At 40.1% G+C, this 261,067-nt stretch overlaps 1 protein-coding gene, 1 non-coding gene and 1 pseudogene across 4 annotated transcripts; 1 reads left to right on the forward strand and 2 right to left on the reverse strand.

Moving 5' to 3' along the window:
* Positions 1 to 12,797: 12,797 nt before the first annotated feature.
* LOC117307708 (zinc finger matrin-type protein 2 pseudogene) lies at positions 12,798 to 15,555 on the reverse strand (annotated as a pseudogene).
* A 274-nt stretch (positions 15,556 to 15,829) lies between these two features.
* On the forward strand, positions 15,830 to 232,220 carry PHLPP1 (PH domain and leucine rich repeat protein phosphatase 1). 3 transcript variants are annotated; one of them, XM_019936387.3, is made up of 17 exons: positions 15,833 to 17,520; positions 122,582 to 122,778; positions 129,121 to 129,246; positions 148,088 to 148,254; positions 171,178 to 171,324; positions 171,940 to 172,170; positions 177,975 to 178,177; positions 179,474 to 179,534; positions 182,186 to 182,281; positions 186,476 to 186,631; positions 196,415 to 196,615; positions 199,140 to 199,302; positions 209,020 to 209,150; positions 213,664 to 213,768; positions 221,266 to 221,460; positions 223,853 to 224,081; positions 226,620 to 232,220. In XM_019936387.3, the coding sequence occupies exons 1-17, from the start codon at positions 15,999 to 16,001 to the stop codon at positions 227,790 to 227,792; spliced, it is 5,103 nt and encodes a 1,700-aa protein (XP_019791946.2). In that variant the 5' UTR covers positions 15,833 to 15,998; the 3' UTR covers positions 227,793 to 232,220. The 3 variants fall into 3 exon arrangements, with proteins under 3 accessions (XP_033693711.1, XP_033693710.1, XP_019791946.2); XM_033837820.2 differs by lacking the exon at positions 186,476 to 186,631 and having other exon boundaries at positions 15,830 to 17,520; XM_033837819.2 differs by lacking the exon at positions 129,121 to 129,246 and having other exon boundaries at positions 15,830 to 17,520.
* Positions 232,221 to 239,392: 7,172 nt separating this feature from the next.
* On the reverse strand, positions 239,393 to 239,465 carry TRNAE-UUC (transfer RNA glutamic acid (anticodon UUC)). Its single transcript has one exon. It is a non-coding gene; the product is annotated as a tRNA-Glu (tRNA).
* Positions 239,466 to 261,067: the final 21,602 nt, after the last annotated feature.

The raw sequence follows: 261,067 nt of genomic DNA on the forward strand, positions 1-261,067 counted from the left end.
ATTGTCAAACAGTTTTCCAGAGTGAAATGTGGGAGAGTTCAAATTAATTTTGTGGTATGGTACCTCATAACTCACCTGGGCCTGTCACAAGAGCCACCTCCATGGGGATCTCAGGAACACAGCAGGGGGCTGGGACTTGGTCATTTTTCCCTGTTTCGGCTCCACTCTGTCTCCTGTACCCCCCTCCTCCAACACTGCCCCCACTGGCACGTCCTCATTATGGGCCTGGGGAGTTCCACCTCCTATGCAAGAGAAGTGGTGTATCTGCGGGTTTCACCAAATGGCTTGTCTGGAAAGAATCTGCGTGTGTCGGGAAGGGGAGCAGTAAGGCTAAAAGGCATCAATGAGGAGAATCAAGAGAAACAATTCTGGTTGTTCTAGGACCCTGGTTGGTGCCACGCTGCGGGGCTGGGGTTGGCTCTGGATGGGAGAGGATGAAGATAACTTACACTGTGGTCCTATGTCCTCCCAGGCTCCAGAGGAACCAGTTCTGGAAGGTTTGCCCTTTGATTACAGTATTTATTTCATATTTAAACAAACATATGACAAAAAAGCCCATCAAGAAACAAATACGCAGGACTTCCCTGATGGTCCAGTGGTTAGGACTCTGCCCTTCCACTGCAGGGGGCATGGGTTTGATCCCTGATGGGCGAACTAAGATCCTGCATGCTGCAAGGTGCGACCAAAAAACAAAAACAGAAAACACCAAAATACCCAACACTCCTGGGGTTTCTAAGAGCGACTGAAATGAAACAGTCTCACTTGACTTATTTGTCCTCAGAAAGTACAATGGTGGGGAAGGGCTGCGGGAGGGGGTGTGTCAGTGGGAAGCCTCTTTTTCCTGTGCTGCGTTTTCGAATCATGTTCAGTAGCTTGACACTGTCACCTGGGTCCAGTTCTCATTTTTTAAAAAATTAGTACTCGTCTTTAACATAACAGTACAAAGGAGTGATGAGCAATTTTAAAAAAGAAACAATGGCAACAATGAAAACCGAAAACACCCTCTCTCACCCATATGACCCTAGGTCTAGCACATAGTCCACCAAATTTGTAACCCTAATCTTGGTGTCATAAAGCTGGGGTTTCTATCCTTAATTTGCCCCTTTCTAGCCTTGTGACCTTAGAAAAGATACTGAACCGTTCTGAGCTCTTCTTTACAATGAGAGCCATATAGAACTCTAAAAGGAGTCGAAGAGATTAAATTAGAAAATATACATGCCAGGCCTGGCAGTGCCCTAACTGTAAACCTAAAATAACAGGACACCAGGTTAAATTCAAATCTCAGATAAATAACAATTTTTTTTCATATGAATATGTCCAAATATTGCAATTACTGGGTGTCCTGTATTTTATTTGCTATATCTGGCCACCCCATCATGGCATGTTATAGGCACTTGGTAAATGTTTCCTCATTTCCACTTCCTCACAAGCTCATCTAAAAAGGACTTCAGATGCTCCCCGATTTATGTGTTGCTAAATTGTGGTTGAAGGATGGGGAGATAAGGAAAGATGACTGTGGCAAAATCGGCTATAACCATATTTTTATTTCCACAAGTAGAGTAGTACAAAAAATAGCATAAAATACTGAGGGCCAGCATGGCGTCCTACCTGATCATTAATTCACTCTTTATAGAGGGCTTAAATAATGGTTCTCCAAAACGATGCATTTTTGTCTAGATATTTAAATTATGGCGAATTTTTTCATGTTTATAGCATAGCTTTGAGTGAGAAAAGCAGGATAGAAAATATAATGACATTATGATCTCTACTCCATTAAAATATAGAGAAAAAAGCTATGAGGAAATATTTGAAAATAACTTTGGGTCATTGGATATTTTGGCTCATCCTTGCATTTTTATGGTTTTCAATATTGACCAAACTTTATATAATGAACTCATTACTCTTAGAATAAGTAAAATTTAAAGTTCTTTCTTAAATTACATTAGAGTTTTAATTTATCAGTTGTTTTAAATTATAAATAAAATTTTAATGAATTAAGTGGTGGGAAACTTAACATAACTTTAAACTTTTACTTATCAACAAAACGTAGAAATTCAGATTGTAACAAAACCATACAGTTGATCTTAAAAAGACAAAAATGAAACTTTGTTCTGAAGTATAACACAAACAGGAAAGTATATAAAACACATATATACGACTGAACCCATTTTTAAAAAACAAAGACCCAGGTACCCACCTAGGTCAATACACAGGACACTGTCAGCATCCCAGACACCCCCTTCCCCTGCCACATGCCCTATTCCCAGTCACAGCCCACTTGCTTCCACCTAGTTGGTTTGTGTTAGTTATTTACTTCCTTTTCCTTTCATTTCAATTTTACCACCTAAATTTTATCCCTAAAACGTGTAGATTAGTTTGGCTTGTTTTTGAACTTGATATAAGTGGGATCATATGGTTAGTATCTTGCTTGTCTGGCTTCTTTCACTCAACATGCTTTTAAGATTCATTCAGATCAGGAAACTTGCACAAGCCTCTTAGATAACCTCATCCACCAAAGGGCAGACAGCAGAAGCAAGAAGAACTACAATCCAGCAGCCTGTGGAACAAAAACCACATTCACAGAAAGATCGACAAGATGAAAAGGCAGAGGGCTATGTACCAGATGAAGGAACAAGATAAAACCCCAGAAAAACAACTAAAAGAAGTGGAGATAGGCAACCTTCCAGAAAAAGAATTCAGAATAATGATAGTGAAGATGATCCAGGACCTCGGAAAAACAATGGAGGCAAAGATCGAGAAGATGCAAGAAATGTTTAACAAAGACCTAGAAGAATTAAAGAACAAACAAACAGAGATGAGCAGTGCAATAACTGAAATGAAAACTACACTAGAAGGAATCAATAGCAGAATAACTGAGGCAGAAAAATGGATAAGTGACCTGGAAGACAGAATGGTGTAATTCACTGCTGTGGAACAGAATAAAGAAAAAATAATGAAAATAAATGAAAACAGCCTAAGAGACCTCTGGGAAAACATTAAACGCAACAGCATTCGCATTATAGGGGTCCCAGAGGAGAAGAGAGAGAGAAAGGACCTGAGAAAATATTTGAGGAGATTATAGTGGAAAACTTCCCTAATATGGGAAAGGAAATAGCCACCCAAGTCCAGGAAGCACAGCGAGTCCCATACAGGATAAACCCAAGGAGAAACACGCCGAGACACATAATAATCAAACTGGCAAAAATTAAAGACAAAGAAAAATTGTTGAAAGCAGCAAGGGAAAAATAACAAATAACATACAAGGGAAATCCCATAAGGTTAACAGCTGATTTCTCAGCAGAAACTCTACAAGCCAGAAGGGAGTGGCATGATATACTTAAAGTGATGAAAGGGAAGAACCTAAAACCAGATTACTCTACCCAGCAAGGATCTCATTCAGATTTGATGGAGAAATCAAAAGCTTTACAGACAAACAAAAGCTAAGAGAATTCAGCACCACCAAACCAGCTCTACAACAAATGCTAAAGGAACTTCTCTAAGTAGGAAACACAAGAGAAGAAAAGGACCTACAAAAAGAAACCAAAACAATTAAGAAAATGGTAATAGGAACATACATATCGATAATTACCTTAAACGTGAATGGATTAAATTCCCCAACCAAATGACACAGGCTTGCTGAATGTATACAAAAACAAGACCCATATATATGCTGTCTACAAGAGACCCACTTCAGACCTAGGGACACATACAGACTGAAAGTGAGGGGATGGAAAAAGACACTCCATGCAAATGGAAATCAAAAGAAAGCTGGAGTAGCAATACTCATATCAGATAAAATAGACTTTAAAATAATGTTACAAGAGACAAGGAAGGACACTACATAATGAGCAAGGGATCAATCCAAGAAGAAGATATAACAATTATAAATATATATGCCCCAACATAGGAGCACCTCAATACATAAGGCAAATGCTAACAGCTATAAAAGAGGAAATTGACAGTAACACAATAATAGTGGGAGACTTTAACACCTCACTTACACCAATGGACAGATCATCCAAAATGAAAATAAATAAGGAAACAGAAGCTTTAAACGACACAATAGACCAGATAGATTTAATTGATATTTATAGGACATTCCATCCAAAAACAGCAGATTACACTTTCTTCTCAAGTGTGCACGGAACATTCTCCAGGACAGATCACATCTTGGGTCACAAATCAAGCCTCAGTAAATTTAAGAAAATTGAAATCATATCAAGCATCTTTTCTGACCACAACGCTATGAGATTAGAAATGAATTACAGGGAAAAAAATGTAAAAAACACAAACACATGGAGGCTAAACAATATATTACTAAATAACCAAGAGATCACTGAAGAAATCAAAGAGGAAATCAAAAAATACCAAGAGACAAATGACAATGAAAACATGACAATTCAAAACCTACGGGATGCAGCAAAAGCACTTCTAAGAGAGAAGTTTATAGCTGTACAAGCCGACCTCAAGAAACAAGAAAAATCTCAAATAAACAATCTAACCTTACACCTAAAGGAACTAGAGAAAGAAGAACAAACAAAACCCAAAGTTAGCAGAAGGAAAGAAATCATAAAGATGAGAGCAGAAATAAATGAAATAGAAACAAAGAAAACAGTAGCAAAGATCAATAAAACTAAAAGCTGGTTCTTTGAGAAGATAAACAAAACTGATAAACCTCTAGCCAGACTCATCAAGAAAAAGAGGGAGAGGACTCAAATCAATAAAATTAAAAATGAAAAAGCAGAAATTACAACAGACATGGCAGAAATACAAAGCATCTTAAGAGACTACTCTATGCCAATAAAGTGGACAACCTGGAAGAAATGGACAAATTCTTAGAAAGGTATAACCTTCCAAGACTGAACCAGGAAGAAATAGAAAATATGAACAGACCAATCACAAGTAATGAAATTGAAACTGTGATTAAAAATCCTCCAACAAACAAAAGTCCAGGACCAGATGGCTTCATAGGTGAATTCTATCAAACATTTAGGGAAGAGCTAACACCCCTCCTTCTCAAACTCTTCCAAAAAATTGCAGAGGAAGGGACACTTCCAAACTCATTCTATGAGGCCACCATCACCCTGATACCAAAACCAGACAAAGATACTACAAAAAAAGAAAATTGCAGACCAATATCACTGATGAATATAGATGCAAAAATCCTCAACAAAATACTAGCAAACAGAATCCAACAACACATTAAAGGATCATACACCATGATCGAGTGGGATTTGTCCCAGGGATGCAAGGATTCTTCAACATACGCAAATCAATCAATGTGATACACCATATTAACAAATTGAAGAAGAAAAACCATATGATCATCTCAATAGATGCAGAAAAAGTTTTTGGCAAAATTCAACACCCATTTATGATAAAAACTCTACAGAAAGTGGGCATAGAGGGAACCTACCTCAACATAATAAAGGCCATATACAACAAACCCACAGCAAACATCATTCTCAATGGTGAAAAACTGAAAGCATTTCCTCTAAGATCAGGAACAAGACAAGGATATCCACTTTCACCACTATTATTCAACATAGTTTTGGAAGTCCTAGCCACAGCAATCAGAGAAGAAAAAGAAATAAAAGGAGTACAAATTGGAAAAGAAGAAGTAAAACTGTCACTGTTTGCAGATGACATGATACTATACATAGAGAATCCTAAAGATGCCACCAGAAAACTACTATAGCTAATCAATGAATTTGGTAAAGTTGCAGGATACAAAATGCACAGATATCTCTTGCATTCCTATATACTAATGATGAAAAATCTGAAAGAGAAATTAAGGAAACACTCCCATTTACCATTGCAACAAAAAGAATAAAATACCTAGGAATAAACCTACTTAGGGAGACAAAAAACTTGTATGCAGAAAACTATAAGACACTGATGAAAGAAATTAAAGATGATACCAACAGATGGAGAGATATACCACGTTCTTGGATTGGAAGAATCATATTGTGAAAATGACTCTACTACCCAAAGCAATCTACAGATTCAATACAATCCCTATCAAATTACCAATGGCATTTTTTACAGAACTAGAACAAAAAATCTTAAAATTAGTATGGAGACACAAAAGACCCTGAATAGCCAAAGCAGTTTTGACGGAAGAGAGCAGAGCTGGAGGAATCAGACTCCCTGACTTCAGACTGTAGCTTCAGACAAAGCTACAGTAATCAAGACAATATGGTACTGGCACAAAAACAGAAATATAGATCAATGGAACAAGATAGTAAGCCCAGAGATAAACCCACGAAACTATGCTCAGCTAATCTATGACAAAGGAGGCAAGGATATACAATGGAGAAAAGACAGTCTCTTCAATAAGTGGTGCTGGGAAAACTGGACAGCTACAAGTAAAAGAATGAAATTAGAACACTTCCTAACACCATACACAAAAATAAACTCAAAATGGATTAGAGACCTAAATGTAAGACTGGACACTATAAAACTCTTAGAGGAAAACATAGGAAGAACACTCTTTGACCTAAATCACAGCAAGATCTTTTTTGATCCACCTCCTAGAGTAATGGAAATGAAAACAAAAATAAACAAATGGGACCTAATGAAACTTAAAACCTTTTGCATAGCAAATGAAACCATAAACAAGATGAAAAGACAACCCTTAGAATGGGAGAAAATATTTGCAAACGAATCAACAAAGGATTAATCTCCAAAATATATAAATAGCGCATGCAGCTCAATATTAAAAAAGCAAACAACCCAATCCAAAAATGAGCAGAAGACCTAAATAGACATTTCTCCAAAGAAGGCATACAGATGGCCAAGAAGCACATGAAAAGCTGCTTAACTTCACTAATTATTAGAGAAATGCAAATCAAAACTACAATGAGGTATCACCTCACATCAGTTAGGACGGGCATCATCAGAAAATCTACAAACAACAAATGCTGGAGAGGGTGTGGAGAAAGGGGAACCCTCTTTCACTTTACTGGGAATGTAAATTGATACAGCCACTATGGAGAACAGTATGGAGGTTCCTTAAAAAACTAAAACTAGAATTACCATATGATCCAGCAATCCCACTACTGGGCATATACCCAGAGAAAAGCATAATTTGAAAAGACACATGCACCCCAATGTTCATTGCAGCACTATTTACAATAGCCAGGTCATGGAAGCAACCTAAATGCCCATTGACAGACGAATGGATAAAGAAGATGTGGTACATATATACAATGGAATATTACTCAGCCATAAAAAGGAACGAAATTGGGTCATTTGTTGAGATGTGGATGGATCTAGAGACTGTCATACAGAGTGAAGTAAGTCAGAAAGAGAAGAACAAATATCGTATATTAACGCATATATGTGGAACCTAGAAAAATGGTACAGATAAACCGGTTTGCAGGGAAGAAATAGAGACACACATGTAGAGAACAAACATATGGACCCCAAGCGGGGAAAGCGGCAGGGGGTGGTGGGGGTGGGGGTGTGATGAATTGGGAGATTGGGATTGACATGTATACACTGATGTGTATAAAATTGATGACTAATAAGAACCTGCTGTATAAAAAATAAAATTCAAAAATTCAAAAAAAAGATGCATTCATATCGCCTAGCATTGTAATAATTTTACTCATTGCTGTTATAGTGTTGGTATTTCAATGTAGGACTGTGCTACCACTTATTTACCTGTTTTGCAGTTGATGGACATTAGGGCTGATCCCAGGCTTTGGCATTGTGAACTGCTGCTGCTATCAGCATCCTTGTCTGTGTCTCCTGGTGCACTGGGGGGATGTTCTAGATTCTGTGAGCTGAACTTACTTTGTGCTAATGAGATTTCTACCCACTTGTGACCATAAAAGGGAAAACTGATAAAGACCCTGGAGTTTGGAAATCTGAAGCTGTGGATCTCGTTGTCGTGGATTGACTCCTATTCATGAGAAATTTATATTTCAAAGGACTGAAAACCCAGCAGTTTTCTTAAATGTCAGAATAATCCCACTGTTATTTAAATACATTAAAAATTCTTTTAAATGGCAAGAAGCAGCCTTGAGAGCCTTCTTATTTCAAATTAATATCATCTAAATGTGAAGACCTCTGCTTTGTGACTAACAAAAACATTTGCCAATATTCCAATTTAGACAATTTTGCTTTCAGCCAAAAATCAGAAGTTTTTTGAGCTGGGAGAGATTTTTTAGAGACACTGGTTCAACTCCTTCATTTCATAAATCAATAACTGACACCTTCTTGAAGGTCAAATGCCTTCCCAAGGTCATAGTTAACTAGTTAGTATAGCACCAGGACCATAATGAGGACTTTCTGACTTCCAAACTTATATATTATTAAATTCCCCCAAATATTACATGAAGCCACCTTTCAAACTATGGAATGTGTAGAAGACTGAGAATGTTATTCTGCCATTGTCACCATCATTATATTTGACTATTAATATACCTACCTGAGCGTGATCCCCTCTGCCTGATTTTCCTGGCATCCCATTTTTGCTAGAGGTATGGTAAGATTATACATATGCTATGGCACTGGTGCAGTGGTCGTTTTTTTGGTAATATTTTGATCCATCTGGCAGCAGATGGTTGTAAATTATAAAATTCCTGAAAGTCACAGCTCTGTGTTTACCATAACCATCCATTACTGGCTACAGAACAGAGGAGCACTAGAGATGGTACCTCTTTGCAAACTCTACCACTGTGATTCCCAAATGCCAAGCCTGAGATGTGGTACTGGCTTGAGAAGGGATTTTTCTTGATCTGGGGTAAGGCGAGAAAAACAAAACAGTAAAAAGTTTTTCATAAAATTAATTTTGTTCAATTTAAAGGGAACCTTTTATGCTGAGATTTGTCTTTCCTACTTTTTCTGCATTAAATGTATTTTTATGGTAGTTATAGTTTAAAATGTTTTTGAGGGCAGTGCTTACAACTGTTTTATTCACTATCATACACTCAATTCCTAGCATAGTGCTTGACATAAAACAGAGACTCAAAAATATTTAGATGAGTGAGTAAAAAGTAAATAACCTTAGTTTGGACATCAGTTTTTTCGGGGAGGCAGGACAGGGGGAAGGATTTTACTAATCCCTGAAATCTAGAGGTCTGATAAATTTCAGATTGTCACTCTTGCGTAGCGATACAAGACATCTAGTGTACTGGATGGAGTGTCCCCCCCAAAATTGGCATCTACCTGGAATGCCAGAATATGACCTTATTTGGAAATAGGGTCTTTGCAGATTCAATCAAGTTAAGGTGAGATCATAATGGATTAGAGTGGGCCCTGATCCAAAGACTGGAATCCTTATAAGAAGAGGGATATTTGGACACAGAGACACAGGGAGAAGGCCTTGTGATCTCAGACACCAGAGGAAGAGATTGCAGTAATGCAGCTCCAAGATAAGGAATGCTGGCAACTACCAGAAACTGGACCAGGCAAGAAAGGATCCCTGCACCCAACCCTCAGCCTTCGGAGGGAGCATGGTCCTGCCAACACCTTGATTTTGGACTTCAGCCTCTAGACTTTGAGAAAATAAATTTCTGTTGTTTGAGCCATCCAGTTCATGGTACTTTGTTATGGAAGCCCTAAGAAACAAATATATCTAGGAGTCCAGCCCAGTCGATTTGGTGGGAAATAGAGGGGAAAAGAGCAGGATTTCTAGGGGTTAAGTGTGTCTCCTACAATCTATTTTGGGGCAAAAAAGAGAATTCCCACGCCGATTCTTCAGGGTATAATTAATGACTATAAGTATAGGGGAGTCATCTGGAGGATACTTTTCTATTTTTAGTCATGGAAGATTCAGGGGGAAATGCTTTGGGATGATGTAGGAAGGTTATTTGTTAGACATGAATCTTGATGGAAAGAGGTATTAGGCACTTGTTAGAACCCAAAATGGATTTCTAAAAGCTGGGCATAAGTCAGTTTTTACAATTAATATATTTTAAATGTATTAATATTATAGGAGCCCAATATTTAAAACAATTTTATGGTGAATTCATATAAGAGAAAGAACAAAGAAATATTTATAGCCTAATATATAATTTACATACCTAGATTTTCTTTTGTTTTAAAATTAATTAATTTTAATTTTTGGCTGCATTGGGTCTTCTTTGCTGAGTGCAGGCTTTCTCTAGTTGCAGAGAGCAGGGGCTACTCTTTGTTGCAGTGGCGGGCTTCTCATTGTGGTGGCTTCTCTTGTTGCAGAGCATGGGCTCTAGGCGCGCGGGCTTCAGTAGTTGTGGCTCATGGGCTCAACAGCTGTGGCTCACGGGTTCTAGAGCACAGGCTCAGTAGTTGTGGCACACGGGCTTAGTTGCTACGCGGCATGTGGGATCTTCCTGGACCAGGGATCGAACCTGTATTCCCTGCATTGGCAGGTGGATTCTTAACCACTGCACCACCAGGGAAGTCCCTAGCTAGATTTTCATATATCCCATTTGCCTGAAACAAGAACCATCTATACGAAAGAAGAAAGTAGGTCAATTTTAACTAAAGCTTAAAAAAAAATGACAATGCCTATATGTAAGCTTTCTTAGGGCAAGTATTTTTGTCTCTACTATTCACTGAGTGTAAATGGTGCCTACATATAAAAGCTTAATAAATACTTGTTGAATGAATGTTCCAGGTAATTTATATTGTTACTGGAAGTGGTGGGATTACATGGCCTCTATTTTTTGGTCTAATACTTCATTGCTGTGATGACAAACACATCTCGTTTATTTCTGTGAGGCAGGATGTGAGGAATGAGAAAGAGACAAAGAATTACAGGATAAAAAAGTGTGCACTAAAATCTGAAGAGTTATCAAGCCATATCTATAAAATAGACTACCTAAAATGATAGTGGTAATCTAAGCTCTTGATAGAGTTCAGATGATAAGTTTGTGAGGGAAGGGAGAGGACTTAGAGAGCTGAGACGGTCTCATCCTGTCAGTGAGTAGGGAACATATGAATTCTGTTTGGCCACCTGGGGCCCATTTAGTGCACTAGAGTACTAATTTGCTAAATGGGTCCCTCATAGTAAAAATGAATGAGTAAATAGTGAGCAATTTAGGGATGGTAAACCACTAGTAGCTCAAGGGATATAGAAATGTGAAACTATAATTATATTCCTTGCTCATAATGTACTAACTAAATGTATTACATTGTATATTGCATCTTTCTGAGTTTATTTCTGGACACAGCTGAGCCCTTTACAATTCAGACTGAAACCAATCCTGCTATCAATTCATGCCTCCATTAAAATTCCAACTGCTTATATTAGAAAAAAAATTCCAAAGATGGTTTCTTTTATCTTGGATCTAAGGATGCAAACAGGATTAACCTAGATGCAAAACACAGCAAGTCAGTTATAAATCACATGGCATAAAATAAACTGTGGCAGTAAATTGAAAATTATGTTCTCTTTTTCTATACTTAGCTGTGAAAATATTTTAACAAGTTGGCTCAGGGTTTGCGACTTTTACATCTGTTGTTTCTTTTCGGGATTATCTCTTAGCATTTGAAGATGTGGTTCTTTTAAAAGTGTGGCTAGTCAGAAATGTGGTATCAGATTGTACATTTGGAACATTTTAAAGGATGGGGGGCATTTGTGAGTTATGTGGTTTCAAGATAGTGGCCTATTCCCCACTCTACTTTTAAGTAGGAGAAGCTGCAATTTCATGGGTGTCTAGAAAACATTTGTCCTTAACTGAAATCCTTTTCTTATTCAGAGAAATTGTACGGCGTGGGTTGGCTCGGACGGTCTGGATGATGTTCCATGATACCAGCAAACTCCAAGTACAAGTTTCACTGCCCTTATCATTGTCTATTATTAAAACTCTGAGGTTCCAGTTGATCTGGTGTTCGGGGGACTGTCTATTTTTATGAACTCTCATTTCTTTCTCTCTCTCCTCTCAGCCCCAAGTTTAGTGACTTTACTGAAGGTGTTTGGAGGTGGAACCAGGGATGGAGCACACTGTGGATCCTTGGTCTTCTGCTCCCCCCTAAGCTCTGATTTCTATTATTTTGGATACAATGGAATATGACGTGTTTTAGATTATAGACACTATGCCTGAAATAGTTTCTCTGTGTAAAAATTATAATCTGCATTCTCCCCCTGCCCACAAAAAAAGGACCCACGGTTTTTTTGTTTTTTTTTTCTCGGTACGCGGGCCTCTCACTGTTGTAGCCTCTCCCGTTGCGGAGCGCAGGCTCCAGACGCGAAGGCTCAGCGGCCATAGCTCACGGGCCCAGCCGCTCCGCGGCATGTGGGATCTTCCGGACCGGGGCACAAACCCGGGCACGAACCCGTGTCCCCTGCATCGGCAGGCGTACTCTCAACCACTGCGCCACCAGGGGAGACCGGACCCACTGTTTTTTGAGGCTGGAATGTACTTCCTTTTTCTTCATGTTGAGATACTTGAACATAATTCATTATTCCCTTTCTCCTCCTCATTTAGTAATCCCTCATACCAAGTCTGGCAGGTGTGTATGAAGACTCTTCAACCCCTCCCCACTCCAATACTCTGTATACTGAATTCTCTGACCAATGCTTTTGCTTTACGTTTTCCCCCTTGGAGGAGGCTTTTTGGTTACAAATAACGTCAAGGGGTAAATACAGTTCCTAGAGGATAAAAAGGCGAGAGTTGTGGTGATTGTGTAAAACTAAACAAGACTCAGAGCTTATTGAGACAGCGCTATGATTTCTTAGGATGCAAATGGACATTGGGCCAATGGTGACAGAATTTCTGATTAGAACAAACTTCCCTTGAGTTTGTTACATTAGCTAAATAAAAATAACTCTAGAAAGCAGATATATGAGAATTAATATATACTTCTTTTTTTTTTTTTCGGGAAAGCAGCCTCAGAAGAGGTGGTTTTTCTTTATTGGGAACTCAGATTATCAGAGGTCCTCTGTCTCCAGTGAAATACTGAGGCTGAAGGAACATGCCACAGCACACTCCGTTGCATCCTGTGCTCTCTCCCAAGGTAGAGGGAAACCACAAACACCCACCCTCTAGCCCTCCCCGCTGCCACTCTTAAGGACTTTCCCCAGTACCTCCCAAAAGATGACGCCCACACACACAAAGTTAGGCCTGGCAAAAAGCCAAGCATAGAAAGCCTCAGTAACTCTTCTTGGTGGAACCGAAGCCAGAGAAGCCCATCACAGCTGTCATCTCACCTTCCTCCTCCAATGTCAAGTCCTCCTCCGCCCTCCTTTTCTTCTCCTTTTGTTTCTCTTTCTTGTAGGTTTTGGCCTTTTCCTCCTCTTCTCTGAGTTCCTTCATCCTTTCCTCAAAGTCATAATCCTTCTGCTTCTCTTCCATCTCCTTCTTGTTGACTTCAAAACGTTTCTTCACCTGATCCAAAGTGGAACATTCCACACGCATAGACATGCCCAGGTTTCGCTGATGTTTCTTTCCATTACTGTGATCCAGGAAGTTGATGGAGTCTTTCACCACACAGTCACAGACATTGCAATAGTATCCTCCCATCTCAGACTGTGGGGTGGTCTTGGTAATGACGATTGTCTTCCCAAGTTTGGATTCCAGGTCCACCTTGGAGTCCCGATGCTGGAGAAGCTCTTGCGTGACTGGCTGCACTGGTTTTCCATCCTTCTTTTCTCTCTCTTTCGTGAGCTTCTTCTCGGCGAGCTTCTCATATTCATCTTTGTCCCACTTTCGGCGAAAGTCCAAGTTTTTTGTCCCACTGCCCGATGCCATCTTCACTGCGAAGTGAATCTATATTTCTTAATATAGAAAAAATTAAAGAGGTTTATAGGAAATCAGCTAAGGAACTAAAAAATATAAAGAAATGTAAATAGTCCGTGTTTTGGTGCTGAAATTTAACATAGTCTTTGTTTTTTAACCTTATTAAAGTAAGGCTAAATTAAAATACTGTTCATTTCTAGAATAGTTTGTGCTACTCAAGGTACATATGGATTAGGCAGCTGAAATTCATCTTCAAGATCATTACCTCTTTCTCTGCCTCTTTACTTTCTTTCAGAGACTTAGCCTTCAGCAAGTACTCAGCTTCATTTGTTCCAGAAAATTTCATCCAAAGTGAGGTCTCTATTGTTGGACTCCCTAGACTAGGTCAGTTCTCTTGTTTTATTTTTGCTTCCTCCATGGCACCCAGTATTCTCCCCTCGTCCACATCCCTCTCACTTGTTGAACCTCTTTCTTGCTAATCTATAAGCTCTGTGAAGGCAAGGACAGTGTCTGATTTATTCAATTGCTGTAACAGAGTACCTGGCATATAATATGTTTATAATTATTTGTTAAATTAATTGACTTGACTATCTTATGTCTCTTGGGAGAACTTGCATTCTTCCTAATTTTAAAAATGTAACTCTGTGCTGTTGATTGAATTGAAATGGAATAAACATTTGTTTCATGAGACCAAGAGGTAATACTTCAAAAGAAAAATATAAAAAATCATTTTCAGGAATTTCAAGAATCAAGATAAATATATATTTTTTGGTCCTGTAACTTCCTCCATTCCTCTTCAATGAAACTGTGTAGATAACCCAAGTACAACTTTCCCTGCCCTTACTAGTTTCTGTTATTTCAGGTACAAGTTCCAGTTTCTCTGTTTCTCTCTCCTTCCTCTTTCCTCAAACCCCTCACCCCCAATTCACCCTCAAGTTTAGTAACTTTGTTGAAGTTAAGGCAGGCCCTGGATAGTATAAAGTTGAAAAAGTCTCAAATGTGAAAATCCAGATTTCTAAAACAATGTGGGGGAATATTAATTAAATTAAAATTTTTACTAAATTCTTTTAAATAGTATGCTATTCTAATCTAGCCTACAATATTGTTTCAACTGACAAGAAAGTGCAACTTTTCAGACCACGAATAACATTGTAGCCGTAGAGTATAACTTTTTCTGAATGTTGAAAGAAGAAACAAGGGAAGGCGTTAAGAGAGAACATACAGGACCAGCCCATCTCATATCCCACCGTGTCTCCATTCCAGCGTTTCCTCTACTTTCCATCGCTTTCTGTGTCATTAAGTTACTTCAAACCTTCAGACCAACAGGGAAAAATGAGATCTCAGCCCTTTCCCTTTTTCCTTCTCAGATGTAGGAACTGGAGGATCGGGTCGGGGCTGCACGATTTCCACTAAGCACGTTCAATGGGTGGTGGAGGTGAAGACCAAAGGCTGGGGACCTTTGTACCGTTTAGAGTCCCTTCAAAGCCCTCTCTTTCAATTAGCCGGGAAAACGAAAGTCTTCTGGGAAGCGGGAGTGGGCGGGCTAAGTACAAGTTAATGAACAAGAACATTCCCGGGCACGGAGTTCAACAGCAGAGGGCAGAATACCCACTGTCCAGGGCACACGGCTGGCTGAAAGGAGGGGCATAGTTTAAGGATCTCTGGGGCTTGTAGTTCACCACGTTTCCTTCGGACATGCCCGTCCGCGCACTGGAACTACAACTCCCAAGGTGCACCGCGCGCATCTGTCGTCTCTGCCTCCCCCTCTCTGAGGCTCGCGCCGGAACCTCCTGGGAAACTGCCCCCCCCAGCCCCGCCCTCGTACGCCGTCCCGTTTGTTTACCCTGAAGCCCCGCCTCACCGCCGCCCTCCTGCTCTCCCCTCTTCCGCCTGGAATGCCGTCATGCAGGTGATGCATATTCATGAGGCCCGCCGAGGAGCTCCCGCCCTGCCTGTCTCCCGCCTTCCCGCTGCCGGCGCGTGATTAATATTCAATGAGCCCAGCTACGCGGCGGGTTCGCCGGGGTGAGGCGGGGGAGTGGGCGGGGCCTGCGCTCGGCGCCCGCGACCCAGGCGGGGAGGGCGTGTGTGTGTGTGTTTGGGGGGGGGGGGCGGTGGCGGCCAAGCGGGCGGGCGCACGGGATGGAACACCGAGACACCGACGGAATGCTTCGACTTGCCACATAATCCCCTGGAACGGCCGTGCCGAACGCCATTGGCTTCTCCCTTCTCCCCGCGCCGCCGCCGTCTCCCACCTTCGCCTCCCCGCCTCTCTCTCTGCCCGCTGTCTCCGGAGCTGGGGGGGAAGCGCGAAGCCCCACTGCAATGGAGCCCGCCGCCGCGACTACGGCGCAGCGACTCCCAGAGACCAGCAGGGAGGACCGAGCTCCGGCTCCGGCGGCGGCTGCAGCGGCGGCCGCGGCCGCGGCGGCTCTGGCGGCGGCAGTCGGGGGCGGCCGGAGCCCGGAGCCCGCGCTGACCCCGGCGGCCCCCAGCGGCGGGGCGCGGGAAGAGGCCCCCGGCGAGGCGCAGCTGGGGTTGTTGCCGGGTCGGCCGGGAGGCACGGGTCGCAGGAGGAGGCGCGGCGCCCCCCAGCCCACCGCTGGCGGGGCTGCCCCGGTGCCCGGGGCCAGCGGTTGCGCCAACTCCCTGCTGCTGAGGAGAGGGCGGCTGAAGAGGAATCTGTCCGCGGCCGCCGCCGCCGCCGCCTCGTCGTCCTCGTCCTCGTCCTCGTCGTCGTCCGCCGCTGCCGCCTCGCACTCCCCCGGCGCCACCGGCCTCACCGCCTCCTGCTCGGCCTCGGCTTCGCTGTGCACCCGGAGCCTGGACAGGAAGACGCTGCTCCTGAAGCACCGGCAGATGCTCCAGCTGCAGCCGTCGGACCGGGACTGGGTGCGGCACCAGCTCGAGCGGGGCTGCGTGCACGTCTTCGACCGCCACATGGCCTCGACCTACCTGCGCCCGGTGCTGTGCACGCTGGACACCACGGCGGGCGAGGTGGCCGCCCGCCTGCTGCAGGTGGGCTACAAGGGCGGCGGCGTGGTAAAGGTGCTGGGCAAGGGGCACCCCGACGCCGGTCCCCGGCTCCCGCCCGCCGAGCCGCGGGACTCGGAGCCGCCACCCGGGAGGAGCGGACTGGCCGCCGTCGGGGGGCCGCAGCGCCCTCCTCCCGCCGACCTGCCGCTGCCCGGCGCCCCGGACGGGTGGGCGCTCCGCGCCTCCCGCGCCAGCCCCGCGCCCTCAGACTCCAGCCTGGGCGAACCGGGCGCCCCGCGGCTCCTGGACGGTGCGGCCGCGGGCCCAGCCTCCGACACCGAGAGCTTCAGCCTGAGCCCTAGCGCCGAGAGCGTGTCGGACCGGTTGGACCCCTATAGCAGCGGCGGCGGCTGCTCGTCGTCGTCCGAGGAGCTGGAGGCTGACCTGGCCCCGGCCCGGCCCCCGACGGGGGCTCCGGGACAGCCCCGCCTGCCCCGGCTTGGAGCGGGCGCCCGGCCGTCATCCCCGACGGCCTCCCCGCCTCCGCCGCAGCCGAAAGCCCTGAGGGGCGTCGAGGGCCCAGGCGGCGCCGCCCGCGATCAGCCTCGGGAGGAGAAGGCGGCGGCAGCAGCGGCCCTCGGCCGCCCCCCGTCGACCCAGGATGGGAACGGGGCGACCGCGGAGCAGGCGCCTCTACCGCCCACCCTGTACGTGCAGCTCCACGGAGAGACCACCCGGCGCCTGGAGGCGGACGAGAAGCCGTTGCAGATCCAAAATGACTACCTCTTCCACCTGGGCTTTGGGGAGTTGTGGAGGGTGCAGGAGGAAGGCATGGATTCGGAGATCGGCTGCCTCATCCGCTTCTATGCAGGTAAGGAGATCACCTGCACTTTGACGCGTGCGGAATAAGCACTTCCAGGTCCCGAGAAATGTTTGGCCACCCCGAGAGTCAGCGCGGGTCCTCGGGAGTCTGTTACTTCTCTACAGCTTTCAAGTACGATCTGTGTGATACTAAATTGAGCAGTTTTAAAATCCGCGAGCTTTTGTCATTCTTGGGGGCTCCGAGGTTGGGAAGCAAGCTGGGAGAGGTGGCAGGGCCACCAGGAAGCACAGGGAGCAGGCACTCCTGAAAGAAGCAGTGGTGTCTTTAACAGTGAAGTGCTGCCTTTCGGACGTCTGTTCACCGGTTTGTTGGGTTTGAGGCAGTTTGGGATTTCAGGTAAACATCACGTGCACGTGATACCTACAGAGGAAAATGACCTTGAGAAATGCGCTGGAACACCCGCCCTCCGTCTCACTGTCGGCGGCCTGCCCTTCCAGCCCGGGAGCTCGCTCCACATCAGCTGGTGCTACTCGTTTGCCCACTTAGTCCTCGATGGAACCCAGCAGCTGCGGTCCTCTTTAGCGATACTTTTCCTCAGCGCTTTTTGGCTTTATTTCAGTTTCCTCTGTAAGTTTGTCTTGCGTCAAAAGTGGTTTTGCGTATTTCTTTCTCTCAGTTTCTTACTTCTAGCCTTTATAGCCAGAACTGCCCATTGCGATGTGACTTGCAATAGGGATATATAGGAATCACAGTACGACTTGAGGGTGATCGAAAATCTTCCTCATTTTTTTTTCATTTCTAGGTTAAAGGTCTTAAAAGGAGAGTTAAATCTTCCCCAGATTAATAAAGTACTAAATTACTTCCCCACCTAGGTTGTATGTGGTGGTGGAAAAATAATCACACTTGTAATTTCATTAATCTGTAGCCATTCTTTCTAACTTAATATGTTTTTGGTCCAGCCTGTGTCCCAGTAGCAGTTTAGTCGGTTTGAATGAAGAAATTACTCACACATTGAGATATGCAAAACTGGTAGCATTCCTGGTGAGATGTTCCTTTACGTTTAATTGAAGTTTTTCTGTAATTCAAGTGGATTTCTGATGGATTTTTGCCTCGTAAAGAAAACCATATCATAATACAATAGCATTTGTAGTATCTGAAGATAATATCCCAACCGGATGACAAGCCTTTAAAAGCTTATGGCCTAGAAAATAGGTGATTTTTTTTTTCATGTGGGAGCAACAGCTATATCATTTTCTCCTGTGGCTCATGTAATTTGTAAAATACTGTTATTTTACAAAAGCAGTAAATGGTAATCACACTTGGAATGAGAATATTTTCTTAACATGAGAATGATAAATGCCCTTATAACCAACCAATTACATTGAAGGAAATATATATAAAGCAAGGGATATGTTAAATAAGCAGTATTGGACATATTTCGTATGGAAAGAGTTCTGCATCCTTTCTTTTTCTCATGACTGAATTGTTGATCACGATAAATGTCCATGGGAAGGGTTTTAGGTGTCCTAGTCATGACATTTAAATCTTTGATTCCCCTTGATTGTCTCTTCACGTGTGTCTAAAATGTTCTAAGTGGGTGATATATAGGTTTTTTAAAAAAACTTATCAGTATAAAGGTGACAAATTATCTTTCTGGTAAATCGCAAATTTCTGGTGTGCTCATTTTAATCTTTTTGTTTCGTTCCTTATGAAAAGCAGGAATTGTTGCTTCATTCTGAACTTATTTGCTTTATTTCTATATGCACAGTATAAATACATATATACCTCTGTGAATATGCTTGTAAAAGTAACTAATTAAATGAGGAAGCCATACAGAGCATCCAACCTGTTCTTGAATACGAAGCTGGTATGCAGGTGTCCTAGAAGGAAGATGCCTGATTGTTATAAAGATATAACAGTCTTTACAAAGATATTATAAAGATGTTATAAAGATGTCTAATTGCTTATTTTATAGCAAGTTGAGCTTATGTTAAGCCTAAGAACATGGCAAACGTCTGTGTTGATATTCATTTGCCATAGAACAAAATTTACTATATAGTGAGTCCACTTGAACTTTTGCAAGGAAGTTTAGTTACTGATGAACAAAAGGGCCTTGTTATAAGGTGGTCTCACTCATCACCGGAACATTATCAGGACTTCACATGTAGCGCAGGTTTGCACCAAGCTGGAGGAGATTCCTAGAAGTTACCCCTGTGCTGCAGTGGAATGTAGGACACCCAACAGGAAAGTGGCATGTTTTGGTAGTAATTCTTTTCCATAAGAAGAGAGTTACGTTTGTTTTATATGAGATCCTTTGAGGGTGTGTTTTCCACCACATTCGTTTTTATAATGTTACATGTAACTTACTCTTAAATTTATTGCTGTGTATCTTTTTGTTTATCTGTGTATGTGGAGTTGAGGATAGACTAGGAAATTGCTTTTGAAGGCTTTTGAATATTTTCCTATATTTAAATTGAGCTCGTTATCTGTTGTTTATCTAGTTTATCTGTTTATAACTGGAGAAGTTCTTGTCCAGTGGAGAACTTTCATTCTCTTGAGGTCACCTTTCAGTTGAATTTTAGTATTTATAACCTGGCCTAAGTTATTCTTAAAAGACTTTGAAAGCCATTTGTGGTTGCTTTGAATATTTACATATTTATTTAGGTAAAGTAAAATGGAATCTTTAATGAGCTAAAAGGCTTTGGACAAAAAGGTACTATCTAATTACAGAGTCGTTGAGAAAAACTTAGTTTGAAAATTGTTGCTCCTCCGAAGCAACCATTCTCTTAGCTAACTTTAAATAAGAAAAAATTTAATTATGGCTCTATCTGAAGTAACTTGTGTGAAGTATTAAGTATATTAGATACATTAACATTTAATTTTCCTTTAAGATCAGCCATCTTAAATTTTACCTGAGAGTAATTTTAGGTGAAAAAAAATTCAAGAATTAGGTTACTCGACATAGGTTACAGACTTAAAAACGTTAATGAGGTTATGTTTTGGACTCCCTGGGGGCGTCTGAGTCATTAATCAAGGGCAGTGTTAAACTATATTTTTAATATTTTTGACTCACTTCTACTGCCTTTTAGCTTTAGTCATCTGGCTGTTTCAGTTTAAATTGTAATAGTGGGAAATGATGTTGATGGAATGGAGACTGCACCCACTGTGGCTCGTGAATCTTGGACAAGATATTTTTATGTTTGACTTTTTGGGATTGCTCAGGAGAACGGACTCCTTACCCGCTCATATTTCTTCTCTTTTTCTCTTCTGGGATGATCAAATCTTACATGGTTTCCTACGTGGAAACCAAGAAGGGGTGTTTCGGCATTAAGCTGTAATATTGACGAGAAGTCTCTTATTACTATAATTACAGCAGTATTGAGTAACGTGGTATGAACATGTGACACCAGTGTGTGCTTAAGCAGTCCTTTTAAGAACAAAGGGTTTAATTTTATTTTTGTCGCTTTTTGTATTTAAATTTTATACTTGTTTTTGATGTAAAGTGAGTGCTGTCTTGTCCTTCATAACTGTGGTTTGATAACATCTATTAATATGTTGGTTTTATTATCTTCAAAAATCTTAAAGAGCTTTCACATAAATTATCTCATTTGTCCTTTCGGAAACATTATTAGGGAGGAGTGGGTGTCAATCCTCTTTTCAGATAAACTGATGCATAGTTTTGATTCTTGCTTGTGGTTTTTCAGTTCTTGGCAGAGCTGAGAAGAGAGAGCATGCATATTCTGTTTTACAATTCATATTACTTTCCATGAATTGAAGTTGAATTTCATTTACACTTGAATTTTTCACTTGGTTAAAAGCATTCCGAAAATATTCTATTTTTGTTGGTAATGAGGTGATATTATCCTCTAGGCCAAAGTGGTATTCCTTGTGAAATTTGGTTGGTTCTGTTTCTATCATGCTGCCTTTAACATAAAGAAGCAAGACTGGCAAATAAGTGGACAATACAGAAAGAGTACGAAAGTGTTCTAAATATTCTGATTGTAAATAGTCTTACATGCATTTAAGTTGGCATGAAATAAAGTTCACCTAATGATTCTTTTTTTTCTTACACACGCCTCATTTGTTAAACTGTAAATCTTCATTGGGTATAGAGCATTATTAACACTTTATCTGAAAAGTGGATAAGTTTTGAGGGTAGCGGTGTGACATTTCAGTTCCTTTAAAACATAGCTTTACTTGTAAAGTATCAAAAATAGCTATCATGAAAGGTTTGCATAAACCTTTCATCTTAAAGTAAACTTATTTGTACTTTAGTGATCAGTAGTGCTCTATTGATGTCACCATGCTGTTCATTTTTTATAATTCATATGTTATATAGAGTTAGAGAGTAAGCTACTCTGTCTGTTTTTATAGTTATTCCTTAAATGGTGTTTTTTTTTATGCTTATTGAAATAATTATAGGGAGAGGAGATGAGTGTAAATGAGTTTATGAAGTTTCTGGTTGAAAGTTTTATCTTTTTGTGGCTATAAGATTGTTAAAACAGCCACCTTAAATGACTGGTTATCCCAAGATTCTTATTATTTTTTAAAGAGTAAGGTGTTTTTGATTCTCTTTATAGAATGCTGAATTTGATTTCTTGGTAACATAACATTCATTAATGTTGTATATGGTCCAAGGCTAGTATAATACTTGGCATTTTAGTTTAAACATTTGTTGAATTGAATTTGCGGAATTTTGTTAAGCAGCTGGTGGTGTATGTCCTGAATCTTCAGCCTTCCTTCCTGTTAGGGTCCCCAGGGGTTGTGTTAAACACACATACACACAGAGGCATTTCTCCCATGGCAGAAGGTTTTAGATGTGCCACACACTGTTAATATCTTCTGTTTTCCGTGAGTGAAGCTCTATGTGGATTTTGAGAGAGTTCTCTCTCAAAGGTTTCTTAGAGTTAACAGGTGTTTTTTTTTCCCCCCTTTTCAAAGGCATCTCTTACCTAAAGTTTAAGATGAATTTAATGAGACACCTGTCAAATGAGGCGTTTTAGATTTAATGATTTTGTTATGTGCCAGGGTTGAACACGGTTCAGTCTATCTGGACAGGAGAAGGGTTTAATTGTACTGTGAAAGTCGAGAAAAGCCACTCAATAGAAAAGCTTTTCCTTTAAAGACGCCTGGCATTTTGAAAAAGAGAAAAAGATGTTATCAAAATGTCCAAAATAGTCTGGGAAAGTGAAGGCTTTTTTTAAAAGTCCCACTTTCTAAAACCCACTCCACCCCTTGATCGCAGGCATCTGGTACAACACTGGTAATGAGGGGTTTTGAATCTACCTTCATGTCCCTCTGCTTCTTGGGCAAACTCTTTTTAATACTTACCTTTGGTTTTCTAAAGATAGTATAATTCAAACAAAACAAAATCGACCATTTGGATTCTTTAGACATATTAGGTATTTATAACCTAAGTCTCTGTGATGGGTTGTGTTTGGATTTGTTATGAAACTTTAACTCTAGGCTTTGGAAAATTTTGATAAACTGAAACTCAAGGGTTGGAAAGAATAGACTTTAATGGTACTTTGATTAAAGAACATTAGGATATTTGGTTAACTATGAAATAGCAGCTCTTTCAAGTTGTGTGATAATCGTACTTTAGAATCAAGAATAACAGTTACCGGGTTGCTGAAGTATAATTACATGTTGATTTAGAGATGGAATGGTTTTGTTATATATATAATATATATGCCGAATATTCCTTTTAATATGTTAAGTGAAACAAAGCATAACCATCCCACATTCATGCTGAAATAATTGTTTCCCTGTTGTATTTTTACATTCGAGATTGCTTTAATAGGTTGTAAAATGTATTTAATGATAGTGTCTTATTAAGGTACTAGTCCAATGACCTTTGAGTTTGGAACCTAGAAGTTCTCTTGGAAATGGAGTGAAATACTCTATTTGTAGGTTGTACATATTCTGTGAGTTTGTAAATGTCAATACTTTAGCAAAAAAAAAAAAGATCCAGAATTTATGACATGTATTTTCTCAAATGAAGCTTGCTAGAAGTAAATTAGTCTCATTTCCAGTTATGTGAAAGCATTCAGTTGAAGACTGAATAAAATTTGAAATAATTTGGTTTTGGACCATTTCAATTAATGAATGAAAAAATCTAATTCGAAATTTGAGATACTTTGAATTGGTTGATTTTGTTTTAGTTTTTTCCCCTGCATTCTTTTCAGGCAGGAAGAGTTTTGAATTTGTTGCTGTCTAGTTCTACTGACTCATACATCTGATGATGAAGAGCAGGTGGAGAGTGAATCTTTTCAGATGTCTGCCTTCATTAATAATATGTTAGGATGCTTGGCGCCTTCTTTTCAGATACGAGGCGTGTTTTTAAATATAGCAAGAGAAAGTATGAACTGTATTTGTTTTCACTGTCTATTTAATAATTATCTGGATTTCACAATCAGTTCACTCCTGACACATGGTCCAAAGAGCGAAATTTTATGCGTAGAACCAGTTTTTGACCTTTTTGTCATGTATGAGAAATATATTCCTATGGAATTCTTTCTTTGTTCCTATGCATATGTTTTGAGAGCTTTTGGCTATACTTTAGCACTTGAAGGGGTACTCCATCTTATGGTTTTTGAGTTTGGCTGATGTATCCTGGGGTCAGGTGAAAGTAACTTTGCAATTTAAAGAAATGGGTCTGAGAGTTGGGAAAGTTGGTATGACTTTGGGCATTCATTTTAACTTTATCCTGGGCTTTGATTTCCTCATCAGTAAAATGATGAGCTTGGAGTAGAATAAGTCTAAAATCTCTTCCAACTCTTAACATTCTGGGGCTTCATTAGAGAGCCTGTTCTTCAAATTAGGACTAAATGTTGTAGTTGTTTTAAGTTCTGTACGACCTATCCATGGGTTTAAAAACAGCCAAATCCCCAGCTTTTTGTCATGGAGAAAGGAACAGGCTTGGACCTAATACACACAAGTCAGCCTAAGGTTGCCAGCCAAAGAAGAATACCTTTTTGGAGTCGATTAGGACTAATGATGGAATAGATAGTGTTTGATTACCCTCTCCTTGCCAGCTCTACTCTTCAAAGTAGAATTCAGCACACTAGAGATGAATTTAAAGAAATACATCCTCTTAAAAGTTGAAGTAAGGGCTTCCCTGGTGGCGCAGTGGTTGAGAGTCCGCCTGCTGATGCAGGGGACACGGGTTCGTGCCCCGGTCCGGGAAGATCCCACATGCCGCAGAGCGGCTGGGCCCGTGAGCCGTGGCCGCTGGGCCTGCGTGTCCAGAGCCTGTGCTCCACAACGGGAGAGGCCACAACAGTGAGAGGCCCGCGTACCGAAAAAAAAAAAAAAAAAAAAAAGTTGAAGTAAAATTCTGTTCTTAAGTTGACTTGTAAAGTAAGATACTTTTATAATCCAGTTTATAAACTTTACTGTAGTGATAACTCTGTATCCAGATATGGGAAATTTAATGGTTCATTAGCTTTAATTCATGGTGAGCTGTATGTGCCTATCTACTTGTGCCTAGAGTCAGTAGGAGAAAAAGCACATAAAAATTTTTTTGTGTGTTATTTTTGATTAGATCATAGAGTTTAGGATTCTGTAGAGATCCTAACATCTGTATTTTTATAGATGAGGAAAGCAAGCCCTGTAGAGGTTGAGTGTCTGGTCCAAGATCGGTGATAAACTCAGTCTCAGAATTAGGAATAACACCCAGGATTTTGATTATATCTGTCTAGTGTTCTTTTTTACCCCACACTGAATTTATATACTTACTATCTTTGGATTCTCCTTTATTTAGTATTCAAAATGAAAGTTTAAAAAATTGAGTGCGCTTCACACATTTGGTGCTTTCTCAATTACTTCAAGGTGTTTCTAGTTTCTTTTCATTCTAATCAGTGCTTATGAGAGGTTACATATCACTTTGACAGATTATGGGCGGGTTTCTAATGGAACAGTTGGATATTTTAATTGCAGAGAGGGAAATTAGATTTCATCAGTGATGTTACCCTTTGGGGGTTTTATGATAGAACTTTAAAGTTGACAGATGGTTGACTGAAAAGAGTTACAGTGCCAGAAAATCAGAAAATCAATGGTTATTTGTCTTATTTGTCCAGTCCTTTAAAGTTGAAATTGTTAGAAGAATGGAAATTTGCAAAACCACTGAATTTTAAAAAAATATTTGGAAGAAAAATTTAAGAATAGATCTTGAAAAAAAAATCCCATTCAGACGTGTTCATTAAAAAGATTCAGTATTCATAATATTTTTTATTTCACTTTTTTTAAGAAAAACGTATCTTCTCACAATTAAATGCACTTAGTTTATTTAGGTACGCATACACAGCCCTACTTTTATGTGATATAAATTGAAACAACTTAGTTCAGTAATCTTTGGGCTTTTGCCGTTTGCTGGTTTTGGAAGTCTGTATCATGAAATCTGGTACTGCTTTGAATATCTTTGAGAGAGGGAGAGAAATGTCCTGCTCCTGTTAGCAAAAAGACAGTTTGTGAATATTGGTAGGGGTGGGAGAGAGATTTCCTTTTATATTAGGTTCCATTTTAATTTAATCATTTACCTTAAGTAAAAGTTTTATATGGAAATTAATCTATGGAGTCAATTAATTCCTCAAAGATGACTTCAGTTTTTACTATGAGGAAGGGAACTTGTAAAGTGCAGAAGTACAAATGGGTAAAAATACATTGCATCTGGCATATGGAATATGTACTCTAGCTGCTGAAGCAGAAAAGAAATTTCTCTTGATGGTCTCTGAGAGAGGTAGTATGGCTGGGGGTAGCTGATGTGCAGGTTTATGTAATAAATTGAATCTCTCCTTCTGGAAAGAAGTAAACATCACTGTAGTTGGAGGAGACGCACTCTCTTCCTTACACACATCCCACACATGCGTACATGATACACTCACACATGCATGCCCACATGTTCTCCACTGAGTGCTGAGGTAGGATGTAATGGGAGGTGGTAGCAGGTGGGTAGGGTAAACAGTCTTGGGGGGGAAAGTCTCAATTTAAAAAAAATTATAGTTCTTAATTACGTAGATCATTTTTTTTCACATTTTAATTGGTAACTTATTTCTCCCATGAATGGCCTGTTCCTATCCCTTGCCCATTTTTTTAGTTTGATATTTGCCTTTTTCCTACTGGCTTATAGATTTGTTTTGGGGGCATATATCTAGGGAAACTAGCTTTGTTTTGTAAGTCACTATTTTCTTCATCCATTTGCACTTTTATGTCAGTCTTTTCCTCTAGGTAGTCAGGGTTCTGTGTCATGCTTAGGAAGTCTTCCCCCTCAAGATTTAAAAGAAATTTCCCATATTTTCCTGTGGTATATTATAGTTTTATTTGTATGTTAAAAATTTTAATCTATCTGTTGTTTAAGAAAGATAGGAACGGGGCTTCCCTGGTGGCGCAGTGGTTAAGAATCCGCCTGCCAATGCGGGGGGACACGGGTTCCAGCCCTGGCCCGGGAAGATCCCACATGCCGCGGAGCAACTAAGCCCGTGCCACAACTACTGAGCCTGAGCTCTAGAGCCAGCGAGCCACAACTACTGAGCCCACGTGCCACAACTACTGAAGTCTGTGCGCCTAGAGCCCGTTCTCCACAACAAGAGAAGCCACCGCAGTGAGAAGCCCGAGCACCGCAACGAAGAGTAGACCCTGCTCACTGCAACTGGAGAAAGCCCGCTTGCAGCAACGAAGACCCAACACAGCCATAAGTAAATAAATAAATAAATAAATAGATTTATTTTTAAGAAAAGAAAGACAGGAAGTAGGAAAGAACAAATTGCCCCCACACTTTTTATTCGATAATTGAGTATTTCTTTAGTGACTTAAACTGTCACTTTTCCTCAGTTTATGCCTTTTTTAAAAAACTGATAGGCATTTATTTCATCCTTCCTAAAAGTGCTTTATAAATATTAACTCATTTAATCCTCATAACAACCCTATGAGGCAGGTAATGTTACCACCCCAGGGTTACAGATAGGGAAACTGAGTTACAGAGCATTTTAGTACCTTGTGTGGATTTGTCAAGCGAGCAAGGTTCAGGTAGAGTGCAAGCCCCAGCATTTGCTGCCAGAGTTAACTAGTGTGTAAAGCTTGCTTTGCTGAATGTGGAAAACTTGTCCTTGATAACCTTCTGGGGCCAGTTTGGGCAGATCAGCATTTGGGAAGCATGGACTTTGAAGTACTTGAGGCTGGAACCTGCATTCTGGCTGTGCCCCTGAGCCCAGAGCTCTACCTCCCTCTTTCCTTCTCTGTGGAAATAGGCAGTACCTGTGAGCCACACAGCATTGTTGAGAAGATCAAATGAGATGAGGGAAAGTGCCTAGGACAGCAGGACTCGGTGTAAACCAGGCCCTGGTCTTAGGATGCAGAGAGCACTGATGGAGGATCTAGGACCTAGATTTGACTGTGGGCTTCTTCTTTACTTGACGGGAAACCTATAATGAACCCTGTAATCTCTTTAAGCCTCATTTATTAGAGAGATTTTTAAAAAATCCATCTCAGAGAACTTTGTGAGGTTCAGATTTGGTGATATATGTGGAAGTGCTTTGTAAACTGTGAGATGTTATACAAATGTAGTGTGGTAGTGTTATTTTTAGCAATAGTAAATTGCCACAAATGTTAATTCGAGGTAATTAGGGCTCATTAAGGAAGATGGGATATGCTGTTGCTCAGTGACACTGGCAAACTATACACTTTCACTCACTCATTCATTCAATCCAGTAATTACTATGAGTACCTACTATATCAAAAGTACTTTTGATTCAAAGATGGCTAATTTTAATTTTCTAGGATCCCTTGAAATACTTATAGCTCTGAGGGCATGTTTGTGGAAACAAGCGAGCCAACATTTAGAATACAAAAGTGGAAAATGTTCTAATAGAGGCAGTGGGGTCCACAGATGACTATAGTAGCAGCAAAGGAGAGGCTCCTGACTCCACTGTGTGAATCCCGGGAAGGCCCTTGAGCCATCTTGAAGGACCAGAGGGAGTAGACTCTTGCCATGATTCTGGAATACTGAATTGTTTGAGGAACAGCCATAAATTACCAGTAGTTCAAAGTCCAGTCAGACTGAGTTTAGGATTAGTAATTCCACCTTAATCCTTTAAGATTTACCAACCCTTTCTATCTAGGCCTTTTTATCCGTTTGAATCATTGGGGCTTCATTTGGTATCATACTTTGTGAGGATCTAAGTTCTGGGTTAAGCAAATATTAATTTTGCTTTCTTGAAAAGAAAATGCAAATGTGCACATGCTCAAGGTTGCCCTGAAGCCTGGCAGGGGGCCTACAGTACACTTGAAAGACGTTCTCTTGTTTCTTTTTGTGAAGCCCGTGAGGGTTTTGCTTTCCTCGGATTTATAAAGTTTATGGGAAATGCTGTGTTCATCTTCTGGAGGCAGATACCTTCTTTTAGTTTAATGTCATGTAGACCAACCACATTAATGTAAAATTTGGAAGATGAGGAATTGGTCATAACCTGAGGGTATTCTTAATTTTTTAAAAATAAAATTCCATTTTTTTTGGTATAAATTTATTTATTTTATTTTTGGCTGCACTGGGTCTTCGTTGTTGCACGTGGGCTTTCTCTAGTTGCGACGAGCAGAGGCCACTCTTCGTTACGGTGCATGGGCTTCTTATTGCGGTGGCTTCTCTTGTTGCGGAGCACGGGCTCTAGGCTCGCAGGCTTCAGTGGTTGTGGCTCACAGGCTCAGTAGTTGTGGCTCGTGGGCTCTAGAACGCAGGCTCAGTAGTTGTGGCACACAGGCTTAGTTGCTCCGTGGCATGTGAGATCTTCCTGGACCAGGGCTCTAACCCGTGTCCCCTGCATTGGCAGGCGGATTCTTAACCACTATGCCACCAGGGAAGCCCCGAGGGTATTATTTTTAACTTTGCCCATCTACTGTCTGGATCTTCATTGGTGAAGGACTTTTTTTTAAAAGCCTCTTGTGTGGACTAGGAGGAAACAAAACTCTTAAGTGTTCATATAAGCAAAAATAACTATTTTATCCATGGCTGTAAAATCTGGTAAGTTAAGTCTTTACTGATGGCCTGTTACAAATTTCTTTTGTTTTAAGTGGAAGGTAAATGTCTCTGTGATATATTCTCATGTAGTAATGTGAATGACGACACTGGAAAAGATCTTTATTTTGCTTTATATGTTAGTTTTAAAAGTATGATAAACACCCTGTTTTTAAAATAAGTTATGCAGATCCTGTCTGACTAAAATAAGTCATGGTTCTAATTCCAATGAAAATACTTCTAATTCAGACTAATCAACATTCAGGTTAATTACCTGCCGTTGTGTATTTTCCACTATCATTTGCACCTTTCTGCCCTCTGTGACAGATTTTTACAGAGACCTCAGTTAACTCATTAGAGCAGTATCAACACCCGACAAGCTGATTTTCATGGGGGATATTAACAGAAATGTTAACATCAATGTAGCCATAAGGAGAATAGTTAGCCCTTGTGATTATAAAGTAGACGCTAAAAATCCCTTGTAACTAAGTCGTAATAGAGACTTGGTGTTTTTAACCAGAATCTGAGTAGTATTGTCTCATTGATAAATACACAATGACAAAAGTTCTATAAACAAGTATCTTGGAACTGCTAAAGATAATGTCATTGTGAAGATACCACACAAAAGTCCATTTCTGAGAGGAGGGATCAAATTGTAGTCAGTACATTTGGAATGCTTGTTTTATATCTTGAATTGGCTTGCAGCTGCTAATAGAGAATTGGGAGTCGTCATTGCTTCCTGCTTCTGTAGATGTTCATAAGATCTCCCACCCCACCCCCAACCAAACAAAACGGTTGATAGCCTCTTGGTTCTAAGAAACTGATAGAGTAATGCAAGTGATATTAACCTCTAGATAATACTGATGGATAAAGGGAAGTGGTGGTGTTCACTTTTCTTGAAGGTACTGTCATAAGCACAACTATATATACCCCCTTGCCCGGTATCTTCTTTATCTTTTAGAAACGTTTGTAATACTGGAGTAGACTAAACCAGAGTTGTCGGTAGATAGTTACTACTTCAGAAGCTGGTGAATGTGATAATTGAAGTATTACCTGCTAGGGAATAGCTTTGCCAAGCTTCACAGGTGAAAAATGGGTGACAACGTCATGGATATCTCAGGGAGAGCATAGAATCAAAGCATTGGAAAGGACCAGGGGCATCTAGTCCAGTTTCTTACCTAGCGTAGAAATCTGTGCTTATCCAATCCTGATTGATGGTCGTCTGGCTTCTGCTTGTTGACTGCTTGCTGGATACATTATTCCAGGACAGCACTGAGTGGAGATCTTGCTACTTGAAATGTGATCTGTGGACCAGCATCATTAGCATCTCTTTGGAGTGTGTTAGAAATGCAGACTCTCAGGGCTTCCCTGGTGGCACAGTGGTTGAGAATCCGCCTGCCGATGCAGGGGACACGGGTTCGTGCCCCGGTCCGGGAAGATCCCACATGCCGCTGAGCGGCTGGGCCCGTGAGCCATGGCCACTGAGCCTGCGCGTCCGGAGCCTGTGCTCCGCAATGGGAGAGGTCACAACAGTGAGAGGCCCGCGTACAGCTAAAAAAAAAAAAAAAAAATAGAAAAAGCAGACTCTCAGTCCTCACTTCAGACTTACTGAATAATTGGCATTTTAACAAGATCCCTAGGTGATTCGTTTGCACAATACAGTTTAAGGAGTGCCAGTGTTGGATGAATCGGGAGGGGGAGAGATTACAGTTGGAGGAGGGAAACCATTAGGGGCTTGCATGGCTCAGTAAGATACTGAGGGCTGGAACTAGAGGAGTGGAGAGAGAAAAGCAGGCAGATGTAGATGTTATCCTAGGACTCAGCAGCTAATATTGAAGCTCAGAGATGACAAGTTTGCACTTTGAGTGATGGGAGAATTGTGGGTCAGTTCATGAAAGTAGGAAGCAAGAGGTTGTGTGTGGGTATCACTAATTAATTCAGTCAAGCTGGAGGACCAGGCATTCTAGTTAGGAGTTGGTGATGTGAGAATGAATGATGTGTCTCCTGCTCTTGATATTTACAAATATTTTGCAGTTGAGGATGAGTTTGAAATGGTAATACACTTTAAGCTGACAGTAATCATTTGTTTAGCTGGTAAATGGACCTGGCTCACCACCCAGCTTCCAGATCTCAGTGGACCCTTTTGCCTTCTACTGTTTATCAAATAAACAATTACAGTAAAACTTGAAATGCCTTAATGAAGGCATTTACAGAGTGCCAAGGGAACCCAGAAGCCTGACAAACCAATTCTCCCTGGAATGCTCTGGAAAGGCTTCCTGAGAAGGACTCCCTGTATGAATGGGGGACTAGCATTGCATGGAAAGGGCATGTCAGGAACTAAAGCGTGAATGAAAGGGCAGGATGTGCGTAGGAAATGGGGAGGAACTGGCGTGGTGAGGTGTTAGGTGATGAGATTAAAAGTGGTAGGAGATGAGGCTGAAAAGGAGATTGGGGCCAGATGATGAAAGGCCTCACCTGCTAAGGGCTTGATTTGATAAGCAGTGGGAGCTACTGAGCATTTTAAAGTGGGGAGTGACATGATTAGATCTGTGTTGTAGGGCATTAACCGGCAGCCAGCTGGAGGATGGGCTGGAGAGAGGCTGGAAACTTGGAGACTGCCTTAGTGGGGCATTTAGTAAACATTTAAAGCACTCTGTTAGGAGCTGGAGATCTAAGGAAAGAATGGCCTTGCCTCAGGGAGTTCAGCCTAGTAGGAGAGAAAGATATCATTGCAATATAGAGTCCCCTCCTTTGAGGTTTTGTAAGTGTGGTTGTTTACCAAGTAGGGAGTGAATCAACTCTGCTGCAGGTGGGGTAGGTGAGAGATGGTTTAGAATATTAGAAAGAGCAGGCCCAGCAGTAGGAGTGGATGGGATGGGCATTTCTGGCAGGGGGACCAAGGGCCTACCTGGGGTCTAGATGGGGGAGATCTAGACTAGGTCAGTGCAGATGAAGAACTGCAGATGTGGGAATTGTTCAGAATGTAGAATTCTTGGATCTTATCGAATGATTACATGTTGGGGGAGAAAGAGTACTTGAGGATTTATTATTCATTCCTGAAGTAATTTGAGTATGTCTTCCACATCAGGAAGTGTGTCACTATAATCCATGCCAGGGATATAGTGTGAACAAGAGCGACAGGGTTTTGTGTGTTAAGATGACTTGGCGGTTTCTAGTTTGGTTGACTCTGATCCCATCAACCAACATGCAGAATGCAGGAACAGGAATTGGCTTTAGTGGGAGGGGGAGAGATGGTGAATTACATATTGGATGTGTTAAATTTAAGGTGCCTGAAAGACATCCAGGTATGTCTGAAGAACTCAGGGATTATCTATGTTTAGATAGTTGTTAAAGTCTTCGGATCGAATGAAATTGCGAGATTAAATGGGTTGAGTGAGGAGAGGGTTGAGGAAGCAACTCTGAGGACTGCCTGTATTTAAAAAGTGGTGGTAGTGGATTATGTTGAGTGAAAGAATTCAAGTGTAAAAGAGAGACACTATATGACATTTTTATGAAGGTCAGTTAACAGGCAAAACTAATTTTTGGTGACAGATCATAATAGTTGTTACCTTTCAGGGGGGTTATCGATGGGAAAGGCTTGAGCCATCTGCTGTTGATAATGTTATTTGCATTTTTCTGGGTTTTATTTTCCTAGGTATATGCATACACAAAAATTTATTGACTGTACACTTAAGGTTTATGTGCTGTACTAGATGTAAGTTATACCTCAGAAGAAAGAAGGGATACGGTTGTGAAGGAAGAAACTTGAACATTGTTTTTTTGTATCCTGAAGGGAAAGAGAGAGGGGAGAGGCTAAGGGTGATGGATGAATGGATGGGGGAAAGTAAACAAGGGAAAGTCCTGGAAGAAATAAGATGGGAGGAATCAGGAACACCCAGTGGAGTTAACCGTGGGCGGGAAGAGGGCCACCTGTTTCTTTGAGACTGTTTGGAACGGCTAGTAAAGATAAAGATTCATTTAACTGACACTCAGGAAGTTGGGCCTCGGTTTTGTTAGCGAGAAGGTAAGGAGAAGCCAAGTCTCAATATTTACTGTAATATGCTTTTTCTTGAGTGAATCAATCAGCTACTCATAGTTTATACCCTCTTTGGGGAATTTATGACTGTGATTTCAGTCTACACTGAATTTTCTGTAGGGTGATCCTCTCTTAACTGTGGTAACGCATCTGCATCTTACTGCGTGGGAAGGGGAGGGGGGATAGTAAACAAGAGCTGGCGGAAATGATTGCCAGACTCAGGTTTGCAGGTTTGGCTGCGCTTGGCAATGGGCAGGTTTGTTTTGATGGCACAGTTTGGGTTCCCTCCTCCCAATCTCTGAGTGTGTCTTTGGGGCAGGGGTTGGGGAGTGGGGTTGGGATGTGTAGGTGTGGAGACATGATGCTCAAAAACCTTCAGAAAAGTTGCAACTTTGACAAAGCTGGCATCGTACCTTCCATTATGTCCTGTTTCCTTTCTGTTTAAAAATCACTTACGGAGTAATAAAACTCCTGAGATAGTTTTATTTTTTTTCTCATGGCCTACTATTGATACTTGCAGACATAAAAGCTGGTTCTAAAGAATGTGCTTTCCGTTCCTAGATTGTCAGATTGACTTGTGGCTTGAATCTGTTTATAAAGTGAGCATGAAGACATGATAAATTATAAGTTTAGGTAGATATAAATCAGATTGTATAGGGGACAATTATTCTTAAATAAGAAATACTGTTAAGAAACCATGTTAAACCTATCATTTTTCCTCTTGTTAGTTGTAGTAAGTGTTGAATTTCTGTTTTGTGCTCAGTACGGGGCTAGATGCTGAAATTTCAAATTGTGGTTATTGAAACAAATGAAAAACACAGTTAGGTTGTTCTGAAGAATATAATCGCCCCAATATTTACTGAAGTATCTAGATCATCTCATTATGTTATATTCCAGTTACAAAGTTGGTTTCTGTAAATTTTTAATAAAGATGTTTTGGGGAATAAGATAGAAAGTCTTGAGAAAGAAACATAATTGTTAACTCTTCATGTCAAACATGGTGAATTGCCCAACAGCAAACTCCCTGAGGTAGGGAGCCCAGCATGTTTAAAGACCTGGAGGAGGGGCTCCTGTGAGCATAGTGTAGGGAGTGTGAGTATCACGAGGCAGGGCTGGAGAAATAGGGTCAGATCGTGGGTGCGTGTGCCGAGTTCTGCCAAGTTCAGAGTGCTTTGGTCATCATAGTTCCTCCCCAACCCCCCTCCCCCTTAAATACAAGACAGGTAGATATGCACTCTTGGTTGTGTCTGGCTGTAAGGGCCTTATAGGCTACAGTTAGTGTTTTGGAATGGATTTTAAGAATAATAGGAAACCATTCCATTGAGTTATCAAACATCATTTAGATTTGTCTCTTTCAAGGTCAGGTGCCATGACTATCATTTTATAACTTCCTTTCATCTTATCAGTAAGAAGGATAAAGGCAGGGTAAAAGTAACCCTGTCTTTTCTATATTTGCTAAGCCTTCTCTTCTGGACACCTAAATAGCCACTTCTCTGTTCTTCCTGTGTACACTCCCCCCATGTGCTTTCTTCATCTTTCTTTCTTTCCCTGGCCACCCAGGGCTACACAGTCTCTGCACTGGGAACCCAAGATGCTCCCAAATTACATGGGGCCATGGTCTGATAATGAAGGCATAGCCTTTTTTTTTTTTTTTTTAACTCGTCTTGCATTAATTTTTACAGAAAGCTTTATTTTACCCTCTTTTTGTTCCACCCCGACCCACTTGTTTTCCCTTTCTTAGAAAAGAAAAATTAGTATCTCTCAGTGAGTGAGTATATAAACATTCCCTGTTGTACACTCTAACTTCCCTCAACTCACCCCAGTAGTTAAGCTGTGCTAAACATCAGGCATGTTTGATTGGGGAAATTAAAAAACCAATTCAGTGTGTTCTCTTGGCACTTTAGCAACAGACTTTCATTTTAATGAAAATGGGATACAGTATCCTGTTAGGTATACATTCAGTGAGATTATATCTGCTTAGGATTTCTTTTTCGTACACTTTTTATCCATAAGCGAGAGAGGTCCCGGGGTCATTTGTGCGCAAAGTCAATTATTTTTCAATTAAGGGCAGGTTAATTAGTTTCTCTATAGTTATTATTGAAGCTGTTATTCTGTGTTCTCCCTTTTCCCTCTCTTAGTCGTTGTCTTTTGAATCATTTTCCTACTTTTTATGAGATCAAGTGATAGTACATACACAGGAAAGATGTAAAACCAGTTCTTTATTTTAGGATTTTGTTGTCATTATAGAAAGTGTAAAAAAAAATTGAGAAGTAGGCAAAATAGTGTCATGACCTCCTGCCTACTCATTGCTCAGCATCAATAATCAGCCACCTACTCATGGCCATTCTTGTTTTACCTCGAGCCCCTTCTTCTGCCTAGATTACTTTGAAGCAAATACTAGACATCATATCTTTTCATCTGTTCATTTCACTAAACTTAAGTATCTCTAAAACATAAGCACTCTTTAAAAACAACCATGATACCGTGATTTTATTTAAAAAAAAATTAACGCTAATTCCCATTTTTCAACAGTGTTCAAATTTCCAGTTGTCTTAAATTTTTGTTTAAATTATGATCCAAATGTGGTTGATACCTTTGTGATTTTTTGTTTTTTGTCTTTTCAGTGTCTTTTCATTTTAGGTTTCCCTTCTCTCCCACCCTCCTCACCCCCCTTTCCCTTGCAATTTACTTGTTGAAGAAACCAGGTTATTTGTTCTGTAGTGTTTCATGTTGTCTGGATTTTTGTGACTACATTCCTGTGGTATTAACAGGAGTATGTTGAGGATTTGGATATATACTTTTGGGGTTTCTTTTTCCTTTTGAGTTTTGCTTAACATTTATGACCTTGATCAGGTGAGTTAAGTTGGATCATCTTTTGGAGGACTTAGAAAAGAGGTCCACAACTAATGCCATGTGTCACGTGTGGCTCACATGTGACCTGTTATGTTTGGTGACATGGTTTGAAATTTTTTCAAATTAATTGCCATCAGTTCAATATTTTAAAGTTTCCCATAAAAATCTAGATTTTTGTTTTTCTTCTTTTTTTTTTTAAATCAGAAGATCTAGATCTTTTAAATCAGAAGTCCTGGGCTTCTGCAGCGATGCCCACAGGTGTAGTGATGAGTGGTGGCAGCTCCCTCCCTGTCCTCTCCAAGGTACCCTGAGCGCTTCACTCATGTAGGTTTCCTGAAAGGGCTGGTAGGGTTTGTGAACCCTGACTTAGAGCAACAGGAATTACTTTTATCTGCATGGTCTCGCTTAAATTTTATTCATGATATTGATAGTTTACTTTTAATCTTTTGCTACATGTTTTACTGTAAGCTGGTGTTTGGGCTATTTTACTAACAATCCATGTTTATTCAGATAAAGGTCAGAGCACCAGCTGATGTTCCCATTGTACTTTGTATATCTATCAGAAGACTCGTTCAGTGCATTGTATTCTCATGCCCTGTGGAAATTGGTGTTCATAGTTTTAGAACCTAACAGAATGCTTGGCACATAGTTGGTACTCAGTAAATTCTTGTCGAATGAGTGAAGGAAGAAAGAACCAGTAAGTAAACTACCAGATAAAACATAGAAAAAAAAGAAAAAGAAATCATGTAATGCATATCCGAGTTTGAGTTTCAGTGGTATTTGTACCTCTGCTGCTTTCATTAGCATGTATTATCAGAAAGTTGCTGTAATTATGGTGTGTTATACTACACAATACAATTTAGAAATAACTTCTATATAGATAATAAGAGGTAAGTTGGGGATAGATTTCCTAACAAGAGATTTCAATTTATTTGTGCTGTGGAGAACAGACTAGCTGGGCTTTCCTATTTTGCCGTAAGAATTTGGAATTTAATTTCTCCTTTGGTTTGTGTCCTGTGTTAACAAGGACTTGTAGCAAGTGTGCAAAAGGAAAGTTCAGCATGGACAGCGCACACAGACTTGAGGATCCTTTAGGAGGTGTATCTGGCATAATTTGGTAAGGTTTTTAAACCTGGCATTTGAATAATAATTTAAAAAATACTGTTGTGTTTTATGGTTTAATAATCTTACTTAAGTTATACATCCTTTAAAAATTATAATTGAGGTTTTTGTCTCTTTCTTGGTCTGTGGTAAGCCTGCCTGAACTTTTCCTTGCTTACTGACAGACACCTTTTGTAAAAAGTGTGGGTGAGGTCACGTTCTGTACACTCCGACTCCAGGAGGATACTTAATTTATCAGGAGTAAAAGAACAGGAAAGATTAATACATGTTACCCAGTAGCATGCTCTAGCACAGTCTAAATTCTTAGTACCTGGTGGTAATGTGTGAAAATGTAGTTTGGATGACCCCAAGCCATCAATAAACTGACCTTTCACTAAGAAATCTAGCTCATTTTGCTCATCTTTAATTGTGAACTGAAAGGAACAACTAACACTATTAAAAGTAAGGAGTTTCAGTTTTAAAGAGTCCTTCAGTGGTATTTGTGGGTGGTGAAAAGTGATAAACTCTTATTGAAAGTGTGTGGTACCTTCACATAGTGAGGTTGAGTATTACAGGGAAGTGCTGTAATACTGAAAGAAATTAGAGGGTTTTTCCTGTTAGATGATTTTAGTAAGAACAAACAACAACAATAATATCACCATCTTTTACGTACAGAGGCTTTACGTTTTTCAAAGCACTTTCAATATTGAAACGGTAATCACTGGATCAAATCTCTGAGACTTTCCCGATTAAAAGGAAAGTTCTTAATGTTACTGTTGTCCCTTTAAACTCCTGTGTTTTTTAATTAGTTACTGTTAGTAAATGTTAGCCAATGTTTCTTTTTTACATAAAGAAGAATCTTTACACTTCGGAGGAAAACTGTGGTTGAAATTGAAGATTTGAAACTGAAATCATATACTAATTTCAAATGAATTGAGTCAGAGACAGACTGTGAGAGGTGTTAAATCTAGACAGCTGACCACCGGTTTTATTCCCAGGCCCCAGGGGAGACTATGTGCATGCCTAATGGACTGCTTTATGTATCGATAATTGGAGGAACGTAGTTGGAAGAAAAACTAAATTTTTTGTAGTGAGGCCTCAGATGTTAGCACTTTCCTGCTGTTGTTAAATAGTTACTTTTTTTTTAAAACGCAACTTGATTTTCTTCTTCCTTTTCTACTTACTGCCTGTAACGGCCTTTGAAAATTGTAAGGTAAACATTATTTGAATGATGTGCTTAAATAACAATTAATTTAGTTTAATTTTGCCCAAATAATTTTAGCTTTGCAGTTTTTTTCTTTAAAAATAAAAATTTCTTGTAGCTACTTCAAGCCTGAAGTTGAGAGTAGTATGAAGAACACCTGTGTAACTGTCTCCAGCCTTGTTGAAGCAGCTTTACTTTATTTGCTTCACATGTGATGTTTTAAAGATGTAAACCTGCGTACACCTCATGATGTCAGCAACCTGGCACATGCTTTGTGAGATTCATTCCTATATGTCGTACGTTTTAAAAAATTACTTATTATTTTTAAAATTGTTATTTATGTTTAATTTATAAAATTATTTATTATTGTTATTTATTTAGTGGTGAGTTCAGATTTAAAAATATTGTTTGGTGGTACATAGTGATGCAGTTTACTTTTGCATTTTGGTCTTAATGTAGCAACCTTGCTGAGATTTTGTTAGTTTTAGTATTTGTATGAATTGTTTTGTGTAGTCACCCATATCTCTTGGAAATGGTGGTATTATTTTGGGTCTTGTATGTGTAATTTCTTTTTCTTGTCACACTGGCTAGAACTTCTAATACAGTGCTGAAAGAAAGTGGTGATAGAAAACATTGAATTTTATTCTTTACTTTAAAGGGAATATGTTTTGTCATTTAATTTGATTTGTTTCTAGTTGATAAACTTTATAAGTGTTAAGAATGGTGTGAGAAGTTTTTAAAATCATGAAAGGAGTATTGATTTTACTGATTACTTTTCTGTAACCTAGGGATCTTACGGTGTTTTTTTGTTCCCCCTTTAATCTGTGGAATGTGATAAATTATATATTTAAATTTTTCTTATGTTAAGTGATCCATGCATTCTTGAGATTTAAAAAATTACCTTGCTGAATTCAATTAGCTAATATTTTATTTAGTAGTGTTTTATTTATGTTATACAAGTAGAATTGGCGTAAACTTCCTTTCTTGAACTGTTCTTCCCCGTTTTGGTTTTACTCAGAAGGTGAATGTTCCCACTTTTTTTTTTTTTTCTGGAACAGTTTGTATAAGACCTGAGTTATCTGCTAGTTCCTTGAAGGTTTGGTAGAATTTGCTCAAACTTTCTGGACCTGGTAGCTTTTATAGTGGTGTTTCACTTTATCTAATGGTTATAGCTATATTGAGGTTTTCTAATTCTTCTGGAGTCAGTTTTGGGAAGATGCATTTTTCTAAAAAAACATTTGACATCTGTTTTTCAACATTATTGAAATCTCTATCACATTTTGCAGTGTGCCTTCTCTTTATTGTTGGTCTAACCATGGGTTTGTAAATACAATATTATTAGTGTTTTGAAAGAATCAGCATTTGGTTTTATTGAAACTTGTGTTCTTCCCCTCCCCCATATTTAATTAATGTATGCTCCTATTTTTAATTCCACTGATCAGTTTTTTAGAAGTTCTCTTTCCTTTTATTCCTAACTAAAGTCAGATGCTTAGCTTATTAATTTTCAGCCCTTCTTCTAAGACCATATTTTAGTCAGTTCAGGCTGCTATAACAAAGTACCATGGACTGGGTGGGTTATAAATAACAAAAATTTATTTCTCATGGTTCTGGAGACTAGAAGTCTCTGACCAGGGTGCCAGCGTGGTTGGGTTCTGGTAAGAACCATGTTCCAAGATATAGACTAGTGACTTCTTCTTGTATCCTCATACATCTGAAGGGGAGAGGGAACTGTCTGGGTCACTTTCTATAAGGGCTAATCCCATCCAGGAGAGCTCTACGACCTCATGGCCTAATCATCTCTCAAAGGCCCCACCTCCTAATACCATCACATTGGGGATTAGGCTTCAACATAGGAATTTTGGGAGGACCTGTAACTGTCTATAGCAGATCATAAATATCTTTTAATACCGCTTCAGTGGCATCCCACAAATTTTGATATGAAGTGCATTAGTTTTCATTTGATATATAGTTAAGTTCTAAATATTTTGTAATTTTATTGTGCTTTTTTCTTTATGAATTATTTTGAAGGGCATTTCAGTGTTTTCAAATACATTAGAATTTAAAAAATCTAAATTGTATCATTTCTAATTTTTTGGCATAATTGTCAGAGAAAGTGCCTGTATGATACCGATTTTTTGGTATTTGTTGAGGTTGACTTTGTGCCCTGGTATGTTTTTATAATTGTTCCCTGTCTGCTTGAAAAGATATATTCTACTTGTTGGGTGTTGGGCTATAATATATGTTGTTAGATCACGCTTGTTATATCATTCAAATTTTCTGTAGCCTTACTAGTTTTTGACTGCTCAGTCTATCGAGAGTATGTAAAAATCTTTCTCAATAATTGTAAATTCATTAAATTCCCCCTTTAATTCTGTTGATATTTGCTTTATATATTTTGAGGCAATGTTGATAAATTGCAGGTAAATTCAGAATCTTAATCTCATTGACTGCATCTTTTTCTCGTTGTATAATGACTATTTTTGTTTCTAAAAGTGGCTTTTATCTTAATGGATATTTTGTTTGATATTAATGTGATTATATTAGCTTTCTGTTGTTAATATTTACTTCTTTTTTCTTTCTTCTATGTTCTTTCTGTATTGCTGCCTTCTAAACAGCATGTAGCAGGCTTAAAATTTAATCTGGTAGTCTGAAAATTCAGTCTATTTACATTTCGATCTATTTATTTAGTTTTAATTTTGTGCTCCCCCCATCTTTTTAGGTTTTGATTTTCTCTTGACAAGGATTTCTTTGGTTCTCATTTTACTTTTTGTTCATCTGGAAGTTTTATAATTTGCTTTATTATTTTAGTGATTATCTTAAAATATTTAACTTGAACATGTGACCTAAGAAGTTTGTAGTCACCATTTCTTCAGCATCCTCTCCTTAAAAACAAACAACAGCAAAAAAATGGCTTTAGACTAACTTTTATAATTAACCCTTCTCCTGTCATAGGTGTTATTTTTACTAGTGTTTTTGTTCTTTCTTAACTTTTTATCCCTGAAATTAGATGCTACTACTTCTGTTTAGTCAGCACATGTTTAGATTTACCCATAGTCTTACTGGTATTCTAAATATATACATACATAAGGGGAATTTGTTTTAAGAATTCAAGTTTTACAGCCTCATATTATCAAACTCCAGACTTCTTGGGGTTACTTCTTATCAAAAAACATTGGTTGCAATATGAAAAAGTATATAGGAGAAAGTATAAGTTCTGGAAACTTAGAGATAACATTTTGGTTAACTATTTAACCTCTTCCTTTCAACTTCTTTCTTTCCTTCCCAGTTTCTCTCTTCCCTTCCCAGTTTTCCTCTTTCCCATTGTATTAGTTTCCTAATGCTGCTATAATGATACCACAGACTGGGCGGCTTAAACAGAAATGTTTTTTTCTCACAGTTGTACGGGTTAGAGGTCCAAGATCAAGCGCAAGTTTGTTTTCTTCTGAGGTCTCTCCTTGGCTTACAGATGGCCGTCTTCTCACTGTGTCCTCACATAAGTCTTTCCTCTGTGCACTTGCAACCCTGGTGTCCCTTTGTATATCCAAATTTCCTCTTATAAGGACACTAGTCAGGTTGGATTAGGGCCCATCCTAATGGCCTCATTTTAATTTAATCACCTCTTTAAAGGCCCTGTCTCCAAATAGTAGTCACATTCAGAGGTACAGCAGTTAAGCCTTCAACATATGAATTATGGGGGAACACAGCTCACAATACCTGTAATACTCATCTCCCAAATTCTTTCTTTTGGCAAATGGTTTTTTGATTGCCTCTATGTCCAGATGTGTGTTCATTGGGGATGTAGATGTGAATGAGGCAGAAGCAGTTCACATCCTCCCAAGACTTCATCTTAGAGAAGTCTAGTGATAATTTTTCTCCTTCACTCCCTCTGCCCTCCCACTCCCTACACACACACACACACACACACACACACACGTACACTATACTTGTTTTGTGTTCACTAATATAACCACTCTGTTTTATATACATTGAGGCACTGAGGAAAAATCCTTTATAGTCTTGAAAACCTGGTCCTTACATTTTTATAGCTTTTCTTAGAGCTCTGCTTAGATTCAACTTGTCTCTAGATTTCTGACTACTGAATTTTCGTCTTTTGAATTTATTGTTCTCTTTTCTTTTTCCTGTACTTTCAGCCACTTGTGTGACTTACTGCTGTCATGTAAAGAATATTCTACAGTTCTAATTGTAGGAGGGTGAATTTCATAGGGTTTTACAAACTACTGGGGTCTCTACTTTCTTCTGCAGTTCATTAATACATTTTTTTTCTGCATCTCAAAAAAAGCTGTTTCTTCCTCCCTTTTAAAAGTTTTAGATCTCAAGTCACCCCATTTTGGTGGAGGGCCTTGGCAGAAGAATGAAAAGAAAGAGAAAATGAAAGGGTTCAAGAGTTGATTGTTCAGTTTAAATACTGTTTCTCAGGTATCCCTGGTTCCGCAGGCACCCAAAGTGAGCTCTACATTTTTTTGTTTTTGTTTGTTTTTTTTCGGTTTGTTTGTTTTGTTTTAATGCAGTGTTAACTTCCATTTGATTTCTGAGTGCTGCAACTCAGGTGAGGGTGATCCAGAGTGAATCTTGGATTGATTCTTAGAACAGCTGCACATCTGATTGAGGTGTGTGATAAGTTTTCCCCACTCCTTATCATAAGTCTAACAGGCAGAGTTGGTATTATTATTATGGTTTTAGAAGTAAGTGTGAAGCATAAACGTGTTTGTGGGAGGAAGGAGGTAGTCGTTCTCTGTTTTGAACACTGTCTCTAAAATAATTTATTTGTATAGGAATCTATGAAGGAGTAAAGCTTGAAAGGTACCTCAGAACTTGATCTCTCGGTAAGAGAGAATTTGTACTTCTTAAGAGTGGATTAAATTATTATATCTAGCCAACTTCCTCATGAAATGTTTGTCTAAGAGTAAGAACAACATCAACTCTAGGGACGAAATGGGGAGCATGTAAGGGAGAGTCAGCTAGCCTTGTTAGTGCAGTCCTTGGGAAAGGCTTTCATTTGTGTGCTGCCTAATTATACTGTAAAATAAAAGACTGAATCCATTAAATAGCCAGGCCCTTTGTGTAGCTCCTGAATTCCTTTAATTTAGTGGCTGCATAGAAGCTTTATTCAGAGTATTCATAGTCCTGTACTATCTTTCCTGTCTAGATGCCAGGTCCTATTCATGGTGTTCTCGCTGCAGGAAGTTCTCACATTCATCTGGGGGTGGCTGAAGGGGGGGAGGGAAAAGATGGGGCGGAGGCAAAGGACTGTGGATCTTTTTCCCTCCATTTCCTGCTTTGCTCCTTAAAAGCAAAACAAAACCAAACCCCAAACAAAAAGCAAACTCAAGAAGATAACTGTAAAGGAAATTCTCAAATGACTCAATGGATTGATAACTCCTGGTATATCACAGAAAAGTTGTGTCTGCCTCTGGTATCTATTTACAAATAGTACTAGAACACCCAGAAAAAGCATTTCAGGTCAGATGAGGGTAGGAGGCATTGGAAGAATAGATGGCAGTGTGTTCCAAAGGATTTATTTCCTTCAACTGAATGCATTTTAAAGGACTTTTTTTTTTTTTTTTTTTTCCCGGTAAAGAATAGCTCTAAGGTTTGTATTAGCAGTCATGTTGGGCGCTGACACAGAGAAACCGAGAGGAGTTCAAGTGAACGCCTGAAAATCTAAATGGGGGAATATAAAGAGGCCAAGGAATACTTTTTATTGCCTCCTTCCACAGAGTTTTAAAAAATAAGTATTATTTTAGATTTGGTTTTGAATATGTGACCTTTGATTAATAGAGGCTGAATTGCTGCTTATGTTTCCAATTTTTAAAATAGGTATGTATTTAAGGAAGAGAACTGGACCGATCTGGATTTTGTTTTGTTTTGAGAGGCTGGTGGTGGTGGAAAATAAAGGAATGATGAGTGTAGATGGACTCTTGAGAGTAAATAAACAGTGCACCAGTTTTGAATTGCCGGGATGTTATCTTGGTTAATGGGTAGTTCAGTAAACCAAGGGAAGTTCGATTTTGTTGAGTGTTTTTGCCTAGAAATCTTGATAAATGGAGATGTTATCAGAGGGTGATCCCTGTTAGAGTCTATTCTTGCTACATATTTACTGTCTTCTTCAGGACTTTTAGGTATGTGGTGTCATTTCCAGTTTCTGATCTCCTGTTGTCTCAGTAGATCCTTTTTGTAGCTGACTATGCAATTAAAAAACAAACCAAAATCAAACCACCGCTCATCTCTGGAAAACATTCAGAGAAAAGTAAGGGGTGAACAATTAGATGAAAACTAAAGGAAAGTGAAGAATGTAGTTGCATGTTGTGCCGTGTTTTATACTGTGTAATAAATTTCTAAAAATTACAAACGCAGAAAAAATAGCCATTTAAGGGGCAGGGTAGGAAGAATTCCTGATATATGGAGGCCTTGACTAGATGCATAGGAAACCGAGTAATAGAACCAAGACAAAGAATTGAATATTCAGTAGTTTTCATTGAGAGAAATAATGCAGAATTTTTGTTTTCATTTTTTGGTGAGATGGGAATGATAATGTGCTGCAACATTGTATTACATTTAAGTATATAGTTAGATAACATTGTCTTTTCTACTATGGGAAGCTGATAAAAATGTTTCTAGTTGAATTTGAAGTAAATGTTGCACCAGAGCTTGTCTGCATATACTAATGAGTAGGTCTTAAAATAATTTACAAAAGAGAAGCAGGTCATATTTTCATACGATATGCCCAGGCATTTTTATTTCCATGCCTCGGGAAAGTAATTTCTGAGATAAAACTGTAATGTTTAAATTAGTTTCTTTCTTTTTGTCATTTCCTTTTTCTTTATATCATATTTGCTAACAAATGTTATAATTATTGAGAAACTAGATCTCAGCTAATGTATATATCCTTTATAGCTATTCATGATGTAATGTTTTTCTTTAGGTTATGTGCACGTATGAATGGCATGTTAAGTTTTAGATGAGTAGAGGCCAGGGATGCTTCTAAACATCCTATAAAGCACAGGACAGCCCCCTACAACAAAGAATTATCTGGCTCTAAATGTTAATAATGCTGACGTTCAAAAGCCTTGATCTACAAAATGCCTAAGTAGAGAAAATGGAGATCTTTCATTTAATCCCATAGAATATATCTGCCTACCAAGAACTTTAAAGGAAGAGGCAGGCTTTTATGGGAAGAACACTGCGATTCCCAAGACTAAAAAACAAACAAACCATTAACTGGAAAAATAATGCCATGTGAGGCACTTAATTAAACTGAAACAACCTGCAGAGTTGGAGTCTGTTTTTATTTGTTTCTCATACATGTATGTACCTTCTACTGTGTTTCAGGCATTGTTGGGCACTGGAGAGAGGATGTAAACATGTGAAAGACTGGGCCCTTGCTGCACAAAAACCTTCATTGGCAGTACCTCGTACAGGTGCTCTAGTAGTGGTGTGTACCAGTTGCTGTGGCAGCACAGAGAAGGAAGGATTCACTCAGCATAGGGAGGCAGAGGGGCCATCTTCCTAGAAGACATGAAATTAAATAAGTGAAAGATGTGAAATTAAACTCATAGAGGATGTCCAGAAGATAGTAGGATTTTGCCAGGTGAAGAAAGTTGGGATACCAGCAACATTTTAGGTGGAGGGGGAAACTTGTACATCATTTTAGGTGGAGGGGGAAACTTGGGGAAAGTTGTTAGTGTCGAGTGGCTGGAATGAAGGCTGCACTGGAGGAGATGGAAGGAGATGGCGATGGAGTCAGCTTGGTAGAAGCACTATGTGAAGGACCCAGTCTGCCGTGTTATGTTGAGTGTGGACTTTATTTTGTAGGCGTGGGGAAACATAGGTGAGTGACAGAGGGTATTCATTTCAGAAAGATGACTTTAGGGCAGAATAAAAGGGACAGAAGCAAGGAGACCAATTAGAATGTTGGTCATTTAAGTTAATTTGAGAGAGAATGAGGCAATGAGAATGGAAAAGGGGATAAAGGAGATCAAGTTCCGAGTTGCTTAGAAAAAGAACCTACAGGTTTTGGTGAAACTAGGATGAGGACTTAAGAGAAAACAAATGAGATTGAATTCTAGCTCCAGTGGAAACGAAGAAATAAAAGACGCAGGTTTGAGGGGGCAAGAGGGAAGTGACTGGTATTAGGGAACTCTGTTTTCGCTTATTGCTGAGGCCAGCAAGGTCAAGGATCTTATTTAAGTTCATGCAGGTAGGTTTGTGGCAGTGTGGGAATGCTATTCTGCTCTTTTCCCAGAATATGCTGTTGAATGTGGCTTTGTGGGCTGTGCACTGCATGACTGCGGAGTCGCCGATCACGTGGATGAGGGGGTAAATCCTGGGATTGGGCTGCTCCACAGTATTTCCTCCTTATGCCTAAAACAGAAGCGGCATGGGTGCTTTCAATAAAATTTCAATAAAATGCACTTTTATTTAATCCTTATAATAACATGTTTAGATGGGTATAATTATTTTGAAGAACCTGAGATGTTAGGAAGTCCGTGCTTTCCATTTTGGGTATGTTGAGCTTGTTGACCACAATAGTATATTTGGAGTTGATCTTTTACTGAAGAGGAGAAGGTACATTATTAGGGACTAGACCACATATTTTATCATCTTAACTGGTCCAGATAGATATTGTTTGAGGATTAAAAAGGAACCATTTAGCAAATTTATCCTTAGATGAGGCAAGGTTTGTTTTATGTAAAAGTTCTCTTAGTTGACCTCTGTCCACGCTCTGTAACATCGTCTCAGCAAGGCTGGGAGGCTGTTTTCTAGTATGTTTGTATAGTTCTCTCCTACCAACTGAGTTGAATACTTTGTTGGCTCCTTCTTCAAAATATGTCCAGGATTTGACTTATCTCCTCAGTTCAAGTTCCATTGTCTCGATCCTGGATTTATTATAACAGCCTCTTAATGTCCTATCTCCCTGCTTCCCAACCAAATGAACCTGGTAGAATTAAAGTCAGATCATGACACAGTTCTCAGAACTCTAATGGTTTCTGTCTCAGAGTAAAGGCCAAAGTCCTAACTAATTCCTAGAACAGTGCTTCACTTGAGTTGGGCAAATGTTGAGTTCAACATTTGTTGAACAAATGAATGGCTCCCACTTTAAAGAAACAGAAACTGAATGTTTTAGATAATGCATTATGAGTTTATACTTGGCTCTGCATCAAAAGATTGATAAATGAATACACATTTATGTTTCACGTTAAAATGTAGTTGTTGCAGGTATTTATGTTCATGTTATGCTAAATGTTTTATCGTTTTAAAACATTTTATCACTTAAAAGACTCTGATTGTTAATCATCTGGGTCTGTATAAGTCATATAAGAAGACATGATATATATGGAGAGGTTGATTAGAGGAAAATAATTGAGGCCTTGTTTTAATAATAATTAATATGATAACTCTCATGTATTGAGCCTATACAGTGTCCCATAGGCTGTTTAGACACTTTGTGAGTATTGTACATCTGCTTCTGTGCCCTGACAGAAATCGGAATCCTCTATTCACTGCCACGAACAATTTGATCATTGTGTGTAGATGCATTCAGGAATGCGTGTCAGGAAATGTGTGTAGATGCATTCAGGTGCCCTGCTAAGTAGCGGGACTTTCGAAGTTCATTAGTTACTGACTGCAGCATAAACATGGAAACGGGACACGCCATACCCACGTTACTGACTCTCTGGAAGAACTTCACCTTACTCAGGATATGACATTCGTGGTGTGACTGTTGTTTACATACCTTCGAAACAGATTAATAAGAGTAGTTTCCTCAAGATAATGACTTTAAAGGTTTGCCATTTTCTTTCTCTGTGCTTAGAGAAATTGACTGTTCTATAAAATTTCTTATCATGGGCCAAAGAAAAAGATACCAGAATGATATTTTGATGCTCTGGGATTGAGGCTTTTGCTTTTTCTCAAAGTCAACTCTTTTGGAGTTGAGCTGATTTCCTTGAGTTGACCCCTATTTCTTTCTTTTCTTTTTTTTTTTTAAATAAATTTATTTATTTATTTTTGGCTGTGTTGGGTCTTCGTTGCTGTGCGTGGGCTTTCTCTAGTTGTGGTGAGCAGGGGCTGCTCTTCGTTGGGGTGTGTGGGCTTCGCACTGCGGTGGCTTCTCTTGTTGCGGAGCACGGGCTCTAGGCGCGCGGGCTTCAGTAGTTGTGGCACGCAGGCTCAGTAGTTGTGGTGCACGGGCTTAGTTGCTCCACGGCATGTGGAATCTTCCCAGACCAGGGCTCGAACCCGTGTCCCCTGCATTGGCAGGTGGATTCTTAACCACTGTGCCACCTGGGAAGTCCTGTCCCCTATTGCTGATTCCCCATGAGGGCTGTGGTGAAAGCTAGTTATAGTCGTGTAACTAGCCCTTCAGCCTGCTGGTCCGGCCCCTCCTGTCCTAACCACTGCAGTTGTTCTTCTGAACGGCTTTCCCATCTCACCTTCTCCAGGGAGAGCGTGCGCATTGTGCTCTGCCTCAGATAGGGCCTCTCCCTGTGCCTGAGCTGCTTGCTCAGCTGTTCCTGTTCTGCCGTGGAATTCCTTCCATCCTTGTGCAACAGGCATTCCCTGTCACCTGTCTTGTCATTCTGGCAGACTGTGCTTGGGGCCAGGGCCAGACAGTTGTTGTGTGTAAATGCTGGGGTAGCAGTAGGGTGTGTCCGTGCACACAGGAATGCGTGGGGGGTCCTGTCTATGGGTTTGGCCACTCCTAGAGGTGCAGAGGCTGCTGCCTCCATGCTTTTCTTTTCTGAACTGTTTTTCTACCAGGTATCTGTGTAATAAAATGTGTTTGGCTGTCAAAGAAGGCTTTCTGGTCAGAGGGATGAGTTTTACGGTTATGCTCAGAGAAGGGAGGGTGCTTTGGAGAGTGTGACCGAAGGGACCAAAAGGTGTCTGAGAAACTCAGCCTACTTTGTGTTGACAGTATCAGAAGTAAGGTCCTCCTGACAGAAACGTCAGAAGGCAGGGCTGCTCAGCTGTTGCATCAAAGGGTGATGGATGTTGTTGTTTCTCCTCTAATATGCTGTAAGGGTAACTTAATGACACACTCAATGTACCAAATTCCATATGTAAATTAAGAGAGGAAAAATGCAAGTAGAGGTTGTCATTTTTGTATTGTGTGATAGAAAGCATCAAATTGCTGTAGTCTTTCTAGGATCCCTAATGTATGTCTCTAGGACTAAAATAGGCTTCTTGAAATTAACAACTCACAGATTCTTGTGTTTGAGTTAGCCAGCTAGCATTTTGAAGTAACTGATGTAGTCAAATGAGCTAATAATTCTTTTTTGTAGACTATAAAGGCTTAGACATTTTATATTCCTTTCTTTGTTGTCCTTTGTATAGCTGGTCATTATAATCCTTTCATTCTGTGTAGATATGGAAAAGTTGAAAAGCACTCTACTTTTGTAACTGGCCGGAATGTCCAAAATCTGATCCCGTCATGCTCTGTCAGCCCATTGGCCCATTCTTTTCTTTTCTTCAGGTTCTTAGCAATACCAGTCTTCTCCATAAGTAACTCCTTTCCCTGGAATGAAGAGGGATACGTTTAGATAGGAAGTTGCTTTAATATTATACTGGTAAGATAGTTTGTAACTACTTTTGTTTTATTGAACTGGGCATTTACTGCTAGGGGTTTCTTAGAAGGTATTATTCTCTCTTCAGGTACAGTTCTCTCTTAGTTTCCCTTAGCCAACTCTTTTTGCCATTTCTTCACATCTGGGTAAACAGAAACATGATTTGTGAGATTATTTTATTTTTTCCTTTTTATTTGTGTTAATTGGGAACTCAGGTTAATGTTTCTTTCATTTGTTTTTATTTTTATTTTAAAATAAAATGTATTAGACCAGCTTCTGTTACACTACAAATTCCCAAAAGATTTTAGTGGCTTAAAATAACAAAGGTTTAATTCCTGCTTATGTTATTCATTGTGGATTGCCAGTGGGTGGGGGTGAGGGGGGGTGAGAGGGGATCTGCGCTTTATTACTCAGGGATCCAGGCAGATGGAACAGACGCTGTCTGGAATGTTGCCAGTTGCCATGCAGAGGGAAAAGAGAGAGTTCCAGAGGACTTCAGCTCACGTGGCTTAAGTGACACAGCCCCGCCCAACCATATGGAGCCGAAAGAGCAGTCCTACCAAGTGCCCCGAAGAGGAGACCCACACCATGGTGTGGGTCACATAGGATGCCTCTGGCTGCAAGTGATGGACAGCCTGAATCAAGCATGCGTAAATCATGAGGGAATTTAGTATTTCACAGCACTGAGAATCTAGAAGTTGGTGGAGTCCAGACAGCAGGTGGTGTGATCAGGAACTCAATGACATCGTCAAGGACTTGAGTCCTTTCTGTCTCTCAGCTCCACCAGGTAGGCTTCCCTCTTGGTCAGAAGCTACTTCAGCAGTTCCAGTTAGCACTTCCAGAAATATTAATGTCTATAGAAGAAGAGAGTGCAGGAAGAAACATAATTTTTCTTAGGAGATCTTTCCCAGAAGCTCCCAGTTAGATTTCTCATGTTTCATTGGGAGTATTGTCACATGTCCATTCTAAAGCAGTTACCATGATTGCTTTACAAATTCCAGTCTACTTGTTGGAGCTAAAACTAGAATGAACTTTCCCCTAAAGCACATGACTGTGGACAGGAGAGGTGGGTACTTAAACAGAAGTGGGGTTCAGTCAAGAAGGGTGATGTAGAATGAGCCACCAACAGTGTCTGCTACACTCTGTGCAGCATGGGTGCTTATGGTTGAGGCTTTCATCTCTAGAGGTGATGAGTCATTTATTAATGGGTCTAAAATGGTACATAGAAGGGAGATTTGAGTGAACAAGGGGTAACCTTAACTTTAAAACCTCTTTTTCAGATAGTTCAGCAGACACAGAATAAGACTGTTTTTACAAAAGTCAACATTTTATGCGTAGCACTGCAGTAGGTGCCAGGTAATGCATTATGTTAGAAAGGACAAGGCTTCAACTGCATCATCAGTTTATATAATGTCATCAGTTTATAGAACTCCTACCTGATCAGCCACCTACAGGAAACAAACCAGAAATGGGCCATTGCTTCTAGTAGCTCTGAAACAGTTCAGTTTTTGCTTAGATAAGATAAAACCCCAGTGTGAATTTAATTCATTTTTATTTCATTTCTTGCTCTTTATAGAGTTACATCAGTAATGTTGTAGTGGTTTTTCCTGCTGTGTTTCAAATAAGGCTTGATGTCTCTTTGAGGTTTTGAAAAAGGTGTGTTCCAGTTTCTCCTTATCTCTCTAGTGCAGGCTGGACTGGCGATACTTTCCACGCATTTGTATGGGGTGGCCACATTTTAACTTCTGAAACCCTTGTTTCTATTCTTTTCTCATAGAGTTGAGCTTCACTCTCTATCTAGCCTCTGAGATACCCAGAAAGGGTGGTGATCCCTAAAACAGGCAATGTGCTGGTGGAGGTGTGCTTTATCTCTTTATAGCTTTATATTTGTTGTTTCTCTTTCTGATTCTTTAGCAGGACTCCAGGGGCCAGCCCAGAAGTTCCTCTGCTGGAAGAGGATACCTGATTGTCGTGGTGCTTGCTCTGGGCCACCCCATGCTTTTTTCCATCTTTGCCTTTTAGCTTTCAGCCCTCCTCCCTGGCTTACTCTTTCACCTGCTTACAGACCTGTATGAACAGATAACCTCTGAGTAGTACTTCCTGCAAATACCTTTTCATCTTGCCTGTTTGACTCTAAACCCTTAAGGTGTCTGTTTTTATGAGCGAGGCCTTTTTCATTCATGTGTTTAGGGTTTGAAAGAAATATGTTCAATTACTTTTCATCTGTGGAAAGTTCCAGATTATGGATACTTCTAAATAAATCCTCATAGATTATAGAATGGTGAAGACAGCTTGCAGTTTGACCCCCATGAACTGGTTTCCATGGGTGTAAAATGCCTTTCTTCTGCAAGTACTTGAAAAATATTCTGCGATTGTAAGGTCCGTTATTATCAGAAAGCTGTTGTCTTTTTCCCTGTTCTAAGAAAATGTATTACTTGGATGGTAAAATTACTTGATTGTAGTGGTGAACTCTTCTTTTTCTTTTTTTAACCTTTTAGGGTATGTTTACCAGAGTAAATCATACCCTTGTGATCCAGTAATTAATACATAGCTTTTTTTTTTTTGAAAGACAAAATGGAACACCTCATTCAGAGCCAGTAAACTGACATTTCCAAGATGAGAAAATGGGCACCAGGAAGCTGAGTAACTTGATTAAGAATACACAGCTAGTAAAGGGGCACCTTTCTGTACTCAACCATGCTGTTATGCCGCTCGTCTCTCCTTCATCGTTTCCTTTAGCTTTTTCTCTTTTCTTTCTGTTTCTTTTTCTTTTGACATAGTTCATATCTTGCTTAGAAAAAGTGAGAGGAAGGTCAGAACTATTCATTTCTTCCACATTTTTATTCTTTTAGGCTGATGACCATTAGCACTTATTTTTTTTAAGAAAAAAAACAGATGAAACAAAAGCAAAACCTTTATTCGTCTGCATTTTTGGGTAGTTATAGAAACCCATAATTACCCAACAAAGAAAAAAGTCTAATTTCTTTTTGCTGAAGTGAAGAGCCTCTGGTATCTTAACTTTCTAAGTGTTGTTTAGTGAACTGGTCTGAGGCAGAGCTGAAACATCTTGTTAAGTTTATTACTTTCCTCAGTAAATCCATTGCAGAAAAGAAAATTTCAGTTAATGTCCATACTTGAATTTTGCATGTAGAAAACCTTTACCACTGGAATGAACTATTTCCTTAAGAGTTGGGAAAAAAGAAAAAAAAAAGTAAGATCTCTTTTTTTCCAACTCTGAAAATTCTCTCCTTCTAAGGATAATGAATGCAAATTAACTTCTTTTCATATGCTGACTTTCGTGATGGGAGGGTTGTAAGGTTAAATCTCTGTGCAGAATGGAGGCTCTTGTTGAATCCACTTCTTTATAAACCAAGAAAAAAGGAAAATTTTGTGTCAGATACCTATGCAATGTTTATTAGAACCGACTGTGATGTTTGTGAGTCAAAACAGGATTTATATGGAAATGTTTATTGGTTGAATTTTTGAATTACTCTGTGGGAAATATTGATGATGGAGAGAACAGTCCTTAAGGTAACTTACAGCTGCTTTTTAAACATCACCTAAATATAATAAGTGTTTTAGTTGATGTGGTGTAGGATCCAGTGCTTGTAGGTTTGAGTGCTTGTAATGATGTGGAACATATCGAATGGCCATGCCATTTACTGAGAACATTGCTGTAGAAGAAGCATAGGTAAAAAAATTGTCTTGAGGCCTCAAATAAAGCTTGGAAAAATGTGTTCTTTGCAAGCTTAAAAAATCGCCATTTACCTGGCAAATGAAAACACTTTTTAACTCTTAGGCCACTTTATACTTCCTGAGATTCTGTTGTGTTTGCAGCTAAAATGTTTTGAATTTATTCACGAACATGTTTCTTTGAAGATGCAACAGATTAGGAATGCATTGAGAGATGAGAAGAAGTGGCTATACTGGATATGTTCTCATTTGTCTCTTTCGCTTAAATAATCCTTGTTAAAATCCTTGGAACGTATGAAATATTTCTGTTTTAATTTCAAGATCTTGCTTGAAATGTAACACACTGATATGCTTACTTTTCCTTGACTATGCTTGTGTTGGCTAAGATCAAGAACTAATAGAAAATGACTAATTTTATACTTGCTTGGTAAACCCACAATGTAGTATACTGGTTTTGGAGATCAGTTTCTTTCACTCTAATGTGTGGACCCCACTGATATTTGTTGGTTACTGGGTCTTTTATGTCTTTCCCCATTTATTTGTTTTCTAAACCCCAGACTACTTTCCTTTTCAGGTCTACAGGAAGGATGAGTTGGACTAGTGATCTTCCCATTTTGGTTTTAAAAAATAAACCACTTCTAGTATGTGTGTTCACAGTGAGTAGCCATCAAAATACTGAAATAATTGGGAAAAACATAAAATTAATCGTTCAAAATTTTCTCTTACGTATCTACCCTGCTTGGTAATTAGATTTTTAGGTTGTCAACATCCAGGCCTCCCCAGTATCTAAATGTAAATTACAAAATAAAATTTTTTTTCACATACTGGAAATTTCAGCTTTATCTTCCTGTTTACATTTTTGATGTTGCTTCAGAACTATACACTATATGTATATACATATGTATATTTTCAGGAATATCAGTGTATTTCTGAAACATGTTAGCAATTTATTGAGAAGGTGGTATGAGCCTGGGATTGCCCACCACTACGCAAATAAATATTAACTGGGTCAGAATTGGTGATATTGCAGAGTTTCTATAACTGGTGGCTTAACTGACTCACTTGAGAGTAGATTGTGCCTGGCATTAAATTTGTTACTATAAAGTTGGTTTGTTCTCCCTCCCTCTCTCTCTCTCGTGCTCTCTTTCTTTCTTTAACTTTGGGAAATTCAAAACCAAAAAAATTGAGAATGAAACATATTGCTAATAACTAATTTCAGTTTAGATTAGACACATGATTCATCCCACTTCATAGACTCCAGCTGTTCTCAGACCTGTGCCTCATTGCCCTTTGGGTTCCATACTTGTCTATTTCTAGTTCTGTCAGAAATGATAGTAGTGCCTCCAGGCAGTAGTTGCAATCTACCAGTTTCAGGGACTGGATGCTAGTGGTCCACGGATTTATATTGTTTGAGCAGGACATGTTTAATTTTTAAAAGTTAGTTGTCAATATTAAAAAAAAATGAGTTTATTTCCAGTATCTCTCGAAAAGAAGCAGAAAGTCTGGCAACATCAGGCCCACGTTTCTGTGTGAAGTGAAGCATAGCTGCCTTCTTAGGATGATACACACCGTCTCCTTTTACCTAGTTCCACTGAGTTCCCTTCACTTTCTGTTACTTGCCTGACCCCCCCCAATAGGCATTTGCAACTTGCAGTCCTGCTCTGGAAGAATTCTTGCTACAGGTACTTCCCCATCTTTAAGGCATTTTCTGCCTTTACTGCTGCTGATCCTGTGCTTACTATGGCATGTGAACTGGTGAAAAAATGTATGATTGGGGAGGCAGGTATATACTTGGTTTTGAAACCTAGCTTTACCTTTTTCTGAGCTGGGCATCTTTGGACAAGTCTTCTGTCACACACAGACCCCTCGTATGTGCACGGCTACAGTTGCTGCCTGGGGGGGTGGCTGTGGTGCTGTGTGCCGCGCCTCCTGTCGCCCCCCCTCCGCTTTTCTTCCTCCACTTCCACTCTCCTGAAATGCTACGTTCTGTATTATTTTTGTTTGTTATTATTAGTGGCCTGCTTCACAAAACTTAGTGGAATTTGCACAGTGATACCCTTGAAATGGGTGTCCCTCTGGTGTTTTTAACGAGGACATATGTGCACGTTCTTTGGAGATGAATAAATCCTTTTTTTTTTTTGGCCTTGCCGCATGGCTTGAGGGATCTTACTTCCCTGACCAGGGCTGGAACCTGGGCCCTGGCAGTGAAAGCGCCGAGTCCTAACCCCTGGACCGCCCGGGAATTCCCAGAGATGAATAAATCTTAAGTTAAAATTTAAAAGCAGTACACCAGTGGAATTCCCTGGCAGTCCAATGGTTAAAATTCCACACTCCCACTGCAGGGGGCCCGGGTTTCATCCTTGGTCAGGGAACTAAGATCCCACAAGCCGCGTGGCGCAGCTCCCCCCCAAAAATAAATAAATAAAATAAAAGCAATACACCATCTCTTTTAATATTCTAAGAAGTGATTATTGGTGATTATAATAATCACCATTATAATAATGGTGATTATTAAATAGTACAATTTCCTAAGCAAGGCGCTAAAAGAATATGGTTTTTTGAAAATATGAGAGTATCAAAAATACAATGAAAAAAATACAAGCATTCTGCAAATCTGAAAGAGATACTGATTTATGATTCTATAAGCATTTTTTAAAGATTTAGAAAATACTAGGTTCTATTTTCATTTGTAATCAGATGATCTAAGGCCTAATAAAGATTGAATAAGCATTTTTTAAAGATTTAGAAAATACTAGGTTCTATTTTCATTTATAATCAAATGATCTAAGACCTAATAAAGATCGAATAGTTTTTGCTTAGTATGCGATGACTTAAGTGATAGCATTTATTATCTTTAATAACAATTAATATTGCTTAATAAACTGTAGGTGCTGTGAGAGTGTTCCTGACTGTCCAGCTAAATAGAAGCCTGTATTTGTTCTAGAAAATTAATTATCTGTGTTTGTAAAGCTGTGGTTTTGATGTACTTTGAATCTGGTCCAGCTTATTCATTGACAGTTGAAGCGATGGGAACGTAAAGAGAGGGGCTTGATTGTTTAGGGTACTGCGAGTACATAGTGATCGGCTGAGCCTGTGACTGACTCACGTCTTCTCCGTTCAGTTTATATTCTTCCTGTAGCTCCTCCCTAACTGGAAAAAAAAAACAAGTGTTTTTCTAGAAATCATTTCCATTCTCTTGATGTTACATGATTTTCATGTAGATTTAAGCTTTGAAATTAAATTTTAGACATTAGAACAGTTCTTTAATTTTATGACTGGGTTTTATGAGTGACCCAAGTAGGATATAAGTTGTTCAAAGGAAATGTCTATATTGCATATCTGTAATTTGTTTTAAGATATTGACTCTTATTCTAACTTTGCCGTAATGGTTTTGGTAGAGGTGTCTGTGGGAAAGTGTTCTTAGTTTTTTTATTCTGGAAATATTAATTGTAAAATTAGGTAATCTAAAACACGGTTGTTACTTTTTAACACCCTTTAATATACCACCTTGCAGCTAAATCCACAAAACTTACCCACCCAACTAGAATTTCCATCCAGATATTTTCCCTGTGTGACTAAGTTACCTCTTTTTTGTTCTCTAACAATTGGTTCTGGCTTTGGAGCACGCATGAGCTCCCAGCTACTTAGGGACACCCTGGCCCCTGTGGCCAAACTGCTGCGCTGAAGGAGCTGAAGTAGCTTGGCTGCCACCCTCCTCCACGGCTCTTTGGGCATCTTTTCTCTCTGTGACTCTGACTGCTTCTAAAATGATTATAGTGTAACGGCCTGTAGCCATGTTATCTGACCTCTTTTGGGATTCAGGAGGAAGCAGGGTGCCAGCAAGGAGAGGAGGAAGATGATGAGTGATTTCCATGTAGGTTACAAGTGGGGCTCTGAACAGCTACCGTCCTCAGCCTCTGCCTCTGTCCTTTGGGTGGGTACACGCATCTCACCTGCAGGAACCCATGGGCACGCCTCATTCAGCCTCATGCAGTCTGTACTGAACCAGTGCTACCCACCCCACCCAAGGGCTGGGGCAGAAGGAAGATGGAGACTCCACAACTGCCGTTTCTGTCCCGTCCCCTCTCAGATCTTACGCTTTCTTAGTCCCTTCTCTTTGGTGTCTCTGTTTGCAGAGTCGGCCATCCATGGCACTGTGACACTGTTTTTTGGTAGCCCTGTGCCAGTCTCTCCTGTGTGTCCTTCCCTGCCTGTTCCCTGGACTCTGGATAGCATGCTCCTGCCCTCTAAATGTGGCCTAGGACATTTTTCCTATTGGGCAGACCTAGAGTCTCTCACTTCAGCCGATAAACACTTAAAGTTTCAAATAGCCTTCAGCTTAAAACAAAACAAAACCCAAAACAAAACCCCTTTCACCTCCAGCTACTGTTCTATCTTCTCTTCCTCTGTTCTTTTACTAGCAAACCTTTTTTAAACTCTTCTTTCTCAACTCTCATTTGTTCTCGACCCCATCCAATCTGGGCTCTGCCTTTACCTTATTATGGAAGTAATCTTCTCAATGGGGATGGTAGTACTACTTACCTCACTGGGTTCTTGGGAGGATTAATTGAGTTAATACTTGTGAAACTCTGAGGACAATGTGCCCGGCATACACTCAGTAGATGCCAGCCTTCCTTATTATTAGTTATTTGCCACACCCACTGTCTCTGTCCCTTGTCTCCTTTAATTATTGACAGTATTTGACACAGAAGATCATCTCATCCTTTGAAAATGCTTTTCCCTTCCCTTGGCTGCTAAGATACTTTACTGTCCTTGTTCTTTTCCAGTGTCATATTGACCATTTTCAGCTCCTTCATTAGTTTCTGTTCCACTTGTCCTTTTTTTTTTTTTTTTTGAGAGTTTTCATTTGGGAGTTTCTTTTAATAGTTCTTGTTTTCTGAAGAATAACCATTGTAAAATTTTCTCTTTTAAAGAATAGATCACAGTTTGAGGAAATGAATAAATGAACACCTATCTGATTTGGTTACAATTCGAAACCAGTAATCATTTTAAGAATAGTTTAAATGGTGGCACGATTCACATTAGAGCAGCATCTGGTCTGTAAAGGAAAGTACTCTTCTTTACTCATTCTCATGGCCGTGGCATCCTCTCACTTCATTACTATTGGTCGTTCTCCTCAAGATCAGAAATGAGGCTATTTTCTTCTAAATGTACTATACTAAAGTTGGTTGCAGGATAGTAAGGATTTCCAAACTGTGCGAGTCTCCTGAAGATACCACTCTTGTGCTTGTATATGCAGAAGGAATGTGTGGAAATTGCCAGAATTACTGTCAGTGTCACTGCTACTGCCAGAGGTATAATGCTGTGGCTTGGTCCTTTTCCTGGATGCTCCTTCATTGTGTGAATATCTAAAATCAAATACAAAAAGTACTGAGATGAAATTTTCCTTTTAATCAGCAAAGGTATGTCATTACTTATAGCAGGGCTCAGCAGATAATGACCCATGGATCAAATCTGGGCACCTGTTTTTACAAGTAATGTTTTATGAGAACTCAGCCACACTAATATGTTTCTATTGTCTATGGCTGCTTTTGTGCTACAGTGGCAGTGTGACAGAAACCATATGGCTCCTGCAGCCTGAAATATTTACTGTTTGGTCCTTTAAAGAAAAGTTTGCTGACCCCTAATTCATAATAATCATTATTAGTGCTCACAAACACACGCATTGCTTTTTTTTTTTTAAGCTGAAGAATCCCCATCCAGTTTCAGCACTGTGCTGCGATAAAAATATGAGTAAAATATAGTCCCTGCCTGCAAGAAACTCAGTTTTGTTGGGACCTGATGTGGAGTTAGTCGAGCAATGATAACCTACCTGGCTTTTTGCAAAGATTTAAAAAGTCAGCACCCTCTGACCTTTTAATTAATCAATTAATTAAACAATATACATTTAAAAATTATTTATTTATTTATTTTTGGCTGCATTGGGTCTTCGTTGCTGTGCGTGGGCTTTCTCTAGTTGCGGAGAGCGGGGGCTACTCTTCATTGCAGTGCGCGGGCTTCTCATTGTGGTGGCTTCTCGTTGCAGAGCACGGGCTCTAGAGCACAGGTTCAGTAGTTTTGGCACATGGGCTCGGTAGTTGTGGCTCACGGGCTCTAGAGAGCAGGCTCAGTAGTTGTGGCACACGGGCTTAGTTGCTCCACAGCATGTGGGATCTTCCCGGACCAGGGTTCGAACCCGTGTCCCCTGCATTGGCAGGTGGATTCTTAACCACTGCGCCACCAGGGAAGCCCCCCTCTCACCTTTTAGATCTCAGAAATCTTGGGAAATAAATAATAGCTTCTCCATTCAAAAAGTTAGAGGGTTTCTGTTTGAGCATTTTCTACTGTAAGAATGTGTCTTTTCCAAGTAGACTCTATATGAAAATTTGAGCTCTGCTATTTTTGATCTAAGCAAAGATCCAGAGAAATATGTAGGGAATGACCCAGAACTTGTCTTTTAAATGTAAATATTTCTCAAGGATCTCTCCATCTAAGTGTCCTGCACTCAAATTGCTGTTGGTGCATTTTTCTTTTTGGTTAATACTATTACATTCTCTGAGTCATTCAGGCTTGTTACCTTGAAATCATCCAAAGTTCCGTCTTCTCCTTCACTTACTTTCTCCAGACCACCCCCAAATCTAACCTTTTTCCAAATCCTGTTGATTGCACCTCTGTCATTACATGCGTAACCTTGTCATGTTCATTGCCACCATCCTGTTTTGGGTCTCAGGTCTTTCAACTTTTCCCTCTCCACATTGCTACCAGAGTTATCTTTCTTAAAGCTCAGTTGTGATGTCACTCCCTATTGCTGGAAGTGGTGGTCTCTGAAGAGGGGTGCTTGCATTATAGGGAGAATGCAGATAGTTACATTTGGATATGGGAAGTAAATGTTAAAACTTGTGTTTATGCTTAAATTAAGCTTTACTAATATTTGATGTGTGCCTTGACATTGGTACCGTCATTGGATCTATAAGTCATTGGGTCATGTGTCTTGAAATATCCCAAGGGAAGAATGCGGATGAGTTAACAGCCCTCCATTGTTTGCTGCTTTTCAGCATATTGCAATCTATTACAGATTATGTGCCTGTGTAAGTGGATTTATAGAGTATATCACTTAGTTTTCAATAAGCAAATGCTCTCAAAATGGATAAGTGACTTACAAAGATTTCTACAAAATAGGAGGATTGAAGATAGTATTAATAATGCACAATGGGGGCTTCCCTGGTGGTGCAGTGGTTGGAAGTCCGCCTGCCCATGCAGGGGACGTGGGTTCGTGCCCCGGTCCGGGAAGATCCCACATGCCGCGGAGCGGCTGGGCCCGTGAGCCGTGGCCTCTGGGCCTGTGCGTCCGGAGCCTGTGCTCCGCAACGGGAGAGGCTGCAGCAGTGAGAGGCCTGCGTACAGCTAAAAAAAAAAAAAAAAAAAAAAAGCACAATGAACAGGTTTCGGATGGGGGCAGGGGAGGAAGAGTGTTTCACTCAGAGAGAACAGTGTGGAGGAATTTGGGAACATCATGCTGGATTTAAGGGCGTGGTCCCTTTGGTCCTGCTTGTTGTATTAGAACCTATTTTCTTCTGGTTCTGTAATTGCTGGTGTGGGATGGGCGTTCATTAGGGTAATATTCCTGGCCTCGCTTGGAACCTTCACTTACTCTTCCCTAAGGCGGGAGAAGTGACTTATCTCTCTGATGTTTGGAAAAAGGAACGAGACTTGTCTAGTTCAGCCCATCATTTCCTGCAGAGAGCCTGCATTCTGCCCTGCCCAGTCATGCTCTCAGTTTTCCAGGGCAGGCCCCTGCAGGAAGGCCTGTGGCTGTTGAGCTGTACTGTACTGTTTGCTGGAGGGGCGGTGTAGGACAGGGGTGGTAAGTACTGAATCTGTTTCACCTCAACACCAAAGCCTCTGTTCTAAGTCACTGATCGCTAACTCTGAAGATTGTTTTATGAGGGTAAAAGACAGCTGTTTTTGAAAACTAAACTGTCTACAAATGTATAGATTTATGAATATTCTTGGGAGTGGAAGTAGAAACAAGCTAGGACCTGTTGCTTTTACAATTAACTGCCGCCCACAGGTAAGATCTTAGCTACTGCAGTCACCCTGCCACGTCCCTGGGCTACTGGAAGTGATGGTGGTGGTGATGGCGGGGGAGGTGAGTGGAAATAGCAAATAAAAAAGATCTCACTTTGAGTACAACTTAGATATCAGGCTCTTAAATTGTAGTAGTATGATATCACAGAATATTGAAATGAGGCAATATCAGATTAAAAAAATAATTTTCAAACAGGAATGGAGAAAGTTAAAATTAAAATAAATAATTTCAAAGGGAGGCACTAAAGCAGAGTTTGCCTCAGCTTTTCAAAAGTACCACAGTGTTATTTGGCCCTCTGTCTCACAGTGGGAAATGTGCTTGCATTGGATTATGGGAGCAAAACCACAACGGCTCCCACTTGAGAAAGTCCTAGAATTTGAGCAAATATACTGTTACTATATAAGACTAGAAAGAAAATCATTTGCAGTTTTCTGTTGGATTTGATCCTTTCGTCTATATGGGAAAGAGACAGCCTATACATGGCAAAACCCAATTCAGTTTTTGAGAGTTTTAAATGAAGTGATTTAATGGTTTGGGGCACGACTCACCTGTGGCATAGGCATGAAATCCTCAGTAATGACTCATGAGAGTTGCTGCTGCCACGGAGTTTTAGAACATAGGGATGACTGAATTCTCTGAAAATATTTGTATGTAATTTCATTTCTGACTAGGTAAGTAGGTAACAGCTGTTTGAATCTGGTGGTAGCATGTGGTTGGTGGTAGCATGTGAGAAGGTAGAGTGTATGCTTTTATGTCATAGAAATTATACCCCCCACCCCAAATCTGGTCTGATGGAGCACAATAGCAAAAAAACTAATCAGCTCAAGAAGTGGCTCTTTAAATCTGGCCCCTTTATCCAAGAAGTGGTTTGGAATGAAAGATGCTAAGATGCAATATTTGTATGTTACTAATTAACTGCACAGAATGTAGAAAAGAGCGTTGGATGTGAGTGAGGCTCAGGGTGTCTTAGGGCTCCTAGGCGAGGGATGAGCACCACTAGTGCTTCTGTATCTGGGAAAAGGGGTGTTGCCAAGAAGCCCTGTTTTGTAAATTTATTTAATGTCTATTTTAGAAAGAAACTACCCAGAGAAGGCTAAAGTTAAAAATTTGAGAAGCCACAGCTTTTATGCAATATTGAAGCTGCTATGATTAAAGAAAAACAAAAATGAAAAAATATTACAAAGACAATATTCTGTCCCGTTCCTCAAGCCCCAAGTCAGTGGGTAGGCACCTTGAGAACCAGAGATTGAAAACAATGGAGAAGATCCAAAAACGGAACCAGACCTGACCTGTAAGGCAGGAAGTACAGCCTTTTTGAGCCTCTATTGAAAACAACTCAACAATGATATCATTGCTGGGGCCGGAGGAGGCTATATTTTATAACACTCTGGAATATGAGTTTAAAAATTGTATTACTCTGTAAACAGGAAAAACAACAAAAGACTCTGTCATAACCTCATGTATCTGGAATACAGGCAAAACAGGAAAATAGGCAGAAAAAATTCTTTGAATATCCCAAATTAATGCCAGTAAGATTTTATTTAAATATAATTCTGCTAATCTTGGTTACGTGGTTATATTAGAAATATGCAATTGGGAAAGAGGCTGCTATAGGCATTCACAGTGCTAGTATCAAGCAAGTATGTGGGTAGGGGTGAAAAATTATATGATTACCTAATAATGAAAAAGGAGATAAAAAATACTATAGAAGCAAATACAAGGATATAAAATCTCAGAAGCTGGTTCTATTATGATAAAACAAACAATTTGTATCTTAGTAAGCCTTTAAGTATCAGAACTACAATTAAGTTACTTTATAGGCATCAAGACAATGGTTTATATGCTGTATTCTCTAGGGGGGTGGTGTTCGTGGGGATGGCAATCTACTAGTGATGTCTGCTACACTCATTGATCATCACTGCTAAATAGGAGATAAACTTTTGAAAGTTTAATTTATCAGGTATAAAATGATTGCTAATAATAATAAGGATAATGATAAAGATTGAGGGAAAAAACTCTGTCTAGAAAATCATTAAGAATTGCACATTCAGCTCTATTTACAATAGCCAGGACATGGAAGCAACCTAAGTGTCCATCAACAGATGAATAGATAAAGAAGATGTGACACATATATACAATGGAATATTACTCAGCCATAAACAGAAACGAAATTGAGTTATTTGTAGTGAGGTGGATGGACCTAGAGACTGTTATACAGTATGAAGTAAATCAGAAAGAGAAAAACAAATACCATATGCTAACACATATATATGGAATCTAAAAAAAAAAAAAAGATTCTGAAGAACCTAGGGGCAGGACAGGAAGAAAGACGCAGACATAGAGAATGGACTTGAGGACACGGGGAGGGTGAAGGGTAAGCTGGGACGAAGTGAGAGAGTGGCATGGACATACATACACTACCAAATGTGAAATAGATAGCTAGTGGGAAGCAGCCGCATAGCACAGGGAGATCAACTCAGTGCTTTGTGACCACTTAGAGGGGTGGGATAGGGAGGGTGGGAGGGAGACGCAAGAGGGAGGAGATATGGGGATATAGGTATAGCCAATTCATACTGGAATACAGCAGAAACTAACACAACATTGTAAAGCAATTATACTCCAATAAGGATGTTAAAAAACAAATAAATAAAATTAAAAAAAAGAATTGCGCATTCACTTAACATTCTATATATGAAGTTTCAGAGATGATTATTTAGTTTAAAGAAACAACATAGAGTGATTTGAAGTTGTAGATTAGAAATACATTTGAATTTTAATAGGCTGTTGGATGTAAATCTTGACTAAAATTTTCAGTATTGTGGAATCAGAAGTCTGGAGATAGGAAGGGTCTTGAAGATTTCATATAATCCCTGGTTTCCAGGCTGTTTTACAGAGTTTTGAAGCCTATCATAAAAATGATTGACCAGTTGATAAAAATGATTTCTGATTTTGAAACGAGTAATTAGCTTTGCTTGCTATGGGGAGGGAAGATAAGCAACCATAATTTTCAACAAACTCTTGTTTAATGTTGCCAGGATTCAAAAGTATATATTCTGTCTTTCCAAAAGACATCTTTTAAACTTTCACAGAGCTGACTCAAAGCTGCTTTATCGTCTATACATCAGGAAGAATAATCCATTACCATTTACTATCTGGGATAAATGGCTCCTTAAAAATTTGTCTTTTTAAGCCATTTTACAAGTAATTTACAGAACAATAAAAGGATGTGAAAAACAGCTTTATTAGGACTTTTAAATAAGAATTTAAGCATAGCAAACCCAAATTCTTATTCCATGTTTTCTAGGTTTTTAAGGTGTGTACATCCAAAGTGGGTAACATTCTCTGAATACAACTAACTGCTGACCATCTGTTATGCATGAATCTAGAAATATTCATCTTGTAAATAGGGATTCCATATTTCAAATATATCTCTAATGACTCATCATTACTTCTTGTTCTTCTTGCACTTGCATCATCAAAGGCCATGCTTGAGGAATTTTTTGAAATCGTGGACAACTCATAGTTCTGTTGAAAAGAAGGTGGCCATCATCTTTGCTCCATAATTGCAAAACATTTTTATTCCTAAGTTTGTAAATGCTAATTAGCATGGTCAATCTAATAAATATTTTCATTTCCAAAGATGTATCACGTATTTCCTTTCAGTACTGTCTCCAACCTGTCAACTTGCAGTCTACTAACGAACCATATGAAGCAAATTTTGACATATAAGCATTGTAGTAGATGAATGAATACAGTCACAGGCCCTTTTAGCAAAATGGTATGGTCCAAGTTCTTGTTGTAAAATACTGCATGATGTAGTCCTTCCTGTTGAATGACTTATTGGATGAGAATACTATGCTCTCCTGTTGTACTTAGAAATACATTGTTCATGCATCAGTTCTCGTATTTGAGAAAAATTCATCTATGCTGTCTTCATTGGAAGACTCATAGTCTGAGAGTTTGCTTATGATTAATTTATCATCATCATTAGAATCTAGAGTGTTGTCATCTGTCTCTTTGCATTATCTCCTGATTTGTCTAACTGTGACATGACCTCTTTTATCAGTTTTTTTCTCTTTGCCATTATGGGCAAAAAATGAAAAATTCTGAGTTCTCAGTTGTGTTCAGTGAAAGCTAAAAGCAGATGACAAAGTTAGTGTCTTTAGTCTGAAACTTTCTTGAAAAATGATGCAATGCTTTGGACAATGCAGTAAGAAAACTGAAGGATGATACAGTAGTAATAATTTTCTTTCATTATTATATCATCCTTCTGTAGGTGATTCCACTATTCTTCTGTTTTCTTAGTCTTTTTTTTTTAACACAGGAGTAATTTTGTTTTAAAAATCTTTTACTTTTTAAAAAAGATTTATTTATTTTAATTTTTGGCTGCATATCGGGTCTTTGTTGCTGCATGCGGGCTTTCTCTAGTTGTGGTGAGTGATGCGTGGGCTTCTCATTGCGGTGGCTTCTTGTGGAGCACGGGCTCTAGGCACGTGGGCTTCAGTAATTGTGGCACTCGGGCTCAATAGTTGTGGCACACGGGCTTAGTTGCTCCATGGCACGTGAGATCTTCCTGGACCAGGGCTCGAACCCGTGTCCCCTGCATTGGCAGATAGATTCTTAACCACTGCACCATCAGGGAAGTCCAAGTTGGGAATAATTGATGAGTAAAATATAGAATAATCTCAGGGTGATTTGTAAGCATGAAACACCTTGCAAATAGCAAAGTGTTTCAAGATACAGGAAAAATAAGTCAATAAGATTCCATAATGTATCTTAGATTTATAAGATAGTCTCTTGGACCCATCTGGTAATTGCAAGATAGAATGAATTTTATTCTGCTTTTAAAAATAATCAGTTTCTCTGTTTGTTCTTTGGAAGACCCCTAAGAAAGAATAAGTCATGAAATACAAATAAAACTGCTTGAAAAAGAAACTCAGAAACTAAAATTGGGCACAGTGGACTCTGTTGGTATAATAAGGGCCAGTTGAGATGGTAAGCAGTATGTGATGTTTTAGAGATGGATGCTAGAAACAGCATGAGCAAGGAAGGTCTGGATGATTTGGTCACACCAGAAATCCTAGGCTGTTTGGGTTTAGAGAATATCCTTTCAGCATTAGTTTCTGTGGTATTGCTGAATTGTATCTACTCTAAGATGGCTCACCCTACCTTTTAATTGAAAAAAAAAATTCTTTTTTGATATTTCATAGGTTTTAGTTGCAAAACTTTAAGAAATACAATGGGATGTTTGTGTTAGCAGTCCAGGTATCTATCGGAATTAGGTAGAAGGTGGGACATTGTCAAAGGCCTTCAAGACCTGTAATGTACTTTGGGGCTTTGTGCATCAGGTTACTTTTTTGGCACTTCCTATCGACCTTGATTTAATTTGCCTTTTTTGCCTCTCTGTGGTAAAGTAGTAAACTTGAGACTGGTGTTGGTAAGAACTTTGGCTATGTGTAATGTTTTCTTGTTGTTAGTTTATTTGTGTGTCCTCCTTATTTGTACTTCTTTGTCACCACAAGGTGCCAGATTTGGGGGAAGGACTATTAAATATTTTTCGGAAGGGTGGGAAGGGAGGAGGATATTCTATTTGTTTGTTCTTAGACAAAATTTAAAGTATTTTAACTCTGAGGAAGCTCAGAGAAATGAAAGGCTGTTCTCGATGCTGCTGTGAATTTGATAGAAAAATGACACAACCTGCTTGTGGCATGAGTGTTAATTCATTGGTTCATTCTGCCTGTTGTACAAAATCTGATTCACTGGGCTAGATTCAAGGCCATGTAAGTTGTGGTCCTAGGCAGTCTTTTTTCTCTTCCCACATATTACTCACTGCAGCTGAATGAAACTGGCCTTGCTCTCCTGGGATACTTCCACACTGTTGGGCACATAGCATGGCATGGGGAGGCACAAGGGGATTGGAGTCAGATCAGTTTCATTTCGAACCTTAGTCTGCTGCTGACTGGATTTTCCACATGAGGGAAGTCACTTGACTTCTCTGAGCCTCTCATTCTTCATCTACAAATGAATTGCAAAGTTGTGATGTTTCATGCGATGATAAATGTGAAAGCTTTTGACGTAAAGGTCCCTTAGTAAATTGCCTCTTTCCTTACCCTTGATTGAGCTAATATCATGAGGATCCCTACCCCTTCTTTTAAAAGAGGCAACACACACACACACTTAAAATTGTAGTAAATCTGAAAGTTGTCTTAACTAGTTGAGATGATTATTTAAAGTAGCAATTCCAGGGTTCTCCAGAGAACGAGAACTAAGAGGATAGAGATACAGATATAGAAAAAGATTTATTTTAAGGGACCGGCTCACGTGATTGTAGGGGCTGGAAGGTCCAAAATGTTCAGGGCAGACTGGCAGTCTGGGAACCCATGGGAGAGTTGACATTGCAGGCTTCTGTTTGAAGTCTGCAGGGCAGCCTGTTAGCTGCAAACTCAGACAGGAGTTGATATTATAGTCTTGAGTCTAAAATCTGTAGGACCGGCTGGAAATTCAGACAGGATTTCTGTGTTGTCCTAAGGCAGAATTCCTTCTTCTCTGAGACACCCCAGTTTTTGTTCTTATGCTTTCGACTCCTTATAATTGGATATCATCATGTGTTGTAAATTTCTTCTTCAAAAAGGGCTTTTTTTTTTTTTTCCTTTTCCTGGAGTTAAGGACTCTTTCTGTTAAAACTCCTTTGTCTGTGTTCAAGCCTTCATTGTCTTTGACCTTCACGTTAAAGTATTCTTCTCATTGACATCCTGGGTATGGTGTCTTCCTTCTTCAGTCTGTTTCTATAATGCCGTGGATTATTATTCTAAATCTCAGTCTGTTCATGTTATTCCTTGGAAGAATCCTCAGTAACTGTCCATTTCCCCACAATTGCCTGAGTCTAGGTAGTGTCTCCTGATGAATTTCCATGTTATAGATTATGGCACGGAGAGAACACATCAGCCAGTTTGCTGTGTAAAGGGATAATCCCCAGCTTCGAGGACTCAAGTATGACTTCTGTTATTATATTTAACAGATTCTGTTGTTATTATTTATTTTATTAGCCTGAACTCTTTTTAACATATTGCCTTTGATATCCTCCTTAGCTCCTAACAGACCATTGTGATATAGGAGGCTTTCATACCTCTTCTTTTGAGGGAATAATCAGAGAACGTTTGGGAATTAAAACACCAGTGGTGGAAATCATTGAATTGAAGACTAGGCAGCCAGTAATTTTTGGATGCTGTATATATATTTTTAATCTTGTAGCTTTATGTTTAGAGGCCCTAATCTAAAGAGAATAATCTGGAAGAGTAAATATAGTCTTCAGTTTAATTAGGAAGTAACTTTTGTTGAACTAGCAGTGGAAGATGTGTTGAAGAGAATGATGACAGTATCATTGGTTGATTATTCTGAATTTTTTTGACATATTGTATACTGTGGCTATTCTATCAGGGCCTTGTTGTTTTGGTTTGAGACATAGCTTTCTAAGCAGCAAGATTACATATTTTTAGAAATGTAGAAGCATGTGTTCAAATTGAGTTTGTTCTTCAGAGGATTCTTTTTTTAACGGAGGTAGCATTAGAGTTCTAACAGGAATCTCCTTAAACTGTTTTGTGACTGTATTCTAGATAGTACACAAGCTGAGTATCCAGGAGCTAGAATAATTTAGCCTGTGGAGTAACTGTGTGTCAATGTATTGACTTAATGTCTGTAGCTTGATGATCTGGTGTAGATTTCGAGTCCTTCCTTAGCATGTCTGCTCACACTGTGCTATGGAAATATTTTAAATTAAGCCTTCTGACTCTTGTGGTCCCATGAGAGTTGCTGGGGGTGATAAACTCAAAGGTGTATTTAGAATTTGTAATGACTCTGTTGTGTTCATAAGTAATCAGATCCTGTTGTGCTCCTATTAAAAACCTTCCAGAGGTTCCCATTACACTTAGAATGAAATCCAAACACCCTACTATCCCTACAAGCTCCTGCCTGCCTCTCAGCCTTACTCCTCTTCCCCTCATTAGCCTGGCCCCAGCTACTCTGCCCTCTGAGCACGCCAGCTCATTCCCTCCCACCGCCTTTGTACTTGCAGTCACCTCTGCCTGTATTCTTCTTCCTCCAGATATTTCAAATGCCTTTTCAAGGTCTCAGATCAAATGTCACCTCCTCAGAGAGGTCTTTACCAGTGTCTCCTCCTCCCCCGTCACCCTACTCGATTACACTATTTTTATTGTCTCCACAGTACTCGTCACTGTCCCCCTTGTTGGTCAGTAATCCTCAGGAGAGCCTGCACCTTGCTGTTTTATCACTTCCCTCACTGCTGTGTCCCTGTGTGTGGAGATACATAGTGGGTGCTTTGTAAGTGTTCAGAGAGATGAATGGAATCCTTATAATTATCCTCACTGAATCAAAGTGATAAAAACAACATGTGGCTAAACAGGTACTAATTCATACGATTGTCTGTTTAAATTACTCAACAATTGATTTATCATTACATAGTACAGAATTCAATTATGTTAGAAACAGATACTGTCTCTTAGGGCTGGAGCTGGTATACAGATACAAGAATATCTTTTGTTCAATTTATCAGGTCATGATTTCTGTCAATTCTTTAAGAGAGATAGCTGAATAATATATACTTTTAAAGTTTTATGTTCTAGAGGCTTTTTGGAAATTGCTAAAATGTCATTAGATCTTTTTTTATTAAGTTAAATCATGGCTGAGGCAGGGTGGTAGATTGAGAGCATTCTGGACTGGAGGTCGGAAGGCCCAGACTCTCGTTTTAGTTCTGTCAGTAGCCAACTCTCCACATGAGTCTTTTGGCCCTCTTTTTCCTAATTTATAAAATAATAGGGTTGAATGAAATGATCTTAAATGTCTGTTCTCTTTTAACAGTGTATAATTATCTAATTTCAAGGATGAACAAGTCATTTTTTCACTTTTGGGAATTTTTATAGGTTGTATGTATATGAGATAGTTGTCCAGATATCATTAAGCTTTTGCAAGAAGGGAAAGTCAAATTTGTTTAGTTTATCAGAACAGTAAAACATCTGAAAGATTCAAAAGCGGTCTGGTTTGTTTCACTTGCATTTTTTTTTTTTTTTTTTGGTAGCACCTGCGGTAAGAAATACTGAATATGATTTACAGGAGGTATTGATTTTAAAATTAACCGTGTTATTTAAGTGTATAATAAAGATTTGTCTGTCAGATGCTGATTTTGGCTTTATCACTGTTTCAAGGATTCCAGTCTTCTTCTTCTTTGGAGATCATCTAAGAATTTGACAGTTGACTTGGCCTAATGTGTCTACTTCAGCATGTCAGTTTTACTGACATGTTCATATAATTCTTTACTGACAAGTTCATATGACAAGTTCATATAATTCTTCATTGACATTAGATACATGTCAGTTTTAAGAAATACTGTAGAATACTGTGTCCCATTCTGTATTCTGTAGTTCACTGGTCCTCAAACTTTAGCAGGGGAGTCAAAATTGCCTCTTGGATTGTTAAAACACAGATTACTGCCCCATCCTGAGTTTCTGATTTAGTAGGTCTGAGATGGGACCTGAGAACTTACATTTCTAAGTTCCCAGATGCTGCTGATCTGAGACCAACACTCTGAGAACTACTGCTGTAGTTTGTCAAGTTCTTTATTTGTACCTGCTGCCAACATCTTGATCCAGAGGAGTGTAGGTCCTTCCATACTGTATAGTGATGCATCTCAATAGTACTGGCCCCCTTTCCCTCTTTACCTTGTGGGCCCTGGTATTATAAGGTATCTCACATCCTTTCCAGTCTCCTGGAAAGTGTGATACATAACAAATGGTCAAATGCAGCTGGAACCCTTAAGGCAACATACTGCTAGTAGCCTAACCTTTTGGATCCTGTGTTTAAATGGGGAAAATGTGCATTTAGAGGTGATAGGCGATTTATTCTTGTCAGTTTGACAACACTGGCTTTAGAATCAGAGGTTAACTCAGAGGTTAACTCTGCCACTTATTGGCTATTTGAATTTCGGAAAATTATGTAACTTTTCCGAATCTTAGTTTCCTTATTTCTAAAATGGGTTGATAATATCTGCCTTATAGGATTTTTGTGAGGACTTAAATAAATAAGGTACATAAAGTACTTTGTAGGTACTCAATAATTACAAGAACGGAAAGCCAAATTTGTTTAATTTACCAGAACAATAAAACATCTGAAAGATTCAAAAGTGGTGTGATTTGTTTCACTTGCAAACCAAATGGTCATGACTTCTTTTTTTTTTTTAATAAATTTATTTATTTATTATTTTTGTCCGCGTTGGGTCTTCGTTGCTGCGCACGGGCTTTTCTCTAGTTGGGGTGAGCGGGGGCTGCTCTTCGTTGTGGTGTGCGGGTTTCTCATTGCAGTGGCTTCTCTTGTTGCGGAGCATGGGCTCTAGGCACATGGGCTCAGTAGTTGTGGCGCATGGGCTTAGTTGCTCCGCGGCATGTGAGATATTCCCGGACCAGGGCTCGAACCTGTGTCCCCTGCATTGGCAGGCAGGTTCCTAACCACTGTGCCACCAGGGAAGCCCTGGTCATAACTTCTGGGTAGTTTTGTATCAGAGCACTGTTCATGGCTGCCCTGATGTGGATTGCTCCCCCAACCTGCTTGCAGGAGGCTGGCCATGGGCAGTAGATGGGTAGCTGTCTACTGTGTTTGCACAGATCCCACTTCTCTTACTTGTTTGGAAATGCTGTGTCTTGTTCCTGTGTAACCTGGCTCTGTATCCCTGGTGCCTTAGCTCTGGCTTCTGGTGCCTGAATCAAGCCCTTCTTGCTCTGAGAACCTGTTTCTCTGCCTCTGCTCTTCACTGTGTTCTGAGTGATCTCATGCTCCTCTTTCTGGCTCCACGTGAAAACCAGTGTATTTGGAGGTACGTAACTCCACCCCTTCCTGGGATGGGATGACTTTTTTGATCACAAAAATAACTGTTCTCATCTTTAAATATGTCTTTCAAAATGTGTATGATTTTAATTTTACTAGATTCAGAGGACACGTTTTTCTTGTGCATTTGAAGCTCCAGTTTTCATACTGGATGTTCAGCAGACACATAGCCTAATGAAAAGAACTTGGATTTACTGTGTGTCCTCTTACAAAGTACCTATATTCACTGGATTTTAGCTAGTTGGGGATACATTGGGGAAATTTTCAACTATGATTTCTGTTGATTGGGATGGAAAATCCCCTAAGAAACTGCTTTGGCCACTAACAGATGTTTTGTGAGAAAGTGCCAGTTGCTCCCGTCACAGATTATGCTTGGTGGCAGTGTTAGGGGTTCAATGGCTTTTCATTGTTTTTGGATATCACCATGAATTCTCTTGTCCTAAGGTCTATTGTGATGATGTATTTTCACCCGTATTTATGATTTCATGCTTTTCAGACACAGAAGAGGTTTGTCTTTGTTGCGTATTTACACACTTTGCTTCCTATTTCCTTTTCAGTGTACCGATGCTCATCTAGTCACTGGCAGCAGCAGGGCGTCTCAGCAGATATATGTGTCTGACTGGGCAGTTGTCTCCTAAGCATGATTTTTGCTTGCATTTGCAAGTATGTGTAGAGAGAACAGAAGCATCAGATAGACTACCATTTATTTATATTCACAATTACAAAAAAAAAATATGATGGGTGTAAGGAACAAGATATAGCAGTTTTACTTGATTGAATTGGGATATTTGAGTATTGGTAGAACAATTCAGAATTGGGACACGATATATATATATATATATATATATATTTTTTTTTTTTTTTCAGTACAAGGGTCTCTCACTGTTGTGGCCTCTCCCGTTGTGGAGCACAGGCTCCGGAAGCGCAGGCTCAGCGGCCATGGCTCACGGGTCCAGCCGCTCCATGGCATGTGGGATCTTCCTGGACCGGGGCACAAACCCATGTCCCCTGCATCGGCAGGCGGACTCTCAACCACTGCGCCACCAGGGAAGCCCAGGACACAATATTATTACCTAAAAATTTATCACTTTCTATAGTCATACCTATATGATACTAAAAGATATGACTTTATAGTATGAAGGATTGAATAATACATAATGGAGCTCTCCCTGCCATTTATGTATTCTTGCTTAAAACTGTTTTATTATAGTATAGGCATATCATATACAGATTTAACTTATATGAATTCAGCCATATATGCACTCCATCTTTTGGATAAACTATACATTTGTATATGTCATAGAATTTACAACTAAAGGAATTTACAAGGATAATTTCAGTAATATGTGATTTTTATCCCATTCTTCTATCCCTAAGTAAGATGCACCCAAGAGTAGGAGAAGTAACAATGCTAATAGTTTTCAGTGCTGAAGGTTGTACAGCAGAGAGCAATGTAGTAGTAATTTTTGACAGATTAAGATCAGATGTTTTTGGAGCGAAGCGCTCTTTGTTTTCTGACTTCCAGTGTGCTTTTTAGCATCTGTTTGTGTTGGAGTAAAATGAATTTATTTGCTTTTATAATGTTTTGAACACTTACCATGGTTTGGGTTGATTTCAGCTCTCATAAGTAAATAGCTTCAGTGAAAGTTTATGAGACTCTCTTAAATAATTTAGGGACCAATAAAACATCATTCTTGCCGGAAGATGGAAATAGTACCTGTAAATGGTACCTATGCTAAATAAAACTTGATGAGTTAGAATATTTGTTTTTGGAGTTTAAAAAAATTAAAGGTAAGGTGAGTCACCTGTGTAGTTACTAGATTTTGATACTAGTCCTCACAGGCCTTTAGATAAATGCTGTATTGTAATGGTTATTGCAACAAGAAGCTATTGTGCTGCATTCGTGAAATGAATATCTTTTCTGATCCATGAATACGACCATTATCAAGGGGATACTTGAAGCCTTGAAGAAAAGTTTTTCTTTTGCCCTTTCTTCTTCATGCACTTTTTTTCCCCCTTTAGAGCAGCTACCAGTTTATATTTTTGAATACAGCCGAATAACTTGTATCTTAATCTAATTAAATTGTCTTTCATACAGGGTGAAATGAGTGACTGTAGGCATGACAGCCTCTGTAATGGGGAAAAAAAGGGAATATTTATATTTGTCTTTTAGGAAACTCATACTTCTCAAAATCTAAATCTGATTTCTCGAGAAGCAGGATGGCCACAGCGAGGAGGGGCCTCCTGTCTGCCAGCCAGCTAGTCAGAGCCTAAGCAGCTGGGTGCCCGAGTAACCCCAGACCCAGCCTCATGGTCTTCAAGGTTTTTAATCTTTAAAATTTGAGACAATGGGAAGAATCTTGAAGGCATTCTCATTCTCTGATTACACTGTCCTCATTCTAGACTTGTGTAGAAGCAAACAGTGGAATATCTCTAAAGCAGTTGTTCTTATTTGGGACAATTTTCCCTATCAGGAGACTTTTTTGGTTTCATACTAAGGGGATTGTTCCTTGTCATTGGACAGCTAAATGCCCTATAATACACAGGGTAGCGCCTCAAGAAAGAATCATCTAGCCCCAATTGTCAGTAGTTTCATGGTTGAAAAACCTACTGCTAAAGCATCATCTCAAAGAGAGAACAGAAATTTCTAGTATAATTAATATTCTCACCCTGAAGGGTAGTTTTAGGAAAGAAAACAGGAACAGGTTCTAATTTTAGTTCCTGCCTTAGAATGATGAAATAGAAATTGGCGAACTATGGTAAGTCATGACACAGGTTTTGTGGCCTCATCCACAAGTCCTCATCTTTAGAGGGAAGAAAAGTTTATGGTCTAAGTTCCAGTGCAGGCCATCTTGCATTGAAGTGAGTGGTGCAAATTCAGAGACTACTGAAGCCACAGATTGGTCTGAAGAAATGAGGAAATCATCACCAAAAACCTCTCACTTGGCTTGCAAAATGGGATATAGCCTGCATCAGTATGTGTGACATCGTTGGAGCTACATTTTCCTGTCATTTCACTCAGTCTTAATTTGACTTTTTCAGAGTGAATTGTAACAGAGCACAAGTCTACTTTTAGTGACACTTGAATCAACAGAATATTATTGGTATCTTTTTTTGGAATTTAGTAATTGTGGCTTCTTTTTTGACGTAGTTGCCATAATCAAGAAATCGAAGCATGGCCTCCTCAGGGCAAAATGAGGCATGAAGTCAGAAAACATATAGATACTTGTGGAAAAAGATTAATATGATATAAGTAAGTGCTAGAGGAGGGGAGAATAATTTGAAAAATCATTATTTGTAACGAAGCAAATAAATCATAGTTCCAAAATTATGTTGTTATAAAACACGGAAAACCAGATAATTGGTATGTTTTTCTGTTTGACTCTCAATTTTAAAGGACTCTAATTGATGTATTGTTTATATTGTTCACTAAATACAGTGTTTGGATGATAGGGAGGGAGTGGAGAATGCATGTGATAGCAGCTCAGAGACGTGCAGTGCTTCTCCCCAAAAACAATTATAGTGCAGCGGCTGCCAGTGGTGATGTCACAGTCAGCAGATAAAGAGCCATTTAAGACTGTTTATAACCATCATTAGAAGGACAGAGAGAATTTGTGCAAAAGCTGAAGCAGTGTTAAGATTCCTACTGTGTTCCTCTGTTTTGTTGCCTTAAATGGTAATGTTTTCAACATTTAATTACTTATATAATTTACAAATGATATTTAACATCATCCAGGGAAAGAGAGAGTACTGTTTATAGGGGGCAAAGCAGTTGCTGTCTTTGTTAGAGCAGAAGCAGAAACTCAAAGCAGTACTTTGGGACTGAGATAGAGAAAATAATTCTGGTTTCTAACTTAGTGATGTGACTTTTAGAGGTGGTGGTGAGCAAGACTGACCTACCTAGATTGTAAAACTTAATCTAGTTTATAGTTATGTAACATCCCTTTTTGGAGAGGAAAATGACATTAACATAGACTTAAGTGGTCTGAGAGGTGTAAAAAAAGCTTCCTACAGGCAGGAAGCGCCTAACTTAAAACTGGTTTTCCAAATGCCAAAAGGCCTTCACTATCAGCTGTATACTGTGCTTTTTTGTCAAGTTTTTGGCATGTCTTTTTTCTGGGTTATTACCCTTCTTGCTGGAGCTTCAGTTAGAAAGGAGTATGCTGTCTAGCATTTCTGTTTTAGAGATGAGGAAGCCATGCCTTCATTTGGCATGGCAGGGGTGGGCAGCTCAGGGGCAAGAGTGGTGAGTCTTGAGAACTAGGTAAGTTAGTCCTTGAATTGAATGTTATCTCAATATTTTCAGTCCATAGCTTAGTACCTGACCCATAAGAAGTACGTAATTAGTAACTATAATAATTTATAGGTAACGACAGGTGAGTACTTTATAGGGAGATTACTGCCTCCTAAATATATCTTTCATCACCCTCTTTTCTCCTTCCACCCCTGCCTTAGACCATCAGTTTGAGAGAGAGAGAGACAGACAAAGAGAAAGAAAATACCGATACAGAAGAAAGAAAACTAAAGCACATTGGACTAGGCTTCATAAACTTTATTACACTTAATCGTCATAACCACCTTGTGATTAAATAGTATTCACATTTTATGGATAAGAAAACTGAGGTTTAGAGATGTTACTCAATTTATAGTAAATAACAGAGCTGGGATTTGATTCCAAAGCAAGCCTCTCTCTTCTTTTTTGCAGTTTTCTGTATTTTGTGGTACTTTGGAATTCTACTAAGGACAGGGACTGGTACTTATCTCTGTATCTCCATAATTTAGCAGGTTTAGTGATAGAGAAATGCCAAAAGAGTGTTTGTTAAAGGATCCGTTTCAATCTAGAAACCTGAATTTTCTTTGGAAGAATGGATGAAAAAGGGGAAGAGTTAGGGCCAGACTTAGAGATAAGATGGATGCAGAGAGAAGTTAGCGTTTGTGGTACACACAGTGAGTGCCTGGCAGTGGCGAGCCTCTGCTGAGGGAAACGTAAATCAGAAATTTAGCCCCTGAGTTGTGAAAGCAGAGCCACCGCTTATAGATGTGTCAGCTATAAGGGGTCAGCACTGTACCGCCCCTTGGGGTGCCACTCACAGTGCAGTATGAGTTGTACAGGGTACGGCTGGGTGCAGTGGCTTGCATGGGACCATCTAGGTGTGTGCCTTGAGGGGTGTCTCTTTCTAGAAAAAAGAAATAGAAGTACCTGGAAGTCTTAAAAGTCAGAGTTACTAAACAAAAACAAAACAAAAACAAAAAACCCCAACTCAATGAAAAATGAGCAAAGGACTTGAATTGACATTTCTCCAAAGGAGATGTGTAAATGACCAATAGATATATGAAAAAATTCTCAACATCACTAATTATTAGGAAGATGCAAATCAAAACAAATGAGATACCACCTCACACTCATTAGTATGGCTACTATTAAGAAACATTGCTGGGCTTCCCTGGTGGCACAGTGGTTGGGAGTGTGCCTGCCGATCCAGGGGACATGGGCTCGTGCCCCGGTCCGGGAAGATCCCACGTGCCGCGGAGCCTGCGCGTCCGGAGCCTGTGCTCCGCAACAGGAAAGGCAGCAACAGTGAGAGGCCCGCGTACCGCAAAAAAACAAAAAACAAAAAACAGTGTTGACAAGGATGAGGAGAAATTGGAACTCATGTGCACCGTTGATGAGAATGTAAAATGGTGCAATTGCTATGGAAAGCAATATGACAGTTACTAAAAAAATCAAAAATAAAATTACCATATGATACAGCAGTTCCACTTCTGGGCATATATATACCCAAAAGAACTGAAAGCAGAGTCTGGAAGAGATATTTGTACACCCATGTTCATAACAGCATTATTCCCAATAGCCAAAAGGTGGAAGCAACCCAAGTGTCCATTAACAGATGAATGGGTAAACAAAATGCATTTCAGCCTTTAAAAGGAAGGAAATTCTGACATACGCTACAACATAGATGAAGCTTGAGGACATTATGATTAGTGAAATGAGCCAATTACAAATGGACAAATACTGGATGATTCCATTTATATGAGGTCCCTAGAGTTGTCAAATTCATAGAGACAGAAAGTAGAATGGTGGTTCCCAGGGGCTGGGAGGAGGGGAGAATGGGGAGTTAGTGTTTAACGGATACAGGGTTTTAGTTTGGGATGAGAGAGTTCTGTAGATGAATGGTGGTGATGGTTGCACAACAGTGTGAATGTACTCAATATCACAGAACTGTATACTTAAAAATGGTTAAGATGGTAAATTTTTTGTTGTGTATTTTACCACAATTTTTTACAAAAGAGTAACTGCTCCCACAAGCTTTATTATCATCTTCTCTTTTTGCCACAGACTTTTCATTTAAATATATAATTCTCTTGACCAATATTAAGGAGAACACCGTCATCTATAATTTAAGAATGCAGTTTACAAAGCAGAGGACTTTTCCCACATCCACACTTGAAGAATGTCTGAAGCCATTGCCCTGAGTAGCAGCTACGTTTGGCAGAATTAACTTGCAGTAATGGTGCTGATGGTCTGCTCTGACTTTTCCTACTAAACGGCTCCCTCTGAAAGTTGCACAGCTGCCACTTGTGTCAAACAAGTGTTGACGTTTTGTTTTTGTGCCTTTGGATAGTTTGTGTTAAGTTTATTTAATAAGATTGGAACTAGTATTTAGTCAGTTAATTGAAAAAGTTGGTCAAAGCAGAGTATGAAATGCTTTAAGGTATTTTTTATACTTTCCTTATCCTAGACTTTGTGTGGAGGCATGGAGGTATGATTCCTCTAAAGCATTATATTGAAGAAAGGATCTGAGAGGAGCGAAGAATAACAGTTTCTAATGTAGTATGCCTAGACTGACAGGTAGTTCCAAGAGCTAAATCAGGAACAGAAGAGTTATTTTAGTTCTTGCTTCAGAACCAGGGGACTAGATTTTTATTACTGCCCCTCCATTTACATTTTTTCCACAAACCTATTATTTTGTTAATTGATTCACTTTATTGAGTTTCTCCAAAGCATTCAGTTTAGTTTTTATAGAAATAAAATTTCCTTTTATATTCATATTTCTCCATTTATATTAAAGTTGATATAATTACAAATACAATTGGTATTATAGGGTTGGTTTGAACCTACCACTCAGCAGGTACGGGTAGAAATGTGCCCTGATGCTGTGGGGACCTCAGAGTGCCGTGGATTTCACTGGTGGGTTTTAGTGCAGGGATGGAGATGTGGTTAATCTGGTGGGTCGGTTGAAAGGACGTTGGTCAAGAGAGTATTTTCTCTGTTCAGAGTCTTTATCAAGTCTCTTGCCTTTGGGAGAATGTTTCTAGCTTTATCAGACCTCAGTGGCACAGTATTCAGTCAGTACCCTCCTATCATAAACATTTCATGTCTGTTTTATGTTATTTGGTATTTTCCAATAATTTGTCAATGAAGAAGTTATGCCAATAGCATTTTCTGTCTGTTTAAGGCTATGCTCTCCTGAGCTCAGCTGAGAGACCCTTTTATGTTTATTTCCTTTAAATTCCTTTGAATGAGTTGTTACAGAGAACTCTGGGGGGTATCTCTGGGAGATGGATGTCTTTCACTGCCTGGGTTTTGTGTAGCTTGGCACACTTGTATGAGCTGGATACCGGGGGTGTAGGAAGCCAAGGTAGTAAAGTAGGAACTGGAGCAGTGGGAAGAGGGAGGGATGACCATTGTCAGAGATGGCCAAGACCAGGCAGGGCCTGCAGTGGGTGTGGGCTCCTACTGTAATCACCCGGGATGAGCCTAACATGAAGTCAGCCCCTTCTCTTCTCATTTTATATTGGAATCGTGCCTTCTGGCAAAGGGTAAAAGCTTTTTCCTTTGGTATGCTATTTATAACAGAGCATCATTTTATGTGGTTCAAGTGAGCCTTCAAAAATAGATGGGTGAGAGGTTTTTTTTTTTAATTAAACCTAGGGGCTATTCTCTTTCAGTCTACTGTGGTGTGTCACCATAAATTGGAGTTAAAACTTGTTACATCTTGTGTGTTTAAACACACCAGTCTTGAGTTTAAAATAACCATAGCTTCTGTTTTTAATACTGGATGGATAAACCTAAAACAGATTTATGTGAAAAGATATTCTGGATTTCAAAGAAAAGATGGTTTATTCAGGATGCCTGTTTCTCCTTTTTCTTTTTTTCTCCTTTTGCTTAGCAAATTGCTCGCAATTTTTGAAATATGGTTAACTCCAGTTATCTTTATGTGGACTGTAGGCAAGTAGTAACTTCCAGAATATCTTGGCCATTCCCACCCATTCTTTCCTTACTGTCTTTTCTCTTGCAGGCATTAATTACTATTATATGTTCATGGAGTGCAAACTAATATTAATTTTGGCCCAAGCTTCAGAAAAATCACATTGAAGAATGATTTTTTGGGGAGTATCCGAAATTTTACATACCATTCTTAGCTTCTGTTAGCACGCTTAATTGATTGTATGCAGAAACTTGTATCTTATATTCCTTTTTTTCCGTTTGTATTCTTATGTCTATTTCTGTGTTGTGCAAAGAGAACCAGTTCTCCCAGGCCTTCCGTCTTGGTGTTAGCAAGTATGGAGAGAGTAGAAAACCAGCTTTAACCTACTGTTGAGGTGGCTAGCTTGACTTTCCATCACTGGAGATGCTGACATTGTGGCGGGGAAGCCCATAAAACTCAATTAGACGAAGCCACATCAAAGCCTGTGTCAAGGCAACAAGCCAGACAGAGAGGGCAGCTCTGACACAGCGTCAGATGAGCACACGTGGAGAAGTGGGAGAGGAAGGTTGACTAAAGATACTTTAGGAGTCTGAACTACACTGTGTAATTTCTTTCCTCGAGCGTTCGTGAATATATGTAAGACTTTTTGTCTGTTTTCACAGAAACAGACATTAGCAGCAAACATTTCATATTCACAGAAAGCACTGCTGCCCTGAGAGATTAGTTGCTTAAAAAATCAGAGATGGTTTTTTGTGTATGTGTGTAGCTATATATCAATCAAATAATAAACTTATTTTTGAGTGAAAGCGAAACAGTGCCTTTATTTTTGAAGAAGCTAACATGCAGGTATATCTCAGATTTTGTAAAATCCTGAACTTTTACCGGAATTTTCTAGGCTGTTTTAGGAATGGTTTTGTGTAGAGGTGAAATACTGATGCTGCTCCCTGCCGTGAAGGTTGCACGTGCAGTAGGAAAACCCAGCGGCCCCAGTGGAGGCCTCCTCTCTCCACTCTTCATCAGCGTCTCCTCACTCAGCATCAGACCTTCTGCACCTCTGATGTCTAGTCTCCAGCTACCACGGTCCCACTGTCTGGCTTCTGTTTCTTCATGCTGTAATTCCCTGATGCCCATGGAACGTAGCTTTTATCTGTGGCTGACTGCAGAAATTCTGATTCACGGCGGTAAATAGTTCCAGGCTGCACTTGAGACCAATTATGCTTGTGTATAGTCCATATATATATGTGTATATATATATATATATATATACATAAATTATAAGAAAACTAAACATACAAACCTTTAGTGCTTTCATAGCAACAACTTAAGCTTTCATAGCAACAACTTAAATTCTCTGGCTTTTTCTCTAGCACACTCCATATGTCATTTATTGTGGTTGTAGTTCTATGTGTAAATATACTTATTTCCCAGCTGATTTTTAAGTAAAATCTGTGTGAGGCTAGTGATTTGATGATAAAACAGTAGATAGGAATAACAGGAAATGTAGATTGCATACAAAGTCACTGCCTTCACAATTTTTCAAAGAATTTGGAAAGGCAACACTTTATAAACAAGTTTATAAATACAAGTACATCTCACCTTTTTGGTTATCAGGCAGTGTTACCAATTGCAAACACATCCTTGAGCCAGGAGGCTAGTAAAAGGCCCTCTAAACATCACAAATAGACACTACAGAATTTAAGTGCAAGCACTTGGGGTATATCAGAAGTAGCACTCATAAAGTGGGAGCCAGCCAGCTCCCTGAGGACATTTTTATGAATATCATTTATTATACTCTTAACATATCCTTTAATAATGATGACTCAAGGCAATCAAGAAGAAGTATTCACCATTTATTTGATTTTTGACAAGGCAGGACAAGTTATGGTATATTCAAAAGTATTGGAATAAAACTTATTGCCAAAAGAGTAAATTCTTGAACGTCTATAAAGCTTGGTAATCTAGAAAAGCACATGATCCCTAGGTTTAGAAAGCTAAGATATTATCGTTACAACTACTACAAGGATTTAAAATGTCCCAGAGAAAGTCACGAGCTTCAGGTGAGACAGGAAGAGGGTCCCACAGTAGCTCCTGGTAGTGGAGTGTATGCCGGAGTGTGCAGTTGGGAGGAACCAGGGGAAGGAAGGGTAGTTAGTTGGCTGTCGCCATAGTTGAGAGGGAAGTAACCAGGTAAGGTCAAGAATTTGAACCTGGGTGGTGACGTGGGGAAGAGAGAGGAAGGACGGATGCAAGAGATACTCTGAAGGCTGCAGGGTGAATTGATTAAGTGGATATGGATGACAAGAGGGAGGGAGGTTTTAAAGGTGACCCAGGTTTTGCAGCTCTGGAGTCTGGGAGAACGTTGTTTATTACTGCAGAAATGGGACAGGCAGCTGATTTTGCAGTGAGGGAGACTGCTTTGTTTTCAGGTGGTGAGTTAAGGAGCTGGCCAGAGACCTGGCAGGTTTGGACTTGAGGCCTTTGGACTTGGACTTGAAGTCTAAGAGGCTCTTTTCAGCCGTGCCCGAAACAAGCGAAGACAGGCATGCTTTCATTGTTGCCTTGGTAAGTGCTTAGTAATTATTGGTTGGTTTGTACTTCTTTTGAGTTTTGTGGGATGATTGGATTTGCTTGAAAATAAATTTTGTTCGGTTACATAGTTTTCCTTACAAGTAAAAAGTCAGTAATTAGGCCTGCTCACATACTTGGAGAGTAGGAACAGAAGCTGAGGCAGACAGGCTAGCCTGACTTTGCGGTAAAGACTCAAGTTTCCTCTTGAAACGTTATGTAAAATCTCCGTTCAACTCCATAATATTTATTTTATATAATGAAAAAATGAAAGTATTAATAATCACCAGCGATACAAAATAAAGTTTCCTACCACGTTTCTCTGTGGTTTTGCTTGGTTCTTCTTGGTTCTGCATAGGTATGCTTTACTTGAGCTGCAAAGGGAAATGCAATTTCCTGTCGGCAATATGACGGCTCTTTGGTACATCATTGAATGTTCTTGCTGTATTATTTCCATGATCTTTGGACAAATGTTTCAAATTAGTGGAGCATTATGAAATTCTGCTAGGAAAGCAAGATAGTACAGCTTATATTATTGAAACTTTTTTGTGGCAGGATTTGTAAGAGGGTAATAGGGAACAACTATTAACTTAAGTGGCTAGTTAAGACTTTTGTCTTTATTGAAAATGGTGCTTTTTATTGAAATGGATAATTAGTAATTGCAGATATTGTCATTAATGGTTAAGAATCCAAATAGATAAATTTTAAGTGGATGCGAGGGAAGTCAGGCCTTAGGTGACTTGGATTAATACCTTTTTTAAAAAAATCACTACCCTGCAAATTAATGAGCACACTACTTTTTACTGTTGTGAGACACTTTCTCTCTTTTTGAATAAAGTAATTATAAAAATCACATTATTTTTAAGTCTGAGTGTAATCAGCTTGGATTCCTATAGCCAAGGAGAAGATTCTTTTATTACAAACTTTAGCACACATCTTTCTATTCAGAGTGATTAAATCAATCCCATCTTTCCATGCTACAACCTTATTTCAAATGAATGCTACAGAAATAGGAAACTAAACTCAATGGGAGTATATAGTATTGGCTAAGCTTTACTTCTAGACTTGGAGAGTTTCCCATCTTTCAAAGTGCTGAAGCTTAAAGGCAGCTTAGAAAAGAAGTGTTTTCTCAGGCCTAGCTTATTGAATCTCTAATGATTATTTTTCAGTGTTAGGGTAAAACTAATTTGCTATCACATTTGTGCTCCATGCACACCGATATGAAACAGTTGACTTTATTGCCGATGGCCTTTTAGTATAAATGATTTTTCATAATTGTTTCAAATGGCATCCTTTTTTTTTCTTGGGAAACTAAATTCTGATTTTCCTACCCTCTTCTGACTAAAAGACTGCTTTTGCTCTCTTCTCACTTTCTTCTAGCCTACCCCTTGCCCTTTTTTTTTGTGGCCACACCATGCAGCATGTGGGACCTTAGTTCCCCAACCAGGGATTGAACCTAGGGCCACGGCAGTGAAAGCAACAAGTCGTAACCACTGGACCACCTGGGAACTACGCGCCCCCCACGCCCCGCCTATTTTTTTTTTTTTTTTTTTTTTTGTGGTACGCGGGCCTCCCACTGTTGTGGCCTCTCCCGTTGTGGAGCACAGGCTCCGGAAACGCAGGCCCAGCGGCCATGGCTCACGGGCCTAGCCGCTCCGCGGCATGTGGGATCTTCCTGGCCTGGGGCACGAACCCGCGTCCCCTGCATCGGCAGGCGGACTCTCAACCACTGCGCCACCAGGGAAGCCCCCCCCTCGCCTTTTTTAATTAGTGTATTCTGATGATTTTTCTAAATATGGGCTTCCCCAGATCTAATGCAAAGGAGCATTCGTTGATAAACAAGTTTAAAAACATGTCTTCTCTTTTATTATTAAGCTCGGAGTTTGAATTGGTTTTTATGATTTAACAATCCAGTAAGGGTTTTCTTTTTAATTTCCCCCTTTTTTCTTACCTTTCTTTTGAAAGTCTGCGTTTTCCCCTAAATTTGATGCTTTATAAGTATCTCACAAAGAAATTCCCTTGAAATTAAGAATAAAATATACCCACTGAAATAGAGATGAGAGCATAATTTCTTTAGAAAATCTGTATAAGATTTATCCAGTGGGGCTTCCCTGGTGGCACAGTGGTTGAGAGTCCGCCTGCCGATGCAGGGGACACGGGTTTGTGCCCCGTTCTGGGAAGATCCCACATGCCGCGGAGCGGCTGGGCCCGTGAGCCATGGCCGCTGGGCCTGCGCGTCCAAAGCCTGTGCTCCGCAATGGGAGAGGTCACAGCAGTGAGAGGCCCGCCTACCACCAAAAAAAAAAAAAAAAAGATTTATCCAATGAAGGTAGATTACAAGGGGGTACTTGTCATGACCTGTAAGTCACTTAGATATTTGCAAAGAAAACTCAGTTCTGAAAAATGATTTAATAAATTAATTGGACGGGATTTTATGTGCTAAGAAACATGACTTTCTTACACTTTGAAGAGACTTTCTAACACTAATCAATACATATGAGGAACTAGATGCATTTAAAAATTTTTCCTGTTTAACACGGATTAGCACCTGCCTGCTGCTTGGCATTGACAGCAAATCACATTCATTCATTAAGTACTGTGATGCAGAGATGAGTGATACAACCCCTGCCCTGGAGAGCATTCCTGAGCAGATGTCTCCACCAAGATTTGTAGGATGAGAAGCGTAGCTAACCTGGTGAAGGAGGTAAGGAGGGACATTCCAAACAGGGGGGCATCAGTGAGAAATGAAAGCATGTTGGGATGTTTGGGGTGCTGCCAGTGGGTCTAGTGTGACTACAGGGATGGAAGGTTAAAATAGAACATGCGGAGAGATGAGCCTGCAAAGGTCGAAGAACTTCCTTTGTGTGCTAGGAGTTTAGGTGAGGCAGTATTGTCCAGTGGTTAAAAGCATGGCTCTGGGTTGGATCCTGGCTTTGCCAACTCCTAACCTACTTTGTGACCTGGGACAACTCCTTTGGTCTCTGTTGCCTCCTCAGTAAATTGGAGCTGAAAACTGTACCCACCTCATAGGAAAGTGATGAGAATAAGTGCTCAGTAAGTGTTAGTTCCTATTATTGTTGTTGTTGGTATAATTATTGTTACTGTCATCTCAAGGTTGTGGAGGAATCATTAAATAATATTTCACAGGAGACTAACTAATGACAATATAGCATTTTAGAAAACGATTCCTGGCAAGCAGGGTGGAAGGATGAGGTATATTGACTTAAGATGGATAAGGCACATTATTGCAGTAGTCATCTAGGTAAGACAAATGAGGGCCTGAACTAAATCGGCTGCAGGAGGAATGGAGAGAGGAAAGGATGGATTAGAGAGATTGAGAATGGAGATTTGGCTGGTGATAAATTTGATATGGAGAGAAAAAAGCAAAAAACAGTGTGTCCAGCATAACTAGGAGGTTTTAGATTTGAGTAACCAGTGGGGAAGCCAGAGAGAAAATATATGAGGAGGAGAAGCTTTAGGAGGTGAGAAGATGGTGAGTTTAATTTGCATTTAGATTTCATATTTGTGGGTCTTCCTAGAAGGGAGGTCCAGCAGCCAGTTGGGTACCAGTATATAGTTCAGGAAAGAGATCTGAGCTGACCTTGAGATGTGGGAGTTACGGGTGAAGTCACGGAAGTGAGTGGAGGTTAGGAGCCTGAGAAGCCAGAGCTGGAATCACGCACATGTATAGAAGCTGCCATATTTAAAGGACTTGTTGATGGGGGCTTCCATTAGAAGGAATCCCATTAGAAAAGATTCAAAAGAATCTGGAGAAGTAGAAGAAAACTGGAGAATAGGGATGTTAACAGAAGTCTGGATGGGCTGGGCGTGGGGCTGGGGCTTGGGCTGGGGAGAGTGATTCATGAGTGAGCATGTTCATGGAGTGGTGGGGGGACCAGGACACGGGAGGTAAAGGTTGGCGTTGGATACTTTACAAAGAAATGTGGCTCTGAGGAAAGGACAGATTCCTACATATCAACAGAGTTCCCTGCCCCAGTACCCCGCTAATCTGTGGCTGAGGTTCTTACCATTCTCTCTCCTGTCAAAGCCTCCCAGTAGTTTCAGCTCCACTTGGTATTTTGGGACCCAGCCTGACCAAGATCAAGGCAACATGGCTACTGGGTCCCAGCCATGTCCTTGTTACCTCTTTCTCGTAACTAAACTAAGCTCTTGCCTTGCTTCCGGGGCCCCTTTTCTCCCCCTCAAACTCAACTAACTCCCTCCCTCCCTTCCTTCCTCCTTTCCTTTCTTCCCCTCCTCCGCCTCCCATGTTGAACTCCCTTCCCTGGTTTCCAGCCCAGCACTTTAGTTGCTGGGAGACTGAGGTTCCACCTTTTCCTCTCAGTTCACTCTAACTCTTAGGAATAAATCCTCAAAGCTGTTTTTTTTTCCTTTGTTTTTACCACTTACTGCTGATTTACCCTCATGTCGGCTTGCCTACCTGTTTGAACCATCTCATTCTAACTGCCAGATTCTGGTGATGGAGCTTGACCCATCAGTTGTTTGGCCTCGGCCATTCCTAATACTGACTGTTCCTTTGTCGAGTCTCCTGTAGCCTGCTTCTCAGCTCTCCCCTAACAGCAACCACAGCCAGTATTTGTTGAACGTGGAGCTTTATACACAAACATTATAACATTAGTTTAGTTAACAGTGATTGAATGCTTGCGGTGTTTCAGGCACTGTGCCGAACACTATACGTATATGATTTAGATGGTAGTTTAATCTATTTTATAGACAAATAAACTGAGGCTTGGTTTAGTAACTTGTCCAGGTTCACACAGGAAGAGGTGAGCCAGCACGCAAACATAGGCCCGTCTGACCCCTGAGCTTATACTCCTAACTGTCATACCATGTTGACAGTTCCCTGCTCTATCTGCCGTGCTGTGGACTAGTTGAATGTTTCTCAGACTCGGGTCCATTGGCCTATTGTTTGGGTGTTGATTTCCATTGTGTCCAGTCATACTTCAGACCTAAGTTTTACAGGTTTGCTTTCCTGACAGAGATGGGTCTCTGTTGCTGTCTACATGCACAGTGACTTTTGCCCTAATTAACTAATTTGCTTTCTTGAAAGGTAAGTTTTATTTAAGAAATTTAAAATCAACATTTTTATTCTTGGGGTAAGTGGCTCTCTGCAAGATTGTGATAAGCCTTCTTTAAAAACTTAAGTGGAAATGTCATAAGTAGACACATACACACATAATATATATTTCCTATATATTTGAGGTGCTTGTTTTGTGTTTTGAGGTGAGGAGGAAGCGTGAAGTTCTTGCCTAGAACTTTTTATAAGTCAGTATACTAGTTTGATTTTGGAGATGGGAAAAAATGACTTTTCATTCCACAAGCATATATTTTTGTAGATAGTTTGTTACTGTTTCAATCTGCATTTCACAATTTCATGTATTAGTGTTTTTTTTTTTAATACAGATCACTTGGATTTTATTTGTAGGTTTATTGTTGATGATGAAGAAGGATGAAGGACTTTAAAGTGGTCCTTGTTATTTAGATATTCAGAGTGGACTCTGTAGGCCTGGGGTTTGCAGTGCTGAGGAGGATGTTTTTAATGAGTATTACAGTTTTACTTTTATAATCATGTTAGGGATTATTAGGTAAATAGAGTAGAAAACAAAACTCTTCTCTTGAGGCAGCAGAGCAGAGAGTAGAGAAAGTGGAAATCATGGACCTTACACTGTGCAGCCCCTAACCTCTTCATTATCCATCAGTTCCAGCTGATTTTGGAATCTGCCTTAATAGTGCTTTAGGGCAGGAGTTGGCAGACTTTTCTATAGAGAGCTGGATAGGAAGTATTTTAGGCCTTTCAGGTCACACAGGTCTCTGTTGCATATTCTTATTTGTTTTGTTTTTGTTTGTTTACAACCCTTTAACATTTTACTTTAAAAATCTGAGTCATTCTTAGCTCTCAGCCATATAAAAACAAACCACGGGCTGGACTTGGCTCCTGGGCAGTAGTTTGCTGACCTTGCTCTACAGGAACCTTTTCGATTGAGCCAGTGATCACCTGAAATCAATGTAAGTTCATCTTCCATTCCATCCTCCAGAAAGTGTAAAATTCCTTTGCACTCCCAGTATCCTCTTGCTCCTCTGACTCTCAGACTTTTAGCATGGCCTCTCTCCCACTTCCTTTCCAGGTTCCCCATGTGATCTAGACCCCTATTGCCCTGTTGCCTGGATTGTTAAAGTCATTGCCTGCTCTGCAGGTTTCTCTGCTTCCTGTCTTATACTGTTATAAACTGCCCTGTACACAGCTCTTGAAGTAATGTTCTGGAAATACAGTGATATTATGTCATTTATTTTACTCAAGGTACATTAATTTCTTGTTGTATGACATTGAAACTCTTCCTTCTTATCTTTCTTTGAAAGGTTACGGAGCTTTACATACATAGAACATTTTTCTTATTCATTTCCTATGTGAGCCCACAGTTTATAAAGCAGGTTATATCCTGTGATTACTTTCTGCAAACACCTAAAATTGTTAGTCAAATGGATTTTATTGAAGTAAATTGTTAAAAGTAAATCCCAAGTTTGTAAGACTTAAGGAGGCCAGTAACAATGGTAAATTCAGAGTGTTAGTCAACATTGGCCTCTTTAGCCTTCACGGCAAACTGATGAGGAAGGTACTGTTTTACAAGCAGGGCACTAAGACATAGAGGAAGTGAGGGGCAATGTTAGTTCAATCGATTCAAACCTAGGCTCTCTGGCGCCAGAATCCATGTTTTTGAACCACTGTGCTATATTGTTTCCACAATGAAATAATAGTTAAAAGAAAGACTTTGAACCTAGTAGAGGAAAGGAAGGAATCGTTCAAACATAGCTTTAACCTTCATCCCTTTCCCTGCCAAGGCCCCAGCTCTCTTTGTATTTTGTTGTTTTGCCAGATAGTTTGTGAACTTGGCTGAACCTCATAGATGGAAGTATTTGAATGTTTGAAATAGGGAAGAGTTGAAGGTTATCAGAACAGAAAAAGTACAGCTCTTTTCCCAGAGCACAATCAGGTGCATTTAGAGTGTGCCAGAGACTCTATGCATAGGCGGAGAGAAGAGAAAGCATTTGAACATGATTATTCATTGTGAAAATTTGTTAAAAACATCAACAAAGCACTGTTTTGGTCAGCCATCTGCTGGAAGATAGAAATGAACTTGTTAAGAATTTGCAGTTATTTTTGAAAACTGTTGATTGCTTGTTTTGTTTGTGGATTGCATATTGTCATCTGGATTGTTAATTGCTTGGGAAGAGAAATTCTATTTTCTGTTTCTTTTGCAATCTAAGCCCAAATTGCCGTTTCTTAGAATTCTGTATATAAGCGGGTGTTCTGTGAATGTTGACCAAGTGAGATACAGATATCTGATCTTATTGGACAGTAGTTAACTTTGATCTTCACCCATTTGTTTCAGTTAAATCCTCAGATACTTAAGATAAAAAAAGCTGCTAAATAAAATTCTTCCTTTCCAACCAGTTTGGTTAAGAATAGATTGTTCTTTGTAACTAAAACACTTTTATCATAATAAAATGTATCTTAAATATTAGCCAGCCATTCATTGTATGACTTTTTATGGAGGCCACTATGTGTCAGGCATTGAATGACTTCTCTACTGTAGGCACTGTTGTAGGTGCTCAGGATACAGCCAACAAAGATTGGTAGCTTATATTCTGGTGGAGGGAAGAGATCGCAAACATAATACAGAAGTAACTTATATAATATATTAAGTAACAGATGCTATGGAAAAGGAAAAAGTAGGGCTGCGTAAGCGGTGCCGGCACACTGGAAGGAGGCGGGCTGTGGTGCTATGAGCCGGGTGGTCAGCGTTACCTCGTTGGGGTTTGAGCAAATACTTGAAGGAAATGCAGGAATAGGCCAAGAGGCTAATTAACTATAATTCTTGTTACCTCCTCTTATTTTATTACCACTCTGCAGCTTGTTGTAGATTGACCATGATTAATTTGAGTCCCTGTTTTATTCCACCAGTATAATCTGTGAAGGCTTATTTAGCATACATTGTGGAACCCTTTGCCACCATAATCAGAGAAAATAAGACTTAGAGTTTGTGTTACACAGGTGTAATTTATTTGGGCTAACTATAGGTTTTGTGGTTTGATTATTTTTAGCAAGTGCAGTCTTCATCTTTTAGAACTTGCTCAGTAGTTACTAATGTTAAGTAACGGTGGTGGTCTCAATTTTTTTTGTTTTTGCCTCTAGATCGATCGCAAGTCGTGCATGCAGACTCTCATCTTTAGCGTCTTTCATCATATGCAGCAGCTAAAGTTATTCTTGTGGGGGAGGAGACGTGAGGATGGCTGAAGAATGGGGCATTCCTGCGCGGGAGCATGTAAAAAGAAGGAAGGGTCCCTGTTGTAAAAGACCCTTTCAATTTTGATACTTGCCTTGGTTCCAATTATTTTATTGTTTAGAGTTTGTCTTATCTGCTTAGGGTCATAATAATAACTTATTGGCCTTATTTTCTAGAGTGCCTAGAAGGTATTGGGTACTGAGCTGGCTTCTCTAGATACCTGCAGCCTATGCCTTAGTAGTGAGTCTTTGTAAAACCCTGATAACATTAATCCTTAGAAGCAAGGATCTCTTGTCACTGCTGGTAGGAGATGTGCCAACAGAGAGATATTCAGCTGAAGTTTATTTTATGGAGTCTTTTTATTGTCTGCTTTCACTTAACCAGAAATTTCCCTTCTTGATATTTGTGCACATTAAGTTGAGAGTTGAATTAAAGCTAATTTCAAGTGTCATTACTGAGAACAATTAGTTTTTAACTGTAGCTTTGCCCAGGTGACATATTTTACATGGCAGGTTTGGTTGGCACTGAAGAGTTGCATCAAATAGAAACTGTCTTTATGTAATATACAACTTTACTACCAAAATTTTTCATTTGGACAAGTGAGACAAATGTGTCCAAAAGCAGTTATAAAGTACCTGGATAATTTAGCATTTGGGATGAACTACTTGGGTAAGTGTGCCACGTTTATCTTAAAAATGGGGTCTCTAGAGTCAGCTGACTTGTGTAGTCTGTTGTGAAACTGCTGAATGAGCCTAAGGATTGTGTTTTAGTTCTTATTTTCCTAAAACAATTAGTGAAATAAAGTGCTACTGTTCGTATCAATGGTGATTTTATTTACTAAGCCTGTGAGCTTAGTAAATTTCAAAAGATTTATGTAAGTTTTTTTTAAGTTCTTACGTTTTTAAAAAAAATTTATTTAATTTATTTTTGGCTGCACATGGGCTTTTCTCTAGTTGTGGCGAGCAGGGGCTCCTTCTTTGTGGTGAGCGGGCTTCTCATTGCAGTGGCTTCTCTTGTTGCGGAGCACGGGCTCTAGGCTCTTGGGGTTCAGTAGTTGTGGCACATGGGCTCAGTAGTTGTGGTGCATGGGCTTAGTTGCTCCGCGCCATGTGGGATCTTCCCGGACCAGGGCTCGAACCCGTGTCTCCTGCATTGGCAGGCAGATTCTTAACCACTGTGCCACCAGGGAAGCTCAAGATTTATGTAAGTTTTATACCCAGATTTTAAAAATTGTCGACACTATACCTTGTAAAGTAAATTATTTTTTAATTATCTTACTGCTAATTTTGCTTATGATAGCCAACTGCTGGGAGGAGTACTTCTCTGTAGGTGTGCTCAAATTTCTTTAGTTATATATACCTGCTGTCTAATAAAAAGCTCACTTTATTGAATGCTTTCTGTGATGCCTGACATTGTTCTGAATGCTTTACATGTGTCTTATTTCACCCTTATAACAATCTGATTTGATGCAATCTTCATTTTACAGCTAAGGAAATTGAATCCAGAGAGGTTAAGTGTTTTCATTCATTTATTCAGTTGTTTTGAGTTTATACTGTGTGCCAGCATTGTTCTAGGTGCTGTACTGACAAAAATATTAAAACGAAGAAGAAGAAGAACAAAAAATTCTACCATTAGGGAGTTGTTAAGGAACCTTCCCAAAGTCGCAGAGCTCTTAATGATAGAACTGGGTTTTGGACCCAGGCAGTCTCACCCCACAGCCCATGCTCTTCACCGAGCTGGGGGGACATCCCACTCATTTTTATGCCCATAGTTTCCCTTCTTTCTTACCAAGTCTTAGACATTTACCTCTGTCTCTTCAGCATCTTAACACATTTTCACACCTATTTCCTGCCTTTCCCCTATTCCATCTTTTATATTCACCTTTTCTGTCATATTCACTCACATTCGAGCACACTGAAGCAGTCATTCCTGTCTCCAGTAACACTGTTGTCTTTGTGCTGTTTTGCTTTATTCCTACACCATTTATATTTTTACTTCCTCTGTCTCCTCCCTCCCCTTCCTTTACCTCTTTTCCTTTCCCCTTCTTTTTCCCTCATTCCCCTTACTGCCTTCCTTCCTTGCCAGAGTGTATGCTAGCACTTAGAGGCAAGGGAGTGCTGGGGAACCAGCAGATCTAGTCATTGATGGAAAGAGAGGCTCAGAGAAAAGAAGAGCAAACTCGCCAGTGGTCAGTGAGGGAGGGGACGGACGATGTGCCCCGGGAGAGAGAACACTGGGTCTGCTGGTCTCAGGAGCTGCATCTGAGCAGCAGGAGGGCAGTTGAGCCAACCTAGGAAGCAAATGGGAGAGACCTAAGTCTCCTTGGAAGAGGGTACAGTGGGGAAGGGGGAAGATTAAATTCCGTGGAAGGAAAGACCAGGGTGGAACCTGAGCAAGTGGGGATTAACTCCCTCCCAAATAGAATATGACTTTACTAATTTGATGATTGAAACTGTTCTAAGTGTTGCAGTTATAGTATTTGTGGCTCTAGAACATCATACAGCTAACTAAGCTAGGTAGGAAGAGGTAGCAAGACATGGACTACAAAATGCAGCTGAATTAAAGGAACTTCATTTCTAATCTTGTAGTGAGGGCTAAAAGCCCTAGATAAAATAAGCACTCAAATACTGGTTGAACTGCAAGTAATTTGGTCTCATTCTATAGCTTTTTTTTTTTTAATGCATATGTGCATGTTTTCATCCATCTTTCTACTGTGTGCCAGGCACTGAGCATGTATAAATAAGTGAGACAGTGCCCTCTCTAGGCACTTGGAGCTTAGTTGGGCAGACAGAGGACAACTTTTAAAGTTGTGTGGAGCGTAGAAGTAGAAACTAATTATGCCTTTTGGGTGGCGGTGTCCAGCGGTGTAGAATCCAAATGAAAAGTTAGATTGGGACAGGAGGTCAGGGAGGCCATTTCAGGCAGGCAGAATAGCAGAACTGAAGTCAGGGCAAGTGTGGAAGGGATTAAGTGTGGGGAAGCCCAGTGAGGTGAGTGGCAGAAGACGAATTTGCAGAGTACACTGGAGAATGGGGAATGCCCATTATTGCCTATGCCTTCATCGCTTAGATTTTTGTTTTTTATTTCGTGCCTTAAAAGTCTCTCTTAAATGAAGTCAGATTTTAAAATAATCTCAAAATGTTTAGTTCTGGAAGAGTATGCTCTCTGGATATATATTAAGGCTTCATACTGGTATTAAAACTTGGAATACTAGAAACTTTAATTTAAAAATTTGCTCATTGTTAGTTTTCTAAGTCAAATTGCTTTTAAAGAAAACAAGTCTTTTTAAAAGATATAACATACATTCAGAAAAATGCACAAGTCTCAATCACCAAGGGAGACCTCTGAGCTTGAGAAGTAGAATATTACCAGCATCCCAAATCCCCTTCTACCCTCCCTACTTATTAAATACCTCCACCCTCCTCCTCTAAAGTACCCACTATCCTGATTTCTCACCCTGCCAATTAGTTCTGCCTGTTTGAACTTGGTATAAATAGAGCTGATCATATGTACTTCTGTGTTTAGCTTCTCCTGCTTAAGGTTGTGAGGTTCCTCCATGCTTTTGCATGTAGTAGTAATTCATTCATTTTCGTTTCTGTTTGGTATTACATTGTGTAATTATACCACAGTTTATTCATTCTACTGTTTATGGACAGTTGTGTTGTTTCCGGTTTTTTTCTAATTACAGTTAATGCTGCTACAAACATTCTTGTGCATCTTTTAGAGAACTTACATATGTATTTTTGTTGGGAATAGAATGGATGAGTCCTAGGTTATTCACATTTTCACTTTAGTAGATCCTGCCAGCAGTTCCAAAGAGGTTGTACCAGTTTATATTTCTACCAGAATAGTATAAGTGTTCATATTGCTCTACATCCTTGTCAACACATGGTATTATTAGTCTAAATTTGGCCATTCTGGTTGGTGTATTGTGATTTTAATTTGCATTTCCCAATAACTGTGGTTAAGCACTTTTCATGTGTTTATTGGCTCTGTGGATATGTGTGTGTATGAGAGAGAAAGGTTGCTGGGGGAGGGGGATGTCCAGTTTTTTTTTTACTTTTTTTTAATTAAAAAATAATTTGTAGAGATTCTTTTTATATATTCCAAATATGAGTTTTTAGGTAGTTATATATGTTGCATATATCTCTTTCCCATACTGTGACTTGCTTTTTTCACCCTCTTAATGTGTCTTTTGATGGCATTCCTAATATATCCTACTATGTCCACCTATTCCTTATGATGATTCTTTTTGTGTCCTATTTAAGAAATCTTTGCTTATGTTAAAGTCATATAAATATTTTCTTATAACGTCTACTTATGGTGTAAGGTAGAGGTCAAGATTCTTTTTTTTTTTCCTTCATCCATATGGATAGCCAGGATTGATTTTTTTTTCTAAGTTTCAAATTATAGGGAATAAAATATTTCCAAATGTTTTATGTAATTCAGTCTACAAATAATTTTAAATGACTTAAAATGCTCTCAATTGAAATAATGGTTGTTCTGTTTCTGTTGTGGTATCCGAAATTGCAAACAAACTGGTTTTTCTGCCTGCTCATCTACTTCTCTTCATCTGTCTATAGAGAACAAAACAAACACTCCAGCTCAAGAGTTTCATATAGTGTCTTTCTGCTCAGAAGTCATATCTTCTGTTGGACACAAGAAATGTCCTCTAACTTTGAGGTCATCATTGGGTGTGTGTGTGTGTATGCCTATATAGGCAAATGGAGAATTGGTAAATAAAATTCTAGGTAAGCCTGTCAGGAAAACCAGTGATTTCTATTACTTGATTCCTTTCTATTTCATTCTTCTAGGCTGATTTATAGTGATTCCAAAAAGAATTTATTGATAGATTCAGAAAGAGAGGAAACCTTCTGTGTTATTCTTCCTAGTATGTATTTTCTGTGCTTTTTCTTTTCTCCTGCTGTCCCCATCTTTAGGCATATGGCATAAAAATGGTTATAACAGTGGGACTGGTGAGCAAGTATATTACACTTTCCTATTATTGGTTAGTTGAGTCTTTTACTTGTTGTTGTTGTTGTTATTTGCATTAGTCCTAAGATTTTGAGAAAACCTTTTTCTTCTGAAAGGTAGATAATACTTCCAAGGCAAATATCTTGTAGGGAAATGAAAAGATGGTAAATAAGAATTTTGTAGTGCATTGTCTATATTGTGTGTACACAACTTTGGACTATCTAAATATTGTTTGCAATGTTGAAATGTTATCTTTGAGGATCAGTTTAACATCTGTCTTGAAATCCATAATTTCCTATTTATCTGAACAGAACTTTGCCCTCGGATCTAAGTATGAGATTATAATTCTTTAAGTCTAAAGCTCTTAAGTATAGTTTTATTTTCCTTATAAATTTGTTTGGGATTGTATGAGCTGAAGTGTTGTCTAAAGGAGATAAGATAGAGTCAGAAGCTGTTTCAGGAAACTCCAAGAAATAAAAATCTTGAGGTGAATACTCAGTTCATAAGGAATTCGTTTAAATTAGTATGTTATTTACCCAAACGTTGTCAGCTTTTAGTTTAAAATCCTTTTTATGAATAAAGTTGCTCTTACTCCCTTTCATAATAAAATCTTCTGGTTTAGTGTAAGATGAATATATATATATTTTCAAGTTAATAATCATTAGGGATTATTATAGCGTGCAGCTACCAAACTTTCATCTTTATCATATGAAAAGGAAACTCTCACATCTCTATAACATGGTTACTGGTAAAATGGAGTAGATAGTGGTGGTGAAGGAGAGTTCTTATAAAATCTGTCTTAGCTTGTCTACGAAGTTCTGTTTTCCATTAATTGTATTTACTCTAAAACTCAAGTACATAAAATTAAGGGACTAGGCTAAAATTTTAAGTAAATTTTAATTGTATATATTGAGCATTTATTCTAAGGCTTATGGTTTTGGGGGAGAAGCATAAACAAGAAGATATCAGTGTTGTACTCACACAGTTTATAAACTAAAATAGAACTAAGACGTTTGTGTATGTGGATTATTCTGAGTTGAGCATTTTGAAATAATTGATTCAGTGGTGTATTCCGGAATTCTCCTACTTTGTGAGAGGAAGGGAATGGGTGAGTCCAGTCTGGTGGCGAGAGAGTCCAGTTGTGTAGGATGACACGCTAGGACGGCTGCAGCACGCACTCACTTCAGAAGTGAGCAACATTTAGTCTTCATGTCAGGACTGGAGAAGTGTCCTCTCCAGCTGAACCTGCAAGCTGAATGGCTCAAGTAAAACTGAAGATGCAGGTAAGCAGAGGCTGATAAACAAGGACTGAGTGAATGAAAAACATTCGTTCTTCCAATCTTGGTATAAAAAAGCCAAAGCTAGTCATATAACTAAAAAGTTAATAATGCTGCCATAAAGGAGTTTGTCACCATTAACAGCAATAAATATGGAAAATGAAAGATTCTTTTTATTTAGTATAAGAAATGGGTGGATTTTGTCATATTCATAGTCTCTTAGAAAGTTCTATGCTTGATTTTCTTTGATCACAATAGTATATAATTTTGTATCCATAACTAGTAATTAGATTTCTTTGCTCCTAAAAATGCAAAGGTTTTAAATTTAATATTTTATTTTTGTGTGAAGGACAAGTTTTGTAATAGACTTGATTGGTTGTAAATTTACACTTCTTTCTGAGTAGTCTGTTAGCTAAATTGTTCTTCTTCGCTTATTTTCCCTTTATATCTTAGGTAATTGAGGCAGTTTCTTTAATATCTTGTTTATTATTAGAAAATACCATATGTAAATTGAATTTTCCTCATCACTAGAAGTGGTTTCATATTTTCTTATCTCCAGTTAGTTCAGTTAATTTGTTTAGACTTTTATTGAATGCCTTCTGTGTGTTTGTCATTGGTCTAAGTCATCTGAGAATAGAAGGGTGAATGGCATGATTCTTGCTCCTGAACTAACAGAAGACAGAAAGGTTAATAATTTTAACATTATATGAATCATGCTTTAAGTATGAAGTATATGTAAAGTGTTATGGGAAGACAGATGAGGGAGAAATTAATTCAGTAGGCAAGAGAGGCACAGATATAGGGTATTTAAGCAGGGCCTTGAAAGATGGGTAAGAATTGGTTTTCTGATTTAAATACAGACTTTAAGAGAAAATGTGTTATATTAGAATTATATAGGCTGAATTCCACTACAACAAACATAACAAATCTCAATAATTCCTCTCCTCTCAAATTTCCAAATTTCTGTCAGCCGTCTTCTTAGATTAAAAAAGATTCTTTTAAACAAGAAAGTTCAAATAATTCTCAGTAAGGTTTCCATAAGAGATGTGAGCAGACTTGAGACAGTTCTAAAAATATGTAGTTATAGTAGTGATCCATACTTTTGGTCTAATTTTAAGAAATCTGTGCTTTTTCTGAAAATAAGTTAATTCATTTTCAGAGTTTTGTGCGCGTGTATGTATGTTCTCTTGCTATTCTACTGACTCAGGGCTTTTTTGTCCTAGCTGTCAGATTTTAGCTAAGCTGATGAAACACAATGTGTAGATTCATTCTACTACATGATGTAATTTAAAATTTTTACTCATTGGTAATTAGTGAATTAATTGTGTTAGTGTTAAGTACCGATAGCCAAGAATAAATACCATTTAAAATTGCTTATAATTGTTAATACGGAAGGCTCCCAAGTCCAAATGTGAAACCCCCAAACTAATATAGAAGTTTTTAGATGGTTAGCCTCAGAAGTTAGTGATTTAGAGTAGAGGGGTGAACAGAAATAACCAGTGATAACATTTGGGGGTGAGGATGGGTACAACTAGTTCAGATGCCTTGAGACAAGGAGGCCTGTGTGGCTGGGAGGACATGGGCCAGGGCGAGTATGGTAGGACAGTGAGTCAGAGTGTTGATAAAGGGCCAGATCAGTAGAACCTGCTAGGCTATTACAGACTTTGGCTTCTACTCCGAGTTAGGAAGTCATTGAAGGCTTTTGAGCAGAACAGTGAACACAATCTGATCTGTCTTTAAAAGAATGATTCTGGGTGCTGTGTTGAGAACAGACTAGTGCTATGTTATGGGTTTGAAGGAAGGATGGAATTACCTTTTCCAAAGATGGGTTAATCTTAGGGGAGTTGGCAGAGACGTTCAAGTACACAGTTGGACAAAGGAAACTGGAGTTCAAGGGAAGACTGGGCTGGAGATGCAAATATGAGAAGTTGAAAGTCTGATGTAATGAATCCATACTGTGGATTCCATTTATGCATGTAATCATGTAATTATCGCACTAATTATATGCAAACAGATACTTGTTAATCTCTTACGCTAAGCATTATACTTGTCTAAAATAATTGCTTTCGTTTGGAATCAGTATCTAATGTGATTCCCTAGCACACTGTACTTTTTCTATCATGGTTTCTATCAATTTATACTGCAATTGCCTGGTTATCTGACTAGACTGTAAGGTTTTTAAGGATTGGAACCTATCTTCTTGCCAGGTATAGAGGTGCTCATGTAGACCATATGGAACTCAATTTAATATGTGAGGACTGGAATACTGAGAGTTACTACATTTGAATTTTTTTCTTTTTTTAAAATTTTGATTTTATATTGGAGTAGTTGATTAAATTTGAATTTTTAAGAATATATATCTTATATGAAATCTAGAAACCACCATTTTTCCATTTACACAAAACTTTGTTGCTGCAAACAAAAAAACCTGGATTTTTTTTTTTTTTCCTTTCTTTTCTCTCTGAAGGGATTTCCTTTGGGGAAACAAGGCTTATGTGGTATCGCAGTGAAAATTAAGTCATAACCATGTAACTTTTTTTTTTTTTTTTTTTTTGTGGTACACGGGCCTCTCACTGATGCGGCCCCTCCCGCTGCGGAGCACAGGCTCTGGACGCGCAGGGCCAGCGGCCACGGCTCACGGGCCCATCCGCTCTGCGGCATGTGGGATCCTCCCGGACTGGGGCACGAACCTGCGTCCCCTGCATCGGCAGGCGTACTCCCAACCACTGTGCCACCAGGGAACCCCCCCATGTAACTTTTTAAAGGACTCCAAATCATTAATTTGAGAGAAGCTCATAATGGCTGTATTGTGACTATCTTATTCTATCCAAAGTTGAGTGTTTCTGAAGACATACATAGGGTAAGCATTGGAAAGAGTGTGAAAATGGAAACATCATGTTTTCCCTTTTAGCATTAACTTTGACTCCTCACCATTATCCTTAATTATAATGCCACAGTTGGGTGAGTAGAAAGGAACATCCTTCTGATCTTTAAAAACTTGCTTGATTTTAGCAGATTTCACACAGGAATGATTAATACATTACAAAGACACATCTGATGTGGTTCCTCTGCCCTCTTGCAGAAGAAAATAGTGCCAGTAAAAGGTATAACAACACCGAAGGAACTATCGCCATTATTTACAGAAGTAAGGAAGACTAGGGAGCCACCCTAAACACACATGATTAAAAGAATATCTGAGGAATGGTTAATATGTAAATCTTAGGAAGCTACGACTTTGTACCAAGAAGGATCCTTAATAATCTGTGTGTGTTTTCCCCTCAGAGCCCTTTCTTTAAAGGAAATATTATTCAGATGACTTCCTTTTAAATAGAAAACTGCTTTATTAGGAGTTGGATTGAGAGAAAGATGGGACTTAAGACCACTGAGGACACAGTTTGGTAACCAGTGATCTAATCTGATTTTCCCATTTTCTATCCGCATTTGAGAGAATAAAGGCCTAGAGAAGTAAAGTGACTTATCTAAAGACATAGAGCCAGTTAGTGGCAAAGCCATCTCTAGAATTCAGGTTTCCTAACTTTCAATCCAATCTTAACCTTCTTAGTTCTCATTTTTACTTAAATATTTATATTTTATTTAAAGTAATAGTAATGTATTTATTATTAGCATTTATTTAAAACTGTGAGAAATCTGTTCTATATATTAAGTTAAAGACATTTTATTTTCCTTTCTAAATCCATGAGAAACGAAAAATCAATACCCAAGGTATGAACAAAAACACACAATTTTGTTTTTGGTTTAATTTTACTTGTGTACTTGACTGTGGACTCAGAGGCTATATGTTGTTTGTAGGTGAAAGACTGTACAGAACCAGCACAGACGTAGTAGCAGTTGTTCAGTCAACAGCACAAAGCCCTGGGATGCGCTGGTGCAGTGGAGTGTCTAGGTTACCCAGCCTGTTCTCGTGCTAATGTGATTAAGCTAAGGATTTTAACATAAGATGATTATCTTGGATTGTCCAAGAGGACCCTGATTCTAATCCACAAGTGTTCTGATAAGGGAGAGTGAAGGGAGATTTGAGACACACAGAGAAGCTGTGAAGACAGAGGTGGAGAGTGGAGTTATGTGACTACAAGCCAGGGAAAACTGACAGCCTCCAGAAGCTAGAAGCAAGGAACAAATTCTCCCCAAAACCTCTGGAGGGAGCGCAGCTCTGCCAACACCTGTTTCCTGGGGCTGTTGTAACAAACTACTACAAACTGGAGAAATTTGTTCTTTCATAGTTTTGGAGGCTATACGTGCTTCCCCTCAAGGCTCTGAGGGAGGATTTATTTTTCCTAGCTTCTGGTGGTTTCTGGCAATCCTTGGTGTTCCTTAGCTTTGCAACTGCATCACTCCAGTCTCTACCTCTGTTGTCACATGGCCATTTTCCTTCTATGTGACTGTCCAAATGTCCCTCTTCTTATAAGGAACACTAGTCATTAGGACCCACTCTAATCCAATACAACCTTATCTTAACTTGATTGCATCTGCAGAGACCTTATTTCCATATAAGGTTGCATTCACAGGTACCAGGGGTTAGGACTTGAACATATCTTTTTGGGAAATGCAGTTCAACTAGCAGCAGAGGATGTGGATGGCTGCCACAGTGACTGAGAGAGTGGAAGCAAGGGAACTAATTGGGAGTTGGTTGTTCTATCGGCAAAAGATGACAGCTGTTAGATTCAGCTATATTTAGGGGACAGAGGTGATAAGATTTGCTGAGGATAATGAGGGAGAGAGGGAAATTGAGGATGACTTTTCTAATTTTATGTGTATACAGTTGCTGTACAAGGTAGTGAGAATGTTAGATTTGTAGTGATGACCTTGAATACATTTAAGTGATTAAAAATTTTATTGGCATTTCTCAGCACATCGTACAATTAATTGAATCTTGGGTACCACTTTTTGGTGATTTTTTTATCCTGGATGTTGGTTAAATGAGTGTGTATGCTAAATAAGTATCTTCTGTTTAGTGTTTTACAACTAATGTACACATCATTTGTACCTGTGTTGGCATTTTAGTTCACCCTCCAGTTGGTTGGTTTTTTTTTTTTTTTCCGGTACCCGGGCTTCTCACTGTTGTGGCCTCTCCCGTTGCAGAGCATAGGCTCCAGATGCGCAGGCTCAGCGGCCATGGCTCACGGGCCCAGCCGCTCCGCGGCATGTGGGATCTTCCCGGACCGGGGCACGAACCCGTGTCCCCTGCATCGGCAGGCGGACTCTCAACCACTGCGCCACCAGGGAAGCCCCAGTTGGTTTTTTTAATCGATGGATGCCAGCTTTATTTGGAGTTGTGAGTAGGCAGCGAAAATATATAAAATTGTTGAAAAAATATGTAAGACTGTGATAGTCTTCAGGGTTAATCTTCATGGGTTTTAAGTCTTTTTGTAGTGTCTTGAAGACAGTTAAATAAACAATGAGGTTTGTTTAACTCAGAGGGAAGTGAAGTGCTAACACTGTCAGTCTACTAATGTACTGACTGTTGGACTTTAGCCAAGCCATTGCCCTACTACAGACAAAAGTCATGGAATGCTTCATGTCTCTTTCAGTAGTTTGAATTTCCACATATGCTTAGAGACATGGTACTTTTGTTTGCTGGGGCATTTTTACCTTTAAAATTTAAAAGTCAAAATGCTGTATTGTGCCTAGCATTCTTTTTGGAGCTCTGCTAACAAGAATTGCTTGATCTTAGGTGATACTTCATGATTAAATGAGTTTTATTTGTAAACTGAATATATTGAAAATATACTCTGATAATACTGAAAAAGGTAGTACTATAAATATTTAAAACTATAAAATCAGAGAATATTAGATTTGTTTAGATCAGATATCAAAAGTGTAGTAGGTGTCCTTCCAAAATTCATGTCCACCCAGAACCTCAGAATGTGACCTTAGGGTTGTTGCAGATTTAATTAGTAAGATGCGGTCAAACTGGATTAAAGTGGACCCTAAATCCAATGACTGTTTGTGCTTAAAAGAAGAGGATACACAGAGAAGGTGATGTGAAGATGGGGTTTAAGATTGGAATTACGTTGCACAAGCCAGGGAATGTCAAGGATTGCCTACGACCACCAGAAGCGAGGAGAGAGGCATAGGGCACCTGCTCCCTCAAAGCCTGCAGAAGGAACCAACCCCACTAACACCTTGATTTCAGACTTTCAGACTCCAGAACTGTGAGAAAATAAATTTCTGTTGTTTTAAGGCATCCAGTTTGTGGTAGTTTGTTATGGTAGCCCTAGGCAACTAACGGTTTATGATTCTAAGACTGATTTTCATTGAAATGAAAGATAGATCATTTGCTGTTTTCAGAGCCACTCTCCCTGCTTTTTAAGCTGCCTCTCAGAGTCACTCTTCTTGATAACTGGCTGCCATTGTGGTGACTGTAAGAAGTGCGCTAGCATCACGTTCACATGCCCCTCCCTGTCATAGGCAGCATGACTGATCACAGCTGTTTTCCCTTGTATCTCGGAAGAAGGATGGAAACTTGACCACCTACTTGTGCTTATTGGGGTACCCAGTTCTAGAGGTTTGCTCATGGGATATGACAGCAGTTTATTTCAATTCCAGTTAGGGTGAAATTTTGATTTGAATATAACTGTGTTAGGGAAATTCTAGCTACTGCAAGAACCAACGTACTGATCTTATGCTTTAACATAATACATGTTTCTTTTGTTCTCATGGTCAAGTCCATTGCTGATGTTTCTAGTCACGCAGCTCCAAGCCAAGGGACTCAGAGACCTGGGCTCCTTCCATCTTGTGGTTCACCATCCCCTTGAGTCTCCTCAGAGAGTTCTTCTCGCACTATCTTCATCAGCTGGTCAGTGGGTGGGGAGCCGGTGAAGGAGCACAGGCGGGGGGTATAGGCCACGTTTTGTTTGTCCAGAACCAGTTGCATGGCTCTACCTGAATTCCAAGAGAGGCTGAGAAATGTAGTTATCGTTGTGTGTCCAGGAAGATGAAATGGGATTGTTGAACATACAGCCAGTCTCTTCCAAAATAGCATATGTAAATATGCTAGTATATGCAAAATAGCATTTTGGTTCATTCATATTTTAAAAATTATCTTAATATATTTTGTAGCCATGAAGCTTTTCTTTTGTTTTATTATTTTGGATGTGCGATATAGATTTTTCCAGCAAATGTTCTAAGTCATTCCTCTCAAACTCCCCTGGGTGTTTTGAGTAATGGCATTTTATTATTTATTTATTTATTTATTATTGGCCACATCAGGTCTTAGTTGTGGCGCACAGGCTCTTTGTTGTGGTGCACAGGCTTCTCTCTAGTTGTGGCACGCAGGCGCAGTAGTTGTGGCATGCGGACTCTCTACTTGTGGCATGCGGGCTCAGTAGTTGTGACACGTAGGCTTAGTTGCCCTGTGGCATGTGGGATCTTAGTTCCCTGACTAGGGATCTAACTGCCTTCCCTGCATTGGAAGGCAGATTCTTAACTGCTGGACCACCAGGGAAGTCCGAGTAATGACATTTTATAATTTATTGCCCTACTAAAATTAAAACTTCTCTTTGATAATTTAGGAATGAAAAGTATGACCTGGAATTGCAATATAATTGTAAATAAATCCATTGCAATAATATATTACTTCTATAAATCATGGTGAAAAGGAAAAGCTGACTTTTACATTTCTGGTATAAGGTTCCATAGTACCTGGAAATTCATGTTTCTCAAAAGTTTTTGTTTTGTGGACTTCCCTCGTGGCGCAGTGGTTAAAGATCCACCTGCCAATGCAGGAGACACAGGTTCGAGCCTTGGTCCGGGAAGATCCCACAGGCCGCGTGCGGAGCAACGAAGCACGTGTGCCACAACTACTGAGCCTGTGCTCTAGAGCTGCAAGCCACAACTACTCAGGCCCGCGTGCCACAACTACTGAAGCCCGTGAGCCTAGAGCCCATGCTCTGCAACAAGAGAAGCCACCGCAATGAGGAGACCGTGCACCACAACGAAGAGTAGAGAAAGCCCGCGCACAGCAACAAAGACCCAACACAGCCAAAAATAAATAAATAAAATAAATTTATTTTTTAAAAAAAGTTTTTGTGTTACTGGCCGCTTTATTTATAGTCTGGAGAATGAGCTAGCAAATACTTCTTTTCTATTGTCAGCAAGTTTTGGAGGCAGATTTTGCTCTCTAATTTCCAGGGATACTAAAAATGATAAATGGACATTATCCCTGTTGTAAACACAAACCTTCATTTATCCTCATTTCTGATTCTTCCTGGTGTGATCCCTGTTACTCATCCTTTTGTCAGACCTACTTTGTTTGAATGTTTATATGTGTATTGGTTTATCATCATACTCATAATATACTTTATGATGAAAATGACAGGCTATTTTTTTCAAAACTGCATGTATACTGTAACTAATTCAGCTGAATGACTTTCTTTTGCCTATTGATAATACCCCCTTTCCTTAAAAAAAAGAAAAACTTTTATGTTTCTAGAGAAGAAGCTTGAAATATTTGGCTGATAATTCCAGGCAAATGTTTTCCCATGTAGTATAAACTATAGATTCTTAGAGACTAGGAAGTTGGTTTTGAGCCACTTATTTTCTGTCCTGTCCTTTGTTTTTCCCAAACACATAGCTATTGATTGTATACTTTTTGTAATTTGCTGTGTATGTTGAGAACTGGCTGTTTTCTCTGGCCTAAACATAGGAGTGTTTTTGTCTATGCAGCAGGTGCTTGTAGAGCACTTAGGCTATTGGAGATACTGTGCTGGGCTTTGGACCTGCACTTTGGAAAGAGCCACACCTAGTAGTAGACTGTGTGTTTGGCCTACTCTGGAATCTACAGGCCAAGGGATGTGGTAGTTGGAGGAACTCTGAAGCCCAGGAAGACTGAAGTTCTAGGGTTCTTGATCCCTTTGAAAATCAAAAGACTTACTTGTGAATAAATTCTTTGGTTACCAAGGAATTAAATCCATATCTTAGATCTGAAAGACTTAATAGCTTTTATGATAGCAAGGGCTGTAAAATTCATGCTAGTCAATTACAGCTATTTCCTTTTCATTGTAGTTGTCTGGAAATGCTTTTTTTTCCTTGCTAGGTGTTTTGCTGCTCTTGAGAGTCACGATCAGTTAGTAACTTAAGGCAGAGTAACCTCTCCCTCTGACTTTTCCCAGCTAGTGAAAAGCTGTTCTTTTGCAGGGTTGGGAGTAGAGAGGAAAACCAGTATGGAGTCCTAGATGAAATTAGAATGCTTATTTGTGTACAAATACGAAAATTTTCACCAGAAAATTATAGATTTTTTTTGTTTACTTTTTAGTCTATTTTCTTTTAATCATTATTTGAGAAGTAGTGACTTCACATGTCTTATTCAAACACAGCTACTGGTATCAACAATGTGAAACCTACTTTCATTGTGGGTGGTAGATATAGGTTCATTTTTATTAATTAAATGGCTTGGTGTGCTATTTTTTTCTTTCACATGTTCTTGGGATGTCTGGAAAGCTTACTTATTTCTTTGGGAAAAGTATTCAGTAGTAGAAACATGCTTATTTTGATTTATAGCTGATTTATAGTTTTTGTCTAGGGAGAACTGGTGATATTGAAGAGGGATTAGGAGTTGTAAAAAAAAGTCATGGGCTTCCCTGGTGGCGCAGTGGTTGAGAGTCCGCCTGCCGATGCAGGGTACGCGGGTTTGTGCCCCGGTCCGGGAGGATCCTGCGTGCCGCGGAGCGGCTGGGCCCGTGAGCCATGGCCGCTCAGCCTGCGCGTCCAGAGCCTGTGCTCCACAACGGGAGGGGCCACAACAGTGAGAGGCCCGCATACCGCAAAAAACAAAAAAAGTCATGAACTTTGATTTAGCAATTCATAGAATGAAAATGAAGAAACAGTTATCAATAATGAAGAAATGAGAAAACAAAGGATAGTTCTATGAGCGTATCTTGCCAGTCTTCTAAATAGAAAGGCTGAGAACTTGGGAAGGTGTATGATACAATAGAAGGCTAAATAAAGCAGGATATAAAATGCTGGGCATGTTATGATTATATGTATGTAAATGATTTGCAAATTTTAAAAAAAACTGAAAAAATTCAGCAAAATATTTATAATACTGGGAAGAAAGTAGGATTATGTTTATTTTCTTGTTTTTAACTCCCCTTTCTTTTAAACTTTTGATGATAGAGTTGTACTTAAAATAATAATTGAAAAAATTTCAGTGGAAACATAGTGGATTTTTTTTTTTTTTTGCGGTACGCGGGCCTCTCACTGCTGTGGCCTTTCCCGTTGCGGAGCACAGGCTCCGGACGCGCAGGCTCAGCGGCCATGGCTCACAGGCCCAGCCGCTCCGCGGCATGTGGGATCTTCCCGGACCGGGGCACGAACCCGCGTCCCCTGCATTGGCAGGTGTACTCTCAACCACTGTGCCACCAGGGAAGCCCCATAGTGGATTTTGTGTGTGATTCTGAGAAAGTTTAAAATAAAGATCTTGAAGTTTCCTATAAGTAAATCATAGGAATGGGCTAAATGTGGGAGGTTTTATAATTTTTTTTTAGAGATTTCTAATAAGTTGAGGAATTGTCATCTATTTGGAATGGGTGAGTTTTAGACATTTCTGAGATTATGTTTGTACAAAATAGTTTAAGGACAGTGTTAGAACTTCCGAATCTAGACTCATCATCTTTGGTGTAATCAGCCTTGTAGGGAAATGGGTAGGTAGTCAAATGAATGTTACCTAATGCAGTAGAGAGTAGGGGAAAATAAGGTTTTTCGGAAATTGTTCTGCTTTTGAAATCTTTGTTTTTGTTTTTAAAAGTCAAATTACACGTTATCAGTATGTATTATAAAGTGGAAAGTAAACTCTAACCTCATCTCTCAGAGAGAACCACTGTGGAAAAGAATTTTGAATCACATTGCATCTTACGTGATTGTGTCGATATTGTTCTTTGTTACCTTGTCAAGTCACCTTGGCTGAAGTCTGTTCTTCTAGGCAAAGCGAACTGAAATATAGTTTTTTTGTTTTGTTTTTTACTATGTCTTAGGAGAGAGGAATAGCGGTGTGGATTATCCAAAAATTATTCATGCTTGATTTTAGAATTTTTATTTTAGTGTTTGCATGTGTGTGGGTGCCTGGCTAGAACGTTCCAGCACTCCTAATAAAATCATCTCACAGTGAAGACTTGATTCAGCTGGAGCTGTGGAGCTGTCTAGCTTCATCATCCTGATTTCCACATGCACAGCAGCGTGCATCACCTCTGACACAAGTCCCAATTTGTATCTACAGGAGGTAGTGAGTGTGTTGTTTATTCTTTTGGGAGCAGTTAGAGTAAATAGGGTATACTGACCATTAGGCATTCTCAGATTTAAGATTTAGTGATTCCTGAGGTCTCTAAAACCTCATGATATATAGTAATTTGCAGTTTTTCTGGGGCACAAATTTGAATCGAGCCTACCCTGAGGCCTGCTGCCCAGCCTCGTCATTTCAGTGAAGTTCAGCTGTTTCTCCTCACAAATGGTGCTTTAATGCTTGTGCCTTATGCCATTATTCTTTGTGGAGAACTACCACAGAAATAAGGCAGCTGGGAAAGCAGGTGATGAAAATTCTGAAGTCTACCGAAGGGAGGGTTTTTAGCCAGAAAATAGAAGGTGTAGGTAATTTAAGAATGTCAAATGTGGTAGAAGTTTAACAAATGTATGGACCTGAACAAGTCTACCATTCATTATAATGGAAATGACAACAAAAAAGTGAGTGAAACTGTTTCAGTGATTGTTGTAGCCAAGGAAAAAAATGCTCATCAGATGAGAAAGAAATCTCAAGAGAATGTTGAAAAGGCTCTTAAGGTATGGTCTGGTCATGCACAGGAAAGATGAGACTGCCATTTCTGGGAAGTAACAGATGGTGAAGACATTGAACTGACAGGTGCAGGTTGATTTGATAAAGTCTTTCAAATGTGTATTTTTGCCAAATATGAAGTTAATGAGGGGAGGCCACACCAGCTAGCCATATAGTGCTCTGGAACTGAGCTGAAGAAGCTCATAAAGCAGGGAAAGGTTGTGGTCTCTGGAATGCAAAACTGTAATGAAACCCACATTTGAAGAAAATACCTTCTCTAAATATATGTCCCATGAAGAGACATGAGCATCGGATATTCAGATAACTAGGGATAATTTTGATGATGGAGTTTAAATATGCCTAGGCAATGAATCTAGTTCCCTGCGAGGACAGGAGGTGCGGGGAGGAAGGAGGGAGGAGGGGAGTGTAAAAGGCAGCACCAGCTTTCTAGTTCATTCCCAGCTGCCTCCCTCGTCTTTTCCCCAAATTGATTCACCTGCTTCTTTGGTCAGTGTTAATCAAACGCAGATGATCCACCAGGTCAAAAAGTCATTGTTAACCTGATACTGTAACTCAGTGGGTCTCAAATTGTGGTCCTCAGACCTGCAACATCAGCAAAATCTCAGGCCTCCACCCAGAATTACTGAGTCAGAAACTCTGGGTGGTGGAGCCTTGCAGTCTGTTTATAGCAAGGCCTTCCTGGTGGTTTTGGTGCATGCTAAAGTCTGAGGCCCTCCGTTGTAGCTTGTCTTCATGCAGCATTTCCTTTCAGCATTTTAATTTAATTTAATGTCGTTTAAGTTATCGTTTAATTTAATATCGTTGCACACAATGTATAGTCATAGTAATTATCTTTATTTGATTTTTCAGAGTTTTAAAATTTATGGATAATTTTACTGGTTTGTATTAGAGTTTGCTTTGGTGGATTTTTTAAAAATTACTTTGGCCCTGTGTTTACATAATCTGTACGAGTGTGAAGGGGTAGCGCACATTTTCCAGGCACTATTTTTATGAATATTATAGGGGGAATTATAAGCTCTGGTGATATTCAAGAACTTAGAGATTAGAGAAAGGTTCAGGGCATGACATTTCTCAGGGATAAGGGTCTACACTAATTTGGGAGGCATAAATAAACCTTATCAGATTGAGTAGCTGTCAGTAAGAAGCAAGATTTACTGGGCAGTTGACTTTGTATATTTTGATCTGATGCGTAAATTAACCATCTCCCAAATATATTTAGCAGCTGGTTGTCATTTCCATCAGCTAAAAGCAACTAGTCTTAAATCTGTTTCAAAGCTCCTGCCAGCACACCTTGCTGAGCTTGCTTCGACTTTCAGCTCTAAGACAAAATTCCCAGCTGCCAGTTCAACGCTCAGGTCTCTGGACCTTTGTTATGGGGTCGTCTAAATCCTTCTGCCAGCTCTTGAAATGAACCTGGGCAAATAATTTAATTCAGTCTTTCTGACACTTCAGGTAGTCAAGAAGGATTTAAGGATTTATATGCAATAAGCAACTAGTTTTATCAATCTAAGCTCTAAAGGTAGAGAAGGTGAGGTGAGAGTTGAGTGTTCTCACTTACTTCTGACCATTTTCAGCTCCAGGGACATGGTAAATTCTTCCACTATGTCTTATGTACTGATCAGACTTTCTTACTTTTTGGTGCTGTATTATCATGAACACTTTCATTCTTTCAAGTTGTTGACATTGTGATTGCTTAACGTGCTGTTCTTATTATTGTTTTTATTATTTTGGATTACACTAGACCCTCACTAGGTTATCCAAAGTCCTGTAAATATTTTTGTAGATTATTTTAGGGAAATGTAGGTTATTTATGTTTCACTATGTTCAGGTAAATAGAACTAAGTGAAACCAACACAGTAAAGTTGTATTAGTTATTGCCTCAAAACTCAGTGGCTTCAAACAGCACACATTTATTGTCTCATGATTTCTCTGAGTCTGGAGTGACTTAGCTGGGTAGTTCTGGCTAGAGATTATCACGAAGTTTGCAGCCAAGATGTCCTAGGGGCACAGTTCTCTTGACAGGGACTGGAGGATCTAGGGGCTTGACAGGGACTGGAGGATCTTTCCAGTATGGCTTGCTCACCTGGCTTCTGAAGAGGCCTCAGTTTCCTTTCGGCTGTTGGCAGGAAGTTTCAGTTCCTCACCTGTTGGCCTTTTCATAGAGTCCCTAGGGTGTCCGCATGGCAGCTGGCTTCCTCAGAGGGAGTGATCCTAGAGGGGGTAAGGTGGAAGCTATTTGCCTTTTATGACCTGGTTTCAGAAGTTACAGCAGCCATTGAGTCTGCTACATTCTATTTGTTAGAAGCTAGTCGCTAAGTACAGTCCACAAGCAAAGGGAATGGGATTGGGCTCCACCTTTGAAGGGAAGAATTAAAAAAAATTTGTGGACATATTTTCAAACTACCACAGATAGACACTAGGATATATTTGACAAAGACATGTAATTGGCAACAACCAAATTTGTACTTATTTCTGTGTTGTTCAGTTAAACAACTGCTTCTAGTTAAAGCAGGTGTTTCTGCTACTATATATGTTCCCGAAACTTATGTTCTCCAAAGTTGAAAATTAAAAATAAAAATGTTTATGGGAAAATAGAGTTGGAGAGTGGCAGGACTCTAAGTCCAAGCATCTTTATAACCAAAATACTAACAAAAATAATAATGGATACCTCAGGGGATAACCTGGGCAGCCTAGGCAGGTAACTTGTTGTGTCTGGAAGCTACAGACACAATATTAGGGAATATTAAAAATGCACAATTAAAAAAAAATTTAAAAAAAATGCACAATTACATAAGAGTAGAAATGTTGACTTGTGGACATTGAGACTGCATTTACCATGGGCTTTTTTCCTTTGTTTTTGAAAGTTATAATTCCACTCCCAATATTCTGGCTCCCCGTGCCTAGAGTAAATCCTTATGGACCAATACTATGCATATCATACTGACTTCATTCCCCTATTTATGATCATAAATGAATTAATTAGTATTAATGAAACATATTGTAGCAGAATGGACTGTAGTTAGTTTTCTTTAAATAAATACTTCTCTTCTAATCATGTTTATTCATTTATTTAATAAAATTCCCTTATGAAAGATAAAACATGAGTAGACTTAATTTCAGAAGCTCCTGGTCAAAATTCTAAGTTAGTAAGATCCAAAGAAGTGATGTTTTATTATATTCTTCACTCCTCCTCAAAGCTGAAATTCTCTCATCTTGAGGAATAACATTTAAGTTTAGTCTTTTTTTTTTTTAACATCTTTCTTGGAGTATAATTGCTTTACAATGTTGTGTTAGTTTCTGCTGTATAACAAAGTGAATCAGCTATACGTATACATATATCCCCATATCCCCTCCCTCTTGCGTCTCCCTCCCACCAAGTTTAGGCTTTAAACTACAGAAGAGAAGAGAAGGAGAAGAGAGAAGAAAAAGAAAAGAAACGAGCAAAAACCCAAACTCTTATTTTTAAAAATGGAGGGGTTTTTCTGATCATCACAACGATCTCTGTTCTTTGATCCAGACTGCTGTTTATGTATATAGGGCTTGTTAAAATACAGATTACTGGGCTTCATCCTCAGAGATGCCAATTCTGTACTTCTAGGGTGGGGCCTGAGAATTTGTGTTTCTGATAAGTTTCCAGGTGATTCTGGTACTACTGGTCTTGGGACCATACTTTTAAAAACCACTCTGTCTGAAGCAACTGCTATAACAATCTGTCCTACTCCCACCTGAGTCAACAAAGGAGGTTATTTTAGAATTCTCAGGATTTTTCTGTCAGAGTTGGTCTATCCAGTTATCTTAGTTATATCCGTTAAGGTTGAAGTTCTAATATTTGCGACAGTGTAGAGAGATTAATGAACTATGCATTATTCTTTTTACATTTGTTTTTGAAAGGTAGTATAGTGACACCCAGCTTAACCAGAAGTGAATCGTTCAGAAGACTGAACTATTTAGATTAATACTTATAAATATGCAAGTCAAGAAGGCCCTCTGAGTGGAGGAAAAGAGCACAAAGTTTAGACCTTTACTTTGAAAGAGGGTAGAGAGCTAACTTTAGGCCTATTGTTTTAGGATTGAATGTAAAGTAAGGCAGTAAATTAGAAGTTGCTTATATACTCATTACTGTCAATAATTGGAAAAGAAGAGTCAAAGAACTATGATAATACTGAAGTTTGGAGCTATTTTTGGACAAGAGCAGATAGCTCTTCTAGTCTACTGGTCCCACAGAGTTTCTCTGAATTTCTGAATACAGGAATATATTGAGAACCCACACTTTAAAGAAAATCTTTAATTATGTGAAACATACTTTTGTAATCTATAAAAGTGAACGGTATGTATGAGAAAGAATTAAATTTAAATATTTGGCACTTGGTTCCAGCCAAGATGGAGTAACAGCGGCTGCATTTACTCTTTAACCTAAAAGAAGAAACAACTAAAAATCAGATGAAATATATGAAACAGCTTTCAGACATTGGGCATCAGGCAGCACAAGACACAAAATCCCACAACAGGTGTGCTCCTTGAGAGAAAGGAAACAGATTAAAACAACCCTAAACCTGTATCATCTTACTGACGGTGGGAAAGAGTTCCAGGATTAAGTTGTAGGGAGGAGGAACCCAGGCAGAGCCTGGTATGCACAGTGAGTTCAGGAGACAGAGCTGGGAGTCCATTGAAGCTAAGCAGTTTGAGTGTACAGAGTAGAGTGCTGGAGAGGAAAGAGCTGCTCAGAGAGTCCTGGACATGTGCAAGGAGTCATCATTGAGCCTTCAGCTGAGTGCTGATCAGTCATTTATGTGAAGAAGAAACTATGTGAGGCTGGGGTTTAAAAACACTGAAAAGGAGCAGAGGGAATAAACCTTGAAGCTCACACAGGGCCAGGCAAAGTTCATGCTCCTACCAGCCAGACTGGAGAATCTTATAATTTAGAGGATGTCAGTTAGAGTATTGCTTGCTAATATTGGTATTATAAATCTAGACTTAAGGCTGCTCTGGTCTTATATGACAAATCCCAGAGAGCAAGCCTGGTAAGAACCAAACTGTTTTCAACTAACTTAATTGTGTCCCAGAACAAAACTCCATAATATTCATATAAATACAAAAATATCCAGCACTCGACAAGATAAAACTCCTAATGACTAGCATCCAAACAAAAATTACCAGGTGTGCAAAGAAGCAGGAAAATAAGACCCATAAGAGAAAATGATAAAATAAAACTGACACAGAAGTGATACAGATGATAGAATTAGTTGACAGGGACACTTAAGCAGCTATTATAATTGTTTCATATATTCATGAAGGTAAAAAAAGGCATATTAAGGAGTGACATGGAAGATATATACATATATGTGTATATGTATGTGTATATAAGTATGTACCCACATATAGCCAAATTGAACTTCTAGAGATGAGAAGTACACTGGATGGAATTAACAGTAGATTAAACACTGGAGAGAAACAATTAGTAACCTGAAACCACAACATACCAGAATTTGTGGAATGCAGCTAAAGCAGTACTTAGAAGGAAGTTTATAGCACTTAAATGCCTATATTAAGAAAAAAGAAAAGCCTCAAGTCAGTGACCTCAGTTTCCACATGAAGAAAATAGAAAAAATAAGCAAAAATTAATCCTAAGATTAGTAAGAGAAACAATGATAAGAACAGATATAAATGAAACCATAAACAGAAAAACAGTAGAGAATGAAACCGAAACCTGGTTCTTTGAGTTGTTTAATAAAATTGGAGGAAGGGGGAAGGGTAAGCTGGGATGAAGTGAGAGAGTGGCATGGACATATATACACTACCAAATGTAAAATAGCTAGTAGGAAGCAGCCGCATAGCACAGGGAGATCAGCTCGGTGCTTTGTGACCACCTAGAGGGGTGGAATAGGGAGGGTGGGAGGGAAATGCAAGAGGGAGGAGATAGGGGGATATATATGTATAGCTGATTCACTTTGTTATAAAGCAGAAACTAACATACCATTGTGAAGCAGTTATGCTCTAATAAAGGTGTTTTAAAAAAAAATGGATGGATGACTCGTAAAGATCAAATCTTGTATTCTTTGCTAACTATTGTTGGGAGGAAATATGGGGCAGTAAAAAGACAATGAATAATCTGATCCTCTAGTTTTGTATATTGGTCCTGTATAAACCAACTTGTGACATAGGACAAAATAATTTAAACACTTTATTTAATATTCTTATCTTTAAAATAAAGACAAAAACTCCTCCCTCAGTTTTTTATGAGAAAAAAGATATAATAAATCCAAACAAAGTTATAAAATATTATAATAAACATTTTTATGTGAAAAAAATAAATAAAAAATAAAATTGCTAATCTTCTAATCTAAACTGATCAAGAAAAGATAGAAGTTCATCTCCTAGAGTAATGGAAGTGAAAACAAAAATAAACAAATGGGACCTAATTAATCATAAAAGCTTTTGCACAGTGAAGGAAACCATAAACAAAACCAAAAGGCAACCTACAGAATGGGAGAAAATATTTGCAAACAATGCAGACTGAAAGGGATTAATTTCCAAAATATACACACAATTCATAGGACTCAATATCCAAAAAACCAAACAACCCAATTAAAAAATGGGCAGAAGATCTAAATAGACATTTCTCCAAAGAAGGCATACAGATGGCCAACAGACATATGAAAAAATGCTCAACATTGATAATCGTTAGAGAAATGCAGATCAAGGCTACAGGCCAACAGACATATGAAAAAATGCTCAACATTGATAATCGTTAGAGAAATGCAAATCAAGACTACAATGAGGTATCACCTCACTCTGGTCAAAAAGTGTACAAATAATAAATTCTGGAGAGAGTGTGGAGAAAAAGGAACCCTCCTGCACTATTGGTGGGAATGTAAATTGGTAGAACCACTATGGAGAATAGTATGGAGGTTCTTTAAAAAACTAAAAATAGAGTTACCATATGATCCTGCAATCCCACTCCTGGGCATATACCCAGAGAAAACCATAATTCAAAAATGTATATGCACCCCAGCGTTCATTGTGGCACTGTTTACAGTAGCCGAGACATGGAAGCAACCTAAATGTCCATCAACAGATGAATGGCTAAAGAAGATGCGGTATATATATATATACAATGGAATATTACTCAGCCATAAGAATGAAATGCCATTTGCAGCAACATGGATGGACCTGGAGATTATCATACTAAGTGAAGTAAGCCAGACAAAGACAAATATCATACAATATCGCTTATATGTAGAATTAAAAAAAAAGATACAAATGAACTTATTTACAAAACAGAAGAAAAAAAAGGAAGAGGTACGTTGCCAGTATCAGGAATGAAAGAGGTGACATCACTACAGTTTTTTATTGATATTAAAAGGATAATAAGGAAATATTGTGAACAACTGTATGTCAACTATATGAAAACTTAAATGAAATGGACAAACTTTTAAAAAGTCAAACCACGAAGGCTTACTCAAGAATATCTAGATAATGGAATAGCATAGCCCTAACTCTAGTAAAGAAATTGAACTTATAGTTAAACACTCTCCCCCCCACACACAACAAAAAACAAACAAACAAACAAAAACCAGAAAAAGCAAGACTCCAGATCCAGAAGTCTTCACTGGGGAATTCGACCAGATGTTTAAGGATGAAATGATACCAATTTCATCCAAATTATTCCAGAAAAGTAGAGGAAAGAATTCTTCAGCTCAGTCTATGAAGCCAGCAATACCCTCGCCCCTGACACCAAATCCAGAATGTTTTTAACCATTTAAAAATTTTTATTTATTTATTTTTGGCTGTGTTGGGTCTTTGTTGCTGCACGTGGGCTTTCTCTGGTTGCGGTGAGCGGGGGCTACTCTTTGTTGCAGTGTGCGGGCTTCTCATTGTGGTGGCTTCCCTTGTTGCAGAGCACAGGCTCCAGGTGTGCGGGCTTCAGTAGTTGCAGCATGCAGGCTCAGCAGTTGTGGCTCACGGGCTCTAGAGTGCAGGCTCAGTAGTTGTGGCGCACAGGCTTAGTTGCTCCGTGGCATGTGGGATCTTCCAGGACCAGGGATTGAACCAGTGTTTCCTGCATTGGCAGGCAGATTCTTAACCACTGCACCACCAGGGAAGACCCCCAGAATGTTTATATATATATATATATATTCTTTATCAGATTCTTTTCCATTATCGGTTGGAACTATTGAATATAGTTCCCTGTGCCAATTTGTTGTTCTTAATGGTGAAAAACTGAATGCTAGGGCTTCCCTGGTGGTGCAGTGGTTGAGAGTCTGCCTGCTGATGCAGCAGACGCGGGTTCGTGCCCCAGTCTGGGGGGATCCCATGTGCCGTGGAGCGGCTGGGCCCGTGGGCCGTGGCCGCTGGGCCTGCACGTCTGGAGCCTGTGCTCCACAGCGGGAGAGGCCAAAACAGTGAGAGGCCCTTGTACCGCAAAAAAAAAAAAAAAAAGATTTCGAAAAACTGAATGCTACTCCCCTAAGATTAGGAAAACGGAAAGGATGTCTGCTTTCACTAGTTCTGTTCATTATTATATGGAAGGTTCTAGCTTGTGCAGCAAGGCAAGAAAAAGAAATAAAAGACAGCCTGATTGCAGTGGAAGAAGTAAAGCTGTCATTCTTCACAGGAGAGGACTCATTTTACCTGATTTCAGGACTAATTATAAAGATTCAGTAATCAGGATACTGTGATATTGGTCGAAGATAGACAAATAGATGAGTGGGATGGGAAGAACCAAGAAATTGACCCACCCAACTATGGTCAATAGAATTTTGATACAGGTGCCAAAGCACTTCAGCGGGAATGGATAATCTTTTTTTTTTTAAAATAAAATTATTTATTTATTTATATTTTTTATTTTTGGCTGTGTTGGATCTTCGTTGCTGCCCACGGGCTTTCTCTAGTTGCGGCGAGCAGGGGCTACTCTTCGTTGGGGTGTGCGGGCTACTCAGTGCAGTGGCTTCTCTTGTTGCAGAGCACGGGCTCTAGGCCACGCGGGCTTCAGTAGTTGCAGTACATGGGCTCTGTAGTTGTGGCTCACGGGCTCCAGAATGCAGGCTCAGTAGTTGTGGCTCACGGGCTTAGTTGCTTTGCGGCATGTGGGATCTTCCTGGACCAGGGCTCGAACCCATGTCCCCTGCATTGGCAGGCGGATTCTTAACCACTGTGCTACCAGGGAACTCCCAATGGATAATCTTTTTAACAGAAAGTTATGGAATAATTTAGATAGCCACTTGTCAAAAAACAAAAATAAAAACCTCCTGAACCTCTACTTATTTCTTGCTGTGTACAAAAATTAACTTGAAATTAATTATCGGCCTAAATGTGAGAATTAAACCTATGAAACTTACAGCAGAAAACATAGGAGAAAATTATAGTGACCTTGAGTTTGTCAGAGAGTTCTTAAATACAACACAAAAAACACTAATTGTGAAAGCTAAATCAGATATTTGGACTTCATTAAAATCAAAACTTTTGCTTTCCCAAAGTACTGTCAAGAAAATGAAAAAGCAAGCCAGACTGGGAGAAAATATTTGCAAGTTACACATTTGACAAAGGACTTGTATTCAGAATATGTGAGGAACTCAATCCAGTTAAAATTAGATACAAGATTTGAATTAGTCACCTCAGCAAAGAAGGTATGTGAATTGCAAATAAGCTCTTGAGAAGATGATCAGCATCATTAGGAGAATGCAAATTTAATCTATAATGAGGTACCATTACATGTGTACTAGAACAGCTAAAAGTGTTGACAAGGAGGTAGAGCAACTGGAACTCTCCTGCATTAGAGATGGACATGTCAAATAGTACAACCCAGCCATTCCAGTCCCACGTGTTTACCCAAGATAAATAAAAGGATATATCCACACAAGAATGTTTATACCAATGTTTTCAGTCAAGATAAGCAAACAATGTGGAAACAGTCCAAATGTCTATCAGCAGATGAATGGTTAAACAAAATGTGATATATTCATGCAGTGGAATACTACTCAGCAATAAAAAGGAATGAACTCTTGGCACACTCAACAACACGGACAAAAAGTGACAAAACAGATCAGCAGTCGCCTGAGCGTGGGAGGCCCTAGGTGGGGGTGGGGGGTGGGGTGGGAGGGAGAGGGAGGGATCACAGTGGGCACGAGAAACTGTTAGCGATGATCAGTGTGCTCGTTTTCCAGCTCATTTATAGGTTTACATATGTCAAATCTTATCAAATTGCCATGTGCCAAGTGAGTAAGAGAGGGGAAGCATGTTTTAAATCATTCTCTGTTGTGTTCAGGTTTCTCTCTCAGCTTGAAATACTTGCTTTTGCTGTCCATCTTTCGCCCCAGATCGTATAAGAAGTGCCTTAAACCTGTAGGATTATTTCTAAAGGAAAAGTTACAACAGTGGATCCAACTTTAATTTGGTGGGCATTGGTTCAGACTGGGATGTTTAGGGCAGGGACAGACTAATCTTACCATTAGGTTCCAGGACTGTTCAGGCCCCTTGGCAGTTTTTCTAAAGAGGGACCAAAAAGCCAGTGTCTGTTGGTGTCTCCATACTTTTCTCGTATGTATCCCTTCTAGCCTTAGTCCTCCATCTGGCGATTTGCTCTGAGGCTTTCTCTAGGATTTTTGTGGAGTTGGAGAATTGAAGGGCTGTTGCTTATGTACCTCTGTTGTCTTTTTCTTCAGTCTCTAATTAAATCACAGATCTCTGTAACTGTGACGGGTTAACAAGTGTCCTTGAAGCCACTCTCTGATGTGACTGAATAAAATGCCTGCTTCTTTGCATTCATTAGTGTGTGTTTGTGTGTAAGTATTTATATCAGATCCCTTGTTAAAGAATGTTAGTGTATTACAGTCATGGAAATTGGATCTTGTAAATGTGTTGTCCATTATTTTTAGCCTTGCACGTACCTTTCAGTTTTCTGAATCTCCTGTCCCACTTCTTCTCTACAGGAAGAGAGACTATAATGTAGAGAGGAGCTCTTAGACTGGGAGCCTGGGCATCTCTCTCTGTGGGTGTAAATGAACTTGTGCAGAATGCAACAAGTGAATGACTGTGGTCTGATCCATCACTGGCAGACTTTGACAAGTCCTATCTATATGGAAGTCTCCTGGGCTTCCTATCCCTTTGTGGGGGTGTTAGCATTTGGTAGACAAACATCTCAGTGGAGCTCTCCACTGAGGATGCTAGCTGTGTAGTTGTTTGCTGGGCCCAGGTTCAAAAAGGTGGACCACTTTTAGACTTCATTCTAGCCTAGGCCAAGCAAATTTATGCAGTCTACAGTATTTATTTCATAAAACATTTTGATATACTGGGAGAAAGAGGAAGTGAAATTCAAACCTGCTGGTTTTGTTGTTTGCAAACATCTCTGCCCAAAGGTGTGTATTGGGAGGCTTCAAACAGTTTTTGGACCTTCTTGAGATCTATTTTTGGTGCTGCTGTTCTTCCTTCTCCAGTAGCTATTAGACATCTACCAAAACTACTTGGCATTTATGTTAGTTTTTTTTTTTTGCGGTACGCGGGCCTCTCACTGTTGTGGCCTCTCGCGTTGCGGAGCACAGGCTCTGGATGCGCAGGCTCAGCGGCCATGGCTTACGGGCCCAGCCGCTCCGTGGCACGTGGGACCATCCCGGACCGGGGCACGAACCTGTGCCCCCTGCATCGACAGGCGGACGCTCAACCACTGTGCCACCAGGGAAGCCCATTTCTTTTTTTTTTTTAATAAATTTATTTTATTTATTTATTTATTTTTGGCTGTGTTGGGTCTTCGTTGCTCTGCACCGGCTTTCTCTAGTTGTGGTGAGCGGGGTCTACTCTTCATCGCGGTGCGTGGGCTTCTCATTGTGGTGGCTTCTCTTGTTGCGGAGCACGGGCTCCAGGCGTGCGGGCTTCAGTAGTTGTGGCTCGTGGGCTCTAGAGTGCAGGCTCAGTAGTTGTGGCGCATGGGCTTAGTTGCTCCGAGGCATGTGGGATCTTCCCGGACCAGGGCTCGAACCTGTGTCCCCTGCATTGGCAGGTGGATTCTTAACCACCTTGCCACCAGGGAAGCCCAAGTCTTTTATTTTTAATTGTCCCCTTATTAGTAAATGTACATTAAATATCTGTAGGAGGAAGAATATGAGTGGCTAATTCCATTAAAACTGATTAGTTTCATTAGATGCTAGATCTTGAATGTTATCTTTCTATATCAGTCTATAATATTTTCTTCTTAGTGTACTTAAATTAACTCTCGCATTCATGAAAATCTTGAAGCCATTTCTGTTTTAAATGTAAGATTAAATTATGCAGGATATAGCAGAAGAAACTTAGGTTATAAGCTTTTTAAGGAAAAAACTCTTCTTCACCTATATTAAAAGGTACATGTGGAGCAGATTTGGTAGTTCTTATCATAATTGCATTACTGCAGGTTTCAGATTCTCTCAATTATAAATTAGATTGTTTCCCTATAATTATTCTCTGTTGTCCAAGTAATTTATCTGATATGCTGATGAGTAGCAAAAAAGCCCATTTCTTTAAGACTAAAATGTTTGCTTGTGTTTGTTGCAGGAAAACCTCACAGCACTGGTAGCTCTGAACGGATTCAGCTCTCAGGAATGTATAATGTCCGTAAAGGCAAAATGCAGTTGCCAGTGAACCGATGGACCAGACGCCAAGTTATCCTGTGTGGGACCTGCCTAATAGTATCATCTGTGAAAGACAGCTTCACCGGAAAGATGCATGTTCTGCCACTAATTGGTGGGAAGGTAAGTTTAAAACAAACCAAATACTAACAGATTTCCCAGTGTCATTAAGAAGCTTACTTTGAGTCATTGCTGTAATAAGGGGTAGATGTTTTTTTTTTTTAAAAGAATTTCAATTAAAAAAAAATCTATTTATGTATTTATTTATTTTGGCTGTGCTGGGTCTTAATTGCAGCATGCAGGATCTTCATTGCGGCACGTGGGATCTTTTAGTTGCGGCATGGGGGCTGTTAGTTGTGGCATGCATGCGGTATCTAGTTCCCTGACCAGGGATTGAACCCAGGCCCCCTGCATTGGGAGTGTGGAGTCTTACCCACTGGACCACCAGGGAAGTCCCAGGGGTAGATGGTTTTTGACTCATCATTCCTGTTGTGCCTCCACCAGTGGACATTTTTGGTTGGTGGAGTTTTGGAAAATAACAATGCCATTGGCTCACATGAAGCCCTGGTTATGTTCACTTCTTAGTACATGCACCTTAACTATGTGACTGAAAATAGAGCAACTAGAATTTCACTGTTATATTTCAGACTGTAGGTGATAAATTATTATTTATGAGAAGATGTCTTTTGATATTGTGAGTATGTATTTTATAGTATAGTACAGTGATCCCCAAGTCCATGACCTTAGGATCATTCAGGCGTGCTTATCAAAGGTGAGACTCTCTAGCAGGAATCTGTGATCCCGCTTTGCCTTACCTCTCTGTTTATTTGTGATTAGTGACCAGTGGGGTTAGTACTTTTAGTTTATCACTATAGCTAGTCATGAATTTTGAACCTGAAATGCTACTCATTTCAGAGAAAACCTGTGATACAGCTGATAGATATTTCCAACATACTGGCTGCTTTTCTTTGGGCATGTTAACTATTTTATTCCTATCATTTATAAAATATCAACAGAAAGAACAAGATTGCTTAGGAAGGTATTACATTCTTTTCTTTGCCAGATTTATTTATAAACTCCAAGCACTGGTAGGGGTATCATTACCATAATTATATGTCAGTATTTCCTGATTTTTAAATGATATGATAATCTGTTAATAAAGGTAAAGGTAAATTTGGATGAAGAAATGGGTTTTTGGAAATCAGGGGCATATTAAAAATTTTTTTCTTGATCGATACTTGATCATTTAAAAAGATAGATTTGGCTAGTCTGTGAGGTGTGTTTAGGTCTGTTTCATTCACCCATTTTGAAACCATGGCTTCTTAACTTATGTCTGAGCATTGAAGCATTAGTGATAGTTTATTACTGAAGATCTTGTCCTTTGGATGGATCTGAAAACTTAGTCATCATTATTACTTCCATAACTCATCATTAAAAATGCATATTTAATGTTTGATGCCCTGATAGGTCAACAATCTGTTTCTTTCTTCTCTGGTGTTAGGCATTTGCATAGGCAAATTTAATATAACTATTATTAAATATCCTCTGTGGGGAAGCCACTTTGCTTGGCATCCCAGAAATACCAAGATGGGTAAGTCACCATCTCTGCCTTCGAATAGCTTATAATTACTATCTGGAAATGAAGGATGGACACAACAATATCTGCTCTACGAGAGGTGCAAAAAAGTAGGGTGGAAGATAAGTGGAAGAGATTACATTTTGTGGGGGGGAATCGGGATTTTGTGATGAAGGAGGTAGCAATTATGATAGAACTTGAAGGGTGAAAAATCTCTTGACATATAAAGGAGATGGTCAGAAAGATTATTGTGCTCAGAGAAGCAGAGACAGGGAAGCAGTGGAATGTTCAGGTAAGGTGAGAGAAGATCCAGTTATAATTAGCATTTTTATTCAGAGCTAGAGGCTTGTTCTGTTTCCCAGGCCTATTACTGGATGTACTTCTACCATTGAGTGAATAGAAAGTTAACAGCTTCTTTTTCTCACAGACAAAGCTTGTAAAACCTGTTTTGTGTTACACCTTTAAAAATAATTGAGTATGTTGAAAAATTATATTAACCACGTTAGGAAAAAATATTTCACTCTTTGCAATGTGAGTTTTCATTAATGTTTGTCTTTCCTTTTCTCATTCTGTTCTGTTGTTAAAGGAAAATCGGAGAGTAAATGGAAGAGGTTTTTTTGTTTTTGTTTTCTAATTTATATAAAAGAGCTAGAAATGAGGTGTGAGATAGGTGCTATAATTGCTGTGATAATCAATTTTGACACACTACTTGAGCATCATCATTATGTTTTCAAATATAGAATTCAAATATGAAGTTAAAGCTCTATTAAATTGTTGAAAGACATTTGTTTAATAAGTTTTTATTCATGTACAATTATTATATTTAATTTCTTCTTTAAAATTGAACATAAATTTTTAGATAACTTATTTACATTAATACTTTATGTAATATTTGTTAAGCTATGAGGCATAATAAGCTGAGTAACTGTTAACTTACTACTCAATTTAGGAAGTACAGCAGCATCAATACCAGTGTCTCTACCTGAGTTCTCTTTGCATCTGTCCCATTGCCTCCTCCTACCCCAGAGGAATCCACTGTCCTAGAATATGTATTCATCATTTGCTTACTGTTTTGAAATAACTTTTATCATATAACTATGTTTTGCTTGTTTTGATCTTGATAAAAATGGTATCATCCTGTTTGTGGTTTTCTGTGATTGAATTTTTTCACTCAATATTATGTTTCATAATAAGATTCCATATTACTTGCTATATATGGTTTTCATTTCTGTATAATGTTCCACTCTGTAAATGTTCCAAATTTCTGAAATATCTGAAGTAATTTTCTTGTTGATTGACATTTGGGTTGCTTCTAGTTTTCTGTTATAAATAGTTCTCTTGAGATAGTCTTATTTTGATATGCCTCCTGGTTTACAAGTAGTTTTTCTAGAGCAGCATTTCTTAACTCTTGTCGCTGTGCCTGAAGGGGACATTTGGTAATATGTGCAAGTGTTTTGATTGTCAAATGATTGGGTAGTCAGTTGATGTAAGCTAAGTTATGCTGTGGTAACAAAACCCCCAGATCTCAGTGACTTATCGTAACAGTTATTTCTCACTCACACTATTTGTCCAGTGCGGGTGGGTGGAGATTTCTTTTTTCAAGTAATTATGTACGAACCCAGCCTGATGGGGGTCCTTCTCTCTTATAATATTTGTAACACGTGGCTTCCTTTGCTGCTTAGGCAGAAGAAGAGGTAACTGGAGGGTCATTAGCTGGCTCTTGTATATCTGGTTGTAGAAGTGACACATGTCACTTCTGCTCATGGCTCATTGGCCAGAACTAGTCACATGACTCCATCTTAATTGCAAAGGTTCTGGGAAAAGTAGATAGTGTGTTTGGTTAATACTAGTATCTTTTGCTGCAAGGGGACACTATTGGCATCTACAGGGCAGGGGCTCAGAGAGTAAAATGTCATGCAAAAATATTAGACAGTCCTGCATAATGTACACAAGGAACTATTCAATCCAAAGTTCCTATAATGACCTCCTTGAGAAATATTGCTCTTAAGAGTGCAGTCACTGGGCTATAGGACATATATGCACATTTACTTTTACAAGATGATATCCAATTGTTTTCCAAGGTTGTTGCATCATATCATGCTCATATCAGTGCACATTTCTCTACATCTTTGCCAAACTTTATTGAGGTATAATTGATATACAACATACTGTACATTTTGATAACAATTTGATAACTGTATTATACTTCCATGAGTACAATTTGACAGATAGTCCCCTTGTGCTCCTTTGTACTGTTCTGTCCCTACTTTTCTGCTCACTCCTACCCATTCCCAAAAAACACTGCCTGATTTCTGTCAATATGGATTAGTTTAAATAGCATTTTTATAAAGTTATATTTTCTCTTTGGTGTATAAAAATGTGGTTGATTTTTTAAGTGTTAATCTTATATCCAGCCACCTTGCTAAATTTTCTTATTTATTCTAATGTCTCTAGATTCTTTGGAGTTTGCTGTGTAGCTAATCATCTCATATTCAAATAATGGCAATTTTCTTTCTTCCTCAATACATTTCTTTGTCTTATTGCAATGGTCAGGACTCTAGTACAGTATTGAACAGAAAAAGTAAGGTAAGAGAGTGATATCTCATCATTAACATTGAAGTTTACCTTACATAAATATCCTTTGTTGGCTTAAGTGAGTTCTTTGTGTTCTTAGTTTGCTTAGAGTTTTTATCATGAATGATGAATGGGTGGAGAATGTCATCAAATGCTTTTTCTGCAACTGTAGTGGTGATCATACGGTTTTCTTCTTTAATCTGTTAATGTGATTAATGACTTTATAGTTCCAATAATGTTAAACCATCTTTCCTGAGATAAATCCAACTTTTGTTCTTGGTATATTTTTTTCTGTATTGCTGGATTCTGATGCAACATTTTGTTCAAGATAAGTGTTCATGACTAAGGTTGGCCTGTAATTTTCCTTTCTCTTACTGTTCTGATCTGTTTTTCGTTATACTGGCCTCATAGAATAGGCTGGGGTCTTTTTCTTCTTTTCTTGTTTGGTGGATGAGTTTGCCCAAGTTTGCAATGATCTAGTTCTTGGAATTTTGATAAAACTCACCTACAAAACCATATGAGCCTGATATTTTCTTGGTAATTAAAAAAGTATTCATTTTCTTAAATGGTAATAAGACTATTTAGGCCTGTTTTTTTTCCCTTGATTTAGTGTTGGTAAAATAAATTTTTCTAAAAATTTGCCACAGAATTATTTATAATAATCTCTTTTTAATCCCTGCTTAATCTGTTTTGTCTCCCTTTTCATTATTAATATTTATGTCTTCAATTGATATCATTGATCAATATCAATTGATATTCAATTTTGTTAGCCTTTTCAAAGAATTGCTATTTTGCTTTGTTAATGTTCTCTATTGTATATTTGGTTTTCATTTCTTGCTTTTTTTTAAATTTCTTTTTTAATTTTTTAATTTTTTGGCTGCGTTGGGTCTTTGTTGCTGCGCACGGGCTTTCTCTGGCTGTGGCGAGTGGGGGCTACTCTTCATTGCGGTGCGCGGGCTTCTCATTGCGGTGGCTTCTCTTGTTGCGGAGCACAGGCTCTAGGGTGCGCGGGCTTCAGCAGTTGTGGCACGCAGGCTCAGCAGTTGTGGCACGTGGGCTCAGTAGTTGTGGCTAGCCAGCTCTAGAGTGCAGGCTCAGTAGTCGTGGTGCATGGCTTAGTTGCTCCGTGGCATGTGGGATCTTCCCAGACCAGGGCTCGAACCTGTGTGCCCTGCATTGGCAGGCAGATTCTTAACCACTGCACCACCAGGGAAGTCCCAGTTTTCATTTTGTTAACTTCTGCTTTTTATTATCACCTTCATTCTGCTTTGAGTTCACTTCGTTTTTGTTTTTGATATTTTTTCCCTAAGTTCTTGAGATACATGCCAATTAAATTAATTTTCTGCCTTCTTTTCTAATATGAGTATTTAAAATCATAAATTTCCCTCTGTGTACCTGCTTTTGTTACATTCCATAAATTTCAGTACGTAGTACTTTTAATGGTTTAGTGCTAAGAATTTCTGTGTTTTGATTACAGATTCTTTTTTTTACCTGTGAGTTGTTTAGAAGTGTAGTAACTTTCTAAATGTAGATTTTTAATTGATTTATTATTGATTTTTAACTTGATTTTATTTTGGTCCCAGAATGTAGTCTGTGTGATCTTTCTGAAGTTTTTTACACTTTCACTGTGACTTGGTTTGTGGTCATTTTTGTAAATGAAATATAGGAAACATTCATTCTGTAAGTTAAACATAAGAGTTTGTGTAATATCATGTTACTTTATTGTTTGGACTTTTTCTCCTTATGAAGAATTTATTGGGAGTGGAAACTTGATTTGACTATATCGCTGCATTATTGGGACTTGAAATTTCTTATGGTAGGGTTTTATTTCAGGTTAATCTCAATTTCACAATAAGCTAAAAGAAAAAAACTTATTTAACATGCTTGAAGACCTCTTTTAATAAAAAGTTGTAATTAAGAGTAATACAAAAGTCCCCTAAGTAAAAATTCACCTGCAGTAAAAATTCTTAAGTAAAATCTTCAGTAAAAGTCCTCCTTAAGAGGAAGTAAGAACCTCAGCACCCTATTGTGAGGGTATAGAAGGATAAAAAAGGGAGTCTGTTACAATTTTAAACAGGAAGAAGAGAATTTCACTGTTGTGGGGAAATCTATTGAAGGTAATAGTCCCCTTTTTGGTTTCCTTGTAATTCAGATTGGTTGGTCAGACTTAGGAACTTAACATGCTTTAAGTAGTAAGAGGCACACATAAAGAGATAGATGCAAAGCTGTGCAGGCTCACTGGTCTAAGGGACAGTTAATGAGCTTGGTAAATGTCCTGCTTTCTGACTTGTTTTTGTCACTCTTTGTTTTTATAGGTAGAAGAAGTGAAAAAACACCAGCACTGTTTAGCATTTAGCTCCTCTGGACCCCAAAGCCAGACTTACTACATTTGTTTTGATACATTCACAGAGTATTTAAGGTGGCTTCGACAAGTCTCCAAGGTAAGCATTTAACCAGGAACTTTGTTCAGCTTCTGGCTGGCTAAAGAGTTGCTTCTGCTTTACAAAATATAGTTATACACTCATTTTTTTTTTTTTCAGATACTGCCAGTAGTTAGCAATTTTCGGTCTTTTTAAAAGCACATTTTGGTGAAAAGTAGCTTTTTAAAAATTGTGTTTTATTTGCCCGTTTTGTTTATACTTAAAAAAGAATTCAGTGGGTAGACTGTCATTATTATCTTAACGTTGTAGAGAAGGAACATGAGGTTGAGAATATTTAAGGGACTGGCCCAGGGTAGGACAGCTACAAAACCACAAAATACCCAGAGAATTGTTACGACAAATTTCCCCTTTTCCTCTGACCATTTTTTCTTATAAGCAGTCTAATCTTGTACCATCTCCCTTTCACCTTTTCAATTTCTGCCTTTTGAATGGTTTGATTTCTTTTTTCGTCTTAATTATTTTTACCATTTTATAGCCCTCTGTTTAAATAAGATTACCATGACCCATGAAACAAAATACCTCTGTGTGTGTATGTGTGTGTGTGTGTACTGGAACCCACAATAAACTGATAAATAAGATAAAGAAATGCTGGTATTTCAGGTGCTGTGTGTGAGAATGTTTTTATATCACATTTGTATAATTATGTACAGTGGGTTAGATTGCAGTACTTTGTGCCTTGGTTTTGGGTGTGTTTATGAAACGATGAAACCTCCCTAGGGGGCAGAAGCATTACAGTGGAATTTGCTTTCATATTTTTGAATTTATAATCCAGTTTGTTATTCAAGTTCAGTGTGATTCAGACTGCTGCATGATGTAATTATTTGTCAAGTGAATGAATAGGGAATAACTTTGTAGAAGAGTTAAGAGAAAATTAGAGAATAATGTCTAGAAAGTCTTTTTGACATACTGGGCGCATTTGAATTATCAGGGGGAGAAAACTGTGTTCTCTGATGATACAATATACTTGGGAACATTAGTTTCTCCTTTTAGGAAGAAGCAATGGACAGAGTTTAGGTTGATAGGACTTTGAATATTCTCCCAACCTAGTAGGCAAATGGAGGTTCTAAACGTACAGGACAGCACTCCTACTAGAGAAAATGGGAAAGATGACACTTCTCCTTCAGACTTTCATGTAGAATTAATGTGATATTAGAGGCAACTAGTATATCTGTCTAGTTGTTTTAAAATTACTCTGGTTGTTGCAAATGTGAGGAGACAAATATTATATAATATCGTGCTTTTAACATTAAGTGGTTGTATGGGTTCAAAGCAATAAGTCAATGGCCCATACTCTATTCAGAATAAAATGCCAAACTATGGTCAAACTGCAGTTTAAATTTCTTTCTATATGGAGGTGTTGATTTTTTAAATAAACTTTTTTTTCGAAGTAATCTTCTATTTACAGAAAAGTTGCAAGGACAGTATAGAGAGTTTCTGTATACTCCTCACTTGGTTTCCCAGGCATCTAATATTACCATGATACATTTGTCAAAACTAAGAAACCAACATTAGTACGTTACTCTGAAATTATTTGGATTTCACTAGTTTTTCCATTAATGTTATTTTTCTGTTCCAAGATCTAATCCAGGGCACCAGAGTGCACTTGGTTGTCATTTCTCCTTTGTCTCCCCTGATCTCTGACAGTTTTTCAGTCTTTCTGTGTTTTTCATGACCTTGACAGTTTTGGGGATGTAGTGGTCAGGTATTTTATAGAATGTCCTATATGGAGATGTTTTGACCTTCTATATCAAATGCAGTGTAATAGCTGCTTTACATTCTTTTTCGAACAAGTCAGAGGTATAAATTCTTAAACAAACATGGATAAGGATGTAAATAGAAGTTTATGTAAATTATCAAGCTTACCAATGACAGATTGCTTTGATTGAAACAATAATAACAGAAACATTAATAGGTATTGAATTTAATAGTCTTGTACATTAAACATCCACACAATTGATAAATCACTGTTCTAAAGCCAGCAAGCATTTATTAAGCACCTTCTGTATGTCAGGTATGTATTTTATGCACTAGGATACAGCAAAGGACAAGTCCAGTTTCCCTCTCTGGGTAGGGCTTATACTGGAGAGACAAACCATAAATAAGTAAACAGAGAAGAAAGAAAACATCAGTTAATCATCATGCTATAATACAAAGTGATATGACAGAGAAGGATGGGAGAGGAATAACTCTGAGGAGGGGACATTTAAACTGATACTTCAGTGAACAAAATATCTGATTATTTGAAGATCTGGTGGGGGTAGCTTTGCAGGTAGTGGGAGAAGGGAGTGAGAGAGCCCTAAGACTGGAAGGAGGGATGGTGAAGGTCAGAGAAGACAAGGGTCTTCTGTTATAGAAGAGGATGAAAAGCCTGGATTTTGTCATTGGCATAATGGGAAGCCATTAAAGAGTTTTCTTCCAGAAGGTTCCATGATCTCACATCACATTGGCTGTTGTGTAGAGAATGGATTGTGGAGGGCAAGAATAGAAGCGGGGGGGCCTGACCGTCAAGAGGCTCTTGTGGTGTATTTTAGGCAAGAGGTGAAGGTGGAAATGGAGAGAAGTGAACAGATGTGTTTTGGGGATCAAGTGACAGGTTTACTGATAAATTACATAAAGAGCATGAGGAAAAGGGAAACATAAAAAATGGCTTCTAGGTTCTTTGAACTGCTGTGTAGATTGTAGCCTCAGTCAGAAACCATAGCACGAATTAGACTCCGTATTTGCGCCTTGAAAACTAGCAAAATACAGTTCTTCACTTCAAAGAGCTTCTGTTCCTAGGGAGACAGCAGAGAGGTGGAGTGCAAGAGGAAGATTATTAAATATCTCTTAAATAAGGTGTGAAAAATGTTCATTTCTAACTTGTGGCAGGTGATTGCAAATGTCAAGTGTTAGCTTGGTTAGTACTCTTCCCTGTTGCTGGTTGGTTAATATGCCATTTCAATGGTCTAATAGGGTGGTGTCTCTGTAATGAGGCTGTCACTCCGATTATCCAAACCTTGAACTGGTTCAGACATCAGACCTCTCAGTAGGAGGGGGTCGGGGGGAGAACTGTGACACAGGAGCACATGATGGTGGCAGAATGAGGAACAGGAATGTTGGTGTGAGTTTCCCTTTTCCCTCATTATTGTGTGGCTGTTAGGAACCATCTGATAGGTACGTGCTGAAATGTAATGTAGCTACACGCATGTACATACACAAGACTGCAGCTTACATTTCACACTCCCAGGAGGGAGGGGGGACTTTGAGTTAATTACCTTAGATTACTAGTATTAACAAGTACTCAACTGGTAGTTAACTGATATTAACTAGGACGAACTTGAATCAGAACCTTAACCTCCTCTCCCTTCAGAATGGCTCTGAATGTTTGGGGAGGCCAAATGGTGTAGGAGTAAAGAGTTTTGAGTCTCCACTAAGGAGACCTGGGTTCTAACATTTACTGGCTGTGTGACTGTATCTAAGTTTATAAATTTTAAGCCTTTTCGTTTGATAAAGGAAATAATAATAGCACTTACCTCTTAGTGCTTATATGAAATATGCATGTCATGGACTTACACTGGCACGTAGTAAGTGTGTGTGTGTATGTATGACTGACTAAATAAATACATAAATAAAAAAATAATTTTATGACCATCTCTCCTGCCATCATCACTGACTGGCTGGACAATATATATATTTTTTAATATTTTCTGTTTTTATGTTTATTTTAAGCATAAGACACACATATGCTTAGTTTATCTGAACAAGGAACATTCTGCTGCTCTTAACCAGGACAGCAGCCTTTTGGGGTAAAGTAATTAAGCATGGCAGACATTGGGGAGAAAGAAGATTTCTTCCTGAAAAGTCAGGGGTAGGGGATAGAGGGCAAATATTTTAATAAATGCAGATTTTAGATACAGTGTCTTCCTTTTCGTCAACCCTAAAAACCAGACACATTTCAAAAAATTTTAGAAGTTGTTCTACTTAGTGAATTAAAGGGGAAATGAGTTATAAGGGTCTGATTAAAGAGGTTAGGTATTATAGGAGGAATAAGTGTGAGAACTCCCTATTTGGGTATGAAACCCATATAAAATATGGCCACACTCTTTAAACTTTGTATGTTGAGGAAAATCCTATGATAGTGTCTTTTCCTTTAACCCCACATCATGGGAGGGTAGGTTGGGGCTGCTGGAAAGAGGATTAGAACTCGGTCCCTTTGGGATAATGTGTGTATGGGAAGCGTGGAGTGGCACCGGCTGACCATCACAGGCCACTTCTGCTTCTGGCTTCTCCTTTCCATTCTGTTCTTCCTTATATGTAGGTCTTAGGAAGGTATACAGTTTAGTCACACTCAGGGTTACTATGGAAACAGTTTCTTTTTCTTTTCTTCTTATTGAGGAACAAAACATTCACAGAATGGATTGTCCATATCCTGATGTTTAAATGAGGATTCACTTTAATAACTATCTGAAAGAAAGACAAACCAACAACAGGAAGAAATATCTGAGTTTCTGATTCTTAATGACCATCCTCACCCCAGGGTGGGAAGACAAAAAGAAGCAAATTCCAATGATTTTTGAATTAAAATGAATTAGATAATTAATTTAAAATAAAAATTCTTTATTTTCAGTTTATGCTTCTGGATCTTAGCTGCAAGAAAAATGTTATTCTTTGTTCCAGTTTTTTTAGTTGACTTTGTGAACATATATAAAAGGTTATTAATTAGCCGTGTTCTACCAAGATAGGCTCTTATATACTTATTATTTTTTAAACTTAATCTTAGCCCTTAGTATTGCTTGCCAAAATAACACCCGAGGCTGTCCCTTTAGAGTTTTTAATTTGGGGTGGGTGTTAGTGGTAGTTACTGTGGAAGAAATGGCTCCTTTGGGAGGATTACAATGTTGATTTTAAAGTCATCCCTGAAATATTAATGCACGGCACTCTTTAAAAATTCAGCAAACATCCTGTTGTATGCTGTGTAGAAAGGACTCTGCTAGCTCAACATGGGTACCTGTCCAGCGTGTCTTCAAAGTGGTTGGTGGGGCAGTGATGCGAGGGGGAGGGTGGTAGTTGAGGGAAGAACAGGAATTGCAGAAGCGCTCCAGTACTTCTGTAAAGTACGAGTGACTTTACAGAAATGCTGCCCTGGCTGTCCCTCTCTGTGGCCCACTTTTTGGAGTACATTGGTTTTAGACATGTTGATTGATCCTGTGGATTCTCTTCAAAGTTAGTCTTCATGTGAATCTATAGCCTAAGTCGTACATATTTTAAATTTAAAGTCTTAGTCACTTCTGGGACACTGTATTGTCCCACATTAAAATCTGTTTCTTATTTCAAGGAAGCTTAAAAGGGGATTTAGATCATTGATTTGGTGTTGTGCATGAATGTGGGGTTTTTTGTTTGTTTTTGTTGTTTTTTTCCATGTGAAAGGCATTTATTTCTTATTAGTTAATTAATTAAAGTATGCATGAATGTGTTTTTAACTTTTCATTATGGAAAATGTCAAATATTTAGAAGTAGAGATAATACACACATACCTATTACTCAGCTTCCCCAATTCTTAGCTTGTGGCCAGTTGTGTTATATGAATATGTTGTATGACCCAGTGGTATAAGTTGACGCCTCATAAGGCCACTTAGTTTGTCCACATATCTCTTTCCTTGTTGATCAGTGGTTAACAGGCTGGCAGTTGCCAGCCATGGTGGCTATCACAGTGCTTATCTCTCTGGCTATCTTTCTTTTAGTATTAATCGTAGTATTTTAATTCTAAGCCATCTTTTTTTTTTTTTTAATGAAAAAAAGTCACCACGTTGAAGTTGTGGTTGCTGTGATATTTTGGTTCACCCTTAACATGCATAGTGTAGGCAAGTCAGGGCAACATCTCATGCTGAATTAAAGTTCACGTGAAATGATGAGTAAACATCACCCTTTAAATAAGAATAAGATATATGGTGAATCACAGTTGAACTTTCGCTTTCATGTGCTTAAAAAGAGTGTTTTATTGTCCAGATTTTACTCAAAGAATACTTAACTAATCACAGAGTCAAATCAGTCTGGTGGAATAGGATTGTTTCCAGCATATAAATTTGTGTCATTTGATGTAGTTGCAAGAAACCTTTTAAGATCACTTAGTCATCTTTTGCACATATTTACACGTATTTTGTCTCTTAATTTGAAGTGTAATTTAGGGAGTGTTCTGCTTTTTGTCAGCATGGTTGGTCACTTGTCTTTTAGGGATTTTGCTGTTGCTGGTTACATTGGGGTTATAAGGGTAAGAAGCTGTGATCTCAATCCTGTTCTGCTAAGGAGTCCAGGGCTTAAAGGGGCTTTATTTTTGGAAACCCTCCCTTCACATTTTATACCCATTCTTTAGATAAAGAATCAAGGGCCGTTTGACCGTGACAATCTAGCAAGTCTATGGCAGAATCTGAAGTAGAATTGAGGGTCTGAGTGACATGGATTTTAGTTTATAAAATGTCACCCCAATCCCTAGAGAATTGCTCTTGTACCAATTCTGTAGTGAAGATATGAGAAAAGTTTGGAAATTCAGTGTATGAAATATTTAGGTACAGGAAGCTTCAAGGAGGTAATGAGCAAGCTGAGTTTGAAGGATGAATAGGAGTTCACAACAAAGACAAAGGGAAAGAGCATTTCAAGGAGAGAGAAAATATCTACAAAGGTACAACTGTGTAAAATGTAAATGTGTAGTCATATCACAGATGTCTGAGCAAGGACTGCCAAGGGCTTCCCTGGTGGCGCAGTGGTTAAGAATCCGCCTGCCAGTGCAGGGGACATGGGTTCGATCCCTGGTCCGGGAAGATCCCACATGCCGCGGAGCAGCTAAGCCTGTGCGTCATAACTACTGAGCCTGTGCTCGAGAGCTTGTGAGCCACAACTACTGAGCCCATGCACCGCAGCTACTGAAGCCTGTGTGCCTAGAGCCCATGCTCCGCAACAAGAGAAGCCACCACAATGAGAAGCCTGTGCACGGCAACGAAGAGTAGGTCCCACTCGCCGCAACTAGAGAAAGCCCATGCACAGCAACGAAGACCCAACACAGCCATAAAAAAAAAAAAAAATCTTAAAAAAAAAAAAAAAAGGACTGCCCATCTGGATGGTTTCCTGTTCATTCCATTTTATTTTTTTGGGAAAATTTGACTATGTTACCAAACATCATAATTAACTTTCCAGTATAATTACACAAAAATTCATATTGTGGAATCTTTCCTTATTATACATATAAATAGTTTATGAAATTAGGGAATTTAGAAATTCTGCTTTGAATTTAAACTGAAGATAAAGTATTTTGGATTACATTAAATTTTGTTTTTCTAATACATAATACTGTGATTTAGTGAAAATATTAAAACGCTCTCTTTGCAATTATAATTATGCTTCATCTTATTTCCACATTGCTAATCCCTTCTTTTTTTTTCTATAGTAACTATTGGTTTTGAAATCCTAGTGAATATATTCCTAAAGAAGGGGTTTCTCCTTCATTCTAAGTCATTTCCATTTAAAATTATTTAAATTTATTTTCTTTAGAGTTTTTCAGTCCACTTTTATACAAATGAAAAAGATACCTAGTTTGCTTACTGTATCCTGACAGAAGCAGCATGCTTTGTGAAGTTCTGACTTGTGTACTTTACATGTTAAACTCATCCCATGTGTCTCCATCTTCCCTTCTTGTGTCTTCCCACCCTCCCTCCCCTGTTCTGTCAACAGCTCTGTTGTTGGGGGTGGGCAGAAGGTAGTGAAGGGTGAATGAGAGAATATTTATTCCACCTTTTGTCTGTGCTAGGCATTCTTCTAGGCTCCACTTCTAGCGTCAGGACTTCAGCAAATGGAAGAAATGAGTTCCTCCTGTATTTTATCTGTATGTTGTTATCTTTAGTAAAATACATTTTAGATTTTAAGGGAGGAACATACAGCTGTGTTTTTTTTTGTTTGTTTTGTTTTAATAAATTTATTTATTTATTTACTTTTGGGTGCACTGGGTCTTCGTTGCTATGCACGGGCTATCTTTAGTTGTGGCAATCCGGGACTACTCTTCATTGCGGTGCGCGGGCTTCTCTTGTTGCGGAGCACGGGCTCTAGGCACGCGGGCCTCAGTAGTTGTGGTGCATGGGCTCAGAAGTCGTGGCTCGGGGGCGGTAGAGTGCAGGCTCAGTAGTTGTGGCGTACGGGCTCAGTTGCTCCACGGCATATGGGGTCCTCCCAGACCAGGGCTCGAACCCATATTCCCTGCATTGGCAGGTGGACTGCTAACCACTGTGCCACCAGGGAAGTCCCTACAGCTGTGTTTTAAAGTTATAGCATGTTATTTTAAGATTGGGAAAGGCCCTTGTAAAGTAGTCGCCCAAAAGGTAATATTAGTTTTCTGGAACAATTGCCTTAACAATTACTTGTCATTTTCTTTAAAAGTGTTCGTTAACCTTAAAGTCTAGTCATCATCAAGTGGCTCTTAGTTGAGAGAATTAGAATTTAAGATTTGAGAAGGACCTTGTGGACTCCCAGACTTACCTCCCGCCTAGAAAAGGTCTACAGCCTTTCAGATACCTATAGTGTCTGACAAGACAGCTCTTCCTTAGAAGTGAGCTGAAGTCTCTATCCCTATGCCTTTGACTCACTGACCCTAGTTTTGCTCTCTGGTTTAACAAAAGGTAATCGTACTCACTCTCCTATTTGATAACCTCTAACTGGAAGTTTCTATGATTTCCATGCCCTCCCCCACCTCTTAGCAATCTACTTTTAGGAGAAACATGTCTGGTAATTCCCACAATTTCGTCATCACTTGGTTTCCAGATCCCTTCTCTTGCTTTTTCCTTTGGGTGCTCTGCAGTTTCTTGACATACCTGCATATACTATCTGATGAGCACAGAGTATGTGACCATGGTTTTCCTTGCTTTAGACATTATGTCCAAAGTGAGTTATTCATTCATGAGGTCAACATCAAAATAAAAAGACTCTTTGCTTTTCCCCCCAAATTGTTAATAGATATATTTTGTTAATAATATAATCATTTAGCCAACTGAATTGATGCAGTAGTGACAACAAATAGTGATAACTAACATTTTGGTAACTTTTTTCTGTGTGCCAAGCGCTATTCTAGATGCTTTATAGTATCCCTGTGAGGTCGGTGCCCATAACATTGTGTGAGGTCGGGCTTTACAACAAAAGGAAATAACCTTTGAGGAGATACTATCATCTCCATTTTGCAGATGAGGGAACTGAGATGTAAAGTATCCAGCACGGCTTTATGCAGGGAGTTCCTCTTCCTTGCTTTTTCTTTAATTGTACTTCCAATGTTTTACAGTGGCCTGAAGGGGCAAAACAAAACAAGATTCAAATAATAACTGAGGGCTTCCCTGGTGGCGCAGTGGTTGAGAGTCCGCCTGCCGATGCAGGGGACACGGGTTCGTGCCCCAGTCCGGGAAGATCCCACATGCCGCGGAGCGGCTGGGCCCGTGAGCCATGGCCGCTGAGCCTGCGTGTCCGGAGCCTGTGCTCCACAACGGGAGAGGCCACAACAGTGAGAGGCCCGCGTACTGCAAAAAAAAAAAAATAATAATAATAATAATAACTGAGATTTACTGAAAATGTCAAAGAGAAGTACTTCAAATACACAGTTGTCAGTAGAATCCAGGCAGCTCAGTATTAGAATAAAAGGTGATTTACCAGGCAGTGTATTGACTGGGGTGTGCTGCTAAGGACACTTGAACATAGCCACTGATCACTGATCTTCTTAAATGATGACCAAGACGTATTTAGGAAATCTGAGATGCCTTCTGAGTCACCCAAAGCAAATTAAATTGGTTTCAGTGTTGAGGGGACTACTGTTGTCTGACTTCAAAAACTGGTCAAGTATTGCTATATCAGGAACTTAGCATATATGATTAACCAGATCTCTACATCTGGTCGTCTTATATTTTGAAGTTAAATCATTTTAATCTGAGTGTTTAGACTAATGTAAAAATACATAGTATCTTATGAGTTTAGTTTCCGTGATATATTTACTTGCCTTGCAAGACCCCAATATTTGTAACCCAGAGTATTGGATTATCTGCAACTGCTCTGAACAGTTAAATTCTTCTACTCACTGGTCTGATTTATTTTATAAAGTAAGGAATACTGGAATAATTGAAAAAATATCAGTGAACTCTCTATGTTAAACATACCAGACCTTGTATGTTAGACTGGTACTTAACCAGTGAGGTGTATGTGTCATTTGTATTTTAAATGGAAAACAAGTAGCCTGTTTCTAAGAGAGCATCATATAAGTGTGCATTTATGTTACTTCTTTTAATAGAAAATTAGAATGTAAGTTTTTTGTGGTTAGCAATCTTTTCCCTTCTCCTTTGCCGAGGAGATGCTCCCTTTGGGGGCTGCCGTGATGGAGCTCAGAGACACTCTCAGGTGGTCATATTCTAAAGAGCTTGTTTACACATATTTTGCTAATAAGGAAATGAGGAAGGAACTCTGAGTTCAGATTTGATCTCCACCCAAGCCAAGCTCTATTTTTCTGTTCTTACTGAGAAACACAATGGGCTGTGTGTGTGTGGAAGGAAGATAACTGTTAGAGGGACGCGGTTAGTGATTCTGGAGGCCGCGGGTACCATCTTCTCCGACCCTCTCACACTCAGAGAGGGTGAGGTGCCAGGTGTGCGTTTCTAGTTTAGGCTGTACCACGAGCTCACGGGGCACATCCTGCAGCTCTGCCTGCTCCTGATGGTGGGGTGCCAGTCTCTGCAATGGTGCCAGGGAATACCCGCCCATCTTGGCGCGTGAGGGGACCGTCAGTGCTGGAACGGCCTGGGGAGCTCTGGAGTTTGTGTTCTCTGCTCTGTGTGTCCCTACCACACCACTGCATGTGCATTTTGGAATTATACTTGTTAGATGTCTGTGCCTTCAAGGGACCCATTTTTTGAAGACGAAATGTGCATCTCTCCAATATCAAGTCCAGTGTCTGTTTCATAAAGGCAAATGGTAGATCCATGTTGAAAGGTGCACTCATCCCCTCCACTCACCTGCAAAGAGAAGTCGGGACGCCTAGGAGGAACTCTTAGTCTAAATTTCTCAATATTGTTTTTCTTTATTGTTATAGTCTGGTGCTTTTACAGTGAGTCGTGTGTTTTATTTATTTGTTTGCTTATATGTCAATCAGTCATCTATCTAACGCTTCTCTTTTCTTTCTTGCTCTCTTTTTCTGTCTCTCTTCCCCGCCCCCCAACCCCAACCCCCGCCTTCCTTCTTTCCTTTTCCAGCCTGCAGCTTTCTCCATACTCTTTTTTTTTTTTTTTTTTTGCGGTACGCGGGCTTCTCCCTGTTGTGGCCTCTCCCGTTGTGGAGCACAGTCTCCTGACGCGCAGGCTCAGCGGCCGTGGCTCACGGGCCCAGCCGCTTGGCGGCATGTGGGATCTTCCCGGACCGGGGCACGAACCCGTGTCCCCTGCCTGCATCGGCAGGTGGACTCTCAACCACTGTGCCACCAGAGAAGCCCTCTCCATACTCTTTTATTCTTTGGTCCCTTAACGATGTTTTAACTGGTACCTTATAGTTTTAGTAAGCCTAATCTTAAAATCGTAGTCCCCTCCCTTCCCTGAGTAATTTGCCCTCAGAGAGTTCCATCTCTCATTTTTGTCTGTCAATGATAGACTCTCCACATCTTCTTGTTTGTCTTCATTGATTTGGTTACATCTGGTGGTTTGGAATGGTGTGTAAATCTGTGTATTTTATTTCTTGGGTTTAAAATTTTTTCATATCATTTACTCATTTAAGGCAAAGAAATGATAAAATACCAGAATTCCACGTAGAATTTACTAAGTCCCAAATTGGCAGTTTGATATGCCCCTATTCGGACATGACTAATGTATATATTGTAATTAATTTTATAGGAAGGTTTTCTACTTCTGCTGTTAAACAGATTGTATAAAATGTTAATTAGTACAGGATCGAGAAATGAGATGTCATTGTGAAAATGTCTGCAGTCAGGTTAAGGCATTTCCTATATTTGTAGAATTTTTTTAAAGAAATGATTGCATGTTTTGGAGCAGTGACAGCTTAAAGTTTATTAAAATTGGAAATTTTTTGTTTGATATTATTATAAAACTTTATTGATGAGGATGAAATTGAAAATAAGTCATTAGAGTGCTTAGCTAAGAAAGATGAATAAACTCTATTCTAAATTTATATTCTCCAACTTCATGTCTTCCCAAAGCATTTTTGGGGGATGAGAATTAAAACTAAGTCAGTTGAGGTTAAGAATTTTTTACAGAAGCTTGGTAAACTCCCCAGAGACTATCCCTGTAGCCAGGGCATAGTTTCCCAAACCACTAAAGGCTAGGCCAGAGCAATTAATGACTCATAATGCCAGTTTACAGCAGTATTTTACTTTGCACAAGCAGAATTATTTGTGCTATTTCAGCTGCTTTGACCAAGCCTTTCAGAATCATTTTGTTCAATTTTGAGCATGCTTTGCACATAATAAGGATAAATACCACTTCACTAAAGTATAGTGGGGACAAAAAAATCACGTGAATGTTATTCTGAACTTTCCATTGCTTATAAAAGAAGATTGTGCACTAAGTGAACATCAGGAATAATGTGAGTAATACAGAGTGCAGTCCTGTTGCAAGGGAAGATGATAATTTTGAAAGCACGGAGGGGATAGGTTAGGGCTAGGATAGATACATTGGTTTAGAAATGCAACCCAGCTAGACTCAGAGCAGAGATACTTGATACAAGTGTGCTAACGGTTGGTAAAGAAACGACTCAGGAAAGTGTCAAGCTGAGTAGGATGTTAGACCTGTGTAGAAGCCCAGTAGGTAATCTGGAAAGTTTGTTGTTCACATTATCATTTTTATGGTTACTCTGCAATGGTCTTTGGGGGAAATATTTTGAGGGCCCAATGAGCTTTTGGTTCATATGTGTTCACAAGTCATTTGGAAAAGAAGACAACGTGAGCCAGTGGTTGGGATTCATATTCATTTTAATGTATCTCCGAAAGTATAGCCGTTTATGGGGGGAAAAAATCCCATTTGATTTACTAACTCTAAATTATTAGCCTTAAAATTTTTTGTTGTTGTTAATATAAACTAGCACTGATTTCCCAAGCCATGGTTACTTAACTGATCTTCTAAAACTTGAATGCATTCATGTGCAGTTCATTGATTGGTCTGTGAGGGATGACATCAAATCGTCTTTGCTCTGGGCTGAGGGTTATGTTAGGATTTGATTGTGGCAGTTAGAGGAGCCTCCCTTTGGGTAGGACTTGAACTGTGTTGGGGCCCTGACTCCATGGCATATGCTGTCATTCAGACTCTGCTGCTGCTTTCACTGTGTGACCTTGGGCACACCCTTTAACCTTCATCTTTGAGATGGGGATAAGTCCTTACTATGCTGAGTTATTGTGAAGATTAAACTTAACATTACATCTAAAGAAGAGTGCCCCTTAAATGTTAGCTGCTATTATCATTGTTATTACTATTAGGAAAAAAAAAAGCTAGAATAATAAAAGGCTACTTGCTCTGAGGTGTATACAGGTGGCTTTCTCTTTTTTTAAATTTCTTATCTTGAGGAGGATGTTAGTTTTAACAGGTGCTATATAGGTGGGTCACAGCCTCTTTGGGTAGCCCTTTTGGTAGTTTTTTCATTTGGGAGTCCCGCAAAACCTCTTTGTGGTGGTGTCCTTACGTGCCCAGGCTGATCTGGGGGAAAGCGTTTAAATCTCCCCTTTGTTTCAGGGCGTGGGACTGGGCAGAGGTGCAGCTAGTGGTAGTAGCTCTTGTGGTCGCCTTGGCTGCTCACTGCCCCACTGCCATCACGGCTTGTCTAATTTCTGTTCTCGCTGTCCCTGTTCCCCATTCTGCTGCGACTCCCACAGACCACGTTTGCTTGCTGTAGCTTTGTTACTGTGCTTTCCTCCCCCTTGTTTCCAGCAGGAACAGCTTGCGGTCCAGAATGAGGAAAGAAATCAAATACGACTTGACATTTAATCATTATCTTGTAGCTGTCCAAAGAGAGTATTCAGTATGATGCTTCAGCTGAAGTGGAATGTGTCCTCTACAGAGTAGTCCCCACATGGAGGAATACACCAGATGGGTCAGATGCAAACTGGTGAGAAAGGAAGGGTTGTAAAGTATCCCCTGTCATTCTTCCAGCCAGTACTTCCTGAGGGTCGTCCTAAGTGCTGAGCACAGGGCACATTGTGAACAAAATAGGCCCAAATCCTTTCTTTATAAGCTTACAGTCAGAGACAGAGACTCTTCTGGAACCTTTCCACGACGGCCCATTTTGCTCACATGAAAAACCAGAATCTTTTTTTTTTTTTTTTTTAATTTATTGTATTTATTTTTGGCTGCGTTGGGTCTTCGTTGCTGCGCCTGGGCTTTCTCTAGTTGCGGTGAGCGGGGGCTACTCTGTGTTGCAGTGCATGGGCTTCTCATTGCGGTGGCTTCTCTTGTTGCGGAGCACGGGCTCTAGGCGCGCGGGCTTCAGTAGTTGTGGCACACGGGCTCAGTAGTTGTGGCTCGCAGGCTCTAGAGCGCAGACTCAGTAGTTGTGGCTCACAGGCTTATTAGTTGCTCCGCGGCATGTGGGATCTTCCCGGACCAGGGCTGGAACCCATGTACCCTACATTGGCAGGCGGATTCTTAACCACTGCGCCACCAGCAAAACCCAAAAAGCCACAGTCTTTACAATAACCTAAAAGGCGGTGCAAGATCTGCTCCCCCCACAACCCCCTTACCTTTCTGACCTCATCACAGGTCACTCTCCCCTGTTTTAACTGGTCTTCATGCTGTTCTTAGAACAGACCAGACACACTCCTTTTTTAGGGCCTTTACACTGGCTACTTCCTCTGCCTGGAGTGTTCTTCTAGATAAATGCTTTCAGCTAACTTCCTCATGTCCTTCAGGTCTAAATGCCACCTTTTAGGTGAGGCCTATCCTGACCAACCTATATAAATTACAACCTACAACCTTCCCAACAATCCTGACCCCTTTTTCCTTGCTCTATTTTTTCCATAGTAGTTACCGATTTTTAACATATAATATACTTATTTGTGAGATAAGTTTAATGAGGGCAGGGATCTTCTTATTGTTTACTGAAGCATACTGAGTGCTTACCTAGGTCAGTAATAGGCATATAGTTGGTATTCAATAAACATGTTGAATGAATGAAAATGAGAAGTACTATGGAAAAGAATTAAGAAGGGTGTACTAGTTTCCTATGGCTGTTATTAAAAATTACCAAAACTTTGATGGCTTAAGACAACAGAAATTTATTCTCTCACAGTTCTGGAGGCCAGAAGTTCAAAATCAAGGTGTCGGCAGGACTGTGCTCCTCTTGAAAGCTCTAGGGAAGAATCTATTCCTTGCCTCTTCCAACTTCTGGTGGCTCTAAGCGTTTTTTAGCTTGTGGCCCACATCAGTCTCTGCCTCTGTGGTCACATTGCCTTCTCTTCTCTCCCAAAATTCCCTCTGCCTGTCTTATGAAGATGCATGTAATTGTATTTAGGGCCCTTCCAGATAATCCAGGATAAGCACCTCCTCTCAAGATCCTTAATCACATCTTTTGTCATGTAAGATAATATCCACTCTTTTGCCATGTAAACTAATACTCACAGATTCTGGGAATTAGTACGTGAACATACCTTTTGGGGGGCCGCCATTCAGCCCACTACAAAGGGTTGGGATCCTTACGGGGGAAGAATCATCTCTGATGCACCACGTAGTATAACACAAGGATACGAGGAAAGCCAGGAGACGGCAATCGTCCATTTCACCCCTTTTTACTGAAATTTTCATTGAGATTACATTATTTTTTTCCAATTAAACACACACACACAGAAGAGCACAAAGAATAATATTACAATTTCCACGCACTGGTCTTGGCCTCCCCAGTTGTTAACATACTGACGTAGTTCCTCCATATCTTCCATTCTTTTCTCTTTCTTCCATTCTTATTATAAGTAAATCACGTCACAGCTAAGTTCCAAATCCCCTGTGCTCCCATTCCTGTTTCCATCTCCCTCCCTGCTCACCTAGAGGCCGTCACTGTCGTTGATTTGGCACATGCCCAATGCATAGTGTGTAGCTTTACTGCACATATAACCATTCATACATAATATACGGAGTTGTTGTGTGTGTTTATCTTAAACATGTTTTTCATACATGGCATTATAGTGTATGTAATATTCTGCAGCTGGCTTTTTTTTTTTTTAATCAATCCAGGTTGATACATACAAATCTAGTTCAGTCATTTTTTTTTTGCTATACGCGGGCCTCTCACTGTTGTGGCCTCTCCCGTTGTGGAGCACGGGCTCCGGATGTGCAGGCTCAGCGGCCATGGCTCATGGGCCCAGCTGCTCCGCGGCATGTGGGATCTTCCCGGACCGGGGCACGAACCCGTGTCCCCTACATAGGCAGGCAGACTCTCAACCACTGCGCCACCAGGGAAGCCCTAGTTCAGTCATTTTAACTGCAGCTCTAAGTGGCAGGTTCTCTCTCTCTCCTGGCTTTAGAATGTATATCCCAGAGAAGGCCTTTGATTAGCCTAGCCTGGGTCACATGCCAGTACCCGTTGGATCAATTTGTGGGTTCAGCACTGGGGGGCTTTGATTGCTCGAGTTGGGAGTACATGCCTGCTGCTGTAGCCATAGGGTCAGCCTACGCTGCCACTCTCGTCAGAATCACATGCATTTGAAGGATTGTTATAGAAAGAAGTGGAAAAGGATTCGGGGCCGACAGAAACACAGATTGCCACTTGAGTTTCAGCCCTGAGCTTGGACATCAGGTCCTCTGGGAAGCCTTCCCTGACTCCTTAGATTGTGCTCTGTGCCCTTGCACTTAGTATATTGTCAAGTAGTATGTTAATTCACCTCTCCTTGAGGTGCACTCCTTTAGGGCGGACCGTGTCTGTCTTGTTTCACTCCTGTACCTCAGGAAATGGAAGGTCTGACACACCATTCCCTCCTCACCACATATTTTTGCCTGAATGATTCCACCGAGTATAACTTACAACCTCACTTCCCGTGAATGGGTTCCTGCCAGGGAATCTTGTGTGGCTGTGACATGTTTGCACCTACCTTTCTGCCCATTAAATTCTGGCTTTTTTTCACATCATTTGGTTTGTGTGGGTGACTTGGCCTGTTTTGGATTTTCTTTTTCTTATTTAATAGTGAAAATTCAAGGAAAGATGAAATTGCTAAAATGCAAACTCAGGCTTCCTTTGTAAAATCTCTAGAGTTGAGCCCTGCCAGGCCTTTTTCATCCCACTGTCCTCTCAGCTTTCATGTGTGCACAGCAATTTCTTTCTAACCTCAGACATGCCATCAGCAGAATGTGTTTTATGCAAAGTTACTTCTGAATATCTTCTTTAGCATCAGGAGAATGTGGATTCCAATGGGTATAAGATGTATTTGGAAGTAGTCGTAGCAATCATAAATGGTCATAGCAGTCACAAATTATTGAGTGCTTTTTCTGACCAGGCATGTAGATGGAGGTGTCATCTTTATGCCTGTTATACAGGTGAGAAAATGGGAGCTTGGAGAGCTCACTGATGCCCTCAAGTTCTCTCAGCTCCTGCGTGGTAGAGCCGGGATGCGAATCCACACACTGACACCAGAGCCACACTCCTAAGGACCATGTTCTGCTGCTTTTTATAATCATGAAAGAGTAAAGCTGGGGTTTGATATGTAAAATAGATAGCTAGTGGGAAGCAGCTGCGTGGCACAGGGAGATCAGCTTTGTGACCACCTAGAGGGATGGGATAGGGAGGGAGGGAGACGCAAGAGGGAGGAGATACGGGGATACGTGTATATGTATAGCTGATTCACTTTGTTATACAGAAGAAACTAACACACCACTGTAAAGCAATTATACTCCAAAAAAGCTGTTTAAAAAAAAAAAAAAGCTGGTCAGCTGGGGTTTGGTAATAGAAAAGGACATCGAACAGATCACAAATAAGGAATGGAGTTTTTGCCATAAAGCTTCGATAACGATAAAGAACACGAGGAGGAATCAACCCAGATCTTGGAACAATAACCCCACAGCCTCTGTGAGGGAAGAAGGAGCCAAGGTGTGTGTACGTGGGCCTAAAGCCATGTGCCGCGGCATAAACTGGCGCCACAGTCCCTGGAACGTGGGAGAGAGAACACACGCTGCCCAATGCTTTTTCTGCTTCCAGCATGCCCTGTAGCCCTGGGACTCTGGCTGTCATAGGAGCCATTTAACCGGGAAAACTTTGAATATGTGGATAAACATTTAGACATAAAACAAATTCCACTTAGAATACCTATGTGAAGCAAAATGGAAACTGTGGGAGAGGCAACGCGAGAAGTTCACAGCAGGCAAGCAGTGGAATCTGATTATATGCTACCACTATTATTAAAGATATGTACAAGGCCACTGATCCTGCGTTTCTTTGTGCTGTTTTAAATCAGTCAAGGCTTTCGTAGGTTCTGTGTAGATCTCAGTGTCTATCTCCCAACCTTGTATTTACTCTAAAGTCTTGTATTATTTAGCCCTGAATTCTCTTACCATGAATGTTTTCAGGAACATAACCCCTACAGTTGGAGGAGATTACTGATATCACTAAACTTGATAGGATAATCTGTGCTCTTTGTAACCTGTCTCCTATACTAGATTACTGTAAGTACCTTCCCCGGAGGGACACTGTTTCCTGCCTTTGTAATACTTTGCTCAGTTCTGTCTAAGTAAATACTCTTGGTTTATATTTGAATAATGGTGCTAATTGCATAGCGGGTCTGTGTTCCCAAATGGGGTTATCTTGTTTCTGTCCGTGGAAAACAGTTATAGGATAAAGGATGGTATGAAAATTGAGTTGTGTTTTCATCCCTTTCTAGGTTGCATCACAGCGTATTAGCTCAGTGGACCTCTCATGTTGTAGCCTGGAGCATCTGCCTGCCAACCTCTTCTACAGCCAAGACCTCACTCATCTCAATTTAAAACAAAACTTCCTAAGGCAGAGTCCCAGTCTACCAACTGCAAGGGGGCTCAATGAACTGCAAAGGTGAGCATGCAGAAGTGGGTAGATAATTAGGAAGGGGAGGGGGTGTCAGCTTCTGGTTGTTTCTTGAATATTCTGACTAAAAAGCTACAGTTAATAACCTTTCTCTTTCAGAGGGCAGGGTAATAGGACTTTAGTAGTGGAGACATTTTCAGTTCTCATTCTGAAATATTTTTCAAGGTCTCTGCCTTTGAAATGAATGATTTATGATAGTCATTACCTGGATAGATTTGTATAAGAAGAACGCTTCTCTTTAAATCACTTGTATTTCTTAACCTGTCTACAGATGGGTCTGTGAAAAGTTGATATTTGCTGTGTTACCTCTGAACTATAGGGGTTTGGTCAGATTAATTATTTCTTTCAAAATTTACAAAAGGTCAGTTTTTTCCATGAAAAGATATTTCCTTAGAAATTTAAGAACGAAAGTTTAAATTCATTAATACCACATCATCTGGGTGATTACTGTATAGGTTTCAAGAGTCGCATGTGAAATGCAAAGGGTCTGCTCCTCTAGTTACAGGGAAGGGACTTTATTTGCATTTATCTGAAACAGATTTAAGAATTTACCATATTCATTTCGTTTTCTTTTTTGGAGCAATGATCAATCTTGATTCTGTGGTAAATGAAACCTCTGATATATATTTGTTGCAAATATGTGAGACTGTAACTACAGAAGGATATAACTTTTAAATAAATAATGGATAGCTCATTTGTTCTTAAATGATTGATAATCATCAGAGATTAAACTATGGAAATTAACCATTATGATTATGTGTTTATGTTTTTTTAACATCCAGAAAGAATAATCCAATAAGTATTTATATAAAGTTTGTGCAGACATGTAGAATAAAGGAAGAGTATTTTAATTTTCTTTTCAGATGATTGTGAATATTCTTCTTTGATATTATACCAAAACTTGACAAGTGGTAATTTCTTAAATGTTGGTTGCAGTGTGGAATGTAAACTCCTATCAGTGGACTTTTAAAATTCTTTTACATTAGGATCCATTGATCTTTCTCATACTTTGAATGGATCTTTGCCCCATACATCCTTTTATTGCATCAAGTATTGGTCATTTGGAAAATACTGGTTTGTTGGATAACAGTGAGATTCCAGATGTTAATGTATTTCATTATGCAGTTTCAAGAAATAACAGTTGTTAATATCACCACTGATCCCATCAGAAAAATCTTTAAGTATTGGGAAGTTGTCAGGCTCAGTGTGGAAACAAGTTTTCCAAAATTTTAAATTTCAGTTGAAGGCTTGAAGGCTACCCTTGGCAACAAATACTGTCAGTTGTTTTTCCTGAAGTGACCTTCTTACTTCATTGTAGAGAAAACGTCTGCCAAATACCCAAGTCTGAATACTGAGTTTGTCAGTCGTTCTTTCAGGTAAAAGTGATATTCCATGAACATTGTGACTAGTTTGGCTCACAACTCAAATAATCGTACAAGGGTTTTCCTTGGGATAACCATCATACTTTATACAGCAGAAGTGCTTTATGTGTACTTCCCATTTTATCACCCAGAAAATAAAAAAGATATGTATTCAGCGGTTGAGATGTAATACAAATAACTTCCTTGCATCATCAAGGACATTTTTAAGTAAAATTGGCATTATGCAATTTTTTTGAATTTTATTTTATTTATATTTTTATACAGCAGGTTCTTATTAGTCATCCATTTTATACGCATCAGTGTATACATGTCATTCCCGATCTCCCAGTTCATCCCACCCCCACCCCACCGTGGCTTTCCCGCCATGGTGTCCGTACGTTTGTTCTATACATCTGTGTCTCTATTTCTGCCCTGCAAACCGGTTCATCTGTACCATTTTTCTAGGTTCCACATATATGCGTTAATATACGATACTTGTTTTTCTCTTTCTGACTTACTTCACTCTTTAGGACAGTCTCTAGATCCATCCACGTCTCTACAAATGACCCAGTTTCGTTCCTTTTTATGGCTGAGTAATACTCCATTGTATATATGTACCACATCTTCTTTATCCATTCATCTGTCAATGGGCATTTAGGTTGCTTCCATGACCTGGCTATTGTAAATAGTGCTGCAATGAACATTGGGGTGCACGTGTCTTTTTGAATTATGGTTTTCTCAGGGTATATGCCTAGTAGTGGGATTGCTGGGTTGTATGGTAGTTCTATGTTTAGTTTTTTAAGGAACCTCCATACTGTTCTCCATAGTGGCTGTATCAATTTACATTCCCACCAACAGTGCAAGAGGGTTCCCTTTTCTCCACACCCTCTCCAGCATTTGTTGTTTGTAGATTTTCTGATGATGCCCATTCTGACTGGTGTGAGGTGATACCTCATTGTACTTTTTATTTGCATTTCTCCAATAATTGGTGATGTTGAGCAGCTTTTCATGTGCTTCTTGGCCATCTGTATGTCTTCTTTGGAGAAATGTCTATTTAGGTCTTCTGCCCATTTTTGGATTAGGTGGTTTGTTTTTGTGATATTGAGCTACATGAGCTGTTTATATATTTTGGAGATTAATCCTTTGTCCATTGATTCATTTGCATATATTTTCTCCAATTCTGAGGGTTTTCTTTTCATCTTGTTTGTAGTTTCCTTTGCTTTGCAAAAGCTTTTAAGTTTCATTAGATCCTATTTGTTTATTTTTGTTTTTATTTCCATTACTCTAGGAGGTGGATCAAAAAAGATCTTGCTGTGATTTATGTCAAAGAGTGTTCTTCCTGTGTTTTCCTGTAAGAGTTTTATAGTGTCCAGTCTTACATTTAGTTCTCTAATCCATTTAGAGTTTATTTTTGTGCATGGTGTTAGGAAGTGTTCTAATTTCATTCTTTTACATGTATCTGTCCAGTTTTCCCAGCACCACTTATTGAAGAGACTATCTTCTCTCCATTGTATATCCTTGCCTCCTTTGTCATAGATTAGTTGACCATAGGTGCATGGGTTTATCTCTGGGCTTTCTATCCTGTTCCACTGATCTATATTTCTGTTTTTGTGCCAGTACCATACTGTCTTGATTACTGTAGCTTCGTATTATAGTCTGAACTCAGGGAGTCTGATTCCTCCAGCTCTGTTTTTTTCCCCTCAAGACTGCTTTAGCTATTCAGGGTCTTTTGTGTCCCCATACAAATTTTAAGATTTTTTGTTCTAGTTCTGTGGAAAACGCCATTGGTAATTTGATAGGGATTGCATGGAATCTGTAGATTGCTTTGGGTAGTATAGTCATTTTCACAATATTGATTCTTCCAATCCAAGAACATGGTATATCTCTCCATCTGTTGGTATCATCTTTAATTTCTTTCATCAGTGTCTTATAGTTTTCTGCATACAGGTCTTTTGTCTCCCTAGGTAGGTTTATTCCTAGGTATTTTATTCTTTTTGTTGCAATGGTAAATGGGAGAGTTTCCTTAAGTTCTCTTTCAGATTTTTCATCATTAGTATATAGGAATGCAAGAGATTTCTGTGCATTAATTTTGTATCCTGCAACTTTACCAGATTCATTGATTAGCTCTAGTAGTTTTCTGGTGGCATCTTTCGGATTCTCTATGTATAGTATCATGTCATCTGCCAACAGTGACAGTTTTCCTTCTTCTTTCCAATTTGTATTCCTTTTATTTCTTTTTCTTCTCTGATTGCCATGGCTAGGACTTCTAAAACTATGTTGAATAATAGTGGCGAGAGTGGACATCCTTGTCTTGTTCAGCATTATGCATTTTTAAAAAGAATATTTTTGCCATGATTGCCTGGCAGAGAAGAATACTGTGACAATGGGGACAGTTTGATGCTGCACTGAATTAGCTCCATAGGCAGTAAGAACTCCAGAAGGATATTGTGCTCCAGCACTTCCTTATTGTTCCCTGGAGCTGATGGTTACAGTGAAAGGGAACCACAGGAACTTCTTGAACTTAGGTTTTTATATGCCCTATGCACTCATAATACTATTTTTACTGACAGTACTGTAATAAAGTTACAATGATTTTTTGCTAAAGGATTATACCATGATTTAATCTGTTTTTGAGGCTTGAAATTATTTTGAAGTATTCTTGTGTATTTCACAGCATTGTAGGCTTCTGCACTTCATTACAGAACATCAAGAACTTTATATCATGCTATTAAATCTTGCTGTCTTAGAACAGAAAGGGGCATTAGAATTTATCCAAACCAGTGCTCTCATTTTAGAGATGAGGTAGAGGGAGATGTTAAATGCCAAAATCAGGTTAACGGTTACCTTCTGGGAGGCATTTGGGAATGCGATTAGGGAATGGTTTGAAGAGGATTTCAACTCTAACTATATCCAAAATGTTTATTTCTTTACAAAAAATTAGAGACAGACAAAATGTTAATATTTGAAAAAGCTGAATAGTGGATACTTGGATGATCATTATTATTTTCTGTATTTTTCTATTTGTGTATTTCATAATAATCCAAAAATTAAAGCCTAAACAAAAAGGAAATCAAAATGCTTCTCATAACATAGGGGAATATGATAGTCCCAAAGGGTCAGCATATATGGACTAAATAAATAAATACCCAGATGGAGGGATATTTGGGGCATTGCCTTGCCTGTTGGTGCTTTCAGAATCTCCTGATTGGTTCCTCATATCTGTTGATTCTAAATCTGTAAATAGCTTTTCAACACGTCCACCTTTCTTGTCTGCTTCCTCTGCTGCTTCTCCTCTGTCTCTTAGCACATACCCTCTGCACCCAGCTGTGAGGGGAAGCACTTCTCAGCTCTCACAGGGGCTATTGCAGGAGCTTTGGAGAAATGGTTGTCTTAACTGTCATTTTCCCACAGCAATTCATCCTGTTTAGTTTTCTTGCCTACTATTTTGTGCATTTTTTGGTTTTGTTTTGTTTTGTATTTTTAAAAGTTTAAACATTTGTCCCATCAAAGTAATATCCTATATAGAGTTTTAAAAAATCTTAATAGGCAATAAGACATAGGAAATAGGAACTCCAGCCCATCCTTATACCCAAGTCCTGTTCCCTAGGCAACTACTTTTGATTCTCAGGACTCTTCTTGCTGTTTTCTTCCATCTTCTGAAATAGTATGTATGTACTGCTATTTTTGAATTTTTTGTTATTGGGCATTATGGGTTGGCATATTACAATAGAAGATGAGGATTTAACTCTTAGATTGTCTCACAGCCCCTCAGCCCCATGCCACATGCCCAGACCGCCACTTCCCCCATCCTCTCAATGTACAGATATCCGTTTCTGGTTAAGTAGATGTTGAGGGCTCACATTATTTTGAGCATGGAACTGTGATTCTCCTAAGCCACTTAAATGCAATGATTACATTTCCTTTCCTGTGCTGGCTGGATAGTAGCCTCTCTTTTTCACTGGTGTACTTTTTTCTCTAGTGTTGTTAAGGTGGCAGAACTCTAACCCTCTTCTCAACACCTTTGTCTTGGAGACTTCTTCCCTCCTGGAGCCAGCGTAGGCACCTGCTCCATAGGCCTGCTACCGAGCTGTTGTCCTGGGGTTACCTTTTGTCATTTTCCTGGTAATTCCCTTTTCGTCTCTCCTTTGTTTTCTATATGTCTTCCTGTGTCTAGCGATTCTTTCTTGGTTTACTCCCTCTTTTTAATGGAATATCTTCTAGGATCTTCCTGAGAAAGGGGACATGGGAGACAAATTTACTAGGCACTTTGTATATCTAAAAATATATGTCTCACACACTTGATTGATAATTTGTCTGGTCTCTGGATAGGAAAACATGTTTCCTCAGAATTTTGAAGCCAGTGCACTATTGTTTTCTAGCTTCTACAGTTGCTATTAAAAAGTGTTATACTCTTGGTTCCTGTCTTTGTAGACCTCCTTTCTTTTTTCTTTTTTTTTAATAACCCCCAAAGAGGTTTTAGGATTTTCTTTTTTAGCAGTCTTTATTCATTTCAGCAGCTATGATGAACACTTGATCTGAAAAAAATGACGTCCTTCAGTTCTGGAAAACTTTCTCATTGTGTTTTTTGATAACCTCATCCGCACCTTGGTTTTCTCTTTTCTTCCTCTGAATTCCTGTCAGTTAGGCAGGACCTCCTCATTTGTCCTCTAATGCTGTAATTTTCCTCTTTCTCTTAATGCCCTACTTCTTGACAGGTTTTCTCTACTTTATCTTAACCTTCTGAATTTCTGCTGATATTTTTTAAGAGCTCTTTCTTGTTCGTTGGTTTAATTTGTGTGCTTTTTAACAGCATTCTGTTCCCCACCGCTGCCATGGGTGCATTCCTTCTCTTTCTGAGGACATTAAAGTAATTAATTAATTTCCTTCTTGCACTGTCTTGATTTCTTTTTTTTTCCTGTTTGTGTGGGTGTCTGACTTTTATGTTAGGAACTTGACCTCACTGTTTGGAGATCCTTTGCTCTCTGTTCCTATTTAATGGTGAGCCACTGAGAAGCGAATTAGGTGCTGTGGTCTGTGGACAGCGCTTCTCCTCCATTGCAGTGCTATCGGGGGTGAGCCTTGTGGTTTCCTTGGGGAGCTTCCAAAGACAGTATCTGTGGATCTTCTCCCTAGGACATGTCAGTTTTACTTGAGAGGAATCCTTTGGTCTTCTGCCTGGGCATTATATGCCAAGATTCAGGGAGTGGAGTAGGGTAGAGAGCTGCAATCTCAGGGTTTAGCGTGTGGATTTTTATTTGATCCCGTTTTCAGAACAGTGTTTTCTACTATTCCTGATGCCTTGGAGCCAGGACTCTGGGATTCAGTTTCTTCCAGGGAATAAACTGTCTCCTGCTGGAATTGGGGAGAGGATCTGGGGTCTCGTGTAATTCCTTATATTCCTTATATAATCTTTTGGAAGTCTTTTTGTAGAAGTATAATGAGTGTACAGTTCGATGGGTTTCCACAAAATAACACATGTGACCAGTGCTCATACTGAGAAATAGAAAATTACTGTTTTCAGGGAGGGCACAGAAGCCCTCCCTGCACCCCTCCTCTTAGTACCCTAAAGATAATCACTGTGCGCACTTCTAACACCATGAAGAGTTTTGCCTGGTTTTGTTCATAATATAAACGAGTCATATAGTATGTACTTGTGTCCCGCATCATTCACTTACATTGTTTTTACAAAGCAAAACAAAGCATATCAAGTTACATATTATCAGCTTGCACTGTATAGTGTGTAGTATAAAGCCATGACTTTGATTTGTTTAAGGTGGGAGACTTTTCAGTTTTGCACTGCCAGGAAGGTTTGTTAAGTTTCTGTTGCTTTTTTTTTTTTAACCTCTTTATTGGAGTATAATTGCTTTACCACGTTGTGTGAGTTTCTGCTGTATAACAGAGTTAATCAGCTATACGCATACACATATCCCCACGTCCCCTCCCTCTTGGGTCTCCCTCCCGCCCCCCCATCCCGCCCCTCTAGGCGGTCACAAAGCACTGAGCTGATGTCCCGAGCTGTGCGTGGGGGAGGTAGGTTGAGGGGACTCGGATGTGGAGGCTGAGCAGCTGGTGAAGGTGAGGTTGTATTTGCCCTTCGGGAAAAACTAGGCTTTAAACCAATTTCTTTTTCTCCACATACTAATGTGAGATTTTTGTCTCCCATCCCTATTATTCATGAAAGATTTTATTGCCAAGTTTTCAAAGTAGTAAGTTTGTAAGTATATGCGTACACACACACAGATGTTCGATGCTAGGAATTGAAATTATATATATTTAAAACTCATTTATACTTCAAAAAGCACTAATGTAGCTTATTTAGAGTCATACAGTTAGTATGGTATTTTTGAGATACGCCATTTATTTAATTTATTAGTTTTAGTTGTATGTTTAAGGAATTTGTGTTGATCTCTAGTGTATGTTTCACAGGGAATATGTTAGAGAGGTACCAAAGGGTAATTTATTTTTATGTTTTTACCAAAGTCTCAAGGGATGAATTTTTAGGTTACAGTGTCAGGGCGAATATCCAGAGAGAAACTTTACATACAAAGCATTTATAATGCATAGGAGTTCTAAGACTTTTTCTCTTAACCACATATCCCCCTAATATTTTTCTTTCTATTGCAAATTCTCACCTTAAACAAATGAGCAATTTCCATAGAACATTTAAAATGGTATTTGCAACAACATTCTAATTCTGGAAAGATGGCATGCTGATGTACACACACAGGCCAGCAGTTTCAGAGGGAAAACATTGTTCTTGGAACTACCAGTGTTTGTTTTTCCTTTATTGGCATTGGAACTCTTCAGTTAGTTTTCAAAAATAGAGTCAAGGCAAAATCAGAGTAATTTTTGGTAGTTTTAATGGTTTCTTTCCGGATTTTGTATGTTACTAATAATTACGATCATTATTTACCTCTATTTTATTAATACGTAGTATTTCACTTATATTATAATCGTATTCCATTTAGATGACCCAGATGGTATTAGTACTAAATTGTTATTATTTGCAATGGAGAATTGTTTTAATAAAATATAGTAAGTTTCTTTGTAAAGTCAATGAAGAGGACAACTTTTTGTTGGCTTAAATTCAAGGAATATAATTTTCCTTCCCATGTCTTAATTTTGTTGTTTTTAATATGGTATCAAAGCAGCGTGAACCTATTTGTACTAAATTATATTGGTGTTCAAACGTTTCAAATGTACTTTTACATTTAAAAGAGCTAAATCTATCATTTATTAAAATTTCACGTGTCGTAATATTGTTTTGACAGATCTAAAGTTTGTAAGGGATGATAGCTCAGAGTTCTTTTACGGTGATATCCAGTGCAGTGTTTACAAAGAGCAATGTCAAGAGCAAACTCAAAAGCCAAGTTTGATAGTAATAATTCGTATGTATATGTTTCTGGTAGCTTTGTCCACCCCGGTACTTGGAATGTTATCTGATTAGATGTGAAATTTCTTTCAGCTGAAAAGACTAAGAGAGATGGGAGGGATGAGAATTTTTCAAATGGGAGTGAAGGAATGAAGTTGAGTTGGGTGTGCAAGTATGTGGGTGTAAAAGAATGAAAGTTATTGAAGAAATGAGCATTGAGAAACTCATAATTATGCCTGGCATTTATCAAGTACCTTTCTTCTTAGAAAGCTTAATTTTCTACATTTTTAGTCTCCATGAAATGGAAAACAAATGACCTTATTTCCTACTCTGTTCTTTTGGGGATCTTGGCAGTCCAGAGCTACAGAGTCATTCGTTTTAATTACTTATCCTTACCAAAAGTTCGCATTTCCAGGTTTTTATAGAAAGAGAGATTTTAATTTTTGTTTTTATCAGTGATTTTATCAGTGACTCACTTTTAATGGAAACAGTGATGATTCATTAACATAGTGGGATCAGGGGTGGCATGCTAAAATATTTCTTCAGCTTATTTGCCAGACATAGACTGCAGTTCTTAGAACAGTTTCAGCTTCTTTAAAGATGCTCTGTCATATAAAAAATATTGCAAGCAAACAAGAGCCACGCACTGCTGAAGGAAGGGCATAGCCGATGCATTAAAGACAAAACACTTAGCACAGTCCCTGCTCAGGGCTTGGGAAGGAATTTTCACTACTGGGTTTGGTGAGGCTTGCCGAATGTCTAAGGAATTTCAGAGACTGTACGGAATGCCCTTTTTCCAGTTAACTTTTCCCAACACTGAAGTTCCTTTCTTTATACAGCTTTGCCTTTCAAATGGAGTTTTGATCCTCTTGGGAAGCTTTCCATCTCACACAATTCCCATTTTCTTTCCCTGAGCGTGTGATCAAAGGAAGGCATTTGCTTGGTGCTTGGGACGCTGAGATTGTGTAGCCTTTGGTGCTCTCCTTGGTGACGGCTCTCGGCCTCATTTCTGGCAATAGTAGCCTATTTTCTTCTGCCCTCATACAGCGCATTTAGAAAAGAGAGCTCAGAAGAAACAAAAGATTTATTTATCAGCCAGACTATATTGAATTCAGTTTGCCCTGTTGCCTTCTTGGGATCCTTTAAGATGTTCTTTAACTTTTTTTTCCCCACTTAAAAAGTGGGGAGAGATCTTCAGAAGCCTTGGCTTGCATCCAGTGAGGCTATTGTATTCTGGCCAATTCTGTTCTTCTGTTTGTTTTAGTTGAGCTCCTCGCTGTACTCTCTCAGTTTTAACTGTAAGAGTTTAATGTTAAACATAGTATTTGCAGAAATTTGCTATTCTGAGTGGTAACCAACTTTTCACTTTGCCTAGCTCTCAGGGGAAAAGGATAAGCATGCAGTGAGCTGGCCAACAGATAATTATTTTGCGGTTGTTGATGGATAAATAGCATAGTAACTTGTGACTTGGGAACATGATTAACATCATTACTGATAACTTCTGAAATAATGTTCTGGTTGCTAGTGTGAGAATGCTGATGGAAACCAGTAATGTTCCTCTTTCTCCCTCTCCCCTCTGCCTCATGTCAGACAGACACAGCTAACAGTACAGCTAACACTGGAGTTCCTTCTAACAACACGCACGTGTAACTTTTGAAAATTAAAGACCCATGAGGGTTTCTGTTTGTCCTAAGAGTGCCTGCAATTTTGATGTCACTCACCATGCGCTCTGCAGTAATAGAGCTTTGGATGGAAGAGTCAGATTCCTGTTGTCATTTCCCATGGCTGGGTTAGGATGGTGATGCTAGAGCTGGCAAGGTATTTGACAGAGGCCTCTCGAAAGTAGGGCACACCCATCCCTCCCCGGTGATGTCTTTGGGACTCATAATTAACAAGAAACCTTAGGGAAAGTCTGACTTTCCAAATAGTTGTACTTTCCTCCAATTTAAAGATTTCTGTCAGAAGCCTCACTTTCACCCTACATAGAGAGATTGTGTGTGTGTGTGTGTGTGTGTGTGTGTGTAGGGGAAGCACAAGAAGGGAAAGGGAGCTGTTACTTGATTTATGTAATACACAAATCCATGTGTTCTAGACTCCCCTGTTCAAAAATTTTCATAGGTAGGGCTTCCCTGGTGGCACAGTGGTTGAGAATCTGCCTGCCGATGCAGGGGACACGGGTTCGAGCCCTGGTCTGGGAAGATCCCACATGCCACGGAGCAACTAGGCCCGTAAGCCACAACTACTGAGCCTGCACTTCTGGAGCCTGTGCTCCGCAACAAGAGAGGCTGCAACAGTGAGAGGCCCATGCACCGCGATGAAGAGTGGCCTCCGCTTGCCGCAACTAGAGAAAGCCCTTGCACAGAAGTGAAGACCCAACACAGACAAAAAATAAATAAATTTAAAAAAAAAAAAAAGCTAAAAAAAAAAGTTCATAGGTAAATAGCAGTGTCTTCATCTGGAATTCAAGGTGCTCTGTGAATACTCTAAGCATCCTTTACGACCCCAGGAGTGCTTTCTGCTTAACAGTATAGTTTGCTTAACGTTTTCCAAGAACACCGTGGAGTTTTTGCCCCCCAAATTAGTGTTTCTCAAAATGTGATTTATGAAATGCCTACATCAGAATCACCTGGGGTATTTACTAGAAACAGAGGTACCTGGTGTTCATCCCAGACCTGCTGAATCAGAACCTCTGGTGATGGGGCCCATGAATCTGCATTCTAACAATGCTTACTGAAGTTTGAGAAACAGTCACACCAGCCTATTCTTTATGAATGCTCTCTTTTCAATTCCCCATCTGCCTATTGAACTCTTGTTCATGTCCCTTAGGTAAAAATGAGTTTTCTCTTCTGCAAGCATTTATGGTATTTTTTTTCCAGTACGTTTCATCTTCTGCTTTTTATTATAGCAGCTTTGCTCCCAAACTGTTTCAAGTTCCTGGAGGGTGAAAACCATGCCTAATTCACATGTGTATGCTTCACACCCTTTATGCCTAATAAGAACTCAGAAAATGTTTAGTGAATGAATGGTTCAGTCCTAGGATCGGACTTTTATTATACCTAGTAAACTTTGGGTATTGGATTTTTGATTTTTTCTATTTAACTATCAGATATGCCTGGTCTGTTTGTGATGTGAGCTTAAGCTTTCCATGTCTGAGCATGTTTTCGTGACATGATTATTCTTTCTGGCTTTAGCTTATGTTCGCCTTCTCCTTTGGTAATCTAATATCCTTGATAGAGACATTACCTGATTTTCATTTTTACATATCCTTGTATGACTCAACTGGGATTTAATCTAAGTATACTGTGTGGGTCTTCTCTGCTTTGAGAAGTGGAAATAGCAATACGTTTTCTGCCTGTTACGGAAATGTTCTTTTTTTTTTTTTTTTTTTTTTGCGGTACGCGGGCCTCTCACCACTGTGGCCTCTCCCGTTGCGGAGCACAGGCTCCAGACGCGCAGGCTCAGTGGCCATGGCTCACGGGCCCAGCCGCTCCGCGGGATCCTCCCAGACCGGGGCACAAACCCGTGTCCCCTGCACCGGCAGGTGGACCCCCAACCACTGCGCCACCAGGGAAGCCCAGAAATGTTCTTTTTATATTTTGTGATTTGTCCTACTAGTGTGGAGGTTAATATTAAACATCTCTTGAATAGTATCTCAATTAAATTGGCTAACTATGGGCAGATCTGTTGGTAAGAAAATGAAAAAATGTAGTCATAGATAAAGTGAGAAACTATTTCATAAGAGATGTTTAACTGTAACATAACATATTTCTTCTTTGTTTTTTTGATTGTTATGTTGCCAATTTATAAAAGAATCAGAAAATGACAGATTTATGCCACTGAGGACTTACTGTTTTCATGAATTTAGTTAGTGCACAGTTCCTGTAGATCTAGTGACTGTTCTTTCCGCATGGTTACCGTCTTGTGATTTGGAGTGGTTTTCTGTATAATGGAATTACTTGATTCATGGGAGCCTGCCCTTGCATGCCCCCCCCCACCCCCGCCTTGCTGTGGGCAGGAGCTCTGTCTTGTTGCCTCTTGTATCCATAGGGTTAACTGTGTCTAGGATCTGGCACAAAGTAAGTAACCCATAAGTGCCTCTTGTTTCAACTATCTTAAAAGGGAGGATTAAAGTAAACATTTCTCTCTTTAGGGGATGCTTTAATTTGCCCTTCCAGCAACATGTCCATTGTAATTATTGCCAGCACTGAGTGTTCTCTATTTCCTTGATTATTATTTTGGAAAAATTATGTTTATGAATTGTAGCTTTGGTATACTTTTTCTGCGTTTTCACATTTGCAGCAGTCCTTAGGAAAATGCTGCTCAAATTCTTCTGTGGCTGTAAATTTTAAATTTTATCCAGGTAAAATATGCATGTGTTTATTTTTATTTTCTAGTCCTATGAGAAGGTAATATGCTTGTTTTGGTTATACTGACAGTCATTTATGGTGATTAGGACGAAGATGGGGTGGTTTGTGTTTATTTTGCTCAAGTATTGAGAAGCTGGCTGTGTGCTGCATTAGCATTTGGGTGCGCTGAACCTCCCAGAAGACCCTGGCAGGTGCTAGCTGGGAACAAGGCCAGTGGGCCATTTGAGACTTGGAACAGAATGGCATACATAAGTTCACGTGGATTCATTTCAAAGTGGTAAAGGGACAACAGGAAAAAAGTGCCGCACCAAGAAATGGAGAAGTCACCGATGAGAGTTCAATTTCAGCACAGTACAGTTTGGTGAGAGCTAAAAGGAGATGAGTCATGCTTTCTGAAGGGTAGGTGTTCCCAGCAATTCTGAAGCAGGCCCAAAGATTCAAATGTGTCTCATGCCACCAGAGCTGCAGACAAGTCCAAGAAGAACATGGAGTAAAAGGTATCCTTTCTTTTCTCCTGCATCCAGGAGAGAGAGCCTCTTAACTGTTTTGCAGATTATTTGCCTTTCTTACATAACAGCATGTTCAGGTTGCCCTATATCATTCCTGGATTGGGGCAAAAATATTAAAACATGGTGTAGGACTAAGTTCATAAGCCAGTAAAGTTCCATACTAAAGGAATTGGGATTTGAGGAGTGCATGGAAGATGGATCAGGAAGTTGCTGACTGATGTCTTTCATTCATTGACTTAACTAATGTTTCTTGAGAGAAAGTGCATTCAGTACAGATTTTCAAAGTGTACTTTAATACCCTTCCCAAGATTTGTCCTTCTAAAGAGAAAAGAGAAAAGCTACTCTATCAAACTAATAATTTTATTAAAGCATTTTGCTGACTCAAAACCACAAAGTGGGCTCTTAGGAAGGACAAAAATACAGGCGCTTGATTTTATAAATTCTCTTGGAAAAAAAGAAAAGAGAAAGAAAAAGTAAATGCAGCTTGTTTTTACCCAAGCCTTTTTCTTCGTCTGTTTTACTGGAAGGGCACTAAGCTTCTCTTTTTGTTTTCTCTTCCCCTATTCTATGAAATTTATTTAAATTGAATGGAAATTGAAATGGATGGTTTATTTAATAAATGATATTGGCATAATTAGATACCAGAAAAAAAATTGTTAGACCTCCACCTAACAGAAAATAAATGTCAAGTGAAATAAAGGTCTAAATGTGAAAAATAAAATATATAAATATTAGAAGGAAATATAGGAGAACATGTGTGCCACTTTGGGTTAGGGTAAGAGGACCTTCTCAAGCAAGGTGAAAAACAGACTCCATACAGGAAAAAATGTCCACATTTGAGCAAATAAAAAATAAAGTTAGTGTGTGGCTAAAGTCAGCATCAGCAAAGCGGGAAAAATGAAACCATAGGCTAGGGTGTCCTGTGACACACATGCGTCATACGACACCAAGAGGCACATGGTTTTCAGGGAGCTCCTACAAATTGATATGTAGAAGGTGAACAACCCAGGAGAAAAATGGGCAAAGAACATGACTGTGTATTTCAAAGAAGATGAACTTCACAACAAGATAAACTTCATTGAGAAACAGCAATTGAAATGACCTGATACAACTTTTTGCCCATCAGATTAGCAATAATGCAAAGGATGCTAACATTAAATGGTAGTGAAGGTAGCGTGGAAAGAAACCCTCTCCTGTGTGGCCAATTGGGAGTATGAATTTCTACAACTTTTTGGTAATTTTGCCATATGGATTAAAAATATATATATAGGGGTGGGAGATGCAAACTATTGGATGTAAGATAGGGTCAAGGATGTATTGTACAATAGGGGGAATATAGCCAATCTTCTGTAATAACTGTAAATGGAAAGTAACCTTTAAACGTTATATAAAATATAAGAAAGGTTAAAAAAAATTTCAATTGTACAAACTCTTAGACCCACAGTTATACTTTTAGAAATACAGGTTCACAATCCGTTATCCAAAACTCTTGAGGCCATTTGTGTTTCAGATTTCAGAAATTTTCAGGTTATTAAAGATAATACGGTGCATATTACTGTATATTGTATAACACCTCCCTCGAGGTTTGGGACAGCACCCCATAAGCAAACACGTTTATATTTCTAAAGGGAACAGATGAATATTCACATAAGTTTAAATCATTTTTGGCACCACATGAATCAAAGAAAAACTTCTGAATTTTTAGAGCCTGTTGGGTTTCAAAAATGTGGATGGCATTGGGCACCCATAAATACTGCAAAATAGAGTCATTGATGCACAAACAAATAGGCTGAATTATTTCTATCAGCAAAGGACCGGAAGCATTCCGTGTCGATCGGCAGAGGGATGGAATAGGTGGTGGCACATTTGTACTCTGTGTATTATGCAGCTGTCAAAAGAGTGCGTTAGATTTTAACATACTGACGCAGAAAGATGATCTGTTTGTATTAGATGAGAAAACAAGTTGTAGAAGAGAAGCGTGTGGTACAGTCCCACTCAAAAATGAGGGAGGGAGGTTATCACCCACTTACGCATGTATGTGTTTTACAAGGAAGAAAAGCTTTGGAAGGATATATACCAGACTCTAGACACTGGTTATCTCAGGAGGATGAGATTTGGAAGGAAGTAGGAGACTGTTAACATTTTGTTTACATGCTTCTAGAGTTTGACTTGTTAAAAAGAGCATGTATTAATTTGGTCATCAAATAAAAGCAATTTTTCTCTGAAAAGCAAATACAGTTTGTATTACAGAGCACTGAGAGTTGGCATCTCTCCACTAAGGTGCAGCTCTCCAGACCATGAGGGAACCTGCTTTTCATAATTAATAATTAATGGAAGGCAGAGGGCTAAGCCTGGAGCTAGGCTTACAGCTCCAGTCCTCAAGCAGGGCCTTCATTACTTAGTACCGAAGCCTAATGATTTCCAACATGTATTAGCCTGTCCCCCCACGGGAAAAAAACAAGTTAAACTTAGACTGTTACTATGATACGGAAATCCAGTCACCCCGGGAGTCTTTTTTTAACTGACCCACTTGTGGGGAATAATAACTCCAGAAAGTAATATTGATTTTTCTTTGACTCTGTTGAGTAAGACAAATGTGGTTTCCGCTTCATGAGTGTAGTGTGTGACACTCATTTTAAGCACATTTAGAATATGTTTAAAAATAGAACTACTTCTACCATACTGTCATTTTCTTTTACAGTCAAGTTTTCCTAGTACTCTACCCTTAGTTCCTGGAAGGAAAATTACTAAAGATTTAGATGGATCTAAAGCTAATTAGTATTATGTCTCCAAATAGTTATCATGCTGTTTATTTGGTTTTATTTCCTAAATCTATACAGGCTATGTAGCCCTTACCTTTAACTCAGATGCAGAAAGAACCTTGTACATAAATTTTTGAGTGTGGATAGACTGAATGGATAAATGCTGAGAAAGGAGAAAAGATTAAGCACATCAGTGATCATAATAAAACACGCCCAGAACAGGGCGGTATATGAAACTTGACAGCATTTGTGTGTTTGTTTTTCTCAACTGTGATATCTTATGTGGATGGCATTGGGCACCCATAAATACTGCAGACTAAAATCATTGGGAGCAAGTGCTCCTTAGAAAATAAAGAGAGGCCGTTTGCTAAATGTGATACTGTGCCATGTAACTTCATTTAGAGAACTAAGATTACTGTTAGACTGGATGAATGTTAACTTGATTTCTTTTCCCTACTTTGAGCTCTATATGAAACAAATGAACACGAGTTAATATCTCTTTCCTTAAAGCATTCTGCTTGCTCTGGAAAGCGAGGTCAGTCTTTTCAGGTTGTTGGGTAGTTTGGGAGCATGGGCTGTGCCTGAATTTGTTTGAAGGTAAATGTACATAGTGTTCAAAATATTCATTATCCTCCAGGGCTGATAATGCCACCCTCTATAGAGGGAAATGAGGGTGAAAAAGGAGTGCTTTCCACACACTACTCTGAGGCAGTTCTTTGACCTGTGACTTAGAATTGTTAGTAAGTGATATCTATTTACATTTAACTCTTTAATAAGATGTAATAAAAGAAGGGCGGGAGAGATGAGAAGTAGTACTGATGTTGAAAGGCAGTAGATTCAAGTTGTATGTGATAGTCACACCATTTCTCTGAGCCTAGTTTCTTTGTCTATGACCCTGGGAAATGAAAGGCCCCGTCTGTTCTCACTTTTGATAGCCCTGAGAAATAAGGAAGGTATATCTACTTTAAGTAGCTTTCTTTAGCCTTGGCACTGTGCGTGCGTGCGTGCGTGTGTGTGTGTGTGTGTGTGTGTGTCTCTGTGTGCGTCTCTGTGTGTGTGTGTACGTATAACAGATGTTTTTAAAAAACAAACCACGCAGTTTCTTGTCCTTTTAGTTTCTACAGTATCAAAAAGAATCCTTTCTTGTTATTGATAAACTCATAACTGTAATTATTACAATCGTCATTAAAATAATTTTTATTAGTCTTAAATTTTGTGATGCTCTGATCATCTCTACTTCCTATATTGAACAGCTCTGAGGGGACATCTGCAGCCTGATTGAATATAATGTAACTTCATTTCAAGGGTTTAATTTTAAGGTTTAAGAACTGTAATATTAGTTTCAAAAATAAAATTATTTAAAATATGTCACCAAATATGCATTTTTTCCAAAGCCAGCCAAGTTTTATTTTAGAATCTGAGCCTGTGCACATTTGATAACTTATCTGTCTCACCTGTTAGCATGACAGAGCTAAAAGTCTTTAATTTTGTAGGAGACATAGAGATTTCTGGTCTTTTCTTCCGTAACAGTGTGCTGTCACCTTGCTCTCTCCTCTGCATTCTTTTAAAATGAAGGTAAAGGGAGGAAAGGTCACCCACTCCCCACTTTGATCTCTTATCTCTCTCTTAAACATTGCCTTCAGGTATCTGTTTCACCCATTTGAAGACCAGAGGGAAGTGGATTCTAGGTGGACTTCTATTTTTCTAAGAAGGGGTTTTTGAATTGGCAGATGCCTATAATCTGACTGCTTTCTACATAAATAAAGAAAAAGTGGACCTCTAAGAAGGCTAAGGGTTAGAGTTTCCAAAACAGATGAGTTTTACTATGTTCTGATCAAGAACTTGAGTTCTCAGAAACAATCCATGCTTTGTTTGCTAAACAAGTCTACTGAACGTCGTGTTCTTTTCTGGGAAGAATTTGGGGGATGGGCTGTGCAGGGCAGGCTACGAAGGAGGTGGAGAGGGAACGAGAGAAACTTAGGACACTTATAAATCAGAATCAGCCCTTAAAATGTATAGGTCTAGGGCAAGAGTATAAATTGAGGCCCCAGCCCACATATCTAAATATTTAATTTAAAATTAAGCTAACAGGGCTTCCCTGGTGGTGCAGTGGTTGAGAGTCCGCCTGCCGATGCAGGGGACACGGGTTCGTGCCCCGGTCCGGAAAGATCCCACATGCCACGGAGCGGCTGGGCCCGTGAACCATGGCCACTGAGCCTGCGCGTCCGGAGCCTGTGCTCCGCAACAGGAGAGGCGACAGCAGTGAGAGGCCCGCGTACCGCAAAAAAAAAAAAAAAAAAAAAAAAAAAGATGTTAAAATTAAGCTAACAAACTGTTAAATAAAACACATTCTCGCCTCCTACCTTCACAAATATACTTTTATGATGACCTCTAGATTCAAATTTATTGAATTCTATCTATATAATCCTCAGACCCCTTGGGGTTCTGCCCTGGATATGGCTGTATGTGGGGGAACTGGCTCAGTGGCCCAAACCTCATCTTTATCCATCTCCGACTCTATCCCTCATCCTGCTGGACACACAGCCCATGTGTCCAAGCTCTGTCCACTCCTAGGGCCTATGGGTGCACATACTCATGGGCAGATGGGCCCAGGGAAGAGGCCCACACAAGCACTGAAAACAGATAAGGTGTCATTTGGGTAAGGAATTCCAGGATCCTGCTTATTGTTAGTATGGAGAGAATGCTTCTCTAATGGAAATATAATGTGAACCACATAAGTAATCTTAAATTTTCTGGTAGCCACACTGAGGAAGAGGAAGAAGAAACAGGTGAAATTAATGTTAATAATATAGCTTATTTAATTCAATGTATCAAAATTATCAGTTCTAAAAAATTATTAATAGAATTTACATTCGTTTTTTCTTTTGCGGTATGCGGGCCTCTCACTGCTGTGGCCTCTCCCGTTGCGGAGCACAGGCTCCGGACGCGCAGGCTCAGCGGCCATGGCTCACGGGCCCAGCCGCTCCGCGGCACGCGGGATCCTCCCAGACCGGGGCACGAACCCGTGTCCCCTGCATCGGCAGGCGGACTCTCAACCACTGCGCCACCAGGGAAGCCCGAGTTTACATTCTTTTTTGTACTAAGTCTTTGAAATCCAGTGTGTATTTTATAATTAGAGAACATGCCAGTTTTGACTAGCCCCATTTCAGATGCTCAGGAGCCACCTGGGTCTCGTGGTATTTGTACCAAACAGTACAGCTCTAGGCCAAGGGAGCCCAAACTCCTTGTTCTATAGGGGCACTTGGCCTGTACTTAACTATTTTTTTTCTCTTCCATTCAAGTTTGTCACCTGCCTTTTACTCATTCAACTCACTGCTGCTTGCCTTTCTTCTCAGGAATGGTATGGTCCTAATAAATTTGTTTGCATAGATGAATATACCTTTTATCTCCCTGTTATTGACAAATACTTTTCCAAAAGCCAATGCTTCCACTTTCCATCTTGAGTAATTACTGGAATTGTAATCCTTCTGTTCTCCACTTTCTGAAGTCTTTGTGCTATATTGTTTTGGATAATGTCTAGGGTCTTTTTCCTTCCTAGAGGAACTTTTTTTTTAAAAAGTTCAGTTTAATTGCATGCATATTTTAAAACTGTGGCCAGTTCTACCAAATGAGGATACAAATCTAGAAGGTAGGGTACTGTTTTTGTTTGGACTAGAAGAGCAGTTTTATCTATTTCAGGATACAGTTTCCAGAATTAGAAGAAAAAAAGCATCTAGTTAAATTTGAATTTCAGAAAAAAAAGAATATATATTTTTTAGCATAAGTATGTCTCATGCAACATTTGAGACATACTTATACTAAAAAATTATTTGTTTATCTGAAATACAAATTTAACTGGATGTCCTGTATTTTATCTGGCAACCCTATTTCAAGACTGTTTTACTGTCTCAAAAATTGGGGACCCTAAGCAGCTTTTATTTCTGTGGATTAAACTGTTGATATTTACTGTGCCAGAAATTTAAACTGAGAAATATTTTCATATATAGTAATTCATTTAGAAAAATAATAAACCCCATTCTTGTTAACATGTGCATTTTTTATGAAAAATACCTTCTATAACAAGAAAAAATAGGGAGAAGAATGTTATTATTTTATATTGTTGCAGCTCTTTTAATGCCTGGCTTAAGTAGAAGATAGTTGGATTCTCAAGTCTCCTTCTGTTTCTAATCAGGTGTGCTATCACAAAGACATGTACCATCTGGAAATCTCCACTGGACACTTGGGAGAAAATGAGAGTGGCAAAAGTCAAATGACATCTTAGTATTGTTATGAAAATAGTTTTGACCTTGAGAATCTCCTGAAAGGATCTCAAGGACCTCTTCCACGGTCCCCCAACCATGCTTTGAGAACCCCTGGGCTAGGAATAATAGACCCTCTAATTCTAGCTTGTGTGTTAGATAGGTCATAGATAATCAGAATACAGAATAAACATTCTTTGTTTTAAGTAGGACTAATGAGTCAAATCATAAAATACAAAACAAATTTTAAAATGATTATTCACGTTTAGCAGTAATTCTTAAGTTTTGTTTTGTTTTTTACTTTAAAATTACTCTGTCGGCTGCTCTCGCTTTCTGAGATGGCCCACACTCTGTCTGTGGAGTGTGTTTCTCTCGAAATAAATCCACTTCTTACCTACCAACTTTGTCTCTCACTGAATTGTTTCTGCGATGAGACATCAAGAACCTGGGCTTCATTAAGTCCTGAAACCAGATACTGAAACCCCCGCCAGGTGGGAGAAGTTAACTCTGCTGCCACAACAGGCAAACCACGGACTGGCTGGAACCAGAAGGTTGATGACGCTGACTCCCACTTACCTCACCACCAACCAATCAGAAGAAGGTCCATGGGCTGATCACACCCTCCTCTTTGAACCATTACTATAAAACTCCTCACTACCCCCTGCAGGTCCGGACACTCAGTTTTGAAAGCATTAGCCCTCTGTGGCTCCCTTTGCCTGGCAAAGCAATAAAACTATTCTTTTCAATTTCACCCCCACCAAAAATAAATAAATAAAACAAAATTACTCTGTCAAAATAGCTATCAGTCTGTCAGATAGGTACATTGTCAGCTTTCTATTTAGAATAAAATTTACATAGCCATTTAGAACAAAGCTTTACATTTTTTATTATAAAATTCAATAAAGAGGTCACATGACAGTTTCTTTAAAATGCTGATTGGATTGAATTGGGTTTATTTTTAAGATGTGTCTGTTCTAGGCATAGTACACATTGCCTAGTATTTAGGCTTGGCCAGTTTATAAAATAATTAGCATAATGCAATAACTAATCTGATTCTCATCTCAAATAGAAAACGTTCTCGAGGTTGGCAATGGGCCAAATGTGAGAGTACACAGAGAAGTGCCCTCAAACTTAGAGGTGACTTTTTTTTTTTTTTTTTTTTTGCGGAACGCGGGCCTCTCACTGCTGTGGCCTCTCCCGCTGCGGGGCACAGGCTCTGGACGCGCAGGCTCAGCGGCCATGGCTCACGGGCCCAGCCGCTCTGCGGCATGTGGGATCTTCCCGGACCGGGGCACGAACCCGTGTCCCCTGCATCGGTAGGCGGACTCTCAACCACTGCGCCACCAGGGAAGCCCTAGAGGTGACTTCTTGAATTGCTTTAATTGCTTGGACAACTGAGAAAATGAAAGAGCCATTAACAAAAATAGAGCAGGAGGAAGTTCAGGTCTGGGATAAAGATGGTATGTTCGGTTTTGGACTGGAAATGTTGTAGTGTGGGTCAACAGAGAGGAGATGCTGTGTGATAGGGTTAGAGAGAGTTGTCCACAGGGTAGTAAAATGCTTTCCAAGGGAGACAATGTAAAGAGAGAAGAAACAAAGAGCACATCTGTGAGGAGTACCTAACTGTGGGGTAGGAAAGAGGAGATGGGGAAGAAAAAAGAAGAAAAGGAGGAAAGGTTGGAGAGAGCTAGGAAGAGGCTAGGTGAGGAAAGTGTCCTTAGAGTGAGATGACAAGAGCTCTTCGTGGAAGGGTGTGTGGTTAGCAGGATCGAGACTGAGGAATGGTCATTGGTTCTTCAGTTTGGAACTGCAAAACTGGTACCCTTAGAGAGAGTGTAGTTTTGATTAATTGTGAAGTTTTTATTTCAGGTTTGGATTGGAGAGCAGGGAAGCAGAAAAGTTTTTGACTTGTCTGGGGTAACAGAAATCCAAAAGAGCTACATCGGTGTTCTTTTCCTTCCTCTCTGTTGTCATTCACATGGGTGTTAATAAAGCTAGCCAAGGTGAAGCTAAAAAACTCCAGCAAACTCACCGCCTCAAATATTCAACCTTATTTTAGAGTGACGTTTGTTCTTAAATATAATCTTTATATTTTAGGTAAAACGCTGGCCTTAGGGTCTGAAGATGTGCACTCCAGCTCTGCTGCTTGCTTACCCTCTGAAGGCTCCTTTTTCTGCTCAGCTGAATTAGAGTTGGACTAGATTATCTCTAAGGCTATGCCAAAATCATGTGATGTTATGCATCTATGATATTTGTCTTTTCTTTCCTTTTATTATAATAGGTTCAGCAAGTTGAAGAGTCTTAACCTTTCCAATAATCATTTAGGGGACTTCCCATTAGCAGTCTGCAATATTCCAACCCTGGCCGAGCTGAATGTGTCCTGCAATGCCCTCCGAGCAGTCCCGGCAGCCGTCGGAGATATGCACAAGTATGTACTTCAAACCCTGCTGCAAGGTATCTCTCAGAAACCCCCAGAAAGCTGCATTAGGGTCGCAGCACATGAGATTAGTTAACTTGTTATGTTGGTCATATGTTGGTCTCTTGGTCCCAAATCAAGAGATCATGCTCTTGTGTAGAGTTCATTTGTTAGCTTCTTTGAGATTCTTGTAAAAAATTAAAATATCCTTGTTTAGAACGAAGACCCCTACAGGTGAATGTGTCTAAATATGGGAGGAGGGGTTACTTTCTCATTTCCTGAGTTATGTTGAATTCTAAGACCTAGAAGTTAGTTTTTTAGAATAACAATGAAAGATGGGTATTTGGGCAGATTCACACTGCAGTCAGCTTGTGTTGTTCTCATTTATCCCTATCCAAGTTGGGGAAATTGGTCATAATTTTCGTTTTCAGTAAAAGATTAAGATGTTTATCTCTGATCATTTCTCTCTGGTGTATTATTGCCTCAGGCCCTGTCCTTAGCATTTTGCAAAGAATAGTATATTTTCTTTTTCTGGTAATATGATCTATACTTATGGAACTCGTATGTTAATAATAAAGATGTAAAATTTATACACTCTCCTTCTAATTCTTATGTTTTCTTTAATAGCTTACAGACATTTTTGTTGGATGGAAACTTTCTCCAGACCCTTCCTGCTGAGTTGGAGAACATGCATCAGCTTAGTTATCTTGGTCTTTCTTTCAATGAATTCACTGACATTCCAGAGGTATTGGAGAAACTGACTGCTGTGGAGAAGCTGTGCATGTCTGGAAACTGTATGGAGACTCTTAGGCTACAGGCTTTAAGGAAAATGCCTCACATTAAACATGTGGATCTAAGGTAACCATTTTAAAGAAATATATCCCATTTGAGTGGTTGGCTTATATTTGGGGGGTAGGTTATAGCCCTTTTGGTGGCATTCTTCCATCGAGGCAAGCAGGCTGGTTAGTTGCAGTAAGGGCCCGCTTTGCTATTTTTGCCCAGAGGGAAGTATAATGATTGGTAGTAGGGTCTGCTCATGCCTGAAACTTGTTAAAAATTTTTTTTCTCACTGATGAGTGACCACCTATCTTGAAGGTCTTAGTTGGTTTCGCAAGTTTGAGCCCAGTTTTAATTAGCGTGAATCAGTAGGCCCATCGAGTCAGAGAGAGCTGTTTATGGTCAATGAAAACCGTATCAAGAGCCAAGTGGATATTTTTCTCTCTTATTCCTACTTTTCTGTGGCTTGAGGCTAGTTGACACCATTGAGCATCTCTCCTTATTTTTTTTTTTCCCTTCCTTGGCTTCCTTAATATAATATATTCATTAAATTAAATTTATTACTGATTTAATTCACTTATTTTAATTTCCTCTCTCTCTCTCTATCCAGATGGGTCTGCCCTTAGTTTACAGTTCTTTACAAAAATGTAAAACTCATAATCTCTTGGTAGGCCCAAGTTTGGCCAGAACCTCCATTCTCACCCCTTGCAAGAACAAGGGAACCTGCATTTTGAATCTGATCACACTAAACTGCAGCTGAAAACACTAACACAATCCTTGCTACATCACAGATGCCCAGTCATCATCCCTTCGTGTGTAAACTTCAGTTTTACTTTCTAATGCACAAAGAACCAATACACAAGGAGGAAGCCATTCTAAATTTCTCTTTTTTAAGGAAAAACAAGAGCCTGTCACTGGGTTTGAGTTCCTGCAAAGCAACATATTAGGTTTAGACCCTAATATTAACTTGCCCAATTTGATACTTTTTCAGCCAAACTAACTTTCCCATTAACCAGGGAGTGACGACCACATTCAATCTTGGGCGAGATATTTAATGTCTCTGTGCAGCTGTGTCCTCATCTCTAGATTACAGTTAATAACAGAATCTAACTCATAGAGTTTTGGAAGGAATGGAGTAAATGCCCCACTCTCCCAGCACATGTTACATATTGTTGTTATTACCTGCTGAGATCTCGTACTCATGAACCCTGCTCAGCTGTCAGTCTTGGCATCTTTTCACCTCTTTGTTTGATGGTTCTTTCCTTGTTTTACTCCCCACTTTCCTCTCTGGTGATAACCCCAGACCCTCACTCAGGCCTGTTCATCAGTATAAAGCAGCATCACCTTTTGCTCCCCTTTCATCTCCATTCTTATGGTTTGGCCGCGGGGAACCCATTCTTTCCAGTCCCACAAAGAGTTGATTTGCTTTACCTTTTCTCAGACTAAAGGAATCAAGCCTGCGCACCTGGGGAAGTGTTAGCAATTTGCAGACCTAGAATTCTTAGTTCAGGGAGTCCAAATGGTAATAATTTATCTGACTTTGAGAACTTTTTGGAGTGTGACAGGATAGGGAACTGAACACTTTGTCTTGTTAACTTTCTTTCTAAATTGTTAACGTTATTTGCCTCTGAGTCACTTGGGTTTAGAAAACCTTCATATTCAAGAATTTGAGCCCTTTTTAAATTCAGCCACCCAGAGGTATAACAATGGTCGTTTTGACCTCAGGTAGCAAGCATGAGGGGATTTATAAGTTACCTGGTATGGATAAGAAAGCATCATTTTTCTTGATCTGAATTAGCTTACAAACGAGATCAATCTAATATGTTTGGAAGTAACTTCTTATTAAGAGCTTCGTAAATTCTTCAGATTTCTAGTTCTAATTGGGTCTTTTTTAGATGAGATTAGTTACAGGATATTTAAATACCAGAATAGACTTCTGTACATGTAAATGTTGAATGATCTTGAGTAGGTAACTGCTTCCCTTCAGACCACTGAGCTGAGGGGGCAGAAATCTGGTCAGATTTGCTTATAATTCTGCCTTAATATTTTAAACTGAAGCTAGTAGAATGATTTAAGGGGAGTTTCACTTAGTTTCTGTAAGCAGAGGGCTAATTTTATTGATTGAATTTTTATTCCTTCAGATGGAAATATTACATCAGATTAAAAGTAGTCATTTTTCTTTTAATCTTATTCTTTTTCTCATATTCACATTTTTGAGTCTGATATTATTTCTTCTATGGCATCATTAATAATTTCTCCTCTTCTCTGTCCAAAATGTGGATATTACGTCTTTCTCCTCGATCACCTCTCTTTCTTTCTGTTTTGTGCCTTGGTGGTTGGTTCCCTGTACTCACAGGACTTCATCATTTACCTTTCATCTCCATGGTAAATATTCCTCAATTTTTCTCTAACTCTTATTTCTCTTCTTGGGATTAATTCCACTTCAGCTGCCAGCAGGATAATTTCACCTTGCTTTCTCCTATTGACACACTCACCCAAATTACATGTGAAACAGAGTTTAATTTCTTTCTATTCAACTAGTTCTTTCCCCTGGATTCCTAATTTTGCTGATAGCCACACTGCTCCATTGGTTATCCAGACACAAAATTGTTGACTCTTATTTTCTAGTCTGCCACCAGATCCCGTCAGTCCTCGCGCGCTAGTTTGACTCCTTGCCCCTTCCTTTGCCTTCTCGCTGCTGCTGTTGCCTCCTAGCTGAGCTATCTGCTGCCATTGTGCAGCCTCTCAAGCAAGCACAGCCTTGCTCAGAGCCTTCAGTTCTCTAGTTCAAGATATTCAAGCTCTCGCATCTGGTTTCAACCCACTAGCCTGTGAATCCCTTGAGGATGAGGCGCTAGCTCAGAGCTGCTCAAAGTGTGGTCCTCCAGCCTGTGCTAGCAAACCGACTATTTGCTCCTTTTCTACAATGAGATATGTGTAGAAATTGAGACTTAATATCTTAGAAACACACAGTGACTTGACATTGCCACAATATCCAAGTAGACTCATATAAGCAGACTCACCTCATTGTACAGGGAGTAGACTAGTTTAGGTGTTGGCGAACTTGCAGTGGTGAGCTGCTTGTGCGGTGAGCTGTGTCCTGGTATGTGCATATGACTACACATCTGTGATGGATTAGAAGTTTAGAAAATAGGTCCTCGGGCTTCCCTGGTGGCGCAGTGGTTGAGAATCTGCCTGCCAATGCAGGGGACACGGGTTCGAGTCCTGGTCTGGGAGGATCCCACATGCCGCGGAGTGACTGGGCCCGTGAGCCACAACTACTGAGCCTGCGCGTCTGGAGCCTGTGCTCCGCAACAAGAGAGGCCGCGATAGTGAGAGGCCCACGCACCGCGATGAAGACTGGCCCCCACTTGCCGCAACTAGAGAAAGCCCTCGCACAGAAACGAAGACTCAACACAGCCATAAATAAATAAATAAATAAAATTTTAAAAAGAAAATAGGTCCTTCACCCGAGATAACTTGAGAAGCACTGATCTTATTTATGTATCCTTGAGTTCCCAGTGTTAGCGCTTAGTAGGCACAGTACTTGATAAATATTGATTGACTAACCCACCTTTGTAGCCGTACTCTCACTCCTCTCACATAGCCTGCACTCCTGAGGGACCCCTACACCCATGCATGAAACTCACCTTGTGCTCTTCTCTTCAGTCCGAAGGCCATTCAGCAACTCCTCATGGACGCCTTTCTTCTCCTATTTGCATCTGTTGAATTCCTCCTGCCCTTGGGATTCAGATGAGATGGCTCCTCTTGCATAGCATCTTTTTTGACCATTCTCTGTATTTTACGTCATTTATGACATTTATCACATACTTGTATCTTTATACTTCATATTTTAAAGCATATCTGGTTCCTCACTAAATTACTAAATCTGTTGACAAGCACCTTACTTTATTCATCTCTTCTTGACACAAAGCCATAGGTTATCGTCATCATCATCATCACCGTGGCTTTTCCTTGTTCGCAAAGCACCAGCACATACATACGTTCATTTGATTTTCTCAGCTGCCTTGTAGGACAAGGAAGGTGTCATCCCCATTTTACGGGTTAGAATTAGACTTAACGGAGACTTTGATGACTTGCTCAAGGTCACATATGCAAAGTGTTGAGCAGCAAACTGGAACTAGAACATTTTCATACTGCCGATCAACACATAGTAAATGCTCAGTTAGTACTGATGAAATAAATAAAATGCCTGTGTTAACTGAGGAGATTATTGGAAGAAAATTTTTACCACATTTTGCCTCTTTGAAAGGTCACCCTAAGTAGTTGTATTATTGTGTGAGCCTGAAAACTTTTGATATTTGCATCCTGATAAGACTTGGCAATTTAACGTGAATAGTGGGACTAACCTCCCTGTTTATAGATTTTCTTTTGTCTCCTCATTAAACCAGCCCTTTAATTACGTTAATGTTAATACAATGGAGGGGGGGGCAGCGAGGAGATGATAGTGAAGGTAATTTAAAATGTAGATTAGGGAGAACCTGGGACATTTTTTCAATTCCTGCAGTCTCTTATATCCAAAATTAGATTTGGGGTTTTTTTTCTTTTTATTCTGTGTACATATTCTAGTAATCTAGTGAGCATTTGGAGATAGGCAAATTGCTGGGTTGAGGCCAGTTTTTTAATCTTATAACCTGGAATAGAAAAGAAAAGGAACAAAAAAAAAAGAATCATCTTGGGGACATTTGAAGAGGCAATATGCTCTTCTTGCAGGTTGACAAGTCCTAGCTCTTTGCTGTCTTGTCACTCATCCTTGTGTTTCAGTGGCTTTATGCTATTGCTATTAAAATTTTAATTACCCTCATTTTATTTTATTTTCCCAAAGGGCAGAAAATCACTGCAGAGAAGACTTGCCTTGTTTCTAAGCTCCTGCCTTTGTATTAATGCTCTTCTAACCAAGTGCGTGATATCAGCGCTCTGTTGGCTTTGTAATGAGAAGCAGGAGGTTCTCTTGTTTGTTGGTTTGTAAAGGAGTTGGGCGTAGCCTAGCAAGCTAGGAATTGAGATTTTCATCTGTTTTTCTCCACTCTGAAGCTAGATGTGTTTTTGTTACATTGATTGCTAGTCCCCATTACTACTTACTTATCTTCTTGGCCGCTCATTCATGGCAACTTTAGTCTATTAGCTAACTACTTCTTATGACTGAGACTCTGCCAGTTTTTCCCTGTGCCCTGAACTTGTTGATCCCCATTATTGTCTTTTGTTTTATGACTTCTCAGTGAATCCTACATGTCAACTTTCAGTATTTTCTGCACTTTGCTCTTTCAAGTAGTATTTTAAAATTGGAGATAGTTTTGGTAATTAATCTTTGGTCCAGAACCAACTGAAAATTCAGATATATTTGCACACCTGTCTCTGGTGTATATTTGGCTCCCATTCATTATTTTTTTTCCAAGTTCACCGATTAATTCTGTCCTTTATGGCGCCGCTCATCTACCTGCTCACTCATCCTCTCTCTTTCCTTAAATATCCATGTAGTTGTAATGTGCTTAATGGGTTATTCTGGGTTTTGTTACTCGTGTTCTGTCAACCAGATTCTTTGGAAATAAACATTCAAATGATTTTTTTCTCCATTTAAATTAACTAAGGTAAAATCAATATGCATATTTCTCTTCCAGCCTTAATGATCTAAATTGTGTTTCAGATTATATTGTCAAGGTTAAGACCTCATGGAATTGTAGCTAGAAACAGCCAGAGAATCTGGCTAGTTAAGGAAAGCCAGATACTGAGATTAAAGAAATCATGGAGGACTGTGACAGAGTGAGACTTGAGTCCTTCTTGTTAGTCACCATATGAGGGTGTGGCTGTTTATTTATAACATTGCAGTTAATTATAGTGTCTATTTATGTCCTTTTCCTCTCAAGACTGAACCTAATTAGGAAGCTAATAGCAGATGAAGTGGACTTTCTCCCTCACGTCACTCAGCTTGATCTGCGCGACAATAAGCTTCGTGATCTAGATGCTATGGTTTTCAACAACATTGAAGTTTTACACTGTGAAAGGAATCAACTGGTGACATTAAACATCTGTGGCTATTTCCTGAAAGCACTGTATACCTCTTCTAATGGTATGTAACAAAGACCACATCAGACTTCTCTTTTGTTTTTTTTTAAATTTATTTATTTATTTTTGGCTGCGTTGGGTCTTCGTTGCTGCATGCAGGCTCTCTCTAGTTGCGGCGAGCAGGGGCTGCTCTTTGTTGCGGTGTGCAGGCTTCTCATTGCAGTGGCTTCTCTTGTTGCGGAGCACGGGCTGTAGGCACGTGGGCTCAGTAGTTGTGGCTCGCGGGCTCTAGAGCGCAGGCTCAGTAGTTGTGGCTCACGGGCCTAGTTGCTACACGGCATGTGGGGTCTTCCCGGACCAGGGCTCGAACCCGTGTCCCCTGCACTGGTAGACGGATTCTTAACCACTGCGCCACCAGGGAAGTCCCCAGAGTTTCTCTTTTGGTTCCAAGAATTTACTCAATGCCATCTTCTCTGCCTCACTTTGATTTTTCTTTCCTCATTTAGGAAAATAAGTTTTTCCAATTTTGCTAATATAAAAATCATAAAAGAAGAATCCTGGTTTGGTATTTAAAGGAATCAGAAAGGAAGATTTTACAGTTCCTAATTTGTTTTTCTCCTATTGTGATATTTAGATAGGTTACTCCCACTTGTGATTTGGCTCTTCTCCTTGAAGGGCAGACAGGGGGGAAGGTGCGGGGTGATTGGGCTCCCTTGTTAAGCTAGCAAATCTGGAGAATGAAAGTGAAAGGGAGGTCTGTTACGGACTCCATTCAGGGTCTCAGATTTCCTGCTCCACCAACAAAGGAGCTCACCTTAAGAGACACCCAAATTACATACCCACAGGGACACCACAAAGCAAGAGTCTTACTCATTTACTAAGGTCTCCTCCTTAGAATTTGGAAACCATGGCAGTTCTAAGACAGAAAAGGTCGTATGGGCATATGTTTGCTGAAGTGAAGATTTCCATTCCCTCCCATCAGACAACTGAATGGAAACAAGTATTTACTACTACGTGCTGAACAAATATTTGTCAAGCCGAATGTTTAAAAAAAAATGGTATTCATACAGTTAATCTTCCAGATAAAATTTAGCATGCATAACGAGAGGAGTGCCACAGTAAGTGGATAGAAAGAGGTAGGAAAGTAGAATGAGTGATTTATTTCAGTCTCTGAATAAGATCTTGTGATTAAATTAGAAGTTCTTTGTACTTTCCTGTAGTGTCAAAGTTAAACAAATGGATGTATTGTATTTCCTAACCTAAATAAACCATGGAGAATAAAGCACAAGAATGATATTCTACATATAAAAAGAGTCTCTGTGTCACTTGAATGGTAATGTTTTTGTTTTCTGCTTCCTAGAACTTGTCCAACTTGACGTTTACCCAGTTCCGAATTATCTGTCCTACATGGATGTTTCAAGGTAAGAAAGCAAGTCCTAGAGCACTCTGGGGTCTGCTTGAAAATTATTCAGATGATTCTGTCTCAACTTCGGCATAAGAACTTTTTATGTATCTTGAAGGTATTCACTAGTGTTGAATACTTATCCTCTGAAAAATGCATGCAACTGTCTGTCAGTTAAAATATGTACTTCATTTGTATACTATAGTTTACACCGGCAAAATCAAGATGTTGATGTGGACACCGGTTTGAATGCCAGGTTTACGCTTGAAAGATTAGTCAGTTGAGGGTTGTATGGCTGGAAGGTCCAGTACTTCTTTAATTATATTAACCATATCTTCATGTCTTTCTCTGAAATGTTAATTTCATTAAAAATATATGTTGTGCTATATAGCTCTTTGATTTTTTGCCTCCGTTTTGTATATACATCTCCTTACTAAGAACTCTTAAAAAGTGCTGGCTGAGACTGCCAAAGTAAGACTTCCATACAACCTGCTCACTTTTCTCAGCTCATTTGTGAGCACCTGTTATACAAATTCACTACTACAGTGTGTCGTGTGTACTCTAGTTCCCACAAATATTGTAGTAAACTTTTTCCTGAAGGCCCAAAGCATGTATTTGCACAAATTAGACTTTCATAATCTCAACACACTAAATTGAAACTCACTTTTAACTTAATTCCAAAGGTAGCAACCAAGACTTTTCTGAATGACCACAGTACGTGGGAGCATGTGGCCCTGTCAGCGTGACAACTGTTAACTCATGTCAGTGTGTAAAATCTGATACAACTGATATGTGATTTGTCAGGTGCAGAATTTGCCTTTAGTCATGAAAGTGCACAAACCTAGATATTTTAATAATATTCTCAATCATAATTATGTCAGAATGTGTCAGAATTTAGCGGATGTGAGAATGATTACAATTAGTTTTATTAGAAATTTATAATTATAAAATCCTTTATGAGTAGAGCTTCATACATTTCCTACTAAATTCATGTCAGACAGTTTTGTTTAATGAATTTTAAGTCAGACACTACCTAAGTTCTTTTTTTTTTTCTGTCAGCCTTGAATATTATTATCTTCAGCATTTAAATAAGAGTACAGGAGTGGGGTTTGCATACATGGGTGCATATAAATATCTTGAACAGATTTATTCCAGAGAATTGGCCGTAGAGTGAATCTATTTTTCTTTTATTTATAGTATATAATTGGCAAATGGTTCCCATTGAAACCCCTAAGTGAGACTGAATTGGAGACTCTTATGTCATTGCTGGTCCCTGAATTCTGCACTTAAATGCTATTCATCTTGTTTTTAACTCGCATGTCCAGCATCTTTACTGTAACGTGCTCTGCCTAATGCACCTCCCAAACTGTAGGACATTCTCATAGAAAAACCTCTGCTTCCCCTCACATAGCTCTAGGTATTTCACCCTCTCTTGTGTATTTATGTTCTCTGAAGGAACTGAGCTGTTACTCATTATAGTGTTTACTAGGTTCTTAGAGTTCCTCAAGTTCAAAGTTCTAGGTTATTTTATCACTTAAGAGGAATTTTATTGCTATATGGTGAGGTTGCTTATACTGAAGGGTACTTTCACTCACCTATCTTACTGAGATGTTTTAGGGATTAACTACTGTGCCATAAAGTAATTAAGTGTGTCAATCTGTAGAGCTTCAAAGCCAGAACCATGTGCACCTATATAAACACTAAACAGAAAATAATGCCTTCTTTTCTATATTTTAGTTGAAAAGTTGATATAATAGCAAAAACTTTTACTCTAATATAATCCTTGTTCCAAGCATCATACTTTTCACAGACTTGTTCATCTGTTTTTAAAGGATTGTAGTCATAACATACATACCATGTTAGATTTTTGTGCCTAGTCATTTCACATATTTTAAAAAGAAGGTAAAAAGCTATGACTGTGACTAAGGATCCATCTGTGACTAAGGAGACATTCAAATACAGTAGATTTATCTAAGACGTGGTCAATTCATTTAACAATTTAAGTTACCATTGGTTTAGTTTGTTTCTGGTAATTATAATTACCAGAAGTAATTATATAAGTAAATGTTATATAAGTAAAAAATTATATAAGTAAATTATATAAGTAAAAAATATATAAGTAAATGTTTTCAAGTAATTAATTCTGAACTTAAGGGTCAGTGTATCTTTTCATTGCTGCCATTTCTTTCCATTTGTCTATGGCACTGCTCTCATGGTACCTTCTGGAGTTAGGAAAAATTTTCATGTTAAGGGTAAAAATGCAAATTGGAAAATAAAACTATTTTATACCATTTGACTATTTACCTTAACTGGAAGTGTGTGTATATGTGTTTGTTTGTTTGTTTTCCAGTATGAGACATCTTCTCCCTAAGCTTACATGGGTTTATAGACATTTTGGGATAGTAATTCTGGGAACCAGACTTTTTTTTAGACTTTAGAGATGATGCAGATGATGTGACTATGTTCTTTGCTACTCTTTCTTTATTTCTTATTCCTTATCACAGCTCATCTTGCTTCAGATTAAAGTGAATACACATATCCTTTTGATTTATACTCACTGTAATTGGGTATTTCACTTGAAGTTTTATTGTGCTATATAATTATTTTGACTTTTGAACCATATTTTAAGCCAAATTCCAATCAAAAAGAATTGTATATTCTTATATTTAGGAACCGTTTAGAAAACGTGCCTGAGTGGGTGTGTGAAAGCCGAAAGCTAGAAGTTTTGGATATTGGCCATAATCAAATATGTGAACTTCCTGCACGGTGAGTATTACAGATTAAGTTAGAGAATCTCCAGTTAGATGAGCAATGGAAAAAATTGCAGATTCAGTGTTTAATTTGTTATTATGAACCCCTGAAAGAGTTTGCTCCAAAAACTTATTTAGGGACTTCCCTGGCAGTCCAGTGGTTAAGAGTCTGCACTCCCAGTGCAGGGGGCATGAGCTCAATCCTGGTTGGGGAACTAAGATCCCACATGCCACACCGCGTGGCCAAAAAACTAATAATAAAACCTTATTTAGTATTTTTACCTCTCTTGGTACCTTCGAGGCACAATTTTCTATCATGCAGTGATGGGTAGACCAAGGCTTTGACTCTGAGCCAGACTTCGCAAAGCCACGTGACAGTTGATGCTTGGTGGAAGTTTTCAAATAAGCCAAAAGAAATGTTCAGAGACTCAGCAAACAGTATGATTTGTTCACCTCTGTAATCTTAATTCTTTCAGAATCTTTGCCTTCTGTCCATTGTCTTACATGTCTACCTTACCCACAAATAATTTTTGGTTTTATTTGAATGTAACCCTAAAAAAAAAAGATTATTAGATCATTAAATCAGAAAAAGCAGACTAGATTGTGTTTTTCTTGTGTGAAATTTGGAGTAGGTCGAAGAACTTCTCGTTCCTTCTCTCTCTTAACGTGTTATTATTTTTATTTCATAATATTCACTTTAATGGCAAGATTGTAAAGCAACCACATGATGATATCTGGTATCCATAGATTGAGACAAATATCTTCAAGTTGGCTAATTGTGGCATAAAATATTATTGGACTGTTAGTGACTAGTCATGCAATTAATAACCAGAAGAGTAGTCTATCCCACTGCTGTCCTGAAGAACTTTCTGTGATGATTGAAATAGTCTGTGTCTGTGCTCTTCTCTACAGTGTCCACTAGCCACATGTCCACTAGCCACATGTGACTGTTGAAATGTGGACAGTGTGACCAAGGAACTGAATATTAAATTTTATTTAATTTTAATTAATTTAAATTTAAATAGCCACTTGTGCCTAGTGGTTGCCACGACTCAGGTCTAGGTATTTCCACTATTCTCAGCCAGTCACTGAACAGAGTAAGTCGTTTGTTTGTTTGTTTGTTTATTTATTTATCTTTTTTTTTTTTTTTTTGCGGTACATGGGCCTCTCACTGCTGTGGCCTCTCCCGTTGCGGAGCACAGGCTCCGGACGCGCAGCCTCAGTGGCCATGGCTCATGGGACCAGCCGCTCCGCGGCATGTGGGATCTTCCCAGACCGGGGCACGAACCCGTGTCCCCTGCATCGGCAGGCGGACTCTCAACCACTGCGCCACCAGGGAAGCCCTATTTTTAACCATATATAGTAAAATATATCAATGAAAAATTGTAGAAATATATCACTATTTTGGAGTAAACTTAGATATACGATCTCTAAAGGTTTATGATCGTATGTATTTCTCTGTTCTCTTGTAAAGGACAAGGATCATGAAATACACCTGCTTAGTAAGCCCAATAAATGTGTCAGAGTTCAGTTGTCCACTATGACAGCCAGTAGCCATTAGCTGAGGGGCTTTTGAGCACTTAAAACGTGACTAGTCCTAACTGAGAAGTGTTGAAGTATAAAATATACACTGGATGCAAAATATGTCAATAATATTGTATATTAATTACATGTTAAAATAGTATTTTGGATATATTGGGTCAAATAAAAAGTGTACTGTAAAAACTAATTTACCTGTTTCTTTTCACTTCTTTAAATGTGACTACTAAAAAGTTTTAAATTATGTATGTGGCTTGCATGGTATTTCTGTTGGATAACATTGTGTTGGAGTCTAGCTCTTGTGGAAGAAATCGATTTACATTTTCAATCCCTGGAAAGCTCAGTTGATTTTACTTTGTTTCTCAGCCATATGTTATACCTGTAAATTCAGTCCATTTGAAAATGCTTTTTGCTTTAGAGTTTTATGTTGAGTGAGCATTTAGGTGACCCAGTGTAGCCCGTCACCATTATCAAAAGGACTTTGGTGATGTGCCCCGTGGACAGATGTGTGTGTGTGTGTGTCTGTGTGTGTGTGTGTGTGTGTGTGTGAAGGAGGGGGAGAGAGAGAGAGACCCTTTTAGAAGACAAACAGCAAAAAAGGAAACAGGCTACTACTACTAATGAGGAAAAATAATTTGTTAAAAAAAAATCTTGTACTTTTATCTTTCTGTTTTTCCCTTCCCTACTTTGACCTCCCCAGTTTAACACATATAGCATGTTGGAGTCTAAGGCCTCTGTGTCACTGTACGCTACAACAAAGATATTATATAAATAAACCAACAATTAAGTAAATACAAGATAACTGATATCTTACCCAGTTTTCCCCAGAGTTAATTAATCTTTGATTTGCTCTGCATTGGTACTGACTTTTTTGGGATCTAAACAAATGCTTATTCAAAGCAAATCCAAACGCTGTCTTGTCAAAAAATTTAAACAGTGTTTGTTTTTGTGTATGTCTGTGTTTTTAACACATGGGACAAAAACAATACATGTTTTCTCATTTATGGTGTTGTTTAGTTGCAAACTTTGTATCGGCCCTATCATTGATCTAATATCCAGGCCAAGACAGTGATTCGTTAGAAGTTGGTTTAACATTCAAGCTTTGTTTGTCTAGGTGATGTGTGTGAAGGGTCTGAGAAAACAGAAATTCATGTTTAGCAGTGGAGCTGTACTGAAAGGAAAAGAAGCTATTTTAATTATTTTAATTCATAGTATCCAAAAGGATTGAACAAATCCAGTCACTAGCATTTATACTCATCCTACAGTTATCAAATCTCCTTTCTTATCTGGAAAAATGAAGATAAAGATTTTGTAACCTGTCTTTCAGTTATCTGTCTATGTAAGGGTGAAGTGTGTGTGTGTGAGAGAGAGAGAAATAATCCCATTCTACTCTCTAAGAATTCTAAATTGTATACCAGGCCCAGCAAGACAGTAAAATGGGTGGACCAAATCCTGAATTATTAGGTTGAAGTGAGCGTTACAGAGACTGGGCCCTGTGATAGCTGTGACTGAATGACAGTCCTGGACAGATTGTCTTGTCTCATTAACATCTAAACCTGCAAAGTCAGGTATATCTTTAATGGGGGCCCATGGTGTCACAGTGTTGAGACAGGTTGCTAGCATCTTTGTGAACAAAGAATCTAGTTTTGATACTTAAAGTGAATAAAGTTACAGCTGTAATATAGAGTGATTTAAGAACTTTGGATGTCAGTGAGGTCAGAATGGTGGGAAACAGGAGGTGGGTGAGGAAGCCTCATTCTTTGACAGCAGTGTAAATGAGTTCTCATTCCAATGTGATCCGGATGCAAATTATAACCTGATTTTCCCACAGTCCCCAGATTTCTGTGTTTAGCCCAGGACCTGCTTTATTCTCTACGAGGTCTTAAGTGATCATAAAGCAGATTTACATAAGATTAACACATATTCATCATTCGTTGCAGTTTTGATAACCCATAGAAGAAAAACTCAGTCAAGCTTCCCAATAGCTTGTTTGATGCTCAAAAGAAAATACTGCATTGAGTGAGTTATATTCTCTTTAGGAGGGAGAATATAATCCTACTTTGGTCTAGGATTAAACCAAAGAGAAAATAGAAATATACAGATTTAGGGAAGTGAGGAAAGAGAGAAATAATTATTGTGAAATGCAACTGAGGAAAATGTAGCATTTTTTCAGTTGTCATTGGTAAAAGTTTAACTGGACAAAAGAATCCTTACTGAATGTTGACCTTGTAAGTAAAAATTGCTCAACTGTGTTTATTCAGATTCTATTGTGGGTAAAACCCCCAGCGTTCCAGGGTGATACCAAATGTAATCCCTGCCTGGGGAAGCCTACAGCCTTTCACAGTTTGCCTTGTGAGTCTAACAACACTAGGCTGCTGCCTTTGGTGTCTTCTATGAAACTCGTTTTCTTTTTCACTAAGTAGAGCTGCTTTGTTAAATATTCCTTTTCATAGTTTTTCCCAGCCCCCTTTTTTTTTTTTAAGTATGGAAAGTACTGAAGTATGAACAGCTCCAACTTTGAGCTTACGTTACAGTGAATTTGCACTTGCTCTGAATGAATTTAGGTTTCTTAGATGATTTTAAGTCTTTTCCTACTCCTGTTCATTTTGAAAACTTCATCCCAAATGAGCTCTCAGTAAGTTTCCTTCTGTCTTTGTCCTTGTTTGCACAGCTTATTTTGTAATAGTAGTCTCCGGAAACTACTGGCGGGACACAACCAGCTGACAAGGCTTCCCGAAAGGCTAGAAAGAACCTCAGTGGAGGTCTTGGATGTGCAGCACAACCAGCTCCTGGAGCTGCCACCCAACCTTCTGATGAAGGCCGACAGGTAAAGCTGCTGCTTTGTTTTGGTTGTTCATCGACTTGTAAGATGCCCCCTAATTAGCATTCTTATCTTAGGTGATCTCAGACCATTTAAAGTGGACCTTGTGACTATCTATCTGTCCTAGATTTATGAAGAAAATGGTATTGCCAGCCACTTCTGTCACCATTTTGTAGGAAATAGAGGCAGGAATATCCTAGAGAGTCTCTTAATTTCTCTGCTTCTTTAATTTTGATTCCTTAAGTGGGTTGAGTTGTGCGTAAGCGTGAGCTGTGGAGGTGTCGTTATAAAAACAAGGGTGGGAAGTTTGCTGCCTGGTCAAAACTCGTGCAGCCCGCTCTAGGCTTAGTGTAATTACCTTAGGATTCTCTGTTCTTGCTTTCACATATTTATGACTTTGGGTGACAGAGATAGATTTTCCTAGAGTTTTACTTTTTTTTTTTTTTTTTTTTACCAATCGTCTTATCTTTACCACAGGTTTACCCTTGCATTTAAACTATTTTCTTTTTGAACGAAGAGAATTTTTCTAAATGACTTGTTTACTAAGTATTTAAAGAAATTGTTCCCATCAACAGTATAGGAGGGTTCCTTTCTAAGATGTTCAATAAATATTTGGTTAATGAAAGGTAAAAAATTTAAGGAATTTTAAATACTACCCTTGATCTTGGATTTGCATTTTTTTCTTTCTCTCCTGTTCCTTTTTCAAAAAAATCTTTTTATCAAGATGTAACTTACAGTCAAAAAGTGTACAACTCTTGAGCATACTGCTCAGTGAACTTCTACATACATATATACCCCATAGCCATCACCCAGATCAAGATAGAGAACATGTCCAGCATTCCTTTCCTTTTCCTTTGTTTTCCTCATTTAAAAAAAAATTTATTCTCTGTACTTAATGTAAGTTACAATGAATTCCTACTGGTATAATTATTGAGAAATAATGGAATTGTGGGGAAATGGGATTGTTACATTGTAATTGACTGGTGCTAAGTCATTCCCCTGACAAAAAGAACAATATTTCAAGATAATTTAAAGAATTGTTCTTGCTTTTGCATTCATATCAAAGGACAATGCACAGCCTATGGGTAGCTCTAGACCTGTTTCTTATTGTTATGAATACTATGGGATTTGGTTTCTTCCCCTGCGGAGAATTCTATGTCATGTTGTAGCCTTGTGTTTTCTTTCATAAGGCTAACTAGGGAAAATTTGGGTGCAGTTTTATGATGAGAATCCACTTGTTCTCCTGGGGGATCTACACTGAATCGGTAGAAACCAAAAGGGAGATGGATTCGGGTTTTAGGAGTCTTTGAGTGAGTTAAAACCATTTTTGAATCTGAGTCTTATAAGGTCATGGCTAGTAGAGTAGGTAAATAGTGCTGAAACTCTCCAATAGATAATAATCATTCTTTATTCATTTCTGAGAATTTTATTTTAAAGGGGCACTTGAATATGTTTTTTGTTCTCTAGAGGCGTCCCTAAGCAGTCATTGAGTCTCCCTGGTGCCAGCCAGATCTGACCATGTGTGCCTGAGGTCGCTCACAGTGTGGTCCAGGAGACTGTGTGTTCATGTTCAGATGAGCAGTTGCGAGGGGCAACTTTAACTTAGATTGTTCCACAGGCAATTCTGCTGACTCCCAGGGTCAAGAACCGCTGCGTGGACTGTTGACTTTGTGGCCCTGCGCAGGTTTTCCCTTGTTGTCTATACTGTACAGTCCCAATGGAATCTGTATGTTGGAAAAGGGGTGATTGTATGAACTAGAATATTTCTGGTCATGCAGTATGGAAAATTTAGGACCTGAATTGAGCCACTGAAAGGGAACATTGCTATCAAGGAGAGCAGAATAAGCTGAGCCTACAGTGTAAGCTAAAGGCATTTAGGCAGAAATACCCTAGTCTGAATAAATGGGCCTATCCAAAGCCAGCTGCATTTTGGAAAATAGGGGCTGGTGCGGGGGAAGTAGGCAGCCTCTGTAGGTCTTGGGAGGAGGGCAGGCCGTGCCAGATGCCCTTCCAGCACAGGAAAGTGCTGGAGTAAGGGGCTGAGTGAATTAGAAAGAGCAAGCATCCTGCTTTTATTTTATGAGAGAAAAGCAAATGACCAAAAGAGGCAGAAGTAAGAAACTTTTCCAAGAAGGCATATTCCAGTGCCTTTGTTTTCCAAGCAATGCAATAACCTCATCTCCAGCCTCGTGTAGCAACTGACCTTATTGTCATGACTCTGAGTCAGAAAGGTTAAGAGGTTTGGTTCTCTCAGGCAGATAGGGTTATAAAGAGGGTGGGGTAAAGTCGATGAGATCTTTTTTGAACAACATTCTTGTATTATTTCACTTGTTGGAAGACAAGAAAGATAGAACTTTTAAAAATTGAAATGTAGTCGACTTTTACAATATTATATTAATTTAAGGTAGACAACATAGTGATTTGATATTTCTATAGATTACACATCATACAGAGTTATGATAAAAATATTGACTCTATTCCCTATGCTTTACCAAACTATTTACTGCTTCTTAAAGGGATAATACTTTTTCTATTTATACCCTTTCCAAAACCTAAATAACTGAGGTTTTCTCTTTCTAAATTAAAAAAAAATTTTTTTAATCGAGGCATAATTTACATTCAGGAAAATGTAGAGCTATATTTGGTTTGATTAGCTTGAGGGGAAGGAATAAACTACTACTGACTATTGTGGGAGCAGGCCAACCTAGAAAACATGAAGCTTAAAATATTAAAAGAGGGCTTTTTAGTATTAAAAGAGGGTTTTTTAGGAAAGAATCTTCACAAGCTCTTTGCAGGTGGTTTCAGTTGTGATTTGTTTTCATTTACATGGTTCAGGATGGCCAATGTCTTACTGACCTTGTAAGTTTAAGTCACTGTGCTGGGTACTGCAGGGAATTGAAAAATGACTAACATCGGTTTTACCCTCAAGGAGCTTACAACCTAATGCTGAGCTTAAAATGACTGCACAATAAACTGTAATAAAAGGTGGGGTTGAGAGGGTAAAGGAGAAGGAAAATGATAGGATTGCTTTTAATTTAGGCTCCTGGTATGAAGAACAGCACTTTGTTGTATAATACAGGGCTTTGTGTTTGGCAGATAGCCCCAGGCAGTAATGAAACTGCTTCAATTCTCCTTCCATTCCGTTTGCTCCATAATACAAATCTTAAAAAATATATAGATGCTCACTTTTTCTTTTTCCTTTTTTTTTTTGTGTGGTAATAAATTATTGTTACCAGTTCTGTGTTTGGTTATATAACTGAGGAAAAGGCCTGAATACAAGTCTTCATAAGTTAAAAATGGTTTTGTTTGTTCTCTCAGTAGAACTTGTGCTTGGAAGCTTCATGAGAACTGTCAGAAAAACATGTTTTATTGGACACAGCAAAAGGCTGAACTTAAACTCTCTTTCTAAGGAGATTTCTTTAGCTCTGAATCTTTCTGCTAAAACACAGTGTCATGGTTTTGATTATATAATATTGTCTCTGAGATATTACAGCTTTAGAATGGTATATTTTAATCTGCTTTACCTGGTAGCAGGTAACCAGATAAGAGAGGGGAATCTACTTTAAATTAGATGACTTTTAGTGATATCTTTATCTTCCTCTGAAAACTTCAGACCGATTTTATTAAAATTCTTATGACCTGAATCAACAATTTAATACAATTGGAGTTTACGCTCCATATTCTTCTTTGAGTTTTGTTTCTTTTGACTGGCAGCTCAAAAACTATAGACAGATGTAAAATATGTTAGACCATATTTGCTGAGATGTTGACTGTGATTTTGTATCTTGCGGTCAGGGCAGGATTTGGTTCTGTGAGGGGAACTGGCAAGTATTCTAATCTGGATCTTACCGGCCTAGATCTCTCATTTTATCCCTTTTTGCTTAGAGTTGAGAATTTTCTTGATGGAAACCCCCAAAAGAGTTTCAGATAATCGGTTTTCATCAACAGATGGGCAAGAGTGGGAGTAGATATTCCCCGTGGGTCACCAGGTTGGAGGGATGAGGTGCTGCCATCCTTCTGTCCTTTCTGAAATCTCGGCAGTGGCTGGTTCCCTGTCCATTTCACATATGCACTCTCACATCATGGCCAGAGAGCTGTTCGTGATGAGGTCAGTCACAATGGGCCCTTTAGAGGAGAGTTATAGATTCCTACTGTGGGTGGGGATTAGGGTCTGTTTTTATCCTTGGTTGGAACAGAACAAGGTATTTTCAGGGGATGGGAATGGGGAGAGTGTATGTACAAATGAAGTACATGGTAATTATTAAAATATCCCCAGAGTATTAGTCACATTACAGACCATAAGTTTTAGTGACTCAGACAGAATATGTGTAAATATCAAGGGGACTAAAAGGGAATAGAAAATTTGGGAGAGCGTGATCGATTAACCATGACAACTGGTGGCTTTTGGCAAAGATAGATATTTCTGGCATTTTGAAGAGCTAAGTTATGCCTACACTATTTTTCCTGAGGGAAGAGAGCTATCTTGGGAAGTTCTGATGTTTTGAGAGCCGTAGTGACATAAAATAGTGTTTCTCAGAGTGTGTTCAGAATCCCCTAGATTACTTACTAAACATGCAGATTTCTGGCCCTTATCTCAGTTCTACTGACTCAACTTGGCCAATCATCAGAATTCTTAATTCTATAGATTTTTGAAGACTTACGCTGACCTACTTAATAAGAATATCTGGGAGTTGAAGTTGAGCATCACATACCTTCAGGAATAAAGGCACAACATCACTTCTATGTGTTTTTGCCAGAAATGCATCACAATATTCTAAATTCTAATGATGATAAAACATCAAACAAATCTAAATTAAGACTGATTAGAGGAGACAAATGAGGCATGATAAGGAAATGGAATGTGCGATCCTAAATTGGATTCTGGACCAGATAGAGAACATCAGTGGTATAATTGATGAAATTAGGATATCTCTAGATTAATTTATAGTGTTACATCAATGTTAACTAATTCTTAATTAATTATACTTAATTTTTAAAATTAATTCTTTTCGAGTTCTTGTTCAACGGTTCATACGTCTGTGTAACCTTTGTTCCTTTGCCCTGTAGGCTTATGATCTTTACTGCCCAAGCCAGGCAGATTTTCAGATCTTTCAAAATAATAGTGTGTGAGTTCTGTTAGGCTATACGTACGCACTTTCTCTTCACATGCAATCCTCACTGTTATGTGATGTTGCTAGACAATGAATAATAGGCGTCCTTTTTTCAAACTGATAAGTGAGGTGTAGTAATTTAGTGGGTTTCTACCAGCACTTAAAAAAATGGCATAGAAAATATCAGTGTAAGATAGAGTAAGGTTAAGTATTGTTTCAAGAAACTTTTGTTTCATTTACACATGTATATGTCGCATCTGTACTGGGTGGTCATGTAAAATGTATTTTGTACTCTTGGTTGCCATTAATGAAAAGTTTGAAAGCCCCTGCTTTAAGAGCTATCAGTCTTCTGAAGATATCAATAGATGAAATTGTCAAAAGCGTTGTGTTGTATGGGCAAATGATAAGGAATTTAGAGCATTTTGTTTGGCACCTCTGGAAGATTTTGGGGGCCAGAAATCAGGGAGTTGTATAAAAGTCAAAGAATTTTGCTGTGCTTAGGGTCTTAACCTTTTGCATTTTCAATAGACTTACAAGTCCCAGTACTGATGTGCAGAAAAATCATTTGAATGCAGAATGCCTGGTATGCCTGCAAATAGGTAGACCTGTTGTGGTACCAAATCCTGTGCTTTGTTTCAGGACAGAATTTGGCTGTAAAAGTTAAGGGTGTGCTGGGAATTACTGAAAAACAAAAACAAAACAAAAAAACCTAGATGAGCTAGAACAGACGGAACAGAATGTGCCAGGGAAGAAGAGAGTAATTGCTCAAGAAGCAAGAAGTGGATTTGTCTCACTGCTGTCATGGGCAACTTTCCAAATGTTTCAGGGCAGGAGTTGTATGTGAGTCTTTTCTCTACAAGGTTTGCACTTCCTGCTAAGAAAAGTTTTTGAGTACTGTGCTATTTATTAAGTTATTTTAGGAATGGAGTTTGAAGCGCTGTGCACATGTGGTCTTCACACTACCCAGCAGGTGCCCTGCTTGGCCTCCAGCTTTTTTGGAGAAGGCCTATGAAAATGTCCTCAGGAAAGTTTTATTATTACTGTTTTTATCAGTTGAATTTTGTAGGAAATAGTGGACTCTGAGATTGGTGAGATCTGGGTTTATTTCTGGCTCTGACACTAATCACTATTTAACAACAGCCAGGTAATTTGACTTTTCTCAGCTTCAGTTTGTCTTCTGTGAAATATAAGGGGGGCATCTCTGGGATGTTGGGAGAATCAAGTGAAACAGGAAATAGGAAAGAGCTGTGGTCTCTAGAGAGCACTTTACAAATGAGAAAAAGTGATATGTTACTGCTTTTCTCTAATGATTGTAAGAGGGTTGCATAGTGAAGAGGGTTCTATGATGAAACTCTCATGGCACATTAAACAAGTCTTTTATAGAGTTATTACAAAAACCTATAAGGGAAAAGCTTGAGGAAGTTCTCTCATATCATACTGAGTTGAGACCAAACTCAGTGCTTTAGGAATTTAGTTTTGGGGAGGCTTTGAAAGCAGGGGGTGGGGTTATACACCATATTTATTGAGTAAAATCGTTACCCATACTGGAGAAATTTTGCAAAATTAAAGTAGTTGCTCATTCTGATGGAAATACAACACCCAGACGATTAAACCAACTTAATTTGCCTCCTGCTGAAACGTGAGGTTGTGGGACAGGTATTTTATTTTTAAAAGGATTGGTATTGAATTTAATTTCCCGGAGACTATTATAATCAAAAATGTTTTTAGCCCAATTGTTTGCTCTTTGACCGTTAACTAACACGATGATTCAGTCAGGCTTTATTCAATTCAAACTAAATCCTTTGGAACCAGCCCATGTAGTTTCAACTTAGTTTCATTTCCTGGAGTGGAGGGTGCAGGATTCCCCCCCCCCCCGTTTCCCATAAAGAGTATAAACTTCAATACAGGCAAATTTCAACAAGATGAGGGGACAAGTCTTTTTGGAAATCCCTCTCTTCCCTTCATCAGATGTTGTAAGGCGTTTTTAAAGTCCCTTTTGCAGTTTTCTAGGTGAGCATTCACTAGTCAGTCTTTTTTCCTTTCAAAGCAACTTTCCCTCTTTTTCTGGCCTAAAAATATGCAAATATTCATGAGTTAATTTCTTTCTTTTCTTTTCATGTATCTATAACTACATATTTCCTAGAGAATTGTATTTTAATGAGATTGTCAGAGTTTCCCAGCCAACCCCATTGCAAGATGTTTTAGGGCAATGCATTTTAATTTTTTCTAATTCTATACTGAAGAAATCTTAACAGGGTATTTAAGTCAGGTGATACAAATGAGACTGGTAAAAGTACTTTAAAGAACTATGGTGCTGGAAGGGGTTTCTGTCCTATGTCAAAACCATTTCAGAAACTGCATGAATGACCTTTATTTTCTTCTCTGTAGCACACACGACTATAATTTCCCATGACTATTTATGGTCTGTACAGACTTTTTCTTTTCTTTTTTTTTTTGTACAGCCTTTTCTAACTTCCTTTTTTTTTTTAATGTCAACGGAATACATGTTTCTTTAATGGAAAATGTTCTATTTTGGGGAAGCTGCTTTTCCTTAGATAAGTAGTGGAGTTGGGCCGTGTGTGTGTAAGTGTGTGGAGGTCGCAAGATTGGAGAGTATTAAGTTAGTGGACTGAGGGCTTGGGATGACAGTTTTGGTGATGACGCCCGAATACAAAGCTTTCTTTTTATCCAAGATTAAAAATAACTGTACCTGGTATTCCAGAGTCTTCCTTTTTAAGGAAGATTTTATTCTTTTTTACTAACATATGGTAAAATAGTCCTGAATTGAATGCTGAACATTTCAAACCTGGGTGGTTTTGAAACGAGAAAGGCAGTTCATTAACAGGGTAGTTCTAGGTAAGGGGTGGGGGACAAGTCAGCTTTGACCTTGGCAACCATGGCAGGTGAGTCCTGTGGGCTGGATGTTCTCCACGCTCGGGTCACTGCAGCTTCACTGTGGGACACACGTGGTGGAGATCCACTGTGAAGCAGCAGGGTTGTCTGCTGAGCCGTGCACAGTTCCTGCTCTGTCCCTCTCTCCCTTTCCAGTGATTTGGAACCTGATCGCAGCAGGGATTCTGTTTCAGTTCCCCAGCTTTGCATTTTGCATTTATCTGTGTTTCACAATAACTATGGAAGGAATTACACAGTTTTTGACAGTTTTAGTTATCTCAGGTGTAAAAACATTCTTCATAGTTTAGCTATTGTTCACTCTATCATTTGGATAACTGGTAGCATATACATCTTGTTTTAATGTAAATTTTATTGACGTATAATATAGATACAGAAAAGGGACCATATCGTAACTGTAGCACTTGATAAATTTTCTCAAAGTGAACACACTCATGTGACCAGCACTCAGATCAAGAACCAGAATGTTATCATATTGGAAAAATTAGAAGCTGTCTCCTAGACACTGCTTCCCTTCCCTGACTTCTAATACCACAGATAAGTTTTGCCTGATTCTGAACTCTATAATTAGGGAATCATGCAGTGTATCCTCTGGTATCTGGCTTCTTTAACTCAATATTATATCTGTGAGATTCATCCTATTGATACATGTAGTTGTTCTTCATTTTCACTACTACATAGTATTACATTATTTTACTACGGAGTAAATTATCCCTTGCAGTTGTGAATATATGTCAGTAAAATATGGTTCGGGCATCATACTGAAAAGGACTTAGTCACTATGTGATTTAGTTGTATTGTGATCTAATGTCTAATTATTTTATTACTATAAGAGCTCTTTTATTTTAAAATAGGCAATTGTTTTTCTCTTTCTTAAGACAGAATATTAATTTTATCTTATCACTATCCCTTCGACTCCCCACCAGCTATAAAATTAATCACTTTCTCTCACCTTTGTGCTTCCATAAAAATTGATTTCTCTTTGTAGTTAACACATACAGATAGCTACTGTGTTCATGATGGACAGTGGAGTCACATATCTGTATGCCTGCCAAAGCCAAGACCTATCTTTTTTTTGTTTTAAACTTTTTATTTTATATTGGAGTATAGCCAATTAACAACGTTGTGATAGTTTCAGGTGCACAAAGCAACTCAGCCCTACATATAGATGTATCTGTTCTCCCCCAGACTCCCCTCCCATCCAGGCTGCCACATAACATTGAGCAGAGTTCCCTGTGCTATACAGTAGGTCCTTGTTGGTTATCCTTTTTAAATACAGCAGTGTGTACATGTCAATCCCAAACTCCCTGACTATCCCTTCCCTCCACCCTTCCTCCCGGTAACCATAAGTTCATTCTCTAAGTCTGTGAGTCCGTTTCTATTTTGTAAATACGTTCATTTGTATCATTTCTTTTTAGATTCCGCATATAAGTGATATCATACGATGTTTCTCTTTCTCTGTCTGACTTACTTCACTCAGTATGACAATCTCTAGGTCCATCCATGTTCCTGCAAATGGTATTATTTGATTCTTTTTTATGGCTAGGTAATATTCCATTGTATACATATGTACCACATCTTCTTTATCCATTGCTCTGTCGATGGACATTTAGGTTGCTTCCATGCCAAGACCTACCTTTAGATTCATGTTTCTAAACCCAGTTTCTAATATGCCAGTTATCAATCAGAAAAATTCTAGGTTTGTTGAAGATTCTGGACTAGACCTGTGGCTTATCAGTGGGATTCTGTTGCATTTTTGTCATTGTAGCCTGAGATTCCTGAATGCATCTGCAAACAAACTGGAAACCCTTCCTCCAGCCACACTTTCTGAAGAGACAAACAGCGTCTTACAGGAGTTGTATTTGACAAATAACAACCTCACAGATAAATGTGTACCCTTGTTAACAGGGCACCCCCATCTGAAGATTCTTCACATGGCCTATAACCGACTTCAGAGTTTTCCAGCAAGGTAAAAGAAGATTACAGAGTGACATCCTTCATTGCATTTCTGAAAATGGATTCATAGATGGAAAGGCAAAAACTAACATGTTTATTTCCCAGATAATGTAAAGCTTGTTCCTCCTGATTCTTATTCACAGTGTCTTTTATATAAGCCATTGTCAGCATTCCCCTAAAGAGAGGTGTGTTCATTTTTCTAATATGAATGTATCCAAGGACCCAATTGCTAGAATGTTCTTATGATTTTGAAATAAGGCATGTCATCTAGCAGGTATATTTTTTCTTTTGCTTCCTTTTAACCAGTCAAATTAAAAAAAAAAATGATTAACCTAGTATGATGTGTGAGAATTAGAACATAAACTAGGAACCTGAAGGTTCTAATTAGCTAATAGCTTTTGTATTTATGCTTATGGTATAGAAAGCAATGGTGGCCTGTGCATTCTTAGAAACTGTGACATTACAAATAATTTATGGCTCTTAGAAAATTCTACTTTTAAGTCTATTTTAATTTTGATTTCTAATTTTGGGGAGCAGTGGCATTGTATCTTGCCTTGAGTGAAGCTTTAACAAGTTAGGTCTTAGAACTCACACCCAGACATCAAAGAAGCAAACACTAACCCCTCTGGTATTCTGCTGCTAACTGCGACTTAGCACTGGGCCAAAGCAAAATACGGGGACAGCCTCCCTCTGCTAGCATCAAGGATACCAGTCTGTTGAAACCCTTACTAAAGGAGGGAGGCCCAAATATGCATTGACTTCAAGTATTACTCTATTTTTGTAGTATACATTTATTTCTTTACTTTTTCCCCCTCATTTGATGTTACTGATTAAGCTTTTCTTTCTTTCTTTTTTTTTTCTTTTAATGTACTTTTCTTTTACTGTGGAATGAGATGTTATTTTTGGAAGAAAACATAGTCCTCACATAACAATAATATCTCTGAAAGGGCTCATGGTCCTCATTTGATGGTGAATGACTAAGGCCAGCAGGAGAAATGATCATCAGCTCAAATTCTGAGGGTATCCCCCACTGACCCATGCCAGTAGTAATCACCCTAACTACAGAGAATTTTTTTTGACCACCTCCTTTCTATGCTGAGGGATAGAAACTTCTTTGATATATTTTCTTTCTTGGACCTGATGTCTATACTCTCAATCTTTTTTCGTGCCTGTTACTCATTGGTTTCTCCACATTTCTTCTCACAATATGATGACAACATATTCAAATGATAATCTTACAAATGCAGGCTATCACAGATGGATTACTTCACAGTCTGTGCATACAGTGTTGTTTGTAGCATATCCTAATACCATGTTGAATGTTTATGATATTAAAAGATCTGATTTCATAAGATAAAAACTTAGTTCTTGTATCTTCGGCATATATTTATTTTCAAGGAAGCAAATAAGGTAACCTTTATTTTTGAGAGAAAACAGAAAGAAAAGCAATAAAGTGTTTCTTGCTAAATTTTTTAAAAGGTTTATTGTGACAAATGAAACCACAGCAAGGAGAGGAGATACCAATAACTCTAAACTAAATGATTTAGATTGTAAGTTTGAGTCGCACTCACTGGGAATCCTGCACTTGTTAGATTCCACCTTCACAAGTGGTGGGAAAAGGGCCAGAGGAGTGATAGATGCATTATAGGTTTGTAGAGGCAGAGGGTTTTTTCCCTCCAGCTTTACAGAAAATATAAGAAACCCTAATTCTGGAGTTTTTCTTTATTGAGTTACTGTAATTATTGATTAATGTAATTAAATAGTAATTCTACATTATAGGTTAAGATTGAACAATACAAGACATTCTTAAACAAAAGTGTTAAATTACATTAGGACTTGTTATTAAGGTAAGATGAGAAAGATTCTTTCTTTGTAGGTGTTTAGCAGGAGTTGAGAGAAATTTCTTTTGGGTCCAGATTGAATTTGGGCATTGCCAGAGGTCGAGAGATGATCCAGATCACCTTCCGGCATCCTGCTTCTCATGACCACCTTGTTATCACAAGGGATGTCCAAGGAATTTGGGGAGTGGGGTTTCAGGAGAAAGCATATCTTCATATAAACCATACCCTTTTCTACTCTATATATTCCCTTGAGGTTTCAGTGCCAATACGAAGAAATAATACTCTCACACTTTTAAAGCACATAGATTAGATTAATGCCAGCTTTTGACCCATTTGGGTAGGATTTTCACTGGAGTTCAGACTAAGCTACATAGTAAAGTGATTGTTGTCAGGATAACTCAATTCACACACAGAGTTTTCATAGGAAAAGGATGTCCATTTTTCTTCTTGTTGCCAATTCAAAGAGCTGAAGTTAAGAGTTTTTGTTTTGTAACAAGAAAGGAGGTATCAAAATACTTTGATACTCAAAAACAGTAGTGAAAAACTTGTCTGTTAAAATGACTAGTGCAAGTGAATCTTTAAAGAATCTTCAGTCATAGTAAATTACCTTTTGGTTCTCATTATCTATTATTTTCTTTCTAAATTTCCTTATAATTACTTTGTGACCTGCCCACCCTTGGATTTTCTCTCTTTCAGTAAAATGGCAAAGCTGGAAGAACTTGAAGAAATTGACATCAGTGGGAATAAACTGAAGGCCGTCCCGACAACGATCATGAATTGCAGGCGCATGCACACGGTGATCGCTCACTCCAACTGCATCGAGGTCTTTCCTGAAGTTATGCAGCTCCCAGAAATCAAGGTACGTGGGTCGATTCCATAAACTCCAAGCTTCAGGTCCACAAAGAGACTTGTTTTCTCTAGTTCATCGGTTCAGGATGTTCGCACCCTTGTTAGATTTCCTCAGAATGAAGATTTCTCTGTTGTCCTTGCTCCGTCCTTCCTCAGCACTGGGCTACACCTCTGAGTCGGCAGAGGGAAAAAAAAAAAACAGTGATCAAAAAACACTGGACTGGGAGTGGGGAAAATTGTCTTCTGGGCTCTGTCCCTAACTAGCCACATAGCCACCTAACCCTTTCCCATCTGTCTAACAATACTTGTCCTACTTATTTCCAGGGTGGTTATGAGACTCAGAGACTGAATCAGGTTTGATAGTAGTTTGAGATAGTTAACAGTACCTCTGCACACCCCTCCCCCCAACTCCCCTAATTAAATAGCATCCACCACCCCAGCACCCAATTAGTAATAATTCCCTATATAGATGTAGTCTCATTACTGTTACCATTACCAAGCATTCACTTCAATTTAATGAAACCTGACAGAACAGATAGTATTCCCATTTGGTAGGTGAGGAAACTGAGGTGCTGAAAAGAAAGTGGTTTCTATAAACTGAAGACAGCAAGTTGGTGGCAGAGACATTCCGCAGTTCCTGGCTCCTGACTCAGGGCAGTCTCATCGGACGAAACCAGTTCACTAGAATGAAAACCATCTAACAACTTTTTATTCTTTTTTTTTTTTTTTGGAGCAAAGAGTAAGAAGTTCTTTCATTTTGCATTTTAGCATTTCTGATGATTAGTTTTGTGCTTAATAAAAAGTAATTCTGGTTATAGACTAGGAGCATATTCTAATCTCCTATTTGAAGACACTTTGAATAGCATGAATAATTTTTCACCACAGGAGTTTTGTACATTTACATGGTTGAGGTGTATACAAGCCATTTGATAAGCGTGTGCGTGTGTGTGTGTGCTTAAGCCATGAAATATTTTACTGTGAGCGCACCGTCACCTCATACATGACCGTGTCATTTTAGAATACTTACTGTTAACTAGCAGAAATGTTTTATTTTTACTTTATATACCTTTTACAGTAGGTAAGAGGTGGGGCTCTGAAGGAAGACAGATCTAGAGGTGGATCCCAACTAAAAGCTGCTTAATTGCTCCGTTTCCTCCTATGTAAAATGAGGGAAAGAACAGTGCTTCCTTTACAGTATTGCTGTGAGGATGAGATGAAATAATACATGTAAAGCATTTGAAATAGAAGTGGCACCTGGTAAGAGCTCGGTAAATGTTAACTATAATTAGTTACAAGACCTCGATGGGGTTCAACTCTGATGTTGATTATATGGAGCAACTGTTCTGGCTGATGATCCACAAAATCCAAGAAATCTGTCACTTAAGCAAATGCTTCTTTGCTTCCATCGCAGGAGCAGTGTTGACAGCTAAGCTTTCCAGGGGCTGCTCCACTGCCTGTTACTCCGTGGGGGGTGTGGTGTCTGTCACGGGGCCTCATTAAACAGGTCTCTGTGCACCGAGGTCTCAAGATTAACCTCCTGTTTGCTGGTCTTACTTTCTGCACCTGTCTTTTAATGTTATATAACTCTTAATCGTAGATTTTTTTTTTTAAGTATCTGGTTTAAAATACAGATACAGATAGATGTTTAAACTTTTCAAGTTTTGACTAAATTTTGCAAAATACGAATGTTGCTCTATGAAAGCAAATCTTCTCTTAGACCCTTGCTTGGATTCCTGGATTCTAAACTTGGTGCCCTCGTGTTTGCATTTAATTCCTTCCCCTGTAACCCTGCTTTACAGCTCCTTTTCAAATTTTACTTTTGGTATTACTTTTTTTTTTTTTAACAGTTTTTCTTCTTTTGTTCTTTGATTTTTAACCCCAGATATTGTAGCTTAGCATTTTCCTTATGTTAAAAATGTCCAGTGTTTCTGACCCAGCTCTTCCATTACCAAGAGATATTTTGTTGCTGGGGTTTTATTTGTGGCGGGGAGGCGGGTGCGGTGAGCAGTATCAAGTCTCCTTTATGTACAAAGTACAAACTTTGCAGCCCTGGACAGACAGTGGTATTGAAAAAGTAGTAGTTATATTGTTTGAGAACTCCGAAATGATATTTTAGTGTTATTTCATATGAGAATATTTTAAGTTGCTGTATAAGTATTTATGCAGATTTAAACCATCCAAGGGACTTCCCTGGCGGTCCAGTGGTTGAGACTTCGTGCTTGCAATGCGGGGGGCGCGGGTTCGATCCCTGGTTGGGGAACTAAGATTCCTCATGCCGTGCAGTGTGGCCAAAAATAAATAAATAAACCATCCAAAAGAAAATTCCTGGTAAAAAATATTTGCTGTAAACAGATGATAAAATACCTTTGAGAGTCTTGACTGCAAACTGAGCCCTAAAGCATGTTTCTAATGGAAAAGAAATCATTTTTTTCCTAAGTTGAAATACTCCAGCCGCTATTAAAATATTATCATTGAGTTAATAATCCTAGATTGTATTCTTATTGCTTCTTGAAAATAAAGTACAATAATTGTAAAGTATTTCATAAAAGGTATGAAGATCATTGCAATTATAAACATTAACAGATAATTTAAAGAGGGATAAGATCCTGGTATATTTAGCTAGTTCTCTGTGAGCAGTCTCATCTTTTCAGACATTAAAGAAAAGTGCTTGTTCACTGCTTTGTTACCAAAGCTTTAAAACCAATTATCATTTAAAGGGTAAACAAGTTTTATTACTAAAATATATATGCTAAAATATAGTTTTTTATTTTACTTTATTTATTATTTTTTTAAATGTAGTTTTTTAAACTTGTAAAATCAGGCCATTATTCATGTACCCCTAGAACAGAGACTATATGCATCCCCTATGCTTGGATAAAATTTAGGTCTGGCCTTTTCTCATTTTGGTGCATTTGGTGAGATCTGTTAAAGTGATCATCAGGCATCAAATTCTGTACTTGGGCAGGAAGGTCATATAAATTCGTAGGAAAAAAATATATTTTTTAGTTTTTCGATGAGCTCAAGTGCACCCAGAGTCATAGTCGTTTTGTTCCTTAGTATTGATATTATTGTCTTCACCTTTGTTTAGCACTTTCAAATTAGTCTTCCCAACCCCACCACCAGTCCTGTGTTCCTGGAGCAGGTCATGTTCTGTTCTGATTCTAAAATAGACAGACCTCCCTCTGGATACGGGTCAGCTCTCAATCACCACAGAAGCCAGACTTGGCTTGGCTGGTCCCAGGCCGAGGTCCCCACGTAGGCTGCTAGCGCTGATGGACCTGAAAAGCAGAGGTGGCCGCGGGTGTGGCACTCGGCTTCTCTTCCTCAGGGGCCCTTCGCCAAACCACATCGCAGTCACGTTGATCATGTAGGAGTTCTGCAACAACACCAAAGCTTTTAGTTGAGTTACTTCCAATTAGGGACATGGTCCTACCTTTTCTGAAGTGTGGTTTAAGCAGATGAAAGAAATGTGTGACACATACAATGAATGAAGTTTGAAATTTAAACACTGTATATCAGCAGCTTTTGTCAAATTTTCCATTTACCTGCGGTGTCCTGATTCTGATTACTGGGTGAACAGCATCTCTTAAAATGTTTTAAATTCTCTTCAGAAGGTTATTTTCATGTTTGTGCTGTGCAGTAAGAAACCACTTGGATAAGCTGAGTGACTTCGTCTTTAGGACTGTTATTTCACTTCATGGAGTATGAAGTATTTTTAATATGCCACACTCTTGAGAACAATGGCTGCAGGAAGTTGAATTTCCCTTGGAATCAAGCCATGTTGTTGTTTCTAAAGTGAGATGAGAGCGAGAGAACCAGCTCAGTCATAGGACACAAAGAACATGGGGAAACGGCTAGGTCAGAATGGATGAAAGAAAAGGCATTAATTCTCTGGAAAGTAGGATAATAGAAATAAAGACAGATCAGGGGCCAGTTAGATGTCTAGTTTGGTAGAGTAGTTGACCTACTAGACTTAAAAGGTCATCTAGGAACTGCAGTATCCAAAAACCAGGAAGCAGGAGCAATTGTCATTATGGTCCTGGAATCTGGGTAATGGTTATTTAGGAATTCTTCTATCATTTGGGGAATCTGGCATCCATTCCTGTTTGGGACAAGAGCTAAGGAAAAAGGAATGAAGCAGTGTCTACCAGGACATGGCCATTTAAGCCGCTTTTCTCCCTGCCTCACTGGCGACTCACCAGCAGGAAGCTAGGACTGCATAGTCTCTGTCTTTCAAAGTTGGGATAATGTATTAACTCAGACTAATTTGTTTGTTTTTTTAACTCTAGTTTTAAAAAGTATTTCAGCAGCCCTTTTAAACACAAAGCCATGTCTTTTACAATGAAATACTGCATGCATCTTACGAAGTGGGTTATGTGTACATACAGATAAAGAACTGGTCCTCTGTGAGCTCATGCATATTAAAAGTATCCCTTTAGAGATGCTCCTGGAGAAAGGAGCATTTGTGACCATGAGTCCTCAAAGAAGTTGGCTGTGAAGTGGTCACTATCCTGCTCTTCAAAATCTTTTATTAGTAAGGAAAAAGAGAAGTGAGCTCATATGCCCCCAAATCTGGAATACAGCCTGGAATCATCTATAAATTTCTTTGAAGTCTCCTTTTTGATCTAAAATTACATGCTAATTTTGTGTTCTACTTTTTACCATTTCTTTTAGTTTTAATGTAAAAATAAAGGCTCTTCCTCTCCATAATCTTTGAGTAACACTGAAGCCCCCAGAAGCATGGGCCAGGTGTCCTGTAACTTTGTGATATACCACTGAGTCTCCCCAAGGGCACACATAACCAATTTTATGAGGTAATGAAATTTATGAGGTAAAGGAATTGCTTAGTTTATATAGGATGCATTTTCTTAAAGTCAGATTTTATAAATAATTTATTTTGGTGCTTAAGGGAATTCGCTATTTGGAGGAATGGAATGCTATTTGATGGATCGAGGATTTGTTTAAAACAAAGTTTTATCCTGATTGTCATTTTTGTCAAGTAGTTGCCAATAAGGTTTCTAAAATCCAGTTGAGAAAAATCACAGATACTGTATATAAATTTAAAAGGAAGAGGCTGAACAAATTAAAGTTCTTCTTTTGCAACTTCCTGAAAGGTGGGGAGGTTTAAACAATATGCATTCCTGAATAATTATAGACAAATACACTATTACATAGAAAAACCGAACTTCAACCTTGGCTTTAGGGTCTGTGTTTAAAGCAAAAGGTTCAGACTGGCTCTCTTAGTTAATAGGTTTACTTAGATGTGTGAACCTCCTACAGTGATGATGCCTTAGCCTTTTGCAACATCAAGAATATGTAGTAGTTTAAGTGTTAAAAGAGAATTTGACTTAAAGTTACATAATGAGAAATACTACACATGTATGTACATGTATTTTACTCTAAAGCTACAATGTTCGGTTCCTGTAGAACTCTGAGAGAGGGAGGTAGTATAGATGACTTCAGCGTAAGACACAATCTGTAGTTCACCGTTTGGCCCCTACCTGCCTCTCCAGCCTCATCTTCTGCTCTCGGGCCCGACCATCTCCAGCCACACCAACCACTCTTGCTTCGTGTCCTGGTATACCGTGCATCACTCTGTCTCTTGCCTGGTACACGTGCTGTCAGTGCTTGCTAGATGCCCTCCTGTTCCCATCTGCCTCTTTATCTTTAATTTTGATTCTTCACAAAAATCCTCTCCTGGAAAGCCCTCTCTGTGGTCTCAGTAGCTGCCCCTTCACTGTCACAGCCACGCACACTTGTACACATCGTTGATCATAGCAGCTGGAGGTAGGTAGTGGTGTTCATTTCCCCCTTTAGCCTGGGAGTTCCTCGGGCTGGGGACTGTGTCTGCCATCTCTCTCGAGGTCCCTGATGTCTGGCTTATTGTCTGCCGTTTAGTAGATGCTAAATAAATGTTATTTTGGTTGAGTACTTGGATGTATTTGCTTCTTTTGACTTCAAAATGGAAATTAGTGAACCTGTTCGGAGGGGGAACATGTTATACATCAGCGGCTTTCACCTTGTGAGGACTAGGGAGTGCAGAAGGTGAGTGGGAGCCCCGCCATTTGGAGCTGTCAGAGCTGTTGGGCAGCACAGTTGAGGTGGGGGACTAGCTGTGGTCTGAGGAAGGAAGAAGCAAGGGGGTTGCAGAACCTCAGAGCTCACTAGTTCTGTTAAGTTGCTGATTCGGGGCAGCCCAGGCAATTATTTGGCAGATAATGAATAATACACTGCTGTGAACATTGATATGCTTATTTCTTTAGTAATGTTTTGTGAGGAATCATCATAATTAAGATATTGCAACTTTTGTGATAATTACACTTGAACTATACATCACATTGTATTCCCTTTCTTTAAGATACTGATTATTTTCCTATACTCATATATAATTGTATTAGTAGTCATTTCCTCTAAATCATGAGTTCCTTCTCAATTATGAGTTATCTCACTTTTTCTGAGGGTTGGATAATTCTTTTTTGAGTATTCTTACCAGAGTTTTGTATTATAGCAGAGTGATTTTTGTTAGCTGTGTCCTAGAATGGGCCTGAAAGAGGGGATGATAACGTTTTAGATTCAATATTCTATTTAACAATGTATTTCCAAGAAAATTTTAGTGCATTAAATATAAATACATACATTAAACAACATAGAATATGTGGGTGCTAAATTTTTTTCTCAGGTCTCACTTCCAAATTTTCTATTTTCTTAGTGGTCGCCGTTACAATTATTCAGTGAACAAGTGTTTGTTGAGGACTATTAAAAGAATAGCAAATAGTACTTGTAAGTAAAGCAGTCACTATCTGCGTTGACACCAGTAGATTGGCACCAAGTACCCGTGTCCTGTAATTTTTAGGAATAAACCTCCTTCAATGTGCAGAACTATATAAAGGTGTTTCTCTGCTTATCTGCCCTTAAAGAGTTTCCTTCTCATGCAGAAACAAAAGCATTTTAAAACGTATCAATTGCTTTGCAGTGCTACTTATTCTAGACTGAATTTAACCTAAACATGTGTATCTCAGTTCCCATCCTAAGAGATTTAATTACTGAGGAACCTTCTTATAAGATCCATTCATTTATTCATTCAACAAATAATAGTTTACCAAGTGCCAGGCAATCGATTGTTTATTTGTTCCTCCTTTCGGTGAAGGCATCTACCGAGCCTCTATTCTTTGCAATGCACTGCACTTCGGATATAGGAGGAGAAGAGGCAGTCCCTTCTCTCTAGGAGCTCATGGTCTAGTGAAAGAAAGAAATAAGCAGATACTTACAACAAGGGACATCTAATTGAAACGGGTGCTGTAGTGGAATTGAGTGACATTGTAGTGGCATTGAGTCTTGAAAGAATAAGGCAGATTTCCAGGTAGAAGGCAAGGATAGCTTGAAGAGTTCCATTCACAGAGAATAGCAAGTGCAAAGGCACAGACAAATGAGAACATGACACACACAAGAGTTAACTTTGACGCAGCTGAATATAGAGTGTGAGGAAGCAGCTGGCGAAAGGTGGGGTGAGGCCTTAGTTGACGTGCTGAGGACTTTGGTGGCAGATTGAAGGGTAGTAGGGAGCAAAAGAAAGACTGAAGCTGGAGTGTGATGTGATAGAACAAACCACATCAGAGAATCACCCTGACAGCATTGTGGGGAATGCAGCAGAGGGAAGTGAGACTGAAAGCAAATCCTCCAGGGGAAACGTGATGTGGGTCAGAACAGGACTACGGGAACTGACTGCCGTGAATTAAAGACTTCGTGATGAAATGGGCCTCGGCGGGGGTAGTGCGTGAGCACCATCTCATAAGATCTGCGTTACCATCACCAACATTATAAATGAATACCCTATTGAACTCATTTTATAATTTGGTAATTTAAAGAATGAGCAATTTTACCTCCACAGAACTGTGAAAGTTTAAATCTTTAGAGGTAACATTAAAAAACATTGCTCACCAATTTCAAAAAATTCAGTAATGTTCTAAAATGTCTTTACTCTTTCCCCGTAATGCATGCTCTGACCTCTGAATTCGTTTGTGTCAACCACCTACGTTCTGTGTTGCCCACACCTGTCAGGCCTTAAGCTCATGTTTCATCACCACCAGGAGATTATATTGACACCATGTGTTGTTTTATCTGTACTGATGTATACTGACCATACTGCCAGAATAGCCCCTTATGAACCAGTATTATCAGAGTTTCATTAAAGTCCAGTTGGCTATTCATGCAACCATTATTTATATTTGGAAAAACAAAAAAAGGAGATGACCATGTCCCTGTTATTAACATTTAGGTTAAGTGAATTCTTGTACTTCTGTTGAAAGTATTAAGACTATAAAAGGTGTTGGGAGTGAAGATATAGAATAAGTGAAATGTAATGAAACTGTACCTACATTTATGGGTTTTAAAAGTTTTTTATATTAATAATAAGGCTAAAAGAAACAAAAATAGAATTCTAACACTGGTTGTGTTCAGGTGTTAAATTTAACGGTAAGTTTTCTAATCTCTGTCCAACTTTTTATAATGTGGTTATAATGCTCTCATAATAAAAAAAATTACAGTATATCATTGCTACTGTTTCAGAGCAAGGGTATGAAACAATTTGTGTGGAAACATTGTATTGTTTGAATTCAACTGAGAATATATTTCTCCAAAAATAGAGGTTTTCATTTTACCCAGTCTCTACCCCTCCCCAATGCATAATAGATTTAAGTTCTTTAAAAAATTTTCCAGATAAAGATGAATTTGTCCACTTTTAAGACAAATTCTTGGATACAGTTTGCCTTTCAGTCCACCTTAAGATTTTTAATATGCTCTTTAGGCATTTTAAAATATTATAATAAGGTACCAGCTCAAGCCAGATAATTGAATGCTTCCTCCCCATTCTGCTAAGTTGTTGGTTACACATTCTCTTATCAGAAAAATTGCCAACTGTTCTCTCTTGTGCATGTGATCCTTCTTCTACCCTGGTCCCCGCTCCCATAACAGAAATGCAGCACCTCCTTTTGGGACTTAGCTCATTTAAGCCTTACATTTTGCAAGAAAGGTGGTGTTATTCCCATTCACAGATAACACATAATTTTCGTTCTAATCGGTATGCTGACCCTTTTTGTGGCAGTTTTCCAGGTGAGATTAGGCAGGGCTGTTGGAAAGTCCAGGTATTGGATGCCTGGAGTGCAGGATCTATATTTGACTCCTGCCTTTTTCCCGTGCATATAGTAGGCAGGCCCACCTGCTAGTCTTTCGCCACTTTCTTATTCAGCTTCTTTTGAATTATCTTCCCATTTTGAATATTCGTTCCCTGCCTTCTCCTCATTTTACGTGTTTTTTGGTTTGTTTTAAAAACCAAAGACAAGCCCTTTAAAGTTCCATCTTGATGTTATAACTGTAACCCTCATGGCCACAGCAAATGCGGAGATACTGTGAACAATGTGAGTGAGACACGATCTTTAGGCTTTTTCAGTTAATGCTTAATTTTTAAATGTAGAGATGAACTTAAAAGGATGAAGCTGGGGAGTATAAAGAACGTGGAATTTGTGTTATTCAAAGAAAGTAAAATTTTAATTACATTTAGCAAAGTCTGTTTTAAATGTTTATGGCAGAATAGCAGACAAATGTAGTTTCTGCGTTTGGCCATCATAGTACAATGAACGGTCACACTGATTTTCCTGCAACGAGTAGGAGCATAGAACTACCTGAACAACTTCTCCAGGCCATCTCCTCGTGTTTCCACTTGTTCCTTCAGTGCGTGGACCTGAGCTGTAATGAGCTAAGCGAAGTCACTTTACCAGAAAACCTGCCTCCAAAACTGCAAGAACTAGACCTGACTGGAAACCCCCGACTCGCCCTCGATCACAAAACCCTGGAGCTGCTGAAGTAAGTATTTTGTGAAGCGCTGCAGCCCCATCGCTATTCACCGAAAATGACATTTATCACTTAGTCAAAACATTACATGGAATATGAAGCATCTGTTGACTTATTAGGTCTATCTACACACATTTGAAGTGAAGTGATTTGTGAGTCTGTAGGTCACCAAAATGGACGAGTGGCCAAACAAATTTTCCAGTAATTGGATACTCGTGTCCTTTCAGAAAGTTTTTGAGAAAGTGTCCAGACAAAAAGAGATGAGAATAATGAAAACAAAGAGGAAAAGGGGATTTAAAGACACAGGAGAGAGCAGTGAACAACCAAGAAGTAAATGTACATCTCGGTTACGAATAATATGGTGTGTGATGCTTAATGCAAATGTTACAAAGGGATTTTGCAGGAGATTCATAATGTGGGGTAAATGAACAACTTGGAACTAAAATTCAGGTTATTTAAACAAAACTGGGAGAGTGGGGTAGTTAGATCCTGCTAGGTTGTCTTCCTGTTTTGGGAAGAGAGTTCATTGGTACTGTCTCATGTTTTCTGTTGATGGAGAATAACAGGTTGGATGGAGTTCACTATGTAAAACATTAAAGTTAACCTTGGTAGAAAAGATGTCTTTAAAACAATGTTCATCACAGAACTCTAAATATCAATAAAATTAAATTATGCTTCACATGATGAATATTATAATGAATATTATACAACCACTAAAAACAATGATGTGGAGTTATATTACTAACTTGAAAGATCTCTGCATATGACGTTAGGTGAAAAGAAGGTTTACAAGGAAATTTGTATAGTGTAATCCCACTTTTTGTAGCATAAATTTGTGTGCATTTGGGTATGTGTGCGTGTGTGTGTGCACATGCACAACGAGAAAATTCCTAAAAGGATATAAAACAAAATGTTAAAATGATGCTGTTCTCTGGATAATATAATTATGGATGGTCTTTACTTTCTCCTTTAAATTTTTCTGAATTTTCAGAATTTTTTGCAGTGTATCTCAAAGTAACAGTCCTTGACATCAACACACATTAGACATTGTGTATGCCATCTGTGCTTAAACTCTGTTGTAATATCTGTTGCTGAAAGTCATCTTCCAATATCTTAGAAAAAACTGAAAAGGAGAAGAATTTTGAAAAGAAGAGTAATATTGGTGGTCCATTATTATTATCGTAGGCTTTAGTACATATCAAAATTTGAAAATCACCTAAGGTGATTCCTGGTTGGAATTGGCTTAATTAGTCCCTGTTCGTTGATATTTTAAGTACTTAATGAGAAAATTGATTTAGTTGAAGAATATTGCCTAAGTACAGTGTCTTCGGGAAGCCACGGGGACCGAGGCTCTTTCCACTGTGTATCAGTATGTGAAGCGTTGGCCCAAATCCCTCAGTGTGTCCAGACCTTAGTTTTCTCATCTCTTAGGGAGGATGGTCTACACACTCTCTAAGGGACTTCCAGAACTAAGAATACATGGATTAGCAAAACATATTTCATCTTTATAATGGGTAACTTTTTGAGTTTTTACAAATATGACATAATTTTATGATAAAAATAATTATATAAAAATCTGTTAATCAATGGAAGTAGCTGTTTGGAGAAAAATATAAGTTGAATTTTTATTGCACACCAAAATAAATTCCAGCTAAATTAAAGAGTTAAATACATAAAATGAAATAATTTTTAAAAGTAAGAAGAAATCATATGGATATATTTACAAACCAGAAAAGGACTTTTTAGGGCAGAGAAGGGGGTGGGGGAAATCAGAAAAGAAGTCAATATGTATAGAGTGGTTTTGATATTTATGTTATGTATATTTTTATATAAAAATACTTTTTTTACGTAAAAGTTTTAGATATCTATTCCAAAAGCTATCAAAGGTAAATCTAAAAGGCAAATGACAAACTGAGAAGAAACGCTGGCAAAAAATAAGAAAAATAGAAGCATTAATATTCTTAATAGAAAATGTTCTTATGAGTCTTTCTTAATAGAAAATGTTCTTAGTGATAAGTACTCACTCAAGCAGAAAGTAAGTGAAGCACATTAACATTTAATAAAGTATGGATAGTTACATGAAAAGTTCAGCCTTATTAGTGTATCAAGGAAATATTAAATAAAATATTTAAATGATAACATTTTCCCCCTCAAATTCGTGTTGATGGAGGGTTGTAAATTGATATAACTTTTAGAGATAGTCATCAAGATATTTCTAATTAAATTTAGGATGAATATAAAATGACATGGGGAAATGTTCAAGATGTAATTAGAAAAAAGATGCAAAACCATATATATAATAGAATGACCCCATTATTATATAGGCATAAGACAGTATCTCTTAAAATTCTCTACCAAAGGACATATGTTACTAGAGTGGCCAGAGCTGCTACAGTGAAGCACATGTGTGTTCTCAGATTAAAAAAAAAATTAGTAACAGACAGTGAGATCATAACACTCTTAGGTAAAAACGTTACCCTCTATTTAATATCTAGAAGGTTGTGGCTTCTTAATAACTTGGGAGAGTTTCCATATCTCATGTATTACTTGCTCTTTTAGAGGGTTGGCCTATTTGTTCTACATGAGGCAGGGTTAGTCCATATGGCGACTCTTCCGTGTGACTGAGCTCCGGCTCCCAGATTCCCTCAGACTAATTTCAAGATGTACGAGAGTCAACATCCAGGTCACTTCAGACGGCTGCTCAGTCACACTGTGTTCAGCTTGGCGGAAATGAGAGATTGCTGCTTCACTAGAAAGGATTGTGGGGGAGTTTAAGGATTACTTTTTTCTTTAATAATCAGGCTAGGAGGGCTTCCCTGGTGGCGTAGTGGTTGAGAGTCCGCCTGCCCATGCAGGGGACGCGGGTTCGTGCCCCGGTCCGGGAAGATCCCACATGCCGCGGAGCGGCTGGGCCCGTGAGCCATGGCCGCTGAGCCTGCGTGTCCGGAGCCTGTGCTCCGCAGCAGGAGAGGCCGCAGCAGTGAGAGGCCCGCGTACCGAAAAAAAAAAACAAAAAAACAACAGGCTAGGAAATGGAATTATTTCTTTGAAGGCTCCCTGTTCTGTAAAAAGTATAAATGTCTTTAGAAAGGAGTCTTCTGTTTTTCTCCAGAACTCAGAAAGGTAGGAAAAATGTAGGGAGAACCTTAAGGTATGCCTTAAGAAACCCATTGCATTGCTTGCCATTGTACATGGATAAAATTTGGTACCAGGTCATATGGAAAGCAAACAACAGCAGACTATCTTTTTAAATACGCCTTTTATTGATGGGTTTGAAAGGAGGATATATCTGTAAAATGAGGTATTAGATTTTGAGATTTTCTGTTGACACTACCTATGATTTTTAAGTTTTTCAGCTTTTTTAGGATAAAGCAAAAGGTGAATGTTTTCTGGTAATGAAGAGTAGAAACTTTTCTTTAATGAAATATTTTTAAATTTCAAAGAAATTGCCACCAAATATTTCTAGAATCAAAGTGAATATTATTAGACATTGATTTACTTCTGAGTTGAATGGTTCTTAGGAAAGGTATTCAGTATTTATTATATTTTGGAGTTAATGAATGCCAACAGATAATTTAAATTCTTGAGCTCAGGACAAAATTGTTTAGGTGTTAAGAGATTATACATAATTCTGTTTCTCTTGTTTGAGTAACGGGGAAAAAACTAGTGGCAATTTACAAGTAGGGATTTATCTCACCATGTGGTAGGTGGCCTTTTAAAAACCTGCTTCACATCTGTATGACTTCCTGTTTGTGAGCACTGAACGCTTTCTGGTAGGCTGGTTTTTAATGAACTGCATTTGAAGGTTTACTCTTCTAATATTTCTGTTTTGGGTCCTTTTGGACCACTTATAGCATATGAGAGCCAAAGTGAGATAAGAATTTGTTTCCCAGTTCATTTATATGTAGTTAATGTGTAATTTATTGAATGCCCCTCGTTTACTTCATAATTTTATGATATTGGTCTCAGCATGGTTGTGCAGGTGAGGAAAGAATTGGAAGCTTCAGGGGATAGCAAGTCCCCAGTAATGTTTGTGAAATATTTGAAGGGGTGATGTGGGCAGATACTGGATTTGAGGATGAGTGTTGCAGAATTCTCTCACATGATCCAAACACAGTACAGTCGTGGCTTGGGTTTCATTCTTTTCAAATCTGGGCTTCATGTTGTGAGAATACACCCAACTTAATAGTTGTCTTTTCTCATGCCAAGGTTGAGAGCTGTCCCCTTCATCCCCAGGAGAGAGTAGCCATCTAGGGGTGGTGTGTGTGTGTGTGTGTGTGTGTGTGTGAAAGTGCCTAATAACCGACATTTGATGCTGATAAAACTAATTTTCATGCTCTGTATATATGCCCCTTTGTTTTCATTATGATGAGTAGCTAGCTCTTGTTGCTGATAAATATTGCAGACACATTAGACACAAATGGTAAGTACAGAGTGCTTAGGTGTTTTTCATTTCTCAGGTAAAAGTAGCAATTTGCACATGTTCTGTTTTAATGATTCCTGGCCCCTCTGTTTCTCTGGTTAGTAATATCCGCTGTTTCAAGATTGATCAGCCTTCGGGAGGCGATGCGTCTGGAGCCCCAGCTGTATGGAGCCATGGCTACACCGAAGCTTCAGGGGTGAAAAACAAGTAAGTGGGGTGAAACTTCGGAGTGAGAACCGCCAGCTGCCCACCCCCCTGCCTCCCTGCTTTAGTGGAGTAGAAGCCCAGTGCTAGCACACACTTTCCCCGTGTCACATTTATTTCAGTGTGTTTCCCCAGAGTGAGGCCACCTCATGACTTAGGCTGGAACATTAGGCTAAGCCCTGCTTGGCACCACGTACTCTCTCTTTGTGAGGATGTTGCTAGGATACGGTGTAACTGACACATTATATCTATGTGAGACTCCAGTGTTTGGAGAAGGCATAAGTATTGAAATGCATCCCTGCTCTTTTGAAAAGCCCCTTTATCTTTCTCTGAAGCCTGTTTACCAAGCAAAACAGGGAGAGTATTAAAGGAGTAGAAGTAGCCTTGATTGTCCATATTCGAGATCCCTTATGTTATTGACAGTCACTGTTTCTGTGGAGCTGTTTTTTACAGTCTAAATTAGCTTGTCGGGAATTTGATGTCCATTCCCTGTAATGTCAGCTGCTTGTCTTGCCATCAGGTCTTGTGCATCTTAATTTCTTTTTCTTCCCTATTTTCACCAACCTGCCCTGTCTCTGATGCAGATGTTGATTTCTTGAGAATTGTAATCCAGCTCTTCAGGCTTGCTTGCTTTCTATGAAGGGGTGCTGATAAATCAGTACTAGAAAAGCAAAGATCCTATAAATTAGAATGGTCATAATTTAATTAGCTAAGGTATAAGAACACAAAATATTGAGAGCAGGGGAAGAACAGGAAGTGGAGGATGATCCCATAATAGCTAACAGCGTTCAACCCTGGGTGCACATTAGAATCAGTCAGGTGAGGAACCTTAAAGAACATTTTCCAGCCTAGGCCCGTTAAATCAGAATGCTTTAACATGTCCCCCAGGTGATTCTAATATGCATCCAGGACTGAGAACCACCGACTAGCTTGAATACCCTTCATGGAAAATAAAAGGTGGAATTGTGGTTGCCATGCTGACTGCTTTTCCTTGGGTCAGAAAACAGAATGAACTCGCACTGTGCGTCTGATGCACTGATCCTGTCCTCTTTCCCTGAGAGTGTGCTTTGGCATATTAGAGAAGACGTAGCCCCCATTTCAACATCTCTGTTCCATTTGCCCCCCCCCCCAAAAAAGGCAGAATAACCAGTTGTGTCTGGGCTCTGACTGCTTATTTCTATGTACTTTGCACTGTATATCATTATATTTTGGGGAGAGAGGAAGAAACTATACATTCTTTGGAGCAGTCAAAGTTCCTTCCTAGAGATCTTTCTTTTTTTAGATCAAAAGATCTTCTGTCTTACTTATAAACACCAGTGTGTGAAACTGCTCTCTAATTCCAGAACACTGATGTGAAATCCAAGATTGGTTTTTAAACCTCTCTGGATATTAAAATGTATTATCTACTCATATATATTAATGAAGCAGTGACCAGTTAGGTAGTTTTTCCTACATAATTCCCTTTTCCACAATTCCTTCTTAAAAAAAGTTTTTGCTATATTGAAGTGTAAGATAAACGGTAAGCATACAACTCTATGGATTGTCCTTAAGTGAACCAGCACCTAGATCGAAAAATAGAACATTATCAGCACCTCAGAAGTCCCATGCCATCCCTGGCCCTCACTTTATTTTCCCTCGCTTTTTTACCCTTTGGTTTTGCCAGCAGAAGTTTCTCAGGAGTTTTCTTTTTGAGTTGTGGATAAAGTAGATATATAAGCAAGGAGCTTGCTGCTTTGAAGGAAGGAGAGAACTGCAGTTGTCCCTGCCCCAAATCTCAATAGACATCTATTCTCTTCTCCCTCCCACTTTCCCCGATGGGTACTGGTGCTGTGTTGCCTCCCTATCAGGTCATTTCAGATCCTTTGGGAAAATCCAAGCAGGGAGCTGCAATTCTATAATTTAGGTTCTTCCTCAGACTAAAAAACAAACAGGAAGCTTCAGCAGAAAAGAAAAATCACTACTGTACTTCTAAAACACGTTATTTTTTTCATACCTCCTGCCCCATTCTTTCTAGCAAGGGGAGCTTATAGAAGAAGACAGAATTATAAGACGATTTACTATTATATAATTAAATTTTACTTTGCCACTAATTGTCATATAACTAGGGATAACTTTTTTTTCTTTAATAAATGGAGGCAAGAATTTCAAAGTACTGGGCTTCCCTGGTGGCACAGTGGTTGAGAGTCCGCCTGCCGATGCAGGGGACACGGGTCCGTGCCCCGGTCTGGGAAGATCCCACATGCCGCGGAGCGGCTGGGCCCGTGAGCCATGGCCGCTGGGCCTGCGTGTCCGGAGCCTGTGCTCCGCAACGGGAGAGGCCACACAGTGAGAGGCCTGTGTACCGCAAAAAAAAAGAATTTCAAAGTACTGGGGTAAGAGCCAGATTTCCTAGCTTTGAATCTGGGCTCTATACTTTTTTGCTATGTGACCTTGAGCAGTTACTCAATCTCTCTTTAGCTTACTTTCCTCATCAAAAATACTACTTGTCCTTATAGGGTTATTGTAAGGATCCACTGATTACATACGTGAAGAACTTAGAATAACATGTGCCATATAGTAAACTCTATTTAAATTTAGTTATTATTCTCATTAATGATAATGGGTATTACTATTGTTATTTATCCCCAAACTCCTTAAGCTCAGGAATTACATTTTCAGGTTCATACCGCTGTTACCTAGCCATGATACATATTAGGTGCTTAATAACTTTCTTCTTTTCATTAATTTGTATACAGTAAGAAGGTATCATTTATATTCAACAACATTCACCCTGTTTAGTGTACAGCTCTGCAAGTTTTGATGAAAGAGCTCGAGCTCTGCTTGGTGATGGTGATTGTGTAATCACCATTATAATCGAATTATAGAACAGTTCCTCAAAATTCCTCCATGCCCCTCTGTTGCAATTTCTTCTCCCCCCTCCCAGCCCCTGGCAACTCCTGATCTGTTTTTTGTTCCGTTAGTTTTGCCTTTTCTAGAATGTCATATAAATGGAATTATGCAGTATATAGCCTTCTCAGTCTAGCTTCTTTCACTTAGCACCATGCATTTTAGATTCATTTGTGATGTTGCATGTGTTAGCAATTTGTTCCTTGTTACTGCAGAGTATTATTCCATTGCATGAATATGTTACGGTTTGTTTATCCATACACAACTTGAAGGATAAATTATTTAGATTGTTTCTATTTTTTAGCAAATACAAATAAAAATCCCATAAACATATAAACCTGCATACAGGTTTTTGGGTGAACAAATGTTGTCATTTCTCTTGGGTGAATACCTATGAGAAGGATTGCTGAGTCGTTATGACAAGTATATATTTAATTTTATAAGAAACTGCCAGAATGTTTCCCAAAGTGGCTGTACCATTTTGCATTCCCAGCAGCGATGAATGAGACTTCTCGTTGCTCCACATTCTCACCAGTACCTGTAAGATCAGGTGGTGGCAGTGGTGGTAGTGGTTTTGGTCATTCCAATAGTGATATTTCATTGTGGTTTTAATGTTTATTTCCCTAGTGACTAATGATTGTTGATCATCTTTTCACATGCTTATCATCCATACCTATATCTCCTTTGGTGAGAATGTAATCTTTCACAATTAAATATGATGTTAAAGGTGTTTTTGTAGACTTCCTTTATCAAGTTAGAAAATTCCCTTCTATTCCTAGTTTGCTAAGAGTTTTTATAATGTGTATCAGATTTTGTCATAGGCTTTTTCTGCATCAGTTGAGATGATCATATTTTTTATTTCTTAGTCTGTTGATGTAGTGAATTACATTGATTTTAAAATGTCGAATCAGCCTTGCATTTTCAGGAAAAATTCCCTGTGGTCATGATGTATTACCCTTTTTTATATGCTGCTGCATTCAGTTTTCTGGTAATTTGTTGAGCACGTCTGTATTCACAGATTAGCCTGTAGTTTTCTTTTCCTGTGGTGTCTATGTCTGGTTTTGGTATCAGGGTGATGCTGGCCTCATAGAATGAATTGAGGAGTATTTCCTCTTCTTCAGTTTTCTGGAAGAGTTTGGAATTTATATTATTTCTTCCTTAAATGTTTGGTAGCATTTACTAATAAATCCCATCTGGGCCTGGAATTTTCTTTGGTTTATAACTAGACATACAATTTCTTTAATACAGGATTATCTCTTCTTCTTGAATGAACTTTGGTAATTTATGCCTTTCCGAGAATTTATGCATTTTCATCTAGTATTCAAATTTGTTGGCATAAACTTGATCATAATATTCCATTATTCTCCGTTTACTGTCTACAGGATCTGTAGTGATTGTGTCTCTCCCCTCTCTCATTCCTAATATATCTGTCATTTGTCTGTTTATCCTGATCAAATTGGTTTGAGGTTTATCAGTTTTATTAATATTCTCAAAGAACCAGCTTTTGGTTTCATTGATTTTTCTGTTGTTTTTCTGTTTTCTATTTCATTGACTTCTGCTTTTATTTTTATTATTTCCTTTCTGCTCGCTTTGGGTTTGTTTTGCCCTTAATTTTCTAGCTTCTTAAGGTAGAAATTTAGGTCATTGATTTGGGCTTAAGGATTAATATTCTATGCATTTAGAGCTATAAATTTCCTTCTAAGCAATTTTTCCAATATGGTTAGAGGACATACTCTGAATCAGTTGAATCCTTTAAACTTACTGAGGCATTTTCTGGACCAGAATATGGTTTATCTTGGTAAATACTCTGTGTGCATTTGGAAAAAATCTTGGGTAGGGTATCATTTAGATCAAGTTGGTTGATAATGTTGTTCAAGTCTTAAATATCCTTGCTGATTTTCTGTCTACTTTTCCATCAGTGACTGAGAGAGTGTAACTCTAGTTTTATCTGTTTCTCCTTGTAGTTCTCTCCGTTTTTGCTTCATGTATTTCCAAGCTCTGTTATTAGGTGCATAAACATTCAGAATGTTATAGCATTGTGACGAACTGACCCCTTTAACATTATGAAATGACTCTTTGTTTCTGTAATGTTCTTTGTGTTGAAATATATTTTGTCTGGTATTAATGTAGCTATTCCAGCTTTTTTTGATTAGTATTTAGCATAGTATAGTCGACCCTTGAACAACATGGGGGTCAAAAAACAGTCAAAAATCCACGCGTAACTTTACATTCAGCCCTTTGTATCCGAGGTTCCACACCCACAGATTTAACCAACCACAGATTGTGTAGTACTGTAGTAGTATTTAGAGGAAAAAAGTCAGCATATAAGTGGACCTACACAGCTTAAACCCATATTGTTCAAGGGTCCACTGTATATCATTTTTTATCCTTTTGCTTTTAAGCTATTTGTCTCTTTATTTTAAAAATAAATCTAGATTTTTTTTTTTAGTAAGTGTATTTCATTCATTTATTTGTTTATTTATTTATTTAGGCTGTGTTGTTTCTTCATTCCTGCATGGGCTTTCTCTAGTTGCAGCGAGCGGGGGCTACTCTTTGTTGCGGTGCGTGGGTTTCTCATTGCGGTGGCTTCTCTTGTTGCAGAGCTCGGGCTCTAGAGCGCAGGCTCAGTAGTTGTGGCGCATGGGCTTAGTTGCCCCACGGCATGTGGGATCTTCCCAGACCAGGGATCGAACCTGTGTCCCCTGCATTGGCAGGCAGATTCTTAACCACTGTGCCACCAGGGAAGCCCCTGTCTCTTTATGTTTAAAGTGTATTTCTTACAGGCAGTATTTAGTTAAATCTTGCTTTTTTATATAATCTGACTTTCTGTCTTTTTGGGTGGTGTTTAGACCATTTTTGTATTTAATGAAATTATTGATATGGTTAGGTTTAAATCTGCCAATTTACTAGTATTTGTTTTCTGCTTGTCTCATCTGTTCTTGATTCTCTTTCTCTTTTTCTTCATTCTTTTGGATTGAATATTTCTTATTCCACTTTATCTCCTTTATTCTTATTAGTTCTACTTGTGTGTGTGTGGTTTGTTTAGGGTTTATAGCATAACCTTTACCTTATTAATTACAGTTTACCTTCAAGTAATATATCAATTCACATATATTATAAGAACCTTACATTGTGTACTTCCATTTCCCCTCTCCTAGTCTTTCTGCTCTTGCTGTCATGTGTTTTACTTCTACTTTTGTTATAAACCCCAGAATACATTGTTATAATTTTTACTTTAAACAGTTATTCTAAAGTAGTGTTTCTCCACTTCAGTATTATTGACATTTTGAGCCAGATAATTCTTCGTTGTTGTGGGGCAGGGGAAGGAGGGGGGTGTCCTGTGCGTTGTAGGATATTTAGCGGCACCCCTGGCCTGTACCCAATAAATGTCAATATCACCACCGCTCCCAATCCTTACAAGCCAAAATGTCTCCTGGGGGCAAACTTTCCCCCATTGAGAACCACTGTTCTAAAGTGATTTTTAAAATAAGAAAAAGAAAATGTTTATATTTACTCACGTATTTGTCATTTCCAATACACTTCATTCTTTTATCCAGATTTCCATCTGGTAGTATCATTTTCTTCTGTTTCATGTAGTTCCTTTTACATTTCTTGTAGTGGTTGTCTTTTATTTGTGTGTCTGAAAATGTCTTTTTTGCACCTTTACTTGTGAAAGCTGTTCTCACTGGTTTAGAAATCCAGGTTGACAGTTTCTTCCTATCGGTACCTTAAAGATGTTGCTCCGCTGTCTTCTGCATTGTTTCTGATGAGAACTCTGCTGTCATTCGTCCTTTGTTCCTCTGTAGGATATGTTGTTCTCTACTCCCCAAACCCCACCTTTATCCCTGGTTTTCAGCAATTTGATTTTGATGTGCCTCAGTTGAGTTTTTTTTCTTGTTTTACTTACTGTTTGTTGAGCTTCTTGTCTCTGTAGGTTATAGTTTTCATCAGATTTGAAATATGTCCATCCATTGATTCTTCAAAACTTTTTTCTGTCTGTCTCTCTTCTCTTTCGAAGACTCCACTCCCCCGTGTGATGGGCTGCTTAAAGTCATCTCACCACTTAATGATGCCCTGGCTTTTAATTTTTCCCCTAGTCTTTTATTCATTTTGGACAATTTATGGGACACAGTTAACATTACTTGGAAAGAGTCTGATTAAGTAGAGAGACTCTGCAGGCCTCTAGAGCACCCTGTGCAGCTCTCCTCCCATCAGTATATACTTTTCCTAGTGTTTTAGTTGTTACTCCATTTTTGCTCCATGTGGAAGTTCTCCTTGATAAATGTTTTGTGAATGAATGTGAACATATGCATTCATAATCTGGTGTTATTTCCCATGCCTCCTACTGTCTTTCTTTCACTACCATTTAAAAATAAAATCATCAGAAGAGTGGGGGAAAGCCATGAAGCATAAATATGTGCTTATCATTTTTCTTCACTCACCGAAATTAGTTGATATAAATTAGCTGGGGTTGGTTTACCTATTCTTAATCTATGTGGAGTCATGAAGAAAGAGAGAAGACTGGCTTAAGCAAATCTGAAAAAAACACAGCTGGGTTGGGCATGGAGAAGGAAAGATGAGTCAACTTAGCACAAAAGCATTCTTGCTTTGCAGGTTGTGTGTTGCAGCCCTGTCGGTGAATAACTTCCGTGACAACCGGGAGGCCCTGTATGGTGTATTTGATGGAGACCGGAACGTGGAGGTGCCCTACCTTCTCCAGTGTACCATGAGTGACATTTTGGCAGAAGAGCTGCAGAAAACAAAAAACGAAGAAGAATACATGGTCAATACGTTCATTGTTATGCAAAGGTAAAACTTAGAGCACCTGCCCTGTGTTTTCTTGTTCTTCTTTGAGTGTTTGCCATCTGGTTAGAAAAACAGGTGTCCAGTAATCTCAAAGCCTATCGTTGAACATGCGTTATTCAAGATGCATTCAGGCGATTTGGTTTTGCCCAAGTATCAGGGCTGGACTGTGTTCCGTTTGAGACACACTGATGTTCAGACGACTTTGTTGGAGGCCGAGTCAGTGACAGGAATTCAGTTTCTCCTAGAACTGGTCTCACAGGCCTGTCGTGATTCCAGATTTTCACCAGATTGTTTATGACACACTCCCCTCACCCCAAATCATGTGAGCGCCAGACGCTCTTTAGACCTTCTGGCGTGTGGATTGCTCTTTGCAATGGACTGTTTCCATCTCGGTTTGTTCCCCCTCATGGAGCACTGTCACTGATTCAAGAAGTGCCAACCTTTGAGGACTTGAGATGGTCAAATCTTAGGCCAGGAGTTAAGTCATTCTTCATATATTGTTTTCCCCCTTTATTAAATGTTCAGACAGTGTTACTAGTAGAATCCTAGGCCATTCCCTAGAGCTTTTGGTCACCGTGGAAGTTGTGGAATGTTGTTTCTAACTCTGAGGGCCGCATGTTGTGAGCATTCCCACATTCGAAGAATTGCTCGCTCTTTTGTCACTTTAAAGGCTTTGTAGGTTGTAAAGGAACTGCCTATTAATATTGTATTGCAAACACTTGCTCTTGTGGGACCAGGAAGTGGAGAGCGCTCTAAAGGTCATGGGAACAATGACTATCTTTTCTCTTTCTCTCCCTTTTCCCTGCCTTGATAATCTGCCAGAGGAAGTATCTTTGCAACAGGAGTAGAAAAAGTGTCTGCTAAGGAATGCTGGTCCAGAGAAGCCTTGAAAGTTCCCCTAAGTCATGAATACTCTTGAAGAGCTCAGTAGAGGCAAGCCCAGTGGGGTTCTTTGCTGCTCGACTCACCTGTCTTTCAGATTCTCAGTGGGCATGTGCAGTTAATAATTGACGCTGATAACTAATATTTAGTGAGCCCTTAATATATACCAGTCATTGTTCTAAATACCTTAATGCCATAAGTATAAGACAGGGACATCTATCTACACATCTCTCTACTTTTCTGTTTTGACCACCATCTTGTTTTAGGAAAAAAGCAAACACATTTCATACATACAGACACACATAACACACACACACACCCTTCACACACTCCTAAGCGGTCTGCTTTTTATAGACCCCCAAACGCTGGATAAGAATTAAGAACCTCAAACTCTGATTACTAGCTGTACTTCTCACAAGTACCATCCTAATTCTGGCTTTGCTGGGAGGAATCATTGTGCCTTTGACAGGAGGAAAGCAGTGCTGCCTTGGCAGGGCCTAAAGTCCAGTCCGGTCATAGATGTGCAGAAGTTGGAGTTTAGAGACCCAGGTTGTCAGCCCATCTCTAGGTCATTTGCTTGCCTCTTATTTTCCCTATTGGTTAACAGGATATGGGGTGTGTGGTGATCTTTTCAGTCCTCAGGAGAACTGTATGTTCTCTGTGCCTGACATCCTAATTTATATGAACAGGCAGCCCTGGTTTCCATCGCTAGTGGTGCCCCTTGCCTAACCTAGACAGGGTCTGCCCTTGTAAACAGGGGAGTCTGTCCATCTTAACCTTCTGTACCACTCAGGATCCGTCTGGGAGGCACTGCCATCTGTGGGGCTTCTGATAAGAGTTCTTACCTCCTTTTGATTGTTAGAACTTGCAGGTGTCTTGTGTATTCAATACGTGTATGGACTGATGGTGAATAAAAGCACTTTGGAGCTTCATTACTAGAATGTCCTTTCTGTGAATATTCTAGAATAGACATCACTCATCTAGAAAGTCTGCACTGTATAGGACAAGAACATGAATGGTCCAGTACTTGAAAGCATCCTAATAGAGAGGGTGGTCAGGTAATTCTGAAGTGTCAGTGGGTGTAGTGTGTTTACACCTGCTCCTGTTAAGTGGTCACTCCGGCTGTCCTCTCTCGGGAGCAGAGGGGATTTAGAGAGGGGGATGAAGAAAGAAGCGGTCATTCCCCGTCTTTGGGGCACGCCGATTCGGGAGTGGCAGGCTGGATGCAGCAGGATAAGGGCTCCTTGACTCCACAGCAGCTCCTTGGGTCTTTCGTGGTGAAGTGACACCTGCCCCAGTTGTGAGCAGACACCTCTCCGTGTGTGTGTGTGTGTATGTGTGTGTCAGATTCCACAGGCTCTTTTCCTGAGTTGAGCAGTGCCTGCTTTGGTGAAAGAGGCCTGGTGGAGCCCCAAGTTCTGTTTTTCCTCCTAGCCCCGTCCAGTGGTACAGTCTGGCAAAACTACACGTGACGGGTGTGTGTGGGTTTTTACCCCGTCTCTTCGTTTTCCAGGAAGCTTGGAACTGCTGGGCAGAAACTTGGAGGTGCTGCTGTCCTTTGTCATATCAAGCATGACCCTGTGGACCCAGGAGGACCCTTCACCTTGACCTCTGCTAATGTGGGCAAGTGCCAAACGGTTCTGTGTCGGAACGGGAAGCCGCTGCCTCTGTCCAGGTCATACGTTATGAGCTGTGAGGAAGAACTGAAGAGAATCAAACGGCACAAGGCCATTATCACGGAGGTAAGGAAGAGGGACTTTCCTCAGGACGGGGGAGGACGGGGCCAGGGTCGTGGCAGAATCAGCCAGACAGCATTTCCCACCAAAGGACGTTCTTTAAACATTGCAGTTGGTTTAAAATTAAAACTCCACATCCGGAGTAGCACAGAGCAAACTCTGCGTGTGATGTGTCTGGAGACGTTACAATATACAGAGTGATAAGATAGCTATCGACGGCCTTTCCGCATCGAGGGCTGTGCCACGGTACCGTCTCATCCTCACAGCCGCTCTTCGGAGGCGCTTCGGCGGGGGGCTGAAGCCGCCAGCCCTGAAGTCACGCCACTGGTCCTCCTGTCCTAGATCTGCAGCTTGCGGGCTACGACCTTGAAACCTTGAAGCCTCAGACTCGTCCTCCGTAAAGTGGGCATAGCTGTGTGTCTGTCCTGTCATACGAGGCGAGTGTGCGCATCGGTGTACATGTAAGGAGGAGTTACTTTGGTTCATGCCATCTGCTCCACTTGAGTAAGGCAGTGAGCGGTTCTCAGCCAGGGGCCATCTCCCCCTGACAGGACGCTTGCTAACGTCTGAGGACACTGTTGTTGTCATAGCAGAAATGCTTGGGGCATGTAGCAGGTAGAAGCTAGGGATGCTACGAAGCATCCTGCAGTGCACAGGACAGCCCCACAGCAAGGAATGGTCTGGCCCAAAATGTCAAGAGTGCCACTGTTGAGAAACACGGGTGTCAGTCTTCGTGACAGAAGATTCCCTGTAGCGCAGCTTCCAAAGTGGGCTGGAGGAATTGTGCTCCACTCACTAGCTCATCCTACAGTGTGGCTCACCTGCTGCTCACCTGAAACCTGATGTGGGCTACAGACGTGATCCCCGGAGACACACGTCTGCCCCCAGGAGGTGTCCAGTCTTGTGGATAAAACCCCTGGAAGCATTTGTAGCTCGGGTAGACAGTGGTGAACGTTTGCAGCTCAGTAGAGAAGGACTGTGACTCCCGGTAGACTTTGACCAAGGGCCATGAGAAAGATAAAGACTCGGGCTCCACCACGAGGGTCTGGCGAAGGAGGCCGCGTGTAGATTTTAGTTCCCTGCTTGTTCTAAGAGCGGAGAGGATTAAAATGGACGCTAGACAGTCTCAGATGGGGTTGGATGAAATTATTAAACGTATTGAATTAAATGTTCAACATTACATGTTGCAAAGATTAACCATTTCTGCTACATAAATGCGTCACAGTTGGTGCTTCAGAGGTTTCTCCTGCTTTCTCTGCCTCCCTCTTCCTCGCTTTATCTGTATTGCTGCGTTGGTTTTCTTTAATTTCCCTGCCTTGAGGTATGCCCCCCCCCAAACACACACACACGGACAAAATCATTGATTCTGATGTGGTGAGATCTTAAAGGGTTGGGCAGAACAGCGAGGGTAATTTTTGCCGAAATTCCACATTTGGGGGAAGAACAAATATATTAGGAGAATTAAGAGAGCTGAAAATTGTGCTTGAAGCCCTGCTTTAGTAATTTTACTTCGAATTGTGTTGCCTGTGTGGCGGGATTGTCTGCGGAGCTGGGGGATGTACTCCCAAATGAAGGAACGTGGTAGGGTTGGGAAGGGAATGGGTGTTCTCCGGAAGAGACACTTGCTTCGAGGGAGATGGTTAGACCATCACTATTCCCTCATCCCAGACACACATAAAAGTTGTCCGAATGGAGCCTCCTCTGGAAAAGGTGTTAAAAATAGGGGCATGTAGAGGCATGTCCTAGACCCGAGAACCTCAAACTTGAAGAATAAAGAACCGAGCAGGTACACCCTGGGGTTATCTCCCCTCCTCTCCTCCAGCTTCACAGTAAAGGCTTTTTATCGGCAAGTGGTCTGAAACTTTGGTTCGTGGTGTAAGTGGCGTGAACTTGGCCGGACTGAAGCAGGAGACTTTGTCGTCTCCATTTGCTGCCACGGAAGTGAGTTCAGGGAAGCGGCAGGACCTGGCACTTCTCCTTAAGCATCTACCTCTCCAAACACGATCAGTTGTACCCAGCTAGTCACCCCACGATTTACCCACCAATTGTTTTTATACGTTTAAAACAGTGCCTCTCCCCTCACTTCTGGACCTTCAGACATTACCGCCCCTGATGGTTGGTGTGCTTTGGGGAGGGACCTAAGATTCCGGGCGTTATCTGGAACGCACCTGCCTCAGGGGCTGCTCGGCACTGGCGCGTTCAGCAAGGCTCTTCCTCTCGGGACCCCTGTGGGTTCCAGGAGGCACTAATCAGCCGTGTTGCTGTGTCAGATGATGGTCTGCTTTGGAGATAGACGGGTCCCAATAAAGGGAGTAACTGAGATACTTTCCATTTGTCCCTCCTGCTTCTTACCTGCCCCGGGCTTCTGCCCCAGGGTTCTGATGACAGGTGGACGTGAACCACTCTCAGGAGGGTGGGCAGCCCCTCCCCCTGTGGACCGCGTGTCACGCTCCGGTGGTCCCCCAGGCAGGAGGCCCCAGGGAAGCCGCACGTCGCCCCGCGTGCTCCGTGGTAACGTCTGTTTGGAAACCCCTCTTCTTCCAGGATGGCAAAGTGAACGGAGTGACCGAGTCCACGCGCATCCTGGGCTACACGTTCCTGCACCCCAGCGTGGTGCCCCGCCCCCATGTGCAGTCCGTGGCCCTGACCCCGCAGGACGAGTTCTTCATCCTGGGCAGCAAGGGCCTGTGGGACAGCCTGTCTGTTGAGGAGGCCGTGGGGGCCGTGCGCAACGTCCCCGACGCTCTGGCCGCCGCCAAGAAGCTGTGCACGCTGGCGCAGAGCTACGGCTGCCGCGACAGCGTCAGCGCCGTGGTGGTGCAGCTCAGCGTCCCCGAGGACAGCTTCTGCTGCTGCGAGCTCGGCGCCGGCGGGCCCGTGCCGCCGCCCAGCCCCGGCACCTTCCCGCCCTCCGTCAGCATGGTCATCAAGGAGCGGCCCGCCGACGGGCTGGGCGTGCCGTCGTCCAGCAGCGGCCTGGCCTCGGAGATGAGCAGCGAGCTCTCCACGTCCGAGATGAGCAGCGAGGTGGGGTCCACGGCCTCGGACGAGCCCCCTCCGGGCGCCCTGAGCGAGAGCAGTCCCGCCTGCCCCAGCGAGCCGCGCTGCTCGCTGCACCCCGCCTGCCCGTCCAGCTCCTTCCAGCGCCAGCTGTCCAGCGCCACTTTCTCTAGCGCCTTCTCCGACAACGGCCTCGACAGCGATGACGAAGAGCCCATCGAGGGCGTCTTCACCAACGGCAGCCGGGTGGAGGTGGAGGTGGACATCCACTGCGGCCGCACCAAGGAGAAGGAGAGGCAGCAGCCCCTGCTGCAGCTGCCGGCCGAGGCCAGCGACGAGGGTATCGTCATCAGCGCCAACGAGGACGAGCCGGCCCTGCCCCGGAGGGCGGACTGTGCCGCCGTGGGGACCATGGGGCGCCGGAGGGCTAACGGCTCCGTGGCGCCCCAGGAACGGAGCCACAACGTGATAGAAGTGGCCACGGACGCGCCTCTCCGCAAGCCGGGGGGCTATTTTGCAGCCCCGGCTCAGCCAGATCCTGATGATCAGTTCATCATTCCCCCGGAGCTGGAGGAGGAGGTCAAAGAGATCATGAAACACCAGCAGCCGCCACCGCCGCCGCCGCCACCGCCGCCGCCCTCACAGCTCCACGTGCAGCCGCCGCCGCGGCAGTGCCCGGGGGACCAGCTGCCAGACTGCTGTGACACACCGCTATGACCCACCCGCGCGCTGCTTAAAAATAAACTAACCAACAAAGGCTGAGTTGCCAGAGCCTCCCAGGCTCCCGTTAAACCAGGGGTTTACTCCACGCCCTTCTCCCAGACGCTTTCCCAGCCTGTCTTTGCATCCAGTCTGTAGGTTCCCCTTCTGTTGGTCATTTTTTAAAATAATTACCACTTTTCTTCTCGTGATGCTGTACCAATATGATTTAAATTTGTTAACTTCTTCCCCTAACATATCAGATGTGTAAAGACAAAGAACAAAAGGTTTAATATATTACAGAGAAACAGTTAATGATAATGTAATACTTTTTAAAGTGGCTTTGTGTTGTTTTGTTTGTCTGGAAGGCAGGGCAGGTTGCCAGTGCTAAATGATTTAATACTGTAATTCTGTATTTCTTTGCGGGGGTTGGGGGTGAAGCCTTTTTTTTTTGTTTTTTTTGTCTTGAAAATGATAGACATTTGTAGAATATGGAGACTAACTCCTAGGAGTTGCTTTACTCTGTCAGGTGACCTAAGTCACTGGATTCACTAATTTTCTCTGAGAGAACAGTTGATTGAAAAATTTCTATTGTAAATAGCTCAGTGTTGTATAGTGATGCTTCACATGTTTTGTAGTTTGGGCATAAGGGACTAAACAACTGACTTCCCTCCCCTCCCCCTCTGACACACCTTCCTGCCCACACCCCCTCGTCCCCCCACCTTTTTAATTCATTGAATGATGAGCCTGAGCATTGCTGAGAGCATTGCTGTTCAAATAAGGTGGACCTTAGGCCACTGGAAACGAACCTGCACCCGACGGGCCTCTGACCCTTTTTCCTCCTCTCCTGTTTCCACCCAGCCTCTTTTGTAGACACTTTTTAATTGTGTTCCTTACTGCTGCCACAATCAGCATGACTGTATAGAATTCAGTTAGATCATTTACATACCAAGAGTTATATTAAAGCAGAATGCACAAATGAACATGTCATTTTTGTTATAATAAATATAAAATTTACAAGTATTGGACCCATCTGCTTTTGTCTCAAGAGCCAGATGTGTCTTGCAGATGATCCCACCCAGCTTGGGTTTGGAATGAATGCATGTAACTTTGGGGTCATCAGATATTTCCGACTTTGATTTTTTTTTTTTAAGGGAAAATACCCAACAGGCTAACCTACATTGAACAAACGTAGTGAAATCAACCCTGTGGTTAACAATACGCGTAGCTGGTCTTACAGCCTTTCTATTTCTTCTTGTTATTGTGTAGGGTAGACGGTAAAAGGGGAATAGATGAGGTTGCATAGAGGAGATCCCTGGAAAACTCCCACAAAGCCAAGTTGGTTTCCAGGTCTCTCAAGGCCCCCTCAATCACCTGAACATGTTAATAGATCTTTTTATAAAAATTGGAGTATGGTTGATTAACAATGTACACCGGAGCTGGTTGCCTCGCTCTCTACCCCTAGCAGAAATAATGTCAGTGCAGTGGGGTCCACTAGGAAATCCCGTATTCCTAGCTGACTTACTGGCCCCATTTACAGACTCTAGTGCCCCACCCCTCCCCGCCGACCCTGCATCTTGTGAACCATGTTTTGGAGATGCTGTGGGTCTTCTCTCTTGTCTCATGTGGACTAGCTTCCCAGGTAGAATGGTTTTCCTTCTTCAGATCTACCCTCCAGTGGTACCTGGCTGGTTCAGTGACAGGACATGGCAACTAGTCTTTCTTGTAGACTCGGTAATGGGCTGTCCGTCCCCTCGCTGGGTGGTCAGATCAGAGGACCCCCCCCCCCTCCTTGGTGACGTCCGTTCTTCATTCCATGTCAGGCTACTTGTACACTGTGTACTTTGAAAACCACTAAGGCTGTGGAAGGAGATTGAGTTCCTCTCAGCCCATAAGGGACCCAGTGACCAAGGGACTAGACTGCCCAAGCTCGGGCAGAGCTCTCTGCTCTAGAGCCGGAGCAAAACCATCTGAGGGTCCCTCCGCCCAGCCCCACTCAGCAGCACCTTGCCGCCCTGTCGTCCCTCTGCTCCAGGTGGATCGGAGCGGACTTGGAAGGCTCTGGGTTTTCACGCCAGTGCCGTAGTCACTACAGAAGATCTGGGCTGGCTCTCTGACCTCCTCGGTGCTTAAATCCCCTGTGGACAGGGCTCACCTGTTGCCTGGAGCAGGGCCTGCCCAGACGGTCAGTGCGGATCCGATTCCACGGCAGCTCCCTTCCAGAGGAGCCACCAACGCTTCCGCCCTGAGCATGGCCAACAGAGGCAGCAATAATTTGAGGAGTCCACGATGGGTCCCACAGCAACTGCTTGTGCCAGGGGCAGCTGCTGGGACCAGCAAGTCCCAAGTGGGGGCTCAGCTCACGTCCTAACGTGTGTGGATGACTGGGAGAAGGGGCACAGGCTTGGCCCTGCTGTTTTCCTAAGGCCGCCAGTTCAGTGCTTGCTTGCTTCTCAGTTTCTTAGACCATTAAGTCACATTGAGCACACGCCGCATATAAGGCACTATGGAGACAAAGGACAAAACTGCCCTTTGGAAGCTTGGGGTAAATAGGCGTGTGGGTCAAAAGTAAGAGATGAGCACATATTAAGCGGCTAAAGACGCGGAGACCTACTGCCAGGCCTCCTTGCTCTTGCTTAGGAGTCTCCCAGTTATTGCCTGAGAAGGAGTTTCTTTTCACTTCTGCTCAGCAAGGTAGCATCTAATAATGTATGCAGAACTGCTTATAAAACTGTGAAGTGCCTAATTGAAGATTCCTCAAAGCCACGGGATCTCCAGGGTGAGCATGAGGGGGAAGGGCATCCCCCAGCCCCACCCCACACTGTCCTTCGTGCTGGCAAGGCCAGCGAATTGGGAGAGGGCTGGCGTGTGGGTGGGTAAGAGGCTGGAAGCTCTGACGGGGCTCGCAGCCTTGCTAATAGACTCAGAGCTCCCTACCGAGGGCCCTGGGAGTTGCTTGGTGTTGGATCAGCCACAGGCTGCCACGTGTGTGCCCACGGAATAGTGGCTTTCCGGAGGGCACCAGGGCCAGGCTCAGGAGCCCCGACTCCCAATCTGACCTGGTTTCTCTAGATTGCTTTTGTCACAGCACCACCTGCTGGTGAGATTAGATTTGGGGTGGAAATGGGCATGACTCTTGGTCTTTCTCCTGCCCCTCTTCCAAAAGAAAGTTTCAGTTACTTTCATTCCTAGACACCGACAGAAAGCAATCTCCAGCACTATTAAGTAGTCAGAGAAATATTAGGGACACTGACGGGCAAACATATCAAGATGTGTAGCCGGAATCATAGCATCGACCTGGGAGAGAGGAAGTCAGTCTCCAACATCCAATTCTCCATTCCCCATAGGGAAGAATAAATAAAAACCCCCTAATATGCCTTGGATCTAATAGGACAACATCAGCTCATTGCTGGCACTGCCCAACGGGGACAAAGCACAATTCCCATGCGAACACTCATCAGAAGGCACTCTGAATTCACTCGGACACGTCAGGAAATAGAATTTTTGGACAGTGTGGGGTTTTTGTACAGTGTGGTATCTGCCCTCCCTTCCTCCCAAGTGATCAAACCACGTAATTTGTAGATAGTAAAGCCTTATGTAAGTGGAAGTATTGTCATTGTTGTAAGTAAAGAACTAAGGGTGGTCAGATAGAAAATAATTGGGAACACAGAAAAAGTAGTTCTTTAAATTAAAAACTCCCAGAGAGGAAAAAAAACCAAAAACTCCTAGGAAACATCTGTTGGAACTGTTACAGGAGGGAGGGATGATGTCATGGTAGAAAAAATAGGTTTTCCTCATTTCTTGCCATTGAGTTTCTTTTGCTTTCAGTTCATCCCCCCAAAATGCATTTTGTGCAAATGGATCTGTGCAAACTTTATTTCCCTATTGTTGTTCACCTGTGGTGAACTGATTCCTATTGCTGTGTCTTTGAAAGATGGCTCTCAAGGTGTCCCCTCACCCCACCTTTACCAAAATCGCAACCAAGTTCAGACTTAGCTTGGCAGATCCACTGCCCTGATCAGTAACAATGCAGGAGCTACAACTAGCAGACGAAGCTTTGGGCAAGCTCCACAGCCAACCTCACACCCACCCGATCCACCATGTCCGTTCACGCCACGCGTTTAGGAAGCACCAGCCAGAGCCGCCAGCGTGCTCAGCTCTGGGTCCCCTGCCCAGGACCACAAATGCAGCGGGGCTTGGGTGCCACGGTGGCTGTGCTGACCTCCTGAGGTCTTGGTCTCAGCCAGTTGAGGGCAGACTACAGGCTCTACATGTTGCCCCCTGCCTTCTAGAAGACTAAGGTTGAACCTTGACAGGAAGAAAGGGGCCAAGGAGTCCCCGAGGCCGCCTTCCACTTTTCAGGCTGTGTGGTAAAGTAGAAAGCCACGCTGTCCCCTGCCCTGAATTTAAGGACCCATAAACAAGTGCTGCTTTTGTTGGGCTCCAGTTCATTAGTCCTTCCATTTTCTTCTAAATCAGAAACACAATGTTCTATCCTGTTCAGAGGGGAAATGGCAGAACACGTGGAGAATTTTCTCCCGTCTGCTTATGACTAGAACTTCTCGCACTGTCATTCCTCTCTTTTTCTAAAGCCGTGGAAGTAAAACTGGCTTCAGGCTGAAATTTCAAGTACTTTCTAGTCATTACTATTTCTTAGGTCTTATTCCAATAAACTGAACTTCCCCCTAATTCCTAATCTTATCTACTGGAAGAAAGTTGAAATGGCAACTAAGATCATTTTCCCAAATGGCGCAACTCCAGCCGTTGCCTTTTCCTGGACTCATGTACAGGTCATTTGCCTTTCTGAGTCTTTAAGAAAACTGCTTTGCAGTTAACATTTGGAGGCTCTTTTTTTTTTTTTTTTTTTTTTTTTTGATGTGGACCATTTTTAAAGTCTATTGAACTTGTTACAATGTTGCTTCTGTTTTATGGTTTGGTTTTTTGGCCCCGAGGCATGTGGGATCTTAGCTTCCCAACCAGGGATCGAACCCGCACCCCCTGCATTGGAAGGTGAAGTCTTAACCACTGGACCGCCAGGGAAGTCCCATCTGGAGGTTCTTAAGTCAGTTTTCCACTTAACAGAAATTGCCCTGTAACCCAGGAATAAATCATGCATGCAAAATAAAGTCTTTTGTTTGTTTGATGGTCTACAATGCATCTTAAGAACTACTCAAATACTCCTTTTCCTAGAGCGTTTCAGTAGGTTAAAGATAGTTCATTGAAATGTGGCCCACCCCTGCTTATCCTAAGCACAATCACCCACACTTTTTCCTCAGGAGCTGAAACCACCATCTCTCACAGGTAAACCCACAGCACTTTTTTCCTGGAAACTTCATTGGGCATGTATTTCAATGCTGTCTGCATATAATTGGCATATACCCTTCATGTAAACATTTTTGAGTCCTCCAGCTTTCAAATTTAAAATCTCATCATGATATTCCTTAGATTACAACCCCAGCCCCGCAGGGTGGTCACTGAGATCCAGCACTGTGAGTTCTTCCTGTCCACCAGTGGCCTTCAAACGTTTCTGTCGTGACTTCCTGAGGGATGCTACTGACTTCCCACCTCCAATGAACAAAGAAGGGGGAAGGGCCCACCTGCCACCAGCTGTTCCTCATTAACGCCCAGCTCAGATTCCTTCCTGCAATGGAGAGCCAGTAATAACCTTGACCGCTTCTACCCTAGGAGCCTTGCCACAAACAGAGCCTCTTCCAAGTGTGCTGAGCGCAGAGGGTGCAAGGACAGAGCAGACGGACCCTGGGCCTGCTTTTACAGAGCTTTGAAGACTCACTCTTGGGACGGAAAAGAACAGAAAGACCAATGCCCCTTTGCTCTGCCCATCAAACACCATCAAAACCATTTCCTAGCTGTTTTTCTCCAATAGGCAGGGTTTTATTTTGAGCAACTTTGAATTCTACACACCTGTGGAAGATGGACACAGCAGTTGTCTCTAGCACGCTGACCTCAGAGCTCCCTTTGCTTCACGTTTAATTCCTTTTCTGCAACCCATCCCCTGGTACCATACCTGAGATAAACACGCCCATTTGTTTAAAAAAAAAAAAATGTTTGCAGCCTTTTCCCCTCCACTCCAGCACACTGAGGATGGGCCTCACTCACTTGTGGAGGCACAAGGCTCTCCACATCCAGGGTTGAAGATGGGTCCCTTGGCCTCCACTGGAAATCCCTGACTTCCTTTTCGCTTCCATCTGGGCCAGAAATAAAACCACTGGTTCATGCAGATGGGCGCCCTGCCTACTGTTTGCAACTTCAGCTGCCTCCATCCCTTCGGTCCTGGCCTCTGCCCCTCGCCCCTCCTCCCCATTCACGCCCTCCCTCCTGGCCATTCAGCTGCCCTGGTCTGGGTGCTGCTCACCATGGTCACCGTGGTGGGAGGGAGGATGGGGCTGGACGTTGCAGCAGCTGCCACAGGCGATCACTGCCTTGTTCAACCTCTCCGCTTTGGCCCCCAGCCCTCTTGCTTTGCCTTTGAGCCGGCTATAACTGCTGCTGCTCCGCCACATTTTGCAGGCTCTTATGCCAGATCCTAAGAGTTGGGTTCCGCGCTCCTCCCTTCACCTCTCACTCTCACTCAAGGCTCGTCCAGGGTGCGCTCATCGTCCCCCCCGCCCCGCCCATGTCCACACCGCCTCCTGGACACCTCCCTCGCAGGACTCAGGCGCCACAAACCCAACGTACCTCAAACCTGCACCTCCTGCAAGCCCGACGCTGGCAGAACCTGTCATCGGTCACCAAGTCCTGTCAGTTCTACTTCCTAAAACCTCCTGGTGGAGGAGATGGACAATGAATAAGCAAATCTTTTAAAATGACCATGATTATTTCAGATGTAAAAAAAAAAAAGTGAAAAAAACAGAAGAGGAAAATGGAATCAAGAACGATATTTGACCTAAAACCTGATGAAAAGAAGACAGTTAAGATCTGGAGGCAGAGAATTTCAAGCAGAGGAAACTGCAAGGTCAAAACCCCGGGGTGGGGACCGCGAGTGTTGGGATATTAGGGGAGTGGCCCTTATCAGCTTTCCTCCTCCTTGCCCCGGCTCTGAACCAAAGGCGAAATAAGACAGCAATAAGCAGCAGGGGCAGAAAGGTCAACTTTACTGCTTAATGCTGACAGTGGAGAATGAGGGCTGTGTCCCTGTATGAGGGGGCTTCCGACTACGGAAACCCCTCAGCAGTCAGCCGCTAGGCGGAGGCGGAAGCCCTCAGGGCTCTGGGGCAGAGAGCGCCCTCTGGGGGCGGGGAGGAAGCTGAGAACGCGGCTCCTGAGGGGCGGGGCGCGGGCTGCGCATGCTCAGTGTGTCCTCTCAGACTCTCGCGAGAGAGCGCTGGCGCCGCCCTGCAAGACGGGTCCCGGGGCTGCGTGGTTAGAGGTCGGAAACCCAGGCCTGGAGGGTGTGAGATGAGGCCGCAGACCTCCGCCAAGGCCAGGGGCTTGAGAGAGATCTCGTCTTCCAGGAGGTTGGCGCAAGGCAGGTGCTTACTAAGCAGTTTCTCAAGGGTGCTCACGCTCAGGCGCCGTCCCCTCGGCCTGAGCCCTCCAGCCGCCGACGCGCACCTGTGCGGCTCGCGCCGCGGCCTCTGGGCCCCATACCTTCGTTTCCCGTGTGTTGCAAGCACCGTAAATGTCCACCCAGTAATGGACGAAAATCCCAATGCGCCTGGTTTCAAACATTTGGAAACTGCCTCCTGTAAGTCTTCTCACACTGGTCACGCTTGGGGTCCGGGGTTTTGATTGGGAATTTGTGGCCCCAGCGCTGTGTCCCTGCGTCGGGACTGGCCTGGGTGGCTTTTGAGCAGCACAGGGACTCGGCCTCTACTGGACAGGGAGTCACTCTTCCCCAGGCCCCCGAGACTGAGGTGTGTGGGCGGCGGCGGGAGGAGGAGAATCACCGGAAGTTCAGGATTATCACCCACTCTCCCCAAGAGACTCCCAGGAGGTCCGCTCAGCCTCCAGGTGTGGGAGCCGCAGACTCCTGCCTGGCCCTGGGGACTTGAGAGCAGGAGGGAAGAGCTTTTTAAGCCAGGGCCGAAATGCAGCCTTCCTCTGGGTGGCTTTGGGCGTGTGGATTGATTTATTTCCTCCTCCTTCTGTTTTGCAGCGCTTTTACCCAGGGTTGTGAGAAAGAAATTCAGGGATGCCCGCCTTGGTGATCTCTTTGACGGAGTGAGAACCAGAACTAACTACGAGTTTCTGATACTCAGCAAAATGTTACTTTCCTCCCTGGATTGGTGAACATGACTCGTGTTAATTCAGCTATTGGCAGGAGCTGCAAGGTCGCGCGGGGCACTACGGTTTCGCTGGTCTGCAGGGAGTCCCTTCCCTTCTGTGCGGAGAGACCCCTCCCCTGTTTGAGTCCTGCTGTTGGCCCTTCAAGCGGCAGCGCGTTGACACAGGTAAGAGGTGGAACCCTTTTCATATGTTTCGGTGTACTAGACATTGGCTGCATCCCCAAATTTCCTCTGGTTGACCTTAATAGAGTTCCTTGGCGCTGTGAGAGGTGCCTGGTGAGCTGCTCCCACCCGCCCACTCCAGGGTCACCTGCCCAGGGTGTGTTTGTGAATTTCCTGGGGATGGATGACTTTGGCCGTGGTTAGGCATTCCCCTGTATCTCTCTATTTTAAATTGCTTATTTGGCCCAGGACAGGCCATTTCACATCCTCAGTGATCAATAAATATTAAGTAAATGATCCAAAACCAGGTGGAAACTGCAGTCTGGATAATGAGCTGATTTATGCCTTTAATGAATCTCAGCCATTGTCACCACGGTGAGCAGCATTGGGAATTTGCTTCTCTCATGTCATTCTTCACATGACATGAGCCGAAGACAGATTGGAACAGGCACCGTTCGGGGGTTTTCTCAGGGAGCAGGATTCTTCCCAGCAGATGAAATGCTTGTGGCCTGGTTGCATAATATTCCACTGGGACCGCCGCTGGGCCCTAGGGGAAGGTGTGTGGACAAAGCTGGCGCCAGAGGGACACCAGCGCCAGTGCAAAGCCTTGTGAGGAGGTGCGTTTCTGGCCAGTGCCAGCCGGGGAGGGAGCATGGAGGACAGTGTGGTCTCCCCAGGGGCGTGTGTTCAGCCCTGGGATGCACCAGAGGAACCACTGGGTGTGGGAAGAAAATATCAGAACTTCCCTTTCTGTTTGTTTGCATTTCTGAAAGTTGTGAGACTTAAATTCATACACGGCTTTAAAGAAGTGTCGGACACTTGCTTTACTTTAGTGGTTGGCTTAATCTTGACAATAGCCCTGGGAGGTGAAGACTATTATAATCCTCATTTACACAGGAAGCTGAGGCTCAGGGTTCCAAGGATCAGCCCCAGGTCAGGTCACCGCCAGGAGGTGTCAGAGCAGCCTGGCTGGCTCCCAGCTGTCTCTTATCACCATTTTTTAACCATTTCGTGGATGAGACCATCTTCACCATGTGGTACATGTATGTAACGTATTAATACACATGCGCACGCACAAGCACACACACACATACTGCAGGCTGCACCTTTGTTTTTCTGTGAGAAGTAAAAGTTTGAAACCCTGGGACTGAGCCCTCTGTGAGAATAAGAGCCAGGTGCCTGCTGGCTCTGACCCAACAGTGGGAATTCAGGCAAGTCCCTTGGGCTCTGGGGACCTCAGTTTGTAACAGGAAGGCTGTGAACACAGCAACCTTGGGTCCTTTCCAGCTCTGTCGTTCACTGCTCCCAGGACAGCACTATGGCAGGAGATTAATCCCCCCCGATTAACCCTTAATCAAACAAAAGTTTGAGTTTAGGGCAAGTAGCAGTTTTCCATTGCATTTAACTGCCTGTCTCACTGGGAGTGCTTCAGGGGTCGTCAGCACTTTGGATAGTTTGGGACCTTTTCATGCTAGATGGATCTGATCTTGCAAAATTTAGCTTAAAAAGATAAGGAAGAGGGCTTTGGGGGTTTTTTGTTTTTGTTTTTGTTGGGGTTTTTTTGGGGGTAGGGTGTGTCTGTGGATCTGTCACTAGACAGAATTGTGTTCTCGCTGCCTTAGTGAAGAGGGACTGCCCAGGAGAGCAAGGGGACAGGCTGGTCTGTACTTGGGGAGGATCCAGGATGTCACAAACCAGATGACAGCATGGGAGAGGTCTCATGACTGCAAAAGGAAAGATCTGTCGAGTACGATGCAATTTACGGATAGGGAGCTACTTTTTATAGGAGGAGGAAATATAACTCTGAGGTAAGACTTGAGCACAAACCATATTCGGGAAATTTCTGGTGTGTTGCATTACCTTCCTGTGGAGGGTACTGGAGAGGGAAAGGAGGGATTACAGCCAGACCTTCGGAAGGTTAGGGGATAGATTTGCAACAAATATCAATATTTGGGACCCCCATTTAGGTTGTCACTCTTGGTTGATTGTTTAAGTCACTAGGTAGGTTTTTTAAATGATGATAATAGAAATGTATTCACCTTTAAGGATTTGGGTCCACCTTTCTTTACACATTCTTTTCTCATTCTAAGATTTTAAATGGGCATCTTGTAAGCTCCTTGAAGGGGAGACCTTGCCTTACTAATATCTGTATCTCAGGACTTGCCCTGCACCTAGCACATAATATTCTTTCAACACATTTTTATGCATAAAAGAATGCACCAACTTTGCAAACACCTTGTGGGCTTTTTAATTGGTACCCTTCCTTTTCAGCACTAGAAATGACTAACCGTCTTTAGAAAGGTGCCAGAAATGGAACAAAGGCTTCTGTCACCCCAGAAGCCACAGATACATTTTAAAATATAACCAATAATGTCTTTTTCTGACTAGAAGATAATGCACACAAAAAGCTGGAAAAGTTAGGAAGCTTAATGAGGAAAAAAGCTGAGCCATAATCCCATTAACACATTGCCATTGTTTTATTTCTTTCTAGTCTTTTGTCTATGTACCAATTTTTTTTTTTTTTTCCTGAGCAGAGAAAGGTTTATTGCAGGGGCAACCAAGGAAAATGGGTGGCTCGTGCTCAAAAAACCCTAACTCCCTGATAGTTTTTAGGGAGAAGTTTTCATAGGCAAAATTTGGGGTGAGGGCTGCAGGGTGTGTGACTTTCTTCTGGTTGGATGGTGGTGAGGTAACAAGGCAGTGTTCCGGGAATCTTGTAAGTGCCACTTTTAATACACATTGTGCTTATGTTATATTCAATATCCTTTTTTTTTTCCAATTATGTGGTGATCATCTTCCCTTGTTAATAAAAATTCTTAGTAAACATTTTAAAAAGCTGGTAATATTCTGTTAGGTGAATGTATCACAATTTGATCAACTACATCAATAATGGTGGTCATTTGGATGGTTTCTAGCTATTTGCTGTTTTAAATAACACTGCAGTGAACATCTTTGCTATTATCCTGCTTAAAATTTATGAACAGTTGGAGCAAGAGGTAGGGACCTAAGCTGTTACTGTCTGCAGTGTAGGAAGATATGCTTTGGTTTCCAGTTGTAGAGTAAATGCGGCCCCATAATGATGGTGAAGGTCAGTGGGTGGGGCAGTGTTGTCTGAGGGAGGACAGTGATGAGGTCAGAGCACCTGCTACAATTTATTTATTGTTATTATGTTTTATTTTTGGCCATACTGTGTGGCTTGCAGGATCTTAGTTCCCTGACCAGGGATAGAACCCGGGGCCTCGGCAGTGAAAGTGCCGAGTCCTAACCACTGGACCACCAGGGAATTCCCCATAGAACCTGCTACAAAAGGGGAAAGTGATATATTTTTTTTCTTCCTGGAAAAAGAAAGGAAATTCGGTAAAGAGTAAATTCTGATACAGCTTTGGGCTGATTTTTAAATAAACATCTCAGCTTCAAGAAGAAAAATCAAGATTTTTACTTTTCCTCTCTGCAAGGTGTTCCTTTAGTGACTGGTGGTTTATAGCAGATTTCAGTGGCCTGAGTTGTAAATGCCTAGAGACTGAAACTTGTAGCTGTGATTTCACGGTAGAATTTCAAATGTCAAGACTACTTCCAAATATGGGGCACTTTGCAAACCTAGGACACTTGGTATTCACCGTGAACCCAGTGTGGCTTGATTTGTTCTTTAAGGACTTGAAAGTCTAGTGGAGGAAAACAGTCATTGAAAAAATAATAGGAGCAGGAGTTCTGGAGTAGACAGCCTTGAGTTCAGATCCTGACTCTGCCTCTGACTAGCTGGGTGACCTTGGCAATTTCACCTCCCAGTGCTTTAGTTACTTGGTCTGCAAACTGGGGTTCATAGTACATAGTCATAGCACTCAATGAGAGGATACGACATTAACATAGGCCTGGCTTGTGGGAAGGACTGGATTTCAGGTGTCTCAAATGCACAGAAAAGAACAGCCACTCGGGTCAGGAACAGAGATGGCTTCACAGAGGGGCATTTTCTTCAGTGGTCCTTGCGGATGCTTGGGAGGTGGCTCACGGAGAAGTGGGATAACAGCAACCCCACCAGGGGGACGATTGAATCAGGAAAGTGAAGTTGGGGTGCCACAAAGAAGTTCAAGTTCTGTGAGCCCTGATTTTAACTCTTTTGCTGGATCATTCTGTATTTGTCAACATCTTCTTAGTTCACATTGTCCTGCCTCTTTTAAAAAAATTATTCTTCCAAGAATCATATATTATTAGAGCTTAACCAACTTTTTCTATGCAAACTGCAAGAGGCAGGACAATGTGATATTTTTGATATTGCCTTTTTTTTTTCCCCTTTGATATTGAAGTTAGTATTACTGTTTAAGTAGTCTACTATAAACCGGCACACAATTGATGGATTTTAGTGCATCTTATCTACTTTAAATACCATCTATATGGTGATAGCCCACTGTCTGCCGTATCTCTGCATGTGGATGTTTAATAAGTGTCACAAACTCATCGCATCCAAAAACAGAACTTCTGGTTTTTTACCGCAAAAGAATCCTCTCTTAGTCTTTCTCGTTACAAAAATGTCACAAGTAACCATCCAGTTGCTCCAGCGAACATCTCAGGAATCATGCATGATTCGTCTTTCCCTCACCGCTGCACACAAGCCAGTTCACCGACAGAGCTGTCTGTTTCATCTTGAGAGCATATCCCCAAACCATCCATGTCTCTGCATCTCCCCTGCTCGTCGAAGCCACCCTTCTCTCTTGTTTGGGCTTCTATATGAGGGTCTGTTGTGGTACCACTCCTGTTAATTTTCCACCAGAACCATCAGTGCAAGAGACAAGACCATGCCGGGCTCCAGAGGAGCAGTCTCCAGTGGGCTCCGTCATTCTAGAGTGACCCCAACTCCTCATGAGGGCTGCACAGCCCAATACGGCCCCATCACCTCCCTGCCCACCTTTGCCACTCTTACACTCGAGTTTACCCTCTAACCTCAGCACCAGTGACATTTTGGTCCAGATAATTCTTCATCATGGGCGGCTGCCCTGTGCACTATAGGATGTTTAGAGTCATCTCCACCCCTACCCACTAGCTGCCAGGAGCACCCTCCCCCAGTGTGGCAACACAATTGTCCAGTATCCCCTGGTGGGAAAAAGCGCCTCTGTTGAGAGTCACCAGTCACTTCACACTGGCTTCCTTCCTGCTGAACAAGATGAGCATCTTCCCACTTAGATCCATTATATCCTCTTCCTTAGATGGTCTCATGTCTGCCTCCTTCTCTGTTCTGATCTTGGCTCAGATATCACCCCCTCAGAAGGCTCTTCTTGACCACCCACACTAAGGTGGCCCCTTCGAAGTCACCCTGTACTGCATGGCTGCATTTTAATTTCTTCATATCCTTTGTCAATACTGAAACGAGTTTGTGTATTCCTTTGTTCAGCATCCCTTCATTATGTTGTAAGCTTCATGAGAGTAGAAACTTGCCTGTCTTCATGAAGTATCCCAAATACGACCCAAAGTACCAGGCCCACACGTGGCAGGTGACAATAACAAATGTCCAACGGACGCATAAATGACTTCCTCCTCCTTCACTGAGACTTTTTGGAAGGTCGAGGTGGGATTACAAAATGCTTGGGGACTTCCCTGGTGGTGCAGTGGTTAAGAATCTGCCTGCCAATGCAGGGGACACGGGTTAGAGCCCTGGTCCGGGAAGATCCCACAAGCTGCGGAGCAACTAAGCCTGTGCGCCACAACTACTGAGCCTGCGCTCTAGAGCCCACGAGCCACAACCACTGAGCCCATGAGCCACAACTACTGAGCCCACGAGCCACAACTACTGAAGCCCACGCACCTAGAGCCCATGCTCCACAACAAGAAAAGCCACCACAATGAGAAGCCCGCTCACCGCAACGAAGAATAGCCTCTGCTCGTCGCAACTAGAGAAAGCCTGTGCACAGCAACGAAGACCCAACACAGCCAAAAAAAAAAAAAAAAATGCTTGGGATAATTCCAGGACATGATTTCTGGAGAAAGTCTAGGGAGATTTTGTTTGACAACATCTTCTAGCCTCAGCTTTCTTAGTCTGGTGAACTAAGTGCCAGGGGTCCCAGGTGAGTGACCCCATGGATCCAATCTTCTTACTGAGGAGTTTCTGACCAAAAGGTCACTTCTGGGACAACCCAAGCAGAAGCCTGGTGGGTGGAGAGTATTAAGGTCATGGAGAGGTTGTTGACATAAAGGGAACATTGACTTCCAGGAAAGGGAAGGGGCCCTGATGGGAGCCAAGGTGTGGGAGGGCGGAGGTCATGTCCTAGGAGGCTGGGGGCACCTCTCCCTCCCCCGGCAGTGTGGCATCCACCCCATCCTCCTGACCACTGCGTGGTCACACACACCCCTCTCTTTGTCTCACAGGATGCATTTCCGGGGCTTCCAGCCAACCTCTTGACTCTCTTCTCTTTGCCAAGTACAAGGGCCAGTTCTGTCTCCTTCTGACCTCTCTGAAGCTGCTGATTCAGTGAATCACTTTCTGTCTTCATTGTCTTTCCCACTCTTGGCAGACTTCCTTACAGAAAAAAAAACCCTTTGCAAAATGAATATTGACCGCAAAGATATGTTTTTCCACTTTTTTTTTTTAACATCTCATTTTTCAATCTCAGTTGATTCAACTTGTTGCAACTACAATACATTACAATTAACTATTGGAGGCAGGGCTTCCCTGGTGGCGCAGTGGTTGAGAGTCCGCCTGCTGATGCAGGGGACATGCATTCGTGCCCCGGTCTGGGAAGATCCCACATGCCGTGGAGCGGCTGGGCCCGTGAGCCGTGGCCGCTGAGCCTGCGCGTCCACAGCCTGTGCTCCGCAACGGGAGAGGCCACAACAGTGAGAGGCCTGTGTACTGCAAAAAAAAAAAAAAAAAATTGGAGGCAGAAGCTGGGGACAAAAGGCAATATTGATAGAATGTATGTTAACTATTGCCGTTTTCAAGATAAAAATGAATCACTTGATTATTTCCTATAGACATACAATTGCTTAAAACAGCGCACTGCCAGGTGGCAAAAGCATCAATTAGTGTATAACACGTGCCCACAGGATTGAGGAAAGTGTCCAGCACTCTTTGTGGCTTTTGTTCCCTTGCTGGAGAAACTCAAGCAAGAGTCTGTAGTTCTCTCTCTGACAGCACCAGTGTGTGCAGGGCTGGGATATCTGGTGTCTGGACTCCTGAGAATTTGCATGTTTACAGCCCTGTGGTGAACTAGTGCTGAGGAATGCTTTGCCTCCAGATACTGTCCCACCTGGGTAGAGCTCGGTGATGGTGCTCGAGAAATAAATCAGAAAAGGAACTGGAGAATTACTGTTTGAGGACAAATTCTGAGTATTCTACCAAAGGCTTATTAACTGACACACACACACACACACACACACACACACACACACACACACACACACACACACACACACACACACACACACACACACACACACACACACACACACACACACACACACACACACACACACACACACACACACACACACACACGATGCTGCCCTGGCTACAGTACAGCTCTAACTAAGTGTTTTGAAATCCTGGTAGAACATACTGGATTCTAAAACCTGCTGGGAGACTTTTGTCTGAAGAGGCTAAAGCCGGTGTGTCATTTTTGAGGATGACTCCAATACTAAATCCCCTTCCAATCCACAAATGTAAAGGATGGTTTTGTTCTAGAGAACCCATGAAGTAAGTTGAATGCATATTTTCAGAGGAAAGAGTCTTCTGTCTGAGATGATAAAGCTGTACCCACACCCCAACCTCAGTAACACAAGTCCCCCTGTGTAATTCTCCGTGTTCATATAGTCATCTGATGATGATTGTCAGCATGCAGATCTCTTTTTATCAAGCAACTGGATATATAGAACAAATCCCCTTTGTTGTCTAAACCAGTCAGAGTGGGTTTTGGTTGTTACATGTGCAAGCATCCTAACCTGTAGAAACTCACTCGAAGGAGAAACTGAAAAACCAGGCCTGAGTTTACCTCTTGTCTTCATTTCCTAGACCTGCCCTGATAAAGTATCACAAACTGGGTGACTTAAAACAACAGAAACTCATTTTTTCGTGGATCTGGAGTCTAGAAATCTGAAATGAGGTGTCGGCAGGGCCACACTCCCTCTGAAACCTGCAGGGGAGGCGCCATCCTTGCTTCCCACCTCTTTCCGGTGGCTCCTGGCAACCCCTGGTGCTCCTTGGTTTACAGCTGTGTCACTCTAATCTCTACCTTTGTTATCACATGGCCTTCTCCCTCTGTGTCTGTGTCCAAATATCCCTCTTCGTAGAAGGACACCAGCCATATTAGGTTGAGTCCACAGCATGACCTCATCGTAACTAATTACATCAGCACCGACTGTTTCTAAGTGCGATCATGTTCTGAAGTACCGAAGGTTATTACTTGGACATAGGAATTTGTGGGAGACACAATTGAACCTGTAACGGGGCCTTTCCAATACCTTGATTGCTCTCAGAAACGACAGCAGGGAACTCTGCGGGGAGCCAGGAGGTCCAGCCTGGGAGTGCCCTCGTTGTGTCCTTGGATTGGTGATTCCCGAATTGATGAGGTCAGGGCTCACCTGGATGAGTCTGCACCATGAGCTGACTGTTACTCCTAGAACTTGTACTGGTTCAAGCAGGTGTCACCGGCAGTGGCACATTGGAGCTGTGGAGCCTAGGACTGGGCTGGACTGGCAGACGATGCTGGGGGTCCGGGGCTGTCGGCAGGAGGCTGGTAACAAGCATCCTCATGGCAGCTCTCACGCCCGGGACAGCTCCTGTACACACACCCCAGCCTGGGCTGGGTCCGGAGCAGCCAGTGGGCAACAGGAATGGGGCCAAGGCCCCACCCTGGAGGTGCTCTGTGTTCTCCTCACCAGCACGGCCCCAGCCAGCGTTCCTGCAGACATCGGGGTTGACGAGAACCCGGGGCCGGGCATGTCCACATTGTCAAAGAGCGAGGGGCCAAGTGTGCATCCGTGTTTCGGCCGGAGACCCCATGCAGAGGGGGAGGAGCAGGGAAGGGCCTGATGAGGGGCGTGTGGGGCTGGCTTTGTCTGGAGAAACCAGACCACAGGTTGGGTCCGGAGACTGGGCTGGCCTGGCATCTGGAGTTGGATTCAGTGCACTGGAGGCTGGATCTTGTGCCGGGAGGGTCAGAGGTCAGGCAGAATTGGGAGCCTGAGAATAGCCACTCCAGGAAATGAAGGGCAGTCTTGACGAGTCCTGAACAAGTATTGGAGCCGCACATCTGGCGCTGCGTTATCAGGGCTGTTGGTGTATTTTCCCCTCAGTGGTTCTCAACCCTGGCTTCACACGAGAATACTTGGGGTGTATTAAAAAATACTGATGCCAGCGTCACACCCTGAGAAATTCTGATTTAATTGGCCTGGGGGTGGGACCTCCACGAGTATTTTTTAAAGCACCCTAGGTGACTCTATTTTGCTTCCAGAGTGGAAACTCGTAGTTGTTGAAGGACAAGCGTAGAAAATGGAGAGTTCTTTTTCCAGCTCCCGGTGAGGCAAGGACTCAAGTACCCCATTTAACACAACTGGAAACCAGAGCACTAATTATCACAGAAAAACAAGTTCTGACAGATTCCTTCACCTCTGGAGCCTCCTTTGGAGTGGGGAGGATGCATCCTGGCAGGGCCGCCAGGTCGCAGAGCCAGCTGGCCCAGAGGGCAAGGCCTCTTCCCTGGTAAACGGCAGCTTCCTCTCAGAATTCGGGTGTCTGCAAGGGAGGGTGGTGACACTGACGAGACCGTGGCCAGAAAATAGCACTGGCCCCAGAGTGGCGCCAACTGATGTCCGCGACAGGAGGACAGATGGTGGGCACCGCTGGCAGAACACCATAGGAGCGCCCTCGGGTGGCCCCCGGGGGTAATGGAGGGGATGAAGACTGGGGTGGGGTGAGCTCCGCCCCTGTGGGTGGGTCACCCCCATGGAGAGAGCACCCCCCTCTCTGACTTCTGCTCAGGAGGAGGGCACGTGAGGCGTCCAGCCAATGCTTCTAAATTTTAGGCCTGGCCCTTCCGTACAGGGCAAACTAATTAACCTTACAGCCTGGGCGGCGGGACAGGGGCAGAATATACCAGGTCACCTTGCAGGCTTTCCAAAGGTTAATTATTTCCCATTTCAGCACCTCCGGGAAAGCTCTGAGGTCCCTCATCGTGGTTTCTTCCCCACCCTGTTTCCTCTCTCTGCACCCTTCCTTCAGGCTTGACCTCATGTTCACTTGAATTAAATTTCAGCCATCTGAAATGGCATAGCTGGCTGGAACTTAGAGACTGACATTAGGAAAGCACCAACGTTTTTATTCACGCTGGTCTCTTTCACCAAGTTAAAAGTCCAAGGCATCCTGTAGCAGAGGTGCCGATAGTTGTACAGTGCCCTGCAGTTTACGGACCACTTACATATGTATCATCTTGCCAAATCGTTAAATTCTGTAGACAGATGTAAATAGATCTGGACCTTGTACCATCTCTGCATTATTGGGTACAGGGGTTTCTCACCTCTAGACCACCTTACAATGAGAGATTTTTGGTGCTCAAGGAGCTAACTCATTTTGCTGGAATTCAGATCAGAGCCACCATATTGTGAACCTAAACTCTAAGGAATAGTGTTGGATCAAGACTCACCTGTCTTCCAGGGCCCATCCGAGCAGACACGGCCCTGGGTGGTCACTTTCTTACGTCCAGGAGCAGCCCCGCTCCCTTTATGCCCTTCCTTCTCCAGCCTGTGCATTTAACCCCTGGAGACATGTGGTAAGAACGCACCCTTCCATCAGGGCTTACTGGGCGCTCGGATAATTCCCAGTAGGTCCCGAAGAGCCCTTGTAGTTGACCAGTGCCTGAGCTGACTCAGTTTTCCCCCCCGTCTCTCCTCCCCCAGTCTGGGCCCCTCTGGGGTCCGTCTGTCCGGAATTTTCCTCTCCTCAGGGCCTGAGTGTGGTGCCAGTTCCTGGTGAACCAGACTTTGTAATAAAATCCTGCAGAAACGCATCTGCTCCGAGCATTAACCATTTGTATTGGTGTCCCGTCCTCCTGTTGTAGAGCCTCAGGACTCAGCCCATGGTCTGTGCAGCCAGGGCCCTTGGGGTGAGGCTGTGCTGGGAACACGGGGGGCTTTTCCACGTGGAGTTTTCTGAGCAGAGCCCATGGTACGTGCTCTGGTGACTTACGCCTTTCTTCATGCACACATGACAGAGCTTTGCACAATGGGACTGCCCCATCCAGATTCCCCACCCAGTAGGCTGCTGACCCAGCGTTGTCTTTTCCCATGCTTGTCTATATGCACAGACTCCATAGGTCTGTGTGTTCACCCAGACACATAATCCACATATGCAAACCCCAGGGGTAACTAATATTGACCAGTGGGTTCAGAACGTGTCAGTCTGATCACTCCATGATGGAGTCATCCACCAGCCTTCCACCGACTGGTCTAAACATGGACTAATGACACAGCCTAGAGCCGTCGTTCCATTAGATGTCACAGATGGTGATTTTCTAGCTCTGTCATTCCTTCTGAAACGATTGGCTGGAATTCTTCTAGGAAAATAAACTTTCCCTCATGAAGTTTTTTGGCTTTCCTGAATACAGTCTGTATAGGAAAGACAGAATAAATGACACCCTCATACTCTCCAATGGCGACCAATTTTTTTCAGTATAATTATGAATTCATGGATTTTATATATTTCATGGGTTTCAATCCATTGCATTCATTATTCTTTTAAATGCTCAAATTGCTCCCACTTAGATCAGTGGGAGCCCTTTCAGGTTTTGGCTCTCATGGCCAGTTTCTAATTATTTTGTTGTTCTTTCGTGTCTTTAAGGCATATTCCACCAGGTATACACAATCAGAATACTGCATTGAAAAGCCACAGAGTCATGCTTTCTGTGTGAGGTTCTGCCAGCTGTTTAATGTATGTTAGGTTTGTTATACATTTTTTTCTATGTTTGTATGCTTGACAATTCCATAACGTAAAGTTAAAAAACACATGACCTCTAGAATCCCGTAGAAATGAAGGGTCCGACGTGTAAGGATGTTTGTCACAGCAGTGTGCAGTGACCTGGAACCAGGAAAATGGGGATGCGTGTTAATAATTTTGTGTTTATTTATGTAAACACTCACATGACCCCAAAGTGAAAACTATGAAACAAGATACATCTCAAGAAGTCTAGCTTCTGTTCTTGTTTCACTCACCCAATCCCACCTTCCCCCAGACAAGCTTTTTGTATTCATTTTCTTTATCCTTCCATTGTTTCTTTTTGAAAAGATAAGCCCCAAAGATGGTATACTACAGACACTCTCTGCACCTTGATTTTTTTTTTTTCACCTAACAATATATAGGAGATCTCTCCATATCCATACTTAGAGATCTTCCTTGTGACTTTTTACAGTGCCAGGTATAGTGCTTCATGAAGGTGTACACCTCATTTTATTCAGCCTGTGGATGGATATTTGGGTTGTTTCCAAGGTTTTGGTATCACGCATAATGCTACCACGCCTTGCACAAACACTGTGTCGCTTTTCTTTCCAATGTCTCTGGGATAGATTTCTAGAAGTGGGATTACTGAGTCAAAGGAAAATGCACGTGGGATTTCAGTAGGCATTGCAAATTGCCTTTCCTAGACGTTGTACTGGTTTGCATTTTTAACAGCAGTGTATGCAAATGCCTCTTCCCCACGGCCTCTGGTCAGAGTGCTTGTCATATTTATGAATATTTACCAGTCTGATACGTGAGAAATAGTATCACGGGATAGTTTTAATTTGCATCTCTTTTACTTGAATGGAGTCTAGGATCTCTTCATGTGTTTAAAGGACTTTTGCATTTATTTTTTGTGAATTAGCTGTTGTATCTTTTGCCATTTTTTTCATTCATATTGTTAGTCCCTTTCTTTTCCCTTTTTTTTTGACTCTTTATACATTCATGATATTAGTCCTTTGTGATAAAAGTTGCAGATATTTTTTGTCTTTGACTTTGCTTATTTTTTTTTAATTAATAGACTTTATTTTCAAGAGCAGTTTCAGGTTTACAGAAAAATTGTGCAGAAAGTAGAGTCTCATATACCCTATCTCCCGACACACAGTTTCTCACATTATTACCATCTTAGGTTAGGGTTACAACTGATAAGCCAGTATATTTGCTACAATTGATAAGCCAATATTGATACACTATTATTATTATTATTATTATTATTATTATTATTATATATATATTTTTTGCAGTACACGGGCCTCTCACTGTTGTGGCCTCTCCTGTTGCGGAGCACAGGCTCTGGACGTGCAGGCTCAGCGGCCATGGCTCACGGGCCCAGCTGCTCCGCGGCACGTAGGATCTTCCCGGACCGGGGCATGAACCCGTGTCCCCTGCATTGGCAGGCGGACTCTCAACCACTGCACCACCAGGGAAGCCCACCATATTGTCTAGATTACTGTAGGTTTGTAGTATAGTCTGAAGTCAGGGAGTCTGATTCCTCCAGCTCTGCTTTTTCCCCTCAAGATTGCTTTGGCTATTTGGGGACTTTTGTGTCTCCATACAAATTTTAAGATTTTTTGTTTTAGTTCTGTGAAAAATGCCATTGGTAATTTGATAGGGATTGCATTGAATCTGTAGATTCCTTTGGGTAGTATAGTCATTTTCACAATATTGATTCTTCCAATCCAAGAACATGGTATATATATATCTCCATCTGTTTGTGTCATCTTTGATTTCTTTCTAAAGTGTCTTATAGTTTTCTGAGTACAGGTCTTTTACCTCCTTAGGTAGGTTTATTCCTAGGTATTTTATTTTTTTTGTTGCAATGGTGAATGGGATTGTATCCTTAATTTCTCTTTCTGATCTTTTGTTGTTAGTGTATAGGAATGTGAGAGATTTCTGTGCATTAATTTTGTATCCTGCAACTTCACCAAATTCATTGATTAGCTCTAGTAGTTTTCTGGTGGCAGCTTTAGGATTATCTATGTATAGTGTCATGTCATCTGCAAACAGTGACATTTTTACTTCTTCTTTTCCAATTTGTATTCGTTTTATTTATTTTTCTTCTCTGATTGCCGTGGCTAGGATTTCTAAAACTATGTTGAATAATAGTGGTGAGAGTGGACATCCTTGTCTTTTCCCTGATCTTAGAGGAAATGCTTTCATTTTTTCACCATTGAGAATGATGTTTGCTGTGGGTTTGTCATATATGGCCTTTATTATGTTGAGGTAGGTTCCCTCTATGCCCACTTCTGTAGAGTTTTTATCATAAATGGGTTTTGAAGTTTGTCAAAAGCGTTTTCTGCATCTATTGAGATGATCATATGGTTTTTATTCCTTAATCTATTAATATGGTGTATCACATCGATTGATTTGCATATATTGAAGAATCTTTGCATCCCTGGGATAAATCCCACTTGATCATGGTATATGATTCTTTCAATGTGTTATTGGATTCTGTTTGCTAGTATTTTGTTGAGGATTTTTGCATCTATATTTATCAGTAATACAGGTCTGTAATTTTCTTTTTTTGTAGTACCTTTGTCTGGTTTTGGTATCAGGATGACGGTGGACTGAGTTTGGGAGTTTCCTTCCTCTGCAATTTTTTGGAAGAGTTCAAGAAAGATGGGTGTTAGCTCTTCTCTAAATGTTTGATAGAATTCACCTGTGAAGCCATCTGCTCCTGGACTTTTGTTTGTTGGAAAATTTTTAATCACAGTTTCAATTTCATTACTTGTGATTGGTCTGTTCATGTTTTGTATTTCTTCCTGGTTCTCTCTTGGAAGGTTATACCTTTCTAAAAATTTGTCCATTTCTTCCAGGTTGTCCATTTTATTGGCATAGAGTAGCTTGTAGTAGTCTCTTATGATGCTTTGTATTTCTGCAGTGTCCATTGTAACTTATCCTTTGTTGTTTCTAATTTTATTGATTTGAGTCCTCTCCCTCTTTTTCTTGATGAGTCTGGCTGGAGGTTTATCAGTTTTGTTTATCTTCTCAAAGAATCAGCTTTTAGTTTTCTTGCTCTTTGCTATTGTTCTCTTTGTTTCTTTTCATTTATTTCTGCTCTGATCTTTATGATTTCTTTCCTTCTGCTAACTTTGGGTTTTGTTTGTTCTTCTTTCTCTAGTTCCTTTAGGTGTAAGGTTAGATTGTTTATTTGAGATTTTTCTTGTTTCTTGAGGTAGGATTGTATTACTATAAACTTCCCTCTTAGAACTGCTTTTGCTGCATCCCATAGGTTTTGGATCATCGTATTTTTGTTGTCATTTGTCTCGGTATTTACTGAGTTCCTCTTTGATTTCTTAAGTGATCTCTTAGTCATTTAGTAACGTATTGTTTAGCCTCCATGTGTTTGTATTATATATTTTTTTCCCTTTAGTTGATTTCTAATCTCATAGCGTTGTGGTTGGAAAAGGTGCTTGAAACGATTTCAGTTTTCTTAATTTACCGAGGCTTGATTTGTGACCTAAGATATGATCCATCCTGGAGAATATTCCGTGTGCCCTTGAGAAGAAAGTGTAATCTGCTGTTTTTGGATGGAATGTCCTATAAATATCAATTAAATCTATCTGGTCTACTGTGTCATTTGAAGCTTGTGTTTCCTTATTAATGTTCTGTCTGGATGATCTGTCCATTGGTGTAAGTGTGGTGTTTAAGTCCCCCTATTATTTTGTTACTATTGATTTTCTCTTTTATAGATGTTAGCATTTGCCTTATGTATTGAGGTGCTCCTATGTTGGGGGCATATATATTTATAATTGTTATATCTTTTTCTTGGATTGATCCCTTGATCATTATGTAGTGTCCTTCCTTTCTGTCGTAACATTCTTTATTTTAAAGTCTATTTTGTCTGATATGAGCATTGCTACTCCAGCTTTCTTTTGACTTCCATTTGCATGGAATATCTTTTTCCATCCCCTCACTTTCAGTCTGTATGTGTCCCTAGGTCTGAAGTGGGTCTCTTGTAGACAGCACATATATGGGTCTTGTTCTTGTATCCATTCAGCAAACCTGTGTCTTTTGGTTGGAGCATTTAATCCATTCACATCTAAGGTAATTATTGATATGTATGTTCCTATTACCATTTTCTATTATTTTGGGTTTGTTTTTGTAGGTACTTTTCTTCTCTTGTGTTTCCCACTTAGAGAAATTCCTTTAGTATTTGTTATAGAGCTGGTTTGGTGGTGCTGAATTCTCTTAGCTTTTGCTTGTCTGTAAAGTTTTTGATTTCTCCGTCGAATCTGAATGAGATCCTTGCTGGGTAGAGTAATCTTGGTTTTAGGTTCTTCCCTTTCATCACTTTAAATATATAATGCCACTCCTGTCTGGCTTGTAGAGTTTCTGCTGAGAAATCAGCTGTTAACCTTATGGGAGTTCCCTTGTATGTTATTTGTCATTTTTCCCTTGTTTTAATAATTTTTCTTCATCTTTAATTTTTGTCAGTTTGATTACTGTGTGTCTTGGTGTGTTTCTCCTTGGGTTTATCCTGCCTGGGATTCTGTGCTTCTTGGACTTGGGTGGCTATTTCCTTTCCCATGTTAGGGAAGTTTTTGTTAGGGAAGTTTTTGATGATAATCGGTTCAAATATTTTCTTGGGTCCTTTCTCTCTCTCTTCTCCTTCTGGGACCCCTATAATGTGAATGTTGGTGTGTTTAATGTTTTCCCAGAGGTCTCTTAGGCTGTCTTCATTTCTTTTCATTCATTTTTCTTTATTCTGTTCTGCAGCAGTGAATTCCACCATTCTGTCTTCCAGGTCACTTATCCATTCTTCTGCCTCAGTTATTCTGCTATTGATTCCTTTTAGCGTATATTTCATTTCATTTATTGTATTGTTCATCTCTGTTTGTTTGTTCTTTAATTCTTCTAGGTGTTTGTCCTTTAATTCTTCTAGGTCTTTGTTAAACATTTCTTACATCTTCTCGATCGTTGCCTCCATTCTTTTTCTGAGGTCCTGGATCATCTTCACTATCATTATTCTGAATTCTTTTTCTGGAAGGTTGCCTGTCTCCACTTCATTTAGTTGTTTTTCTGGCGTTGTATCTCGTTCCTTCATCTGGTACATATTACTCTGCCTTTTCATCTTGTCTGTCTTTCTGTGAATGTGGTTTTTGTTCCACAGGCTCCAGGATTGTAGTTTTTCTTGCTTATGCTGTCTGCCCTCTGGTAGATGAGGCTATGTAAGAGGTTTGTGCAAGCTTCCTGATGGGAGGGACTGGTGGTGGGTATAGCTGGGTGTTGCTCTGATTGGCATAGCTCAGTAAAACTTTAATCTGCTTGTCTGCTCATGGGTGGGGCTGAGTTCCCTCCCTGTTGGTTGTTTGGCCTGAGGTGACACAGCACTGGAGGCTACAGGCTGAAAATTTCCCCAGAAGTCTCCTTTATGTCCCTTCCAGTCACAGCCCTACTAAGGGATCATTATCCTCCTGACTGCGAATACTATGGACTACTTTTGCCTAGTTTTGGATTATATATAAATGGGGTCATTTTTGTATCTGCCTTCTTTTGTTCAACATTGTGTTTGTGAAATTCACCCATTATATCATGTGTAACAGCGGTTTGTTCTTTTTCATTGCTGTATAGTATTCCATTTTCTGGATTATGCTGCAATTTATTTATCCATTCTGCTTTTAATGGACATTTTAGTTTTTTCCACTTTGAGGTTATTATGAATAGTGTTGCAATTAACATTCTTGCTGAATTTCTGTGGGGGTTTATACCTAGGAGTGGAATTTCTGGGTCATAAAGTGTGTATATTCTCAGCTTAGGAGATATGGATGATTGATTTTCTGGAGTATTTGTACCACGGTATGCTCCCATTATCAGTACATGAGTTTTAGTTGTTCCAGAATCTCATCAACCCTTGGTACTCTCTGTCTTTTAATTTAATTTAATTTAATTTTGTGGTGATGTCTTATTATAGTCTTATTTTAATGTTGAGCACCTTTTAGTATGTTTATTGGTCATTTGGTTATATTCTTTTGTGAACTAACTGCTTAAGTCTTTTGTTCATTTTTCTGTTGGGTTGTCTGTCTTTTTCTTACTGACTTCTAGGACTTTTTACATATTTGGAAGATAACTTATTTGTTGGGTATATGTATTACATATGTCTTCCCACACTCTGAGGCTTGCCTTTTCACCTTTTTAATGTTATCTTTGATGAATAACAGTCCCTAATTTCAATTAAGTCTAGTTGACCAGTCTCTTCTTTTAGAGTTGGTGCATTTTAGATATTCTTCTGTGTTTTTTTAGATGATTTAGTATTTTATCTTTTACATTTAGTTCTACAAGCCATCTGGAATTTATTTCTGTGTATAATGTGAATTAGGTGTCAAGGCTCATTTTTCCCTCATACGGTTATCCAATAGATCCAACACTATTTATTGAAAAGATTGGTCTTTCCTTATTGTACTGCTTTGTCATCACTGTCATCAGTCAGGTGACCATATACGTGTGAGTCTGTGTCTGGACTTTTATGCTGTTTCATTGGTTTATTTGTCTGTTCTTATGCCTTTATCAAACTGTGTTAGTTGCTGTAGCTTTATAACAAACCTTTTTTTTTAATTGTGGAAAAATACACATAACATAAAATATCATCATTTTAACCATTTTTAAGTATACAGTTCAGTGGCATTGAGTACATTCACAGTGTTGTGCAACCATCACCAGCATACACATCCAGAATTTTTAAAACTTTAAACATTTAAAATTAAACATGTTTAAAATTGTGGCAAAACATATAAAACGTGCCATCTTAGCCATTTTTAAGTGTACGGTGCAATAGTGCCATGTATATTTACGTTGCTGTGCAACAGATCTCCAGAACTTTCTTCATCTTCTGAAACTGATACTCTATACCCATTAAACAACAGCTCCCTGTTTTCCCTTGTTCCCAGTTCCTGGAAACTTCTATTCTACTTTTTATCTCTATTAATTTGACTATGCTAAACACCTCACATAAGTGGAATCATACAATGTTTGTCCTTTTGTGTCCAACTTATTTCACTTAGCATAATGTCCTTAAGGCTCCTTTATGTTGTAGCAGGTGTCAGAATTTCCTTCCTTTGCAAGGCTGAATAATATCGTATGTATAGACCACATTTTGTTTATCCATTTATCCATTGATGGACACTGGGTTGCTTCCATCTTTTGGCTATTGTCAATAATGCTGCTATGAACATGAACATACAAATATCTGCTTGAATCTCTAGTTTTGATTCTTTGGGGTAGATACACAGAGGTGGAGTTATATAGCAAATCTTGATATCTGGTGATGTTGATCCTTTAGCTTTGTTCTTTTCCTTAAAGAATATTTTGGCTCTTCTTGAGCTTGTTCATCTCCCAGTGAATTTTTATAATCAGTTTGCCAGTTTAAAAAAAATCCTGACATTTTGATTGGGATTCCTTTAAATCTATAAACCAATTTTGAATGATCAACATTTTTACAATATTGAAGTATCCTTCCTGTGAACTTTGCATAACCCTCCATTACTTAGGTCTCCTTTAATTTTTTTCAATAATGTTTTGTAGTTTTCAGTGCAAAGTCTTGAACATCCTTTGTTAGATTCACAGCTGATGAAGGCAAAGGAGTCTCTGGCCCTGTGGACCTCAGTAATGGGGTGAGGGGGGGGCTGTCACACCCTAAGTGGCCCCAAAAGGACCCTCCCTGCCCTCAGGTCTTACCTCATATTCTACCTCAAGGGCAGGGTCAACTCCTCTTGGCCTTTGGGTGTCAGGGTGGCTCTGGGCTAATTTTACTCAGAACACACTGATAACAAAGGTTTTTTCCACCCTAACAATGATTTCTCCAACTCTCTGATCACCAACTGAGTGGCCTACAGTTGAATTCAGGTCTGACACTAACCACCTGGCATTAATGTCAGATTCCACAGATCTAAGGGCTCAGTCCTACAAAGCCCCACTTCAGACACCTGTCACAAGTCCCAGGCCACCTGTACTTCTGACCAACCAGCTATAGATCAGGGGTTCCCACGACCCCTCCTCAGGTTCCATAATTTGCTAGAGTGGCTCACAGAACTCAGGGAAACTCTTTGCTTAGGTTTACCAAGTTTATTAGAAAGGATGAAACTCAGGAACGCCAGAAGGAAGAGATGTACAGGACAAGGTATGGGGGGTGGAGGGCACGGAGGTCTCTGGGTGTCATCCTCCGAGTACTTCGATGTGTTCACCAACCCAGAAGCTCATCAAATGTCTCAAATCAAGAGGTTTTATAGAGCATAAACTCCAGCCCCTCCTACGCTTCCTCGTGGGTGTGGGTGGGGCTGGAAGTTCCCACTCTCTAATTACTTGGTCTTTCTAGTGACAGACCCATCCTCAGTCTATCCAGGGACCCCACCCTAAGTTACCTTATTATCAAAAGTTAGGTGTGATCTAAGGGGCTCTTTATGAATAACAAAAGACACACTGAGCACTCAGGAAACGCTAAGGGTTTTAGGACCTCTGCCAGGAACTGGAGACAAGGACCATATCCACAGTCAGCCCTCCATCTCTGTGGGTTTTGCATCCACGGATTCAACCAATCATAGATCAAAAAAAAAAAAAAAATTTCGAGAAAGTTCCAAAAAGCAAAACCTGAATTTTCCATGCACCAACAACTATTTACATAGCACTAGGTGTTACAAGTAACCTAGAGATGATTTAAAATATACAAGAGGATGTGCATAGGTTACGTGCAAATACTGTGCTATTTTATATAAGGGACTTGAACGTCGACAGATTTGGGTATCCATGGGGAGTAGGGGGGCATCCTGAAACCAATCCCCAGGGATACCAAGTGACGATTGTATTTCTTATCATACTACAGTGACCCTGCCCAAACATGTGGTCACTTTTTCTTCTTCTTCAGGAGACACTGTGGGCCCCTCAACACCCATCTCTTCTCAAACTGTCTCCTTCTGGTTCTTGCTCTGGGCTCTGTATCCAACTCCTAGTAGATGCTTCTGAGTTTAGGGACCCCAGCAGAACTCACTCATACTTGGTCACCTGCAGGTCCCAGCAACATCTGCTCAGGCAGGCAAGTGTCCTGCAGCTGAGTGTGGAAGAGAAGAGGGAGGCTGTGTTCAGGTTTGTGGTCTCCAGCCAGCTTGGCTTTGGTCAGAGAATTGGCTTATGGCTTATTCCTTGGGGACACAGTTAGAAACCTAGTGGGGTAATCCATTGATATAAAAACTTTGTTATTCATCTTATATTTTTCCCTCCCTCCATTTCATGTACTCAGAAAGGCTCTGAGTTGGCCTCTCCTCAGAGAAGTTTTCAAGATAAGTCTGCTTAATGTCAGTGGCTCTGTTTCTTTTGGGATTGCTTGAGGAGTTGCCTTTAGGGGCTTCAAGAGGGAAGAGGGAAAAAGTTAGTAGGGTCAAGACTAGTGAGACCCAGGTCCCTGGTGAAGTAGCAACACTCCAGAAGGATGCCTGTGTAGGGTGCCGTATTGTCTGGGCCCTGGATTCTGGAGTTGCCAACAATGACAAGGAGTTTGGAGCCCTCAAGCAAAGCCATTGGTTTGGAGAGACCATGCGAGCATGGGCACTCAGCAGCAACCAGGAAAGAAAAGAACAGATGGGTCTCCCAAGTGCTTTGGGTTAGCCCAAAACATCAGAAGCTCAATCCTGGGATAGAGGATATGGGTGTGAGTGAGTGAGTGAGTGAGTGAGTGTGTGTGTGTAGCTAATGATAGTCAAGATGGGGTTTCCTGTTAATTTGGCAGGATGGAGATTATTGTGGGTTGAATTGTGTCCCCCCAAAAGATATTTTGAAGTTCTAACCTAGTACTTTAGAATGTGATCTTATTTGGAAATAGGGTCTTTACAAAGGTAATCAAGTTAAAATGAGGTCACTAGGGTGGGCCCTAATCCATTATGACTGGTGTCCTTATAAGGGGAAATTTGGACAAAGACACATACACACAGGGAGAACACCATGAACTCCAGAGCTGTGAGACAATACATTTCTTTTTCTTTTCAAGTATAGTTGATTTACAATGCTGTGTTAAGACAATACATTTCTGTTGTTTAATGTACCAGCTTGTGGTACATTGTCACAGCAGCCTTAGGAAACTAATATAGAGATTCGGAATAGGATTTAAGGAGAATAGAGAAAGGCAATATTTCTTACACACCTGGATTTGTCAACCAAGTTTCCCACTAGATGGCAACAGGAGAGCTAATTTCCTGAAAATCCATGTGATTTTTTGGAAGAAGTTTCCAAGATTGTGTAGTATCCATCAGCTGTCCATTCAAGGTTTTAATATCTCCTCTCTGGAAAGACCTTTCCCCTCCTTTAATCCTTCCAAGCGTGTGGTGAGGTAGATTCCACATCACCGTTGAGCCAGAAGGGGTCAAGGCCAAGACCGCACTTTTGATTCTTGGCCCCTGGGACGTCCCATCACTATTTGCTGTCAGGAATTTCTCTCCTCTATGGTCAAAATCCCTCAGGTTGGAATTTCCCTCTATGGTCACATTATGATCCAGTCCTCTGGCAAAAAACAGGGATGAAAAGAAAATTCCCATGATTATATTGAAAAAATAAGCCACAGTTAGGAGGTCAGAATAAGAGAGGGCTGGCTTGGCCAATGGAGATGTGAGGGTGATCCAAGCTCAGTAGGAGCCAGTTGGATGCCGCGTTTGATAAGGGAACTAGTGCAGACTCGGTGGCATGAATAATGACGTCATTTGCATGGTCATACCTCAACAGAAGTAACAGCGGTTGGTGTGGGTCTGACCACACCGTGAACATCACGTTCAAGTCTAGGATCTGGTTCCCTGGGGGCTCCACTACACTGATGTGACGTCAGAGCACAGGCAGGAGTTGGGCGCTGGCAGCCAAGGCAAATGAAGGAGGGAGCTGTTCTTGGTCTGGACAGGAGACCAGGGTGTCCGTGGGATGACCACATCTCGTGAAGGCAGGCTTAAGTCTGATGTGGGAGGTGCCGGGTTGTACAGTGCAGCTGGGAAGGAGGTGAACATTTCATGTTCGATGGAGTTGTTGAGTAGGGGGGTCCCAGAGTGGCAAACAACTGTCCCAGAAAGTATTTACACCAAGGGTGGATGGCCGAGGATGCAGCCTGCAAGGGGAGGAGAGGGGATCGCTTCCTAAATTCTAGGTTCTCCGTGTCTAGGACGATGCCTCTGACTGCACAGGTAGTTTCTAGTAAAAGTGCACTTCATTCATTTCACTTTTAGCATAGAAAACTTTGAAGCTGTAGCAAGTTTAAGAAAATCTTTTTTCATGAGCAATAATAAAAACAGTAAGAATAGATTGAGGGCAACGCGGAGGGGCTTCCAATTTGTCATGAGGCCACTAGGGGGCAGAGGAAGACAGCTCTTTGGAGTCACTAAAAACCACTGCAATTCCAGTCCTTTTTCTGCACCACAAAATGCTTGAGTAAAAAAAAGAAAAAGTATAGCACAAACCAGAGATGGCTTTACCATTATCAAGAGTTTCTAGTATTCGGAGATAGTTTATATTTTATAGCTAGAGTGTTGAGTATCACATGGAACACTACCTTTAACTGGAATTCAATGAGTCAAAATTCAGTCACACCTACTATTCAGCTCCCTGCTTACAGCTTGTGTACAAGCACATATATGTAGTGATCACTGTCCTTAAAGAGTGTTCGATCGAGCTGGTAAAAAGGAGGACATTTAGAGCTGATTTTTTTGGCTGCTGCCATTTGATTTTGAAGGAAATCTGCCTCAGGTACAGCCTTGGTCTCAGAAAAGTCTGAAATTGTTACTACATGATGGATCTTTAACACTGGAACCATTTCTGACTCATAAAGCACAAGGAAAGCAGATAATAATGTATGGTGACCCCATTGCCAGGCACAGTGGAAAAGCACAGTGAGGTACCTCTGTTGGTGCCTCATACCTTGTAAGGGGCCTTTAGTTAATTATCATGCAGGGAATTAAGCATTTGATGCAGTGGTCTTATGGGTTTAGTTAAAGCACCTTTTGACCCTGAGGGTCTATCCCCCAAATCCTATGAGGTAAGGATGAAAGATAACATCCCATTCAAAGAAGCTGAGGCTCTGAGGCTTATTTCTCCAAGTTCATTCAGTCAACAAACATTTATGAGCTCTGTGCCAGATCTGATGAATGTTGAGGGACTTGTAGATGAACTGAGGAAACAGACACATGGCCTGAAAACAGAGTGTTGTCTGAGGTGCCATAGGAGTGTGTACAGGGAGCTATGCGAGCAGAAGTGAGAGGTTCCAAGGCTCAGCTGAGGAAAAGGGACCCAAGGAGGCTGTTTAGAGGTGGTCATTTTTTAGCTGCCTTGACTCTCCCCAAGGCACTTGGCAAGAGCGAAACCAAAACCACTATGGAGGGACACTTCTGTTTTCCAAATTGCACAGGATTCCCACAGAAAACAAAAACAGAACAAAACAAGATCATCCATCCCTGTGGAAGACAGCCTTACAATAAAAATGAAAACTTATAAAACGCTAAAGGACACAGTCACCAAGAATAAATGTAAGTGTCCATACCAAACATTGTAGCTTTCAGATAATAGAATGTTCAGATAGAGAGTATAAAATAATATGTATAACATAAAAACCACAGAAGAGAGACTAAATATGACCAGATGGACTTGAAGAAGAGCCAAATAGAACTTCTAGAAATGGAAAAATAGGATTATTTAAATGAAACACTGAGTGGATGGAGTTAAGCAGCAGCTTAGACACAGCTAAAGACAGTTTGTAAATTGGAAGATGGAGCCAAGGGGAGATAGAAAATATTAAAGAAAGCTTAAGAGGCATGGAGGATAGAATAACAAGAGCTGTCATATCCTTGATAGGAATTTCAGGCAAGAATAGAAATAATGAGAGAGTGGCAATCCTCAAAGAGATACTGGCTGAGATTTTTTTTTTTTAAGAATTAATAGAAAACATGATTCTTCAGATT

This window comes from Tursiops truncatus, chromosome 13, assembly GCF_011762595.2.
Source record: "Tursiops truncatus isolate mTurTru1 chromosome 13, mTurTru1.mat.Y, whole genome shotgun sequence".
Classification (NCBI taxonomy): Eukaryota; Metazoa; Chordata; class Mammalia; order Artiodactyla; family Delphinidae; genus Tursiops; species Tursiops truncatus.

Excerpts from the sequence above, each read along its gene's own strand:
- PHLPP1 (XM_019936387.3), top strand. The coding sequence starts at position 15,999 with ATGGAGCCCGCCGCCGCGACTACGGCGCAGCGACTCCCAGAGACCAGC. Across the intron at positions 171,325-171,939 it reads GCCGTCGGAGATATGCACAA|CTTACAGACATTTTTGTTGG; the intron begins GTATGTACTTCA and ends TTTCTTTAATAG. Across the intron at positions 224,082-226,619 it reads ACAAGGCCATTATCACGGAG|GATGGCAAAGTGAACGGAGT; the intron begins GTAAGGAAGAGG and ends CTCTTCTTCCAG.